Below are 288,358 nucleotides of genomic sequence, written 5' to 3'. Positions count from 1 at the left end.
CAACCAGGAATTCACAGATGTTGGAGGCCATGAAACGTTTATGGCACTGATTCTCAGTAGCTCCCTTATTACGGATTTGGTCTGTAGGGGAAAGTGACCTTTAGACTGTGGGGTAGAAATTAGCTTTGTTCATCCCACTGTCTTGGGGCAGGGGTTAGAGCACCTGGCACAGATAACACTGTATAGTCTAAAACCACTAAAAGAGAAGACTCTTGTTCTCCTTTGTGATCACATTAGATCTTTTAATATTAAGGCTGGAAGAGTTGAGACATTCTTGTTCAGTTGCCCCCATTTTACAAAAGGGAACACTGAGGCCTGAAAAGGAAGATAACTTCCCCAAAGCTGCAGAGCAAATCAGTGGCCAAACCAGGTTAGAATTCAGGTTTCTTCATTTTCAGGACCATGGCATCCCCAAAGATGAATATTTGTTTGTTTGTTTGTTTTGTTTTGTGGTACGCGGGCCTCTCACTGTTGTGGCCTCTCCCATTGAGGAGCACGGGCTCCGGATGCGCAGGCTCAGAGGCCATGGTTCACAGGCCCAGCCGCTCCGCGGCACGTGGGATCTTCCCGGACCAGGGCACGAACCCGTATCCCGTGCATCGGCAGGCGGACTCTCAACCACTGCGCCACCAGGGAAGCCCCAAAGATGAATATTTCGAATCCCTTTCTTCTAATACTGTCTTACAAACTTCTTATGTGGACACCAGGGCTCACCTACGAGGTAACAGAACTCTGCATGTTTCTAAAAGGAAAAGCCAGCAGGAGCTCCCAGGTTCTAGAGAGAATTTAGACCAACCTCTTTCTTCCCACATCATCTTAGGCAGGAATCGAAGGAGCAGTGGTATGACTCTGGGCCTCTTCTGAGCATCCCTCGCTGGAGATATTTAATGTTTCCTAGGAAGTGCTAATGACAAGGGTAGTTATCAGTGAGCTCACTTGGTAGAAGGTGACCCTGTCAGAAGGCAGTTGAAGCATCCCTCCTGTCCTGATAGCAGTGGTTCACCACACTGATGGGGGCTCAAGTTGGAAAGACAGAGCAGGAGCGTCGAGCAGCCCATTTATTTGTGCTAAAATCAGCAATGGAAACACTTAGCATAGATGGCAAGGATGCAGAACCTGTAGAAATCAATTGACTTAAAGAAGCATATTGGGGCTTCCCTGGTGGTGCAGTGGTTGAGAGTCCACCTGCCGATGCAGGGGACACGGGTTCGTGTCCCGGTCCGGGAAGATCCCACATGCCGTGGAGCGTCTGGGCCCGTGAGCCATGGCCGCTGAGCCTGCGTGTCTGGAGCCTGTGCTCCGCAACAGGAGAGGCCACAACAGTGAGAGGCCCGCGTACCACAAAAAAAAAAAAAAAAAAAAAGAAGCACATTGGGCAGTGCAAAAGCCAAGGCTAAAAGTCCATGATAAGTTCCCTGAAGCAAAAAGGGGATGTCCCACACCTGGTGGGACAGTGATGGTCTAGAACACACAGGCGATCATATGGTCTAGATCAGAACCATTCTTCCCAGACTGGTTACAGGTTCTCACCGGTCCCCTAGGGGAAGAAGCTTGTGCCATGGTTGGATATAGGTATGTACATACATTTTCTCTAGTTTTCAGTTCATACAGTGGGCTTCACCATTGTCTTTCTTCTTTTTTTTTGGCTGTGCTGCGAGGCATGTGGGATCTTAGTTCCCCAACCAGGGATTGAACCTGTGCCCCCTGCAGTGGGTTTCACCATTTTCAACATGTGCTTTTGCCTTTACATAAAGTCCAGAGATAAACGCCCATCCAGGTATTATTATTGATAAATACTTCATCAAGCAGGTTCCCAAGAGGGAACGAATGGAACACTCAAATTTGGATCATTTGAGGAGGATTTGATAAAGGGAGTGATTATATAGGGGTGGAGGTTAGGGGAGTGGTGCAGTGATCTGGGGCTTATACAGCTCAAAGGGACAAGGAAAGGGATCAGTCACAGGAATTGGAGGGAGAGGGTCTTGTACAGAAGATGCTTTGAGAGGAGCAATGACTTTTGGTCAAGAGACACAGTCAATTGCAGGCAAGTTCAAAGGGAGAAACCTGGAGTACAAATACACTGACCTCACTCTCTTCCTGGGGTCTCCCACTGGCCACACCCAGCAGGAAGGTAGAGGGCCAGGGGGCGTATTGATGCAGTGCATACAACTCAGCTTCCTGGCCACAGATGAGGGTGGGGAAGGGTGGAGGTCAGATCAGAAGGGCCAACAGGGGCTTCCCTGGTGGCACAGTGGGTAAGACTCCATGCTCCCAATGCAGGGGGCCTGGGTTCAATCCCCGGTCAGGGAACTAGATCCCACGTGCATGCCACAATTGAGTTCGCATGCCACAATTAAGGAGCCCACCTACCACAACTAAGGAGCCCATGTGCCACAACTGGGGAGACCGCCTGCCGCAACTAAGACCCAGTGCAACTAAAGCAATAAATTTAAAAAAAAATTAAAAAAAAAAAAGAAGAGCCAACAAGAGGCCTCTGGCATAATCACTTGGACTGGACAGTCTAGCTGACACTGGCTATTAGCTGTGACATCTGCCATGCCTATAAGTCTTTTAGGGAGATTTGTGCAAGAAGGATGAGGCCAGACATGTTTCCCTTATTTTCAGTGAGGACCTTGGACCCAAATCCCTCTGTGGACCCTGGGGCCCTGGCGAGCTACCCAGGCCCACACATGAGCCACAGAACTCTCCTGGCTCCTCTTCTCTAAGCCAGAAGTAAATAAAGGCTGAGTAGCCTCTTTGGCCTCTTTCCCCAAGGCCCACACCCTAATCTTGGCCCTTGATATCCAAGGGTGAGAAGAGGCAAGGCAGAACAAGGAGAAACATCTCATTAAGGGGAAGAGAGTGTTTCATCCTAAAGTTTGGAGCAGCTGGCCTAAGCCGCCCACTGCTGTTCTTTCCTGGGGTGGGACCCCTCCCAGGTGGGAGACAGCCCCAGGCCTGTCACACTCCAGGTGCACCAGAGTCAACTTCTCCAGCGTGGAAAGCCCAAAAGAAAGACCAGGTCATTACAGAAAGTTAAAAAAAAGAAAAAAGATTGAGCTAGTTTTATAAATTATAAAAGTAATACATGCTTGTGGTAAAATTTTTGAAATTAAAAATACAAATGGTCTAAAACAGAAAGAAAACTTTTGCCTCTCCATCCTCCCGTGCCCAAGGCCCACTCACCATCCTCATTTCTTAGAGTTTAAAACTGTCCTAGGTTCTTATGTGTCCTTCTGTAACTTTATATATGATTTAAAAAGTTTTAAACATTGGCAGGATCACGTTATACACGCTCTCCTGCATATTGTTTTGTTTCATTTTAGGCCAATATCTAGGCTGCTGTTAGGCTGCTAGAACTATAGTCACTTTCTTTCTTTCTAAATTAATTAATTAATTGATTGATTGATTTTGGCTGCGCTGGGTCTTCGTTGCAGCACGTGGGCTCTCTAGTTGCGGTGCACGGGCTCTCTAGTTGTGGCGCGCGGGCTTAGTTGCGGTATGTGGGATCTTAGTTCCCTGACCAGGGATCGAACCCAGGCCCCCTGCATTGGGAGCATGGAGTCTTAACCACTGTGCCACCAGAGAAGTCCCCCTAGAGTCACTTTCCGAAGATGGTCCAGTCTTGCTGATGTCAGGACTGCTGTGGTCCCCACTTCCTCATGTGGTCATCCACTAGCACCTTCTTCCTCTAGCTGACCTCCGTGGGTCTTTATTCTTTGGAACTGAAGAAAGCCCCATTGATAGAAATTCTTATGAATCTTCCATCATCAGGTACAATCCATTTGCTTACCTACTCAATCCACAAGCTTGAATGTTTGCTATGGTTCAACCACTCTTCTAGACAAGGGGACTATGGAGTTAAATAAAGCATAGTCCCTGCACTGGGCTTTGTCTGAGGAGGGAACCAGACAAGTACGGATGACTCTAATCCAGTGTGACAGATGACTTGATAGTTGCTCTGAGTGGTCTATCACTATCTTAGTGATAGTGAATAAGATAATATGAAAAACCAGATGTTGGGCACCTTATCTAGGTTGGGGAGGAAATCAAGGAAGGCTTACTGGTAGAGGTGATTCTCTGAGTTTTCTCTTAAAAAAGTAAATAAGAATCAGCTGCAACAGGGAAGCGGTGGAAGGGGCAGCCCTGATAAAGGGGTCAGCAGGAGCACAGGCCTGGAAGCAAGAAGCAAACCTATTGATGTTGGAACATAGTGTGTGAACTCGAAAATAGCAAAAATGAGTTAGAGAGGTAGGCAGGGGCCAGATCACAGTGGATGTTATAGGCCATGTAAAGAATTTGCATTCTAACTAGTAGGTAATGAGGGTGATATTTAAGGATTTTCTGCAAAATAAAAAAATAATAATAAAATAAACATAATGGTCAATATATTAGTCAAGGCAGACTTGGGTTATCCTATAGTAACAAATTAACCCTGACCAAGTCCCAGGGAGGTAACACGACAAAGGTTTACTTTCTGTTCTTGCCACTTGTCCAGAAAAGATCATCTGGGGGCTCTGTGCCATACAGTCACTCAGGGATCTAGGTAAAAAGAGGCACCGTTGTCTCGTAGCAACACCATTTGGAACACGGTGGTGACATTGACAGGGAAAGAACAACTAGGCTTTTCAGTGCCTGGAGCTGGAGCTGACTCGCATTCCTTTGACTCCCATTTTAAGAATTAAAACTAGTCACATAACGCTGCCCCCTCAACTGCTGAGAAATCACAGAGGAGCAAATGGAACAAGGAGGAGAACCACCAATTCTGCCACAAAGAGAATCTGGAATTCCTAAATCACGGAGATCAGAATACATGGAAGATGGGGCTTCCCTGGTGGCGCAGTGGTTGAGTCCGCCTGCCGATGCAGGGGACACGGGTTCGTGCCCCGGTCTGGGAGGATCCCACATGCCGCGGAGCGGCTGGGCCCGTGAGCCATGGCCACTGGGCCTGCGCATCTGGAGCCTGTGCTCCGCAACGGGAGAGGCCACAACAGTGAGAGGCCCATGTACCGCAAAAAAAAAAAAAAAAAAAAGAATATATGGAAGATGGATTTCAATGGTTTAAACCCAGTGGGGGAGGAATTTGTGGCAATAACCCAGGAAGAAGATGGCGATGTCCTGAATGAGGGAGGCGGTAGGAGGGATGGAGAAGAAGGGAAGGAATAAGGAAATATTTAGAAGGTACAATTGACAAAACGTGGCATGTGATTTAATGTGAAAAGGTAAAGGAATTGAGGGTGACCTGTGGGTTTCGGTCCTGGGTAACTGGGATGGGAGTGAGGCCATTCCACGATGCTAAGGAACACTGAGAGGGGGCCAGCTGGTGGGAAGATGAGTTCAGTTTTGGGTATGTGGAGTTTGTGGTACCACTGGGATGTCTGGTGGGAGGCGGGCTTTCTAGCAAAATGGGATATATAGTTCCAAAGCTCAGAAGAGAGGTCTAAAGAGGAGCTATCTAGATGTTGAAATCATGAGTATAAGAACTGGTATAGGGACTTCCCTGGTGGTCCAGTGGGTAAGACTCCATGCTCCCAATTCAGGGGGCCTGGGTTTGATCCCTGGTTGGGGAGCTAGATCCCGCCTGCATGCTGCAACTAAGCAGTCCACATGCTGTAACTAAAGACCTGGCATGTCGCAAGGAAGATCCCACGTGCCACAACTAAGACCCGCACAGCCAATAAAAGAAAAAAAGAACTGCAATACACGACAGTGGGTGAAAAATATGTACGCACTGAGGTTTTACTACGTTGCTGATCTGCATACTTTGTATGTATTATTTTATGCAAACTTAAACAATCCTAAAAGGTATGCATTATTATTATCCTCATTTTAGAGTTGAGGTAACTGAGTCAGAGAGGTTAAGTAGCCTTCTCAAAATCACCCAGCACAGCAGAGCTAGGATTCACACCCTGGCATGTCAAACCCCAGAACTCGGACCCTGGGCTTCCCAAAGGGAAGGAGATTGATCTCAGTTGTAGTTGACAAATAGAGGACAAAGAAAGGCTTTTCAGATTGGGGCGATTGCATCAATAAAGGCCAGGAGCTGGGAATGAGAGTGGGAGGGGTGGTGAGCTGGGGATGTCTGACTGGGGCTGCAGTTGAAGCTTCATCTTGATTTTAGGCACATAGCACTGCTTGGCCTGAAACTCTGAACAGGGCCTCCCCTCCTCCAGCCATGAGCTTTTCTCATCATATTTATAAGGCATGGTTCAACATCTCTATCTTGAGTGCATGTGCCAGGCAGTGTGTTAGGTGTTCGAAATGCAAAGGATGAGGTAAGATACCTAGTCAGGTGTCCTGCCTTGTGTTTGAATCTAGATTCCAAAGTTTGTGTTCCCTGCCTCTCATGTAATTGGTTGGAGCCTGCATCGGGGTGTGCTACGTGATACAGTCACCCTCAGTCCAGCGAGTGCTAAGAGCAGGCCAGCTACAAACTCAATGGCTGGCAGTAGACATTCTCTGCAGGATGTATCGGAGGGACTTTTAGGTTTGGAATTAGGAGATGTGGCTCCCATGAGACACTCTACTCATCAATAATCATGTGACCTTGAACAAGTGAGCTAATTTCTCTGCCTCTCTACCTTTGAATTGGGCATAATCGCACTTACCTAAAAAGTACCGTTGTTGGGCTTCCCTGGTGGCTCAGTGGTTGAGAGTCTGCCTGCGGATGCAGGGGACACGGGTTCGTGCCCCGGTCCGGGAAGATCCCACATGCCGCGGAGTGGCTGGGCCCGTGAGCCATGGCCGCTGAGCCTGCGCGTCCAGAGCCTGTGCTCCGCAGCGGGAGAGGCCACAACAGTGAGAGGCCCGCGTACCGCAAAAAAACAAAACAAAACAAACAAACAAACAAAAAGTACCATTGTGAGTATTGGATAGGATGGTGTGACAGCCAAAGCAGGGTGCAAAGAAGCCAGGGGAATCGATTAAAGTCATTGTTCTGTTCTTTTAATTCCATACACAGGCCGCATGTGGGCTACTTGAGACCTTTTACTTCTTTGGGTTCTCAAATCCACACTCTGCCCGCCCAGCTGATGGTCATGCATGTAGTGCATGCAGAGGTGTGAATTACAGTTTATAAACTCACTGTAGTACCACTGAAAAATTTAATTGGAGACTGTTAAAAGATGATGGAAGAAGACAATTTCGGTGATACAAACAAACTTTATGTAAATTTCGTGAAGCAGACAGTCACCATACGGAAAACTGCAAAATGGGGCGGAGGGTAGGAAGCTTTTACAGGATAAAGAATAAAGAACAAGGAAGAGAAAAACAGAAAATATCTAATTGGCTGGGGCCACATAGTCCACCTTGTTCGGGATGAGAAGGAAGAAGGAAATAAGCAAACAGTCCAGAGTTGGCTTGGCATTTGGGGACTGGCTCACTGGATATCCTGCGTTTCTGGTCAAGCGGAGCATTTACAGAGACACGAAAGTCACCTAACTTTCGGTTTGCTGAAATGGCACCCTAGGCAGGAGCGGCTCCAGCTTGGTGGTAGAAATTTATTTCAACAAGATGATGCTCAGAGCCTGCCACGATTTAGCCAGAATCACATGTCCAGGAAGTACACCAGGACTAAGCCCCCATCTGTCTGATGTCCAACCTTTTTTAAAACAACTGAGGGGGCCTCCCTGGTGGCGCAGTGGTTGAGAGTCCGCCTGCCGATGCAAGGGACGCGGGTTCGTGCCCCGGTCTGGGAAGATCCCACATGCTGCGGAGCGGCTGCGCCCGTGAGCCATGGCCGCTGAGCCTGTGCGTCTGGAGCCTGTGCTCCACAACGGGAAAGGCCACAGCAGTGAGAGGCCTGCGTACCGCAAAAAAACCCCCAAAAAACAACAACAAAAAAACCAACTGAGGTATAGTTGATGTACAATTGACATCTAGCCTTATCCTTTCTATGCCTCATCTACCTTGGCTTCCAAGTCCTCAGTTTCTTCTTCCTTTTCAGAGACAAATGTGTTCTGCTGGCTCTAAATTTCATCTCCCCTTGCTGACCCAGATGTGCTGAGTAAGTCTTCAGACTCCTTGGTCAGATATTCAAGACCTTTCAAACATCTACCCTCAATTGCCCTTTCTCCCACCATCACCTGCTATTTCCAGGTACACACCCTCTTCTTTCAGGCTCAATTCTCGGTATATCCAGGGACAGTGGCCAAGGCTGGCTTCGAAGGTGGCCCCTGGTGCTGGGATGGTATATTCCCTGCCAGTGCCCTTCAGGGAAGAGCTATGTGGATGGCCTACCCATGTCAACTGCCCACAACCTGGGATAGTGACCATTTTCATCTCAGAATAGAGAGGCATGTACTCCAGGCAGCTTTGCAGACCACCCATGGGCATATGAGAGTCTCTGAGCACCCTCTGGCAGCTCAGCCAGAGGACAGCGTTGGGGTAAGCTCTGGACTAAGATTCAGCAGTGTCCCTTGGATTTGTTAATAGTGCAGCAGAATAACAGAGCTGACAGGCCCCTCAGACTCTCCTGGTCCAACATACTTATTTTGTTTTTGGCAAAGAGGAAAACCGGAGAAGTAAGAGCCTGTTGTTTTTCAAAAGTTATTTTTGAAAGTCTGTTTATTTTTGCATTTATGAAATTGATCCTATTTGGAAATGACCTTCCTGACCCATACCTGCCTTGGTGTTTTGTGTCAGTTAATTCCTTGGGACATTGAAACTCTTTTCTAATCTCGGAGTCTGGAGACAGACAATTTGGTCTAGACACAGCTGCATTGTCTGTGTGGGAAGCTGAACTCAGTTCTCTCCACCCTGAGGCTTATGTTCTGGCTCAGCAGCTTTTACCATCGCCAGGGTCTTCAGCTGTCTTTGGTCAGGTGAACCCTTACATGTAAGCACCTCCTAACAAGCCACCTAAGGAAGATCCTTCATGAAAACAAGTTGGGCAAATGAAGTGTTTAACTAATAACTAAACAGAACCTATTTTTCTTGGACATTTCTCCATAAAGAATTTAAAAAGGATACCAATCTGACAAACGCTCATATAGCAATGCCTCTTTTGGGGTATGTGCATCTCTATTCTGAGATGAAAACGGTCACTGTCACAGGTTGTGGGCCGTTTATAGGGGCAGCCCATCCCCACAACCCTTTCTGAAGGGTACTGGCAGAGAATCCACGAGGACAGCCAGTGGAGAACAAGATAGCTTTTAGAAAAATAGCTTATTTTTAGAATAAATAGCTTAATTAAAGCTTGACTTTCAAATACATTTATTGACTTTCAGGAGGTGAGAAATTTAAGGTACCTCTTAAAGAGCCAAGAAACCCATCTTCCGGTCGTTGCCTATGAATCTAGTCCATGGAGCATGGATTACCAGATGCTCTATTTTCCATTTCAGCAGGTACTTGAATTTGATGCCTGGTTATGCTTTTTCTTTAAATACATGATTTTTACAATATTGGCCAAATTATTAAACAGGATTTAAAACATTACATCTGGTACTATCCCCATATTGTTTTCTGGTGGTAGACTGTCAAGGAGAAACCATGATACAATTTACAAAAATTTGCTTTGAAGACAAACTAGCCAATAAGAAGTATACATCTCTTGGAGTTTGATGGGAGATTCTATGGATGGGCTCCATCAGAGGCTCTGTGATTACAATGCAGGGTTTGTCCCTGCCCCCGAGCTCCTAACATATGTGGTGTTGGCCAGAAGGCCTGCAAAGGAGGCATCTGCCAGCTGAGTTTCTTTTCTGTGAAAATGAAAAGGGAAACAAGTGCTCTTGTCAAGCAGACACCCTTATTACTGATGCCAGTAAGTAGGGGTTAAAGGGGGGTTAGCTGTCTGGACAATAAACAATTTAAGATCATGTCAGAATGTAATAGTTTTGAGGAAAGGCCAAGCAAATAATAGGAATAATGGTGTTGCTTTAAGATTGTTTATAACATCTCTTAGTTTTTTTTTTTTAATTACAGGAAAGTAGAAAATAAAAAGTATGGCTTTAGACATAGCCCCCACACTCGAACAAACTCACAAAGAATAACAAATAAAAATCTCGGAGCACATGGAAGAGTGTGGAGTATGTGCAAAGGTCCAGGGGTGGAGGTAACATTGTGAGTTTGAGGGAGTGAGATTGAGTCTGGAGTCTTGCTCAAGATAAGCCTGGTGGGGCTGGTAGACCACACTATGGCAGCATCTTATAGACCATGGTAAGACGTTTGAGTTTTATCTTGGACCAATGGGAAGCCTTTGAAGAGGTACCAAGCAGGCTGCATGTGGGTGTAAAACAATCAGAATTTTCAAAAGTTGCATTTTGAAAAGATGTCTCTGGCTGCAGAATGGGGAATGGACTTGGGATTGGAGGGGTGGGCAGGAACAAGAGAGGATACATGAAGTACCATTTAGAGGGACTTCCCCGGCAGTCAAGTGGTTAGGACTCCGCACGTCCACTGCAGGGGACATGGGTTCAATCCTTGGTTAGGAAACTAAGATCCTGCATGCCATGCCCCCAAAAAGAACCATTTAGAGGCTCCTGAAAAATTCTAGCCAGAGGTCATGCTGGTCTGGCTCAGGAAGACATAGTGTGAATTATTTAATCTGTTCCTTGCAGCTGGATTCTTTGGTTGTTTCCATTTATTTTGTCTTGCTTTTGCCTTGTTCTCTGTTATAACCGACAGCACTGCAATGAGCATTCTTACACACATATCTTGGTAATCTTTGGTCTGTATAATAGTAGGGCAAATTCCTAGCTGCAGGACATGCATGTGTTTCACAAATAAGTGAAATGTGGTAGCTATTGCAAAAGCGCCATTCCAAAATGTTGCATCAATTTATGCACTTGTGATAGGAGTACCAATGTTCTCACACCCTCGCTAGCATTTGTATTTTCCCCAATCTGAAGGATGAAAAGTGGCATCTCTTTTAAAACATTTTCCTTTTTTAAAAAAAATTATAAATGAGGTTGAATACTTTTGTATGCTAATTTGGTCATTTGTATCTATTTTTCTGCGAAGTGTCTCTTCACACCCTTTGCCTTTTCAGTCAGATTGATGAGCTTTTGAAAAATTGATTTGCCGGGGCTTCCCTGGTGGCGCAGTGGTTGGGAGTCCGCCTGCCGATGCAGGGGACACAGGTTCGTGCCCCGGTCCGGGAAGATCCTACATGCTGTGGAGCAGCTGGGCCCGTGGGCCATGGCCACTGAGCCTGCGCGTCCGGAGCCTGTGCTCTGCAGCGGGAGAGGCCACAGCAGTGAGAGGCCCGTGTACTGCCAAAAAAAAAAAAAAAAAATTGATTTGCATTCATACTTCATAAATGAAAAAAAATTAGTCTCTATTTCATATGTGCTCCAAATATTTCACCCAGTTTGTTATATATTTTGTTTTATTGGTAATTTTTCTTTTTGTTATGTGAAAAGTCACACATTTTTACAAAATGATATGAACCACTTTATTTTTTTCTTTCTTTATGGCTCTGGACTTAGTGGGTGTTCATCACTTCGAGAATATAAGACAATTCCCAATACTTTATTTTAAATCTTATGGTTTATTTTTTGCTTAGAGCTTTGATCTGTCAATTTTTTATTTTGATATAAAGAGTAAAGTAGGGATTCAGCTTAATTCTCCCCAAAGACTTAGTTATCTCTACATCATTTTTTGAATAATTTCTAATTTCCCCATTAATTTGAAATACCAATTTTATTGTAAATTAAATTCTATGTGTAAAGTCTATTTAGGAGCCATTTGTTCTAGTCTTTAGTAAAAAACAAGTATATATATATATATTTATTATCATAGCTTGATAATATATCTTAGGGATAGTTCTTTCCCTTCCCTCTACCAGTCTGTTACTCTTCTTTTTCAGAAATTACCTGGGTTATTCTGCATGAATATTTTTCCAGATACATTTTACTTCTTAAGTTTCGAAATAATCTTTTTGATATTGCATTTGGAAACTCATGACCACAGATATAACTCTAAGAAAAGAATAGAAATTTTCAGTCAAAGAACAAGATGTGTCTTTCCATTTACTTGTATTTTATTTCATTATATAGGTTCTGCACAGTTCCTGCCTAGTTTATTACTAGGTATTTTATCTTTTTAGCTAGTATTGTACATGGGAGATTTTCTCCCATTATAGTTTATTATTAGTTACTATTTCCACAGAAAACTACTAATTTTTATGTATCAATTGTGTAACTAGTCATCAAATTCTATTTTTTTAAAAAATATTTATTTATTTATTTGGCTGCACTGGGTCTTAGTTGTGGCATGTGGGATCTTTTGTTGCGGCACGCGGGCTCTTCGTTGCAGCGTGGGCTTCTCTCTAGCTGTGGTGCACGGGCTCCAGAGTATGCAGGCTCAGTAGTTGCAGTGCGCAGGCTTAGTTGCCCTGCGGCATGTGGGATCTTAGTTCCTCAACCAGGGATCTAACCTGCATCCCCTGCATTGGAAGGCGGATTCTTAACCACTGGACCACCAGGGAAGTCCCATCAAATTCTATTTTTTAAAATTAATTTTCTTATTAAGATATGGTTCACATACTACAAAATTCACCCTTTTAAAGTGTATAATTAATTCAGTACACTTTAATATCCATAAAGTTGTGCAACTATCACCACGATCTAATTCCAGAACATTTTCATCACTCCGGAATGAAACTCAGTATGTATTAGCTGTCACTCCACACCCACCCTTCCATCCTCCCCAACCCCCAGCAACCACTAATCTACTTTCTGTCTCTATGTCTGTGCTGAACATAATAGAATCATACGACATGTGACCCTTTAAAAAAATTTTTTTTAACATCTTTATTGGAGTATAATTGCTTTACAATGGTGTGTTAGTTTCTGCTTTATAACAAAGTGAATCATCTATACATATACGTATATCCCCATATCCCCTTCCTCTTGCCTCTCCCTCCCACCCCCCCCATCCCACCCCTCTAGGTGGTCACAAAACACCGAGCTGATTTCCCTGTGCTATGCGGCTGCTTCCCACTAGCTATCTATTTTACATTTGGTAGTGTATATATGTCCATGCCACTCTCTCACTTCGTCCCAGCTTACCCTTCCCCCTCCCCATGTTCTCAAGTCCATTCTCTACGTCTGCATATTTATTCCTGTCCTACCCCTAGGTTCTTCAGAACCTTTTTTTTTTTAGATTCCATATGTATGTGTTAGCATACGGTATTTGTTTTTCTATTTCTGACTTACTCACTCTGTATGACAGACTCTAGGTCCATCCACCTCACTACAAATAGCTCAATTTCGTTTCTTTTTATGGCTGAATAATATTCCATTGTATATATGTGCCACATCTTCTTTATCCATTCATCTGTTGATGGACACTTAGGTTGCTTCCATGTCCTGGCTATTGTAAATACAGCTGCAATGAACATTGTGGTACATGACTCTTTTTGAATTATGGTTTTCTCGGGGTATATGCCCAGTAATGGGATTGCTGGGTCCTATGGTAGTTCTATTTTTAGTTTTGTAAGGACCCTCCATACTGTTCTCCATAGTGGCTGTATCAATTTACACTCCCACCAACAGTGCAAGAGGGTTCCCTTTTCTCCACACCCTCTCCAGCATTTATTGTTTGTAGATTTTTTGATGATGGCCATTCTGACTGGTGTGAGGCGATACCTCTCTGCAGTTTTGATTTGCATTTCTCTAATGATTAGTGACAACATGTGACCTTTTGTGTCTGGCTTCTTTCACTTAGCTTAATATTTTCGAGGTTCATCCGTGTTGTGGCATAAATCAGTATTTCATTCCTTTTTTATGACTGAATAAATAATCATAAATAGACTGAATAATAGTCTGAATAATAAACAGACTGAATAATCGTCTGTTGTGTGGATTGACCACTTTGTTTATCCATTCATCTGTTGAAGGAAATTTGGATTGTTCTCACTTTTTAGCTATTATGAATGATGCTGCTATGAAGATCTGTGTCCAGGTTTTTGTGTGGACATGTGTTTTCATTTCTCTTGAGTACATACCTAGAAGTGGAATTGCTGGGTCTTCTAGTAACTCTGAGTTTCACTTTTTGAGGAACTGCCAAACTGATTTCCAAAGTGGCTACACCATTTTACAGTCCCACCAGCAGTGTATGAAGGTTCCAATTTTCCACATTTTTGCCAACACTTTTTATTGCCTGTCTTTTTGACTAGAGTAGGTGTGAAATGACATCTCATTGTGGTTTTGATTCTCATTTCTGTAATGACTAATAATGTTGAATGTCTTTTCATGTACTTAAACTGCTATTTGTAGAAGTGTCTATTCAGATCCTTTGCCCAGTTTTTAATTGGGTTATTTGTCATTTTATTATTGAGTTTAAGAGTTCTTTATATATTCTAGATACAAGTTCCTTACTAGAATCCACCTTGGAACTTTCCTACTAAAACTGTGGGGAGAGACATTCTTTCTTTCTCTTGCTATTCACCAACTTAATTAATTAATTTATTTTGGCCACGCCATGCCTTTCAGAATCTTAGTTCCCTCACCAGGGATTGAACCCGGGCCCTTGGCAATGAAAGCGTGGAGTCCTAACCATGGGACCTCCAGGGAATTCCCTCTTACAGACTTTAAATATGAATTAAGTGAGAGCTTCTTGCAGTCATCTTTTCTAGCTACAAGGAGAAACCCTCACGTAGTTGGAGAGAATGAGGCCGACATGAAGAGAGTAGAGGTAAGTCATGGCAAACTAGTCAGTTCTGACCTGTTTAAGCTCTGGTTTCCAGCCAGGCCTAAAACAAAGATACGCCTGGACTTTTCACATATGTGAGTCAATTTAAAATAAAATTCGTTTTATGTTTTTTTCTTATGATACTGAGTTGGGTCTTATCTCTTGCAATCAAAAGTCCCAAGCAGTCTAGGAAATCTAAGCATTTCTGTTCTACTAAGGGTTATTTTTGTTTTAAAAAATCAAGAATGTATATTGGAGTGTGTCAAGTGCCTACTGGGGTAGTCTTATGCTTTCTCTCCTTTGATCTGTTAATACAATGTATTATATTAATAGATTTCCTAATACTGACTACATATTTATTCCAAGGATGGGTCCACTTGGTCATTTAAAATTATTCTTCTAATGTACTGCTGAAACATATTTGCTGATTTAAAAAAAATACTTGAAGTCAGTATCTGTAAGTACAGTTTGTCAATGGGGAGGGATTGGAAAACTGATGGATCATGATTCACATCCAGGTGGCTGATAAATTTTGTTTGTCCTATTAATATTTCAAAATTGGGGGGTTAGGGCCTCCCTGGTGGCGCAAGTGGTTGGGAGTCCGCCTGCCGATGCAGGGGATGCGGGTTCGTGCCCCGGTCTGGGAGGATCCCATATGCCGCGGAGCGGCTGGGCCCGTGAGCCATGGCCGCTGAGCCTGCGCGTCCGGAGCCTGCGCGTCCGGAGCCTGTGCTCCGCAACGGGGGAGGCCACAACAGTGAGAGGCCCGCATACCGCAAAAAAAAAAAAAAAAAAAAAATTGGGGGGTTAAGCATAAAAATCCAGCTCTTCTTGAAAAACCAGGTCGATTCTGTGAACCTGAGTCTCTGGAGAAGACTGTCTGGGGATTGGAGTGGTGGCCACCTTAGAAGTGGACATCCTCTCCAATCCCTGCAGGACCCAGCACTCACAAGTGTGCGCTCCGTAGTTTCAGTCAGTCAGTGTCACACATTTTCGTCACCTGTCTGGTCTGTGAAGTCATTTGAATTTGTGACTCCTCCGTTTTCTTTTTGTTCTGTCCTTTTCAGGTATTCATGGCTCTGGAACGGAATGATGTGTTCTCTGGAAGGGTGACAGAATTCACCGGTGCAAATATTGGGCGTTGGTGCTTATTATTAGCATCTCTTTTATTCTTTTCAGAACTTTTTCCCCTTCCCAAATTGTCTGGGCCTGTCGGCCTACCCATCATAGCTACAGTCAGAGAATAGCTCACTGTGTCCTCTGCCTTCCTGTGGCCTGAGGGCGCAACGTGGGGAGGGAGATGTCAGTTTGTGGGCAGCCTTGCCCCAAGGCCTAGACTTGACTTTGATCTGAAATGTTTACTGGACCTTTCCAGGGCTCACTCAGCAAGCAGGAGGGTGTGCATCTGTTTCCTGGCGGTGGGAGACCCATCTTTGACCTTCACGTCATTTTCCCAACTCAGCTCTGTGCCTGGAGACTGTTTTGGCAGCCTTAGACCTCTTTCCAGCTCCGCTGGCTGCCCAGGTGGTAAGTCAGGGCTCCTACTGGCAAGGGTTTTGCACATTTTCCCCAGGCTATGCAATCACCGGCTTAGGTGAACTTCACTCCAAGTTGGAGGATATTAGTGAGAATTCCCAAGCTTCTCTGCAACCCACCCAGCTTTCTCTCTTTCCCACCAGCTTGGAAGGCAGAGGAGAGAAGTTGGGATTTATGCCTAATTGCTCCAGCATCTTCCATTTTTTCCCTTTGTCATCATTTTTGGAAGTTTGCGGTTTCCAAAGTTAAGGAAACTGAGTTTGTGGAAGTTAGTGTAAAGGCAACAAATGATCATAAATGCTCTTTATGGCAGAGTTGCTCCCTGCATTGGTCTGGAATCAGTGAAGGAACGTTGATTTGTAATCTATAGCGATGACTTTTAGTCACCCTGTAACCACCTGAAACAATTTGTTTAGATAAAAATTCAGCGTCCAGACAAAGTGTTTTGTAAAAAAAAGGACTCAATTGTATAGATTCATGCCTGCTTGAGAAAGGACTCATGAGTCTCTGAGGATGGAACAGAGATGAAGGAATCTTGGATATTTAAGAGGTTGGACCCAGATCTTATGCTTCTGTGGCCACTATAGCCAGAAAGTACAGTTCAGGGACCAGTGACTGTATAAACATGGGCTGTGACTGCAGGGAATTGTAGTGGACATCTACTGCTTTTGTCTGCTCAGCCCTTTTCTTCATCATATGCTAACAGAACTTGACCTCCTGCCCAAAAAGTTGGACACAAGATCCAAGCCAGGGAAAACACAGTCCTCTTATGGGGTTTTTCAAATGGGATCTGGAAGAGAGAAGCCTGATTTTCTTAATGTCAGAGTGCTGTGGTCAATGTGAAAAGTGAATCAGAAGGGAATGAAACCAACATGAGAAGCCACGAGAGGAAAAACAGAGTTCAGGGTTCCACTGATTTCTGAAGCTGGCTCCACCCTGCCTTTCCCATGATTTGACTGTTGACTTGATAGATTCCAACTTTACTAAGCTCATTTGAATTGGGTTTGGAGAATCTGCAGAGTCCTGACTAATGGACTACTCCTTGGGGACAGATGTGAGGGGTTGCATGTAATCACAGAATTTTACATTGGCTCCACACCTCTGAGTCCTAAAGGATTTAAGTCATTGCTTTGCAATGGAAGATGTTAGAACAGATTCTCTGAGTTAGAATTTCGGTGTGACTCCTGTTGCTTTAGTGAGCATGATTTTTATTTTTGGTATCTGAATTTAAAAAATGGTAATTAAAGTGGATACTTGAGAGAACAAGGGAGCAGATGAAGGAAGAATTCATTCAGAGTTCCCTTGCAGAGGAGGATCCCAACATGTATGAAGGGTTGGCGGTGTCAGGATGCTGTGTCTAGCAAGAGCCATAAGGAACTAGTCTGCTTCTCCTCAAAGCCTTTGCAAACCATCCATGGGGACCCAAGCCAGTCCTGGTCCTCATGATTGGTTGAGGAATCCCTCAAGGTCACTCGGGCTTGATCACCTTGCCTTTTTTTCCTTGCCGTGTGTATCTTTACTTGCTATTCCCCTAGCTCTTAAGCCATGTGGACAGTAGAAGCTCATTTATTGAGCTTATCACCAACAGCATCGAGTCACATGACTGGGCAGGGAAGTGTGGATGTGGCACCACCTGACAAATACGGTTTTTTTTTTTTTTTTTTTGGGCGCACCACACAGCATGTGGGATCTTAGTCCCCTGACCAGGGATCGAACCCATGTCCCCTGTATTGGAAGCATGGAGTCTTAACCACTGCACCGCCAGGGAAGTCCCACAAATACCCTTTTACTAGAGGGGATCTGGGAAGAGATTTCTTCCACTGCCTGATTCTCCTGACCCAGGAGTGGCATATGACCCTTTAGCTATCGGTAGGGAAGTAGTCATTAACCGGTAGGATAGTCCAACCAATTTGGGGAAGGTAGAGTCATGCAGTCCCTCTTCTTTATTATTTGCATTTTTAAAAAGTTTTTATTTACTTATTTACTTATTTTATTTATTTGTTTTTGGCTGCGTTGGGTCTTTCTTGTTGTGCATGGGCTTTTCTCTAGTTGCGGCGAGCAGGGGCTACTCTTCGTTGCGGTGCGCGGGCTTCTCGTTGCGATGGCTTCTCTTGTTGCAGAGCATGGGCTCTAGGTGCGTGGGCTTCAGTAGCTGTGGCACTCGGGGCCTAGCTGTTCCGCGGCATGTGGGATCTTCCCAGACCAGGGCTCGAACCTGTGTCTCCTGCATTGGCGGGCAGATTCTTAACCACTGCGCCACCAGGGAAGTCCCTATTATTTATATTTATTGCTACCTTATCTCATTCTAAAACTACGCAATAAAAATAGTAACAGACACCATTTTTGAACATCCACTATATGCTAGGCCCTTTATATGTATATTACTACTCCTCATTATGGACTTGAAGAGTGGTTTTACAGTTGAAGAAACTGAGGCTTAAAAGTGTGAAAGCTTACCCAAAGTCTCATTGTAGGAAGTGGCAGAGCCGGGATATGAACTCAAGTGGACTGATTCCCAATCAGTGTTCTTTGTACTCATCCAGTGGTTCTCTCCTTTGGGGAGCTTTCAAATAACCCCAGTGCTGGGGCCCCACCCCAGACCAATACAACAGATTCTCTGGGAGGTGGGAGCAGGCACTGATAGGTTTTTCAAGCTCTCCAGATGATTCCAATGGGCTAGCTGGGTGGAGAGCCATTGGGTTATGCCATGCTATCCTCCCTCAATGCCATTTCCAGTTTCTCAGAGTCATCCTCATCTTTTCTCTTTTCCTTGTACCCCACATCCAACCCCTTAGCATGTCCTGTTGGCCTTACCTTCAAACATGTGCCTAGAATTGCATACTGCCCACAGTTTCCACTGCTACCCTCCCGTATGCATCTTCTGGCTGGACCATTCAATTGCCTCCTTTCTGATCTTCCTGCTTTTGTCTTTGCCTTCCTCCAGGCCATGGTCAACACAACAGCCAGAATGGTTCTTGTGATATATGTCAGGTCATGCCATTCCTTGCTCAAAACCCTCTGATGGCTTCCTTCTCTTCAGAGTAAAACCCAAAGTCTTTTCCAGAGTCTACAGCATCCTTTCTGATCTGGCTCTGCTACTCTCTGACCGCAAGTCCTACCAATTCTCCTCCTTACTTATTTCCCTGCAGCTAAATTGGATTCTTAGCTGGTGCTGAAATATGCCAACTGTTTTTTGTGATAGGGCCTTTGCACTTATTCTTTCCTCTGCTCAGATCAGTCTTCCTCCAGATAACCTTGATGCTCACTGATTCAGTACTCTTGTACCTTTGCTCAAATTTCCCTTATCCAAGAGGCCTTCCCAGACCACCCACCTAGGATAGTTGCCTCTTACCACCTCCTTCTCTCTGCATCCCCTCCCCCTTCCTCATGACACCTGACACTACCTAATGCATTTATTATTATTTTTTGCTCCGACTTTCCTCACTAGAATGTCAGTTCCATGAAAGCAAGGACTTGGTTTTGCTTATTGTCCCATCCCTAGCCCCTGAAAGCATGCCTGTTCAATGAATATTTGTAGAATGAATTAAAAAAAATAGAGTGCCACATTTTCTAATGCAAGAAATTAGAAGAGGAAATAAGACTAAGAAAAAGAAAATAAAGCTGTGGGTAAAGATAATGTCCAGAATATGTTCCTTATATCTTGTATATTTTGCTCAAAGGTTGAATGCAAGTTTGACTTTTGGTCTCATAATCAACCAATGCAAAAAGGAAAACAGCATTAAATATCCTTAAGGAACCCAGAAGCCTGCTACACAGGTGGAACCCAGATATTCCTAAGACTAAGATCTAAGACAAATGACCAATGTAATCCTCATCAAAGGATACAGTATGAGAAAGTGGACAATAGACCTACAATAAATACAAGGAACTTCACAAATTCTCTGAGCTAGAATTTCAGTGTGACTCCTGTTGCTTGTTTGAGGGAAATGCTCTACTTGTTGTTGACAGTACTGAAATATTTACATTAAATCTTTATCTAGCTTTTTCTAGCTGCTATTTTTTTCAAGATTCCCATTATATCCAGGCCTTTGTCCAATTAATCACCAAGCCCTTCTGAGCATCATGATGATGCCCTATCTTACTGCCAGAGGATTTTGGAACCTCCCCAGCGTGACCAACTGTCCTGGTTTTTCTGGAACAGAAGCGGTTACAGAGATGTGGGACTTTGGTGCTAAAACCAGAAAGCCCGGGCAAACTGGGACAAGTTGGTCAGCCTGCCTCTTTGTCTCCAGACTGTTGTCTGTGTTCTTCTCTTGTGAGGAATTCACAGAGTTAAAGAGTGGGTTACTTTGATCTCTGTGATGCAAGGTATGTGATGTAGGTAGGCAGAGTTGTTGTTTTCTTTTTCTGACCTAGAAATAAATAAAAAGAACAGAGTTTGAAATGTGGGATAACATTCCAGAACTCATGATCAAGAGTTCAAGGAAGTGGGTAAACCGAAGGGGTTATCAGGAAGGTTTGAGGTGCAAAAGCCTAGAGGTCTGCTCCAGTTAAGGAAGACGTACAGTGCGTGGTGACCGGACAGCAGGGGAGAAACAAGGATTTAGGAATCCAAGGAGGAGAGAACACAGGCCCCAGAAAAAGGGGCCACCAATCAGTTGTTGGTGGCCGGCTGGGGAGCTCTGGGGAAGGAAGCAAGCCTCCGTTTGAGGGCCTCCAGGCCATGGAGACATTGCCTTTCTTCCAGCTGTGAACACAGATCAGCTTAGAGAGGCCTGTCTTTTTTTCTTTTTTTTAATCGAAATGTAATTGACATATAACATGATGTACGTTTAAGGTATACAACATGTTGACTTGATTCGTTTATTTATTGCAACATGCTTAGCTTTAGCTATCCCCTCCATCACTTTATATCATTATCGTTTCTTTTTTTGTGGTGAGAATGATTAAGATCTCGTCTCTTAGCAACTTTGAAGTTTATAGTAGTCTGTTGACTATAATCTCTATGCTGTGCATTAGCTCTCTGGGACTTATCTATTAGCTGAAAGTTTGTGACCTTAAACACCATCTCCCCCTCCGCCCTCGAGGCCCCTCTCCCCACCTCCCAGCTCCTGGTAACCACTCTTCTAGTCTCTGCTTCTCTGAGTTTGGCTTTTTTAGATTCCACAAATAAATGAGATCATACAGTATTTGTCTTTGTCTTCCTGACTTATCTCACTCAGCATAATGCCCTCGAGGTCCATCCGTTTTGTTGCAAATGGCAAGATTTCCTTCTTTCTCAGGGCTGAATGATATTCCATAGTATATACATAGCACATTTTCTTTATTTACTCATCCACTGATGGACACTTAGGTTGCTTCCATGTCTTGGCAGGATGGGCAGAGAGGGAAAAACTGGGCTGTGAGTCATTCTCAAGAAGCCCCAGCCAACCCCACAGAGGCCTCTGAAGCTAGGAGGACCCTTCAGAGTTGTGAGTTGGGGTCAGTGACGTACCTCTGCATCTAACAGTCATCGGATATGAGGAGCCCGAGGAAGGGAGTATGGCCTTGGACAAGGCAGCTGTCATCGGCCTAGCCTCTTTCAGAAGAGGGCTGACCACTGGCAGCATGTCCAGCAGCTGGGGGACTCAGTCCATCTGTCTTTAAGGGGGATCTGGGCTGCCTGTCTCAGCGTCCACTGCTTATCTTGTTATTTTTACTTTTCTTGTTAGTTGTCTTTTTATTTTACTGCCTAGAGAAATAAGCACTTTCTGCAATTTTCAAGGGGAACTGTGCCACGGATGGCTCTCTCCTCCAGCCCCTACTCATCCAGGCTTGGGGTGTTTGTATGTCTGCTGCAGATTTAATCCTCTTCCATCCTGGGAGTGCTTTTTCACAGGTTCAACACAATTTGGCCCTATCTGAACTGTAGATTGCAAGAAAAAAAAAAAGACATTATTGGCCTGTAAATTAATTGACTCATTCATTTGTTCCTTCATAAATATTTATTGAGCACCTACAGTGTGCCCAGGCATGGTTCCAAGAGTTGCAAATACAGTACTTAAAACTTACATTCTAGAGGGAAAGGCAGACAGCAAATGAACACACAAATATATAATATAGTGATAGACAAGGATACATTAAGTGGGAAAAAAGTCAAATCAGGTTAAAGAGAGAATGGGGGAAGTAAGGTAGGGAATATTATTTTAAATAGGGACCTTTTCTGATAAAGTGACATTTAAGCAGAGACCAGAAGGAAATGAAGGTGTAATAAATATGAGTCTCTGGGATAAGAGTGTTCTAGGCAGAGGACACAGCATAGGCAAAGGTCCTGAAAGCTTGGCATGTTCAAGGAACAACAGAAACATCAGTATGGCTGGAGTGGAGGGAGGGAGGGATGGAGGGAGGCATAGCAGGAGATTAGGTCACAGAGGTAGCTAGGGTCAGATCAGGTGGGGCCCCACAGATTCTCATAAGAAGTTTTGTTTTTCACCCTGATCAGGATGTGAGCCATCGCTGAGTTTGAGGACGCAAGTGAGATGATCTGACATGGGTTTTAGAAGGAGTGGAACATAGAGGGACCAGACTGGAGGCAGGGATGGCAGTCCAGGAAGACAGGAGGCCCATCTGGGATGACGAATGCATCACATATAGAGCCCCAGGGCTGGATAGTCAGTATCGACTAGAGAGTCAGTATCGGTGGTAAAGGGGTCGGGACTGAGCCCTACAGCTCTCCAGCATGTAGAGGCTTGATTCACTGGATGGAATGCTGCTAAGAGCTCACCTTTCCCAAGGTACTACTGCTCATGTGGTATTTCCCAGATTAAAGCAATGTTATTTGTCATTTCATTGAAATTTGGGGGAGTAGGAAAATTAAACCCAAACTCAAATCTTGTTTTCTTTTTCTCATTAGTTGTCTATTTTATACATACTAGTATACATACGTCAATCCCACTCTCCATTTCATCCCACACCCCACTTCCTCTCTTAGTATCCATACGTTTGTTCTCTACGTCTGTGTCTCTCTTTCTGCTTTGCAAATAAGATCATCTATACCATTTTTCTAGATTCCACATATATGCGTTAATATACAATATTTGTTTTTCTCTTTCTGGCTTACTTCACTCTGTATGACAGTCTCTAGGTCCATCCACATCTCTGCAAATGACAAAATTTCGTTCCTTTTTATGGCTGAGCAGTATTCCATTGTGTATATGTACCACATCTTTATTCATTCCTTGGTCTTTCTTTTTATTGAAGTATAGTCAACTTATAATGTTAGTTTCTGTTGTACAGCAAAGTGATTCAGTTGTACATATATATATATATATGTATATATATATTCTTTTTCATATTCTTCTCCATTATTACAGGATATTGAATATATTTCCCTGTGCTATACAGTAGGACCTTGTTGTTCATCCATCCTATATGTAATAGTCTGCATCTGCTCATCCCAAACTCCCAGTCCATCCTTCCCCCACCTGCCTCCCCCTTGGCAACCACAATCAAATCTTGGTCTTGACTGGGATGGTTAAATAAGATTGAAATGAATTGAATTACTTTTTTTTTTTTTTTTTTTTTTTTTGCGGTACGTGGGCCTCTCACTGCTGTGGCCTCTCCCGTTGCAGAGCACAGGCTCCGGACACGCAGGCTCAGCGGCCATGGCTCATGGGCCCAGCTGCTCTGCGGCATGTGGGATCTTCCCGGACCGGGGCACGAACCCGTGTCCCCTGTACCGGCAGGCGGACTCTCAACCACTGCGCCACCAGGGAAGCCCTGAATTACTTATTTTGAAGAAGGAGGTCAATGTACTGGGCTTTTCTTCTTTTCTTCAGACCCTTCCAAGGATTCTACATGTCGGTTTCAAGGCTAGTCCCTCCCACAGCAATGCCTGCCTTTCCATTTGGAACGTTTACAGACTCTACCATTCCTTCATCCTTCTGGCTGCACTTGTTCATGGCGTGGCTGTTTTCCTTTGCTACGAACTACCTGTGTTCAGTAACTCTGTTGTCCTCATCTTCACATCCCTCATGGCTGGAGGCCAGTTTCCCGTCCTCCGTAGACTCTCATTTTCTGTGAAACGTAAAATTTTCTATTCCTGAACATAATTTCTTACTTTATTAAAATACTGTCTAATCCAGTTTTTGGCAGAGGACGCTCTGGGCTGTGTTTATTGGCAATATTATTATCTACTTAAGCAAAGGAGAAAGAAATCAGAGCTATTTAATGAGGTCCAAAGCCAAGGCAGTCCCTGGAGTTCCCTTTGGTCTCTGCCTTTTCAAATTACAATCGAAACTATTACTGTGTGTAAAGAGAAACAGAGCACAGGATCCCTTTGAAGAAGGGAATTGCTGTGTTTCTTTTGGGACGTTGATCAGCGTCTGTCATGTGGCAGTCAAGAGCTCCCCTGTGTCCTGTCAGGTGTTAAGTTCAGCCCCTGAAGTATTTGGAAGAGTTTGTCTCTGTTTGGAAGCCGTAACTAGCCTAACGCATCCTAAGTCTGGGGCCAAGAGTCACGTTTCTCCAGATCACCCCTCCTACAAGATTTCTTTGCAAAGAAGTGTTCCCATAAGGTTCAATTTATTCTGTTTGGTCAAACTGTGTAGTTCCCCGGCAGGTTAAGAAAGGGGGAGAACAGAGCTTCAGGACATGGGGAAATTATAACATTAGACTTTGGGAAAGTGACTGAAACCCTCCGTATACATATACATATACGTCACTTTATATTTTTGTAAAGCTCACCAGTGCTTTCCTGCCTTCACATTAGGAAATATATTGGTGTCCATTTAAGACAAAAACTGTCTGCCTTCTTGGAGACTGAGTGGCATGTTTCATAAAAAGTCATGATTGGGACTTCCCTGGCGGTCCAGTGGTAAAGAATCTGCCTCCCAACGCAGGGGACACGGGTTCAATCCCTGGTTGGGAAACTAAGATCCCACATGCCGCAGGGCAACTAAGCCCACGCGCCACAACTACTGAGCTGGCGCACCTCAAATAGAGAGAGAAAACCCGCACGCCACAACTAGAGAGAAGCCCATGCACTGCAAAGAAGGGCCCACATGCCTCAACGAAGATACTGTGTGCCACAACTAAGACCTGACACAGCCATTAAAAAAAAAAAAGAAGTGATGATTTCTTTTGAGGAAACACCTTGATGAGATGAGGTGGAGAAAGACAAAGCCCCCTCAGCACAGCTTGGGTGGCAGGAATGAATTGAAGGAAGCACCGAATTGCTCTGCCTGATCATGTGGGAGAAATTTGGGTTTCCTAAGTTTATCCCCAGAAAGAGAGAAGAGCAGGGGGGCTTATGTATACCTGCAGGATTCCTTTGTCTTGTTCTCTGTTTGAATGTACTTGGCACATAGTAGATGCTCAATAAAATGTTTGCTGACTCAACGGAAGGAAGAGGGGATGTGAAGAACTCTTGGGGAAGGCCCTGATTGACTTCTCATCATTGACAGGTGCTGGTATACAAATGTGAAAAGACGTCATCACCATCCTTCAGAGCCTACAGACCAAGGCCAAGAAGAGACACACGCCATATAAGCATGGCCGCTAAAACAGAGGTATGCACAAATTCATTTGGAGTTAGAAGACCCAGTTCTGAGAGGTAGGTCTGCTTCTTGCTAATCTGGAAACCCTGGAGAAGTCATGCACCTTCTTTGAGACTGGGGAAAGTCCTTGCCAGAAAGGCGAAAGTTTATGCTTGACAGCCAACAGGGTAGGACCTGGAATGCAGGTGTACCAAGGACTGGTTCACCACCCCTTTCACTGGACCACGTGGCCTCTCACTGCTTGGACGTTCAAGAGAGCTCCAAAAGGAGGAAAAGATCATTGCATGTCTGAACTTCCCACTATGTATGGAAGGCTTATGTATGATAAAAGTTAAAAACACCCATTTTCAGGCCTCCCTGGTGGCGCAAGTGGTTAAGAGTCCGCCTGCCGATGCAGGGGATGCGGGTTCGTGCCCCGGTCTGGGAGGATCCCATATGCCGCGGAGCGGCTGGGCCCGTGAGCCATGGCCGCTGGGCCTGCGCATCCGGAGCCTGTGCTCCGCAACGGGAGAGGCCACAGCAGTGAGAGGCCCACATACCGCAAAAAGAAAAAAAAAAAAAAAAAAAACACCCATTTTCTTAAGCACGATTTTTTATGACTATCACTCTGATGAATAAACCAGAGATTTGTTACAGAAACCCTTTTCCACTAACTGGGGAATTCATTAGACCAAAGATAATAGCGACAGCTTTATGCCAGCACATCTGTGGGATGTGGAAGAGAACAGAGAAACCTGTTAGAAGGATGATTCTTGTCCCACAGCAGATTTCCTAATCTGTTTTTCCTAATTCTTCAAGCTTATGAATAATTCACCGAATAGTCTGAACTTGCTGTAGAGACAATTTTTTAAAAACCTCCACTCTTTGCCTTCAATTGCTGTATGACAAATTTCTCATTCCTTTTCCTTAGTAGCATATCAGGCAGATCTGAAGCCTTGGTATAAAACTTCATGATCACATTAAATTGAATGCCCACTCCCCTCATTGCCCAGACTGGCTCCAGCCTGAGGGACCTGGAGTGGATGGGATTGGGCTTCACTTTTACACACCTGTGCTCCCTCTTCGGGGTCACTTTCTCCTCCAGTGCATTGAGGATTGATGCTACTAGGGCCCTCTCTCTGTTGATGGCTGTTTCTCCATCATGGCTGTCTGGGTAGCAGGTGCTCAGATGATGGCTCCTCTGTGGGGCCCATGTGTGAGTCTTGTGGAAGGTCCTTTTGGAAGGGGCCTCTGACCTTCACAATTCCCTGATATAGGAGATCCATTCTGGCCTGGCCTGACCTCTTTTTACTCCCCTAAGCTCTGACCTTGATGATCTATCCAGAGATTCCCACTGATGAGGTTCTTCTATCTGCTGGCCATCCCTTTTGAATGACATACAAGCAAGAGGTCAGTCTTGACTGCTTTTGTTGTGTCTGCCCCTCTATGGGAAATCCATGTATCCTTGACCCTCCAGATTGTGGGAATTCAAGCGGCCACTCCCCACCCGCTTTCCATCTGCCATTCCTCTCCAGTTCTCTTTCCTTCCCACTCCAATAGGCATGGAAGCATGTCACCACTACTCTGACTAAGCAACCATTCAATGGGAAGAAAATGTTAATATCCCCCTTTTCAAGCCCCCCAGGCACTATGTGTGGTGCCCTGGGACCACCCAACATTTGGCATTGGGAGTGGAAACCCCCCAGAACTTCCCACATAGTTCGGTGACTTCTGATTCCAACCAATTTTCCAGTTTCCTTCCCTGTCCCCTGGTCGTTGTCTGCTTGATAGATAGAGTGGGGGTAGGGTGGGTGATGGGACTCAGCTTCCTCTTAGTCATCTCTGCAGGGGGGATGAAAATTATTTGAATTGCAAACTATGTTTTTCCTCAGCAGAATTTCTCAGTTGCAATAAAAATAAAGTTCCACGGAACATCCTACTACAATTAAGGTAATTAAACATTCTCACGATATCAAACAAATGTATGAATTAATTCAGAGTAATGCACTGATGCAGCAAATGAAGCTTCAGCCTCAGGTGCTCTAGCCTCCCATGGACCCCTTCCAAGGCCCTAGGAGGAGCCCTGGAAATGTGTTCGCCTGGTCGTATGTGTTTACACAATTTAAGCAAATAGGACATTTTTAACCAAATCTGGGTGGAACGACTGTCTCTTTCCACTTTTTCTTCCTCTCTATCCCTTTCCCCTTGTGTCACTTGGTGTTGGAGTGACAGGTCTACTTGGGAGCTGTAATTGACTTAGAGATACATCTAGTTTGAGTTTGGTGGGATACATTTTTGTGATTCACAGCCCTTCTAAGTAGAGTTAAATCGGTTGCTCCCCACCCTCTGTAGAAGAATGGCTTTTAGGAACACTCATTGTCTGGTTCATCAGCACCATGTTGTCACCAAGTGTAGGGCCAGGGGTTGTACCCCATGTGAATATGCCCTACAGCCACCAGCATAGGACGTTATCTGGGTATCAGTAGAGAAACAAAGTTTGAAATACACTCAGACTCGGCCTAGATTGTTTTCCACATGCAACTATAAAATACAGTCAATTCCAAGGGATCTGCCCAAATCAGGAAAATAAATTCCGATTTAAACTTAAGATAAAAGCAGCATCGATTATCGAAGATGAATTTTTCTCATATACAAAAGAAACTGGACCAAGAGGTTTTCCCAAATTTTACAATTCTAAGACTCTATGTGATATTGCTTATATATATATATATATATATATATATATATATTTATTTATTTATTTATTTTTCGCTGCATTGGGTCTTCGTTGCTGCGCACGGGCTTTTCTCTAGTTGCAGCAAGCAGGGGCTACTCTTCTTTTTGGTTCGTGGGCTTATCATTGCGGTGGCTTCTCTTGTTGTGGAACATGGGCTCTAGGCACAAGGGCTTCAGTAGCTGTGGCACGCGGTCTCAGTAGTTGTGGCGCACGGGGCTTAGTTGCTCCGTGGCATGTGGGATCCTCTCAGACCAGGGCTTGAACCTGTGTGCCCTGCATTGGCAGGCGGACTCCTAAACACTGCGCCACCAGGGAAGTCCTGATATTGCTAATAATGGGTTGTGAAGCTGAAAAAAACTTTCATAACTCATTAACAGTAATAAACAATTTTGATCAGCCATGCCAGAGGAAAGACTGAATTTGTTTTCTATTCTTGCTACAGAAAAGGATACTGAAAATGGCCATCATATGAAGAAGATACCAAAGAGCATGCAGCCAAAGACGTAGGGATAAAAGTATTAAAGAGGGGTGTCAGGCAGTTAATGAGTGAAAACTGTGTTATTTTTTTCAGTGTTGTGAATTTGTTGCATTTTTGCCCTTTAAACAATGATGATTTGTTTTGATTCCCACTCTTCTCCCCATTTGAAAAGGTCACTTTCATACCTAGTTTTGTTTTGGTGATTTCATATTCTTTCTCTTAATGATGGTTCCTTAATTTTAGCTTCAGGTGTCACGAGTGTGGATCAGCCTTGGTTATCTACTATGTGTTTGGTGTTGCAAGACATTGCTGGAGGTGCCAGACTTGGTCCTTGCATACAAAGGTTTTAGTCTTGTTAAAATAGTCGTTTTCCATGTCTGAAGAGTCTTATAGTGAAATGGAGTCTCCACCTTGCTACAGGTAGGAGTATAGTTGGTTGGAACTCTTTCGGGTTTGACTCAAAACACTGCCTAATCTTTGACCTACACTCCTGGAAATTATCCTAAACAAATAACTTGTAAGGAGAAGAAGCTCCTCCTTCATCATTATTTTACTATGTAAAATCTGTGAGGCATCTTAAATATCCAACCTTAAGGGAATTATTTAGAAAATGATGGTGCCTGCGTCTTCATCTTCTCTTCCAAGTTGGGCAATCAACTTGGAAAAAATGCTTATACAGTTGTCCCATATATATCCTCAGGGGATTGGTTCCAGGATCCCTGTGGATACCAAAATCCACAGATAATCAAATCCCTTATATAAAATGTCATAGGGACTTCCCTGGTGGCGCAGTGGTTAAGAATCTGCCTGCCAATTCAGGGGACAGGGGTTTGATCCCTGTCCGGGGGAGATCCCACATGCCGTGGAGTAACTAAGCCCATTTGTCACAACTACTGAGCCTGTGCTCTAGAGCCCGCAAGCCACAACTCCTGAGCCCGCATGCCACAACTATTGAAACCCCTGTGCCTAGAGTCTGTGCTCCACAACAAGAGAAGCCACCATAATGAGAAGCCTGCACACCGCAAAGAACAGTAGCCCCTGCTCGCCACAACTGGAGAAAGCCCACGCGCAGCAACGAAGACCAAAAGCAGCGCCCCCCAAAAAAGTCATAGTAGTTGCATATCACCTAGGCACATCCTCCCATATACTTTAATACCTAATACAATATAAACGCTAGGTAAATGATTGTAAAGACAGTATAAACACTAGGTAAATTATTGTAAATACAATGTAAATGCTATGTAAATAGTTGCCAGCGCAGGGCAAAATCAAGTTTTGCTTTTTGGACCTTTCTGGAATTTTTTTCTTTTCAAATATTTTCCATCCTTGGTTGGTTGAATCTGCAGATGTGAAACCCGTGGATACGGAGGACTGACTGTATCCCATACTGAGTAAACGTATATTACGAAATGATTTGCACACCGTGACAACAATGTGTGAAAATGTCTGCATTCGGACCGTGATTGGAAGGGAACAGGAGAGTGGTTGTTCCAACAAAATGATAGGACTATGGGCGATTTTGTTTTCTCTTTGCTTTTTCTTCAGTGCAGCCATGCTGTTTTTTACATTTGTTTTCCAAGGGAAGAGACTCCAAATGCCCTGGGTGCCTGCTGTCTGGGCTCTTCCCATTTGACTCTTTTCTTTCCTCTGCACATTCTGATCTCCCCAACCATGCCCACAGGAGCACACTCGTGTGCACACACACACACATACACACACATTCTAATACACACTCACATGCACTTTCTAGCCACTTTAGTCTCCCCAGGCCCTGGCATCTACAGTGCTGGCTCCAGAAATTAAAACCCCTCACACCTACCCTCCCACCCTGCAAAAGGGCTGACTTTTCTGGCCTGAGCTGAACCGTGTCCTACTGGGCATGGCCCAGGTCTTCCCAGAACAATGAGAATGCAGGCTGCCCTTGCCAGGAGTTGCTCCTACTTCCATTATTGTTCTTCCAGAAACTTCTGCCTAACTCTGCCTCATTGCCCACATAGCACCTGTACATGCTAGAAACGCTTTTCCGTGTCTAAGTTTCTAGAAGGCTCCATTCATTTCTTCAGGTTACTAGAAATGTGACCAGCATATCTGGTATCATCCCAGCATATTCCTTAAAATGATGGCTTCATAGCTGGAGGGAAACCAACTAAAAACATACCTTGCTGCTTACTTGCTGGGTGACCCAGGCAAATCACTTTCCCTCAGTTTCTTCTTTTGAAACATGGAAAGAGCTGGGCCAGACAATTTGTAAGATTCCTTCTGGCTCTGCTTCCATCACTTACGACCCGTGAATACTTCTTATTAGTTCCGTTTGGGGATCGGCTGCCACGCTGTGCCATGTGATGAAGGATGACCCTCCGGAGAAGGTTTCGGATGCTATAGGGACAGCAGTTTGGGGCAGATCGGGGGAGTGTGTATTCCTGCCTGGTAAAGTGCGTGGCTCCAGGGCAGCCATTTTCTATACAAGGAGTTATTCTTCATTTTGTTTCTTGAGTGCAGAGCAGAGTAACAAAGCTAGAGTTCTGCTTGTGGATAAAAATCACATGCTTAATGGAAAAACTCAGTGCTCTTGTGACAAAGGGGCAGACTTCAGGATGGAGGCAGGGATGGTGAGACAAGGAAAGGAGAGACCCCTCTTTCTCTTACTGAGCAATGAAGAGAACCCAAAGCATGAAATCAGGAAGCCTATGGGAAAACTGTTAAAGATGTTGGGGAAGATGAGGGCTTAGTGAAACTTGCAGTTGATGAAAGGGTGCCTTTTGCTGATGCGATCATGGTTCTAGAAACAACATTAAGAAAATGGAAGATTTTCTTTAAGGAACTGACTCTTCCTTTATTTTGTGGTCAGTACAGTCCATTGAGCTTGGTACACAAAGTCAGCCTCCGACAGAGACAAAAGAAAAGGTGGTGAGAGGGGCCTCAGGGAGAACGCAATTGTGATTACCTGAAAGGTGGGCACCCAGGTGATGGGACAGTTGAGGGCGAGTCTGGGACAGCCTACAGTTAAGTGACATTGGACAACTTCAGTAGGTGGTATTTTCCCCCTCTGGAAAAACCCAAACGAACTTTTTGGCCAACCCAATATTTAAGGTGAGGGCAGGTCTTGATCATGGCTCTTAAGAGGATCTGTCTTGGCTCAGGTCCAGGAAGGCAGTACCCTGGTTTATGGGAAAGGAGGAGCCAGTGCTTTGGGAGAACTTATCTCTCCTTCTTCCCCAGATGGAGTCAATGTAGCTTATTGATTGATTAATTTATTTATTAGTCTTTTTTTTGTATGTATTTTTAAAAATATTTATTTATTTATTTGGTTGCACTGGGTCTTAGTTACGGCAGGTGGGCTCCTTAGTTGTGGCTCGCCAGCTCCTTAGTTGTAGCATGCAGCTTCCCCAGTTGTGGCATGTGAACTCTTGGTTGCGGCATACATGTGGGATCCAGTTCCCTGACCAGGGATCGAACCTGGGCCCCCTGCATTGGGAGTGCAGAGTCTTATCTACTGTGCCACCAGGGAAGTCCCTATTTATTAGTCTTTATTGAGCCAGGCCTTACGCTGAATGTTGGGGATATAGAAATGAAGTGTCCTTCAAGAAGCTCTTGAGAACACCGTGAGAGTTCTATGAGGTCATAGCATGAAGTACATGCAAGAAGTTAAGGCAAGACTCATTGTCCCTGAGGGGAGAGAGAGCACAGGTGAGCCCAGGTGAGCCCAGATGAGCCCAGGTGAGAGATGCCCCCAAGGAGGTACCACTTGCTAATGCACACATGCTTTCCACTGGGAACAACTGAGTTGCCCAGGACACACACATGACAAGACTCAAGAACAGGACCAGTCACTGGTAGAATTAAAATTCAAACCCAAGTTAGTATGTAGCAGTTATGACATACTACACGTTCAATGCTAAATTTTTCAGAATGGATGTAGAAAATCCCTGCCCAGTGAGCTCACAAAATTAAATTTAAGGAGCTTTCACATTGAGTTACTTGCACTATCGACCAAATGTTCAACAGCTTCACTGGGGAGAAAGCATGAAGAAATGGGCTTGTGTTCTAATGAGAAAAACATTCAGGTTAACTGTAGGATGAAGACTCATTATTAAGTAACTAGAAGGTTTGCAGACTTTGTTCCAGGAGATCTGGGAGGATGGAATAAAGAACTCTCAGGGGCACCAGCCTCGCTTGTGGCAGGAAACTAGATTAAATGGCTTCTAACTTGACAGTTTAACAGGGATCACTGTGGCCTTGAGTTCCTTTTCCACATTGTGGGCTCAGGAGATGGAGGCTCATGAATTAAGGGTCTTTTCCACTGAGCCCCAAAAGCTGAGGTCTGGACAAGAGTAATGCAGCGGAAACCACCTACTGAAGGGCCTGCAATAAGCTGAGGGTTGGTTAGAATCTTCTCTGTCTCCCAGACACCACGGTGCCATCTGTTTGAAGTTAAGAACCAGAAAACTAAGCTATGATGATAGAAATCAGAACGGAGGTGAGGACTCGGGGGACACATTGGAAGTGGGGAGGGGGCACGTGATGGAATTTTCTGGGACCGAGGACGTGTTCTTTATCTCCATGGGGATATACATGCTTTTGAAATTCATCAAATCATACTCACAAGAGGTGTGCATTTCACTGTAGGTAAACGTTACCTCATTAAAAAGATACAGAATTAGTAGGGAAAATTATTTAAAAATATGCCTGATGGCTCATACCTCAAAAGGGAAAGAATATATCCTCAGGCTATGACCCTAACCTTGAGAGGGTCACAAGACAGGTAACACACAAGACCAGATGCCAGTGACCCTGGGTCGATGCCCTGGCTCTGGGGGCCATTCATTGTGGATAGCTGTGCTTCTCTCTCTTTGCCTCTGCCCTTGTTTATAAACTAAGGGAATTTTACAAGGAGGTGGCTAAGCTCCGACCATCTGACACTTCCTGTCCCCACTTTCTGAGACACAGGCTAGGCTGGATGAGCCATGGGTGTAACCTGATTTGGTGATTCCTGTGATCTGAATCTCTTCCACATGTCTGGTCAGCCCAGTGCAGGGAGCCGGGAGAGCAATCTGATACCTCCAGGAAGTCCAGTGCTCCCTTGTTGCTAAAATTAGAACCAGGCTGCAGCTCAGATCAAGGCCATTCCTTTCCCAGTCCCTCGGAGAGCTAACACTTCTCCCTCCGCCCTGAGCCACACAAATGCGCTCATAATTAGAGCAACCGTCATGTGAGCGCCAGCTGACCCAGTGCCCGGGAGAAAGCAAGCAGCAAGGGAGCTCTAGCCTCGCAGAGACCCTCTTAGACAATTAGGAGAGGAGCAGGCGGAACGAGAAAAGAAAAAGAGGGAAAGAAAGAAGGAAAGAAGACAGAAACCATACTTACCCCTTGGCTGCTGCGCTGTGTGTACCTCCCGGCTTCCCCCAAGACAGCAGTGCATCCTTCTTTTTTTCTTTTTAAAGAAAAAAACTCAAAAAAATGAAATTATGATCTTTCCTGATCATGCATTTCAGTAGCTGGCCTCCATCTGTGTGCCAGCCAGGAGCGGGTGATCAGGCCGGGCTTGAATCCTAGCTTTGTTATAGATTAACCAGGATCTTGAGCAACTTACTTAATTGTTTGTACCTCTGTTTCTTTATCAGCAACACAGAGAAATCTAACTCAAAGGGTATTGGGAGAAGAGAACGAAGTGAAATATGTATATATATATGAGAGCACGTTGGAGGTACTTGGGTAGACTGACTGAACCCAAGTCTAGCTGGAAACATTTGTAGATGATTTTCTGGTCTGGCTGGTCTTGGATTCGGCCTCAGGGGATCTTACTTCATCGTAAGCTGCTCTAAGGGTAGCTTCTTTATTCCATATTTTCCCAATCATCCCCGAGGTTCGCATGCAGAGGGCAGCACCGAGGGTACCTCTGACCGGTACCTTTCTGGTTGACCACGAAATGATGACAAGCAGCTTCTTAAGAGCTGCTTAACTTACCTTGGCCCTGTGGTACCCAAGCTCTCAATGCCATTTCCTCTGCAGTGAGAGGGTCTAGATCTGGCCTGCAGAGTTGCTGTGGAGATCAGAGGCAGTCTCTATGGAAACAGCCTAATAGAGTGGTGGGCACACAGTGGATGTGTAAGAGGATAGTCATTTAACGGGATGAGTTATTAAGGGTTTTTTTTTTTTTTTTTTTTTTTTTAGAAAACACTTAATCAATGGATTAATTTGCTGCTCTGGACTTTTCAGCTGAATGAAAACATAATCTAATTTCTTTTGGGGAAACACACATTGCAGTTTTGTACTTGACTGCCAGGCCGTTCAGACCCATAACACCACTCTTACCGTTTCTGCTGTCAGCAGTGGTAATGACAATGGCAATGATGAGAATGAGAGGTCGGGGTCTGCACTAAGTTCTAGCTTCGGGCTCAGCCGGCATGCATCTTCAACCTTATCAACCAGACACTGTTGAATACAATGGAATCAGAACTGCCCTGGCGTGGCTGCTGAATGTCCACAGTGGGGCTACCTGGGATAAAGCTACAACACATACAGGGGAAGGGGAATACAATTACTTTTCCTTCTGGGCATCCTGGTGGTCCCCTCCTTGGACCTTTCCATGCTCTGTCTCTGAGCTCTCCTTTTCTTTTTCTTTTCTTTTTTTTTTTTTTGCAGTACGCGGGCCTCTCACTGTTGTGGCCTCTCCCGCTGCAGAGCACAGGCTCTGGACACGTAGGCTCAGCGGCCATGGCTCACGGGCCCAGGCGCTCTGCGGCATGTGGGATCTTCCCGAACCGGGGCACGAACCCGTGTCCCCTGCATCGGCAGGCGGACTCTCAACCACTGTGCCACCAGGGAAGCCCTGAGCTCTCCTTTTCCATGACAGCTACCAATAAGGACCACAGGAAGTCTATCTTTTCCAACCCCGTGATGTCTGTGGTGGTCTGAGGTGACCATGGGGTCTCGATTCTCAGGTTTCACTGGAGGCAAATATACTGAGAGACCAGCCCTTCTTCTCATCCAGAAGTGCCTTCAGGGAGAAGGGTCCAGGCCTCTGGAGTCACGTGAGTGAGAGGGACTAAGCCCACCTTTCGGGAGGTTCTCTAGCTGCAGTAAGCACAAAAAGGAAAGAAAAAAGATAGAGACAGTTCCTTCTAGACGTACAAATCTCAACCTGAAAACCCTAGTGGTATCTCAGCAGTGGACTCGTGGTGAGGCACCGTTGTTCCTCAGGTGCATATGAGGCCCCAGAAGGCAAATACTCCCCTCTTTATATGGAGACAAAGCAGCCAGCTTAGGACTGAAGATGGTAAGAATTTTCTCTGTGGTAGCCACAGATGGGAGCACTTAGATTTTAGTTTCTCTGGGCCTCAATTCCTCCCATACAAAGTACGTAAGGAGGTGAGTTGAAATGGTCAACTGCCACCTCTCTTTCCCGCCTGTGAAGCTCACAGATGGACACCCCAATGCTCCCAGCCTCGCCTAGGGCAGAAAGTAGGCATCCGTGTCTGCCATGTTGGTGGTCTCGCATTTAGTTGTTCCCTGGGGCTGGGTCCTGGTGTTACTGTCCTTTTCTTGCTCCAGGTCTCTTTTGTTGCCTGTCATGACATCTGTGTGGCTCCTAGATTTCTCTCGAGTCTCCTTTGAGGCTAACCAGGGCTGGGCATGCCCTCGCGATGAACAGTGGGTCCCTTGACTTCATCCATGGAGGGACGCATACTGTGTGCTTGAACACAGAGCCCTGCCCACTCAGTGCGTACCAGCCCCTCTGGAGTCTGCCCCCTGAGGAAGGGGTGGGTTTCCTGTCTGAACTCCTGGCTCACTCCCTGCTTCTACCAGCCTTGAGCTGTTGCAAGCGGGCCACCAAGTTCTTTAAGATGGGTCTTTGAGATCTGATATTAAACAGACTCATACCAACTGTTTTTTTTCTCTGGGTTCTCAAAACTTCTACAAATGTAGGGAAAGCCCTGGATATGGGCCACGCTAACTCATTTTTCTTGCAGAAATCCCTTCTCTCTTTGAACTGCATTCGAACACAGGAATTGTCCATCTGAGGACATTTGTGTCCTTTTGCAAAAAGCCAGTTGGATATGCTGCTCCTTGGGTTACCTCATGTCTGTTATATAAGGGCTCACTTGATAAATTTCTCCTTGAACATGGTGCCAGGAAAAATTTCTCTTTCCAATCTGATTCCAAAGCTTTTGTACAATGCAAAATACATGGGCCAGCGCGTTTCCCCTTTCATCCAGGAAACTCAGAGATAAATCCAGCAATCAACTGTAGTAAACAAGTCATCCCAGGTGCCTTGAAACACATTGTTCTCTTTTACTCTAGCTTTTGCTCTGAGTTGTGTTCTGTTTCTAAAGGTTCCTTAGATTCTTTGGGGGAAATAACGAGGTGTAAATGTCCCCTCAATAAGTCCATGCATACATACACATGTCCATGACACAGATGTACCCCACCCCCCATCCCTTTCTTACCATCTCCATGCCAGGCCCTGGGAGTGCAATGATGAAATGGTGCCTCCTGTGAATTGCTAACAGTTGGTCTATTGGGAAGATAAGCAGATGCACAGAGAACTTGAATGTAAGGCAGAATAGGGTCAACGCTGACATCAAGGGACGAAGAAGAGTCTGGAGGTGTTCTGAAGAAGACAGAGTGACTCCAGAAAAAGACACCAGAGTGGGAGAAGGCTTCTGGAAGGGAGGGCATTTCAACTAGATTGGGAATGATGGAAAGGATTTCAAAGGCCTAGATAGAGAAGGAAGAACATTTCTGACTGCGTGAACAGTTTCAGCAAAGACCGGTATAGGAAAAAATAAATTGCACCTCCCACATTTGGCAAAAACATCAGGAATCTAGTTCAGTTGGCAGGTAAGACCCATGAAGGAGGCAGTGGGAGGGAAGGATAATATTCTTTTACGGTGATATGTACTTTGCAATGGATAACCAAAATTTGGCTTCAATATATCCTTTTTTTTTTTTTTTAAGTTTCACCTCTGGAAATACAGGAGGAGGGGTTCGGAGGGCCAGGCTCGTGAAGCTTACCTTGGACATAAGAACCAAAGTTTTGTTGTTTTTTTTCCTTAAGGGGTGGGTGGGGGTGTTGATGAGGAGGAAAGGGAGGGGCCCGTGAGTGTAAATTACAGCAGCGGTTCCCTTAACAACGCCTGCAGATGGGTGAGTTTCCGCGCAGCCGGGTTCTCGGTTCCTTTTCTGTGGCTGAAGAGGAACCATGAGGGAGTGAGGGATAAGCGGTGATGTTTATCTTTCCAGCTCTGAAATTTCAAATGCTGGAATCCCCCAGGGTTGGGAAGAGTGGGTGTGGTCACTTCCCACCATTGCCGAAGGCGGGGAGATGCAGCCACTCCACTGGGGAAGAGGGGGTGTGATTTCCTCCCAAATAGGAAATTTATCTCCCGAACGGGAGGCTGCAGAGAGTCATCAAGGACTTATCTCCAGAAGCAGATGACCAGAGAGGAGCCCTGCCCAATCCTTTACCCCAAAGGGAATGAGTTAGCCGGAGGAGGGAGAGTGAGGGTCACCAGCTGAGGACCAGTGACATGGAGATCACCCCTTTCATTTGTGTGTTAAAGAAGAATTCTTCCTGCCAGACTCTTCCAGGACCCTCAGCAGGATCCCAGCAGCCCCTCTCGAGATACTCGATTACATTGGAAGTGGAGGACGAAGGTCACTTCTGTCATTGAGAGCAAAGGGAAATTTTAGTCCTTTCTTCCGACTGAGTCCAGAATTCTGGGACAATCATCTCAGGTCTTAGAAATCATGCTCTGGAGACTCCAAAAGCTCCACAAGTAGCCTGATCTGCATGGCTGCTGAGATGAAGCATCCTCTCCCTCTCAGCACCCTTAGAACATTACAATGGGGGAGCTTCCCTGGTGGTGCAGTGGTTAAGAATCTGCCTGCCAATGCAGGGGACACGGGTTCGAGCCCTGATCTGGGAAGATCCCACATGCTGCGGAGCTACTGAGCCTGCGCTCTAAAGCCTGCGAGCCACAACTACTGAGCCCATGTGCCACAACTACTGAAGCCCTTGCGCCTAGAGGCAGTGCTTCTCAACAAGAGAAGCCACCGCAATGAGAAGCCACCGCAATGAGAAGCCTGCGCACCACAACGAAGAGTAGGCCCTGCTCGCCGCAGCTAGAGAAAGCCCGCGCACAGCAACGAAGACCCAACGCAGCCAAAAATAAATAAATAAATAAGTAAATTAAAAAAACAAAACAAAACATTACAATGGGAAGGAAGTCCCATCCCTTTTGATAGAGGTGGAAACTGAAGGCCAGAGGGGCTAAATGTATGTTAAGTCAAACTTATTAATGATACTATTTCAAAAATCCTTACTTTTAAAAATCTATTTTATTAGACATAAAGGTATGTCTCCTGCCCTCCTCATGTCTGTCATATTTCTAATTTTTTTCCTTTTATTTATACAAGTAATACACTGCTCTGCATCCATGTTGTCATCTATGAAATGGGGGTGATCTTTACCTCATAGATCTGTTAGCTTCAACTAAATAAGACAACACACACAGGTAAAGCATGTAAAACAGTTCTCGAACATTCAATAAAAGTTATCACAGGGGAGAAAATTTCCATTTTTAATTTCTTTCACCTCTGCCTGCCTCCCAGGTTTTTGGTATAGTCTGGGATTTTTGACTATGAAAAAAAATTAAAGTTTAATGCTTATTATTATTAAGTATTTCTTCTTAAAGAATGATGTAACAGGACATTATTTTGTCACTCTATTCACTATAATTATTTCATCTTAGTTCTATGCTTAAATTATTTTATGCCTATATAATACATATTTTTTCAGTGTTTATATAATAAGTCCCTTTATAAAACAGCCTCCCTATTATTGAGTTCTTTAATTTGATTTATAGCCCAATTGCATAATATTTTTCAGGAAAGTTACCTAAGAGGCATATTCTGAACTGATACATACCTTGGAATGTCTTTCTGTTGCTTTAAATCATGAACAACAACTTGCTGGGTTTTGAAATCTTGCTTTCCAGACTTTTCTCTGCTCAGAGTTTTATTGATCCAGTGGACGAGGAGTTTCAGGCCAGCTCCCTTTTTATTCCTTTGCCTACAAAGTTTTATATGCCTAGATGATTATAGACATCTTCCTTTATCCTTGAATTAAAAAGAAAATGTCTCCACCTTTTCTTTCTTAGTTCTCCTTCTTACCAAAAAGAAGTTTAAGTTGACCAGGTATTTCTCCCCAGATATGCATTTGTGATCCCCCTGGGCCCCCAGTTGATTTGTCCTGAATGTGGATGGCTCTTTTTTTTTCCCATGGTGGAGGGCTGGCTGATCAAGTCTGTGTTACAAGTTCAAGGATTTGGCCACTACCTTGGATGGCTTGAGGATGGAGTTTAGGAAATCCTTGGATCTGTATGTTTTGTTTTTCGTAATGCTACTTTACTGGTGCAAAGTTTCCATATCAAATTTCTGATCCATTCACTGTTCCTTTTGTGAACCGGTCCAGCCAGGGCTGGTAGCCAAAATATTGACAGCCAATATTTAACAGCCTGCCCTGACCAATCAGAAAGAAGCAGCTAGTACAGTGGCAGAGGCCTAGGGACCGCCTCTTATGCTAAGTATTTATCCTTAATTGTTGAATAATGGTGGTGAGGGTGATGTTTGGGTGGCCTGGTGGGGGGTGGGGGGTGGGACGGTCTGGGGAAGCCACTGCAGCAGAGGGACACTAAGGCAGTTTGGGGTTAACGGCTATTTGCCAATCAGTATGGAAGTGAATCAATATGATAAAACTGGTATAGCGATGCCAGTCCATGCCCAACCCCTAGTGTCAGGGATGACTCCTTTGGTCTGTTCCCCCAGGTTCTCCATTAGTGCCTCTGCTTACTTGGGGTCCTTCTGGCAGGGATGCTTTGCAATGCTTCTTGAATACCAGTAGCATCCTCCAAAGCTCAGAGTAAGGACAGACAATGATTGGACATTCTCCAGGAATCTAAGCATGTGCCTGAACCGAGCCCATCACACTGCAGCCTGTATCCCTGCTCTCTTCCGTGATAAAAGGTGTAGCTCTGAGGGTAGTTTGGGGGATGGCAAGGACCATCTGGATATTGAACGGAGATTGGCATTTAACCGTTATTGAATCTCATCCTACCCTAAACTGAGCCAGAGAATGGCTCTGTCACACTGCAGCCAAACTGTCAGGAGAATGGTGCCAGGAAGTACAGATTTATTCGACAAAAATAAATCCTCACCCAGGGAGAGGGTCAGAAAAATAGTGGCCATAATCTTGGCACCTAAGCTTTGGGGTGAAAGTTGGGTCAGAGAAGGTGCTGGGACTTGGGCCATGGCCAAGTTCTCTAGGCCAGTTCCTGCACAAGACCTTTTGCAGGAAACATGGGGGGAGATGGTCTCTGCAGAGTATTACATAAACCCAATATGGGAGACTTCCCTGGTGGCGCAGTGGTTCAGAATCCTCCTGCCAATGCAGGGGACATGGATTCGAGCCCTGGTCTGGGAAGATCCCACATGCTGCGGAGCAGCTAAGCACGTGCGCCACAACTACTGAGCCTGTGCTCTACAGCCTGCGAGCCACAACTACTGCAGCCTGTGTGCCTAGAGCCTGTGCTCCGCATCAAAGAGAAGCCACCACAATGAGAAGCACACTGCACACTGCAACAAAGAGTAGCCCCCGCTCGCCTCAGCTAGAGAAAGCTCACGCACGGCAACGAAGACCCAATGCAGCCAAAAAATAAATAAAGTTATTTTAAAAAAATGTTTAAAAAAAAACCCATATGGAATTGGCCCCCAGAAATTCTGTAGGCATTTGGTTTGCTTCTGGAGAGGGCAGGCTGCTGTCTTTGGCAGGCGAACCCAAAGGGACACTGGTTTAGCATTCAGGTACTCCAAGACCCAGGGCTGATAGGCTAGGACATGTGATAGGGTAAGGGATGCAGGTGGTGTTGGATTCTTAAATTGGGTATTAATTTAGGAGGGAAGAATTGGGATCTATGGGATTGAGGAAATGCTGTAGGCATGGAACGTCCCAAGGGTTGAGAATAAAGGGGGATTCCTGAGAGTTTGCTAGACAGGCCCTCAGAGAGTGCCTGGGTTGAAGGACCAAAAATCTCAGTTTACCACAGGACTGTTAGCTGGAGGAAGGGAGGACAGGCGAAGCATGTCCTGATGACGCCGATGGTGACGTTACAACAGGCAACGTTTATTGAGCGCTTAGTGTGAGCCTGGTACTATTCAAATCCATTGACTCACTTGTTGGAATGAGTGGACAAAAAGGTAGTGTTACTATCCCCATGTTATAGATGAGAAAATAGAGGCATAGAGGGAGGCCAAAACCTGCTCAAAGTCACCAAACGAATTCGTGATGGAGTTGGTTGTCAAGCCCTTTTCTTCTGGTGAAAAATGGGCAAACAGACTCCTAATCCAGTAATAAAAATCAGGCATTTTTCTGCAAAGCAGAGAAAACAGTAGAATTTAATATGAAAAATGGGTATTGGCTCAACCAAATACTGCCAGGGGGCATCCAGAGACAGGAGCTTGTAGCCAACTCCCTCCCCCAGCTCTTTATTCTCTCACGAATGTAGTGCATCTGGGTGGCCAGAAAGCTGTGGCAGGGGCATGGGGCAGTGGACACGGCTTCATGGACGTTAATCCAGTTTTTTTTGCAACTGAACAGAGGCAGGCTGAAGTGCTGGTGGCTACTTTCAAGACGGGGGATTCGGAACCCCTTAGTGGAGCAGGTAAGATTGAAATGAAGTTTAAGGTCACCCACAGTGAGGTACACCCACATTTTGTTACCAGTGTGGAAGACATGGCATGGGTTGGCCACTTGAAACCCCTCAGAGCATCTCTCCCTTGGTGTGGACAAGTCATGCCTTTTAGGAAAGAGTTGCAGATCATGGGCTCTGGCTGGCTGGAGTCATAACCCATTAGGTCCAGCTCTATCCAGCTGCTCCAGATTCCTCTCACAGAGCAGCTGCCCGGGGAACCTCAACCCTTCCCACTGGGGTAGGCAAGGCCATGGGCAATGACCCAAGAACAGATGGCGATACTTGCCAGGCAGAGCCGGACTGTAGGTCATTTCCAACTCATTCTGTAGGAGGTCATTGGTCCATGTTCCCTGAGAAGAACTTACCGGGAAGGTGCATGTTGGTGAATCTAGAATTTCTGGACAAGTTGTGAGAGTGAGAGAAATAGTGGGCAGGTTGTGTACGGGCTTGGTAGGAGTAGCTGAGTACTCCTCTCTGGAAGTTCTGGACGTGCTGTTATTGCCAGCAGGCTGTGGAGTTGGGATCAGCCCTGCTGCCAATTCCAGCTTCCAGTGCCAGCTAGGGTGTGAGGTCAGATCAGAGCTGAGGACAATGGGAACTGGTTCCCTCTGTTCCCTCCTTGGGGGTGGGGTGAGGAAATGGGTTTAGAGAGCGCTATAGCCTGAGCCGTGGAAAGTCTCAAGGCATGGAAGGAGACATACAAAGGGAAGCTGGGAGCTACAAGGAAGGTGTTTTCTCCCATAGGGGGGCCTTAAGCTGTGCCAAAGGGATGCAACCCATGAGTTACAAGGCACACTTTTGACCATCTATGGAAGGTCCTAGAATGATTGCTTTTGGAGATCACACACTGAGGAGTCATATAAAGGAATTCTTTCCAAATGCCTTATATTGAAGTCTTACACTTTTCCAGTCTGGAAGTTTGGAAAAGTTAAATCCGCTCACCGTGCCCCCCAGTCGTGGGCTAGAGAGGAGCTGATGATTTTTAGTGTTAGGTTGAAGGGCGGAGTGTATTAGCTGTTGAATCCAAGGGGGCTTGGGCACGTAGACTGGCCAGAGGGCTACTCACCAGGAAGGACACAGTGGGATCAGGGCCTTCCACCAGCCCACATGGGGGTCAGGAAGAGTGGCATGACCCGCTTCTTCCCTTGACATCCAAACATCATCCAGGAGTCACTAAATTCACGAGAGGGTTAGAGTTGGTGCATTCTTTTTTCCCTAACACAGGGCAGAACTGAGAAGGCAAGCTCAGGGGACCCATAAGTGTTTTCAGACATCCCTCTAAGCTTCTGTACATGGGTATTAATTTGTATAAAATTGTGCATAAATAGTGTCATACTGTATATGACGTTACTAGTTTGCAATTTACATGGTGGATTAGTTTCCTACAACTGCTGTAACAGATCTTCATAAACTCTGTGGCTACAGGAGAAGTGTTTTGCCCCACAGTTCTGGAGAAGCCTGAAATCAAGGTGTTGGCAGGGTTGCTTCTTCCAGAAGGTCCAAGGGAGAATCTGCTCCGTGTCTTTCTTCTAGATTCTGGTGGATTCTGAAAATCCTTGGTTTCCCTTGTCGTGTAGATTCATCACTCAAATCTCTGTCTCCATCTTCACATGGTGTTTTCCCTGTGTGTCTGGATCCAAATTTCTGTCTTATAAAAATACCAGTCATTGGGCCCCATTTTGTAGTCTACTGGAACACAGTTCAAGTGTTTCTTGGATCTGTGTCTCCTGGCCTGCAGTCCTAACAAACCCCCCCAAAACTCATTTTTTGTCCTCAAAAAAAACCCCACAAACAAACAAAAGCAAACACTGGTCATTAGATTAGGACCCTCCCTAATCTAGTATGACCTCTTTTAAACTTGATTACATCTGCATAGACCCTATTTCTAAATAACATCATACTCATAGGTACCAGGTAAACATGAATTTTGGGGGGACAACATTCAACCTAGTACACATGGGCACCTCTTCATGTAAATAAATATAGATACTCATTATTATTATTATTATTATTAAAATATTTATTTATTTATTTATTTGGCTATGCCAGGTCTTAGTTGCGGCATGCGGGATCTTTTAGTTGTGGCATGGGGGATCTTTTAGTTGTGGCATGCAAACCCTTAGTTGCAGCATCTGGGATCTAGTTCCCTGACCAGGGACTGAACCCAGGCCCCCTGCATTGGGAGCGTGGAGTCTTAACCGCTGGACCACCAGGGAAGTCCCACTCATTATTATTTTTAAGGGCAGTATAATATTTCACTGGAGATATGTATCATCATTTACTTAAACCAATCTCCTAAGGATTGACATCTAGGTTATATTATTTTTCTTTTTGGCTATTTTCAGCATCTGATATACACTCTTATGCATAGATTTACACTTGTATAGTCATTTTTCTTAGAGAAATACTGTAAATAGGTTTGGTGATCCAAAGGGCATGCACTTTTCTTATCTTGCTATCGCTCCTTTTTGTTTACATATTTATCTTGACATCTCTTGACCGAGATTCTCACGGAGATAGCCCCAGCGATGGATGAGAGGGACCGTAGGCTGTGGGAACTTTGCTCTTACACATGGAGTGTGGGAGCCTCCAGAGCATTCCATGGCCTCACTGGAAGCTCATTTCAATGCCACAAAAGCTTCTGTATCTGACACATAGCAGGCATTTCATCAATGTTTATCAAATGAACATGGGTATTTATGGAAAACAGACATTTTCCAGGGAAAAACTAATAGACTTTTTTGAGTGCTGCATTGGTAGAGAGAGGACATTTCTGTATGTTCGACAGTGAGTTTTCTTTGGGAACCAAACACACGGGGAGGATGGGAGAGCAGATGCTTAGGGAGGTGGGGGCCAGGTCCTGTTCTGGCACTGTCGTCATGGTGGGGCCTGTAACCAGCATCTGTGGGGATGCTCTGTAAAGAGAACAGCTCCTGCTGTAAGATGTGTTCTGACTTCCATTCACAATGCAGGGGTCTGACCGGGACGGCAGTGGCCAGCCCCCATCTAGGGCTCAGCGTGGTTTTCAGGCTGGATTGGGTCACAATCTCTCCATCTGCTCGGCCTGTCCCAGGGTACCCAGGTTAGAGGAATGGAGACATGCATTGACCAAACAAACACCAGCCACCTTCTTCCCCCAGAGTCGGGTGGAAGGAGTGTGTCTTGGTTTGTGGGTATGGGGAGAGGGCCTACTATGAGCCTGGGAAGACATCATGGGTCTTCAGGAGGTGAGAAAGTAGTGAGCACAGGACAGGTACTCCGGAAGCTGGCTGGCAGAAGTGAAGGAAAACAATTCACCTGGGATGAACAGGAGAGGGCTTCTTGCCCACCCCTAAGATTCAGAGCATGCGCTGAGTAGGAGAGGAAAGAATCTTATCAATCAGGCCATGATGCTGGTGGGGAAACCGAGGCCTGCCTGATGCCCCAGGGATCTCATTTCAGGGTTCACGTGAGATCTGGGTGGACAGTCATTCAAAGACAGTAGCAGACAGGAGGTGGCCAAATCTGTGTGCAACCAGTCTCTGTGTTGGGTGGGTGTTGGGTGGGTGTAGCTGGGTATTTTCAGTAAATAACATTTATGACTGTATCTAAGGGTAAGCGTGCTTGTGCTGGACTGTACTGAAGATGGTCCCAAGGGAGCTGGGAAGGGGGAATCCATAACCAAACAATTCTTTGATCCACTTGTACTTCTGGACACCTATGTATCAGGCATTGTGCTAGGTGCTAAGGATACACCAATGAAACCAAAAGCCACCGTCCTTGTGGAGCTTACACACTGGTTCAAATTGCCCATTGCCAATAAAAACTTCTAATCATAGCAATTTGCAGAGAAAATACAAAGTGCGTTGAGAGCCAGGAGAGGGGTAACTGGCTTTGTCCAGTCTGGGGATGTTGTTGAGGGAGATGACCTTTGGGATGGACTTGATGAATGAGTAGAAATTACATAGGGAAGAAGTGTCTTGAGCAAGGAAATTCAAATAGAGGAAACATCAAGGGCAATAAAAACATCCTGTTGGGAAAGCTCAAATATTTTGATACTCTTAGAACATACTGTAAAACAGTATTATTTACAAGAGGGGAAGCTGAGACTATTATAAGTAGACAGTGATTTAATAGGCTTTTGACATTTGGGTGGTTCTTAGCCTCAATGTTTATCACTTCTAGGGAGATGCATTGTAATTTCTAGAAGCCCAACTTAACAACTCCCTTTGGGAACAAAGACCCACTCATAAACTGGGGTCTACAAGGGGTCTCCTGCCTTGAGTCCATAGTTGCCTCGTTACGGACAAAAAGCTGTAGCCAGGAGGTGCCACACGAGGGCGCAGTTGCCCAGTTACCGAATCCAACTCACCTCCAAAGAAAGGTCAGAAAAGACCTTGTCCTCACAATCTCTTCTGGCTGACAAACTACCAATGAGCACGAGAAGTGGACCACAGTGATTATATAAAAGCTGCCACACCTGCTGAGTGAGGTGCTTGGAGGAGTTCGAGCAGAGAGTTGGCTCCCATTCTTGGTCCTAACTTCTCGAACCACTGAGACCTTTTATCCACTAGTCCTGCTGCTGGGACACAGATCAGAGCTTTAGTTTAGGTGTGGATTACCCCTGGGCCAGAATGTCTTCAGAGGGTTTTCTTTTTTTATTATTGCAAAAAATTGCATGCTCATTATAGAAAAGAAAACCAAAACAAGCATTCTCATATGGAAAGCCTGATGCAGGGACTTCCCTGGTGATCCAGTGGCTAAGTCTCCACGCTCCCAATGCAGGGGGCCCGGGTTCGATCCCTGGTCAGGGAACTAAGATCCCACATGCCGTAACTAAGAGTTCAAATGCTGCAAATAGAAGATCCCGCCTGCTGCAACCAAGACCCGGAGCAGCCAAATAAATAAATAAATAATTTTAAAAAAGAAGCCTGATGCCCCCTCCATATCAGCTATGTATATATATGTGTATAGATTATATATGTATAGATTATGTAGATTATACATGTGTATGATTTTATATGATATATATTGTATTATATATAGCATGTATGCATATTTTACATATAGATGTACAAATAGATCATCATGCATGTTTATAAATTATTTTTCCTATGAATATAATAAAAATACACATTTTAAACGTAAAACGGACATCTTACACTGTAAACTCTTGTAATCTCATTTTAATTTACAATATTATGAACATCTCCCAAATCATTAAATATTGCTCTTATATCATGATTTTTAATAGTCGCATAGCCTTCCAAAACATACATGGCTCTGTAATTTACTGAAACAACCCATTATTATTGGATACTTGGGTTGTGTGTTCTTTGCAATTTTTTCCTGTTAATATACACATCTCCTTGGTATAATATCTTTAAAATGGAATTTAGAGATATCTAGTACATTTATTTCTAAGGCTTTTGATGATGTAATGCAAAATTGCCTTCCAGAATCATTGTTGCAGTTTTCTTTCTCAACAGCAGCAGATGAGAGGGCTTCCCAGAAATTCTCAGGGTATTTATCAGGTTTTGATAAACAGAATAACCCTACCCTAGTTGAAGCTACAGTTTAGTGCAGCTCACAGAAGTCCCTAGAAGAATATTTGAAGGAGAAATTCAACAACTCAAGGATTGTGGTGTGTGTAATTTCTCTCCCCATTTCTTAGAGGGTGTGCTAGTTGTATGATCCAGGGAGCACTGGATTTGGAGGCAGTGGGTCCAGGGCTCTACCCAGGCCATGCACTGGCACTGCCTCTGTGCTTCTGGGCAGTTAAGATCACCCTACTGGCCCACAGAGCTCACCCTAAGAGAAGGGAGAATGATACCTTTATAGGTAATTAACTCCCCATATGGAATTTTTCTACCACACAGAGCCATAATATTAAACATTACCACCTTTACTGTCTATTTGGGAATTACGTACTGAAGACATGCTTCATCTCTCAGCTTCTTACTTGGAACCTCAGCGTCTAACAGAAGAAATTAGTAGGAGTCCTGGAGTCACTAGCTGTGTGACCTTAGCCACTTCTCTTCCCCTGGCTGGCTCTTTGTTTCCCCACCTGTAAAATGAAATATCCCTTGAACTTTAAACTTGTGAATCTTGCAAACAGAAAACTCCTTGGTCAAGCCACTCCTGATGTCGGTCTTTCCAGTTCAATAAGCAGCAGTAGCTACTGACTGCTTGCTCTGTCCTGGACACTCTCATTTATGCCTCCCAATAACCATATGAAGTGGGTTTTATTATTTCCTCATTTTACAGATGGAGAAACTGAGTCACAGAGAGGTCGTGACTTTACCTGAAGGTCACACAGCCTGCCAGTGGTTAGTTCTGGGATTTGAACTAGGCATGTTTCACTCCAGAGCTTGTGTTTTAAACCACAGAGCTAGCCATAGAACATAGAATTATTTTCCGACTTCCTGTAGTGGTAATACTCAAATAAAATGTTGTGTGGAAAGCGGTGTAACACCTGGGGATGCTATGAAAATACAAGGCCCTATTTTTCTCTGTTTTCTCTCCTTTCTTTCTTCCTCCTCTCTTCCTGCAGGCTGTGGTAGCTTTTAGTTCTGGCTCGGATGCTAACTTGGGTATTCCCCAAAACCTCTCTGTGCTTCCGTTTCCTCATTTGTGAATCGAAGGGGCATTCTATCTTTTCCCGTCACGTTAAAGGAACCGGAAACGCTGACCGCTTGGGGAAATGTGTCTTTACATTGACACCCTCCAGAATTTCCTGGAACTGGTTCATTTCTCCACTGTGTCCTAGGGTACTGTTAAGTGTTTGCATGGTTGCCTTGCTTTCAGAACACATTTGTAATTACTGGCTTTCATATTGCAAAAGAATAGGAGAAATGGACCCAAATGGATTTATCCTTGTTACATTCTAAATCTTGCCTTCAATGGGTAAAATGCTTCTATGTATATCTTTCTGGAGCGATAAAGGCCAGAACTTTCTTTTGACCAGAAAGACAAGATTAATGGGTCAGTGGTAAAAAGATGAGTGGTCCCTCGGATGGGGACCTGTGAGGGCTGAAAAGTAGAAAAAGCCCTGGACTGAGAGGAAAGTGGCATCGATTCCAGCCGCTGCTTTTCTTCCTGAAGAACTCCTGGCACTGAGTCCCGCTCTGTAAGCCTCACTTTCATCACCTGTAAAGTCAGGCATGAGACAAAATAAATCAGCTCTTTTCAAACTAGGCTCTGTAGACTCTCGGTGTCCTCCAGGGGGACAGGGTGGACATTTGGGGCTCATCATTTGAGTCTCTCTGTTTTATGTAATTCATTTATGTAATTCAGTTCTGGTTGGAAAAGGGGGCTCTCCTACTTTAAAAAGGGGGAAAGAGTTTGAAATGAATTCCTGGTACTTTTAAAACAGAATGACACTCCTAGAACCTAAACATCCGCCTTGTGCTTTGAGATCTAGAAGAGACAGCTGGCAGCCTTGCTTCCATGCCTGTGGAAAGTGCAGAGTCCTGCCCAGGGAGCTTCTTTTCTCCTGGTCACCCCTTCCCCTGGGTGCTGGTGCTTCTCCAGACTTCCCCACCCCGATGGGGAAGAAACTGGTTTTCTTCTTGCTCTCCTAGGCAGCCCATTTGGCTTTTCCTATCTCCTGCCGCCAAATCCTGCCCTTGGCATTTCCAAGCCCACCAGGGAGAGGAGTAGAACAGAAGGGCTTCCTCTTCATAGGGTACACCCTCCTCAGAAGTCAGGATTGTAAACAGAAGGAAATTTCTTCTGCTTCCAGGACTTAAAGAGTACATGCAAGCCTGTCACCCAAGAGGTCAGCCTAGATGGAGGGGGACGGCCGGTTTTCTGCAAGATTGCCAAGGGCAATAAAGAGGGACTGAGAGACTTGAGGCCCACAGGTTTGCCCCTGGAGTGAAGGCTGGCTTCTTGTGCTTGCATCTGGACAGGGAGAATTACAAGTGCATTGTGGGTGGTCTTTTCCCCAGGGGTCTGGTGCAACCAGAAGGGAAAACAAGAGGGGGAGACACTTTTCTGGTCACACGTTACCCTGTGGTCTTTGGAGGGGATAGAATAAATGGTGCACTAACAAAATGGTGATGTATTATAGTTCCATCAGGACTTTCAGTAGCCTGACTACTTGTCCAAGGATGGTTATTTGCTGACATCTTTTCGGAGAAGTGTTTCCCGCACTGACCCTCTGGCACCAGGCCTCCCACGTGTACTTATTTGTTCAGAATTGCGTCCTCCTTTTGACTTTCCACGAAGGCAGGGCCCATGATTTCCTTATTTAATCCTGAGCACAGTGCTTGGGGCTCGGTGACTCTTGGCTGGGTGAACAATGGATTCTCCCACCACACAGTCGTTTTCCAAGAGCTTGCCATCCTGACTTGAGCAATTTTATCATTCCTTTCTACCTCTTGACTTAAGCACACCCATCACCTCTCCCCAGGTGGTCTCCTAACTGGGACCCCTGCCCCCTACTTGGCCCATCTGCCTGAAATTCACAGCCTATAGTCCCAGCAAACTTCCAAAGCTCGACCCTGCCCTTTGTCAATTTCCTCTTCGGAAACTTTCACGGCTCTCTTTGACTCAAAGAAGAGAATCCACAGCCCTCGCCTCTGTACCACAGGTCCCCCCCCACCATCTTCTCCCCACTTACGTTCATTACTGTGTGCCCCTTTCCGGACCCTAGAGATTCCAGCTTTTTTGCCCTGCTGCATCCTGTTTCCTCTGTCTGTCAAGTGCTTACCTTGGTTCTTTTATCTACATGTCCAAATCCTACCCATTCTACATAGTGTTATATCATTTGAGCCGCACAAAATCTCTTAAAAATTATTCTTGCAAGATGATTCTTTTTTTTAAATTAATTTATTTTATGTATTTATTTTTGGCTGCGTTGAGTCATTGTTGCTGCACGCAGGCCTTCTCTAGTTGTGGCGAGCGGGGGCTACTCTTCTTTTTGGTGCGTGGGCTTCTCACTGCAGTGGCTTCTCTTGTTGTGGAGCACAGACTCTAGGCATGCGGGCTTCAGTGGTTGTGGTGTGTGGGCTCAGTAGTTGTGGCTCGCAGGCTCTAGAGCGCAGGCTCAGTAGTTATGGCACACGGGCTTAGTTGCTCCGCGGCATGTGGGATCTTCCTGGACCAGGGCTCGAACCCATGTCCCCTGCATTGGCAGGAGGATTCTTAACCACTGTGCCACTAGGGAAGCCCCAAGATGATTCTTTTAAAAAAGTATTCCACAGTGAACTTAGCTTGGGCAATACCGTATGTATCATCTTTCTGTGGGTTTATAGAGAGCGCCGAGACATTCAAGGCTCTGAGAAGGACTACAATAAGGATGCCTATTTAACCCAGCCTTTCTCAAACTGATCTACAACAGAACTCTTTCCCTCTCCACAGCTGTTAACATACACAGAGTATTTTGGAAATGCTTCCTAGAGAGTTAGCTCTAAAATTATCCTTAACTCGTTTTTATTGATGAAGATGCTGAGGCTCGGAGACAAAAATGTTGCATAAGCTGAGTGAAAGGAACTTCAATCCCATTTTTTTCCTTTAGGACACAGTGATCACTTCCAATGTTTCTTGTCCAATGAGGACTTGAAAACTTATTTTCTGCAGCCTGGAAGTTACTTGCTTCTAAGATTATAACTCTCATTTCTCTTTCTCAATATCTGAACTTTATCCCCAAAGTTCTTAAAATGATCTTTTCTTTTCTAAAAATGATCCTGTCCAAGTATTTCTTTGGCTTTTGTTTTCCTGACAGATGTTTCACAAGTAAGTAACAAAAGGCTCCAATTAACTTTTTCCAAGAGCCTCATCAAATGATGAAAGAAAAGTAACAAATGAGTTTTCAAGTATATACCTGGTTTATGTCAAAATTATAATAATTCTAAAAGGGAGGGAATGGTGTCCTAATTTAAACAGATATTTATTGCTAGACCATGAACTGAGTAAATTACTCAGAGTCGAGCAATGTATGTGTGCATTTCTGTTTTAATATTAGCTTTGAGCAGTTTTGAAGAATATAAATTTAAAATACTCTATAATTGCAATAAAATAAAGATTTCATAATTTTTCAAAAATAAAAGTAAAAATTAGTAAAAAGCTCTTTCAAAAAACTCCTTGTATGTTTGTTTATAATTTTGTTATTATCACCTGGCTTTTAAATCCACCTGTGTTGTAAGTTGTGAGATGCTTCTTTATGTTACTTTATCATATTAAGATTTATTTAGGGGGTCAGGGGACCTTGTGCATGTTCAGGGCTATTCCCCTGAAGAGTGACATCAGAGGGCTGCACCCTGTTGGGGAATAGACCTTACCTAACAAGTCTAGCCAAAGTCACTAAACAGATACACAAGTGGATAAGCAAACAACAACAACAGGCACTGTGGGTGGGGAATCAGTACCCAGAGTTCCTACAATATGTTATCTAAAATGTTCAGGTTTCAACAAAAAATTGTGAGACCTGCAAATAAACAGGAGCATGTGATCCATCCACAGGGAAAATAACAGGCTTTGAGAGGGCCCAAATGTTGGACTTAGTAGACAAAGACTTCAAAGCAATTATTATAAACATGTTCAATGAACTAAGAGAAACCTGAGGTTAATGAATTTAAGGAAGGTATGATGACAATGCCTCCTCAGATATAGAATATCAATAGAGAAATGATAAAAAAAAAAGAAGTAAGTGGAGATTCTGGAGTTGAGAAGTATCATAACCAAAATGAAAAATTCACCAGATAGATGGAATAGTAGATTTGAGCTGGCAGAAGAAGAAATAAGCAAACTTGAAGATAAATTAATAGAAATTTTATGCAATTTGAAGAACAGAGAGAAAAAAGAAGGAAGAAAAGTGAATATGGCCTTACAGAAACAAGGACATTATTAAGTGCACCAACAATAAGGAGTTCTGGAAGAAGAGGAAAGAGAGAAAGGGAGCAGAATAATATTCAAAGAAAGAATGGCAAATCCCAAATTCTATTTAAATAAAAAAGTGATCTACCCATCCAAGAAGCTCAACAAATTCCAAATAGGATAAATGCAAAGAGAGTGCCTCTCAGACCATGGTCAAAATGGTGAAAGACAAAGACAAAGAGAACATCTGGAAAGCAGCAAGGGGCTGTACAACACACTTAGTAGACAAACAAGGGAACCCCAATAAGATTAATCATTGGCTTCTTATTAGAGACAGTGGAGGCCAGAAGGCAGAAGGAGGGCATATTTGAAGTGTTAAAAGAAAAAACTGTAACCAAGAGTCTTATACCCAGTAAAACTGTCTTACAAGGATGAAGGTGAAATAGGCAGACAGGTAAAAACTGAGAGAATGTGTTGTTAGCGGACCTGCTTTACAAGAAATACCAACAGAGACTCTTCAGGTGGAAAGCAAGTAATACCAGGCTGTAATTGGTATCCACATGAAAAAATAAAGATAATTATGTATGTAATTTACAAAAGAGCATAACTGCACATTTTTAGTCCTGACTGATTTAAGAAGCAATTGCATAAAGCAACATGTATGTCATTGTATTGTTGATCCTGTAACATACAGAAGTGTACAATACTTGACCATAACAGCACAAAGAAAGTAGGTGAGAGCAAAGCTGTCTTGGTGTAAGGACTTAAGCAAATAACTGAATCATTAGAACCTTAATAAATCATATGGAGATGAAAGTTGCCTTATCATACTCCCAATTTTACAGGGAATATGGAAACAAAGAGAAAAAACATGGACTTTGGAGTCAGAAAATCTGAGTTAAGTCCTTGCTTTGAGCAACTGTTAGCAGTTTGAACTTCGATAAGCCACTAGCATCTTTGAGTCTCAGTTACTTGATTTATCAAGTGCAGTTAGTGGTATAATATCTGACTTACCTTCTTTGTCCCATTTATCCTTTTGAAGGATCCTAGCATTTGGTGCTGTACTGAAAAAGCTCATGGATTCACAAATGTGTGAGAATATTCCTATTTGTGTCCCAAGCTGCAGGCTGCCAGCTCAAATCCAAGTTCATCTCCAAAGTCCCCCTTCCCTCAGCCACCACCCATAGATCTCCTTACTCTCATTCTCACCATCCCCCAAGGCAGAAATGAATCTTTCTTTAAGTGCCTATGGCCCTTCATTGGCACATCTTTAATTGCACTCATTCCATTCTTTCTGAAGTAATTTGTTTTCATGAACTCTCTTCTCTTTTAGGCTGAGGTTGCTGAAGGGAAGAAAGGTCCCTGTGTCTTTCATTTCTGTCCTCTCTTAGTAGACACTAAATAAAGGTGAATTACTGAATGCATTCAATCGGCATCAAGCCCTGGGGAGTCCTGCAGTACCTGTTTACCCTTCCTACTCATAAAATTATATTTTGTTTAAAAAATGTTGGCTCCAGCATATTCCGGTTTTATCAAAACTTCTTGCAAATCATAGGCTTGTCCTTGCACTTGGTATCTGGGGGAGGGAGGAGGAATGCTGTAACGTCTGTGAAAATAAGAACCGCCTCAGAAGCATATAAACAGAAATAGGCTAGCATGACATATTTCTTACTTTGGAGGCAGTGAACATTTTGAGTAATTTTTCTCTTCCACCTTCTTTCTATATTATTTTGGTTTCCAAATTTCTACATTGAGCTTGTATTATGATTAGGATGAAATGGCTGCTTGCTGATAATAAAAGTAGGCTGCAAGCAAGCTATGCTTCCATTTCAAAGCTCCTCTTTGCTGCCCCCCAAAGCAAGGGATACTCTACTTAAAAGCAATTTTCGTTTAGATTCCAAAAGAAGAAAAAAGTTTAAAATTTCTCTCTAGCGAGCATTTAGGACAGTGAGGTCTGTAGGCTCGAGTTTTTTCTCTTGCCTTCTTTGCAATTAAACTCGAGAAAAACCTAAGAAGGGAAGTGAGGCGCAGGGTTGGGGGGCGGAGGGGGGGCGGTGACAGCCCCTGGGATGGGGCCGCACCAGAGCCCAGCGCAACTCGTGTGTCATCACTTATTGGCTAGCAGGGTCCCGGACCTTGGCCAATCGCAGGGGGCCGGGTCGTCATGGCGACGGGGAGGCTAACACGGGCGCTGTGCCCCGGAAGCTTGTTCGTGGGAGAGCCGGGGACGATGGCCCAGAACCTGTACGGTCCAGGAGTCCGGATGGGCAACTGGAACGAGGACGTCTACCTGGAGGAGGTACGGAGGGAGTGGCCGGGCACGGCCCGCCCACTGCCCGGGGACTCCCCCGCCTGGCCTAAGTTCGGGCTCCTACTTAGAGCATCCCAAGCCTCCTTTCGCACCCAGCACACACCCAATGTCCCTAAAATCCCAACTCCCTCTGAACGCCCTAAGAATCTCACTGGCTGACCCGCAGGTCTCATGCCCTTCTACTCTTGTGGTACGCGGGCCTCTCACTGTTGTGGCCTCTCCCATCGCGGAGCACAGGCTCCGGACGCGCAGGCTCAGCGGCCATGGCTCACGGGCCCAGCCGCTCCGCGGCATGTGGGATCCTCCCGGACCGGGGCACGAACCCGTGTACCCCGCAACGGCAGGCGGACTCTCAACCACTGCGCCACCAGGGAAGCCCCCTTCTACTCTTTACGCGCGTCTCTTGGCCTCCCAAACTCTCAAGGCCCCTGCCTGTGTCTCTCCCTTAGTCTAGAGCCCCACTAAATTCCCTCTGTTCCGCAGAGACTTACAGTCTCCGAAGCTGCGGTCCAGGTGAGCAGGTAGACTGTAAGCAGAAATACTGCCCTTACCCTCCACCTTGTCCCACATCCCCTCCTGAGTGTCCCCGTAGCATCCCTTTCACTGACCTTATACTCATTGCCCTGAATTGTCCTATGGCGGTCTTAACAAGACCCTGGGCCATCCTTTTATGGAACTAGTTGGGTGGGGAGACACTTTCGGTGTCCATCATCATACAGCTAGCAGAGACCTCAGTAGGAGGGGATATATGACCTCCAAATGTTACTCATCGTTGTCACTGGTTGGAGTAATTATAGGTGATGTTTCTTTTTTGTGTCTTTCTCATTTTTCTAAATGTTCCACAATGAAATAAAAAATAAAGTAATGCTAAAAAAGTAATGCTAAAAAAAGTCCCCCATTCCCATTATGCTCACATTTCTTTTTACGTTCTCAAATTTTGCTTTTACAACTTGTTGTGCTTTGGACCTAAAAGCTCTCAGTATCTCTGTTATTCAGGACTATTGTTGACCCTTTGGGTTTCATTCATTTTTCTCTTTAACCAGGAGCTCATGAAAGGCTTCTTAGCAAAGAAGGACAAGGGACAACTTCTCATACAGAGAAACAGAAGACGGAAAGAGAATCTTTTGAGACCGGTAATTTTAAATTCAAGCATTGTTTTCAAAAGTCTATCAAATTAAATGTGAGAATAGGTTAAGCCAGCAAAAATTCCATAAGTGAGTTGTCCCATAAGTGAGTTGTCATTTGGAAAATACCAATTCTTCTCTTTAGATAACCACAATGTTGAAAATTCCCTAAGATTTTAGAAACATGAGAAATTTGCTATTAATTTTGTTCACCTGCATTTTCCAAATTAAGAAATGAATAGATTGATACATGCACGAGTAAAATGCCCTTTAGTTGGTGCTCAAGAAAATTTCTAGGAATGTTGAATAAATTAATAATGGAATCAACCCATGTAATTTTTCATCAGCTTTATTTTACTTCGTTTGGGATTATCAGGGGCATTGATTTGGCAAATTGGGAGCAGATTGGTGGCAGGAAAAGGAAGAAGAAAGATTTCAGGAAATTCAAGTCAATCCCTTCTTAAAATAGGGTACATCTTCACTGGCTGTGAAGGAATTGCATGGTTTATCTGAAAAACTCCTATTTAAATTGTAGATGCAGCTTTCCATATCTGAAGACGGATACATTCGCTATGGCGACAAAGTGATGCTTGTGAATCCTGACCACCCTGAGACAGAAGCTTATCTGTTTCTGGGCGGGGACCTGAGCTTGTGTATGACTCCAGATGAAATTAAAGCCCGTCTGAGTGACGAATTAGAGGTGCCCTGTGGCCTGAGCGCAGCTCAAACCAAGATCCCGGTTGGCAGAAACACTTTTACCATTTTGTGGTAAAGATACGTTAATTTTAGGCTCATTTTCGTCATAAATATCTGTTTTCACTTGCAGTCTAAGGATGCCCTGGGATTAGAGCAGTGCTGATTAGAGGCAAAGGTTATGTGAATATTCTCTGTGATTCTCATCTTGCTTTCTTATCTTGAGAATGATTGTCAAGGGGCCTTTACAATCCTGTTACTTAAACATCAGGATAATGGGTAATTTGATTTCAGTTCACATCAGGATAATGGATAATTTGGATTCAATTCAAAATGCTTAATTCAAAAGTATTGGATCCAGGGAATTAAATTCAGAATCTGCCCAGAAGCAAAGTGGGTTTTCCTAATAACATTTCATAAGGCTTTGAGCTCATTTGAGTGCTTTCATTGTTTTTAATGCTACTCTGTTATTTCTACATCAGAAATATATAGTTAAATGCAAGGTAGCAGTACATGGGGATTTGCTGTTTTAAAATTGTCCACTAAAAATGTACTTGAATTTTTGGAGATGAACATCTAAATCCTTAGAGAATAGATAATTACAATTAAAAGTCATTGCTGGGCCTCCCTGGTGGCGCAGTGGTTGAGAGTCCGCCTGCCGATGCAGGGGATACGGGTTCGTGCCCCGGTCTGGGAGGATCCCATGTGCCGCGGAGCGGCTGGGCCCGTGAGCCATGGCCGCTGGGCCTGCGCGTCCGGAGCCTGTGCTCCGCAACGGGAGAGGCCACAACAGTGAGAGGCCCACATAACGCAAAAAGGAAAAAAAAAAAAAAAAAAAAAAAAGTCATTGCTTTCAGTTTGTTACTAAACTATGATAGAAAGTTTATGTGACAGGGATATAACTAGTCCTTTAAGTCTTTAGAGTTTTTGAATACACATAATTTATGTTAAAACAGCTAAAAATTGATCACAATTTCTGTTTCCTGGAAGATTAAGAGGGAAGAGTGTATTAAGTGTCTACAGATTTGTTACCTTGCTTCTTTCTAAAGTTGTCAGTGTATGGGGATGTCATATATAGAATAGGGAATATAGTCAGTAATATCATAATCATTTTAAATGGCCACAGATGGTAAGTAGATTTATTGTGATCATCTCCTAACGTGTATAAATATCAAATCATGATGTATACACTTAAAACTAAATATAAGCTTATATATCAATGGTACTTCAATTAAAAAAAGATGTCAGTGGACTTGGACCAATTCATTAGTGTAGGACAGTATGACTTGCTCAGTCCACCCTAGGCTCACAAAGTGGGAACACGGTGTGTTCCGAGTGTGTTGGAAGACAGTGAGTAAGGTGCCAGCAAGACTTGAAGGCCAAAAGAAAAGACCTTTTGGTAAGTGACTTGTTTCAGTTATGGTACATGAATAGACATTACTAAGAAAATTATAAACAAAAGTGCATACACAAAAAATAGAGCTGTAGAATGATCCTAATACAGAGAATTTACATTATATTAATTCTCCACTGACAGTGCAGCTGGAGAGGTCACTGGTCAGGTCCTTAGATACGGGCAGAACTTTCGCCTCGGGATAGCAGGAGGATTTGCAGACAGAATGGTAAGTCGTAATACTGCACGTCTACTTTGGACCAGTCATTTTTGTTTCCATGTGGGCTATTGGCTACTTACTGAAGCGGACAGAGAACTCTATGGGCATGGGCTCCATCTCTGGCCTCATTATGGTGTCAGCCTGCAGCTTTTCCAAGGCAGTCTGGGGCCAAGTCTTTCCTTCTAACCTCACGAATTACAAAAATACATCCTTAAAAGCTAAAGGGTAAGGGGGAAAAAAACCCTCTTTGCAATGCAGCTGGTAAAAAGCAAAAATTTATACCACCTCCACTTGTAAGTTAAATGATCAGATTATGTAATAATAATCTGACAGCTGTTTAATGTCACCAATGCTAACACATTTGCATAAGTCCGGGAGCATAAGTCTTTGATCTTTACCTCTACCTTGGGAATTAGGCAGCGTAATAGAACCAGATAAATATGGATTTGAATTCCAGCTGAGATGCATACCTAAGGGTTGAGACTTTGGGTAAGTTATTTAACCTTTTTGAGTCTTTCTATAAAACGGAGATTATTTACTTACTACGTGTTTAAGAGCTTCACATATGTTAACTCATTTATTCCCCCCAACAAGTCTTTAAAGTAGGGACTATTTTACCCGTGTTTTACTGATGGGGAAACTGAGGCACAGCAAGTTAAGTGACTTCGCTCCAAGTCACTTGGCTACTAAGTGGCAGAGCTGGTATTATATATAACATTTTTCACTGAATCAAAGATTCCTTTATTGTATGATGTGGCATCATCATCACCAGCAGCATCATTATTATTTTCATACTACCAAGAAATCAATGCTGGCAATTAAATTCTGACACACCATAGATGGTAAGCTGCAGCCTGATTTTAAATGTGAAAATTAGAGGAAATACCCAGTTGCTGAAAGAGGAAGTAAATCATCACTCTCTCATCCAGAGAGTAGCCCTACTAACATTTTAGCTTATTTTATAAAGGGAAAATCTTAAAATATAGGGAAAATTACAAGTATTACAACATTTAGATTATTTTTTTCTTTTCTTTTTTTGTTTCTCTCTTTCTTTTTATTTACCTTCTTTTCCCACCTCTCCCTTCCATCTCTGCTCTCCTTCTCTTTCCCCTAAATCATCTCTTCTTTGCCTGTTTATTGACTTGGGCTTAAATATCTGCTCTTCCACAGATTATAAAAATTTGCCATGTTTGTTGCTAATATTTCCTCTCATTTGTTAACTTGGCTTTTAAATTGTAGTTGTTCTCATCTATTTTTAAGTGAAATCTATCAGTGCTTTTCTCTGTAATTCCTTCCATTGCTCAGAGCCTTTGAAGTCTGCTCCAAAGATATGATAAAAAGAATAACTTGTATTAATTTTTAAATGTCTAAACTTGAACTGTTGCTTAAGTTTATTCTTTCATCCACTTGGGATTTATTTTGATAAAGGCCTTGATGTGAACATCTAAATTTCCTCCAAATGACGAGTCAGTCATATCTGTGTTATTTCTTGAATAATTATTCCTTTCTTCACTGACACATGCTGCATGCATTAAATTATTATACATGGCTTTCTATTTGGATCCTTTGAACTGGAGTTGTTTATTTTCATTCCAGGTCACTTTGATGACTTGTAGGACTAGTTCTGTATCATTACACTTCTTTGTCTGGATTATGTTAGGAATTAATCTTTCAGTTAAATGTAGTAATAATTTTTTTAAGTCCCTCTGCCCCTGTGGGGGGAAAAATCACTTGGTATTTTGATTGGCATTGTAATTAAGTAAGTGCACATATTTAGTAGCTTTACAATATTTGTTCTTCTGAGATGTCTCTCTGTTTCTTCAATTATTCTTTTCTATCTCAGTAAAGTTTTGTGCTTTCCTTCACATGGATCTGACACTGAGCTCATCAAGGTTATTCCTTGGTATCTTCTATTTTGGAAGCTATTGAAGGTAGGTCCTTTTGACAGTTGCAGCAAAAATAGAAGATAGACATTGATTTTTATACTCACCTTGGATGATATCACTTACTCTTATGAATTCTAGTTGATTCTCTTAGGACTTCTAGGTAGACAGTCGTCTTATCTTCAAATGATGACAATTTTATCTCTTCTCAAATTCTTATACCTCTTATTTCTGTTTCTTGTCTTCGAATTAGCAAGCTCTTTCAGGGTATTTATGAAAAATCTGTTGATGGTGGCCTTGTAGAGGCCTGATTTTTGTTCCTGATTTTCTTATTGTTTTTCTTTTTTTTGTGGTACGCGGGCCTCTCACTGTTGTGGCCTTCCTATATGTATATATGTATATGTATAGCTGATTCACTTTGTGATAAAGCAGAAACTAACACACCATTGTAAAGCAATTATACTCCAATAAAGATGTTAAAAAAATAAAATAAATAAAAATTTAAAAAAGAGGAGGAGTGCATGAGATGGAGAGGGAGGCTGTGTTTGGTATTCCAAGGAAAGGAAAGCAGTTGCCGGTGATGTGAGGGCGGGTGGTCTCAGCCTCTGAGATGGCCTTTCTGAGGGAGAGGAAAGTTGAATGTTCTTGTACAATCCGTAAGAACAGGGTTTTTGAAAACTGCTTTTGAACACACTGGCCATCCAGCCAGTTGACGGCTCCCTACTTCCCCAGCCTCTCGGGTAGCTGTGAGGTAGTCCATCTGCTTGCTGTCGTTTTCAGTTATATTTATCAAGTGACCACAGGACCCTCATGAAGTTGTCTAAGAGGTCTTGGCTCCAGGAGGTGTACCTGACGGATGAGGACTCCTACCTGAACTGCTGGCAGGCGGCCTTCCCTGACCCCCAGCTACGCCTGGAATATGAAGGCTTCCCCGTCCTGGTGAGCGCAGCCTGGGGAAGACAGACGTGTGCGCGGATGCTGTGAAGTGGGTGCGATTTACTCCTGTGTGTGAAATGGAGGCTTATCAGGGCTTCGATGCCTTATATTGCCTCACACACTTTCACTCTCTCTCTCTTTTTCATTTCTTTCTTTTTTAAAAAAATATTTATTTATTTATTTATTTATATTAAAAAATTAAAAAAAATTTTTTTTTGGCTGCACCGTCCGTGCAGCATGCAGGATCTTAGCTCCCTGACCAGGGATCGAACCTGTGCCACCTGCAGTGGAAGAGCAGAGCCTTAACCACTGGACCACCAGGAAGTCCCTGTTTTTCATTTCTAACTCAAGTTTGGGAGGCACCATTTTGCCCTGTGGCAGCATCCTGCCTTGGTGTTTCTCGACACTGGCGGCGCACAGAATCACCTACAGAGCTTCATAAAGATACCGAGGCCCAGGCTCTGCCCCTGAGATCAGGCTGAGAACCACTGCCCCGAGATTGTAAGAATGATGACACTGCTTTCTTTCAGGCCTCTGTTAAGTCCTCATTTCTAAAGAGACTGGGTAATCTGGGGGAAGTGAAGGACAGGGGGCGGGCAGACGTACAGGTGAGCACATTGCTGGACATTTTCTCAGGAGCCTGGACCCTGCGGACAGGAGCACAGTTCTGGATAGAAAGGCAGGTCTGGTGGGCACAGAGCTGTTTTGAGGACCAGAGGCCGTGCTACTTGCTTGTGAGACATCCAGCAGACGGAGACTAAGGAGTTGTTGGAGGTTATTGGGAGAGTTACTGGATTTTACAGCCAGGAAGGACTTAAAAGAGTTGGCCATCCAGGAAGGGGCCCCCAGTTACCAGCCACTCTGAACCCACCTGACGCAGTAGGCTTCTCTCCCGAGCTCTGCAGGCAGACCCAGGTTTGCAAGGGTCTTTCTCCCAGCACGGAGAATATACAAGTGGTCCACAATGATGCATGCTTGACAGATTTCCTCTCTTCCACTGGTCTTTGCCAAGCTTTGCTGTCCTTGGAACTGCCTCTCATTCCCATGATTTAAAGTGGCAGTATCTCAGTTTCATTGTCTGTAAAATGGACATAGATGACGATGCCTAACTTATGAGGTTTTGTGAGGATTAAGCAGTTAGTACATTTACAGTGCTTATTAGAAAAGTGCCTGGCCCAGACAGCACTCCCAAGCATTCATTGTTTTTAATTTTTTTTTTTGCGGGACGCGGGCCTCTCACTGTTGTGGCCTCTCCTGTTGCGGAGCACAGGCTCTGGACGCGCAGGCTCAACGGCCATGGCTCACGGGCCCAGCCGCTCCGCGGCATGTGGGATCTTCCCGGACCGGGGCACAAGCCTGCGTCCCCTGCATCGGCAGGCGGACTCTCGTTGTTAATTTAACGGTGGTTGTTCTATTGTTGCTGTCATTAGGTTAGAGAGGTTGGGGAGTTCAGACACCAGGAGCTCATTTCTCTGTTGCTAACTCAGTCCACAGCCCGAGGCAGGTCTCTGAGCCACATTCAGACACATCTGCAGAATGGGACATTTCATACCTGTCCAGCTGCTGTCCACCTGTCAATACCCTCCAGTCAGAGACCATCAGGAGCACCTGGGGTTGAACGAGTCGGCTTTATTACTAGTTGCAGTGACAGAGAACGTGCACCATGGAAAACCGTGGGGCGTCTCAGTAAGAGGCTGGTATACATGGTCCGAAAGGATACATGCACCCCAGTGTTCATTGCAGCACTGTTTACAATAGCCAAGACATGAAAGCAACCTAAGTGCCCATGGACAGAGGAGCGGATAAAGAAGATGTGGTACATATAATACAGTGGAATAGTACTCAGCCATAGAAAAGAATGAATTAATGCCATTTGCAGCAACATGGATGGGCCTAGAGACTGTCATACTGAGTGAAGTAAGTCAGACAGAGGAAGAAATATGATATCGCTTATATGCGGTATCTGAAAAGAAATGATACAGATGAACTTATTTACAAAACAGAAACAGACTCACAGACTTAGAGAACGAACTTACGGTTACCAGGGGGAAGGGTGGGAGGAAGGGATTGTTAGGGAGTTTGGGATTGACATGCACACTCTGCTATCTTTTAAATGGATAACCAACAAGGACCTACTGTATAGCACAGGGAACTCTGCTCAATATTATGTAACAACCTAAATGGAAAAAGAGTTTGAAAAAGAAGAGATACATGTATATGTATAACTGAATACGTTTGTTGTACACCTGAAACTAACACAACATTGTTAATCAACTATACTCCCATGTAAAATAAAAAGTTTCAAAAATAAAATAATTAGAAAGAAAGGACAAGTTATAGAATTGGGGCTGTGGTTGGGAGATTTTAGTGAGGGTCTCAGGAAGTGGGGCTTTGCCCTGGATTGGAATCTGTCAGGAAGCAGGGGTGTCTCAGTACATCTTATCTATAGAGGGCGGGCCAGCGCACGGCCAAAGCTGTCATGGGTAAGGAAGCAGCAGTCACTCCTATTCTCTAGGAGAGGAGGACATTTGGTATTTTGTGGCTTGGACAATGCTCATGTTTTTGCTGTGTTCAGACAGGATCACAAAGTGGTCTTCTTTTTGTCTTGACCCATCGTGGTCACAGCGTGGCCTTGTCTGATGTGGGCACTGTGTGAAATTGATCATATTCCACAGGAGAACACTAAGGCAGAGCCCTGGGTGCCAGGCCAGTTCCCGGATGTCAGGGGCTGCTTTTCCCCATCTCACACTGCTTTTAGCTTACGTGAGTCAGGATTTTGAAATAATATGTCTTTTATTTTCTGATTATAAACAATAAATGTTCACTTATGGAAAGTCAGGAAAGTCCAAAAAATAATATGATGATTACCAGTAGTTCCATCTTCTAGAGGAAGCCATTGTTATCATTTTTTTCCATGCATATGTTTTTTTTTTTAATTTAGTTTTAATTTTTTTTAAAAATAGGACATCAGGAATATTCTTATTTTTTCCACTTAACACCACTGACCATATTTCAAGTTGTCAAAGATCTTCTCCAATATGATTTTAAATGATTGTATAATGTTGCATCATATGTGTATCTATAATAATGTATTTATTAATCTATTATGATTTGGCTTCTAGGTTATTCTCTCTCTCTCTCTCTCTCTCTCTCTCTCTCTCTCTCTCTCTCTATATATATATATATATATATATATATATATATATATATATATAAATGAATATATACTATATTTCCAAATTTTTGCTTTTAGGAAACTGGAGGCCTTAATTCATAATTAAAATAACATACTCTCTTTATCTTTAAAGGCAAATGCAAAAATTCTTATCAATCACTGCTACACGAATCGGGGACTGGTGGCCCACCGGCATCTTTTCTTAAGGTATTGTATAGCAGGGTACAAGAAAATGCCATGCCAGAGGGCAGGGGCTGTGAATATAGGCAAAGAAATTCAATTTAAAGAGGATGGCCACGCACAGAAAAAGTCCTTTGATGAAGAAATATCGCCACATAGAACTTTGATGGTGTGAAAACTCCTATTAGAGCCCCTTCTATTATACAGGTCCTTCCCCACAGAGGACTTTAGCTATAATGGGATCCTATATACCTGGTCCTTGCCCAAGTAGGATGAGTCTTGTTGGCAAACACATAGTGTTTTAGAAACCCCCCCCACAAGAGCTTTATGTAGCAGTCTGTTGAATTACGTGCTTTGAGATGAACTTAACAGCTTACTGAGGGTTGTAATTCCATTTCCAACCAGTGTTAATTCTTTCTTGCCCCAGTACCTATTTTGGAAAGGAAGCAGAGGTCGCTGCGCACACATATCTGGATTCACACAGAGTTGAAAAGCCAAAGAACCATTGGATGTTGGTGACTGGGAATCCCAGGAAGGACTCGGCCACCATGTTGGACCTGCCTAAACCGCTGGCGGCGGAGGACACCCGAGTCCTGGAGCAGGTGGCGGAGCCGGGGACCAGGAACGCACCTGGCGCGCATGCGTGCACTCGTCCGATGTAGCTTTACAGGAAATCTATCTCGGCCATGCCTCAAGCTATTCTTAAGGAAGGCACAGAACTCTCTGAACATTGTATTAAAACAAAGGCTGTATTCAGATTATTGAATTAATGGTGGAGGTCTAGGACACAGGAAAAAACAAACAAACAAAAAACCTTGCCTTGGGCCATAGCTCAGAAATGGTCTTTGAAAGTGACAGATGATATTCCTTTGTTGATGATCAAATTCTGAAGACTCAGCTTCCTTTATTTAGATCCTACAGCAGCAGCTTCTATAAGGACTGTATAAAACTCGTTACTTTTTTAAAATGTTGCTTTTTAAAGCTATGTCTGTGTAATGAAGCTATCGGAACTTTACTGAATTTCTGGCACCATTCTCTTTCCCCTGACTCTGTACAATGTACTAAGAAGTCAAAAATGGGTAGCTGTGGACTGTGGCCTTACTTTAGAGTTGAACATTTTCCCCCTTGTATTTTTGTGTCTCCTTCTAGCTTGCGGGGGTGGGCTCAAGACCTCTATTTGACCTCCATTATTTTGTAATGATTGTCATATTGCAGAATGTCCTTATTTCTACTTTATCTTTGAAACCAGTACATTAGTTGTGGCATTCACATCATCAGACAAAATACATATATATCCTTCCACGTGTTTGTCCGTCTACTCATTCTTTGTCGAGTACGGAGCACCTATGATGTGTAAGCTGTTGTAATGGGAGGAAGAGATGCCCAGCCCAGGAAGTAAAGGTGAGGGCTAAGGCTGGTTTGCTTTTAAATACCCTCGGTCCTCCGTATCTGCAGTTTCGCATCCGTGGCTTCAACCAACCGCTGAATGTGTAGTATTATGTTTATGATCTGCTGTTGGTTGAATCTGCGGCTACGGAACCTGCAGATTCGGAAGCCACATTAAGGAATCTGATCATCCTAGGATTTTGGTATCCTCGGGGGCCCAGGAAACAATCCCTGGGGATACCGAGTGACGACTGTATACCCAGAGGCGGAAAGTAAGTCACGGGTTATGTAAATGCGTTTCAAATTGATGCGGCTTCAAGCCAATGTGGCTTGAGCGTCTTCGAGGAGACAGGCATTTGCCCTTCATGTGCAGTAGGAGTTAGGGCGGTGGTTCCTGCCCGTGTCTGTGCACTGGTTTCAGCTGGAGAACTTTAGCAATTACTGATGCCTGGCCCTAGCCCAGAAATTCTGAGTAAATGGTCTGGGGTGCAGCCAGGGCAAGGAGCATTTTCAGTGGTCTTCGGCTGACTCTAATGCATTGCCAGAGTTGGGATTCACTGCATCAGGAGAGGAGAAGGAAGCGACGGTTCCTTGGGGGCGGTGAGGAAAGGCTTTTCTGAGCGGGCATTAAATCAGAATTTCTGGGGTGGGGCTTTAAAAAACTAAAGATGCTTGGGCCTACTTCTGGAGATTCTTATTTAATTGACTTGGATTGGAGCCCAGGTATCAGCATTTAAAAAACACTTGCTACTTTAAAAAAAAATGTGCCGCCTGGGTTGAGAACCGATGACTTAGCTGAGCAGAATTTGGTTTGCCTGTGTATCTCCAAAGGGTGTAACCAGAACTGGAAGTTTAAACAATCTGCAAGTGTCTAGACCAGTTCTGGTGCATTCTTGTCCTGCCATGAGGTGTCCACGGAAAGCTTTCAGACAACATGGGGACTCACATTGCTTCCTTAAGCCATCTTTCAATGGTTTCTTGATTGAATCGCCAAAGAGTTTTAGTCCCCCAGGAATACTGACCAAGTTTGCACGCATATAGTTAGGGACAACTATGGTGTGACTTCCACCTGGCTGATGGCAACTGTAAGGCCCAGTCATTTTAATTCAAAGATGTTAAAATATGAAAAAGAAATCCCTGTACATCTTAGAATAGGTGAAAGGCTATAACCAGAAAGTTAGTGCTGTTGAACTGAGCAAACACTCTCACCTGTATATTACCTTGTGTGATCACATCAGAGCTGCTGCCTTGGGTCTGCAGAGTGCATTCAAAATTATTAAGGGGTTTTTACACTCATTTCCTTATTCTCACTATTTTCTGGGCTTAGATTGGATATTGTTCATTGCCATAACCCCATTTCTTGAGGAATATCTGTTGACTGAATGAATGAATCCATATCCTTTACAGAGGTGACAATAGGGACAATAGGCTTGTAGAAGTTAAGTGATTTGCTCAAGGTCACATAGCTCATAAGTAGAATTGGGCAGGACCAAGTCATCTTCTAGACCTTCGTCTAAACCAAAGTTTTCTAACCGCACACTCTCAATTTTGGGGGGTCCAGATAATTATTTGTTGTGGGGGACTGTCCTGCACCTTATAAGATGGTTGGCAGCATCCCTAGCCTCTACCTACTAGATGACGGTAACACACCTCCACTTGAGACAACTGAAAATGTCTCTTGTCGTTGCTAAATATTCCCTGGGGGAAAAAATATGCCATTTGAGTACCACTGTCCCTTGGTCTTCTAGATCTTCTTTATTTGCCATTGACAGAGGATGCTGTAGAGGGATTTTCCTTTCTATTTTTTTTAATAGAGGTTAGAATATATGGTGTCTAGGTAGCTTCCAGGTTTACTAATAATCTGCTTCTGGCATCTGACTTGAGCTTTGGTGGAAACCTAGAATTTTGTGTAGGTTGGGCCTCCAGGATAAGGTTGCTATGTGGACCTATGCATAGTTCACCTTGGTACACACAGCCAAGAGTGGTATTCAAATTGTTAAACAACCTACACAGTTTTTCTTGAATATCACTGGGCACCAACCTAACAAAGCAAACTCCAGGCACAGTGCTGGGGTAGGGTCCTCAAGGCCCCCTGCTGGGCCAGACATTTACTCTCTAGTTTCTGAATTGCAGGGAAGTCCAAGGGTTTCCAGCCCCCCACGGAGGTGCCAGGGTTGCCCGGGGCATCTGAGGGACTTGGGTCAGTAGCTGTGTGAGAAGCACACAGTATCTTAGTAGTGGTCTTCAGTGTGGGATACACAAGCTGACCCATTGAGATGTGAAAGGAAAAGTTTAGAACTTCTATGTATATCATTATTTTACCCTGTAAAATACATTAATGTGTGCTTCCTACTGTTCAAAATGTTAGTTTTTTTTAATGCACATATAGTTTAGCAGGCATGAATAAAATTGGTAAATATAAGTGTGTGCGTGTGTGTGTGTGTGTGTATGTAGTTAATGCTCAAAGCTTACCAGGAAGGGTGTACAATAACACAGTGTGGAGACCATTCTGTGTGCTGTGTGTCGTCGTTTGTTATACAGAATGTGCCACTGAGTCAGTGTTGCTGCGTAGCTCTGTCCCCAGTCATGGACTATAGGTTCCCCCTGCCCAACCCAAGGTTCACTTTTGCTCAATTGCACAGATTTCTATCCACCCTCCACTGTGTGCTGGTTCTCTTACTAGGATGGTGGAGACAGCAACAAATAAGGCAAAGACCTTGCAACTGGGGGCAAAGGGAGAGGAAAGAAGAAACCACCAGTGATTATGCCCCGAGCCTTCTATGATCCCTGTGGGAGAACAAGGAGATGCTCGGGGACCAGGGAAAGCTGCCCTCGGATGACACTTGAGTGAGAAAGGACACCACAGAGAAGAGCATTCCTGGCCAGGGAGGCCCGAAGTGGGGTGGGGGGCGTTTGGAGCAGTGGTGAGAGGGGGGCACTTGGCAAGGGGCCAGTTCACAAGGGGCTGTGTGAAGAGCTGCTATTCAACAGGTCCACCCAGTAAGGCTGCACTGGCTGTTAAAATAGTGTATCCCTCTGTATTGGTTGGAAAATAGCTACTGACCCAAGTCCCTGAGATGCCCCTGGCAACCCTGCCACCTCCCTGGGGGGGACCCTCGGACTTCCCTGCAATTCAGCAACTACAGAGTTAATGTCTGGCCCAGCAGGGGGCCTCGAGGACCCTACCCCAGCACTGTGGCCGGAGTTTGTTTTGTTAGGTTGGTGCCCAGTGATATTCAGGAAAAACTGTGTAGGTTGTTCAATAATTTGAATACCGCTCTTGGCTGCGTGGATCAAGTTACTGAATTTGCATTTTATCTGGAAGGTGGTGGTCAGCCTTCAAAAGAGTGTGAGGACGAAAGGGGCATGATTTTGCTTTAGAAAGAGTATTATGGAAGCAGCAGGGAGGTAAAGGGGTCCCCGGAGACAGATGAGCCTCTGAACTAAGGCAGTGTCAGGGGCCGTGCACAGAAGGGGATGGGTTGGAGAGAGGTCAGAGAGAGAGAGAGAGAGAGAGAGAGAGAAAGAGAGACAGGACTCCAAACCTGCTATATGTAAGACCAAGAGAGGACGAGGAGGTGGCAAGCAGGTTTGGGGGGCGTGCCCATCCCTGAGACTCAGGACTCGGGAGGACCAGCAGTTGTGCAGGGAAGTTGAGTAGTTGCCTGGAGACAACGTGATGTAGCCTGTTTGTCTGTGGGTCCAGCTGCAACCTTGCTAGAGTGCCTTCCTCAGCATGGTGATGTCCTCTGCCAGGCTGGTTGGACCCACCAAAACCCCAGCTAAATCCTTGATAATTGGCAGCAAATAAAACTTTAGGATTGAGTAGTACCTATAACTCCCTGCCAGGGGAGCACGGAGGAGTCCGGCAAGCCTGGTGGCCAAGACTGGCCACTTCCCAGCTGCAGGGATGTTATCTCTCTGAGAATCAGTGCATCAGCTGTGAAATGGGGAGGGTACCGGCCCTTGAGGGCTGCTGGGAGAACCGGATATGTTCAGTTATGTGAAATCACGTGCTCTGCATGTGCAAGTGCTTCCCTGTTTCCCCTCGGCCTTCGTACGTGAGGTTAGTACATGGACATCCAAGTCAAGGAGTGAGTTTGTCTCCATCTCCACACTTTGTTCCAACCTGGGATCGGACCCCTTTTCTTTCCCACACACAGTACACCTTTGTGCATTCAATCGAATCCAACAGACCTCATGACATTTTTATATCAGGTACTGAGCTAGACCCTGGGAAGTATAAACGTGTTCTTACCTTCAGGGCCTCAACTGGGAGATGATGCTTAAGAGATGAAGAGAGGTTATTCCTGTTAAAGAAGAAAAAAGGCATAACCCAAAGCCATTGACTTGGGGGAAATGCAGGATGTATTAGAAAAGCAGATGGAAGTTCACTTTGATTGGAGCCTTGAGTAAGAGACAGGAGGTAAAGCCTTAAAAAGAAAGGCCAGGAGCTTCCCTGGTGGCGCAGTGGTTAAGAAACTGCCTGCTAATGCAGGGGACATGGGTTCAAGCCCTGGTCTGGGAAGATTCCACATGCCGTGGAGCAACTAAGCCCGTGTGCCACAACTACTGAGCCTGTGCTCTAAAGCCTGTGAGCCACAACTACTGAGCCTGTGTGCCACAACTACTGAAGCCCACACACTGCAATGAAGAGTAGCCCCCGTTTGCCTCAACTAGAGAAAAAGCAACACAGCAGCAAAGACCCAATGCAACCAAAAAAATTTTTTTTAATTAATTAATTAATTTTTTTAAAAAAGAAGGAAAGGCCAGAGTGTGGAAATTTGCATTTAATACAGTATGTAGCGGGGAGCCACTGCAGGTTTTGGAGCAGGGGAGAGATAGGACAAGAAAGGAAGGTTAATCTGGGAAGGACAGGTACAAGGTAAGTTAAAGGCAGAGGTCATTTCTGAATCCATAATCACAGATGAGGAGACCACTAAGGCTTGAACCTATGGAGGGCAGAGCCAATATTCTTATTGATGGGTTTTAGCAGATGAATTAATCTTTTTCTATTATCCCTTCACCAAAGGCAAAAATAGTAGAAACATTGCTTTTTCCATTAGTAAATTCGCTAAACATCTCTTGATATTATCTGGAACTTTAAAAAAGGAAAATAGCTGCTTTATTTTTAAGAATAACCACTTAGAACCATTTATAGATTTGATAATAATTCAGTAGAAGTTCAGTTATTATGGAAATTTAACATAAGGAGAGTCAGTTAAATTACTGGCTTTGATTCCTAAAGGGAGACCATGTTGTAAAGAAGACAATTGGTTAATGTATAAAGAACTCTTATAAGTGAAAGAGAAAACCACAATCATCCCATTAGAAATATAAGGCGCTGGGGCGGAGTCAAAATGGCAGTGTGGGAAGATGCCTAATTAGCGTCTCCCCAAAACTAGGGCACCTGCCGGCCACTGGTGGGGACCCTGACGCCCAAGGAGATGGGAGGAACCCCCTAGTGAACCGGTAGGATGTGGGGGGACTGAGCAGGGAGGAGAAGTGGAGGCCAGACAGGATCAGCACCCCTGTGGCTGGGGAGATCAGGAGAGGTAGGTGGGAGGGGCCCTTCAGGAGGAGCAAGAGAGGAGAGGAGGGTGTTTGCCCCGCCCACTCGAGCCTAGGAAGCCTGCTGGGCTCCCAGGTGAGGTCCCCCGCCCTCTGAGACCAGGGGTGGGGGGTACGCCTGGGCTCCTTCTGTTCTGTTGAGTCTAAGCCCCACCCCCCCATGGCCCCCAGGGCCTTTTCCAGCCCTGTGGGTCCTAAGCATAAGCCCCGCCCACTACCCAAACCTCACCCTTGCTTAGCCCCACCCTCCACAGCCAAGGCATTTCCCCCCACACTTTTTTTTCTTTTTCTGTCTTCCTTTTTTTTTTTGTCTCTTTTTTCTTTTCCCTCCTCTTTTTTACTATTGTACTGTTGTACCTTCCGGTTGTTGATTCATCTATATTTTTATTTTTATATTCTAACATATCTGTTAGTTTCCTAGTCTAATTTTATTTTTTACTTTATTGTTTTCTCTCTCTCTCTTTTTATTTTTTGCCACACCATGTGGCTTGTGGGATCTTGGTTCATGAACCGGGGGTCAGGCCGAAGCTCGTGCAGTGGGAGTTCCGAGACCAAACCACTGGACTAACAGAGAACCTCAGACACCAGGGAATATTCAGAAACCAGAAAAAGATATCACAAAAAAAGAAAATTATAGACCAATATTACTGATGAACATAGATGCAAAAATCCTGAACAAAATGCTAGCAAACAGAATCTAACAACACATTAAAAGGATCATACACCTTAATCAAGTGGGATTTATCCCAGGTATGCAAGGATTCTTCAATATACACAAATCAATCAATGTGTTAATCACATTAACAAATTAAGGAATAAAAACCATATGATCATCTCACTAGATGCAGAAAAAGCTTTTGACAAAATTCAACACCCATTTATGATAAAAACTCTCCTGAAAATGGGCATAGAGGCAACCTACTTCAACATAATAAAGGCCATATATGACAAACCCACAGCATCCAATAAGCATTTCAAAGCAAGTGCAAATGAAGATAATGAGATGCCATTTTTTCTTCCTCTGAAGAAAGGCAGTGACAAAACCATAGAGTGTCAGAGCCCACAGGGACCAAACCTGATTTGACTTCACCTGGTCATTTTACAGGTAAGGAAATAGGCTGGATCCCGGAAGGGACATACTTAAGCCCATAGGGAAGACGGGCAGGGTTAGCCGAACTCCACATCTGTGTGACAGTGACTGTTGAGAGGTCTGGGCTAGTTAATCTCACAATCAGTTAAGTCCTTTGGAGAATGGAACGAACTAGGGTAAGATTCATACAGGTGCTGAAGTCTGGATGGATCTAGAAGGTATTATGCTAAGTGAAATAAGTCAGACAAAGACAAATACCATATGATCTCACTTATATGTGGAGTGTAAAAAACAAAACAAACAAAGCAAAATGAAAACAGACTCACAGAGACAGAGAACAAATCAGTGGTTGCCAGAGGGGAGGGGGATGGGGAAGTGGGTGAAATAGGTGAAGGGGATTAAAAGGTACGAACCTTCAGTTATAAAATAAATAAGCCACGGTGATGTAATATACAACATAAGTCAAATGGTCAAGAATATTGTAATAACTTTGTATGGGGAAGGACGGTTACTAGACTCATCGTGATCATTCCATAATGTATGCAAATGTCAAATCATGATGTAGTACACCTGAAACTAACATAATATTGTACATCAACTATATTTCAATTGAAAGAAAAAAAGGAAAAAAGAAAGAAAGAAAAAGAAAGAAAGAAAGAAAGAAAGAAAGAAGGAAAGAAAGAAAGAAGGAAAGAAAGAAAAGAGACTGGTTTCTCTCCTGCGGATTTGGTCTTGCAGTTTTCCAAAGCGGCCACAAGATGTCAATATTAAAAATGCTAACAAGTCAGCGCTGCCATTGCTCAACTGCTGAGCTTATTTTCAAAATACTAGGGAGTTTCCAGTTTTCAAAATGTACATTTTAAGAGGGGAAAAACCATAAAGGCCTTGCAGTCAGGGTATCAGTTCATTGTTTTTCCTTGTAAAACAAATGGTGTATTAGGTGAATGTAAAGGCTGCTTACCAAATGTAAAGTAGATAGCTAGTGGGAAGCAGCCGCATAGCACAGGGAGATCAGCTCGGTACTTTGTGACCACCTAGAGGGGTGGGATAGGGAGGGTGGGAGGGAGGCTCAAGAGGGAGGGGATATGGGGATATACGTATATGTATAGATGATTCACTTTGTTATACAGCAGAAACCAACACACCATTGTAAAGCAATTATACTCCAATAAAGATGTTAAAAACAAACAAACAAAAAAACACGCAGCATTGCAAGGGGTTGAGCCGAGGGACATTCAGGTTAGGGCACAGCCCCTTTGGGACTCTTCATAGGCATTCCATCTGAAGTCTGGAGTTTTCCCCAGGAAACTGTGCTTGGCACCCAGACCCGGGACCCTGCACTCTGCAGCTGCCCTAAGTGAGAGTAGCATGATGTCCGGGGGGTGATTCCAAAGCCGTCTCTGTTCCTTTCCAACCTTGCCTAAGTCCTCCTCATGGCCAAGCCTCAGTATTCTCTGCTGGGTTACTGACTTCCTCTCAGACTTGTTTATAAGATTGAATGAAATGACATAATGTATTCTCGAGAGAGGCAAGAGGGGATAATGGTTATAAGCTCCCCTCTGGGGTCAGACAACTCAGTGAGGATACCGGGCACTTCCTAAGTGTATGACTTTGGAAATCACTGCACCTCTTTGAGCCTCCATTCTCCCATAGGTTAAAAGATGGCTAACATGTCTCGCATCTCATAGGCTTGCTGTGGGATTATGTACACTAAGCATTCAGCAGTCCATCCAGCACCATGTCAGTAACAATACTAATTATCATTATGACTTGGGTATCTCACACATATCTCTGCTGTCTGTGTGCTGCCTGGCATTGCTGCATCCTGATTTTTTTTTTTTTTTTTTTTTTGGCGGTACACGGGCCTCTCACTGCTGTGGCCTCTCCCGTTGCGGAGCACAGGCTCCGGACGTGCAGGCTCTGCGGCCATGGCTCACGGGCCCAGCCGCTCCGCGGTATGTGGGATCTTCCCGGACCGGAGCACAAACTCGTGTCCCCTGCATTGGCAGGCGGACTCTCAAACACTGCGCCACCAGGGAAGCCCCCCTGATTTTTTAATATCCATCACCTCCACGTGACTGTGAGCTCTTCAAATACAGAAGCTGCACGTATGCATACATGAGCTTCATCTCTGTACCCTCAGCGTTCATACTACTAAAATGCTCGCCCTCTCTTCCCCCTAATTTCCAGGTAAATCAGTGAAAGCTTGGAGAGGTAAACTGTGTTGCCCAGCATTGCGCACGAATTAGCACTCCCTCTGCACAGCACTTGTCGCTCTGAGTAGTCATTGTGTGTTTATTCCTCCATGTGCCATGCTTGACTGCAGGCTCCCTAAGGGCAGAAAGACCGATTTGGGGTTCCATCCCTAGTGTTAGAATATGATCGTCATGGTCATCATCATCGTAGCTAACATTTATGGAGCACTAGGGCGCCAGGCACTGTTCTATGTACCTTTTCATGTATTAATCAATTGAATCCTCACATATAACTTGTGAGATGGTGTCATCATTATCTGAATTTATAGGAGGGGAGACAGACAGAGAACGGTTAACTTACCCGATGCTGTACAGCTAAGTAGGGGAGCCAGGCAGTCTGGACCCAGAGCCAGAGCCCTGGATCAGTGAGTGGTGCTGCCCCTCAGCCAGAAAGCTTCTGATGCATTTCTGTTGGATTGAACTGAATCAGTAAGACTGGAAATTGAGCAATATTACAGTGCATTATGGGGAGCCACCCTACGTATGCCTTCGAGTTCTGCATTCAGAGCTGCTTTAAAGGTGTCCTCCAAGGGGGCCCGGGAGAGCCAAGTCGGCAGGACACGATGGAACAAGTGGGAGGGAGAGGGTAAGGAACCTGGCAGCTCCAGAGCCATTCAGTCCCGGCGGCAGCAGGGAGCAGTGGCGGGGGGTGCGGAAGAGACTGGGAGCTGCCACGAGTCCATGGCGGGACCGCAGGGGGCTCTTCTCAGCAGGAGGCAGTGCTCAGTTCCCTGGGCACCCAGGCTTCCTTGACACACCTGGAAGCTCAGTCACCCAGCTGCATCCTGCAGACCTGGAGGGGTGGTGTGTGGGCTTCATCTTGGGTACCAGCTCTGGATGAGTAGAGGCTGGAGCCCTGTGCTGAGCCAGACTGGGGACGTGTCCAGTCTCAGTGGAGAGAGCATTCCAGCTGTCCCCATGTGTCCAGGAGGGCGCCGTGGGCCATGCTGGGCAAACCGTCCCTCTGATAGACCCAACTTCCTGCCGCTTCTCCAGGCCTCCCAGGGCAGCCAGGCTGCCTGGTGTTGAGGCTGTGGGTTCTTCCTGGGGGCGGTGAGTGCATCAGGCTGACCCACCTAGGGCTCTACCCCAGAATGCTGACACTGTGGGCTCCATACTCTAACTCACTGCTGGCAGGTCACGCACGAACCCCTCCCTCCCTCCTCCCCCAGAGGGAGGGGAGATGGTGTCTCCGTGGTGTCCCCAGCTATGGGGCAAGAGCCATCTCCCCTCCTCTCTCCCTGCAACATCGTCTCTGTGCTGTGTTACTGTTGGCTGGTGTGAACAAGGTTGAACATCTGCCAAACATCTGCTCATGTCTCCTGTGTGTGCTCCCAAACAGACGGGCAGGAAGCAGCACCACCCCTGGACCAAAGTGCCAGGGGCTGTGAGCCACCGCACAGGCACACCGCCTGGCTTGTCTGGGGCCGGTGGGATCCCCTGGGATCTCTGGGGGCTTGCCAGGAGGTGGGAGAGCTCTCGTTCTATGTCCTTCCCCTCTTCCCCGGAAGGGACAGGACTATGGTCAGGGATATTCAACAGAAGAGAGGGATGGCTGGGGGTAGGGAGAGGGGGGCTATGTTAGAATTCCCCCCACCCTGGGGAGGCAAAGACAAGGGTGGATGTGGGAAGGAGAGTGGCTTTCTGGGTGCTCCAGGAAAGGGACCTTGAGAAAAGGTGTGAGCGCAAGCAGTTTATTTGGTGTGATCCTATTTGAGATGATGTGAAACAAGGAGGAGAAGAAAGTCAATAAAAGGCGCTTTATTAAGCAGTTATCGTTGGGGGCACCTGGGACTCCATCCCACTGAGGAACCTCAAAGGCAGCCTCATTCCCCCACCTGGGAGGTGGGCACGTGGGGAGATTTCTTCTTCACCTCCCCTCTGCTGTCTGGAGAGCGGCCCCGAGGGCATCAGCTTCCTGACTTTTCTGCCTGCCCCAGGGAGTGGGCTGGCAGCAAGTCTGCAGGTGCAGAGGCCTCAGTGCTTGCAGTGGGAAGCCACCGAGGGGGATGGGCAGGACACGGAGGGTCCCTCCCACCAAGGGAGAAGGAAGGTCAAGGATGAGGCTAGTTGGGCATTGACGGAGTGGTTGGTCCTCTTCCCTCTCTCCTTTTTTTGTTTCTCACTCTCTCTACCCCTTTCGCTGTGAGTTGCCCATCTCCTACCCTCTCTGCCTCTCTCCTGCTCTCTCCTGGGGTCCTCTCCCTTCTCCCTCTCTCTGTCATCTCTCTTACTCTCTCCTTTTCCATTTGTACCTGGCTCTCCTCTCTGCTTTACTTATGTAGCCCTAATCCTGAACAAGGAAGGGATGCAATCATAAAGGAACTTCATTCTATTTCCCAAGGAAGGGCCCTTCCTCCTGTTCTATGGGACTAGGCAGTTCCTCCCTGTCTCCTGGATGAATACTCAACTAGTCCCTTCAGCGGTAAAGTGTCCTTTAACTACTTTATGTTGCTAAACACTTAAACATGGACTGCAGTTAGCAATTAAAATGTCATTTTCCCATGTAATGATCAAATGCTGGACTTGATGGAAAATTGAGCCTTCCTTCCTCCTGCAGCTCGGGCCCCTGATGGCAGGAGGTTCCCTGGGTAGGTCTTCTCCCCCATCTTACCCACTGCACTTTCTGACCCTTTTGGGGTTGGAGCTTGGGGGAAGAAAAAGAGATCAGGACATCAGGAAAGTTCTTTGCTGACCGGCAGTGCTGGGAGACCCAGCTTCTGCATTCTCCCATCTTGGCTGATGGCCGTGGTGAGTGTCTGTCTTTTTTTTGGCCGCACTGCACACATGTGGGATCTTAGTTCCCCGACCAGGGATCGAACCCACGTCCTCTGCAGTGGAAGCGTGGAGTCTTAAGCACTGGATCACCAGGGAAGTCCCAGTGAGTGTCTATCTTGAGGGTGCTGCTGAGTCCTCTGGGCGTATCTCCCACTCCTGGGATCTTATTTAGAGTTTCCTGTGGAAGACAAATGCTCTTCTTCCTTGTTGCTTGCTCTCAGCCCCTGGGCATCCCCCATGTTTCTGGGTTCTTCCTCCTGAGGTCTGTTTACTCTTCCAGGACACCTTCTGGACAGAACCTAAAATGCCCACATTCAGTCTCTCTTATGTGATTTACAGGAACAGTCATGGATTCTTGGAGCCCCAGCACATCCTAGGTGTGCAGATCCATCCCAGGGCAACCACCTGTTTAGTCACCGGAATAGCGTCCCTTGATCTCCCGGGCAGAGGTGGTCCCTTTGCCCTCCCCTCTCCACAACAGACCAACTCCCTGGGAAGACTCACTCTCCCTGCCCGTGGCCCCTGCAGGGATCTGGTGAGGACGCACCGCCGGGCTGCTCACTTCGGTGCCCCTAACCGCCACTGCAGAGCCTGGCATTCAGCTAGTGTGGAGTCGGTGTTTGTTAAGCGGTTGAGCGAGTCCTTCGGCTTTGGGCCGGGCGGGGGCTCTGGGTGTGTTGGCTGGGCAGGCCCCTGGCACAAGCACCTTAGAGGAGTCTCTTACTGAGGTTGGTGTTCAAGGTCAGATCCAGCTCCCATCTGCTCTGTGACGTTAGATGCTGTCTTTAGCAGAGAGGGGGAGCGTTAAGGGCTGGACCAGGAAACCCGAGCCTGGAACAACGGGAATGCCCATGACAGCTTTGCCTCCTTTTGGTTTGCTTCGTACCAAACGAGCCATTGAGAGAGCTGGAAGAGCTGAAGGAGAGAATGAAGCCTCAGACAGCCTTTTGCTTCGGTGACTTGTACAGCACACTCAGGAACTGGGACGGCTGGCTTCTCTCGGTACTGCTGTTCATCTTTCACTTGGCACAGGGCTGGTATGACACCCTTGTGCAAGTTCTGCTTCTCAGAAAGCTGAGGTTTCCTCCTGTCATGGCCTCTTTGCCCCGTCACTGTCACCAAGTCTTCCTCAGTCCCCTGAGCCTTCTCGCATCTGTTCCTATAGTTTTCCAAGAAAGTTGATTTTCAAGGAAAAACCTTTGGCTAGAAGGTTGTTGGTTCAATAGAGTCCATCACTGTGACTTCTATTGCTTCCCCCTTTGCAGGAAGCAGGTTGATCCAAGAGAAGATTCTTAAAATGAAGTGTGGTAGGAACCTGACTGATACCAATATGTTTAAAAAACGTCGGGGCAATTTCCACAATGGGAGATTATATACTGGGTTGAACCTATTTTTTATAGGCAACCATGGCTCAAAATTGGTAATTTTATATAGCTCAATCTAATATTTTGGTGCAAAATATGAGTTGGGCATCACGGACTCTTGTCATACTTCAGTGACGAAGGTGTTGTTAAACTTGATTGAGCCATGTAACTTTTCTGGATCTCAGTTTCTTTGTCTCTTTGATGTTGATACTGAAATAAACTATTGATTGCAAAAAAAAAAGATAGGGACAAAACAGCTGTTTCAATCAAATGCTTCATTATGAGGTGTGTTCATTTTACTCATTCATTCATTCATCAAGCCCCTGGTTGTGGCCCAGGTGTTGGGGTTAGATATTCCATGGCTGGCACAGTCCTAAAAAAAGGTTTCAGATGGTCATCACCACGTGCCTGCACACCACGCCGAAAAGAGAGCTTTTGGTCCGCATCATCTCTTGTGGACTCCTTCATTCCATGCCCCTGCTCGCACCTTGCTTCACACCCTCAGGCCATTGCCTGCGTGGCTGGCTCTGTTGCTCTTCTTGTCTCTTCTCCATGCCTGCCTTAACTCTTGGTTCCTATCCACAAAGAACCTTCTCAACCTTCCTGTCTTCTTGCCCCTCCCTGGGGTCTCCCAGGACTCATCACTTCTGGTACTTGAGGCTGAAGAGTTCACAGTTTTGTGAAACAAACAAGTAAATGTGACAGGGTTGAGACATCTACTCACAGTGCAATTTGAATGTGCAAAACAAAGGACTCTTTCTTTTTTTAACAAATACAACTTTTCCTTGAAAAATATTTCATTACTTATAAAATGCAGCAGAGGTAGTAGTGGTATATGAGTAACAATATAACTTACAAAGTGCAAAAAATATTTTTGGTGCCGTACGTTTATATAATACAATAAATAATAATGCTTTTTCAATGTGGTATCTTGATTAAGCAGGATTTTGTGTCTTTCTTTTATGCAAATACATTTAAAAAGTCATTAAAATGTATACCTTTAGCGATTTTGTTTTATTTTATTTAACTTTGTATTTTATATTGGAGTATAGTTGATTAACAATGTTGTAATGAAACAAAGGACTCATACTCTGCAGCTACCATGATTTTCTTCACAAAGCCCTACCTTTGGGTAAGGGGATGATGGGAAGGGGGCTCATTAGATCTAGTGCAACCCTGGGATCTTCTTCCAGTGCAATAACTCAAACAGACCCTTTAGGTAAAATTTTTGATCTCTTAAGTTTGTCGTCATTGTCTTTCTCTACCCCTACATGGCATGTGGGGTATGCAGAGGGCTTACCAGGTGTGCCTGGCAGCAGGGGAGAAGGCAGGTCCTCCAGTCCACAGTCTGCCCTGTTGGATCTTTGCTGAGCTCTGCCCTGGGACACCTGGACTGGTAACTGCTGAGGGGTGACCAGCTCCCTTCCCTGGTATTTGTGGACCCTGATGATAGGAGTCTGTGGTTGGAATGATTAGTGATCGGGCCTCTCCTTTGGCCTGGTCAGGACTTCTTGGTCTTTCCTGGTTGGCCTAGCATCACGTCAGTTCTCAGTGCACTGTGGCTGTCTTTTTTTTTTTTTTTAACACTTTTTATTTTACACTGGAGTATAGCTGATTAACAATGTTGTGATAGTTTCAGGTGCACAGCAGAGCGACTCAGCCATACATATACATGTATCCATTCTCCCCCAGGCTCCCCTCCCATCCAGGCTGCCACTTAACATTGAGCAGAGTTCTCTGTGCTATACAGTAGGTCCCTGTTGGTCATCTATGTTAAATATAGCAGTGTGTACATGTCAACCCCAAACTCCCTAACTATCTCTTTTCCCACCCTTCCCCTCCAGTAACCATAAGTTCATTCTCTAAGCAGCACCTCAGCATCATCTGAGTTCTCAGTGTGCTGTGGCTGTCTTGATGTCTTCAGGGATGGGCTGCTTTGTCCCTGCAGCAGGGACCTGTCTGGTAAGCTCTCCAGCAAAACTCTCAGCTAACTTCTATTTTTTTTTTTTTTTTTTTTTTTGCAGTACACGGGCCTCTCACTGTTGTGGCCTCTCCCGTTGCGGAGCACAGGCTCCGGACGCGCAGGCTCAGCGGCCATGGCTCACGGGCCCAGCCGCTCCGCGGCATGTGGGATATTCCCGGACCGGGGCACAAACCCATGTCCCCTGCATCGGCAGGTGGACTCTCAACCACTGCGCCACCAGTGGGAAATCCTTTTCTTGCAACAAATCTAGCTTATAGAACCACTGTGTGACTGGAGATCCAAAAATCCCATGTGATGCGTCAGAAGCTGAATCAGTAGATTTGCCTTCCTGCTTTACTGGTCCCTATCTGTTTGCCTTTCCTTCCACCTCCAAGCACGGGTGTGTGTCTTAGGCTGTCTAGGAAAAGCCTGGAAACAAATATGAAAGAGAAAAGCACATTAGTACATTTAAAATATTACTACTATCTAAATGCTACCATTAAATACATAAGACTGTGGGAGAACAGAAGAGGGAAGGACTCTAGGATGCTTTATGGGATTAGAAAGACTTCTCAAAGGAAAGGCTAACTCAGGAGAAGGAAGGGCCTGTACACTAGTGCATCATCTTGAAAGAGATTCTTGAGAAACCTATACAGAGAATGCAGATTTCAAATGATCAAGTCAGGTGAACTGTTATGAACTGTTATCTCCCAAGCAAATGAATTGCCTGTTGATGTAAGTATTTGTAGTCTTCTTCTGATTAAAAAGTAATAAATACTCATTGTGGAAAACTGAGGAAAATAAAATAAGTATCCCTAATTTTTAGTGTGTTCCCTTAACATATATTTTGTTTGCCATAGATATGCTGCCAGACTCATCTCAGTCTTTATATGAGCAAGCAAGTGATGTGTTAGACCACTGAATTTGGGGGTTAACTTATGACCATAATATACCCTAGCTTATTCTGACTTACTTAGAAATTGATAGTAGAAGTAAGGTGTTGCAGTAACAAAAACCTACAATACCTGGCATCGATATATTGGTTAGGTAACCAGCAGTGAGGAAAGAGGAGTGGAGGAAACCACCAACCCTTCTCATGCAGTGGTGAAATATTTGACTAGTCTCCTGTTATTCCTTGGAAGGCACATTTGGTTCCTAATGAACTTGTAGCTCCAGGAAAAGTGATTGGAACCTAGAATGTTGTTAGTTGTGTTGGTTGTTACTGGCTCTGTTTAACAAGGTATTACAAGGCAGAGATGCACACAGAAAAGAATCGACTCGTTTCCAAGAGTAATAAGAGGGAATGGAGCAAGGCCAGAAATGAAGGTTGGAAAAATTAACTGCCTCTAGATGATACAGTCAGAAATGGGATTCAGAAAGACTTCTGAGTGGCCAAAGGCAAATTTAGGTTAAGGGTGTGGTACCCAATGTGGTGTCCAGTTGGTATCAGGGCAGAAATCAAATTAAAGGTGTGGGTCTGACACCTATTATTAAAATTTTGTTCTGGTTATTATGTCTCAGAGTACATAGAAGAAGGATGTAAACTTCACACTTGCTGCTATAGGTTGCCTTAAGGCAGCCACTGTTGTATTTAGGGAAGGAGGCTTGGGGATGTGAAATAAAGAAATAAAGCAGATCTAGGAACCAAGTCTTGAAAAAACAATGGGTGTGGTTCCCAGAAGATGAAGCTGGAAACTGACTACTGAGTTTGAGAGTCATACTGCCAAAAAGAGAACCCTGGCCTTAAAAATCCTGTGGTTGTTTGAGACCTTTAACCCTCTAGCCACCCTGAAGCTCCAGCCATCTACAGGCAGCAAGCAGGCTGAGAAAGCTATGCAGCCCCCAAGGAGGACATACTTTCCAAAGTCGACTTCAGATGTGGCCAAGGAGGCAATGGAAAATGAAGAACTTTCCAAAAGGGGTCCTTCAAGAGCAGTAAATAATTGCAGTGCCCTCCTGAGCGCAGAATACAGGGCAGGTCAGGGAACACCCCCCATCCTCAGGCTGGAAGTCTTCACAACGGCTGTCCAGTAGGATTTCAGAATGTCTGTGGACAAATGAGTACTGGGTTCCTCCCATTTTTCTCCTCTTTGAATGGGAATGCTATGGTAATTGACTACTAGGTGTGTAGAGGGCAGCTAAATTGACTTTTTAAATCAGCATTTGGCAAACGCCACGGGTCAGATCCAACCTGCTCCTTGATTTTGTAAATAAAATCCGATTGGAACACAGCCATGCCCATTCATTTACAGATTGTCAGTGACTGCTTTGGGGCTACAACGGCAGAGTTGAATACTTGCAACAGAGACCTTATGGCTCACAAGACTAACACATTTACTCTCTGGCCCTTAAGAAAAAGTTTGCTGACCCCTGTTCTAGAAGGAGGCTTCTCTGGACCGAGGGCAGCCACACCTGGCTCGATACAAGGACCACTGTGCATCTGCTGGAGATTCTGATCTTTTGAGCTGGGGGCTGTGACTCCATGGGACTGTGGGTCATCGTTCATGGATTGGGAGTGTTTTCTTGTGGGGGAAGGAAGGAGAAAAAGGATATTGGTGACCAGACTGTAGCTGAGACATTGAACGCTCACTGAACATCCCTGTGCTCTTTCTAGCTGCCCGCCAGTTGGGCATGGTCAGAGGGTAAGTTCTAGGCAATAGATCATGAATGAAAATGACATGTGTCACGTCTGGCCTGAGGCATTGAAAAGCCCATGTGAAACAGGAGGGAAGGGGGCAGGGCACAACCTTTAAAAGAGTGACAGAGCCATAGTACATGACAAAACTAGTGAGAACCAACTAGGTCCAAGAAGGTGGAAGATTTGACTTCCAGTGGACCTTGAGCCTCATTATACACTCATTGTAATATATTAGCATAAGCTAAGTGACACACCCACCAGTGCCATGACAGTTCTGAGGCCAACCATAAAAGGCCAAAAGTGGGTGGTGGCCCAATTCCTGGGAATCCCTGCCCCTTCGCCCAAATAATTGGAATAATCCTCCCACTCATTAGCCTACGAAATTACCCAGCCCATAAAAATTAACCACGCTGTATTTTGAAGTCTCTTGCCTTTTGCCTCTTGCCTTCCAAAATGGCCCACCCTCAGTCTGTGGAGTGCTTCTCTCTAAATAAATCTGATTCTCACCTATTACTTCAGTCTCCGAATTCCTTCGCGATGAGGAAAGAACCTTGAATTCACTGGGAACCCATGTATAAATCTCTATGCCCTCTTTATTTTTTATTTTTTTAACATCTTTATTGGAGTATAATTGCTTTACAATGCTGTGTTAGTTTCTGCTTTATAACAAAGTGAATCAGCTATACATATACATATATCCCCATATCTCCTCCTTCTTGCATCTCCCTCCCACCGTCCCTATCCCACCCCCTAGGTGGTCACAAAGCAGGGAGCTGATCTCCCTGTGCTATGCAGCAGCTTCCCACTATCTGTTTTACATTTGGTAGTGTATGTATGTCAATGCTACTCTCTCACTTCGTCCCAGTTTCCCCTTAGCTCCCACCCCCGTGTCTTCAAGTCCATTCTCTATGGTTGTGTCGTTATTCCTGTCCTGCTCCTAGATTCATCACAACCATTTTTTTTTAGATTCCATATATATGTGTCTGTCAGCTTACAGTATTTGTCTTTCTCTTTCTGACTTACTTCATTCTGTATATAACTCAGCAATCCCACTCCTGGGCATATACCTTGAAAAAACCATAATTCAAAAAGAGTCGTGTACCACAATGTTCATTGCAGCTCTATTTACAATAGCCAGGACATGGAAGCAACCTGAGTGTCCATCGTTGGATGAATGGATAAAGATGTGGCACATCTGTGCCCTCTGGTCCTCTGTTCTGGAACTCTGCACGCGTCATGTTGAGATGGTGGAGACGAAGGAGACAGCCAGGGTCCCCCCCGCCCCCCCCACCACGAGTCACCACTTGGAAAGTACTGCCTGGAGAGGGGCCTGAGTTGCATCAGATTTTGTGTTGATGAGAAATAAACTTCCGCTGGGGTTAAGATACTGAGAGTTGAGGACTGATTTTGCTATTGCAGCTGAAACTGCTATTCTTTAAAAAATTTCTTTTTATTGAGGTGCAGTTGATATACAACATTAGTTTCAGGTGCACAACATAAGGATTAAATATTTGCATATATTGTGAAATGATCACCACTATAAGTCTAGTTAACATCCAACATCAGACATAGTTACAGAATTGTTTTTCTTGTGTTGAGAACTTTTGAAATCTAGTCTTCGTAACTTTCAACTGTGCAATGCAGTGTCATTAACCTTAACCAGCACGCTGTACATTACATCCCCATGACTTATTTATAACTAGAATTTATACCTTTTGACTCGCTTCACTCATTTTGCTCCTCCTCCCCCCACCGCCCTGGCTGCCCACCTCTAGCAACCACTAATCTGTTCTCTGTAACTACGAGCTTGGGGGTTCTTTTGTGTTGTTGCTGTTTTTTCAGATTCCTCATATAAGTGAAATCATACACTATTTGTCTTTCTCTGTCTGACTTATTTCACTTAGCCTAATGCCCTCAAGTACCATCCATGTTGTCACAGATGGCAAGATTTCATTCTTTTTCATGGTTGAATAATATTCCATTTTGTGTGTATGTGTGTGTGTGTATATCTCAATGAAATGAAATACATATGTGTGTAATATAATATATATAAAAACATAGCATTTTCTTTTCTTTATCCATTCATCCATCGATGGGCACTTAGGTTGTTTCCATATCTTGGCTATTGTGAATAATGCTGCAGTGAACATAGGGGTGCATGTATGTTTTCAAATTAGTGTTTCTGTTTTCTTTGGGTAAATACCCAGGAGTGGAATTGTTGGATCATATCGTAGTTCTATTTTTGATTTTTTGAGGAATCTCCATAGTGTTTTCTACAGTGGCTATACCAATTTACATTCTCACACACAGTGCACAAGTATTCCCTTTTCTCCATATTCTCACCAACACTTGTCGCTTCTTGCCTTTTTGATACTAGCCATGCTAACCGGTGTGAGGTGATATCCTGTTGTGATTTTGATTTGCATTTCCCTGATGATTAGTGATGTTGAGCACCTTTTCATATGCTGAAACTGCTATTCTGTCTGATATAATATACATCACACCTATGTAATAGTGATAATTTAAATAAAATTGAGTTTATGCTTCTATTTAATTATCATTCAAGTATACAATTTTATATTTATATAATTAATAGCTTTCCATACTATGTAAAATAATCTTTGAAACATGACTTTTAATAACTTCCTAATATTTCATTGTATTATTTCATTGCTAATGCACAATGCTTAGGAAAGTATGGTGAGAAAGACAAGTTTCTGCCTTGCGTGTAAAGGGGTAACTTCGTGCAATCTTTCTGAAATGAAATTTAACAACATGTTTACCTCCTGTGATCCATTAATTCTGTATCTGGAAACTTATCATCAGGAAATAATAAGAGAGGTGGACGAAAACGGATAAACAAAGATTTTTGTTTTAGCTTTATAATATCAAAGTTGGAAATAATCTAAACATTCAACAGTAACCAAAGAGTTACATAAATGACAGTGCCTCTCCAGGCGTTGCCTGTTTGTGGATGTGGTTTGTTTAGCATCAGATGCTTTCAGCTTGAGACACAACATAGATCTGATCTAATAACTGGCAGGTTGGATGCCGCTGCCTTTCACACTGTACCTATTCATTCCCTGCTGACTGCCTTGGATCAGGGATGGGGCTGGCCAAGGCTTGTCTCCTTTTCATTTCTTTGGCAACTGATGACTTCTGGCTGCAAAGATTCTTCAGATGGTCTCTTGGACATCAAACAGCGACAGCCCAACATTTGGTTACATAAAGTGCAAATGAATCATGAACACGTGGATTATATTTCCGTTCAAGTACACAGGGATTTCAATTTATGGGAAACGGACTGTGGGCTGCACAGATTAGTACTAGGTTTGGGAAATTGGTCAAATCCCTGACCAGACCCTCAGTTTAGTTCCTCATGTCCATCTGTTCCCCCCACCCACTCCCCTCCTTAGCACCCTAGAAAGGACAGCTGTTCCGTTCCAGGGGATGCTAAAAGCTAGTCTTTCCTCCAAGAAGGATGAGAGGCCAACTTAATTTGCCAAAGGTTCCTGAAGTTTATTTCTTTTGTCCCAAAGCCAGCGAAGACTAAACAAAATACAAAATGGACCCTCCTTTCCCCTTGGCTTCTGTGTTGGAACTTTCTTAATTTTTATTTCTCTCTTTAGTTTCTTCTCGGCCTTGATGTTGCATGTCTCTTCCATTGCTGATCCCTTATATGTTGGAATTTCCCAAGGCTTCCTCCTGAGCCCATTGTTCTTATCGTATTTTCTAGGTTACTTTAAACCTGAATCCTTGGCTTTGAGTACTTTCTCTACACCTATGATGCTCGGATTTCTATCCCCAACCCAGGTCTCTCTCCTGACCCCTGATTCCTGCACCATAATGCTCAGAAGGCATCTCTACTCTCTGTAGCCAACAGATGTCCAAATTGCACTCATCCTTTTCCCCCTCATTCCAGCCATTCTCTCTGTATTCACTGTTTTAGTAACCGGAAGGGCTATTCAATCACCAATGCCGTGATATGATTAGTGCAGAAAATTTTGAATCCTCACTGTATGTCAGCCACTGAGTTAGATAAGGGGACGCAAAGACGATTAAGACCTAGTTCTTGCCCTCAACGTACTCATAACCTTGTGGGGTAGGTGGACATATAAGTGAATAATTATAGGACACTGGAAAGCATCGAAATATGCAGAGGCTCTTCCACAGCATGGGAAAGGGGCACCATCACATTGATGCCTGAGCTGAGAATCAAAGGGTGAGTTAGGTGAAGTCGGAGAAGGGGAGAAACAGCAGGGTGGGAGCAGACAACGAGTGCAGTTTCAGTACCGTTGGAGTTTGGAGTCTGATGCAGGTAAGGGCTTGGCTGAGGCTGCAGAGGTGCACAGGGGCCAGATAATGGAGGTCTTACATCTCTTGTTCATAGGTTTGGATTTTATCAGCTAGTTTATGTGGAATCTCAGAGGAGTGTTTTTTTTTTAAATATTTTTATTTTACATTGGAGTGTAGTTGATTAACAATGTTTCAGGTGTACAACAAAGTGATTCAGTTATACATATACATGTATCTATTCTTTTTCAAATTCTTTTCCCAATTAGGCTGTTAACAGAATATTGAGCAGAGTGCCCTGTGCTATACAAGAGGTCCTTGTTGGTTATTTACTTTCTATATAGCAGTGTGTACATGTCAATTCCAAACTCCCTATCTATCCCACCCCCGCACCCTTGCCCCCTGGTAACCATAAGTTCGTTCTCAGAGGAGCGTTAGGTAGAGAGTATAACAGTTTGACTTCTGAGGCTGTGGGAGAGTATGAATTTGAGGAGAGTAAGACAGAGGAGGGTGGAGAAGTTGAGATGCTAGAATTATCCTGGCTACATGTATGAGAGCCCAATCCAGGGAGCGTTTGAGAGATGTTTGGAGTGTACACTGACTGGACTTGAATTGAGAGTAGAGATAAGGAAAAGGAGTCAGGGATGGCTTGTAGATCTGGCTTGGGCGATGGGGAATCTGCTCATGGTGCCAGGAGAGAAAACACAGATGGTTTCACAAACATTCTCCACATGCTGGATCATAATTCCTGACCCTCTCCTGTTTCATGTCTCCATACCACGGTGCGTGCCGGTTCCACTGGTGCAGACGGGCTCAGCATCTTGACTCACCTGAACTCACCTGATGAGAGTCAGCTCATCGGTCCAGAGCCTCTCCAACCTGGCTCTGCGAGGTCTGTGCCCTATTCTGTGCCCCCACGTCTCCCAGGACTAGGCTTTATCTCCGAACCCACCCCATGGCCGTGTACCTGTCTCGGTCACCGCCATCACTCTCCATCAGAGAGCCCCTGAGGACGGCAGCTTGGCACCCATCCAGTGGCTGCTTGCCGGCTGCTGACTGCATCTTGGGGAGATATGAAAGCTGCTCTTTCTGGTTATCAGGTTAAAACTTCACGCATCAGCAAGACGAAAACGGCACGGAGGGCATCTGAGCTTTGATGTTATGACTGTTGCTCTGGTGTGGGCTCAGGGAGGTTTGCAGCATGGTGGTGACCATCTGATGGTGTGAGCTGGGGCTGTAGCGATTTCCTTGGGCCCTATCTACCTATTCGGTGAATAGGAAGTTTCACCTGTGCCAGTGGTTGGCTGACCCTTTGGAGCCAGAATCCGCTGACCATGGGGTGTGGGCTCAGGCCGTTCAGAGACCCACATGGGAGGAGAAGGGCTGGTGGAAACGAGGAGCAGCTGTATGAGCAGCACAACGGCAACAAGAGGCCACAGAGAGGGGAGCCCAGATAGGGACCCTTAGCTGTAAGTGGAATCCTCGCAGAGGTCGAGCACAGCAAATGATGAAGGTGTTGAGGACACAGGGCGGGGTAGTCAGGCTAGAGCAGTGGAAGGAAGCGGACAGGGGACAATTGGCCCTAGAGAAGCAGTGTGCTGTGTCCACCGCAGACAGCGCAGGCTTGGAGACAACCGCCAAGAGGCAGGGGGACCGATGGCCTCCCTGGTAGTTCTCCTGACTGTGTGGCCCGTGTAGGGGGAAGGTGGTGTGACGTGGCCTGAGAGGAGTTGGGAGGGCACCTTGAAGGGAGTGAGACTGCCTTTGAGGTGACGCTTAATGCCACCTCCTCCATGAAGTCTAGTCTAGTATGTTGTTATCACTGGGGCTCCTGTCCCCCCTTGAGCTCACTCCAGACTCTTAAGCCAGTCCAGTCTGCCCCCGCACTGTGTCCTCAGCTCCCGATGTCCTCCCACTCTGCCCTTTGGACACTGGCCTGGGGTCTGGTCTTGGAAACCTGGCTCTTGGGCTTCGCTTGAAAATAAGCTCTGGCCTTTGGTGCCAACTGTCTGTACTTCAGACTGCCTTGGAGGGGACACCTGGCCTTGGGTGGAGGTTGGGGCTCTTTTGGGTTGGCGTCCATCCAAGTACATCCAGTTGCCCCTGGAGAGGTGGGATTCAGACAGTGGTCCTTTGTCTCCCTGGCTTAGCACTCTGTCAGCCTCCATCTCAGCATCCCCACTGAGCCACGGCCTCCCCCACGTCTCCCCAGCTGGACCACTGAGTAATTTCTCCACTGCAAGACTAAACTCGCTCGGCCTTGCAAACGGTGGGCTTATTACCTATCCACCCCCTCAAGGGAGAGCAAAGACATGACACCCCTGGGCTTACCATGGGGCTTTCATGTTGGTTCTGGTTCCCAAGTCATTCCTATGTCCCCCTCCTCCCCACTCACTGGGTGCCCTATTGCTTCCTGCATCCCTGCCTGGGCTGGTACTGGAGTGACTGTCCTTGCTCCCTGTGCTACAGCAGACCGCCTGGCTGAAGCTCACTGGTCAGTCAGCCAGCCAGAGTGTGGCCACTAGTATCTGTGGATAACTTGTTAGTTTCTTCCCTACCTTCTTGTCTAGGTTGGAGGAGATAATCAAGCTTTGATGAAGCATTCTGCAATGTGATGCTGACCACGCCTGCCTTAAGGACCTAATGTACAGCACAGGGAGCTCTGCTCAATATTATGTAACAACCTCAATGGGAAAAGCATTTGAAAAAGAAGAGATACATGTATACGTATAACTGAATCCCTTTGTTGTACACCTGAAACTATCACAACATTGTTAATCAACTATACTCCAATATAAAATAAAAAGTTAAAAAAAGAAAAAGAGCTTTAACCAACAGAAAAGGGAAAAAAAGAGGTCACAAATGTAACGTGACTAGTACAGTGCCTGACACAGAGTGAAGACTCAGGAAGTGGCCACCGTCATCATCACCACCATCACCATCCTCACCATCATCATCTCTGTCATCATCACCATCCTCCTCCTCCTCCTCGTTGCTCATTACAATTACTTGCATATAATCTCTCCATTTCCCACTGTCCAGGCCCAGTCTAGGTGAGCATACCATCATATGGAACTCAATCAGGGCAGCTGGCAGCCAGTGTCTTGAAGTGAAGGGTCTGCTCCCAGAGCAGAGTAAGCATGCTTTATACCCAGAGAGAGAGAGAGAGAAGACAAGCTGTAGTGCAGGGAGTGAAGCCAGGGGCCCTGAAGCTTGGGGGTCACTGAGTTCAGTCCATCCATGGTCAGTCTTGAGTTGGGGAAGGACTACGAAGAAAGAGCAGGATGGGAACCACAGGGGGCAGAGCTGTGGGGAGGGAGACAGGAGCAGGAACAGGTGGAGGGTGGCCTCGTGAATGCTAGTGCCCGCTGAGAAGATGATGATGTCCTACCAAGAGGTGGTTTGGGTCAGACCTGTGAGGACGGATGAGGGTGTTGCTGAGAGCAGGCATATGAGTCACCTGTGCTGGTACCCCCGCAGCCTGGTGTCTGGATCAACACAGGTGCCTTGGAAATCCTGGCTGCCTTGAACTGACTACCTGATGTCAGGTATCATTGTGAGTTTCTTCCCTGTGGCCTGTGCTTGTTTCTCAGTTGCTCTTGGGGCTCATATAGAATCAACTTAATATTTGTGGAATTTTGTGTATCGGCTGTGGGTAAACATTGATACATATATATGTGTGCGTGTGTATATGTAATACACACACACACACACACACTGCAAAACCTTTGCAATAAGATAGGAAAAGTCTTCCAGAATAAAGCCTTTATACCTCTGGGTCTGCAGAAAATATTTTATGATAAATTAAAAATATAAGACGAGATAAGATATTTACAGATGTGCTTTCACAAGGACCAAGTGTGTGAAAGATTGCGAAAGCAAGTTCTATCCATCTCTGTGATTGCTGGGATGTCTCCTTGCTTGGGGAACTCCTATGGACAAAGGAGACCGACCAGGGCATCAGTGGGCTTCTCTAGATCATCTTAGTGTGCAGTAGACTGGTCACTAAGGGGTGGTTGAATGGGATTCTGGGGGCAGAGGAGTGGGGGGCATGGGTGGCCTGAGGACTCTCACATTTCTATGACCCTCTGTCCCTTAGCCAGTCCTTTCTGCTCTAGGTCTCATATCTCCACGTGTGTGATGAGGGGGTTTCTTTAGGACTGCTGTTTTCCAGATGTGCTCATCAGAGCTCTAGCGGGCTGCTGAAGAGCAGTAAAGTGGGAGGCTGGGGGCCAGGATCACCCTGTCTTCAACCAGAGCAACTGATGTTGCTCTGATCTGTTTTATCTACTGATGTTCCATGTAAGATGTTTGAACAAAGGGACCTGGTTCTCCTAAAATGCGGATTAGCTCATCCCCAAGCCCTACCACCTCCGACTTTCATGGTTCCATGACTATCCCAGCCAAGGCTTGGAGTGGGTACTAAAGATCACTGCCTTCCCATCTGGGGACATGAGGGGTTGGTCCTTTTCACTGATGCAGTTATCTATTTAGTTCTTGACTGAGAAACTGTAATAGGTGTATTTCTTTTTAAAAATATTTTATTGAAGTATAGATGATTTGCAATGTTGTGTTAATTTCTGCTGTACAGCAAAGTGATTCAGTTATACATATATATATGTGTGTGTGTGTATATATTCTTTTCCATTATGGTTTATCACAGGATATTGAATATAGTTCCCTGTGCTATACAGTAGGACCTTGTTTTTTATCCAACCTATATATACTAGTTTTCATCTGCTAATCTCAAACTCCCAATCCTTCCCTCTCCCACCCCTTCTCCCTCTTGGTAACCACAAGTCTGTTCTCTGTGTCTGTGAGTCTGTTTGTTTCTCGTAGATGTGTTCATTTTTGTTGTGTTTTAGATTCCACATATAAGTGATATCATATGGTATTTGTCTTTCTCTTTCTGACTTACTTCACTTAGTATGATAAACTCTAGGTCCATCCACGTTGCTGCAGATGGCATGATTTCATTCTTCTCTATGGCTGAGTAATATTCCACTGTATATGTATATACCACATCTTCTTTATCCATGTAGTAGGCACATTTCTGATCATTACATGAGAATACCGGGCACCTCACCTCCATTGTTTCTTAGTTCTGTGACCTCAGGCAAGCCTCTCAACTTCTCTGAGCATCCACTCCCACCTCTGTAAAAGGTGGGAGAGCAGTGAGGATTAAAGGATGCTATATGCAATAGGGTAGTTCTTTCTAATCTGAGAATGAGTGTGGACTGTCATTGTTAGGGGCTTAATAGTTAAGCAGGCTCTGTGGTTTCCAGCTCTGTCACAGGTGACCTGACGGAATTTCAGCACTCTTTTCCTGAAATTTTTGATCACCCAATCTCCCAGTTTAGTCTGTATGTTTGCTCTTCTTTGAATGTTGTAGGAGGTTCAGTTTGCCCTTAAAATGAATGTTTAAAAATTGTAAAGCATTGTAAATATCAGAAATTGTCACAATAAGCCATATCTGTAATTTTCTGAGTGCAAAAGTAAAATTTAAAGGCAGTAAACATTTTAAAGTGAATGGGTTGGTTGAACAAGAAAATTGATTTTTAGGTGCATTTACCATCCACAGGGATAAAGGCATTTGGGTTAATGATTACACATGGGATTGAAAAATAGTTTACTGGCTTTCACTGAGCCACCCCAAGCTCCCTTGGGGTCACTGTCATGCAGGCTGTCACATGTCCCTCCATGCAGTGTGGCAGCCCCATCTGTGGGCACGTGTGGAGACAGTGCTGACCTCGTCTGAGGATAGAACAGGCCACTTGCTGCTCTGGCCCTGGTGGAGAATGAAGAGGCAAAGCCTTAGAGGTTTGTGACCTTGGGGTGATGCCGGCAGACAATGGCTCAGCTTGTTCTTCAGTGTTAAATGTAACTTGACAATATCAGCAGGGAACCCAGATGCCCAGGCAAAGGGGAACGGGAGGGTGAGGGCTGTGGAAGTTGGTCCCTGGGCTGCTGCAGGCCACGAATCCATTATGTAATAGGGCTTGGGGGAGCTGGACTTGGTTTGGGCTGTTCCCCTTTGGGAAGGGGCCCATGCTGGAACCTGATGGCAGCAGTAGTGTGTGGCTTGGAAGAATGGAGCAGGGACAGGCCACAGGCCAGTCTTCAAGCTAGAGGCCCCTAAATTTGATGGAATATGCAGTCAAGGGTAGGTTCCAGGTCCAGCAGGGAGTGGACAGGCCAGTCAACAGAAGCAAGAGGAAGGCTTGACAGACCCGGCCAATACATGGGGTCTGGGAAGACTCAGGGCTCATCCAGGCATAGCAGATCCTGCATCCACAGCAGTGAGCATCCTCGTGAGCTCACCAGCCCAGCTCTCTGAGCCTCCAACAACCTGGCTGCCTGGTCAGAATTGGGTTAAGGACAGGGTAGGGCTCACTTTGTAACTGGAGGTGTCTTTGTCTATAACACTGAGGGGCTGGGGGACACAGGGACCAGCCAGGGAAGGCGACCATATCCTTTGAAGTAAGCGTGATCCAGAGGGCTTATTAAAAGTGTGTGTGTGTGGCGGAGGTGGAGGGCAAAGGGCAAAGGCCTAGGGTCCTAGTACGGGGTCACTGCAGGTAGAGGCAGAGGCAGAGACCAAGAGGAGGACAGAGAGCTGGAACGTGGGGGTGAGGTGCCATCTCTCCCCAGGTGATTTGACCAGTAGGAGATAGGACACCCCCATTCTTTGGTGCAGACCCTGGGCAACAAAAAGATACCCTCTCAGTCACCTTATGCAGGGGAAGGATACCAAGGACAAGGCTTTATTTATGGGAAGAGACCTCCACGAATTTGAGACCCCTCCATTATATTCCCTTATACTTTGTGGTTATATCTGAGATTGTGCCATTTGACCCCCTCTTCATTCACTTGAGTTGGGGGTATCTTCTGAGAGTAAGGAGCTGTAAATATATATATATGTGTGTGTGTGTGTGTGTGTATATATATATTATATATATATATATATAATATAAATATATGTGTTCCTTTTGGAAAAATAAATTAGAAAAGAAATGAAAAGCACTCATAATTGTTCTCACTAGCCAGAGATAACCTCTATTTACATCTTGGCATCTACTAATAGACAATTTTCAGACAAAAGTCATGTATAAACATGCAGTCTTCCTTATTTCTCTGCTGTTGAACTTAACTCTTAACCCCCCATGTCTGTGGATGATGGAAGATTGATTTTGCCAATCCAAAGTAAATTTAGTCATTCCTGGTTTACTCCTGATTTTACTCAGGTCTCCTCTGGGTACCTACTCAGCCAGTTGAGGGTCTCCCTGCCTGGTTTCTATGTGATATGGTGGCGTTGGGGAAGGTGCACACAGTCCTTGGTCCCCTCGCTGAGACATTCACGGTAGAGGGAACCGGCCAGCCTCTCCTTTGTCCTAGAGGTTCCATCCCCACCATGTTGGCTGCCGAGGTATCTGGTTCTCTCATCACAGAGGTCATCCTGCTTCCTCCACACCCAACTGTGCAGAGCTCCTGGGTCAGCTGGGGCATTCGGGCATTCTGGGTACCTCTTCAAGGCACAGGGAACTTTCAGCTACACTCTCTCCTACCTAGCCCTCCACCCTCTCATGGGAGGCTCCGGATTGTCCCAGGATTTGGTCTAACTCTCCCAGGTGGACATTTCCACTCTGAGTTGGCTCAGGACACTCGAAGGAGACCCTTTCCTCCCAGTATTTCAGGTAGAAAGTGGGACACAGGTCTCTGTGCTAGGTCTTGTCCCCAGTGTGTACTACCTGTGTGTCTCAGTGCCAACCAGGAAGGAGCAGAAGTGAGGGGCTCCTTCTCAGGCCCCAACCTGCAGTCTTTGAAACTCATCCTCTCTTCAGTTGGGCAGACTTTTATCTCCTTTTAAATAAGAAAATAGCTTCTCTTATATCTTCATATGTTTTTTCCAAATCTGTGAGTTTATGGTATAAATTTTGTGCTTTGTGTCCTCCAGGCTTTGCTCTTTGTAATCAAAGCCAAGCTTCTGGCATTGAAGAAACAAACAAAATAAAAACAAATCCAAATGTGTTAGTGTCTTATTGCTGCTGTAACCAATCAACACAAAATTAGGAGCTTAAAACAATACAAAGTATCTTATGTAGTTCTGGAGGTCAAAAGTCCAAAATGGGTCTCCCTGGGCTAAAATCAAAAGTGTTGGCAGAGTTAACATTCCTTTCTGGAGACTGGAGGGGAGAATCCGTTCCTTTGCCTTTTCTAGCTTCTGGAGGCTGCCTACATCCTTGGCTTGTAGCCCCCTTCTCCATCATCAAAGACAGCAGTGTAGCTTCTTTAAGACTCTCTCTAACTCTGACCTCCTCCTCTGCCTCCCTCTCCCACGTTTAAGGACTCTTGTGATTTTATTGGGCCCATCTGGACAATCCGGGATAATCCCTTTATTTTAAACTCATCTGATTAGTAACCTTAATTCCATCTACAACCTTAATTCCTGCTTGCATGTAACATAACAAGTTCACAGGTCCGTGAGAACAGCATGTGGACACCTTTGGAGGCACAATTATTCTGCTTACCAGTCAAATAATAACTCCTTTGTCAAAGGCTTAATTCATATGATCAAAAGCTATGACTTTCAAAAGTATAGCTTTTGTTATTGATTTAACAAAATCTACTTAGGAGTTCCAAAGCTAATGACTTGATTTAAAAAAACAATTTTTTTTCCACCTATTATCCTATAGGTGATACAGATTGGAAGCTATTACTGTTCATTGACCTGTGGGGATAACATAATGGATATCGGAATGCTCAATGGATGTTGGGAAGCTCATGAAGAAAAAAGAAATCCCTCAATTTTAGGTCTCCAAATTTAATCTTGTTTCATGTATATGGATCATACTACACAACCTGTGTTTGTAACCTGATTTAATTCACTTGAAAATGTAAAGCAGATATCTTTCTATGGTAATAAATCTTACTTTATTACATCATTTTAATTTCTGCAAAGTATTCCTCTATTTATCTAGCCGGCTTCCCATTGTTGCTGCTACTGTGTATCACTAGAATGCAAGGCCCATTTCTGGCCCTTATAGTCCTGCATGCATAGTATAGCTGCAGCATCCTGCAAGTTCATGACCTAGGCAGTTAGGTGGTTATTCAAAGCAAAGTAGAGCAGGCAGCAGAGAAGTGCCAGCTCTGGATCCCAGCCCTCATCCTGGGGTAAGGATGACTCTAGGGGAGCTGTTCTGACTCCAGGTGCTGATAGCAGAGGTTTTTCTGGCACCCTGCAGCACTGCCCTGAGAAATGATTATTTAAGGGATGTGAGGGGTGAGGAGGTGGGGGAGGGGTAGAGTGGTCACAGTGACCTGGAGGTGCTTTGATCAAGTGACGGTGATTCGAGACTATGAATGGTGAGAGTGACATTGGTCAGGGGGCCAGAGGCAGCCATGGCAGGGGCCCATCCCTGGAAGACGTGGGCCACTTGGCAGGGGACAGGTAACCCAGGAACTGGACCAGGCTCTGTCACGCTTGCTCCCCTGGTGACTTTTCCCCTCTCTATCAAACAGAGCAGCCTTTCCCTTCAGTCTGCTCTCACATTGCTGCATCCCGAAAACCGTCACATTCTTCTGCAGCTTTCAGCTGAGTCTTTGCCCACTTATTGTATATCCTTTTGGTCTTTTTGGTGGGGGAATCCAAGGATTTATTTAACCCAGCAATCAAACTGGTCATTTCAAATAATAGTACATCTTGTCCAAGTCTAAAAATAACTCCCCCTGGTATGGGAAGGCTAGCAAGGGGAAGTTGGGTAGAGCAGGCTGCAAACGTTTTATAGCCCAGTTACCCAGGGCTTGAGCCCGCTTTTCTTTCATCCCTCCTTGTCCTGTCACGGGCGGGAGTCAGAGCGCCTTCTGTTTGTCTTGTTTAGAGTCAGCCACCACCTTCCCCCAAGCCCAACTGCCCTTCTCAGGACACAGGCTGCATTCACCCTGCCTCGCACTGCCCCAGCCTTTTGCAGATTTTATGAAAGGCGTTTTCACTTGGATTAAACAGGCACTGTGTTTGTGTGCGGCGTGTGTAAAGGAGAAAATGAATCACTTCGACTTTGGGCAAAAGGACTGGAGGTGTCGTGTTTGTCCTTCGCAATTACATAAACACATCAGAACCCATTAAAAAGAATAAAAAGATGTAGGGTGGGGAGGGGGAAAGCCGCGTTGAGGGCTTGGGATATCTAACAAGTTTAGCACATTTCCCATACGTTCGATCTCAGAGAGCGTGTTCTGCCCGCTCACGACAGACTCCGAGGCCAAGGGAAAGTTTGAGGTTTTACATTTCTGTTTGTGGTACCGGAAAAGGCTTATGATCTGAGGGCTTGATTCAGTGAAATAACATCGCCTTCTACACATTTGCTTCGCAAGGAGGGCAGGAGTTGGAAGCGACCGTTTTGAGATGTTAAAGATTTGCTGGCAGAGGGAAAGGGATTTTTTTCCCTCCCTCCCTGCCGGGGAAAAACAGTTCTAACGAGGAGTTACTTTGTAATTTTAACTCCCATTCAAATACTCCCAGCCCTAGAAGCTGCCGTTGATCCCCCGCGACTTTTTTTTTTTTTTTTAAACATCATTGTTAGAGTATAATTGCTTTACAATGGTGTGTTAGTTTCTGGTTTATAACAAAGTGAATCAGTTATACTCAGAAGGGACCGGTCACGGCGCTCCCTCATCCCTGGAGCCCCCGTCATGAGTTTGCAGAAGAGACTCTTCCCTGGAAGGGAGAACGGTGAGTGAGGTTGCTTCTCAGGGGCTTCACGGGGAGGTGGGGATGAAGGGTTTGACTCTTCTTTTGGACACAGAGAGGTGGAAACCTAGGGAAGCATAATTTTGCTTATGCCGTGTGGTGTGGTGTGTGTGGTGTGTGTGTGTGTGTGTCTGTGTGTGTGCACGTGTGTGGTGCAGCGGGACACAGCCCCTCCCAGTCTGTCTGCGTTGTCCTCACAGAGGCTGGCTGAATGCTCACTAGGCTGCTTGGTGGAGGGGTGAGAGGTGGATGTATCACAGGACCCCCAAGGGGTATGAGAGTGAGCCCTGGCCAGGGCAGCTGCTTTCTTTCTACCTGCCCATTTTTCCTCTGAGTGGTCCTGGCAACGCTCAGGGGGTGGGGATATCAATATCTAAATGCCCAAAGCTGTCAGGGTCCCCATGGCTGGGCTCCGCTACTAGCAGGATGCAGAACAGAAGGGGGAGCTGCTCAGCACCTGGGGGAGACCGGGGAGCAGGTCTCTGGAGCAGGGGGCCCCCTGAGCCTCATGGATCTGAGCCCTGGGAGGGGCACCAGGTACCCTGGCCAGACTCCCTGCCTTGCTGCTGGTACAGCCCCGTGGATCAGATCATTTCTTATGACAACCTCCTTCTTTTGCTCCAGAAGCATAAACAAACAGGCATCAGGGAAAAGGATTTTAACCCCTCAGCCCAGCTTTTAAAGTCAACACTTGGCAAAACTTCAGGTCTGTTGTAACTTTGGCATAAGAGAATAAACACGTGGTTTTCTTTAAAACGGAGAGCAAGGCAAGTCAAAGGCACATTCTGACTTTTTCTGCTCCAGGAAGATATGACAAAGATGGCTAGAACCCTGGGATCCATTTGGTTAGGTTCTATTAAAGAATTCTCTGGGGCCTCCCTGGTGGCGCAAGTGGTTAAGAGTCCGCCTGCCGATGCAGGGGATACGGGTTCGTGCCCCGGTCTGGGAGGATCCCATATGCCGCGGAGCGGCTGGGCCCGTGAGCCATGGCCGCTGGGCCTGTGCGTCCGGAGCCTGTGCTCCGCAACGGGAGAGGCCACAACAGTGAGAGGCCCACATACCGCAAAAAGAAAAAAAAAAAAAAAAAAAAAAAAAGAATTCTCTGAATTCTGAAGAAAGACAGTGGAGCACAGGGGCCAAGAACCCGGGCTGTGGGCTCTGGCTACCGGGGACGAAATCTTGGCTCTGAGATGAACAGGCTAGTTGTTGTGGGGAAAGGTATTTAACCTCGCTATGGCTCAGTTTCCTCCTCTGCAAAACAGGGGTCATAAATTCCTACCACACAGGACTATAGAAGCAGTAAATGAGATGAAGCTGGTGAAATGGCCCGAGCAGCATCTGTGCGATACAGAGAACGTTTCAGCCCCCAAAGCAGTTGCTCCCCTGTTCGCCTGTCGTGACACAGGAACCCTCACAGAGCACCCAGCCCTTGGGGATGAAAGAAGGAGTTCTCGAGGGTCCCAAGTGGCCATGGTCTCCCTCTCTTGCAGAAGGTGGGCCAAGCTTCTGAGATAAAGTACAGGATGCACTGTACTTTATCTTACACTGGGGAATCTTTGAGGACTGGACTTGACCTGGTATTTAGTAGGTGCTTGATGTTTGCTGAAACCATTTTATTCATTTTTATTTCCATGGGGTCCTGCCACTTCCTGTCCCTGGCTGCATCACCATCTTTGGTTGGGTTTCCCTGGTGCGTGTAGGAAGTTCACTGGAGAGTGTCCCTGGGCACCTGGGAGGGGTGAGGGAAGCAGAACTGGACAGAGGGAGGAGCTGGGCTGCTGCAACACAAGCCTCAGCCAATCCAGCTGATCCCATGGGGCTTTGTACCCTTGCAATGACCCATCACTGCATGTGGGCTGCCCTGGGGAGAGGCCGCTGCCTTCAGCTGAGGGTAAGTCCTGGAGAGAGGTTCTGCTCTGAGCTGTCCCAGGCAACCTGTGTGCCAGCTGTGGGAATGAGTACTCAGTCCTGGGGCAACAATCCACAGCATCACTCCTCGACGGTGATCAAGTCCCTTCTTTCCTGAGTTCAGCAGCTGGAAGGTTGGGGGTTCAATGCACGGACACCTGTTCAGTTACATTCTTACACAGCACTGTGACCTTGGATAAGCCCCTTCCCGTATCCAGGGCTCACTGTCGCTGTCTGTAAGGTGGATGGAAGGTGTTTAGGAGAGATGGTCTCTAAGAACCCTTCCAGCGCTGCCTTTCCCCACGTGCAGATTCTGAGCATGTGACAAGGTGGTTGGTTGTACCCCCAGCAATAGTCGGGTCACGTGATCTCCTTCACAGGTGCCTCCGTTCCTTCCGGCAGAAAAATGGAATCAAGATATACCTGGGGGCCCTTGTGAGTCCCCATGGCCAGCTGTCAGCAAGGAGGGGCCGGGCCTGTGAGATGCAGAGGGAGGGTCTGTGTAGGGCTGGAAGGCAGGGGGTGGGGTTTGAGGAGAATTCTGCTGTGCTTTCTCCCACCTCACCCATGCTGTTCTCCCCAAAACAAAGTAAAACCACATTGGATGCTGCCATCCATCTTTAATGGTAAAGAGGTATATAATGTTGCCTGGGACAGGCATGGATGTAGCTGGCTTTATTTTATTGCCTTTCCCACCCCACCACCAATTTTCTATTTATTTTTCAATCTACAAAGAGTGAAGTCACTATCTCAAACACTTGGAATTCATTCTCAACAGATTATTTATTTAGAGCAGTCTGTGCTTCAGGCATCATGCTGGGCTCTGATGATATGATGGGAGACTTGAGATAAACAATCATACAAGCATCAATATAATGACAAGAGGGTTAGTTTTTTTTTTTTTTTGGAGTATAGTTGCTTTACAATGTTGTGTTAGTTTCTGCTGTACAGCAAAGTGAATCAGCCACACATATACATATATCCCTTCTTTTGTGGATTTCCTTCCCATTTAGGTCACCACAGAGCATTGAGTAGAGATCCCTGTGCTTTACAGTAGGTTCTTCTTTCTTTCTTTTTTTTTTTTTTTTTTTTGCGGTATGTGGGCCTCTCACTGTTGTGGCCTCTCCCGTTGCGGAGCACAGGCTCCGGATGCGCAGGCCCAGCGGCCATGGCTCACGGGCCCAGCCGCTCCGCGGCATATAGGATCCTCCCAGACCGGGGCACGAACCCGTATCCCCTGCATCGGCAGGCGGACTCTTAACCACTTGCGCCACCAGGGAGGCCCTTACAGTAGGTTCTTATCAGTTATCTATTTTATACATAGTAGTGTATATATGTCAGTCCCAATCTCCCAATCCATCCCACCCCAACTTTCCCCCCTTGCTCTCTACGTCTGTGTCTCTATTTCTGCTTTGCAAATAAGTTCATCTGTACCATTTTTCTAGATTCCACACACATATGTGTTAATTTACAATATTTGTTTTTCTCTTTCGGACCGACTTCACTCTGTACGACAGACCAAAGAGGGTTAGTTGCAATGAGAGGCTCTAACCAGGGAACCGGCCTAGTCTAGTGGTCAGGGCGGGCCTCCCTGAGGAGGTGCCCTTTGAGCTGTGTGCAGGTGTGTGGGAATGAGGTCAGGTGCAGAGGTAGGGAAGCAAGCTCTAGGTAAAGAGAACAGCGTGCCGAAGAATAAGGATGAGAAAAGAGAACTGTCTCAAATCTTACGAGCTTAACTTTGTCACTGTGAGCTTTGTAAGCATCCTTCCATCCAGTCTGTTTTCCTTGCAGAATCTTTTAAAAAATCATCCTGGTGACTTGTTAGCTCAGGGGAAAAGAGATTTTGCTGGTGAGGCCAGGTCTCAACAGCCCTCTCTCCGTGTGTCAGCCGTTTCTCTCTGTTCCCCACATCTGGTGGCCAACCCCCGAGGGTGCCTCCTGGAAATCTCTCTGCAAATACTAGCACCTCCCTCCACCTGGGCGCTTTCAGCACCAGGCGCTGATTTAGGACCCTGATGGGCACGGACTCACTGCATCTTCCTCCCACAACCCTATGAGGCCAATGCCTTGCCTTTATCGTACAGGTAAGCAAAAATGAGGCCTGGGGAGCTTATCCAAATGGTGAGTGGCAGGACTGAGATTTGAACCCAGGGCAGGTATGTTTCATTCTAAAGCTTGAGTTCTTAGCATGTGGCTGAAAAATAACAATAGTGATCCTGAGGTACATACAGACTGATTTCCGTGCTGACGTTTCCACTTGGGGTTAGGGTTCTCAGTTCCTGCGAAGTTTTCAGAACCATCACCATTATGGCCCCCACATTATCGACTCTTTAGCTTGCTTTCAGTTGTATTTTTTCCAAAATCTTATTATTAAAAACGTTCAAACATACAGGAAGGTGGAAAGAACTGTAGTCAGCAAGCACATACCCACTATCTAGCTTCTACAAGTAACACTTCTTTTGCCTTCTCATGTGACCATCCTCCCCTCTATCCATCCACACATGCATCCATCTTATTTTTTGAATATATTTCCAAATAAGTTTCAGGCACCACTGTACTTCATTTCTAAACAGTTCAGCATGTATGTAATGAAATCAAGTTCAGGATTTGACTACTATTCTTCTTTTAGGTAAAATTTACACACAGTGAAATGTACATATCTTATGTGTACCATTTGATTAATTTTTTTTTTTTTTTTTGCGGTATGCGGACCTCTCACTGCTGTGGCCTCTCCTGCTGTGGAGCGCAGGCTCCAGACGCGTAGGCTCAGCCGCCAAGGCTCACGGGCCTAGCTGCTCCGCGGCACGTGGGATCTTTCCGGACCGGGATACGAACCCGTGTCCCCTGCATCGGCAGGCGGACTCTCAACCCCTGCGCCACCAGGGGAGCCCCCATTTGATTAATTTTGACAAATAGATACACCTGTGTAAGACAAACTCTTAGCATGGTGGGAACATTATTCTTACCCCAGAAAGCTCTTCCATGCCCCTTCTCAGTTGCTTTCAGTTTTTCCTAATAATATATAACATGTCACTAGATTTAAGGGCCTGGTTTAATAAAGTACAGAACCTGCTTTGTCCTGCCTTGGCCGTGAGGGCAGAACCCTTGGTGGTAAAGGCTCCCAAGTCTGCTGGGGAGGCCTCACAATGGGTTCAAGTGCAGATTTTGGCTGGGGTTTTGGGAGAAGGGGACAGCACAAGCAGAAGGTTTTGGGGAGCTGAGGCGAAGCAGATATAGTTAGTGGTGCAGACTGGGCATGGGCTTAGGCTGGGGCTCTGGGGTCTGTCAGGGGGTTTAGGCACAGGCCAGGATGGAGGAGATGGGGCAGGACCTTGGGAGACTGGACCTTGGGGAGAACCATGCCAAGGCTCTGTATATACTCGTGTGTCCTAGGGCCTCACGGGGGGTCCCCACGGGGTCAGGGTGAGAGGGACCAAGCTGTTTTCACTGGGGCTGCCTTATATTTCCTGATGCAGTCCAGACGGGTCCAGGAATTGGAGCCAGTATGTGCATCTGTCACTGGGAAAATGGACACAGAAGAAACCAAAATGGGTACCATGCAGTGTAGTGCGGATACGTTTCGAGCGTCTGAACAGCTGTGATGGAATGAGATGGAAATGGAGAGGGTCCAGACGCAGGGACTTGTGGCTCCTGCACCCTGCATTCTGTCCTTCCCACTGTGGATGGCGTCTGGGGCATCGCGGGCGGAGTGCTCTTGCAGGAAGGCAGCGCTGAAACTTGTGGAAACACCACCACACATCAGGCAGTGACAGCATTCTTATTTAAGTCTTATAATCACGCGTGTTACAAAGGAGAAAACTGCAGCTCAGAAGGGGGCGTGGCTTATCCCAGGTCACACAGCCAGTCAGCAGCAGCCTCGTGGTAAGAGCTCAGGCCTCTGGACTCCTGGACCAGTGCTCTTCCCGCACATACCCTGCGGTGGTGCGCATATGCATACCTGGGCATACATACCTGGGCATGCATCCGTCTGTCTCTATGTCTATATTATATCTGTGGCTATGCATCTGACCACAAAGATCCCTCTCTCCCTCCTTCCTCCTGCCTTTTTGCCCTGTTTCTTTTCTCCTTCTCATCTCTTCCTCTAACAGGTATTTAACATCCACTTTGTGCCAGGGACTGTGTAGGGCGAGAGAGAGAGAGAGAGAGAGAGAGAGAGAGAGGAGACACAGTCCCTGGCATCAAGGATCTCACAGTTACCGGGTAAGACCCAGACGAGAGAGCTTTGCGTGTACAGAAGAGCAGCTCCTTTTTCCATTCATCTGTTGATGGACATTTAGGTTGCTTCCATGTCCTGGCTCTATGTGGTACATATATACAATGGAATATTACTCAGCCATAAAAAGGAACGAAATCGGGTCATTTGTAGAGATGTAAATGGACCTAGAGAGTGTCATACAGAGTGAAGTAAGTCCGAAAGAGAAAAAAAAAGATCGTATATTAACGCATATATGTGGAATCTAGAAAAATGGTAGAGATGATCTTATTCGCAAAGCAGAAATAGAGACGTAGAGAACAAACATATGGATACCAAGGAGGAACGTGGGGTGTGGGAGGAATTGGGAGACTGGGATCGACACATATACACTCTTGATACCATGTATAAAATAGATAACTAATGAGGACCTACTGCATAGCACAGGGAATTCTACTCAATGCACCGTGGTGACCTAAATGGGAAGGAAATCAAAAAGAGGGGATATATGTATACGTATGGCTGATTCACTTTGCTGTACAGCAGAAACTAACACGACATTGTAAAGCAACTATACTCCAATAAAAATTAATTAATTAAAAAAAAAGAAATTGCATTCTCCTCTCCACCACCCCCACACCCCCCAAAAAAGAAGGGAAGCTCCTAATTCCATCAGTGAGTTGGGAGGGAGGTATCAGGGAAGACTTCCTGGAGGAGGTGACTCTGAGCCAAACCTTGAAAAACACAGGAGAGCTGGCCGGGAAGCAGGGGCTCTGGGAGTTAGAGAGCGCAATGTGTGCCGAGGCGCGGAGGTGGGAGAAGGCACGAAGAGTCTGGAGGAACTTCAAGTCAAGGGAGACGAGTCTGCGACCTCGGGCAGGGACTGAAAATTTTTACTTATTGAGTCAGTCCTGTCATGACAATAACAAACGGAGAAAAGAAAACAGGGATTTCTTCAAATTTAAAAATGTTGCTTTCTGATGCAAGGCAGGAAGCGGCATTCCTCAGATAACTGTGTGGGCAGGACTGCAGGAGGGGGACTGGCAGCCTCCCCGGCTGGCCAGGCTTGCTCCACCTCGGCTCGCCCGCCCCTTGTCCAGTGTGAACACGCTCTGGAGGGGGCCGGGCCCCCCGGCTGGGGGAGCTCCGGCATCCTGTAAGAGCCAGAAAAGACGGGGCACTTGACTGTCTCCACACCCTTGGACCGAACACACGGTTCCTGCCAAAATCTTACCAAGCGGAAACATCCCCAGCGCCCTCTCCTCACCCTGGGTGTGTCATGCATTAATACCTGGCCTTTTCTTGTGGCCTGGTGAAGGGGAAGCATGCTGTGCAAACCATCCTGATCTTGACCTTGAAAAAGTCCCGCCCAGACACCAATCCTCCCCTCCTGGTTTGGTGTTTAACCCTTTCTCAACCTCCCAGCACTGCCGGGGATGGATAGGGATTTCCAGATTGCTCAACTTGGCATGGTTTATTTATTCAACGTTTATTCCAAGGGCCAGGATTGCCTGGACTTTGTTGTCAGATAACCTTGGGTTCAAAGGCTGGCTCCGTGCCTTGGGAAAGCCATTTTAGGGCCCGTGCTTCCTCTTTCTCCCTTCCTCGTCCGGAAAATAGGGATAAGGAATAGCACCAACCCTACAATTAGAGTTGGGAGATAGATGCCGCATTGTCAGTACTTAGTGCAGTGTCTGTCTTAGTCACAGCAAGTGCTGCACAAATGACACTTGTTCCTATTATTATTATTATTACTATTTTTGTCCGCACCACGCAGCATGAGGGATGTCAGTTCCCCGGCCAGAGATCGAACCTGTGCCCCCTGCAGTGGACGCTCCGAGTCTCACCAGTGGACCGCCAGGGAAGTCCCAGTTGTTACTATTATTCATCAGTCAAGGTTCCGTATCTCCAAGTGTTTTTCTTCATCCCACAGCTATGAATGAAACCGAGTGACTCTGCTTGTCCAATCCAAAGGGTCATTGGTGCTCTCAGAAATGAACTCTTTTCCCTTGCAGAGAACATTCTCACCCTGTCCCCATCAGTGACCTTGAGAGACTAGGAGAGAGCGTGTGAATATGTTTTTTAAGTTCTGTCTAAATCTGAGACTAATCACATAAATGAGATGAAGAAAATGTCTGCCAGAGCTCTCTGTAAACGCCACAATACAAACGAGTGTAGAAGCTCATTACATGGCATTAGTCATTTATTTATTCATTCGGTTTGGGGTTGATTCATTCAGTAAGTGTTTACTGAGCCCTTCTGGACCAGGCATGTCCTAGGACTGGAGACCCTGCAGTGAACAAAGCTGGTGAATTCCTGTTTGGGGTGCTTGACCGTAGATGGGGCACAGAGGTACAGACTAGAGACTGAATAGACTACAAGACACCTTCAGATGGTGACGAGTTCTATGAAGAAAAGGAGACGTGATGGGGAGTAGCTGGGGCCTAGTGTAGACAGGGTGGAGAGGAAAGGCCACATTTAAGATATCAAGGCAGGAAGGAGACAGCCATAGGAAGATCTGGAAGTGGGAAATTCCTGGAAGAGGAAATATCTTGGACAAAAGCCTTAGAGTGACATGGGCTTGGCTTGTTCAGGAAAGGGGAGACTAAGAGGGGCAAGACCATGTAAGTCTTTCCCAACGTGGTAAAGAATTTGGACTTTATTTTGAAAAAGCAATGCAAAGCCTTGGGGAGGAGTAATGGGTGGGCCCCAGGGCTTTTAAGGGCAGTGGCACATTGCTCTGCATGACACAATAATGGTAGATACGTGATGTTATGCGTTTGTCAAAGCCCATAGAATATGCAACCCAGAGAGCGAACCCTGAGGTAACCCGTGGAATTTAGTTAATTACAATGTCTCAGTATTGATTTATCAATTGTAAGAATGTGCCACATTAATGCAGGATGTTAATAATAGGAGAGACCATGAGTGGAGCATACGGGAACACTGTACCTTCTGTGCAATTTTTCTGTAAACTTAACACTGCTCTAAAAAAAAAAAATCCTTTTTTTTTTTTTTTTTTCCGGTACGCGGGCCTCTCACTGCTGTGGCCTCTCCCGTTGCGGAACACAGGCTCCGGACGCACAGGCTCAGCGGCCATGGCTCACGGGCCCAGCCATTCCGCGGCATGTGGGATCTTCCCGGACCGGGGCACGAACCCATGTCCCCTGCATCGGCAGGTGGACTCTCAACCGCTGCGCCACCAGGGAAGCCCCCCCTTTTTTTTAAATAATAAAAAAATTGTTTCAAAAAGCAGTGCAAAGTCCTAGCAGGGTTTTATGTAGATGAGTGCCATGATCCATTTTATATTTTCAAAAAACCTACCTGGTTATTGTGTGGAAATAGATTATGGAGGCCCAGTGAGAAAGGTGAGTGTGGTAATCAGGCAAGAGGGAATGGTGGTCACGTTAGGATGGTGGCAGTGAAGACGAAGAGAAGAGGATGGATTTGGGATATCTTCTGGTAGGGCCAATGGGAATTGCTGATAAATTGGATGTGACGTTAGAAGAGAGAAGGAGGAGAGAGAAGGGGCGAATCACGAGAGAATCAGAGAGAAGGAGGAATCCGGATCGGAGGGCTTATCCTGGCAGGCACTTTCCTGAGAGCTTTACAGTCATTACCACATTTAGTCTTACAGCAACCCTGTGAGGTAGGTCCTAGCACAATAACCGTCCAATGGATGGCTAAGCCAGTCCCCAGAGAGGTGTCCCTTATTGCCATAATCACGCACCTGGCCAGGGACAGACGCGAGACATGAATCCAGGAATTCTGGCTTCAGAGCCTGTGTTCCTAACTCCTTGATACGGTTTTGTTTTGTTTTGTTTGTTTGTTTGTTTTGCTTGGGCAAATGAGTGGGAGATGATGGTGACTACCAAAATATGGAGGTCTGGGAGGAATAGATTTTACTGGGGGAAATCAAGAGTACTGTTTGATGGCATAAATTCTGAAATACCTGTTAAACTGTCAGAGGACATGTTAAGCAGATGATAGGAAAAGAAGAGTTTAGAACCCAGAGGAAAGTCCAAGGCTGGGATGGGAATTTGGGAGTTGTTGGCACATGGGCTGCTCATACACGCCAATGGGACTGGCTGCAGTGGCTTGTTAGAATCGTGTAGTGTATTAGTGATGAAATATTACTTTGAAAGGATACAAGCCCAGAATGGACACGGTGAGGGACAGGAAGGCCAGAGGAAGAGCAACATGGTCTATAAGGAAGTCAGCTAGACTTGTCATATAAAGCAGAACCTTTGGTTTGAATCTGCATGTAATGTAGGGTGGCAGGAAGAAAGGAAGAGCTCTGGAGGAGCAGTCAGGAGACCAGCAGTTCCTGACTGCCTGACCTTGACCAAGGCCATGCAACTTCCCTGGGCCTCAGCGTCTGCGTCCATAAACGAGGGTGTATGAAGAAATGGCAGAGTCCTGCTCTCAACCTTGTGTGATGTAAGTTGAAAGTGCTAAATGGGTCTAGGATATATTATCATTATATTATGGTGTTCCATTTCTAGTTGGAACTGTTCAATCATATTCTGCATCATGACAGTACAGTTCTCATGACCTAAAGTTCACAGCATAAGGAATCCCTGAGGATTTTCAAAGAATGCTAGATGCTCCTGCTCAGAACTCTGAGCAGGCCGGTCAGTTTGTTGGATTATTGTGCCCATTTTATGGAGGAGGAAAATGAGGCTCAGAAAAGTAAAGGGACCTGCCTCAGTTGGCAGAGCTGGCCTGTGCAGAAGCTGGGGTCTCCACCCTGCTCTGACTCCAATCCCTGCCCTCTTTATCTTGCTACTATTTGATCAGAATAGATGACCCCGTTGTGGTGTTTTAAAAAGAAAGCACTTTGCCTTTTGCCTTCTGACTATTCTGACTTGCTACAGCAAACATGTATTACTTTTGTATTTGAAAAAAAAAAGGCGGGGGGAAGTATCAGAAGGAAATACAGACATACTTAAAAAAAAAGAAAACATCACCGTATAAATAGAACTCTTGGTATAATCCCAGAATATGCTGGCTCTCCAGGGGGACACGATGCAGGAAAGGTCTCCTGATCACATGCACTAATCCAATCCTGATGGGACATGCAGAAGTGTCTTGTCACTTTATGCCGTGATTTCCAACACGCTCTATGTATTCTAGTTTAGGTCATTGGTTACGAAACTTTAGCAAGCCTCAGAATCCCTTGTTAAAAAGATTTCTAGGCTCCATGAGCTGGAAGGACCAACACATTGAGTGGCCTTTCCCCTGGAATGTCCACTTCCTCCCAGACCTCGCAGGCAGCTTGGCCTGTGGCTACATCCAGGGGCTGTGAGGCTGCTCTCACACCAGCAGCTGTGCGCCCCAGAAAGGCAAGCAGCTGGTCCTAGTTGCTCCATCTCTAAAATGGGTACAAAAATAGCACCTACTTCATGGAGTTGGTGAGAGGATAAAACCAAATAAAGCGCTCATCAGAATGTCTAGTACACAAAAAGTTATCTGCATATGAGAGCCCTTCTTTATATAATTGAGAATGGAGACGCGTGTGCATGTGTGTGTGCACACATGTGTGCGAGTACGTGGGGGGGTCACATGGAGGTGAAATTTTTTTTTTTTTTTTTTTTTTTTTGCGGTACGCGGACCTCTCACTGCTGTGGCCTCTCCCATTGTGGAGCACAGGCTCTGGACGCTCAGGCCCAGCGGCCATGGCTCATGGGCCCAGCCACTCTGTGGCATGTGGGATCTTCCTGGACCGGGGCACGAACCTGTGTCCCCTGCATCGGCAGGTGGACTCTCAACCACTGAGCCACCAGGGAAGCCCTGGAGGTGAATTTTGAATGATTTTCATGCAAAGGCAAAACAGATAATGCTGCAAAGAGCACATGGTTATTTCTTTTTAATGTTTTTACTGTTTGATAATTTATGAAACATTTTAGATACTTTATTACATTTTTGCAATATTCTTGCTATGTTATTACATTTTTGCAATATCTGTGTTGACAACATTAATGAAGAAATCCATGGATAATCGAAATTATTTTGATGGAAACTTGAACCACTTCCCTAAAGAAGTAGATATAAGAATAATTATCAGAGAGTGATGTTTTAATTCATTTAAAGCACACATTGAGCTGTGACAGATGCATGAAGGTGCCAAGGTGAGGGAGACATTTGCCCAAACCCTCAATCTCCTTGGTGTCTTGTATTCCAAAAACAAAACAAAAGCATATGGTTACTTCTCACAGCAAGAATTTGCAGAGCTGTTCTCAGGGGCTCCCTCTCCTGTTGTCTCCTTCCCTCTAACAGCCTGCGGTGGGAGTTTTTTATTTTTTTGGCTGTGTTGGGTCTTCGTTGCTGCACGCGGGCTTTTTCTAGTTGTGGTGAGTGGGGCTACTCTTCTGTTGTGGTGCGTGGGCTTCTCATTGCGGTGTTTTCTCTTGTTGCAGAGCACGGGCTGTAGGTGCTCGGGCTTCAGGAGCTGCGGCATGCGGGCTCTAGAGCGCAGGCTCAGTAGTTGTGGCACACGGGCTTAGTTGCTCCGCGGCATGTGGGATCTTCCCGGACCAGGTATCAAACCTGTGTCCCCTGCATTGGCAGGCGGACTCCTAACCACTATGCCACCAGGGAAGTCTCACGGTGGGAGTTTTTAATTCCATTTGGCAGATGAATAAACCAAAGCTGAGACGTGACCAAGATCCCATAGGAAGACCTTGGCCAAGCGTGGCATGTAGCTTGGGCGGGCCCCATTTCTCACCCAGGTGGGGCTCTCCCAGTTGCATCTTCTCCCCTTTCTTCAGGCACTAAATGAGCTTGCCTATGGAGACTGTCAGGGCGCAGAGGGCAGACTCCTTTTTCTGGAACAGGTCCTGGAGGGCACTGATATGATACAGTCTCCACCATGAGGGAAACCACCCTGTGTCCGTAAAGGTCTGGGCAGGAATGAATTCACCTTCGGAGAGTGAGCAAGCATGTATCATCTGAAAATGGAGAGGCAGGGGACTTCCCTGGCAGTCCAGTGGTTAAGACTTTGCCTTCCAATGCAGGGGGTGTGGGTTCGATCCCTGGTCAGGGAGCTGGGATCCCACATGCCTCAGGGCCAAAAAAACAAAACATAAAACACAAGCAATATTGTAACAAAGTCAATAAAGACTTTTAAAAAATGGAGAGTAATATTCCATTGTATATGTGGCACATATATACACTGGAATATTACTCAGTCATAAAAAGAAACGAAATTGAGTTATTTGTAGTGAGGTGGATGGACCTAGAGTCTGTCATACAGAGTGAAGTAAGTCAGAAAGAGAAAAACAAATACCGTATGCTAACACATATATATGGAATCTAAAAAAAAAAAAAAACGGTCATGAAGAACCTAGGGGCAAGACGAGAATAAAGACGCAGACGTAGAGAATGGACTTGAGGACATGGGGAGGGCGAAGGGTAAGCTGGGACGAAGTGAGAGAGTGGCATGGACATATATACACTACCAGATGTAAAATAGATAGCTAGTGGGAAGCAGCCACATAGCACAGGGAGATCAGCTCGGTGCTTTGTGACCACCTAGAGGGGTGGGATAGGGAGGGTGGGAGGGAGATACAAGAGGGAAGAGTTATGGGAACATATGTATATGTATAACTGATTCACTTTGTTATAAAGCAGAAACTAACACACCATTGTAAAGCAATTATACTCCAATAAAGATGTTAAAAAAAAATGGAGAGGCAGGAAGTGGATTCAGGTACAGGTGACAAGGCGTAGAAGGGAGGCTGTGGGGTCTGGGAAGGGCAAGGCTGGCCTCCTCACACCTGCGCTACCAGATCGCCCCCCAGCCTTTCTGCCAATGAAACAGCCTGGGCAGTTGATCCCCGGGCCCCAGCCTTGACTGCACTGCGGGTGTGAGCAGAGCAGGCAACACTGACCGAGGCCCAGGCTTCCTGCACTTTAGAAGTTACTCCACTGCACCCCAGACTCAGCCCTGCCGTGTGGAACTGCCCCCTACACCCACTGACAAAGGCAGCTTTATCCCCAAAGTGCTTCCCTTGTGACCGTGGGCCTTGTTCCCACAGTAGTGGCTGGATCTCCAAAGCCTTGCATGGAATTCCCCGGGCTTCCTACGAGTCGCACCTACACCCTCATTAAAGCCCCCAGTCAGCCCTGAAACATCTGGTGGTGAGCAGAGGAAAGCATTTCATTTGTTAGAAGAGAGGGCCACACAGAAGTCCCAGCCCGGCACGTACAAACAGCTCACAGAGACCGTGCTTAGGAGAGATGTGTGGGATGGTCATTAAGGGGCAGATGGGTTAAATGTCACCCTTAGATCAGGCTCTCCAAGGGGACATGCGGGGGAAAAGCACTCTGGTCATGCAATGAGAATCCTGATAGGACACACAGAGCGCCTTGTCCCTTTGTGCCGTGGTTCTCAACATGCTCTACGTAAGTGAAGTCCTCGGTTCTCAAACTTGAGCAGGCACCAGATGATTCTGGAGGGCTTGCAAAAGCAGAGTGCCAGGCCGACCCCCAGAGTTTCTGATTCCGGAGGACTAGGTGAGCCTGAGAATTTGCATTTCTAGCAGAAGTTTCTATGGGCTCAAACTTGTTACATAACTTATTTTTTCCAGTGATTTCCTGGAGGCATCCCTTTTGATGCCCACAACTGGCTTGGGGACCAGACTAGCTCCTAAGAGCCAGTTTCTTATTTTAAGGACAGCCTGGCATAGAGAGGCAGCGTGATGCCATGAAAAGAGCCTGCCTGGGCTTTGGAGTCGGGTGGATCTTGATTAGACTCCTGACGTGATACCTTGCTAGCTAGGTGACCTCTGGGAAGGCGCTGGATTTTGCTGAACCAGTAGTGGGCTATGACCCAGGGTCACCAGGTCTGGCACATAGTAGGTGCTCAGTGAATCTCTGTGCAGTGACCTTTTCACCTGTAAAATGAGTATGGTAATATTTACAAGATGGACGGCGAGATAGTGTGAGCTGACGTCATGCCAGGCGCTTTGGAGGCACTGTGTTTGTTACCTTCCTGCCCTCCCAGCCACTTCCAGGTTATCCAAGGAAGGCAGGGGTCAACTGGGACCCCAACGAGGAGCCTCGCTGGGCTCTGGGGTTCTGGGCGGCACTGGCCTCCTGGGTGTTCTCTGCCAGCCCAGCAGATGGTGGACTTTGTTCTGAGCCGAGCTTCCCAGCGCTGGCAGCCCGGCCTTTTTGGACCAAGCGTCTTCACACAGAGAAGTCAGATGGCTCAGGTCGGGAGTCTCCAAGTGAGCCGGTGCCAGGTTGGACACATTTGCCCTGAGTCACCTGTCCAGAGCAGGTTGTGAGAACATTGTCCGACTCACAGCATCCCAGCCATCAGCGCCTGAGATCCGATTTGAGACCAGCCTCTGAGTGAGAAAGGAGCATCCATTTCTCATTCTTTGCCGGCTCTGACCCAGGCCCGGGCCCTGGCTTTCCTGGGATAAATGGTTCCGTGGTCCCGGCTGGGCAGTTGGAGAGCAAAGCCAAGGAGGGGGCAGCCCCAGGGGCTGTGAGCAGAGAGGTAGGTGGGCCCGGGTGAGAGAAGTTCCCTCAGGCAGCGGTTCTGACCAGGTGGCAGTTAATGGACGCAGGAGGCTGGCTTCTCTGACCTGCATGGGGACGGGGCCCGGTTGCTGGAACTTGGACTCCTGTTTGGAGGCTGTGCTGGGTTGGGCAGCAGGGGAAACGGTCACTGGGGTAGGAAATCGGGTGCCACCTTTGGTTGCAGAGGGAGGGGGGGAGGAAGCCGTTTGGGAGGTTGGCATGGGGAGAGGGCTGTCACTTGTCCTCGCTTTGTAGCCCTGGGAGCTTCTGGTTCTAGGATTTCCGCCTGAACAGCCAAGACCTCATCCTTGGGACTGGGGATATGGAAGGCGATGGAAGGAAGGATGGAGAGACCAGAGGAGGCCTCCCCGCTGCTCACCAGGCTTCCCCTCTCCCAGGCGGGCACGGCGCGTGGGCAGCCCTGCCACTGGCCTTGGGAAGACTGTCAGTCACTCCACTTGCTTTAGATGAGGGTCCACTTGCTTTAGACTAATTCCACGTGGTTTCAGTCCCACGGTTGGCACTCTTTTGGTTGGTAAACCTGCTTGCTTTCTGTTGTCAGAGGACTCAGCAGACTCCTTGCTCCATGAGGACACAGCACAGCATCCACTTCCTTCTCTTTTTTTTAATTTGAATTAATTAATTAGGCCACGCAGCTCACCATGCGGGATCTTCCCTGACCAGGGATGGAACCCGCTCCCCCTGCAGTGGAAGTGCAGAGTCTTAACCACTGGACCACCAAGGAAGTCCCATCCACTTCCTTCTCTTGCCAAGTGAAATCCTCCCGTTTCGCACAGAGCCCGTCCAAGGAGCCGAGCGCCAAGCCTTCCTTACCTCCCCAAGCAGCCCGAGATCCTGCCCTGTGGCTTCTTTCCCTTTCTCCAGGCTGCTGGGAAGGACAGGATGGCTCCATTCCTTTCCTCTCCTCCATTCTCTTTTTTTGACCTGCGGCTAAGTGGCGGTCAACATTTATGACCACAGTTGAGGGTACCTCCTGTATTCCACGCATGATGAGGGCATGAGCTATCAGGGTGCGACAGCCCCCTCCTTGAAGCCCCGGCTATTCATTTATTCACCTCCACTGATGTTTATTAATCACCCTGAATACCCAGTCATTTCCTGTGCACTCTTCCTGCCCCAGGCTCTGTGCTAAAATCTTTTCCTGCATCATCTCATTTAAGCCTTAACAGCAACCCTCAGTTAGGTAGTGTATCCCCGCAAACTGCGAGACGAGGTGACTCGCCCAGGGTCACTCAGCTAGAAAGTGGCACTGAACCCCAGCCTGTCTGACTCCAAAATCTACAATCTTAACTGCTCTGCTACATGCCTCAACAAATATTTCTAGTTCCTAAACACAAAGATGGTCATATATCCACAGGGTAAAAAAAAAAAAAAAAAAAAAAAATCTGAGTTGGATTATAATTACCTACAGCAGATGTTTTCTAGTTCTTTTTATCCATGGAAACCTTTTTAGAATTGAAATCTTTCATAAACATTCATGTGTAAACAGTTTGGAGCAGAATTATTCAGACCAAAGGCAGGCTAGGAGTTTGAGACTTGTCCTGTTGCCAAACTCCCCACTCCCCTTTCTGGGCCCCAGCCAGGGTACCCCCGGGGTTTGGAGGTGAAGTGGGGAGGGTGCACTTTGAAATGAAAGCCACTCACTAGCAGGATAGTGTCTTCATTCCTTAAGCACGACTGCTCAGCTACGTGAATTGGCCATTTGACCCTTTCCCCCCTGCTCACACCCAGACTCCAGTGTTGCCAAGAGATCTGCTCTGATCTGAATACAGGGGGGGTCTTTTAGAGCTTTGTGCTTTTGCTTGTTGTTTTGTCTGCTGGAAATGCTCACTCTTCTGTCTTTCCTTCCCATGTGGAAGACCCTCATTCAGCGTTCAAGCCTCAGCTCAGGGGCCGATTCCTTGGTGACACCATCCATAAAGTCACTTCAGATGGTGGCACTTGATTCAGACCATTATTATGAAACTTCCCACACTAGGAATATTATCCATGTACACATCTGTCTTCTCTCACTGGTCGTAAAGGACCATGTCTTCATCCTTTACATCATCATTGCCTGGCACACGATGAATCTCAGAATATAGTTGTTGCAAAAATGAATGAACACTATCAACATAACAACAAAGCTAACTCTGACAATAGCACCTTATATTTGCATTGTCCATTTGGGCTGGCAACCCATTTTAATATATAAGATGTTTTTGATACTAAGACACAAATCAGTGTGAATAGCAACATACTGTTATATGCAGGGAGAAAAATACCCCCCAAGGCAAAATAAACAAACTAAGAGCTCGGACTTTGGCTAGGAGGACTTTGGCTAGGAAGGCAGCCTGAAATTAGGAATTTACTTCAAGTTCTTCTCTTGGATCCCAATTTATATAAGGACAAATCTATGTTGGTCCTGTAAGCTAAGCAAGTTATGGCAGAAGGATTGAGGTAGTCTGCATGAAAGAATGCAGAGCAGGGTGCTGAGGAGGGCTTGTGGAGGAGCAGGGTGCCTGGGTGGAAAGGCAGAGCCCATTGAGAGCTGTTATGCTTGCACACTTGGAGATGCTGGAAGAGAGTGTGTGCCTTTCGCGGAAGCAGCTCATAAGTCTCGCAGTGCCTCTGTGCAGTGCCCCAGATGCTGAGGACCACCCAGAGTGGGGATCTCCACTGGTCTTGCTTCTGGATGAGACTTGGCATGCACATCTGGGCCAGAAATGTTTCTCAGGTAGACAGCTACAGCAGCTAGGACAGGGCTGCCCTACCTGGTCGACGGGAGGTTCCCCCTCCCACCTCCTGCAAACGTGTTCTCCAAATGATCCAGAAGCTCTCTTCACTCCTGGGATGGCTGGCACTAGGGCTTCCTCCCTGCTGCTCACAGCAGCTCTCATCTGGCAAGGGAAAGCTCCAGTCAACCTGAGCCCTTCCTCAGTCTTCCATCTGCATATGAAAGATTTGAGCAGAAAATTTCAGGGTCGATCCCACCTCTCAAATCTGGAGAAGCACAGGTCTCTGAGGAAGGACGATCAAATGCACCCAAATCAACGTACACGTGAAAAGATTCAGAGGCTCAGAAGGGACCTAAATGAGGAACCAAAGCACATACCCTCAAATTAAAGTACTGTAGGAAATCAGAGAAAACTTTAGAGTAGTGGTTTTCAAACATGACCCATTAGTGCACTGCAAATCAAATTAGTGGGTTGAGACCAGCTTTTTTTTTTTTAACAGAAAAAGAAGAATAGAGTTTATCAAAATGCATCAGGTTCTTAGCAAAATCATTTAAAAATAATTTTTATTGAAGACTAGTTGATTTATAATGTTGTGTTAATTTCTGCTATACAGCAGTGTGACTCAGTTATTATTCTTTTTCATATTCTTTTCCATTATGGTTTATCACAGGATATAGTTCCCTGTGCTATATAGTAGGACCTTGTTGTTTACCCATCCTATATATAATAGTTTGCATCTGCTAATCCCAAGCTCCCAATCCATCCCTCCCCCATCCCCTCCTCCTTGGCAACCACAAGTCTGTTCTCTATGTCTGTGAGTCTGTTTCTCTTTCGTAGATATGTTCGTTTGTGTTGTATTTTAGATTCCACATATAAGTGATATCATATTTGTCTTTTTCCTTCTGACCTACTTTGCTTAGTATGATAATCTTCAGTCCATCCATGTCACTGCAAAAGGCACTATTTCATTCTTTTTTATGGCTGAGTAATATACCATTGTATATATGTACACACCTTCTTATCCATTCATCTGTCGATGGACATTTAGGTTGTTTCCATGCCTTGGCTATAGTAAATAGTGCTGCTATGAATATTGGGGTGCATGTATCTTTTCAAATTATACTTTTGTCTGGGTATATGTCCAGGAGCGGGATTGCTGGGTCCCATGGCAACTTTATTTTTAGTTTTTTGAGGAACCTCCATACTGTTCTCCATAATGGCTACACCAATTTAAGAAAAATCATTTTTATATTATCTTTGTCATGTTTTCACCTTATTATACCATAGTAAGTGTGTTGTTTCATAAGCCTTTTTTTTTTACTATTTGTATTTATTTATATATTTAAAACTATTTATATACATAGACATCTTATGTGTTTATGTGGTACATACTATGATGTAAAATGTAAATTCTTACTGTAAGTCAATATTTACAAAGTTTCAAGAACAGTACTGTAGAAAGAACATAGGGTGGGATTTGGAACGGCAGAGATGTGTTAGGAGAGCATTTTCAGCCCCAAGTATTCTTGATCTTCTCTTTCAACAAGATGGTCTTGTCCCCGTCATCCAAGGCAGGGATTCCAGACCTAAGTCAGCTATGAGGTGATCTTTCCCTTTTCCTATCCTCACCTGTCCTTAAATTGATTAGAGGGGTTTAAGCAAGGGAAAGAATTGGAAAAAGTGGGAGGCACTCTGGGCTCACATGCCGTCCCTCTTCTCATCCTCCAAGGGTGTTCAGAGTCAATTCCAGCCACACTGCAGTGGTCCGAGCACCTGGGGCAGCTGCTGACAGAGGGAGGAGACCCATGGCCTTGACTAAGCAATGTCTGGGCACACACTTCCCCTGCACTGAGCTCTTTGTCAAAAGCAAACAGTAAAAGTGTGTGTGTGTGTGTGTGTGCATGCGTGCGTGTTGTGTGTTGAGAGAAATAGAAAATAATATTAAAAGAGATGATACATAATCTCTTACTAAAACCGAAACCCCAAACAATCGTACACACACACACACACGTGTGTGCACACACAATGGCAGCAGTTGGACCACAAAGTCCAACAGTTCTTTTAGGCCAAAGACTCTATGATGATTTGTAGCTGTTATTTTGTTTTTCTTTGAATCTCCTCTCAGTTCGACTTAGACATCATTGGATATCAGTTTAACACCCCTGCAGTTCCTTCCCCAGGAAGGGATCTTTGTTGTTTATCCAGGGGTATGTCTTGAGCATCTTTCTCAATCCAGGTCTCTTAGCAAGTAGGTCATATTTTCAGTTTGTTTTTTTTAAATTTGCTTTTTTTGTTTTGATCTTTTTTTCTTTTCTAGATTGTAATTCAGTGATGTATACAAATTTATTACCAATTTATGATATTGCCACTTTGCACACAGAAGGGCACCTGGGACAGCCTTAGGTCTGGATAAGGGTGTGGTTTTAATTCAAAGAAGTGTTATCTTAAAATGGGATCTGAAGAGTGATGAAAATTTAGTGTCACCTAGGGTTATAGAGAGCAGGTGAGGCATTGGGAAGCACCTGCGCCTTGGCCGGCAGGTTAGAGAAATCCAGGGCTGCTCAGGAGGCTAAAGGGCTTACTTGTGCAGTGGACAGAGTTCAGGAAAGGAGCAGAGTGAGATCTGAAGAGGGTGGTCGGGGCAGACCCTGCTGATGGAAGAGCAGATATTTGGGCCACAAAAGGAGGCTAACTCTAAGTTAAATCTCAATCAGTGACGGTTCTCAACAGGATTTTGAAGTAAATGATAAAAATAATTTTTAAAGAGATAATATATAATGTCCCCCAAACAACCATTTGCTCTGAACTGAGAGGTTGGAATCAGGAGGAAGTGAGAAGGATTCCCAGCACCTGTAGGGAGAGGCATCAGGTACAGTGTCTTTCTTGGAAAGGATGAAGAGGAAACATCTACACTCAAACATCACTTTCAACAATTCTTTATGGAGCCATCCATAATATAAAAATACAACGTGAAACCTCTAATTCATTAAGGACAAGAAGGAGTGAATGGCTTGCCTGGAAATCAAGAAAAGGAGGCAGTAAGAAGCTACATAAAGAGAACAAAACAAAGCACATCAGGAGGAAGACGTCTCAATTAAGATATGATATAAGGTTGTATATTAAATGTGTATAAGATATACAAACTATAGTATAAGATATAAGGTTATATATTAAAATATGAAGTCTTCCAGATTCAGCTTAAAAAAGGGAAATTAAAAAAACCCAAAGAAACAAACTCTCCCTCCCACTCCTATTATATCCCACTTGTAAGAGACATGTTTAAAACTAAATCACGTGAAGTTAAAAATAAAGTGATGGGCAAAAACCATGCAAATGCAGATTAAAAGAAAGTGGGGTAGCAATGTTAATTCTGTCAGACAAAATAAAAACCGAGGCAACTGTTAAATAGACCAAGAAGTACTTTTTACAAAATGATAAAAGCACACAGTGGAGATATGAAAATCAGAGAACTTTATGCACCTAAGAAAGGCATTGAAATATGTAAAATAAAAATTTTTTGAAATATATTACAACTATGGTACCAGATTTCAATGCACACAACTCTAAGCTTTTTCAGATTAATTAGACAAAAATATAAATAGTTGATGACTTATAATATTGAATATATACACATATTTTAATATCACATTTGAGTATATAAATATTTGAAACTCCAAACAGAGGAAAACCATTCTTTTCAAATGTGCACTGAACATTAAAAACATTTAGTTACATCACATACTGGCTTACAAAATAAACCTCAATAAATTCCAACAAATAAAAAATGTCCAGGGCACATCCTGTGGCCATGATGCAATGAAATTGGAATTTTCTAGTAAAAAAATTACAAGAACAAGAAGGCTAAATCTTGGAAATTTAACCAAAAGAAATTAACAATAGCAATAGCAGTCTTCTAAAAAACTGAGTTTAAATTGGAAATCAAAGCTGCAATTACAGGCCATTTCTAAAATAACAACAGGGCCTCCCTGGTGGCGCAGTGGTTTGAGAGTTCGCCTGCCGATGCAGGGGATACGGGTTCGTGCCCCGGTCTGGGAGGATCCCATATGCCGCGGAGCGGCTGGGCCCGTGAGCCATGGCCGCTGGGCCTGTGCGTCCAGAGCCTGTGCTCCGCAATGAGAGAGGCCACAACAGTGAGAGGCCCGCGTACCGCAAAAAGAAAAAAAAAATTAAAAAAAATAATAATAAAATAAAATAACAACAATTAGAGCATCATGTTTCAAAATTCATGGGTTGTGGCCAAAGGGATATTCAGAAGAAAGTTTCTAGCTTTTTATAATAATGGTGATTATGACAATGGTGGCTATAATAACTAGCCAACAAACTGTGCTAAGGGATTGACATCCAGTATTTCAATTCATTATCTATCACAAAGTTGCTGTGAGGCGGCTCCTACAATCATCCCCATTTTGCAGATAACAAAACTGGAGTCACAGAAAAGTTAAGTAGATTTTCCTGTTCGGACACTTATTGGACTGGGATTTAAACTAAGACCTAGTTGGGCTCCATGCCAGACCAGGTAATCACTGCATGATATGCTGTTAAAATAGAAAGAATGGATTTGGGGGAACTAAATATTAAACTCTAGAAGATGGAGAAAAGAATAAAACAAATATCAGAAAAAGAGGAAGGAAAAAGGAATAAAACTTAAGCTGAAATAAATACGTTGGAAAGCAAACTGAAAAGAGTAGATGTTTTTACTAATTCTAAGAATGAGTCCTTTGAGAGGGCCAATAGAATAGCTCTCTTCAATCAGGTAAATCAAAGCAGAGAGGAAGGAGGACCGGAGGACCAACTGAAATGTACAACACTGGCCACGAGAGACAAAGCATATGTATATAATAGTTTCAGAGAAAAAAATTTAAATTGTGAATATGTAATGGACAACTCTATACTAATAAATTTGAAAATCTTGATGAAAGGGTCATTTTATGAACAAGGTAAGTGATCAAAATTGACAAAGGAAAAGATTTTTGAAAAATTGAATAGACCAATAACTAAGGAAACAATGGAAAGTTTCAAAAGTGATGCCAGGACCAAAAGATTTTATGGAAAACTATTTCAAACTTTTACTGGATATATTTTAAACTAGTAAACCATTTCAGACCCGGGCCCTCGGCAGTGAAAACGCAGAGTCCTAACCACTGGACCTCCAGGGAATTCCCCCCAATTCCTTTTATAATAACCTAAGACAGCCCAAAGTGGGACGATAGGCCTTTTCTTTTCTTTTTTTTCTTTTTTTTTTTTTTTTTTTTTGCGGTACGTGGGCCTCTCACTGCTGTGGCCTCTCTCATTGCGGAGCACAGGCTCCGGACACGCAGGCTCAACGGCCATGGCTCACGGGCCCAGCCGCTCCGCAGCATGTGGGATCTTCCCAGACCGGGGCACGAACCCGTGTCCCCTGCATCGGCAGGCAGACTCTCAACAACTGCGCCACCAGGGAAGCCCTTATTCTTGATATTGGTCACATAATATTCCATTGTGTGAATGTTCTATAATATATTTAATAAAATCTCTCATTGATGTACATTTAGATTGTTCCTAGTATTTTACTTTTTTCTCTTTCTTTTGTAGTCCATCTATGTGTCAGGCACTCAGCTGAGTCCTTTTCAGAACTATCTGCTTTCGTTCCCACAGTGGTTAGCATTGTCATGGCCAATTTATGGGTGATCAGCAAGTCATAAGAGAGTTCAATACTTGGCTTGAAGTTGCACAGGTAAGGGGCAGACCTGGCATACAAACTAAGGCCACTTCCAGAGTCTAAGACCTTGGCCAGGACATTTGCGTACCTGCTTGTCACTCCTCCCAATTGCAAGCATCCTTGGGGTAGCTCTGGTCAGCTGACTGCTTATTTCGTGGTAACAACATTTTTTTAACCTTTTTTTGCAAACATTTTATTTATAGGTAGATAACATATGGTGTTTTTTTTAATTGAAGTGTAGTTGATTTCCAAAGCTGTGCCAATCTCTGCTGTACAGCAAAGTGACTCAATTATACACATACAGACATTCTTTTTTTAATATTCTTTTCCATTATGGTTTATCACAGGATGTTGAATATAGTTCCCTGTGCTATAAATTAGGACCTTGCTGTTTATTCATTCTAAATGTAATAGTTTACATCTACCAACCACAAACTCCCAGTCCATCCCTTTCCCTCCCCCACAACCTTGACAACCACAAGTCTGTTCTCTATGTCTGTGAGTCTGTTTCTGTTTTGTAGATAGGTTAATTTGTGCCATAGTTTAGATCCCACATATAAGTGATATCATATGATATTTGTCTTTCTCTTTCTGACTTACTTCACTTAGTATGATAATCTTTAGTTGCATCCATGTTGCTGCAAATGGCATTATTTCATTCTTTTTTATGGCTGAGTAGTATTCCATTGTATATATGTACCACATCTTCTTTATCCATTCATCTGTTGATGGACATTTAGGTTGTTTACATGTTTTTGCTATTGTGAACAGTGCTGCTATGAACATAGGAATGCATGTGTCTTTTTGAATTATAGTTTTGTCCTGGTGTATTCCCAGGAGTGGGATTGCTGGATCATATGGTAATTCTATTTTTAGTTTTCTGACGTACCTCCATAGTGTTTTCCATAGTGGCTGCACCAACTTACATTCCCACCAACAGTGTAGGAGGGTAACATTTTCTCCACACCCTCTCCAGCATTTGTTATTTGTAGACTTTTAAAAAAAATTAATTAATTAATTAATTTTTGCTGTGTTGGGTCTTCGTTTCTCTACAAGGGCTTTCTCTAGTTGTGGCAAGTGGGGGCCACTCTTCATCGCAGTGCGCGGGCCTCTCACTATCGCGTCCTCTCTTGTTGCAGAGCACAGGCTCCAGACGCTCAGGCTCAGTAGTTGTGGCTCACGGGCCTAGTTGCTCCGTGGCACGTGGGATCCTCCCAGACCAGGGCTCGAACCCGTGTCCCCTGCATTAGCAGGCAGATTCTCAACCACTGTGCCACCAGGGAAGCCCTATTTGTAGACTTTTTAATGATGGCCATTCTCACTAGTGTGAAGTGGTACCTCACTGTAGTTTTGATTTGCATTTCTCTAATAATTAGCGATGTTGAGCATCTTTTCATGTGCCTGTTGGCCATCTGTAAGCAACGACATTTATTGAGTGTCTCCTATATGTGAAGCCCTCTTCCGAGCACTGGGATTTAGTGAAGAATCCGTCTTAGCCAGTCCCTCCAGAACAGTGGTGGGTGGATGTGCCTTTCTTGAATTTGTCTAGGTTCTTTTTGAGGTTAATTATATTTTCGGCCTTTTCCATCTTGGAGGGAATGCATGCTGAGGGGGAATAGTCCTGTCCATCTTCATCCTTTGTCTCAGAGGCCTGGGTTTTTGGGGGGCATCCTGGTGCTCTGACATGTGCCTGCACGTTGATGGATTTGATCACTTTCCAGGATGCTGAAAGTGCAGAGGCCCCTGTGAGGGCCTCCTCTTAGGATTTTACACACGCCTTTAGGATTTTCCCAAGGAGCAGATTCCAGAATGTCTTTCCACTGGCTCTGACTTGTCATCTACTCTCAGGTGCAACCCACTATGACTCCTTATCCCTCTGATGTCAGTCGGTTACTTGGAATCCTTCCTTCTGTGGTACTAGAGGGGATGTTTTCCCCGGTGTTTAGTCATAGTTCTGCAGAGAAGCAGACCAATAGGAGGTAGATAGATACATGGTTGGATAGATAGATAACAGATAGATATAAGGAAGGAGATTTACTATGAGAGATTGGCTCATGTGCATACGTAGGCTGAGAAGTCCTAAGATCTGCTGTCTGCAAGCTGGGGGCCCAGGAAAGTGGGTAGTGTAGTCCAGTCCGAACCCAAAGGCCTGAGAACAAGGGGAGCCAGTGGTATAAGTCCTGGTTTGAGTCCAAAGGCCCAAGAACTTGGACCACCGATATCCAAGAGCAGGAGAAGATGGCTGTCCCCGTTCCAGCAGAGAGAGTGATTTTGCTCTTCCTGCACCTTCTTCTTCTAGTCAGACCCTCAAAAGATTGGATGATGCCCACCCCGTTGGATGTGGGCAGATCTTCTTTATTCAGTCTACTGGTTCAAATGCTAATCTCTCCTGGAAAACCCTGACAGACACAGCCAGAAATACTGAAAACCCTTAGCCCAGTGGAGTTGACATATGAAATTTACCATCACACCTGGGATCATTTCACCTTGTATTGGTGTGGGAAAGGCCAACTGAAGGCAAAGGAACTTTTGAGATGTTCATCCACCATCCCTTCCTTCCTTCCTTCCTTCTTTCCCTCCTTCCTTCACTGGACATGCAAATGCCCCTACTCTGTGCTAAGCCCTGTCAAAGGTCTGCAGACAAAAAATAGTGAGATATGGTCAGTGCAGAGGAAGAAAGACCAAGGGTATAAAACTAACTTCAACACCACCTTCTCACTTTACCAGCTGGGAAAGAGGCTATGAGGTGCTGTGCCATTTGTCTTGTCCTGTGACCAATGTATACAGACATACACACCACCAGTCCCAGCCGCATGTCCCATGAAATCCTATTAAAGATACTCTTTTAGAAAGAAAGGAGCCATAAATTTCCTCCCTTCATTTCTTATCTCTGAGTCACTCTTTAGCTGAAGACAAAAAATACCCCCTGGGCAAGAGTAACCAAACTTTAAAAATTGCCTTTGATATAGAACACTGTTGGAGAATTCAGAAATTTGAAACACATTTGATCAACTGGTTCCCCTTTCTCTATATGGTTATTTACCATCTCAGAGTTCTCCAGTCAAGTGAGTGAATTCTAACCAGATGGAAGTACCTTTCCTCCAGTGGGTTAGTTTTGTCCAAAAGCTAACAGGCACATAACAGTTTTTCTCAACAAGTGCTTTCCGAGGGAACAAATGAAAACGAAGGAAGGAAAGAAGAAAAGAAAGAAGGAGAGAAGGAAGGACTTTACTGATCCTTCTCCCTCGCCTCCAGTCTGGAAGTTTTTCAGGACCCTTGAAAGGAAGAACCATCCATTTCTTTGCAAAAAAGCTTTATGCTTTTGGCTCTGCATTTTCTGTACAGATGACTGCTAAGCCAAGGTGGGCCTAAACATACATTGTGAACTGTGATGGTGAATTGGTTCGTATCCCTTTTGACCACACAATCTCCTCATATGTGTGATAGGGAGACCCCTTCTGGCCCGAGCATTCTGTGGAAGCTCTAACTAAAGAGAATGCTCTCATGGTTTGTGGGGGAAAGGCCCCTCCCAAGGGAGCTGGGTCCTGGGTGAAGTGGATCCTTTGGATTTTTCTGCTGGGAAGGGGAAGCAGCTGGTCCTTTTAGCTTAGCCATGTTGGAAACCTCAGCTGTGTGTCCCTGGGAAGCCTCTGGAAGAGACCCACGAGACAGTCTCATGGAGGACCCACGGTGGGCAGAGCACATCTGACAAGAGTTTGGCAAATGCTCCTGAAGCCCAGGGTAAAATCAGAGAGAGCTTATTAGCTCTGACCTTTTGAAGATGGCTGGAATCAGGGAATGGCACGGGCTTGCCCGCCCTGCCCCCAGCTCTGCTGACATTTGGTTCCATTAGGGACCAAGAGCTGGTTCCAATGTCCTGAGAACAATTACCAAAGCTAAGCTGAACGCGGTGCTGTGTTTTCAATTATTGTCCCTCTCTCTCTCTCCCTCTCTCTCTCTCTCTCTCTCTCTCTCTCTCTCTCCTCTCTCCTCTCTCTTTCTCTCTCTCTATGCCAGGCCTAGAGGCAACACAGTCTCCCACAGAAGTCCAATCCTGGCTTCTCCTCTACAATCCTTTTGCAATCGTTCCCTTTCTTTTTTACATTTTCCATAATAACAAGGCTCATTTTGAAAACCCTCTTTGCTCTGGACCGAAGGGTTAACCCCTCATCCCCTGTGCATTGCCCATCCCGCGGCTTCTGCCATCCCACACGACAGCCAAGGCCGCAGACGTTGCGGTTCTCTCTGGAAAAGCTTATTTTAAAAAACTGACAGTCCTCATCAGACACTCCTGCAATGGTCCCCTGGGATTAGCCCAGTTTCCACCAAGGACTATTATCCCTCTGCTCTCCTAAATCCCACACGCAGCCAACTTTTCCACCACTGAGTGAAGCACACAGCCTTGTACCTGGTCCAGAAGGCCCCCATATGTTTGTGCCCTGGAAAATGCCCAGTGAGTGAGCTCGCCTTTGCTGGGACAGATATTGTGGGTTAGGAGAGGACATGGGGGAGAGACGAATTGGGTTTGCAGTCTAAGAATCCATGCAGACGGTAGCAATGCTTGGTGAAAAAAGAAGGCAACAGGCCTTTATACCAGAGCCAGGAACTGAAGGGGAAAAGAATTTGGGCCTTGACTGGGGGTGACTGGCACCTCTCCTAGGCTTGGGATGGGATAAAAGACAGTTTCAAAAAACCCCTTGGCCCTTGAATGTCACTGTTTTCTGTAACTTATGCCAGTGGCATCAGAGAGAAGAACAACTGTGCCAGCAGGATTTTTTTTTTAAACATCTTTATTGGAGTATAATTGCTTTACAATGGTGTGTTAGTTTCTGCTTTATAACAAAGTGAATCAGTTATACATATACATATGTTCCCATATCTCTTCCCTCTTGCATCTCCCTCCCTCCCACCCTCCCTATCCCACCCCTCTAGGTGATCACAAAGCACCGAGCTGATCTCCCTGTGCTATGTGGCTGCTTCCCACTAGCTATCTATTTTACGTTGGTAGTGTATATATGTCCATGCCGCTCTCTCACTTTGTCACAGCTTACCCTTCCCCCTCCCCATATCCTCAAGTCCATTGTCTAGTAGGTCTGTGTCTTTATTCCCGTCTTACCCCTAGGTTCTTCATGACATTTTTAATTTTTTCTTAGATTACATATATATGTGTTAGCATACAGTATTTGTTTTTCTCTTTCTGATTTACTTCACTCTGTATGACAGACTCTAGGTCCATCCACCTCACTACAAATAACTCAATTTCGTTTCTTTTTATGGCTGAGTAATATTCCATTGTATATACGTGCCACATCTTCTTTATTCATTCATCCAATGATGGACACTTAGGTTGCTTCCATCTCCTGGCTATTGTAAATAGAGCTGCAGTGAACATTTTGGTACATAACTCTTTGAATTATGGTTTTCTCATATTGGGTATATGCCCAATAGTGGGATTGCTGGGTTGTATGGTAGTTCAATTTGTAGTTTTTTAAGGAACTTCCATACTGTTTTCCATAGTGGCTGTATCAATTTGCATTCCCACCAGCAGTGCAAGAGTGTTCCCTTTTCTCCACACCCTCTCCAGTATTTATTGTTTCTAGATTTTTTGATGATGGCCATTCTGACCAGTGTGAGATGATATCTCATTGTAGTTTTGATTTGCATTGCTCTAATGATTAATGATGTTGAGCATTCTTTCATGTGTTTGTTGGCAATCTGTATATCTTCTTTGGAGAAATGTCTATTTAGGTCTTCTGGCCATTTTTGGATTGGGTTGTTTGTTTTTTTGTTATTGAGCTGCATGAACTGCTTGTAAATTTTGGAGATTAATTCTTTGTCAGTTGCTTCATTTGCAAATACTTTCTCCCATTCTGAGGGTTGTCTTTTGGTCTTGTTTATGGTTTCCTTTGCTGTGCAAAAGCTTTTAAGTTTCATTAGGTCCCATTTGTTTATTTTTGTTTTTATTTCCATTTCTCTAGGAATTGGGTCAAAAAGGATCTTGCTGTGATTTATGTCATAGAGTGTTCTGCCTATGTTTTCCTCTAAGAGTCTGATAGTTTCTGGCCTTACATTTGGATTTTTAATCCATTTTGAGTTTATTTTTGTGTATGGTGTTAGGGAGTGTTCTAATCTCATACTTTTACATGTACCTGTCCAGTTTTCCCAGCACCACTTATTGAAGAGGCTGTCTTTTCTCCATTGTATATTCTTGCCTCCTTTATCAAAGATACGGTGACCATATGTGCGTGGGTTTATCTCTGGGCTTTCTATCCTGTCCATTGATCTATATTTCTGTTTTTGTGCCAGTACCATACTGTCTTGATTACTGTAGCTTTGTAGTATAGTCTGAAGTCAGGGAGCCTGATTCCTCCAGCTCCATTTTTTGTTCTCAAGATTGCTTTGGCTATTCGGGGTCCTTTGTGTTTCCATACAAATTGTGAAATTTTTTGCTCTAGTTCTGTGAAAAATGCCAGTGGTAGTTTGATAGGGATTGCATTGAATCTGTAGATTGTTTTGGGTAGTGGAGTCATTTTCACAATGTTGAATCTTCCAATCCAAGAACATGGTATATCTCTCCATCTATTTGTATCATCTTTAATTTCTGTCATCAGTGTCTTATAATTTTCTGCATACAGGTCTTTTGTCTCCTTTGGTAGGTTTATTCCTAGATATTTTATTCTTTTTGTTGCAATGGTAAATGGGAATGTTTTCTTGATTTCATTTACAGATTTTTCATCATTAGTGTATAGGAATGCCAGAGATTTCTGTGCACTAATTTTGTATCCTGCCAGCAGGATTTTTTTAAGCAAAAAAGAAGTTTTATACGTTTGTCTAAGTGAATAGATAGTGTGGCTTCAGGCATGGCTGAATCTAGGTGTTCATGTGGCATTGTCTAGGCTCGCCCTTCTCACTCTTTCTCTCTGTCCTCCTTCCTTTCTCTCTTTTTCTTCCCCTGTGGGCTCTGTACCTTCTGTGTTGGCTTCACTCTCGGGCAGCCCTGTCCATGTGGTGTCATCAGCAGCTCTGGATTTATATCCCCTCTGTATAGCACCAGCAAAAGTCCAGAAAGATTTTAAATTTTGATTGTCTTTCAATATTTCAAATACCTAATGGACCAGTGCTGGCTGTGACCAACACACGCACACACACACACTTCCTTCTCCATGAGTCCCAGGTGAACTATGGGGAATCCTCATGAAGCTGAACAAAATGCAAAGAACTTTGGATATACTAATCCCTACAGTGGTGCTGGTGTTGAGAGCTACAAATTCTGGGATGTTGCAGTGGCCGAATGCAAAGGAACGCTGGTGCTGGGGAATGGTGGCAGGAAGGAGAACATTTATAATTTGGATTTGAAAGATGACATCCAGAAGTAAAGGCTAGTGATGAGAAGAAGGAAAAAGATTTTAAAAATAACTACTCTAAAAGCCTGAATTCTCTGTATTCTTCAGCCAATAGATCTGAGCATTGATATTTAGGTTAATGAATCCTCTAGAAATGAAGCAGGTTTCGAGCAAGCAGACCATGCCCTCTGGACTTGGGTTCATGACTTTGGTAAAATGCAGAACTGATTAAAAAAAAAAAAAAGAGTTTCAGTGGTTTTCGGGGAAGGAAGCGGACACTGTGGGCTGTGGCTCAAAGAGGAGGTGAAACTGAGAGCAGAAAGAACAGAGTGTAAAACGTTTGTTCAAGAAGATAGGAAGGACAGAAGAATGGTCCATTGTCAACATTGTGCCTGTTGCTAACAGCATTGGGCTGTACACTTAAAAATCTGTTAAGATGATAGATCTCATGTTAAGTGTTCTTACCATAATAAAGAAAAAGGAAAAAAAGATATGAAGAGGATAAAAGAGAAGCAGGTAACAAGAGGAAGATAGGGATTCAACACATAGTTTTTAAAAGACAGACAATTTGAGTATGTTTACACGCTGACGATAAAACACAGAACAGAGGGAGAGAATGAGGTGAAAGAAAGATGCTAATAAATGGCCGTGTGGAGCCGTGGTAAAGATGCAGGCTCCAGAGTCAGACTGCCTGTTTGAATTCCTGCTTTCACTGCGTTCTAGCTGTGTGATCTTGGGGAAGTGGCCTAACCTCACTGTGCCTCAGTTATCTTTTTTTGTAAAATGAGGGTATTGATGGAACCTACAGTAGATTTTGTGAAAACTAAATGGTAAAGCAATTAGAGTACATCATAAGCACTACATCAAAGTAGTGATGTACATCAAAGCAGTACATCATAAGCACTAAATAAGTGTTAGCAATTATCATTTTTATTGTTGTTAAGTCTAAAGAAGCTGAGTGGGATCCCGAGAACGGATGGGTGGGCTGACCTCAATAGGAGGGCAAACGTTTCACTACGAAGGGTATGGACAGGTATGTATGGATGGCAAATGGATTTGTATATTCGATGGTGGAAATTTGGGAGGGATTGCTATCTGAAAACTTCTGTGTTTCTATGAAGCAGAAGGTGACATTACCTGTTTATGATGAGGAGAGAGGTAAATCTAGTTTTGAAGACAGTGAAGTCTTGAAATAGTCATTATTGAGAATGGATGATCAACCTAACCATGGAAACACAGTACAGTTGTTGGCCAGAATGTTTCATGGCACCAATCTGCTCAGGAGTGGGAGTGTCCCCTGCAGGGCTCAGAAACCTGCAAGCAGCCATGGAACTTAGTGGAGGATTGGATTCATCTGTGCTTGGGGTTTTGCTATTACAGTAAGTCCCCTACAAACAAATGAGTTCCATTCCGAGAACGCGGTCGTAAGTCCAATTTGTTCTTTAAGTCCAACAAAGTTAGCCTAGGTACCCAAATAACACAATCGCCTATCTAGTACTGTAGTGTAATAGGTTTGTCATACTTTCCCCATAAAGAATACATAAAAAACAAACAAAAACAGAAAGAAAACAGTTTGAATCTTACAGTACAGTACCTTGAAAAGTACAGTAGTACCAGCTACATCACCACTGCTTTTACACTTGCTTCCGGACATCCTGGGCTTGAGATAAAAATACTGTACTATGGGGCTTCCCTGGTGGCGCAGTGGTTGAGAGTCCGCCTGCCGATGCAGGGGACACGGGTTCGTGCCCCAGTCCGGGAAGATCCCACACGCCGCGGAGCGGCTGGGCCCGTGAGCCATGGCCGCTGAGCCTGCGCGTCCGGAGCCTGTGCTCCGCAACAGGAGAGGCCACAACAGTGAGAGGCCCACATACTGCAAAAAAAAGAAAAGAAAAGAAAATACTGTACTATATACAGTACTGTACAGTAAAGTACACAAAAGCACAACCACTTGTAGAGGATGCACGCACGTGACAGTGTATGCCAGACACGTGAACTCACTTATGTGATTGGACAGGCGAACACATGTTCGCATCTTTGAAAGTTCACAACTTGAAGGTTTGTATGTAGGGGACTTAGTGTGTTCGAGATGGAAGGACACAGAGTGCAGGACTTTGGGATATTGGCCAGAGGGTGCTTGATGAAATGGACAAACATTGAGTTAATTTATACTAAAGCATCAAGAAGAGTGCCTGATGTATAGAGTAGGCTCTCAAATAGTTATCCATTCATTCATTTTAATTCATTGCTATTGGCTGCTATAGATGATTGGTGGATAAATTGATAAAATTCAAAGGCTAATACAGAAAACAATAAAATGGTGCAACTGGGTATTGAAAAGCACTGTCTTCTTTTAAAAAGCCGTTCTCTTTGGGGGGATTATATAATGTGAAAGGGCTCCTACTTGATGAAATGCTGGAAGGCCTCTGCTTTTTCTTATTCAATACTAGTTGTGCACAAACAGCAGTACCCGTGGGCCAAGAACATCCCACAATTTGTTATTCTGGCAACAGGCTTGTTTTGTGGCTTGGGCTTGAGTCAGAACTTCTTTGGATGCAGCATCAGGGCCCCTTTCACCACCTGCCTCACGGAGACTGAATTCGTGGCAGGCCCCGCAAGGTGAAGCGGAGCTGAGCTGGGCTGGGCTGAAAGTGATGCTGTTGACCTGATGGGTGAAGCCAGTCTTTGATCCATCAGCCTGTGAGAGTTTGATCCCATGGAAATAGGTGACAGAGCCAGAGACCCTCGGCCTGGCTGCGATACTGGCCAGGTGTGACCTTGGTCCCAGGGAAGGACACACAGGTTTGCCAGATACCTGTTGTGTGCTAAACCCTTTGGCACGAACTGTCCCTGATTCACCTTGTTTTACACTGAAAACAACACTGACAGGTCAGCGTTTGGTGAGACTCCCAACCTTCCTAGTTTTTAGGCTCTTCATCTGAGAATTGAGCGCATAGACATCAGTGGTCTTCAGCCTGGGCTCTGTGAATTCTCAGGTTTCTGTGGAGAAGATACAGATGTTACCAGGGGTAGCAAAAAGGGACTGGTGGGTGCAGCTTAGTCTTCCTCTTTGCCCTGACCTGCTCTAGAGTCTGGAGTTCCCTGTACACTTTTGACTGAAGAACGGCTTTTACATTGAAAAATCTCACAGAGCACAGGTCTCTGTGATCTCTAAAATTCTTCCTGGGATCTGATCACTGCCTCTCCTGCAAATGCTCTTTGCGGCTTTGCATTCGAGCCTCCTTCTCTGTGCCTTGGTGTCCCTGTGTGCAGAAGGAGGGTTTGGATAAGAGAAGCTCTGGCCTCCGTGATCCTGGGAGTGGAGGGCGTGGTAAACACTTGGGCTCACCGAACCCCATGTGGCCGGCACCCTGGAAGGGCCAGTGATACTGAAGGAGGATCTCTCCATCTGTCCTGTCTCACGGGCACCACACCCGGCCCTCACAGCTCAGTTCCAGGACTCAGGTCTCTCTCCACTTGTCCACATCAAGTCACATTGCCTCTTCCCATTTTCTCTTTCCTCCAGGGACCCATGAAGTGGTGGCTAAACCCAGTCTGGTCGCCACCCGTCCACCGAGGGCCAGAGATCAGGAAAGGAAGACGGGCAGCTTTACTTCCTCCCTCAGGATGGAGCCTCACAGCCATTCTGGAAAGAGCAGAAAATCCACAAAATTCTGGTCCATCTCCCGGTCCCTGATCCTGTGTAATGCCAAGACCAGTGACGATGGTTCAAGCCCCGATGAGAGATATCCTGATCCTTTTGAGATTTCCCTGGGCCAGGGCAAGGAGGGACTTTTCCTCTCATCCGTGCAGCTGGCAGACACGTCAGAGGCCGGGCCCGGCAGCGTTCCTGATCTCACGCTGTCCTCCGAGGCCGCTCAACTGCAGGCAGCTGGGAGTGATGGAGGCCAGAACTGTAGGAGGATGTTCTTCATGAAGGTACGCCCAGGATTTGTGGGGCTGGAGGAGCCCGCGGTTGCCTTCCGGTGCTGTGAATGAAAGGCTTCGTGTCTTTTTATTCCAAAGTCAGGGAGGCACAGAGTTCTCATTCGGAACAGGGGAAGAAGTTGAAGGCAGGGCCCACTGGAATGATGCCAAGGAGCACGGCAGTGAATCAGGCTCAGTTAACCTTCCTGCTTGAGACATTCTTTGAGATACTGTGTCAGCCCCAGGTCAGCTGAGCCTGGGTCCCTGCTGGAAAATGCCAGGTGCAATTACACTGGGAAGGGCTCCTCTCCAGACAGACAGTATCCAGCACACCACAGGCAGCTCAGATAGAATCCAGTCGAGAACCTGATAGAAGCTGACTTATAGGGCCCGGACTGAGAAGGAGCCAGAAGGTCAATCAGGGCAGGGAGTACAGCCTGAGTGAGTTTGCACTTGAATGCTGACCGAGAACGTTCCCCAGGTGCCCCTTGCCAGTTCCAGCACAGGTGTGAGTTAGGGCTGGCAGGCAGAGCCGTAAGGGAAAGGGGAGAGGGAAAACGAAGCAGGGTTTGGAGACTTGCCAAAATTCAGAAGGTTTTCTTTTCTGTTAGACTGTATCTCAATTTTTGTTATTATAGCAAGGTGGAAATTGCAGGGTACTGTGAGATACAGGCTGATTAAAGAATTTCACTCTTGAATTAGTCTCTATAGGTCCTATGCCCTCAGCCTTCCACCAAAGGCAGGATTTCTCAAGGGTCCAAACAGCCCTGAACCTTGGAGCCAGTGCAGCTCATTCAGGGATGGGCCAGCCCCGAGGGGCTTTTCCCACACCTTATTGCCAAGACCCGCTGGGCACAGTCACGTGACTGTCAACAGCAAATAGGGAAGGTGTTCCGGTACCTTTGGAGGAGATGAAGTGCTTTTGCATCCTTCCTTGAGAAAGAAAATCATTGCTTAACACGTGACTAGTAAACACCATCATGTAACGTTATATAACAGCTTAACAGGTCCAGCGCAATAATCTCCAGACACAAGCAGCTACCTCAAGGGACCCACCCAGCCTAGGTTGCTCCATCACCCACAAGGTGGCTTCTGTTGATGTGACCTGAGCTCACCCGATAGGGTAGAAGGAGGGAACAGCAGCTCAGTGGGTTTGGGGGAGCCTGGCCAGGCTCCTGGTTTGCCACCAATGATGTGATGAGTATACAATCCACCAACTGAGAGTCAAGTTTATTAATGACAATACCAATTTATCCAGGTTAGAGTTCACATAAAAGAAATTTTAAAATCATTTGGAGTTTCCAGCGGACTCCAGAACGAACTTTTCACTTGCTTCTATTTAACTGAATAAGCATTTCCTGAGCACCTGTTACATGCCAGGCACAGTAGGGATCCAGCCCCTGCCTTCATGGAACTTGTCTCAAGTGGAGGAAAAAAAGTACACCCCACCGGGGCTGTAGGAGGCTCCAAAGGAGGCGGCACATCTCTAGGGGTGGGTATCAGTACATTTAGTCAATGTTTACAGAGTACCAACCCGTGCCAGGCACTGTTCTAGGGAGTAAGCCAGACTCAGTCCCTGCCCTTGGGCAGCTTTTATGCTCGTGGGGGGATACAGATGTGAACAACTTAGCATATGTTATAATATTAAAGAGTGAAGGGCTCTGAAGAAATATTAAGCAGGATAAAAGGATAGAGAGTGATGAGGAGGGGTCGCTGCCCTTTTTGAAAAGGTGATCATGAAGGCTTCTCTGAAGAAGTGACATTTGAGCCATGACCTGAACGAATAAAGCAGAGAAGGGAGTCATATGAACATCAGGGGGAAGAGTGTTCCAGGCGGAGGGAACAGCATGTGCGAAGACAGGAAGAGAAGAGTGTGCTTGTGGAATGCTGGAGGAGAATAGGGTGCATGGGCGGTTCAGGGAAGGGGAGAGCGGGGGAGGATGGAGTCGGGGTGGTAGCCAGGCACCACACGTGGAGTTTTACTCTCAGAAGGATGGGGAAGCCTTGGACAACGGAACAGGGGAGTGACCCGATCCTTTTAAGGAGCCCTCTGGCTGCTGAGCAGAGAATGGAGCGTAGGGAGGCCGGTTAGCAGAGCTACGACAATAACCGAGGCCGGAAGTGACGTGGCTGGACTGAAAGGGTCGTGGGAAAGGCACTGAGGACGCTCAGGGTAGGCATTTATTTTCAAGGCAAAGCCAACGGGATTTGTCGATGGAAGGATGGAGGGGGGAGAGAGGCAGCAAGCTTAACTGCAAATTCTGACCTGACCTGTCCCGGGGAAAGGAGGTGGCCTGTTCTAATATGGGAAAGACTTAGGGCTGCAAAAATGATCAGGAAAAGGTGAGATGTTGCCAGAAGGACGCAGGATCTGACAAAGCAGGGGTGGGTGGAAGAGAATCCTAGGTGGGAGGAACTGTGTGAGCAAAGATGTGGAGGGCAGGAGGCACCGAGTGCTTATGCATGGGCCACCGTGCACAGGAGAGTGTGTCTGGAGCTGCGTTTTGGGCGCCTGTCCAGTGACAGGAGGCTGGAGACCCGGGGAAGCTAGATGAACAGGCATAGGACAGGAAACTGGCAAGGGGTCAAGGATAAGCTCCACCTTTTCGTCTCTCTGTGATTCACATGTGCACCGTAATTTGGTTTAAAAAATGTTTTCACAGCTCTATCTCATTGTCTCCTTCCTGGGAGGAAGGAAGTCACAGCAGCATTTGTATTTCTGGGGGCGAGGGTGGGCAGTATGGCACAGGGGCTGGCGGTGTGAGCTCGTTAGTCTGACTGCTTGGGCTTGAGTCAGGCTTTCTCAGTTGTGTGATCCTGGACAATTCACTTTAACTTTTTATTTTATATTGGAGTATAGTTGATTAACAGTGTTGTGATATTGATAGTTTCAGGTGTACAGCAAAGTGATTCAGTTATACGTATACATGTGTCTATTCTTTTTCAAATTCTTTTCCCATTTAAGTTGTTAAGTAATATTGAGCAGAGTTCCCTGTGCTATACAGTAGGTCCTTGTTGGTCACTTTACCTTTTTGTGTGCCCATTTTCTCATCTATGAAATGGAGAATGTTAATAATGATATATGAGTTTTCTTAGGATAAAGTTATAAGAATTTACATAAGAAAATCCACAGTGCAGTGCACATAGTAATTGCTTAATAAATACTATTATTATTATTTCTGTTTTAGGATGGGGATACTGACTGGCACTGAGTAATTAAGTAATTAATGAATTCAATAGCATATATTAAATGTGCCAGGCTGTGGGCAAGACTTGTAGCTTTGCAATGCTCATAGGCTAATGAGGAAGACAGGGATGAAACAGATGATTCCTGTTTCGGGGCGTGGCTACAGATCTGTAAGGGAAATCGTGGGGATGCTGAGGAGGTATGTGCAGTTCTATCTGGGGAAGGGCATCCTGGAGGGGGTGAAAGCAGGATCTCCAAGTAGACAAGTCCAGATCATAGCAGTGCGAACAGGCAGAGGGACAGGAAGAAGTCTCAGAGGCTGCAAAGTGGTTTGTTTGCTGAGGTTGGGGGAGGAGTGATGTGCCTTTGAGTCAAGTTCAAGGCAGGGATGAACTGGGAAGGCAGAGAGGGGTACTGGCCAGCTCAGAACCCAAGATTGTTTTTTTCTTTTTAAGGAGCACAGGTGATCTTTAACTATCCATTCATGAGTTCTAAACAAGTAAGTGTTTCAGTTGTCTGAGCAGGTCCTGTATCAAAAGTGCCAGGGCAGAAAGGTCAAAGGTGACAGCTTGTCCCAATATCCTTTTCTGGAGGAGCATCTGTGTATTCAGTAACACCCCCCTCCCTCTCCCTTCTCGCAGGGACACTCTAGCCCCCGCCCGGCTCCTGCCCTGCACCCAGGCATGACTCAGTTGGCCCAGATGGACGCCTCAGCTTCCAACAATGCCATGGTTACACTGATTTCAAAACAACATCTGGAAAGAGGCCCTGTGACATCAGCCTCTTCTCTAGAAACGCCTAATATGAAAATTAAAAAAGAGGAAGTTAGATAAACAGCCAACTGAAAAAAAAAAAAGCCTTATTGGATGTGTTGTGCTTGGCACAATTAGGACTAAGTAAATCATCACCCAGGGATGTGTCAAAGCTGGGCAGGGGTGTGCAGAATCTGGAGTAAGCATTTGGGTCTGTGCATTAAGGGACTGGCAGGGTCCTTTTTCAGGAGGAGCTTCCAGACCCTTGGGGAAGAATGTTCAAAGCCAGATTCCCCAACCAAATAAACAAAAACACAATGTATCAGATCTAGACTTTTCAAAGGAGGGAATGCACAGACTCCTTGGCTACTCCAGACCCACTGTCTTTTTCCAAATGGCAAGAGTATTTTTAAATGCCCTTTAAGTAGGACGTTGAGGCAAAGGGAAGGGAGTCCACTCAGGTGGGACTGAAGCTTACCTAAACCACCTTCTCTTTCCTCTCTCTTCTCCTTTCTCCTTCATCCCTTTCCTTCTGTTTCTCAAACATTGGCAAAGCACCTGCTACGAGCTCTCCTCTGGGGATGGAGAAACACATTTGATACTATTCCTTCCCTCAGATTGCTTGCAGGCGTGAACATAATTAATCCTGTTCCTTGTCCCCTCCACTAAGCTATGGCTCTGCGGGTTCAGTTTTCTTATGGAAAGGGTCCCAGGTAGAGGATGAGTAGTTGGGGAATTACATCCTCGAAGGAGCCTTCAAGGTTACCTTTCATTTTCCCAGAGCGTTCTACAGTCATAGGATTTATGTCCTTCATTATGGAACCTCCCTAGAGGCGAATGGGCCCAGGTCAATCACTGTGGCATCTAAGCAATCTCAAAACAAGAGAATGGCTTAGGTCAAGCTGACCTAAGGGACCTGCTTGTCCCTCCAGGAGGCTCAGCATGTGTGGACAAATGCTGTAGGTAGTGCTTCCTTGAAGGGAGCCAGAGCAGTGGGGTGTGCGGGTAGGATTGGGGCAAAAAATGCAGAGGGGGACAGTGGAGGGAGGGGAGAGAGAGGAGGTGGTGGGTATGGGAGAGAGATACCACTTCTGCATCCCACAAGTCAAGCTTGACTCCAGATTTACTAGGAGTCCTTTTAAAGAAATTTTTGTCTATTGCAAGGTCGTAAAGATATTCCCCCGTGATGCTTCTAGAGGCTTTGTTGTTTTACCTTTCACATTTAGATCTTTAATTCATATGAAGCCGATTTTTTTTTTTTTTTTTTTGGTACGCGGGCCTCTCACTGTTGTGGCCTCTCCCGTTGCGGAGCACAGGCTCCGGACGCGCAGGCTCAGCGGCCATGGCTCACAGTCCCAGCCGCTCCGTGGCATGTGGGATCTTCCCGGACCGGGGCACGAACCCGTGTCCCCAGCATCGGCAGGCGGACTCTCAACCACTGCACCACCAGGGAAGCCCTGAAGCCGATTTTTGTATACCTTGTGTACACATTAAAAATTTTTTTTCCTATATGGGTATCCAACTGATCCAGCACTATATTTTGAAAAGCCCGTCCTTGCCCCACTGTACAACAATGTCATCTTTTTTATAAGAACTATATCTATCTATCTATTTCTGGCCTCTCCATTCTAAGTATTTTTTCTTTTTCTTTTCACTGATATCACACAATTTTAATGATGATAGTTTTAGAACAAGTTTTTTGATATCTGGTAATACAAGTCCTCTAGGTTAGTTCTACAAACTGGAGTTGACAACTCTGGTGGGCTTTTTACTGGAATTGCAAACTAGAGTTGATAATTCTGGTGGGCTTTTTACCCTAATCCTCCTATAGATTTATTTGAAAAGAACTGACATCTTTACAATTTTGAATTTTCCAATCTGCTGACATGATGTATTTCTTCAAAGTTTGGCTGCAGTTTTTTTGGTTTTCAGCATACACAATTCTTTTTTTTTTTTTTTTTTTGCCATTTTTGAATAATCACAGCTCTATTTCTTCCTTCTAATTTTTATACATGTTCCCCCTTTATTTCACTGGGCTAGGGCCTACAGTAGAATGTAAAATAGAAGTGGTGATAGCAAGTCATCCTTATCTTATTCATGAGCTTAAGGTGGAAGTTTCATTATTTTGCAAATAAATATGTTTGCTGTAGGGCTTTTTTTTTGTTTTGTTTTTTGTAGATACTCTTTATTGGGTTGAGGAAGTTTCCTTCTATTTGCAGCTGGAAAAAAAGTTTTATTTTTCCCCTCATAAATTGTTGAGTTTTATCAAATGCCTTTTTTCCTGCATTAATTGAAATAATCATATGGCTTTTTCTATTTTATTCTTGTTAATGTGGTGAATTACATTGATTTACTTTTTTGAATGTTAAAACAATGTTGCATTCCTGGAATAAACTCAATTTAGTTCTGGTATATTATCCTTTTAATATAACTGTGGATTTGATATGTTAATGTTTTGTTTGTGATTTTTGCCATTTGTGTTGTGAGAGAGATTAACCTAAAATCTTCTTTTCTTGTAATGTCCTTGTCTGATTTTCATATTATGAGTATGCTGGCCTCATGAAATGAGTTAGGAAATATTTCGTCTTTTCCATCCTCTGGAATAGTTTGACTAATATTGGTGCTATACTTTTTTATTTTTAAATTTTATTTTACTTATTATTATTTATTTATTTATTTATTTTCAGCTGCTTTGGGTCTTAGTGGCGGCACACGGGGCCTTTCGTTGCGGCGCACAGGCTTCTCTCTAGTAGTGGCGTGTGGGTTTTCTCTTCTCTAGTTGTGGTGCGCGGCTCCAGAGCGTGTGGGCTCTCTAGTTGAGGCGCATAGGCTTAGTTGCCCTGTGGCATGTGGGATCAAAACCGTGTCCCCTGCATTGGCCTGGAGATTTCTTTGTGGAAAGGCTTTAAACTACCATTGAATCTATTTAATAGATAAAGGAATGTTCTGATTTTTAATTTCTTCCTGTATCAGTTTTGATAAGGTGCATTTTTGTTCTAGGATTTTTTAATCTGAATTTCTGAGTTTATTAGCATAAAGTTGTTCATAAACTATTAGTACATTTTAATTGAAATTTTTATTGAGATAATTGTGGATTTACATGATGTTGTAGAGAATAATACAGAGACATGCTGTGTAGCCTCTCCCAGTTTCCCCCATAGGTAATATTTGTAAACTGTAGTACAATATCAGTCAGCATTTTGACATTGATAAACCTACTCATCTCATTCAGATTTCCCCAGTTTTATTTATACTTGTGTGTGTGTGTGGACATGGATGTGTGTTTGTACTATAGTGATGTCCATTTTTCATTCCTGATATTAATGCTTTGTCTTCTCTCTCTCTTTTTAAAAATTCATCTATCATTCCAGTGATATATCTATTTTATGTCTTTTCAAAGTTTTTGATATTGTTGAATTTCTCTGTCCTATGTTTTCTATTTAATTAATCTCTACTCTCATCCTTATTATTCCTTTCTTTCACATTCTTTAGGTCTAATTTTTTGTTTTTATTTTTCTAGCTTTTTGGAGGAAGCTTGGATAATCTATTTTCAGCTTATTTCCTTATCCAATGCTATAAATTTCCCTCTAAGTTTAGTAGTTTCATCCAAAAAATAGTATCAAAATTTTGATATTCTATATTTTCATTATTTTAGATAAGTAGGTAAATAGATAAAGATGTGTATATTTTTCTCTTGTGATTTCTTGTGTAACTCATCATTTATTTAGAATTGTATTGTTTCATTTCCAAGTAGTTGAGGACTTTCTAATTTTTCTTTTTCTCTCTCTATTCCTAGATTGATTATTCTGTATTCAGAGAAAAGAACATATTGTGGATAACTTTACTCAGTGGAATCTGCTGAGACAGAATATATATATTGTTATTGTTGGATGCAGTGTTCCATATATGTCAATTAGGTCAAGTCCGATAATCACATTTTCCAGATCAGTTTTATCTTTACTGATTCCATTCCTTTATTAGCTACTGAGAGAAGTGTGTTAAAGTCTCCAGTTATGATTGTAGATTTACTTCTCCTTTTAGTTTTGTCAATTTTTGCTTTATATATATATATATATATATATATATTTTTTTTTTTTTTTTTTTTTTTTTTTTTTTTTTTTTTTTGCGGTACGTGGGCCTCTCACTGTTGTGGCCTCTCCCGTTGCGGAGCACAGGCTCTGGACGCGCAGGCTCAGCGGCCATGGCTCACGGGCCCAGCCACTCCGCAGCATGTGGGGTCTTCCCGGACCGGGGCACAAACCCGTGTCCCCTGCATCGGCAGGCAGACTCTAAACCACTGTGCCACCAGGGAAGCCCTGCTTTATATATTTTGAAGTTATATTTTTACTGTGCATACACATTTAGCATTTAAAAATATTTTCCTGGTGGATTAACACCTTTATAATTTTGGCATAGTCCTCTTTAGTCTATCAATTACTTTTGCAGAAAACTGATCTGATATTAGTATAGCTTAGCCTACTGTCTTTTGGTTAGTGTTTGCATTGCATATCTTTTTTCCTCTTTTTATCTACAACCTGTGTTCACCTATATAAAGAATATTTCATGTAAACAGCATGTAATTAGGTTATTTTTCTTCCATCTTACAATCTTTATCTTATAATAGTGAGTATTGATACCATTTACATTTAATGTCATTGCAGATGAGTTTGGGTCTATATTTACTCTCTTAATTTTTGGTTTCTAGCTGTCCTCAAAGTTTTACATTTTTTTTTATTCATCTCTTCTTGCCCTCTTTTAGATTAATACTTCTTTTTTACTACTCCATTTGCCCTTCTTTTAGCTTCTTAGTTATACATTTTTTACTATTTTTTAACCATTAAAATATACAACCTATGTTCTTAATGATTTAGAGTGTCCTATAAATTTGTACTCTTATCAGTTCTCAGACAACACTTAGACCTTAGACACACAGCTCCGTTCATATGTCCTACTTATTTTTGGATATTATCGTCATGCATCTCAAGTCTACAAATATTGAAAACTCAAGACTAGATAATGATTATTGTTCTGTAGAGTCAGTATTCATTTCCATTAATTCACATGTTTACCGTTTCCATCATTCTTTATTCATTCCTGCATTTCTGTGCCTCTCATTGCGATCACTTTCCTTCTGCCTGAAGCAGGCCTGCCTCTAACACGGGCAGGATCTGGGACAAGAGAACCAATGGAGATCTACATGCCAAATATCTCCATGTTTAAAAGTTATAAATCAAGGTAAAAATATGTTTAAAAATTTATGTTCTGTCCTCCTCCCTTGACAAACATACCTTCATAAGTACTTGGACAGCCAAGTTCAAGTAAGTTCTTGGATTTCTCAGCATTTTGCACTGGAATGTGGTGGCACAGGGAGAGACTGTTCTTGGCTCTTGGCCACCAGCCATGCTCCCCTTCTTCTACTACCCACAGCACAGTCCAGTACCACAAGAGGTCTTACCTGCAAGAACGTGGACACCTGCAATTCTCTAATCATCACCGGCCACCCACCACTCCAGCAAACAGCCACCCTGGCACCCCTCCAGCCTAGGGCTGTACACATGAGTGGTATGATTTGCTCTTGATCGGATAGACCCAAGGGAGAGAGACAGGTTGCGGGCGCAAGGTCCTTTGCTGCAATCTGATGCCTCCCACCTCATTTGTTTCTCAGTTTCCCTCTAGCTAAATATTAGCAGATCACCCAAAAGGCCTGAAGCCAGCATTTATCTACCCTGGATCTGGCATTCTTTTTATGGCACTGGATGAGATTGGGTACTGGCACATAGTAGTGGCTCTATAAATATTTGTGGGAAGAACGGTTGTTGCATAATTGAGTATAATGAGGCCACCCTTAAGGCCTAGAGTCTATTGACATAGCCTGAGCTGGCATTGGTTTTTTTGAGCTAACACATGGGTTTACGTTGGACATTGCTTTGAGCATTCCCATTGGAGTCACTGGACACTCGATCTGGGGGTCTGGAGTCACTGGGCACTCGATCTGGGAATAAGAGAGCAGCAGATGAGGCCAGACATGTGGGAGGGCCTCCCTCTGGGGCTGCCTTCCTAAAAGGATACAGAATGCTTTGATCCACATGGGAATGGCCTCTGTAGTGTGGAAAACCCTGCTTTTCTTTACAAATTCAAATTATCGGTTAGGCAAAGTCACCACTCATGCAGAGTGACTCAGGATATGATGAGGTCAGATCAACCGTCACAATCTCTGGCATGTGCTGTTGCGGGGAGAGAGGGTGGTCGAGGCCCTCTGTGAGCAGACAAGTTTCTTCGTCTTGCTGCCTGCGAGCAGCTCAGCCTGTGGCTTTGAGGCCCAGCCTTCCTTGGCAAGTGGCAAACCCAATCCTTTGGCCGCTTGCCTCTTCCTGCCACAGAAGAGCAGCTTGTGGAGGCTGAGAGCAGCCCCTGGGAGGGAAGCTTGGGACTCCAGGACTCCCACGGAGTAGCCACATCCCCTGTGTGTGGGGAGGGAGCCTAGAGTGGTCCACGTGCAGGAAACTGGAGGGCCGGCCCACAGGTACGATTAAGGAGCACTTGCTGTCTTCCAGACATCACTTCACGTGATTTCTAGTTGCTCTTTCCATAGTCAAAGGCATTTGGAGCTATTTGCTTGGAAGCTGGTCTTCTGAACCTCATTGGTTCTGACAGGACACCATTTGTTTAGGGAAAGGGGGTTTGGTGGAGAGAAGCAGGAGGAGAAGGGAAATTGGGAAGAAGTAGTAAACCGTCTACCTTTCCTACTCTTGTTTCTCAGTATGGCCCTTCATATGTACATTACAGGCCACCTAAGGCTTCTCCCTATTCTTTGCATCCATCCCACTAGTTACTATCTCCAGGCTTCTGCCCTTGATGCCCCCGCTGCTTGGAATACCTTCTGCTTGGAATACCTTCTTGACTCTTGTCTTCATGAATCCATGTCTTAGTCATCCTTTAAGGCTCAGCATGAATAGAATATCGGTCATGAAGCTTTTTCCGATCCTTCCTTTATTCTTTAGTTTCCACTATCCCTACTTGAAACAACCTTCTCCCTCTGGATTTCTAGGCCATGCTGTGCCTCCTTATTTAACTACAGTAACTTATGACAGAAACACAAATGTATGTGTTCCCATTGAAGAATGAATTCTGGGTAGTAGTCACAGGAGAATATCTGAAAAAATGTTAAAACCTGTGTGAGTTTCCATCACATGGATGTATCATAATTTATTATTTTGGGATCTTAAAAATATTTTGTCAAATACTGAGAATATAAAAATGAATTTATAAAATGTATATGCACTCTAAAAAATAAAGTTGCCCTAAATACCTCTCTATCAATCATCAAGTTGAAGGAACAAAACTTACCATGAACTTTGTGGTCCCTTGAGTGCCCCTACCTGTTGCCATACCATTCCCACACCTCAAAGAGGTATGCACTATCCTTAATTGAGGGGCTCTCATTCCCTGGCTTTTCTTTAGAGTGTACCACATCTGTTTATATTCCTGAATGATGGATTCTCTAGTTCTAGCTACCTTTTTTTTTTTTTTTTTTCCCTGCGGTACGCGGGCCTCTCACTGTTGTGGCCTCTCCTGTTGCGGAGCACAGGCTCCGGACGCGCAGGCCCAGCGGCCATGGCTCACAGGCCCAGCCGCTCCACAGCATGTGGGATCTTCCCGGACCATGGCACGAACCCTTGTCCCCTGCATAGACAGGTGGACTCTCAACCACTGTGCCACCAGGGAAGCCCTTAGCTACTTTTGATTAATCTTTTCATATCTTTTTAAAATCCTTTTACTTTTGACCTTCCTATGTCACTATTTTCAAGTAGACAGCATATAGTTGGGTCATTTTAGATTTTTATCTACCCTGTCAATCTCTCTATTTTGGATGTATTTAGATTGTTTACATTTAAAGAAAAATCAGTGTGTTTAAATCATTTACATTTCAAGTAATGATTCATATGTTAAGGCTTAAGTCTGCCACCTTATTATTTGTTTTCTGTTTGTTTCCTCTATTTCTTGTTCCTTCATTGCTTTTCTCTTGCCTTTCTGTGGATTACTGGAACATTTTTCAGAGTTCTGTTTGGATTTATTTACAATATTCTTGAGTATATCACTATGTATAATTTTCATAGTGGTTGCTATGTTATCATATTGTTATCATATTGCTATGTATTGCCATATTGGTACAAGCGTTTTGCTATTTTGAGTGAAAACTGACTTCATTTAGGCCCCTTTACTCTCTTCATGTCTTAAATATTTCCTCTATATCTATTGAGTACCATATCGGATGACGTGACAATTTTTCCTTCAACGACCAATATGATTAAAGAAACTCATGAAGGGAAAAATAATCTATTATGTTTGCTCCTGTTTTTACCAATTCTGCTGTTCTTTCCTTCCTGAAGTTTCCAGCTGTTTTATCATTTTCTTTTCACTTGGAGAGCTCCTTTGAGACATTCTTTAAGGGTAGATCTTCTAGCAACACATTCTTTTAGTTTTTCCTACATCTGAGAATATCTTTATTTCCTCTTCATTTCTGAAGGGTATTTTCAATGAATATGGGATTTATAGTTGGCATGAATTTTTCTTTGCTTGAAAAATATTGTCTTCCTTCCTCCTGCCTTCCATGTATTCAGATGTGAAATCTGTCTTTTGACTTGGTGGTTTTTTTGGGAGGTAATGTATCATTTCTCTCTGGTTGTTTTAAAGAAGTTTTTTCTCTGTCTATAGGTTTTCAGAAGTTTAATTATGAGGTATCTTGGTATTAATTTCTTTGGGTTTCTTGAATTCAGTTCTCTAATCTCCATTTGCTTCTTTTAAAAAAGCTTCTATTTCTTGGTTGATGTCTCTTAATTTTTCATTTGTATCAAGAGAATTTGTCAATGATTGTTGAAGCATTTCAATGATGACTGCTTTCTAATCCTTGTCTGATAATTCTGACATCTGATTCATTTTTGTAGTGGCATCAGTGGCTGTCTTTTCTTATTCAGATCATGTATTCCTGGTTCTTGATGTTAGAAGTGACTATTAATTGTATCTTGGACATTTGCATTATTATGTTGGGGTCACTTGATCTGGTTTAAATCTGCCATTTTAGCAGGCAGCCACCTGCTTACATTTAACATATGGTTCTGGACTACTTTTGCGGGCTCTTGTTGTAATGACATTTTAGTTTTAAGAGCCCTTGCTATGCTATTCTAGTCTGCTTCATTTTTCTGGCATGGCTAGAGCGCTTGCTTAATCCCTGCAGTTCTGCCTGCTGGGATGGAGAGAGCTTCTCTGGCCTGCTGGTATCACTGGTGACCATCTGCTGCTCAGGGTGAGGGTGGGCAGAAGCTTCTGGCCCTGGGTCTCCTTTGCCACTAGCTGGAGGGCAGGAATATTGATCCTGCCCACACAGGTGGATCGACCTCCTGCTTGTGCCCCAGTTATAGACTGGGGGCTGGGTCAGCCTGGGGCTTTGCTGCTGCCACTGCTGCAGGTAGATTGGACCACCTGCCAGTGCTCTAGTTGTGGAACAGGGGCTGCGACACCCGCCAGGGTTTGCTGCTGCCAAGACAGACATGTCACACCTCCTGTTGGTACCCTGGTTGTAGGGCAGGGGCTGGGCATCCCACTAGGTCTTTGTTGGTGTTTCCGATTTCCTGGTCTTTTGGCCAGAACAGAGAGAGCATTGTTGTTTGTTTGCTTGTTTCTTGTCATTGCCTATTGGCAGTTCTGGGTTGCAGGCCTCTCCAGTGTTTGATTTGGGTGTATAGTTCTTTATAAGAAACACAAAGAATTCACCAGGCTGTCATTCATCAAGTTCTGTGGTCACTCGCCAGTTAGCCTTCTCCTTGCTGGCATTCAGAATCTTTTTATTGTTATCTGTTGAATAATTTCCAGGGTATTTAGTTGTATTTAGCAGAGAGGAGGAAAGTGAGTCGACACCATCTTGTCCTAGAACCGGAAGTCTCAGTTCTACTTATTTTTGAAGATGCTATGATCGCAATTGCACAGACTTGCTTCTGTTACTCCGTGTTATGTTCCAGAAATTTATTCATGTTATTCCATTTTGCTGTGGTTCATTGATCTTCACTGCTTTATGGTATTCTATTTTGTGAACACACAATTGATTTATCCATCGTACTATGGACGGGCTTTGGGGATATTTCCCTTTACTCCTCTGCAGAGACTGTACTGCAATGGTCACTCTTGTACGTTTCTCCATGTGCATGTCTGCAAGTTTCACTAGGGCATAAAAATAGATGAGGAAGCAGTGAGTCTTCAGGTTTGAATATCTTCATTTGTACCAGATGCGCCAAATTATTTTCTAAAGTGATTGTGGCATCTTCCCTTCCATCAACAGGTGTAAGTTTCTTGATTGCTCTGCATCTTCATCAGTTTTCTTTTTAAAGATTTTTTTTTGATGTGGACCATTTTTAAAAGTCTTTATTGAATTTGTTTCAATATTGCTTCTGTTTTATGTTTTTTTGTTTTTTTGGCCGTGAGCCTTGTGGGATCTTAGCTCCCTGACCAGGGATCAAACCCGCACTCCCTGCATTGGGAGGCGCAATCTTAACCACTGGACCACCAGGGAAGTCCCCATCAATTCTTGATATCATCTGGCTTTTAAACTTTCCAGTCTGGGGCCTATTAAATTGTCTTTCATATTGATTGTAATTTGCATTTCCCTAATTACTAGTAAGGTTGCACATACGTCCACATGTTTATGGAACTTTTGAATTTCCTCTTATGTGATAGGTCCTTCTAAGCTTTTTTTTTTTTTGCGGTACACAGGCCTCTCCCTGTTGTGGCCTCTCCCGTTGCGGAGCACAGGCTCCGGATGCGCAGGCTCAGCGGCCACAGCTCACGGGCCCAGCTGCTCCGCGGCATGTGGGATCCTCCCAGACCGGGGCACGAACCCGTGTCCCCTGCATCGGCAGGCGGACTCTCAACCACTGCGCCACCAGGGAAGCCCTAGTCCTTCTAAGCTTTTTGTTTTTCTTTTGAGCTGTTGGTCTTTTTCTTTTCCTAATTTTTAGTGTGTCCTTTTACTCCTTTAGGTGATGAGCAGAAGTTTTTCATTTTAATGTGGGAGTTGTCAATCATGTCCTTTGTACTTTGTGCTTTTTGTATCTTATTGGAAAATTTCATCCTTTTCTAAAGTAAACACATTCTCCTATAATGTCTGTTCTCTTCTACTGTCTTCTGAGCATCTTATAATTTTGCCTTTTGTCGTTATGTTTTTAATCCACCTGGAATTGATATTTGTGAAGTGTAGGGGTACATTATCATTTTTTCCACATGGTTAATCTGTTTTCCCAGCAGGTCTATTGAAGTGCCCCTCTTTCCCCACAGATATAAGTATAGTATTAGTTCTCTCACAGATCAAGTTTCTTCATATGAACGTGAAGCTGTTTCTAGGCTCTCTGTCCTGTTCTAGAAATTTATTCATGTTATTCCATTTTGCTGTGGTTCATTGATCTTCACTGCTTTATGCTATTCTATTTCGTGAACACACAATTGATTTATCCATCCTACGATGGACGGGCTTTGGGGATATTTCCCTTTACCCCTCTTCAGAGACTGTACTGCAACAGTCACTCTTGTACGTTTCTCCATGTGCATGTCTGCAAGTTTCACTAGGGCATAAAAATAGATGAAGAAGCAGTGAATCTTAGGGTATGAATATCTTCATTTGTACCAGATGCGCCAAATTATTTTCTAAAGTGATTGTGACATCTTTGCTACTGTTATGTTGTCAGTTTGCTACTGTTATGCCAAAACTCTACTGTCTTGATCATTATGTTTTAAAATAAGTATTGTTCTCTTGTATTGAAATTTCTCTCTCTTCGTGCTTATTAAGGTCTGTGTCTTTCTTTGAGGCCCTTGGCTTCTTGATAAAAATTTAAGGGTCAGTTTGTGATGTTCTAAAAAACACTTGAAATTTTGGTTAGTACTGCATTAAATCTGTAAATGAATTTGGGGGAGAACTTACATTTATAGAATAGTAAGCCTCCCATTTTCATGAACATAATGTACCTCTCCATTATTCAGGCCTTAGTTAATGATTTTCAGTAAGTTTTGTAATTTTTTTCAGAAAGGTCTTACATATCTTTCATCGGGTTAGTTCCTAGGCATTCTTTATTTTCTGGTGCAATTGTAAATGTCATCTTTTTAATAATCCTGTTTTCTAACTGCTATTTCCTGGAATATAGAAATGCACTTAATATAGTTTTTGAAATTAAATTGTTTCCAGATTATTGTAGATTCATATGAAGATATGAGAAAATAATACAAAGAGGTCCATATAACTTAGTTTCCCCCAATGGTAACATCTTGTAAAATTATAGTATACTGTCACAGTCAGATTATTGGTATTGAAGTAGTCAGTATACAGAACAATTTCTGTTACTACAAGGATTCCTTATGTTGCTTTCTTAGAGCCACACTCAGTTGTCTCCCACCTGTACCTCCGCCTTCACCTATGGCAACTGTTTCTATACTTTTGTCATTTGAAGAGCTTTGTGTAAATGGTACCACACAGTATGTAACATTTGGGGACTGGCTTTTTTTCACCTGGTATAATTCTCTGGAGGTTCATCCAGGTTTTTGCATGTATCAGTAGTTAGTTCCTTTTTACTACTGAGTAGTAAGCATTGCATGGCAGGGGTGTGCAGTCATCCCTCGGTATCTGCAGGTTCTGCCTCCACGATCCCCAGCTGGTTGCACCAGCGAATGTGGAACCCACAGATAGGGAGGGCAGACTGGACATAAGGGACTTGAGCATCTGCAGATTTGGTATCCTTGGGAATCCTTGAACCAATCCTTCCCTAGAACAAATGTAACACAGTTTGTTTAACCATTCACTATCGAAGGACATCTTTGGTGTTTTCTCTTTGGGGCAATTATGAATAGCGATGATGTTAACATTCCTGTATAGGTTTGGTGTGAACACAAATTTTCTGTTTGCTGGGATAAATGCCCAGGAGTGCAATTTTTGGGTTGTGCCATAGTTTTGTGTTTTAGTTTTAAAGAAACTGCTGAACCAGTTTTCCAGAGTGGCTGTACCATTCTACATTCATGTAAACAAAGTATAAGTGATCCAGTTTCTCTGTATCCTCCTTAGTATTTGATGTCACTATTTTAAATTTTAGCCATTCTGATAGGTGTGTAGTGATATCTCATTGTGGTTTTAATTTGTGTTTCACTAAGAGCTGATAATGTTAAATGTATTTTCATGTGCTTGTTTACCATCTGTATATCCTCTTCAGTGAAATGCCTGATCCTATCTTTTCCTCATTTTCATTTTTTGAATTTTATTTTATTTTTTTATACAGCAGGTTCTTATTAGTTATCTATTTTACACATATTAGTGTATATATATGTCAATCCTAATCTCCCAATTCATCCCACCACCCCTGCCCCCCACTTTCCCACCTTGGTGTCCATACTTTTGTTCTCTACATCTGTCTCTATTCCTGCCTTGCAAACCGGTTCATCCGTACCATTTTTCTAGATTCCACATATATGCGTTAATATACAATATTGTTTTACTCCTTCTGACTTAACTTCACTCTGTATGACAGTCTCTAGGTCCATCCATGTCTTCACAAATGACCCAGTTTCGTTCCTTTTTATGGCTGAGTAATATTCCATTGTATACATGTACCACATCTTCTTTATCTTCATCTGTCGATGAGCATTTATGTTGCTTCCATGACCTGGCTATTGTAAATAGTGCTGCAATGAACATTGGGGTGCATGTGTCTTTTTGAATTATGGTTTTCTCTGGGTATGCCCAGTAGTGGGATTGCTGGGTCATATGGTAATTCTATTTTTAGTTTTTTAAGGAACCTCCATACTGTTCTCCATAGTGGCTGTATCAATTTACATTCCCACCAGCAGTGGAGGAGTGTTCCCTTTTCTCCACACTCTCTCCAGCATTTGTTTTTTGTAGATTTTCTGATGATGCCCATTCTAACTGGTGCAAGGTGATGCCTCATTGTACTTTTGATTTGCATTTCTCTAATAATTAGTGATGTTGAGCAGCTTTTCATGTGCCTCTTGGCCATCTGTATGTCCTAGTTGAGTGAAATGTCTATTTAGATCTTCCACCCGTTTTTTGATTGGGTTGTTTTTTTTTTAATATTGAGCTGCAGGAGATCCTTGCTGGGCAGAATAATCTTGACTGTAGGTTCTTCCCTTTCATCACTTTAAATATATTGTGCCACTTCCTTCTGGCCTGTAGAGTTTCTGCTGAGAAATCATCTGTTAACCTTATGGGAGTTCCCTTGTATGTTATTTGTTGTTTTTCCCTTGTTGCTTTTAATAATTTTCTTTGCCTTTAATTTTTGTCAATTTGATTACTATGTGTCTCGGTGTGTTTCTCCTTGGGTTTACCCTGCCTGGGACTCTCTGTGCTTCCTGGACTTGGATAGCTATTCCCTTTCCCATGTTAGGGAAGTTTTCGAGTATAATCTCTTCAAATATTTTCTTGGGTACTTTCTCTCTCTCTTCTCCTTCTGGGACCCCTATAATGAGAACGTTGGTGCATTTAATGTTGTCCCAGAGGTCTCTTAGGCTGTCTTTGTTTCTTTTCATTCTTTTTTCTTTTTTCTGTTCTGTGGCAGTGAATTCCACCATTCTGTCTTCCAGGTCACTTATCCATTCTTCTGCCTCAGTTATTCTGCTGTGATTCCTTCTAGTGTATTTTTCATTTCAGTTATTGTATTGTCCATCTCTGTTTGTTTGTTCTTTAATTCTTCTAGTTCTTTGTTAAACATTTCTTGCATCTTCTCAATCTTTGCCTCCATTCTTTTTCTGAGGTCTTGGATCATCTTCACTATCATTATTCTGAATTCTTTTTCTGGAAGGTTGCTTATCTCCACTTCATTTGGTCGTTTTTCTTGGCTTTTATCTTGTTCCTTCATCTGGTATATAGTCCTCAGCCTTTTCATTTTGTCTATCTTTCTGTGAATGTGGTTTTCCTTCCACAGGCTGCAGAATTGTAGTTCTTCTTGCTTCTGCTATCTGCCCTCTGGTGGATGAGGCTATCTAAGAGGCTTGTATAAGCTTCCTGATGGGAGGAACTGGTGGTGGGTAGAGCTGGGTGTTGCTCTGGTGGGCAGAGCTCAGTAAAGCTTTAATCTGTTTGTCTGCTGATGGGTGGGGCTGGGTTCCCTCCCTGTTGGTTGTTTGGCCCGAGGCAATCCAGCACTGGAGGCCACAGGCTCTTTGGTGGGGTTAGTAGCAGACTCCAGGAGGGCTGATGCCAAGGAGCACTTCCCAGATCCTCTGCCGCCAGTATCCCTGTCCCTGTGGTGAGCCACAGCCACCCTGTGCCTCCACAGGAGACCCTCCAACACCAGCAGGTAGGTCCGGTTTAGTCTCCTATGGGGTCACTGCTCCTTCCCCCTGGGTCCTGATGTGCACACTACTTTGTGTGTGCCCTCCAAGAGTGGAGTCTCTGTTTCCCCCAGTTCTGTCAAAGCCCTGCAATCAAATCCCAGTAGACTTCAAAGTCTGATTCTCCAGGAATTCCTCCTCCCCTTGCCGGACCCCCAGATTGGGAAGCCTGAGGTGGGACTCAGAACCTTCACTCCAGTGGGTGGACTTCTGTCATGTAAGTGTTCTCCAGTTTGTGAGTCACCCACCCAGCAGTTGTGGGATTTGATTTTATTGTGATTGCGCCCCTCCTACCATCTCATTGAGGCTTCTCCCTTGTCTTTGGATGTGGGGTATCTTTTTTGGTGAGTTCCAGTGTCTTCTGTCGATGATTGTCCAGCAGTTAGTTGTGATTCAGGTGCTTTTGCATGAGGGCTGTTATTGGCTGTTATTGGCAAAGAGAGCCCATGATTTTTTGAGGGGGCAGCTATTTTGCATGGAAACATCACTACAAAGGTAGTGACATCTAAATTGATTCTTGAAGAATGAAGGGGAGCCAGCATGGGTAACTATACAGATAGGACAGGACACATAGGGTCTACTGATAGGATGTGTAACTAACTGGGCTCAATGGAGGCTTGAGTCAGTTTGAGTAGTTTTTTTTTTTTCTTAGAGTATAGTTGCTTTACAATGTTGTGTTAGTTTCAGGTATACAGCAAAGTGAATCTGCTATACATATACATAAATCTGCTCTTTTTTTTTCTTTTAGATTCTTTTCCCTTGTAGGCCATTACAGAGTATTGAGTAGAGTTCCCTGTGCTCTACAGCAGGTTATTATTAGTTATCTATTTTATATATAGTAGTGTGTATATGTCAGTTCCAATCTCCCAATTTATCCTTTCCCCTTCCTTTATCCCCTGATAACCATAAGTTTGTTTTCTACATCTGTGACTCTACTTCTGTTTTGTAAATAAGTTCATTTGTACCCTTTTTTTTTAGATTCCACATATAAGCAATATCATATGATATTTGTCTTTCTGTGTCTGACTTACTTCACTCAGTATGACAATCTCTAGGTCCATCCATGTTGCTGCAAATGGCATTATTTTGCTCTTTTTTATGGCTGAGTAATATTCCATTGTATATATGTACCACATCTTCTTTATCCATTCCTCTGTTGATACATATTTAGGTTTCTTCCATGTCCTAGCTATTGTAAGTAGTGCTGCAATGAATATTGGGGTGCATGTATCTTCTTGAATTATGGTTTTCTCTGGGTATATGCCCAGGAGTGGGATTGCTGGTTCATATGGTAGTTCTATTTTTAGTTTTTTAAGGAACCTCCATAGTGTTCTCCATAGTGGCTGTACCAATTTACATTGCCACCAACAGTGTAGGAGGGTTCCCTTTTCTACACACCCCCTCTCCAGCACTTACTTTTTGTAGATTTTTTGATGATAGTCATTCTGACTGACATGAGGTGATACCTCATTGTGGTTTTGATTTGCATTTCTCTAATAATTAGTGATGTTGAGCATCCTTTCATGTGCGTTTTGGCCATCTGTATGTCTTCTTTGGAGAAATGTCTATTTAGATCTTCTTCCCATTTTTTGATTGAGTTATTTTATTTATTTATTTTTTTGGTAGTGTTAGAGAAGGAAGGACCTTCAATGACATACCAGGGAGTTTGGATTTGATCTTGAATACATCATAGATTTAATTAGGAAGTTTCATGCATACCATCTGCATTTTTGTAAAATCATGCTGTCAGCAGAGTGTAGAGGGGTTGAAGTGAGAAAAGACTGGGGGCAGGGAAATTGTGAATCAATGAATGAATGGATAAATATTCCATTTTAAGTGGTTTTATTGAGATATAACTCACACACCGTACAATTCACTTATTTAAAGTATACTATTGAGTGGTTTTTAGTGTATTTACAGAGTGGTGCAACCTTCACCACTATCTGATTTTAGAACGTTTTCATTACCCACAGAAGCAATCTAATACCCATTAGCAGTCATTCCTCATTAACCCCTCCCCACCACACTATTGCTCCATCCTTAATCATCTACTAATCTACTTTCTCTCTCTATAGGTTTGCCTATTCTGGACATTTACTATAAATGGAATCATACAGTGTATAGTCTTTTGTCACTGGCTTTTTTCACTTGAGTAATGTTTTCAGGGGTCATTATGTTATATCATATATAAGTACTTCATTCCTTTTTATTGCCAAATCATATTCCATTGTATAGATATACCATATTTTATTCACCTGTCCATCAGCAGATGGACACTTGGGTTGTTTCTGCTTTGGGGCTATAATGTATAATGCTGCTTTGAGCATTTGTGCACAAGTTTTTGTGTGGATGTATATTTTCTTCTCTTGAGTATATACCTAAGAAAGGGATTGCTGGATCATCTGGTAACTGTATATTTAACTTTTAGAAGAACTGCCAAGCTGTTTCCAAAGCATCTGCATCATTTTTTATTTCTACCAGCAATGTATGAGGGTTCTATTTTTTCTAAATCCTCCATATATTAGTGGATGTTAAGTGGGTGTGATGATAGCCATCCTAGTTGGTGTAAAGTGGTATCTCATTGTGGTTTTGATTTGCATGTCCTTGATGGCTAATGATGTTGAATCTGTTTTCATGTGCCTCTTGGCTTCTTGTGTATCTTCTTTGGGAAGATATCTAATCAGATCCTTTGTCCATTTTAAAAATTGGATTATTTGCCTTTCTATAATTGAATTGTAAAAGTTCTTTATATATTCTTTAAAAAAATATTTAATTTATTTATTTGGTTACATTTTATTTATTTATTTGGTTGCGCTGGCTCCTTACTTGTGGCATGTGAACTCTTAGTTGCGGCATGCATATGGGAACTAGTTCCCTGACCAGGGATCGAACCCATGTCCCCTGTATTGGGAGCATGGAGTCTTAACCACTGAACCACCAGGGAAGTCCCTCTTTATGTATTCTTGATACAAGTCCCTTATCAGATATATGAGTTGAAAATATTTTCTTCAATTCTGTGGGCTGTCTTTTCACCGTCTTGATGGTGTCCTTTAGAACACAAAAGGTTTTAATTTTGAAGAAGTCCATTTATCTGTATTTTCTTTTGTCACTCATGATTTGGTGTCATAGTTACCAAGTCTTTCTCTAACCCAAGTTCATGAATATTTAGTCCTATGTTTTTTTCTAAGAGCTTTATAGTTGTAGCTCTTACTTGTAGGTCTATGATTTATTTTGAATTAATTTTTGTGTATGGTGTGAGGAAGGGGTCCAACTTCATTCTTTTACATGTGGATATCCAGTTGTCCCAGACCATTTGTTAAAAATATTCTTTAAAATACTTTTCTTAGATCCCATAGGCCATTGTAATAGCCTAATCTAAAAGGTATACTATGAACTAGAACATAGCCAGCAAGAATGGATGTGTTGGGGAATTTTGAGAAGGTAAAATTACAAGGACTTTGTGGCTGTGGTCATGTAGGGACCACGGGAGGAGAAGCAGGATTTTGGAGGACTCCTAGGTTTCTGGTTTCCACCCTTCCTCTCCATATCAGGAGGTATGTGGCCTCAGCATCCCACATGACCATGTGACCATCCCAGAACCAATCTGCTGGGGCCAGTTATTTATCTTTATGACTTAAAGATCAAGTCTGCTGCTGCATGATCAACCCAACCACAGGAAACAAGCCTTGATCAGGAGGGCGGTTGGATTCCATTTTGTGGCTCCCTTAGACTGGAGCAGCTATAGCATCTCACTTCAAAGAGAAAATGGAAAGGCTTGTATGTAAGAGGAATGCAGTCACCAAGCTCCAGAAGCATCAAGCTGTGTCAGCAATGTTAAGGGTCTGTATACAAAATGAACCCTTCTAACAGAGTAATAGAGCCTTGTAACCTTTGGGGAACAGTTTAGACTCCAGAATAATGTTGTTTGTAGAAAAAAATGCCCCAGAATTCTGCATCTTCATTCCAGGTTTATTCCTTGGTTACATGCAGATCATGGGTTTTTTCCATTTCTTGGAGTTGGCTGTTAAGTCCTAGCAGTTATGTGACTGGTCCTTAGTTTGGGAGGGCTCTCTGGACAGTCTACCTCATTCCCCACTCAGGCACCAGTGGGACTGATACATGTAGAGACTCCCACCCAGGTAATGATGGGGTACACCACCCACAGAACTGCTGCTCTGGGTTGCAGTCTCTGAGGAGAACAAGGGGAAATGTGTCTGGAAATGAGTTTGCCAGCCTCTGACCTCAGTGACAAATCCTTGGCCTCAAGAGCAGCCCCACCTTGGGAGCAAGAATAGAAGAGTTCTGTTCTGTGGACTGGTGGGGGAGCTGTTCTGTGCAAATGTTCGTAGGGGCTCCTACAGAGACTCCTTTGTTGAGAAACCACTCCACCCAGGACATCCTTGCCAGACGGAGAGGGACCAGGGAACCAAAGGAGGATGTTTTGTCCTTGTGAATGATCTTCTGACATGTGATCATTTCAGAGAGGACAGTAACCCTTTTGCTCTTTAAACATAATCATCAGTTACATTCAAAAGTATGGAGCCGAACGTGGTTATAGAAGTTGTTTAGTCCACCCCTTCACCTTACAAAAGAGGATACCAAGACCAAACAATCAACTGACCAGTCCAGGGTCATAAGAGGCTTAATGCTGCTGGCCTCATGACCCTTTATCTGCTCTATCCCACTGTGCATATCTCGTGGAGAAACATTATGCTCAGGGTTTTATGATTAAAAAGAATGAATAGGGCTTCCCTGGTGGCACAGTGGTTGAGAGTCTGCCTGCCGATGCAGGGGACACGGGTTCGTGCCCCAGTCCAGGAAGATCTCACATGCCGCGGAGCGGCTGGGCCTGGAAGCCATGGCCACTGAGCCTGCGCGTCCGGAGCCTGTGCTCTGCAACGGGAGAGGCCGCAACAGTGGCCGCAACAGGCCCACATACTGCAAAAAGAAAAAAGAAAAAAAAAAAGAAAAAAAAGATACTTAGTATTCTATGTTTTGTGTTTACCTCATTTACTTATTTATCTTCATCTTACTAGATATTTGGGGGGAAATACATTTCAATTGTACTTTTCAAATAAGGCTTCACTTCAAACAAGTAGACATACTGGCGGTTTTATCAGCGAATCCAAAAGAGCTACCGAAATAACATGTTATTATTTACTTTCATAGTCTCACTGGAGAACATGAAGAGGTGGGAATAATGCCAGAGGGCCGTCTTGATATTAGAATTAGGACATGACCTCGAGAAACTATTGGAGCTAAGAAATATCTTTTGACTACCATATTGTATGAAACAGCTAATTCAAAGAACCAGTAATTTTGCTAAGTCCTAGAAATATGGAGTCTCAAGAATTCAACTGAACTAAACCACCTTCCATATAATCCCTGTTCTCTCCTTTAAAACATTTCCTGGGCTACCCTGGTTAGAGAAGATAATTTTGGTCAGGTTAATATAGCGCCATCTGCTGGTGAAAAGGAAAATGAATGTCTAGGAAGATGAGTTCTCTGATTTTAACGTTGATGTGTACAAGAAATAAAAGGGAATTGATATGTGGTTTCTTGCAGGATCCCCTTGTGTCAGAACTGGATACAGTTTTAAAAAGAAAAAAAGGCTGTGAGTGGACTTCTGGCTTCAGACGGTTACAGAGTACACTTTATTAACTCCCCCACCTCTTAGAAATTTCTATCAAAACAAACAAACAAACAAAAAAAAACTACCAATAGGGAGAAAAGCATGTCAGAACAGGAAGCCACGGAAAGGGGCCAACCACATTCTGGAACCCATGAGAACTTTCTGCATGACATAGTGCAGGTGAGACTGGATTGAGGGAAGGGCTTGTTAGCCTGCCGTTGACCACACGGGAGGGAAAGGCCTGGGGAATGAGTGGGACAGGGGCCAGCAGACCCCTCAACCCCAATACCTACCAGCTCACAATGCTGGGGGCTGGAGGGGAGGATGGGTTACTTGGTGCATAGTGAGAGGCAGCGGTAGATCCTCCCTCCTTCCACTCTGGGAAATGTACCAGGTGCTGGAAGTCGGCAGGCACTTGGCACACTTTGGGAGGGCACTGCCAAATTAACTGGCACTGCCAAGCCTGGCTTTGAACAAGAAAGACCTGTCAGAAAAGGGTGGCAGGTACCCCTAGCAAACCTCTATGCTAAAACACTAAATCCCAGGTAGCATTTGAGCCAACTAGCGTTTCTAGATAGGATAACCAATACCCCTAAATTCTATACTCAACAAATCATTCAAGTGTGATGACCATAGGAAGACATTCTCAGACATGAAAATATTCAGAGAGCTTTCCATCTGCACAGCTTTCCTGAGAACACACACACACATACACACACTCTCTCTTTCTCTCCTAAGGATTATGGTTGTGAGGAATAAAACCAACATAACTCAAGAATTAAGTCAAGATCATTGTGACTAATAAAGTTATGCAATAAAAAAAGATACAAAAAGTAGTTCTGGGAAGAGAAGTAAAATAATTAATACCATTATCCTCATTGTTAACCTCTAGCCTTCTGTCCATCTGTCCTCTGTTTCTAAAATACCAGGGTGAGGAGAGGGTGCGTGAAAGTTGTTTCAGATTCTCATCTTAGGGTCATATGTTTTCTATTTCATCACTGACCCTGATAGAGAGATGAGTTCAAGTATGTGGTTTAATACATACTACTTATAGACTCAGTACAATGAGTTCCCAAATTATTAGTATAAAAAAGAAGCAGAGGGCCTCCCTGGTGGCGCAGTGGTTGGGAGTCCGCCTGCCGATGCAGGGGATACGGGTTCGTGCCCCGGTCTGGGAGGATCCCATGTGCCGCGGAGCGGCTGGGCCCGTGAGCCATGGCCGCCGGGCCTGCGCGTCCGGAGCCTGTGCTCCGCAACGGGAGAGGCCGCAACAGTGAGAGGCCCGCATACCGCAAAAAGAAAAAAAAAAAAAAAAGAAGCAGTGAAAATTGGATCAATATGGCAAGGTAGAAAAAGAATAACAGAATGATAACCAAATTTAACTTAAGAATATTGATTTTTCAAGTCCTAAATGAAATCTTCACGGAGAGAAATCAGCAGTATAAGAAAATTGTAATCCACTCAAGAATGCATGGACGGTTCAATATTAAGAAATCTCTTTATATAATATTCTTTCAATGACTGTTTCTAAGTGCCTATTATGTGCCAGAACGATGGAACTTACTTGATCATCTTCTCTAACACATTCCTCCCAGCCTCCCATTCGCGTCAGTCTCTAGTTCTTTTCTTGGTAGCACTTATTATTCTCTGTCATTATCTTTCACCTTTATCTGTTTGCTTGTTTGCTGTCGGCCTTCCGTCATGAAAATGCCTTTTCTCAGTGCCCTTCTCTGTCTTGTTCACAGCTAAATCCCTAATGCCTAACAAAGAACCTGACATGTAATAGCTGACATAATCATTCAACATTTATTGCATTAGTTCAACATTTATGCAATCTCTATCCATTCTTTATTATAATTTGTATTCTTTGTCACATAAAGATATGATATTTTCATATTCTTTATTAACTGAGTTAATATATCTATGAGTTAATGGATGACAGTAATTCTAAGTCCCTGCTCTCATAGAGCCTGTAATTTAGTGGAGGAGACAGACAATCTGACAAGTACTTCCACGGTCAGTGTCGAAATCTCAGTTTTTCTGTTCTAACTAAGTTGCTGAATAAAAGATGGAAATTGTTTTGCAGGAAGCTTCTACACCTTCCTCTCGAGAAAAGTCTGGAAAACTGGATGCACAAAGTAGTAACTTCCTGTTTCCCAAAGCCTGTCACCAACGGACACGCAGCAACTCAACCAGTAAGTGTGTCATTGAACCATCTACAAGAGCAGGGCTTAGATGTTGCTGAATATCGAGAATATCAGTGATGTCGGAGATTTGGGGGAGTGTGGGTCTCTGCTTGTCCAGCTGGACTAGCCCAAGATAGTGGTCTGCTTACCCCTCTGAGAGCGCCCTTCATTGCGTGTGCATGTCCTGGCCAGCTAGAGCACCTCTGCCCTTGCTGACAGAGCTCTCTGTGGTTTAGTCAACTTCTCTTCTAGATGGACTTCAAGTGCCAAGTTGGGAAGACCTGACACAGAAGATAAAAGACGAGGGCTTTACACCTGCTCTGTCATCCAAGATGCTCCTTGGTCTTAGGAAGGCCACTGTCTCTCTCAGGGCCTCTGTCACCTCATCTGGTATAGGATGGGAGCTGGGGCTGGAAGATGTCGTGATTCTTGGTTGTTGCAAAGAGAATGGTGCTAATGCAAAGTCGGGAAAATGTGAAGAATGCAGAAAAGCATGAAGAAATTAAAACAGTGCCAAATCCTAATTAGAGACAATCTATGTTAACATTGTCAATTATTTCCCTCCTATGCCTATATATGCCTATAGAAAACACACACACACACACACACACACACATACACACACACACCCTTGACCTCACGTCATTGGGAATTCTTTTGTAAACACTATTTTTAGTGGATAAATAGTGTTTCATTATGTACATAATCTAGTTAGCCTGCTCCCTATTATTAGATAGGTAAGTTATTCTCAGCTTTTTGCTAACATAATTAACATTGCTGAGATTGTCCATGAAACTTTGTTTGAGTTTACAGTGATTTTCTTAGGTGAAATATACAAGGCAGTGGACTGATGTGTGGTTAGGAGCTCACATTTGGCAGTCAAGGCACTTGGATTTAGATCCTGCTTCCAGAAATAATTATCTCTGTGACCTTGGGCACATCCTTTAAACTCTCTAAGCCTCGTGTTATTCTGTTGTAGGATGGATCATCATTATATTAATCATTTCCTATTTTTGGACTGCTAGTTACCCTTTTTCATCACTTTTTTTCCTTTAGCATAATATCATAGAAATGGAGTTTCAAAAGGTAAATATACCTTAGATTTTTATCTGGGCTTCCAAATTTCCAGAGCTAATACTCTAATAATGTATACAAATACCAATTTCTTCAATCATAGCCCACACTGGATGATAATTTTAAAAATATTTGCCATGCAGGTTTTTCTCTATTTCCCTCTTTCCCTTTCCCATTGTCCGCTTTTTTGGTGTGGTGGGGTGGGGGGCTTGTTTTGCACCCAGGAGCAGCTTCACAATTTGTGGGGATCATTGTAAGATGAAAATGTGGGACTCCTGTTCAAATATTATGAAGAATTTCAAAATGGCGACAGCAGAGCATTAAACCAAGCTGAATACCTTCTAAGTCTGGGGCTCTGTGTGGATTCACAGGTCGCATGCCCGTGAAGCAGCCCTGCTTGCATCCCAGGCACTGACTCTTTCAGATGGCGTCATCCGGGTGCCCTGGCCCTCTGGTTTCTAGCTGAGTTCAGTCGATGAGAGGATCAATGGGAGACTGGAGGGTGGAAGGGAGAACCGCTGGGGTGTTTCTCTGCTCCCTCTGCTTTGGTGGCTCTGGCAGTGCCCTGGTCCCAGCACTCTCTGGCCTGGTGATGCTATTTCTTCTCTGTGCCCCTTCAGGTCTGGGATGGTAATAGCTTCCAGCTCTTGGTAATTCCTAGGTACCTCAATGGGCCTTGTTATTTTCTTAAGCCCCATCTACTCTTTGTAAATGGCCCCTTTATTCACTTTCTCAAAGTCCTACCTGAGTGTGCCTTTTGCTTCTGTCAAACCCTGACTGGTTCACGTGCATGTGAAATCAGTGGAAAGAACACCTCTCTACACAGGTGCAGTTCAACATTCCTTCATTTGTTTATTTCCCTTCTTTTGAGTGCGCCTATTTTTCTATTGGGAGGATCATTATTTTATCACTAATTTATGAAAAGTCTCTTGGTAAAATTAATATTGGGCTGCTGTATTTGCTGAACATACTTTCCTCAGTTGGTTATTTTTCTTTTAACTTAATTTTTAACATGAAGATGTTCTCATCTTTATCTAATCAAATTCATCAAATTTTCCTGTCTAATGTTAAAAGTTTCTTCCACATCCAGAGAACTATTAAATATTTGGCTGTGTTTTCTTCTAGTTTTTTCTCATGTATACTTATTTAATTATTACACTATGACACCTTTAAGTTGCTTCCAGTTTATCAACATTTACAAAATAATTATAGATACATGCTGTACACGTTTCTTTTATCATATTTGGTTACATATTTAGGAGAGAATCATTGAGGTTATATAATATGAAGACTATTAAGTATACAACCACATCGATTAAATTATTTCTACATAGTGTTGCTTTTTCTAGTTTTTTAAATGATTTGCCTTTTTTTTTTCAAATGTATTCTATCTGTAATTTATTTTTGGTGTTTGCTATGAAGCAAGAATCTAGATAGATTTTTTTTCTAGGTGGCTGATTCCAGCATTACTCATTGGTAGTTTCTGCCCATCCATTTATTTTACACTTTTTGTTTATTTTGTTTACCTCTTGCAAATGATATGCACTTAGATCTCGAAAGTAAATCCGGCAATCTTTTTAAAGAGAGAAGCTTAAGCCATTGACATTAGTATTATAATTAATATTTGCTTTTACTCATGTTCTTTTTATACTTTCTGTTTTTATGGTTACTTGTCATTTGTTTTCTGCCTCTTGCTCTGTGTGTGTGTGTGTTTAGTTTTTGTAGTGATTTGTAAGGTTTATTTAATTTTTATCACCACTTCCAGTTTCCTTTAAGTTTAATCAATTAGGTTTAATTAATTAATAATACTTGAGACTATATTTTCCAAATTGTCCCCCAATGGAAGATGGTGTTATTTACCTCTAGTCCCATTCCCATTTATTTTTCCATTTCATAATTCAATGTAAACTTAAATTAGAAACTCACGTTATTATTATATAATCTTCCAAATATATAGTTTCCCCGTCAAAAATTATTTTGGTTTTTGCATTAGATTTTATAACCACATTTTCAGTGAACTCACTCAGTGCTACATGTTAACTGATTTCAACTTCCTCCACTCAAGGTGATAATCTTGATGTATTTCCTTGCTGTTGGAGCACATCCAGTAATTTTTTGAAAGAGTAGGAGAGGGCTCAGACCAGTTAGTGCTTTCGAGAGACTGCTCGTCCTGACTCTGGGCCTATGTCCTTGCTGATTGGAACTCATAGTGGGAGCAGGAACCACAGAAAGCCCGAGTTTGTTTGTTTGTTTGTTTGTTTTTTGTGGTACACGGGCCTCTCACTGTTGTGGCCTCTCCCGTTGCGGAGCACAGGCTCTGGACGCGCAGGCTCAGTGGCCATGGCTCACGGGCCCAGCCGCTCTGCGGCATGTGGGATCTTCCCGGACCAGGGCACGAACCTGTGTCCCCTGCAACGGCAGGCAGACTCTAAACCACTGCGCCACCAGGGAAGCCCCCGAGTTTTTTTTTTTTTTTTTTGTCTGGATCAGTGAGGGTAGAAGCAGAGTTTGCCTGGCCTGTTCCCCCTGTGCTTGCCTGTGGCTCTAGGTGCTTCTGTCCTGTGGACCAATCCAAGTTGGCCACGTGTTTGCTTGTCCTTATTCCCTCTGAACCCAAATGGTACACCGCTGCCGTTCTTCAGATGGCAGTCACCTTGCACTGCTGTGGGCAGAGAGAATGGGAGACTTGTTTTGGTTTCCTCACGATGAAGTAAGGAGCTGAACTCCCTCAAGTTTCCTCAAAAGCTGGACGCATCGCCTGGGGAGCCTGATAAACACAGAGACCCCCCCGCGCCCAGATCCCATCTATGCAGACATGGATTCAGTAGGTCTGGGTGGGGCATTGAAATTTGCCCCACTTATGATACACACCCAGATAAACATGATGAACAGACAGATTTAGGACCATCTGTAGCCCCTCCTCCCAACCCCGCTCCAGGATTCTTCGTCCCCTCTTTCTGGGGCTTGGTTTTCTGAACCTCCTGGCTTCCTCTCTCTCCTGGCCCCTCTGGGGTCAGAGGGTCTCTGTGAGTCAGGGAGAACCACCTCCTTGTGTGGAGACGGCTGCTGGGAGCAGCTGTCCTGGCAGGGAAACATTGCCCCAGCCACTTGGAGTGCCAATGGACCGGGACATCTCCTTTCCCCCCCAGGCCTTTGTCCCTTCCTCCTCTTCCCTTAGGGATCTCACATCTCCAGGAATGCCCATTCTGTCCCATATTCTCAGCCCACCCTGGGCAGTGGCTTCCTTTCTTCAGCCTAAGTCTTTCCCATCCTGAGAATGAAAGCAAACCAAAGCCTCTGCTCCAGCCTCCCTTCTTCACTCTGAACCACCACCCATCTCGTGTCTTTCTCTTGGGGAATTTCCCACCAAAGCCTTGTCCACTCACTGTGGAGGGACGCTAGGAAAATCGGCCCCTCTCTGGGTGCTCCCTGCCCAGTACCGTGGCCACTGTTCACATCTCGAGCGCTTGGAGTGTGGCTCGTCCAAATGCTCAGAGTGTAAAAGATGCGCCCAACTCAAAGACTAAGCACACAACCAAAAAAAAAGGATGCAAAACACCACATTAATAACTTTATGTATTATATGTTAAAATGACAGGGTTTAGGTATATTGGACTAAATACAATACATGATTAATATTAACCTCACTTTTTCTTTTGACTTTTTTTTAATGTGGCTACTAGAAATTTTCAAATTACATATGTGACTTGTATTATATTTCAATTGAGAAACACTGATCTAGACAATGAGGGGCCATAGCAGAGAATCTCTTCAGATTTTTCCAGCTGAAAGAGGTAGAGTTCCAGGTTGGGTGAAAGGAAGTCTGGGGTTTTCCCCAAAAGAAAAAGAAGATGATGGTTTTGCATTTTCTTAGATCCCCAAAGAATCAAGAGTTGACTCTGTCTGCCTGTGTTAGGGGTGTGTATGTGCCTGTGTGTGACTGTGCATGTGCGTGTGTGTAAGAAGCAGTCAGGTGCTGTCGGGAGGTTGGATGTTGCCATGGCAGATCCCCCAGGCTCCTGCCTGGGCTCTCCTCTGGCTCTACCTGTCTGGGGGCATTCCTCCTCTCCCTCCTCTCCCTCCTGGGTCGAGATTGAAAACCCCCTGGCAGCAGGGACTGGAGTTGACAGAGCATTGTGATTTCCTGAGAGCCCAGCATCCTGCTTGACACGTAGGAGATGCCTTGCCAACTGTCTCGAGTTGAGCTGAGGTGAAATGGAAGTGACAGTCCCACCTGCACCCTGCGGTGCAGACAGCATGAACGGAGCTAATGCTGACTACGTCTTCACTGGCCCCCACTCTGCATCCTGCACCCAGCACTGGGTGCTCCATGGTTCAGGTTCACTCTGGCCGCTGGTTCATGAGGGCTGGCCGTTGGCCGGGGCTGATGTTGTTCTCCCTTGAGCTTTGCTTTCTGACAGCACAAATGATTTCTTCCTTTTTTTCCTCTCCTGGGTTAGGTGTTAATCCCTACTGCACAGGAGAGATTGATTTTCCAATGACCAAGAAATCGGCGGCTTCCACAGACAGGCAGCCTTATTCCCTCTGTAGCAACAGGAAGTCTCTCTCTCAACAACTGGACTGTGCAGCAGGAAAGGCTGTGGTAAGAACGAAGGCAGGGGACCCTGGAGAGCAGGGAGAGAGGGGAGGGGTCCAGACTCAGCGGTGGCTGAAGAGACCTTCCTAGTGGTTTGATGTCCACAGAATTACAGAGGGGAGGGGCTGGCTTCATGAGTGTGGGCGCCTTCAGGCAAAGAACCACATCAGGAATGGTCACCTATGAGTGCCCACGGGTGCCAGGCACTTGTGACTGTGGATGCTTTGATGCTATGAGGAGCTAATGTGCAGCGAACATTCCACCCATGCAGACCCTGAACTGGCACTTTATGTGGATCCGTTTATTTCATCTGCACAGCGATCCTAGGAGGAGGGCGAGGGAAGTGAGGACAAGTTAAGGAAGGCATGTGAATTCACAGTGCTAATAAGAGTCCGCCCTGGGACTCGAAGTCAGAGCTTCAGGATTCCAAACCTGTGCTTTTAGCCCCTGTGATATAGTGACTTGCTTTACACATTTTGCCTCTACAGTAAGTCCCCTACACATGAACGAGTTCTGTTCCGAGAGCGTGTTCGTAAATCCAATTTGTTCGTGAGCCCAACAGAGTTAGCCTAGGTCCCCAACTAACACAGTCGGCTCTATAGTACTGCACTGGAATAGGTTTATAATACTTATCACACAAACAATACATAAACAAAAAACAAACACAAAAAACAAAGGAAACATTTTTAATCTTACAGTACAGTACCTTGAGAAGTACAGTAGTACAGTACAAGAGCTGGCATACAGGGACTGGCATCGAGTGAACAGGCAAGAAGAGTTACTGACTGGAGGAGGGGGAGGAGGTGGGAGATGGTAGAGCTGAAGGATCGTCAGCAACAGGAGACGCAGGGTGAGCTGTGATGTCACTCACGCCTGACATGGAGGGCACACACATTTGCATCTTGGAAAGTTAGCAACTTGAAAGTTCGTATGTAGGGGACTTACTGTAATTCCTGAGCTTAGAAAGGAGGGTAACATTAGCCCCATTGTACAGTGAGGAAGCAGAGGTTTGGCAAGGGGAGTAGCGGTCTGAGTTCACACATCTTGAAAACCTAAGGGTCCAGAATTGAAACCAAGCCCTGTGTGGCTCACCAGTCCATGTCCTTCCCACTATGGGGCACGAGGTTGCAGTCTGGGAGCCAAGCAGGTGTGAAGCACAGGGTCCCCTCACTTGTCACCCCAGCCAGCCTGTTGTGTCCCTGAGCCCCGGCCGAGGCACAAGGCACCTGCAGTGCCTCCTGCTGCCACCTGTGAGCATACAGTGCCCTCCGTCTGCATCACCCTGTCCCCTTCCCTCACCTCTAGCCTGCAAACCCTACCCCATCCTTCAAAACCCTTCCTAGCACTACTTCTGCTGCGAGCTCTCCTGAGTCCTCCAAGTGCTTGACCCTTATATGTTTCCTGACGCCCATCGTAACGTGTCTGGGCTTCTCTTACAGACTCACCCAACATGCCTTGTTGGTGTCATTACTTATGGTAGGGTCTTAGCTCCCCTGTAGGGTCCATAGTCAAGCCATGTTTGATTCTCCCCACACGGTACACATCAGATGCTTGAAGATTTCATTTCTCTCTTCCATTCCCTTCCTTGAGCTGTTATGCTTTTCTCTCACCAGTGGGAATCATCGGTGTTCCAGTGTTAGAAAAAGACAGCTTCCGAAGTGACAGGTGACTTTACAGATAAGGAACCCGAGGCACAGAGGGGTTAAGTCAGTTCCCCAAGGTCACCAGCTGATAGTTGGAGAGCCAGGCAGCCGGGCTCCCAAGTCTGAGACCTAACCACCATGCTCCTTTGCCCCTCCCCGCGGCACTTCCTGTGGGGCGCAGGGCGTGTGTCTATTTGGCACCCCTGCTCCTATGCAAGTGGGTAATCCCCTGTCTGCCTCCCCCTGGAATTTACATTCTGAGTTTTCACTTCTTTGGGTTCCTGACCCTTTGCCCACCACCCTGTGCCTGGCACAAAATGGGGTCTCCGTAAATGTGGCTTGGATTCTGTTGAGGGTGTCCGTGGCTGTTGGGTTCCCAGTCTGGGCTGGGGACTCCGGTTATGGGACTCGTTGTCCTGGGGCAGCGTGGTCTGTGTCGTGAACCGGGACCCACTCCCATGACAAGCCTTAGTGAGCCTCTGGCTGCTGGTCCACAGGGAGATCAGGCTCCTGGGACCACCAAAACAGCCCCCCTCCACCAGACACCCACCCACACCCCATTCACCATGCTCTGGCCCCTCTCCCTCAGGAGAGAGGGGATCAGGGTCCTCTCCTCGGCTGGGCCTTCCCTGTCCCTATTCCCAGCAAGGCGTGTGCTGCCATCCTGTTGACTTATCCTCTCCCCACCCTGGTCCCTTGTTCCAGGGCCCGTCAAGGCCAATGCGGTCGCTCAGCACAGCTCAGCTCATGCAGCCCTTGGGGGGCCTCCAGGCATCCGTCATCTCCAACATCGTGCTGATGAAGGGCCAGGCCAAGGTGAGCAAGGACTGTGGCCAACAGAAGTTACTGGGTCGACACGGGTTCCTGAGGAGCTGGGAAGGGTGGAGAGAGGGACTGGTGATGCTGGTTCAGAACATGAGTGCTCGGATGCTCTCATGCTGGCACAGGGAGGGGCAGTCAGGGTTGCTCTGCACTGTGCACGTCACAGGAAGACAAATGTTCCCCAGTTTTTCCCTGGTGTAGTATTTTCCAGAAGTTAGTTTTACCTGATGATTGAATTCAAAACATCATCATAGTCAGTTCAGGCTGCTATAGTAAAAATACCATAGACTGGGTGGCTTAAACAGCAGGCATTTATTTCTCACGGTTCTGGAGGCTGGGGGTCCAAGTTGAAGGTGCCGGCAGATGCCACATATGTTGAGGACTCCTCTCCTGATTCACGGATGCCTTGTTCTCTCTGTGTCCACACATGGTGGAAGGGGCAAGGGAGTTCTCTGGGGTCTCTTTTATAAGAGCACTAATCCCATTCATGAAGGCTCCACATTTTTTTTTTTTTTTGGACCAAGGCAGTGTTTTTCTTTAGAATAAATGTATTTTGTAAACAAAGCAAGTACATATATAAACAAATTAGCCTTTCTTTTCTTTTGTTTTTGCCTTTATTTTATTTTACTTATTTTTTTATTGAAGTATAGTTGATGTTCAATATTATATAAGTGTCAGGTGTACAACATAGTGATTCACAATGTTGAAAGGCTATACTCCATTTATAGTTATTGTAAAATATTGGCTATATTCCGTGTGCTGTACAATATTTCCTTGTAGCTTATTTATTTTATACATAGTAGTTTGTACCTCTTCATCTTTTACCCCTACCTGCCCCTGCCCCCTTCAGGAATGCTCCCCCTTTATGGCCTAGTGACTTCCCAAAGGCTCCCCCTAACGTATTAATTTGGGATGGGGGCATAAACATTCAGTCCGTGTGTCTTCCCCAAATTCAGATATTCAGACTGATTTTTGCCCCACAATTGAGAAATATCAAAAGGGGGGCATAAAAGCAGTGTAATGGTGGGACATCCCAAATGCTCCTTGGCATTGCTTCCAGGACATGCCATCCCATACATGGAGTTGACACGGGCACTGAAGAACTTCTGAAATAGACATGGCAGCTGCTGCAAAGTTCTCAGGCCAGCCCAGGGAACCGAGATGCTTAAATGATGGAAGGGTAGGTTTCTACCCACCTCATATGATTTTGGTGTCTGGTGTGAGGGAAGATCTGTTCATCGATATGGTCTTCCTGGAGGAGGGCCCCATATGTCTGGAGTCCTCCCCTCCATCCCCATCCCTCCTGTCTCCTGGGGACTCAGCAGAGATAAATGAGGAGACACAAGTGGGAAGTACTGAGATGATTGTTCCTCTAATCACAAGGGGGTCACTCTCACCAGTGCTGATTTTCTCCAGACAGCCCCTCTTTCTGATTTGTAAATCACAATGCTTGTCCCCTCTTGAATTTAGGTAGAAGCATTTTTAATGTAGTTGACTTTTAGACGGTTTGCAATGCTCAAAAGGAGGCAGAATGGAAAAGAGTACCAACACTCACGCAAAGATGATCAACAATGGTGTCAGTCATCTCAGTGTGCATAGATTGTACAGTCAGTAAATAGATTTCGTGGGCAGATGTGTCACTGGGTGGATTGAACTGGCCTTGATGGAGAGCCATAAGGTGTTTTGTGTCGGAAGCCTGGAGTACAGAGCAGGGGCGATGGGTTAGAAATACGGTGGGTCTCCCACTGTCCTCCTGATACACCTCCACACCGAAGACCTCATCATTAACAGGGATAAGTAGGAGGAGGAAGAAGCAGAGCTAGAAGCTTCCACCAGTGCCTGAGGTAGTCAAAAACAATAAAACCAGAGACCAAAACCCAGGCATTGTGCTAAGGGCTTTGCAAGGATCATTCCTTTAATTCTCACAAAACCCTATTAGTATCTCCTGTTAATAGGTGAGGAGACTGAGGATCTGGGACTTACAGGACTAGCCCAAGGTCACTTGGTTAGTGAGCAGATGAACCAAGACAATGACCCAAGACTTTCTGACCCCTGGATCTTGTTCTTAACCACTACACCATCCGGCCTCACCAGGGTGGGTGAAAGTTTGGGTCTAGAGCAATTATTTCAGCCAGGAAGAAGTTGGGAGCCCATACAGGGAGCCCAGAAGCTGCCTTACCTCTCATTTTCCTATGCCCATGCTACTCCTGGACACAGCTGCTCTTTCCCATCCTGGAACAGCCACACCTTCACCAGAAGCTCACACCAGCACTTTGTCCACACAGTTTTCCTGTCTGGCCCCTGCTCGCCATGCTCCCTTAGGGTCTTGAAGGTGGCTGCCTGGCCTGCCACCTCTGTGATGCTGGGGCAATGCACACACTCGGCTCCGAGTAGCTGCTGGCCTCGGAGAAATTGCCCAGGAGCAGTGATGTTGTTACTTGGCAGCCATCACTTAGAGGGGTCTTCCTGGGAGCCAAGTTGCTTACTGCTTCCTGGCATGCTTGCAAGATGAATCCAAAGGCCCGGCCTCCAGCCAGCTTTCGTGCCTTCAGTCTATAACATATGTTTCCCGAGCACCTGCATCCAGAGGGCAGACACTGACAAATAAGATACGTTCACCACCTCCGGGGAGCTCACAGTCTCCAGAGGAATTCATTGCGACCCAAGCTAAGCCTTCTTGAGAAGAAGGGTGCTCTCAGTCATCAACCAAATAAAGCAGGCTGTGTGTGCACCTCCTTCGCTGCTCTCTGGGTCTGCCTAGGTGGTTGTCCTAACTCACTGCAGGTCTACAGGCAAAGCTGGACCCGCCCGCCTTTCTCTTCCTGCTGTCTGTTGACCTCACTCACATCTTTCTCTTGCTTCCCCGGCCTCTGGCCTCCTCTCTGCTGCCACCTGGCAGCTCCTGACCTCGTGGTACTGCAGGAGCAGGAGGGAGAGCACAAGATTGTAGTAAATTCCTTGAGAAGGGGCAGGGGTGGGATGCAGAACAGAAGGGGAGTGAACAGCTTTTGGTAGGAGAAGAGATGCTTCTTCCATTGTCAGCTGCTGCTTTTATGATTACTGGTGTTGGTGTGTTAGTTGTTAGTTGTTAGTTGCTGGATGTCTTAGCTAATACTCAAACACAACGCTATGAGTTTGGCGATGTCAACATCATTTTCCAAGGGGGTAAATTGAAGCTCAGAAACAGGAAGTGATCTGCCCAGAATTGCTAGTCAGAGGGGCAGAGCCAGGGTGCTTGCTAGTCTCCATTCAGACTCCCCCTGTGTGGGGAACATCAGACTCGTGAGAAAGCTCCAGACACGACACAGCCCAGCGTGGCCTTTTTTCCCATCCCTCTGTTAGGTCCCAAGACCTCGAATACCAAGGGCACCCCTCTCCTCCCTGAGTCGTTTGTTCAGCGCTGGGGCAGGGCCTCAGGACATGGCAGCCCGGTGAATGACATGGAACACTCCGAAATCTGACCTTCTCCTCTTCTTTCCCAGGGCCTGGGCTTCAGCATCGTTGGAGGAAAAGACAGCATTTATGGCCCCATTGGAATTTACGTTAAAACCATCTTTGCCGGGGGAGCAGCGGCAGCCGATGGAAGGCTACAAGAAGGTAGATTTCCCGGCCTTTACTAGGTGATGTTGGTGGAATCAAAAGCAGAATCACTAGGCTACTGGTAGAAGCTACCGGGAAAGTGAAATGTGTCTTGAGCCTTCAGAATCCAGCTTGTGTGAATTCGGGGGTCTGCAGGCCCCGATGGCTCCGTCAGGCCTGGCACGTTGGCTGGGTGTGTTTGCACACTCAGTCTCGGTCCTGTTACTGGCCTGGGTCAGAAGACCCCTTCCAGCCCTCTTGCGCCTTTGCTTGTCAAGGCCCCTCTGCGTTGCTGGCAGCCATTGACATCCCCTTTGTTTCATTTTCTCTGCCCTCCCCAGCCCACAGACACGGGGAACCAGGCCCAGGGCTTCCAGTGAGTCCTCTGTGAGCCTGCCCTGTTCTGGCCTCTAAGAATACAGAGGATTATCAGACAGGTTCCTTCTATTAAGGAGCTCAGGATCCGCCCAGCTGCCCCCCTTCCCGTTCAGCCCACCCTACTCCCATCCACTACCTCCCTCCAGCTTTTTCATCTCTTCCAGGGAGGGAAGCCCCTGGCCATCCTGAGAGGAAGGGGCCCAGGGTGCTGAGGTGTCCCCTGAGTGCCCCTCCCTGTCCCCTTGTCCTGGAGGGGAGGCTTTTCTCCCCACCCCCAATCCTACCCCACAGTCACGTGTAGGCTTGGCCCCGGGAGATCTCCAGGTTCTAACTGGGAGGCAAAATTCCGGGGCAGTTAGTCAGGGAGCAGAGGGAAGATGCTGCAGGTCTGACACTGGGCTACACATGGATCTTTAAAGAGAAGTGATTTCACAACCTTCTTACCTTCTCTGTCAGGCCAGTTTCTGTAAACTCTGCTGCGAGCCGAACCACCCTTAATAACCTAACTTGTTCAGGGCAGGGTTGACCAGCTACAGCCTGCAGGCCACATCTGACCCACTGCCTATTTTTATAAGGCTCCCGAACGAAGAAGAGTTTTCATGTCTCTTAAATGGCTGAAAAAAAGTCAAAAGAAGTTTGGATTCTTTTGTGAAAATTAAATTCAAATTTCAGCCTCCTTAGAAAAGTTTTATTGGTACACAGCCATGCTCGCTCATTGACCTCTCGTCTATGGCTGCTTTTGTGCAGTGTTGAGTAGTTTCGGCAGAGAGCATGTGGCCTGCAAAGCTTAAAATATTTACTATCTGGCTCTTTATAGAGAAAGTTTGCCAACTCTAACATTATGCGTACGGGTTTTATTGTATGGGCAGTGGGGAGCATTTGAAGCTTTTTATAATTTGGGAGGGACCAGCTAGGACCAGGGTTTTTAGTTGATTCAGGAAGCTGAGTGTAAGATGAAGTGGGCTGGCTAGACACCAGAAGCAGTAAAACCAGTTCAGAGGCTATTGTAAGAGCCAGGCTCCAGCTCTTAAGGGTCTGCCCTGAGGCTGTAACCCTGGGAGGAGAAAGATGCTGATGGGGGAAACAACGGCTTCTGTGGAGGTGGCAAATGAGGTCAGAGAACACGTAACGGCATCTGATCTTAGTAAACTAGAGAACGATGATGAATTAGATATAACAGGAGGTGGAGGAAGGGGAGCAAAAGAAGGCAAATGAGGGTATTTAGGTTTGAGCAGCAGAGCGGAGTGAAGTCTCCAGGTGAGCACTAGGTGGCGCTGTCCAGCAGGCGAATGAAAATTTGGGTTCCAGTTCAGGAAGGGAATAAGGGTTGAATGTAGATTTTTAGGGTCATTTGGAAAATAGCTGAAGTTATGGAGTGGATGCAGGAAGCAGGGAAGAGAGGAGAGAGAAGAGGGCCGAGGCAAGGCTTGAGGGGGATAGCTAAATCAAGAGGCACGCAGAGGAGTCATTGAGAGAAAGGAAGGAAAGTGGGATCAGAATCTTGAGATGGGCCGGTCTGCTTCATTATCTTCTGTACTTTTCTGTGTTTGACTAAAAGGTGGAGGAAGAATTGAAGTGGCCAGAAGAGAGAAGCCTGCCCAAGCCAAGCTTCATTCTTTTTCTTTCTGGGTATTTGTCTCACTTAGTTAATAGTGGTTGTAAGAATTCGGTGAAAAGGACACTCAGGTAGTCTGCAGTCCTTGATTCTAGCCTCAAATAATTGACCAAATTGCCTTTTGTAACTTCTTTCAAAAGTGAAGTTTTAGAATATACCCTTGAATTCCCGGGGGATGTCAGTTGCAACAAAAGTTTGGTGTCCAGATCAAGGCTAAGAATGTTTTATTTGTATTCCCTTTGCAAAAAAATGATTGTGTAAGATTTATAAGGCAAAACCGAGGCTATTCACCTTCCACCAGATATGGCCAAATAAGGCTAAGGACTCTCTGGAGGGCCCAGAGCATGTGGCCCCCTTGGGATGGACATTCTAATAATCTGAAGACAAGTTCAGCCTCTTGTGTCATAAAGAATGGATGCTTCTGAAGTGTGTTCTTTGTAGATCCTGCCTTCAGCACGTACTTAGTTATATTTTGATTATTTTTAATTTGTCCGTTGTCACACCTCAACTTGGAATCTTATAAGGACAAGGACCGAAACTTTTATTTTTCTTGTCTAGTTTTAGCAACTTAACAGATTAATTTGATCTGAATATGCTTCCCACCCCTTTATTGTCATAGACACAAGTTGGCTAAAACAGCACATCTGAACTCTAAAGAAAGAAATGGAAACACCCACCTTCTAAGAAACAAAGAAACCACTTTAAATCTAAGCATGACATTCGTGACATTCCCAGGAGTTGATGATGTGATAGCACAGGGAGCTGCTTATGGGGCCTAAGGTCCAGGGGCTGGGATTCAATGCCCACACAGGGGCAGGAGAGGTGGTCTTGGGCCCTGGGAACCTCTGAGAACCTGTAGAAAGCCTTCATACTAAAGAGCCGCCCTCATGAAAGGCCAGCAAGCCCAGGGAAGCAACAAGGAAACGTAATTTTGTCCTTGGCCCTTGGGTGGGGAAAAAACATCTCGCTAGAGAAAATGAAGAGCCAAACCCGTGTCAGGGTGAGTGTGCAACCTCAGCCGTCAGCCCTTGCAGCTCAGGACTCCCAAGCTGAGGAGCTAATGTTACTGCTGGTCCTGAACCAGTCCTGAGACCCCGGGGTGCCTGTTGAAAATAAAGGAAAAAAATAAAAGTAGCCACCTGAGGGGTGTGGGAATTCCACAGAAAAACAAGCTCCCCTTAAAAATGAGTTGAAAATAAAGATTACAATTGTTCAGCCAGAAAAAGGAATGAAAACCTGCCATTTGGGACAACATGGATGAACCTTGAAGGCATTATACTGAGTGAAATAAGTCAGAAGAGAAAGACAAACACCATACAATCACACTTATATATGGAATCTAAAAAAAACAAAACAAAAAACCTAACTCATAGCTATAGAGAACAGATTGGTGGTTGCCAGAAATGGGGGGTGGGGGTGGAGGGTGAATTGGGTGAAGGCGGTCAAAAGGTATAAATGTCCAGTTATAAAATAAATAAATCTTGGGTGACTCTAGTTAGTAATACTGTATTGTATGTTTGAAAGTTGCTAAGAGGGTAGAGCTTTTTTTTTTTTAATTTTGTTGAAGTGTAATTGATTTACAGTGTTGTGCTAATTTCTGCTGTACAGAAAAGTGACTCAGTTCTACACATATATATTCTTTTTCATATTCTTTTCCATTCTGATTTATCACAGGATATTGAATATAGTTCCCTGTGCTATACAGGAGGACCTTGCTGTTTATCCATCCTATATATACTAGATTGCATCGGCTAATCCAAAGTTCCCAATCCACTTGGGCAACCACAAGTCTGTTAAAAGAGTAGCTCTTGAAAGTTCTCATCACAAGGAAAAAAAACTTGTAACCAGGTGTGGTGGCTAATATTAACTAGATTTATTGTGGTGATCATTTCTCAACATATAAGGTCTTTAAAAAGATAAGAGAAGGAATAGAAAAACAATAAGAACAGAACACAATGAAAAAATAGATGGATGTGAAAAAAATAACTTTTAGAAATTAAAAAAAAGCAAAGTCATTGAAAAAAAAAAAACCAAACTCAACGGATGGGTTAAACAGTAGATAAATGCAACTGTAAGGAGAACTTGTGATCTGGAGATTATCCAGTAGGCCACACAGAACAATAGAGAAGAAAATGATGAGCACTAGAGAAACATGCAGAATAGGTTGAGACGGTCCAAAATAATCTAATGGGAATTCTAGAAAGAAAGAATAGAATAAAAGAGGGAAAGTGATAGGCGATGAGATTGTGGTTAAAAATTTTCCAGAATTATCCAGAAGTTTCCAGAATTATGCAAACTTCAGTATGAGGTAGCACCCTAATACATCCTAGTGAAACTTCAGACTATCAGAGACAAAAAATATATATATATTAAAAACAACCAGAGAAAAAAGATGGATGCTCTACAATGGGACCATAATTAAGTGAGAGCAGATTCACCCAATAACACGCAGGCCAGAAACCCGTGTAAAAAATAATGTTTGCATCTGAATTTCCCAGCACAGTGTTAAATACAGAGACAGTGCTCTTTGTTTATGTATTGAATAGATGGAATGAATGGGCGAAAGTGGTTTTCCATCCCCATAAAAATGGATCTCTGGATACAGAAAAAATTCTTCTCTTAGGTGTATAGGAGGAAAAAGCTCTGAGTCCTAACTCCTTTTACCATATGAACTTTGGACTTCTCTGAGCTCACTTTCCTCTTCTGTAACATGGGCCCTACATTGCATTCTGGAAACATCACATCCAACCCACATTTACTGGGCACTGTGGAGGCCTCACCCAGAACTGGCCCTGGGGATACAGCCTCTGACGTAACAAAGCCCCATCCCCAGGGAGAGACTTTCACAGTTCATCGATGACCACCGGGGTGACAAGGGCTGTGAGAGTGGTAGGTTCTGGGTGCCACGAGAGTGCAAAGTCAGCAGAGACCAAGAGATTAAGAAGTGGTAGGTGAAGAAGGTAGGAGATGTACATTTTAGTTAGGAAGATGGCACGGAAACAAGCATGGAACTGCACAGACCACTGTGGGAAAGGCAGGTGTGTGGCATCAGGAAATGGTCCAGGGGAGCGAATGGCATGAGGGGCTGAGAGGCAGGAGGGAAAGAGGTGAAACCCAGAGGTGGGCAGGGAGCCGATTGGGCCAGGCCTTGTGTGCCTGGCTAAGGACCCTGGATCTCACCCTGGAAAGTAAGTGGTGCCAGAGAAGGCCCAGCACTGCTGCCTTGCCCACCTCCCAGGGGGAGAGCCCTGAACGAAAAGATGTTCTCTGTGATGCTTTGTACATCTCACAGGAACCTGGACGGGGGGGTGGGGGCACTAGAGTTTAAGGGATAACGCCTCCTGATTGGGCAAAACTCTTCTCAGCTACAATTTCTCCCTCTCCCAACAGGTGATGAAATTCTGGAACTTAATGGGGAATCGATGGCTGGACTCACACATCAGGATGCTTTGCAGAAGTTCAAGGTGACCATTTATTATCAATATATGGCCAAACTCTGGGGCCTTCAGACAAAGGAAGCAAGCTCCCAGCATCACCCTCCTTCCTTCAAACCTACAAATTCCAAATGTGGGCTCCTTTACGTGGGGCACCTTGCTGACACTGATCTAGGCACATTGTTCAAAAAAGACCTTACTCTGAAAGTAATAGTGTAATCAGGACTGTTGTCGGGGGCTGTATCAACTATTTCAGGTTTATAGAATGGTTTTATTTTATTTTATTTTATTTTTTTATTGGAGTATAATTGCTTCACCATGTTGTGTTAGTTTCTGCTGTACAATGAAGTGAATCAGCTATATGTATACATCTATCCCCTCCCTCTTGGACCTCCCTCCCACCTACCCCCCCATCCCACCCATCTAGGTCATCACAAAGCACCGAGCTGAGCTTCCTGTGTTTTACAGCCAGTTCCCACTAGCTATCTATTTTATCCATGGTAGTGTATATAGGTCAATCCTAATCTTCCAGTTTGTCCCCCCTTCCCCTTCCCCACCTGTGTCCACATGTTTGTTCTCTACATCTCTATTCCTGCCCTGCAAGTAGGTTCATCCGTACCATTTTTATAGCTTCCACATATATGTGTTAATGTACGATATTTGTTTTTCTCTTTCTGGCTTACTTCACTCTGTATGACAGACTCTAGGTCCATCCACATCTCTACACATGTCCCAGTTTTGTTCCTTTTTATGGCTGAGTAATATTCCATTGTATATATGTACCACATCATTATCCATTCCTCTGTCGTTGGACATTTAGGTTGCTTCCATGTCCCGGCTATTCTAAATAGTGCTGCAATGAACACTGGGGTACACATGTCCTTTTGAATTATGGTTTTCTCAGGGTATAACGTTCTATGTATTTATATTACAATCTTTAAAGTTTTGAAGACAGTCACTGAAAGATATTTTTTGAGTCTCCATCTAGTTAGTTCAATTCAAGACTCTATCTCTTTGGCATATATATGTATATATTTCGTATGTATATACGAAATGTATATAATGTATATATACGTATGTATATAAGATGTCATATCCATATCCAGACATACAAATATATGTCATGTATATGTATACACACATTTCTGTATCTCACACACACACACACACCCCCGCATGTGGCCACATTTCTTTAAAAAGCTTTCTACTATTGTTCCCCACAAAGGCCCGGGCTCTTGCCCTTGCCCCGAGCTGCTGCTGGAAGCCGTGGCCCTCTCTCTTTCCTTCCAGCAAGCCAAAAAGGGCCTCCTCGCCCTCACGGTGAGGACCCGCCTGACGGCCCCCCACTCCCTAAGCAGCCGCCTATCCCCCACACTGTGCCGCTCCCTGAGCTCCAGCACCTGTGTCACCAAGGACTGCAACTCCTTCATCCTGGAAAGCCCTGAAGCGCCCGCCAGCAGTGCCAAGCCCAACTACAGGATCCTGGTGGAGGTGTCCCTGAGGAAAGGTAGGCTGGCCTCCTGGGGGCCCCGCTGTCTTCCTCCGCCCTCTGCCTGGGCCTCCCTCCACTGAGCTATCTCCCAGACTTTCTTTGGCTGGAAACAGGCCCGGGCGTTGTCCTTTAGCAGATTTTACGGCTGCTGTTTAGCCCCAAGGTCTAGGGCTCTGTTTGTTAACAGAAGCCCGGGACACACCATCCAAATTCAGTCAACATGTCCCAGTGCAGTGGATAAAATAAAACAAAAGGAAGCAAACACAAATCTCTCTCTCTCTCTCTCTCTCTCTCTCTCTCTCTCTCTCTCTCTCTCTCTCACACACACACACACACACACACACTAGACCAGGGGTTGTAGCTCTATAGCTAATCTGCTAAGAGACCTTGGGCAAATCACTTGCCCTCTCTGGGACACTTTTTTTCTCACTTGTGCCAGAAAATTGAGATCCTCTCAAGCGCAGACATTTGGGGATTGGCATCTAGTCCCTTCACACCCCCCAAGGGTGGATGCTAACTGCAGGGGGCTCAGCAGGACTCCCCTGCCAGATTGCAGCTAGGCTGAGACCTGGAGAATGAAGAGGAGGCGGCTCCCGCAAAGGGACCAGCTCAGCTTGTAGGGACAGAGGGAAAGCCAGTGTGGCTGCAGCGAGGTGGGCAGCCTGAGAAGTGGTGTTGGAGAACCTGGTGGAGGCAAAGAGACAGACCCTGTGGGACTTTGCCGCTAGATTCTCTTATAATTGCAATTGGGAGTCCTTGAGGGATTTCTAAGCACAGACATAATCAATCAGCTTATGCTTTAAAAGAAACATCTCCTAGGCGTCTGTAGAGAATGGCCTATAATGTGAAAAAATGGAGGCTTGGGAACCAGTTGCAGCCATTGGATCAGAGAGGATGAGAACGGTAGGTGAAGATGGGTGGGTGGCTTTGAGATCTGTTGTAGGAGAAGAATGAGGAATGAAGAGGGTAGACAGCAGGCAGCCTGAGGACTCAGACATCCCTGAGCCCCCAAGCCTGGCATGAATACTAGGCACAGGTCAGTACGTGCTGGCACATGCCAGCAGCTGTGTCCAGGACTCCCGGCCTGAGTTCACTGAGCAGGACATGGGGAAGACATGGCTCTCTTCCTTCCTCTGTTGGTCTCCGTGGTCCCTGGCCTTGGGGTGGTTTTTCCTCAGATCACTGGCATCAGAAATACCATAGGCAGGGTTTTTGTTGGATTGCCATATGTATATGACCCAGCTTCTTAATCTCTACCCCCAGAGATTTCGCTTCCACTGTATTAGAAGAGAGGCCCAGGGATCTATAACTTTTATATAAGTACCCCAGGCAATTCTGATGCCCGCAGGGCTTAAGAACTCTCACTCTGGTCAGGAAACCTGATCTCGGCAAAGAGCTCTGACCTTTGTTTGTGGACCATATCACAGCCAAAGTTCTTCCTCCATCAAACAGGGTTGCTAACAGTTGCCCATGGCTACCCTCATGGGACGTTGGGAGGACCAGCATCAGAGGTGAAAATACTCACAACTGTGCTTTGTAAATCACAGGTGCCAGGAGCAAACCATAAGAAGGTCTTTCTCGGGCTTCCCTGGTGGCGCAGTGGTTGGGAGTCTGCCTGCCAATGCAGGGAACGTGGGTTCGTGCCCCGGTCCGGGAAGATCCCACATGCCACGGAGTGGCTGGGCCCGTGAGCCATGGCCGCTGAGCCTGCGCGTCTGGAGCCTGTGCTCCACAACGGGAGAGGCCACAGCGGTCCACTCCATCTGGTCCTTCTTACCGGCTACCCCTCATTCTCCAGTCCTTTTGATGCTGGCCAGCCCCAGGCCCTCCTCTCCCACACACTCTGGGGGACCCATCCAGCCCCATGGTCCTAACACCACCACCTCCACGTTGATACTTTCAAACTTCAAACTTCTACCCTGCCTTCTCTGCTGGGTTCCAGATTCATCTACCCAACTATCTACTCCCCATGTCTACTTGGCTACTTCATAGGCATCTCAAGAGTGCCTGGGGCAAAACTGCACACCTGGTCACCATCCTCATGATTCTGGTCCTCCACAGGCATCCTGTTTTGGTAAACCAAATCATCACCCACCCAGTTACTCAAGCCAAAAAGTCTCAGAGTTCTTCAAGCTAAAAAAAATCTCTATGAGTTATCTTCATTTTAATTTATGAAATCCCCATATTGAATCCATCAGCAAGTCTGTCTTCAAGATGCGTTCTGTGTATATCCATCTCTCTCCAATTTCACTAGCGGTAAAGTCCAAGTCACCACTGCTGGGTGAAGAGTAGCCTCCTAACTGCTCTCCTTGTTCCCATTCTTGCTTGACCCTTCATAGCTCTTTCTTTTCCCAGCAGCCAGTCATATTTGGGGAAATAGAAATTAGATCATGTCACTTCCTGCTCATAAGTTTCCTATGGCATTCCTTCTCAATGGAGAATAGCGTCCTTTCACTGACACATCCTTGTTGACAAGGTTCCATTTAAGCTGGCCTCCCTGTCCTGAATCCTCTCATACCACTCTCTCTGTGATGGGCTACGTTCCGGCCACACTGGCCTCCTTTTTGGTCCTGCAGCATGGCCTGCTTCCTTTCACCTTGGGCCTTTGCATTAGCTGTTACCTTTTTTGGGAATGATCTGCCCCCATCACCACATCCCTGGCTCCTTCTTGTCATTCGTATTTTAGCCTAAATGTTGCCCTCTCTGAGCCCTAAAGTGGTCATCCTTTTGTGTTCTAGTGCATTCCCTATTAATTCTCTGCATAATACTTATCACTCCCTGACATCTTCCTCCCTCCTTCCTTCTTTCCCTCCCTCTCTCCCTCCCCCCTCCTTCCTTCCCTTTCCCCCTCCCTTTTCCTTTTTTTCCTTCCTCCCTTCCTCCCTCCCTCCCTCTCTCTCTCCCTTCCTTCCTTCTTTCCTTCCCAATTGACCTTAGCATTCTTATCTGCCTTGGTCACTAGTTGCTGACCCTAGAGCCGTGCCTACTCACAGCGATTCTCCATAAGCATGGGTGGAATGAATGCATTCATGAATAGGAGACACCAACGAACCCAGGACAGGTTTGGCACCTAATAGGCTAGTGCAACCCTGGGAAAGCTCAGTCACCAGTCCCCCTACCCCCATCCCGTTCTGCCTTCCAGAGGCTGGCGTTGGGCTGGGAATCGGCCTGTGCAGTGTCCCCTATTTCCAGTGCATCTCAGGCATTTTCATTCACACACTCTCTCCGGGATCCGTGGCGCATCTGGACGGACGACTCCGGTATGTCCTGATTTCTGTTTTTGAAAAGACCCCTGATTTACCAAGGAGGGAAGGAATTCCTTAGTGCATCAGGAGACTGACTGGGAGATGAGATATTTAGAATGATCCAGGGATAGCTCAGAGCCTTTGTCCTCAAAGTGTGGTCCCTGGACCAGGGGCATTGAAATCACTTGGGAGTTCCTTAGAAATGCAGAATCCCAGGGCCCTCCCCAACCCACTGAATCAGAACCTGCATTTTAACTAGATCCCCGGGAATTTGTATGCACGTTGCAGTGTAAGAGGCATTGTCTCAGAGAATATCAGTCCGAAACAGAAAACATGAAGTTAAACATACTTTAATTCAGATGTAAATAATACAGACTGTAGAGTGACATAAATAGGAGCTTCAAGGAGGTTTACCTGTGGAGTCAGTCTGTATGGAAAAAGAAGTTTACTAAGCAAATCAGTAGTATTAACTCCATTTCTTGGTAGCATAAGCAGAATATTTTCGGGCATTCCACATATATCTTTTTACAAATAACTTCTAAGAGAAGTAAAAATCTAAATTTTATTTTCAACAAGGGATCTGAGTTTGGTAATTACATTTTATTCCAGTTTAACTTGTTACAGTACTTTATACTCAGTCCAACACTCATGTGTGGTATAGCTTCTCTCCTATAGCGTAAGAAGATATATGCTATATATTTATATGTATCCCAGATCATATATCTTCATGTATATCTTCTTTACTGGGCTTAGGTTTTGCTGAATCAGGAGAGTTTGGCCATATGTTAAAATGTTTTCCTATCATTGTAGTATTGGGGTTGGCTAAAAAGTCCGTTGGGGTTTTTCCATAAGATGTTATGGAAAACCCCGAACGAACTTTTTGGCCAAGCCAATATATGCAAGCCCTGCTTAGGGTGGTATCTTGATGGAGCTTCTGAATTAGAGGTGGGCTTGCTGCTGTCATGGGCAGGAGGGTGACGGCTGATTTGCTGAGCTGCTGTGCTGTTACCTGGGACCGAGTGGCTCAGTCAGAGTGATGGCCTTAGTCCTAATATCTTTAGACAGAGTCTTCCCTCCTGGACCTGCAGCTGGGTAGGGACTGTTCTGGAAGCTTCCACTTTCCTTGGCATCAGGTGCTGTATGGCCTTCAGTTACCTCAGTGAAAATGTGTACTTTCTTAACAAGAAGGAGAAGGGGAACTAACTCAGTGACAGAAATGTAGAGGGAAGGGGCAGCCAACCACAGCAGGAGGAAGTGTGAAATCAGCCACAGAAGACCTGAGTTCCAATCCTGGCCCTGCTGATAACCAGCTAGGGCAGAGGAAGGCAAATGGGGGCCCACCATCTGTTGTTTTTGTTAAATAAAGTTTTATTGAAACAAAGCCATGCTCATTCATTTACATATTGTCTAAGGCTGCTATTTTTAGGCTATGACATCAGAGTTGCACCGTTGCCACAGAGATGGCATGGCCTGCAAAGCCTAAAATATTTACTATTTGGCACTTCCCAGAAAAAGATTTTTAATCCCTAAGTGACGTCTTATTGAGGAGATAATGTCACCCTCTCTGCCTCATTTTCCCCATGTATGAAGCAAGAGGATTGGATGGTACAAAATCCTCTGTGTATCGATGCAACCTTATTTTTTCTACCTCATTTTCCCCCCATTTCCCGCCTTACAAGAATGAACTCCATTGCCTTCCCTCTTTATTTCTTTTTGCAAGAACCTTGGCTGCTCCCCCATCCAGTTATTTCTTCTTTACCTTTTAGCACGTCCCATCTGCTCTTCCTGTTAACCATTCTGCATATGGGAACATTGAAGCCCCAAGAGAGGATGTGAGCAGTTAAATTGTGGTTAATTGGTTAATCCATTACATTGGTTAAACAACGCCCTCCATCTTGATCGAGCTTAAGTTAAATGGAAAGGGCAGAAAAAAGTTACAAACTTACACTTGGTATGCATTGTCTCCCACTTTGTGGTCATGCATGAAGGGGGTGTGCGATATGTCACTTTGGTCGGCCCTGTACTGAGTTTCAGTCGGGAGGCGAAGGAGGTCTCCTTATTGCTGTGAATTTGAGGTCTCATCACACAGCCCAGGCAGGACTGGGACCTCGGGGAAGCACATGTCCTGCTGATGAGTTTGCTGATGGCTTCCTGTTGTTGCCTCTGCAGGTGTGGCGATGAACTTGTGGAAATCAACGACTCCCCCGTGCACTGCATGACGCTCAATGAAGTCTACGCCATCCTGAGTCACTGTAACCCGGGTCCAGTCCCCATCATGGTTAGCCGACATCCGGACCCACAGGTGACAGCCTGCTGGGCATCCTCTTCTTCCCAGGCCCACTCTCTCGGGACTCAAATGAACCAAGTGTCTGTCGTAACAAGCGTCTGCAGAGAGGTCCTCTGACAAACTCCTAGACACAGAGGCGATTGGCATTAGCTCAGGGAAGCTCTTGCAGCTGGGTTACAGGCTATAGGGCAGGAAAATATAGACCCAGGGTTCCTGCTAGTAGATAGAAGAGATTCACTCGTGCATGCATCCAGTGGGTCCCCACTATGTGATTGTCTGGACCCGGGCACTGAGCACACAGGAAGAAGTGGGCTCGTAGCATGCATGCCTGCCCTCCAGAAGCTTACGTTCTCACTCGAGAGACTGACAGTGAAATCATTGCGATACAGAGTGGTAAGTACTATGAGAATACAGGGATATAGAAGGGAAGGTGAGAGAAAGCAAGAAATATCAGAAGTTAGTTTTCTCCAGGCAAAGAATTTGTGGAAGGTCATTCCAGGCAGTGGGAACACAAAGTTAAGCTGCAGAGTCGTGAAGGGACCTGTCGTGGAAGGAGAGGGGTAGGTTCTTGGGGCTGGGATGTAGGGACTGGAGGAGAGCATTGAGAACGGAGTTTGGCGAGGCACTGGGGTTACGTGGCAAAGGGATTTCCACAGGATGCTAAGGTGTTGTTTGCATTTTATTCCGTGAGTGGTAAGGAGCTAGGGGAGGTTTCTAGCTCTATATGTAACATGTTCAGGGTTTTTTTAACCCTTTGATTGCATGGCAGAGGACAGGATGGAGTAGGTGGAACTCGGAGTTTTTCAGAGGAAGGAAACGGATGGTGAGGACCTGAACTAAACAGCAGATGTGGGAAGAGAATAGAGAAGAATGGGCAACAAGAGGCAACCTGGGAAGAATCAACAAGATCTGTTGTCTGATTGCTCTGGGGCAAGAGATGGGGGAGCCTAGGAGAACTGGAGTATTTTTAGATGAGAAGACCGAGAGATGGCAACACCACCACCGGAGTAGAGAATCAGAGAAGGGAGGTGGGCTTGGAAGGGAAGAAAAAGATCTCAGTGTGGGATACAGAGAGATGGAGGTGCCTGGGGGAGGTTTAGTTAGAGATGCCCATGGGCCATTAGATTTAGGACTGACAGTGACTGGGAAGTGAGATCCAGGTGGGAGCAAGACTTGAGAAGTGCGGCCATGGGCGTGGGTGAGGTGACTTTGGGGACCCTGGTGATAGTCACCATCACTATTTATTTCATCCTTAGAGTGTACCAGCTGGGTTTGCCAAAGACTCGACATATACAATTGCATTTAGTTGCTATACATCCCTCTGAAGTCGGTAGGATTTTCCCCTCCAATTCCTAGATGAGGAAACTGAGGCTTAGAAAGGCAAAGGAACTTGCCCAGTGGTGGAGCTACGAAGTGGAGAAATGACGATTTAACTCCACAATAGCCTGTGTCCTTAACTAGTTGGCTCCCAAACTCCCAGCAGAGGTAGGACAGAGAACGGAATGATGGGCAAGATCCACACCTGCCTGTGTGGTGGGATTCAAACCCAGCCCTGCTCAGTTATTTTATTATTATTATTATTATTTTGCAGTACGCGGGCCTCTCACTGCTGTGGCCTCTCCCGTTGCGGAGCACAGGCTCCAGGCACGCAGGCTCAGCGGCCATGGCCCACGGGCCCAGCCGCTCCGCGGTACGTGGGATCTTCCCAGACCGGGGCACGAACCCGTGTCCCCCTGCATCGGCAGGCAGACTCTTAACCACTGCGCCACCAGGGAAGCCCCATTTCCTTCTTTTTTAAGGCTGAATAAGATTCCATTGTATGTATAGACCATATTTTGTATATCCATTCATTTGTTGATGGACACTTGGGTTGCTTCCACATTTTGGTTGTTGTGAATAATGCTGCTGTGAACATAGGTGTACAAATATCTGAGTCCCTGCTTTCCATTCTTTCTGGGTATATATCCAGATGTAGAATTGCTGGATCATATGGTAATTCTATGTTTAATTTTTTTGAGGAACTGCCATACTGTTTTCCATAGTGGCTGCACCATCTTACATTCTCACCATCAGTGTACAAGTGTTTCAATTTCTCCATATCCTAGTCAACACTTTTCATTTTCTATTTTTCTGATAGTAGCCATCCTCATGGGTGTGAAGTCACATCTCATGGTGGTTTTGATTTGCATTACCTTAATGAATAGTGATGTTGAGCATCTTTTCACATGCTTATTGGCCATTTGTATATCTTCTATTGGCTATTCAAATCCTTTGCCCATGTTTTACTTGGATTGTTTGATTGTTTTTGTTTTTGAGTTGCAGGAGTATGATTTGCAAATGTCTTCTCCCATTTCCTGAGTTGCCTTTTCACTCTATTGATTGTGCCCTTTGTTGACTGATACACAGAATATTTTCATTTTGACATTGTCCAATTTATCTATTTTTTTCTTTTGTTGCCTGTGCTTTTGGTGTCAAACAACGTATTTCTTAAAACCCTCTGTTCTTGGGCTTCCCTGGTGGCACAGTGGTTGAGAGTACCGCAAAAAAAAAAAAAAAAAAGAATGGAATAGCTCCCAGAGGTAAACTCTGAAATGGTAACTTGGCCTAGTTTTGCAGCAAGTAGTGGAGAGAAGGTTGGAGAGTTGAGAGGGGCTGTCTTGGGAACCCTATTACTGACAGATTTTGGACTTTACCTAGAAGATACTAGGGAACCATTGTTGCCCAGGGTGTTTTTGGAAATGGAATTTGTCAGCTCTTTGTAGAGTGGGTGTGAAGGAAAGAAACTAGAATCCAGGGCCTCAGCTTGGGACCTGGTACAGGACTCAGATCCTGATGCAAGAGTTTCCACTGTTTGCTTGAGGAGGTGATGGATATTTTCTAGGTCTCTGAACAGCAACTCAAAGAAGCTGTGGCCCAGGCTGTGGAGAATGTCAGGTTTGGAAAGGAGAGGCATCAGTGGAGTCTGGAAGGTAAGGAAACAGTGAACTTGCATCTGCAGTATCTTTGTCTTCTTAGAAAGCTTGAGTTTAGCCATTAACTCACCCTCTCCAATGGATCTCCATTTTACAGATGAGGAAATGGAGTGTGGGAGTCTGGGTTCCCCCGGAAGCCGACTCTGACATGGTGTTTGGCCTGCAGGATGTTTATGCAGAAGCATCCTGGGCTCCACACCTGTGGAAGGGAGGGGAGTCACAGGGCTGGGCAGAGGGACGAGCTGAGCTGAGATGACACCTGACAGCTTCCGCCAACCCCTGGAGCTCAAATGGCCCATCAGAGTTGTCCTGTTGGCAGAAATGGCTGGGCCTTTCTAGCCCCATCTCCATCAGGCTTTGGAGATGGGCTGCCCCTCGGGCGAGGTAACTCTCTGTAGCCAAGGTGGTCCCTGGAGGGGCTGACAGCTAGACAGCTACAGGCTATCTACTATCAGCACTCGGCACAGCTAGGACATCAAGCCCTTCCTTGAAGGGCCATCTAGGGGGTGCATCTCAGTCTCCATCACATGGAGACTCAGAGAGTTTGAATGATTTTCCCAACCTAAAGTCACTGGTGCTGGGCACCAGACCCAAGACTGCCGAGCTCCAAACCAAAGTGACATTGGAGGAGAATCAGACAGCCTGGGCAGTCAGTGTGCCACCCGCGGCTCACCTTGTGATCAAGGCCAGGGGTGGAGGTTCCCTTATGCTTCCAATGCAGGTGTCAAAAGGCTGGAGAGCAGCTGGCATGGGCGGCCGACCTTGGAGAAAGACCGGGAGAAGAACTCAGCTCCCCCGCATCGCAGGGCTCCGAAGGTCATGATCCGCTCCAGCAGTGACAGCAGCTACATGTCGGGGTCCCCCGGGGGCAGTCCCAGCAGTGGCGGAGAGCAGCCGCCCTCCGACTTGGAAGTCAGCACGCGCAGCCCCGGCCTGCCTCTGGGGCCGGAGCCAGGGGTGCCTCCTGGGGCATCATCCGGGCCGCCCCAGGAGAGCCCGGGCGGCCACCCGCCACTGAGACTGAAGAAATCCTTCGAGATTTTGGTGAGAAAGCCTACGTCCTCCAAGCCCAAGCCTCCACCCAGAAAATACTTTAAAAGTGACAGTGACCCTCAGAAGAGTCTAGAAGAGAGAGGGGACTCCCTGTGCCCTCCTGGACACACCTTGCCTACCTGTGGCCAGGTAAGAGTGGTGTCCGATGGGTTGAGCGTTCTCCCGCGCCAAGCAGGGTTGATCTTGAGCATTCGCAGAGCGTTAGCCGTGGGCAAAGGAGGATTCTCCTCCATCAGAGAGAAGAGGCTGGGCTCAAGCTTAGGGCCGACTGTGGAAAGAGAGGTTTGAAGCCTGGCAGATCTCAACTGAAGCCCCAGTCTTGTTGATTGGCTTCGGTGTTCCCATCCATTACACACTGGAATTCAGGGTTGTTTTCACAGCTCTCTAAGCCTCAGTTTCCTTATCTGTTAATTGGGGCCAAGTTTAGAGGCTCCCTCCACGGGCTAGCATGAGGATTAAATGGAACCGACCAAGTGGATGCCTGACAGACTCTCAGGCATAATGGTGTTCATTGCTATATTGGCTCTCCATGACACCCATGTCCTCCCATCCCACTCCCCTATGGGAAGGCAGGCTGACGGCCAGGCAGCTTCTACATCCTGGGCTGTTTTTATGCCCAGGCGCTGTGCTTTGTCTCAGTTAAGCCTGACAACCACCTGGGGATGAGGGTGCCCTTCATGCAAAGAGGAAACCGAGGGACTTGCTCAAGGTCACATTGCCAGTGGGTCACTTTATCACTAGGCTACGCTGTTTTTCACTTCTTCCCCAACAGCTGCCTTCTCTGGGCAGGTGGAACTGGGAATCCCCTCTAACAATCTGTAAAGGAGGGTTGGTAAATTTCAGCAGGAACAAGAAACCCCAGAGAGGAAGCTATTGAGTAGGAGGGGCGAGAGTGAAGAAGGGAGAGGAAGCCAGGTTACTGCAGAGGAAGCACAGTTTTGCAGAGCCGGCAGGATGTGGCTGGTTAGCAATTCATGATGAAGTTGCCGACTGACGTGGATCTGTTCCCGTGCTCCTCCTTTCTAAGCAAACATTTCATTTTCCTACGAGCCTGAGACCTATAAGTCCAGGAGGGCAAATTAGGAACAGAGAGGCTGAGAAGCCAGGCTTTTTACTTTGCCCCTGGAGACCCAGAAAAGGAGCGGATTTGCCAGAGCAGGTCTGCCCCAGCGATGCCCTTGGGCCACCTGGCCGGGTTGGACCAGATATGGGGCAGGGGAGTCTCCCCAAGTGAGGCTGCTGGAGGAGGAATCAGGGTTTCTGCTTCAAACTTCCTTCTTCTTCTGCAGAAGGAGATCTGCTGCAAGCAAAAGTCCCTTGTCTTTGCCACGCTGTGCTGCCTCTTCAGCATCCGTCGCGCCTGCCTGCACCCTCCCACCTTCTGCTGTGTCCCGCGTGGCCCACAGACCCTTCTACGGCCTTTTACAAAAGCACAACCAACACCACATCATTTTCCTGGGCGTTGGGGGTACAGAGAAAGGATTATAGCACAGCAAAAACAGGGGGCTGTTTGCTGCGCGTCATTCTTAAAAATCTCCACTGCCATGCCTGGGGATTTTTCACTGGGTGTTTCTCTCCTTGGCCCCAGTGTATAACATCTCTCCATCCTTCTCTCCCTCCCTCCACCTCCTCCTCCTCCCTTTTCTCTCTCTGTCTCTCTCTCTCTCTCTCTCTCTCTGTCCCCCCACCTCCCCCTCCCCCAGTCTTTTCTCTCCAGGGTCCCAAGACCCTTCTCAAGCTTTTATTACAACCCCCAAATCTTTTTCATCTACTGTAACTCAAGGGGACTTAACTTTCACTACCAAAATGACCTTCAGGGTATTCCCTTCAACAGAAGACCAATCCTCTCCCTTCTAGAAAATCAGCTTGAACTATCACTTATGGTTAAAAATCACTTTCTCCCCTAAGTCCACATCTCTGTCTTCTTTCCTTCTTTCGCTTCTCTCTCCCTCTTTCACCAAGCACTGTGCCAGGAAATACTATTTAGAGCAAAATTCAAGTAAAATCAAATTTATTTCAGGAGCTAATTAAAAAAAGCACAACTCCCATGAAGAGGGTGCAACATCAGGTGTGCTGATGAAAAGACAAAACACATCTGTGTCTGTTCCAAGATGCAAAGTTGCTTTGACGACGGTGGTTGGTACCCAGAGCATCGGCCTATGAAAGTGTCAACCAATCATGGATATAGACAAGTGTCACCTCATCTTTCAGAGTTCCAACTGGGCGAAATTAAATTTCAGCCACATATGATTTTTTCCTGCTGATGAGTGTCTTAGATACCGTCAGTCTAATATTTTAAGCTTCTAATGCCACGGCCAAGCCTTGCTTTTACGAAGGACTACTTCAAGGAACGCAAAGATTCCTTTGAGTTAGTTAGTCTCTCAGTGTTTCCAAAATGCCCCCCTAGACTCAGTTCTACACTAGGGACCTTGGGCTGGGACAATGCTTTGCGAACATATTTCTAACTTCTGTAGAATTTTCATTGCTGAAGAATGTTTCTTGACAGAAAGTAGGTATTAAATCTCAGGCCACAGGCATTTTCAATGTCTTTTTTAGTCCCAAATGGTGCATTTGTTCCTCCTTCCTTCCTTCTTTTTGGGAGGAAGCCTGCAGCCTTGTCAAATAGCCAGCCCGTCATTCCACCTGACCCTGGAATGAGCAGAACACAGATGCCATCCACGGCAGCATGGCAGAGTATTTTCCTTGCAGAAAAATTTAGGCAGCATCATTTTGATGATGTCTGCCTTTTTTTTTTCTGGATTGGTATTTTGCTTATTCCTTCTACTGTGTACGTCTATGTCTCTGGAATACTCTTCCTCAGCTTCTCTGCCTAGAAAATTCTTACCCTTTGCTCAAGAACCAGACAAAAAGCATTTCTCTTGGGAAGCCTTCAGCACCTCTCTGGGACAGAACTGGTGCTGGCTGCTTCTTCTGGGCCCTGACAGCATCTCTTTCATGCTGTATGAAAACCCAAACTCCAGTCAAGCATTGGATGGTTACTTGGTGCTTGGTCCATCTCATCCCTAGGCTGGTTTGTGAAGGAGCCTCAGTCCACATTCAGGCTTAGTGGGGAAAATGATTCTGCCCTAGAATGATATCACTCTGGGGGCTGCAAAGGGAAGTGATGGCACAGGTCCTGAGTATCTGTCATCCTTTGCAGCATGCTTTCTAAATAGCTGAATAATGAATCACAATGTAGAAAGCGATAGACACATTTTCCTCCAAGCATTCTAACCTTAACTTAGTGAAGATTAGAGGGCAGTTCTTTGCCTGGTTCTCTTCCCTCCTGGGACAGGGGGTAGTTTGGCAGAATGCAGTGGTAAATGAAGCAGTGACAGTCCCCCGTCCCCACTCCCAAGCCTCTTTTCCCTGTCACAGAGAGCCCAGGATCTTCACATATGTCAATAGGATGAGCCCTTGTTCTGGACACCAGCTCGTGGGAAGCAGAGGGATGCTCTGGGCCTCCAGGAGGTGCCGGCTCCCTGGGTCAGCCATGCAGGCACCACAGTGGAGGAAAGGCCCTTGACTGACAGGGCCGCTGAACTTCTCATTAAAGCATCTCAACGTCAGCTCTCCAGTCCCAATCAAAGTGCGCCTTGCCTTCTCACAGCTGGAGGCTACCGTTTTGACACGGTCTTGCTTCCTGTTTACACCACAGGAAGCCAGCGAAGTACTGCCACCGCTGCTTGTGCAGGAAGGCGCAGCAGGGAGAAGCCCTCACGCCACTGCCTGCAGCCCAGGACCTGCAGTCGGCCCGCAGACGACGTCCTCCTCAGAGGGCCAGCCGGGGAGGAGAGGAGGCAGCCCAGGTAGGTTTTCAGTTAGATCTGCCAGGAGGAAGGAACTTCCAGATCAAGGTCCGGTGCTAAGGGAAGAACGTGAGTTTGCCCAGAGCATTGGAGGATTCTACACAACTCGACAGCTGGACTTGGGCCGATGAACGGTCAGGAGTCCCCTGAGGCCGTGGGACTGCAGGACCGTGGGGTTGCTGTCCAGGGTGGGAACCTCCTGGCTGGATCTGTGATGCTGTGATGGGGGCGGGGGATGCAGGGGGAACTCGGGCCAATCCAGACAGTCAGCTGGAGAAAGGGGCCTTCGGGGAAAAGGTCCAGGGCACGCCCACCCAACCACAGTGAGCAGCTGCTCCCTCTAGGGTCACAGCGTTCTAGTAAGCTGCTTTCAGCATTTGCAAGTCTGGGAATGCGGGGTCAGAGAGGGAGGAATAAACAGCATGTTGCTGGTGGTCACCGCCTCCTGCGGGGGGAGGGGGGACGTGGATGGGAGGGGTGTGCCCACATGGTGCCCCTGGCAGGGCTGAGACCTGAGCTGAAGATGCAGAGCTTTGTTAAAAAGAGCATCGGACTTGGGGTCAGGGAGACCAGGGTAGGAAACCTGGCTCTGTCCTTCACGAAGGTGATTCTGGGCAACTTTCTTTATTTTTCTGAGCCTCAAGTCACTCATCAGCAAGCGGGAAATCACACAGCAGCCCAACATGTGATTCAATTCAGCAAGCGTGTACAGAGTGCTGGCTTCGTGAGGCCCTGTGCTAGCTTCGCGGGAGGGAGGGGGAGGAAGAGATAGAGATAGAGGTAGAGACAGAGACCGAGACGGGCGGGGGGGGGGAGAGAGAGAGAGAGAGAGAGAGAGAAGATATGAGAATGAATGAGAAAGAGAATGAGAGAAAGAAGAAAGACCAGTCCCTGCCATCAAGGAGCTCCCAGCAGTGGCAAGGTAATAACTATGTAGGTTACAAACCTACATAGTTATTACTCGACCTGTTTGAGAAACACTACGTGAAAAGCACGAGGGAGGCTCTCAGAGGTTAAGGGACATTATGAATGGAAATAGCTGGCACGTCTCACCCAGAGCAGCGGCCCTACCACTGGAGGCTCCTCCCCCCCGTCCCTCCCCTGAGTTACCCCAATTGAGGAACTTGCCAGGGAATGCCTTGGTGTTCTACTGGTAAGAGCTCCTTGTCCCAGTTTGCAGAGGGCTCTCCTGTAGAACGTCTGACTCCTGAGTCTTACGACAGGCCCTGCAGCAGAGCAATATGTAAATGCAGAACCAGGCTGAGGGGTAAAGCCCCCGGAGTCAGTACTAAGCACCCTGGCCTTTGGGATGATGCAGAAGGTCTCCTGGGCATCTTCAAGGCTTAGCGCTCTGCATGGTTTGCATACCTTGAGGGCTGGCGTTGAGACCAGGGGCAGGAGGAATCAGCCCTCCTTAAACTGGGCTGCATTCTGATGCCAAGCATACCCCAGAGCATGGAACCAGAGCAGCATACTCCTAACCAGGGAGAGATCAGACCTGGGGTGACCCAAGGGCCATGCATCTACTTGGCTTCTTGGCTGTGCAGGACTTGGGGGCCGGCCTCCCTCTGTTCCTGGGAAAGAGTCCGGGCAGACTCCCCTGTTCTGGCTTGTTCAAGACTGGCTTCCAAGAAAGACTTCCATAGGCGCCCCTCCCCACCAGTGGTGAGGGGCTGAACTTGACTAGGCGTGCCTGATAGAGCAGGTTGGAATGACCTGTGGGGCCGCCCCAACACCAATGCCCAGGCTGCATCCCAGGTGTATTAAATCAGAACCCAGGGCTGGACATCAGCATTCCTTAGGTTCTCCAGATTCCAATGTGCCAGCCAAGTTTGGGAATCGTTGTCACAGAGCTTCTTTCTACCTGGGATCCTCTCATCAGCTCTTTAGGTAGGGGGAATGCTCCTTTGCTGAGCAAGCTGGTTAATTCTTTGAGTAGGGGGAGTAGCAAACTCACATGACCTCAAGGACCAGATGGATGCTTTCATGTGTGAAATGCTGACCGGGTGAGGGCTGTAACTGAGTAGAGCTGGGGTGTGCACCGTCTGAAGGCGTGCACGCCCACTTTTTCTTTTTAATGACATGGTGGTCCAAACCAAATACGGCTGCCAATTTGTGACCCTTGGCTTAAAAGTTTAAAAGGTAAGAGGATTGCTTTGGCCTTTAAAGTTCTAATGAGTTATCTAAGAGGCTATTTAGTACAGTGGAAAGAATACGAAAGTGGGGAATCAGGAGACAGGGGTTCTCACTCTGGCTCTGCCAACAGATGACCCCTTCCCCTCATGAATGTTGGGTTCCTCAATCATACAATGTCAGAGATCAGACTAGGTATTCTGTGTGAACCCTTCTAGCTCTAAAATGCTGGGATGCTGTGGAGATAACTCACACCTCTGGTCCTCTGGTTCTGTGTCCCTGCCTGTTCACACTTAGCCAGGTAATAGCACCTGGGGTAGCAGCTCACCCAACAAGGGACCCACCACTTCTGCTTATCGTCTCCTCTAGCATCCTTGCTATTCATCTTTGAAACCAGAACTTAGGAAGAAAACTCACGATCAGGGGTAACACACAGCTTTGGCCTTCTTTCTGCTCCCCAGTGACGCCAACGTCTCCAGTAAAACACCCACTGCTTAAGAGGCAGGCTCGGATGGACTATACCCTTGATATCACCGCCGAAGACCCTTGGGTTAGAATTTCTGACTGCATCAAAAATCTCTTTAGCCCCGCCATGAGTGAGAATCATAGCCACACGCCACTGCAGCCCGTCGTCACGCTGGGTGAGGAAGATGGGATTCAGGGCCACCCAGGTGGGACTGTGCCCAAACTGGACACCACCAGTGGCGGTCCCACAGTTTACAAGTCGGCAGACGGCAGCACCGTGAAGAAAGGTCCTCCAGTGGCCCCCAAGCCCACCTGGTTTCGCCAAAGCTTGAAAGATTTGAGGAATCGTGCCCCAAGGCAGCCCCCCGAGGCAGCCTCCCCCAGCCAGCCAACACACACATCCAGGGAGCGCCCCGGGCCACCCCTACGGGCCTCCTCTTCCATCAAGCAAAGGATCAGCTCCTTTGAAACCTTTGGCTCTTCTCACCGGCCTGACAAAGGAACCCAGAGACTAAGCCTCCAGCCCTCCAGCTCCTCCGGGGAGGCAGCAAAACCTCCTGGGAAGCAAGAGGGAGGACGGGCTTCTCGGGCTCCTGGTGTCTCAGGGCGAGGGGCTCCCCCCGCCGTGGAACAGCAGCGGCCAGAGCCAGAGCAGCTGCCCCCAGCCTCCCTCGCAGCCCTGGAGGCCAGCGACCCCGGTGTGCCGGAGTCCCCTCCCCGCGGACAGCAGCCCGGTCAGAAAACCCTCTCCTCGGACCCCGACCTTCTCTCAAGGCTGCTGGCGACACAGATGGAGGGGTCTGGAGGTCCAGGGGTCAAGATACCAAGCCAGCGGGCACGGAGCTTCCCCCTGAGCAGGACTCAGTCCTGTGAGCTGAAGCCACTGGATGAAAAGACCAGTAAACTCTACTCCATCAGCAGCCAGGTGTCATCGGCTGTCATGAAGTCCCTGCTGTGCCTTCCGTCTTCCGTCTCCTGTGGCCAGACCTCCTGCAGCCCCAAGGAAGGGGCGTCGCCCCCCATGGCGTCCAGCGAAGATCCTGCTGCAAATAGCTCTGCTGAAGCTCCTGCCTCAGACATGGGCTTCTCGCTCAAGTGAGTGTCTCTGCCCAGTGTTGAACTTTCTTGGCTTTCTTCCTCTTATAATCCTCTGTGTCTTGTAAAAAGTCGCTCAGGTTTGCTAAAGGATTGTTCCACCTGTTCTTTTATGCACGTGTGCACGTGTGTGTGTGTGTCACACCTCTGCCTTCTGTATTAAGGAGTTTTCACAACACCCGGCCTTGGGAGGGGTGGGAGGTGGGGGACAGAACTGGCCCCCTGGTGAATAACACGTGCATATTTGCAACTAATGAACCTTGGACATATCCAGCCATTGCTCAGGAAGACCAGAACGAGGCTAGGAGATGATCCCTTGGGGGTTCTTGCTACTTCCCTCTCTCCAAAGAAATCCACCTGTACTCTGCACAGGGTTCAGCCCCCTGGCCTGGCAGTTCGGACACCTGAGTCCCAGTCCCATCTCCCACACTGACGCCCTGACCACGAGCTGGTTCCTTCCACACTCCCCCTCGGTTTCCTCTTCAGTTGAAGTTAGGAGCTGGGCAAGACCTGCTCCACAGAACCAGGGGTGCGGGGGGCTCTGAGCAGTGCCCCAGAGCTCCTGCTGCAGGGCTGGGGTTTAGTCTTCCCTCTTGAATCGGAACAACTGTGCATTGATCAGTATTATGTATTGTTCTTATATTGCTGAGAAATGTTTGAGACTCACTGACCCAGATGTTCCATCAGATTCCAGCTACTGTGAAGTTCTATCAGGTGCCAGCTACTGTGAGGGAACAGGAGAGATCCTCCAAAACAGCGGTCCCCAACCATTTTGGCACCAGGGACCGGTTCCGTGCAAGACAATTTTTCCACGGCCCTGGCGGGGAGGGGGAGGTTCAGGCTGTAATGTGAGCGTTGGGGAGCGATGGGGAGCGGCAGATGGGGCTTCGCTTGCTCGCCCGCCGCTCACGTCCTGCTGCGCGGCCCGGGGGGGGGGGTTAGGGACCCCTGCACCAAGACACACCCAGATCAGGGGCTGAAGAGCCAGACCAACTCAAGCATTAGAGTTGGTCAGTGGTAGAATCGTAGCCTTTAATATTGAGGCTTCCCAGGAGCTTGCTCTTTCTGGCTGAGAGTCTGTTCTTCTTCTGGAACTGCAAGGCTCACCATTAGAATTTACTGCTGTGAGACCCCCTCCACCTTTTAGCAGTAAAGATCTGTCAGTCAGAGGAAGGAATAATCCCTATGACCCAAAGCACAGTTTCATGCAAAATATGAAGTGTTATTGCAAAAAAATAGCTACACGTACCAAAATGAGTTCAAAAGAAAAAGGAAGGCCAGCTGCTAGCTAAGTGGGCACCATTTGTAGTGATTAGGTGCTAAGGTAGGATAGGCAGGGGCTGACAACATCTGTGAAGGAGGCCAAGGTGAGTGTGTGTGTGAAAGGACACACAGATGTCCTGTCCCAAGCCACCTAGACGGCTTGGTGGCCATCTAGGTGCAGATTTGTCCAAAGCATCAGTTATACTCTGTGGTGAGGTGTTAAGGTTCTGAACACAGACTTTGGAGTCAGACACACCATGACCTGTGATTTCGAATCCCAGATCTCGGCCTTTCATAACCACGTGACCATAGACAAGCTATTCCCCCTCCTTAAGCCCCAATTTCCTCATCTCTGTAGTGGAGGGATGCTGGTATCTATTTGTGCATTTGTTGCACCCAATAATAGAATGAACATTAGCACCGTCTTGGAATAGAGTAATTATGCTAAGGATGTTAGCTCTTATTAATGTCATGATTCATATTGTGTGTGGATCCTCCCTGTGAAAGCCTTTCGGAGCTGAGAGAATACACAGAGGGTCTCGGTGAGCCCATGGAAGCCGACGACTCTGACCACTCCGCTCCTCAGTCTGGTCAATCAGTTATCTCCCTGCTGAGCTCCGAGGAATTAAAGAAGCTCATAGAGGAGGTGAAGGTTCTGGATGAAGCAACATTAAAGGTAGGTTTCTTTTATAAGCACTTACAGAGACGAAGGCCTTGCTATGAGCAGTCTGGTCACCTCAGGTGGGCCGGGGTGGGGAAGCAGCGCACGCTACCCTGGGCTCCTTGAGGTCGAGAAGGGAGTTCCCAGGGGCTGACACCAGACTCAGATTGTATCCTGCCCGGGGCCGAGGGGCGGTGTATCACTGGACCACCGTAGGACCTTCCGGTGTAGGGAGCTTTGTAGCTCATGAAGTGCTTTCAATCATAGACTTATTGTATCTTTTTGACCCTTTAATAAATGAGGAAGGCGAGGTTCAAGGTCGCAGAGCCTCGGTTTTCTATCTCCACGTTCCATGCTCTTTCCACGTCCCACGGGCTGCCTGCCCAGTGTGCGTCTCCAGGAGATGCTGCGTGGGCGTGAGCCATCCATTGCAAGTTCTGATCTCTTGCCTGAAGACTTGCCCTGCACACCGAGAGGTGACTGATCCCAGGGCTCGTAAGTGTTCCCACACTTCACTCAAGTCATTCTGAAAGTCCCACTTCCCCTGTGCCTTCCAAGCACGACCCAAAGGTGCGTGGAGAGGAAGTGGTCAGGCAGAGCTGAGGCCCATTCAGCTCAGATGAGCACGGGCTCATGGGCCTTGCATCCGCCTGGGCTGCCCTAGTCCACGCAGGCTTTTTGTGCTGGAATCATCCAGACTGGGATGAGAGGATAAGGAGGCACCATAGCTGGTGTTCCCTAGATCCAGGGTATGGGTGAGTCTGACAAGATGCCCTGGGCCAGGATTCATCCTCTGGGGCTCTCACTCATCACCTGTGCACTGGGACCATCATCCCCAGGGCCTAATTCCAATGAAATAACAGAGGCAAAATTGTTGCGTAAAATACAAAGAGCGGTCCTGCCTGGGGTGTTCCTGGGACAGTATTTGCTTTCCAATTTGACAAAGGGCTCTTATAGGGCAAGCAACCTGACACTTGGGTCAAAGTTGGGAGATTTGGGCCAGTGCTGGTGTAGAGGCGGGACAGTGAGGTCCATTCATCCCTTCATCCTTCCTGGGTCTTGGGGACTCCAGATCAAATGATCACAGAGCCAGCTGCGCAGCAGATGCTCTGGTGGTGCCACAGCAAGCGAATTCTTTGACATAAGCTTATTCCCTCGCGCTAAGGCACAACTGGTGGCCCGAGAGCATGCAGGTATATTTTATGTGGTCTGCATGGTGCTTTTTAAAAAAGTATTATATTCTAAATATTATCAAACCTGAATCAAAACCTGGATTTCTGGCTGCTCTCTTTTTATAAAAGGAATGAATGATCTTGTAGCACCGGGTCTGCATTCCCATGTAGCCGTGGGTCCTCTTAAGCAGATGTGCTCTCAGTTCTCTGCAGTTCCTGTCACCCACATCTGCCCATTTTGCTCTTTTAAGGGATCTGCCTGGGTCCTGTATGCATTTGAGTTTGAGACCCCTCCACCGGAATGAGGGTCTCTGACTATAGATACTGCAGAGCGATTGTTCTGGCTCCAGCTGAGCCCAGGGGCAGGCCGGGAAGTACTGTGTGTGCCTGGCTGGGCTTGTGTGTGTGTGTGCATGCGTGCATGTGTGTTCTAGGGCAAGGAGTCAGCTGGGCTCCTAGATGCAGCTGCTGTGCCACATGGGGCAGCCAACTTCTGCAAAACAGTGCTGCCCACAGCTGTGCTGACCCAGAGTCCTACAGGCTGACCTCATCTTGTCCCACGCCAAAGTGCCAGAGCTGTGTTATCTCACACGCTGGGATTTCCAGCTAACTTAGTAGCGCCCAGCCCTATTCCCATACAAATGTGGATGTGGATTGCGTGAATAGTAGAGGAAAAGAGCTCTATTAGTTGCCTTATGCACATTTTTTTTTCTTCTGAGCTTCCCATGACTCCAGGAAATATAGTCTTCTCTTTACAAATGATGAAATGGGTCTGACGTACCTGGGAGCGTGGCCAAGCTGGGGTTTGAGAACGAATCAGCCTGATGTTGGAACACTTGTTAAACTGTTCATGCTGTTGCAATAAAATGTTTTTTAAATATATATACTTCCTTCTGCAGCAATTAGACAACATCCATGTTACCATCTTGCACAAGGAGGAAGGGACTGGCCTTGGGTTCACCTTGGCAGGAGGAGCAGATCTAGAAAACAAGGTGATCACGGTGAGTGGCCCAGCCATGGGGGCGCGTCAGAGCCAGAAGTGATGGTCCTGGGAGGGGGGAGCACTTACTAGGAGAGATCAGAGGAATGCATGACCCCAGGCCCCTGGGTGTGAGGTTAGGGCAGGAGCTTAAGATCCTTTTCAAGAACCTTTACAGCCAGGATTGAAGACCTGGCTGTGATATGTAGCATAGCACACCTAGATGGAAAGCGGCGTCACCTGGACAGAAAGAGCCCTTGGGAAGGCAGGTCCTGTACAGGAGGCTGTTTTCCTGGGTTTGCCCACTGGGAGATCGGGGATGTTAACACGCACGATTGCGAAGCAGATCTGATGGTTGGTTGAGGGCAATGGGGCCCAGCTGGAAAGATGAGGAACAGCACAGCGCAACCCAGGATGCACATGAGGCTTCAGATCCCACGGTCGAGCCCCCTGTTCTCTCAGGACCCACTAGAGCCCGGGGTAAGACTGGGGAGGGCCGTGGTCCTGGATCATCTGCATCTTTCCCTGTGGACCCTGTTTTCTTGGTCCACACAGTCTGATCGGCATTGGCTGCTGCCCTCTGCCCACTATTTAGGCTACCTGCACCTGACCCAGATGGTTTCTGGTCACCCATCTTCACGGACCCAGCTGTGACATGGCTGCTCCATCTCTCCAAAGCTGAGTGCACTGGTATCACCCCCATGGCTGTGTTGTCTCAGTATATCCTTCACGTGGACTCATCTGGACTCCCTTGCTCAGCTGAAAACAAACGCTCCAGCTCACAGGAGCAGCCAGCGTTAAACACACTACACCCCCTGGCAGTGGTAACTTGGCCCATTCCTATTGGTCACTTCCGAGTCAGTTGTGTGTGAGCACCAACTTCCTTCTTTGTAAGCAAGCTCTCTATCACACAAAAGCACGTAAAACCAATGAGGACTTTTTCTGACACTAAGCACGTAGCAGAGCATCATAAAGACGTTCCTGATGGTGCAGTTTGCTTTCTGTTTGAAGAGAAGAAAAGAGAGCTTGCCTGTGGGAAGAGTACTTTGGATCTATGGGTCTTTCCTTGCGTTGGGACCTCTCTGCATCCCATTTGCTCGCCATCCCTGAGACACTGCCTCAAAAACCAGGAGCGATACACACCAGCTGATCATAGGCACCAGACTTCCCCTTTCTCCTTCCGTGTTTGAGCACTTCCCTTCCTTTCCAGCTTCATTAAAAGAGAACTAACATTGAGCACCGTCCATGACCAAGAGCAAGCTGGGCTCTCACTGGCACGTTCAAGTCACCTTCCCCATACCTCAGGATGGGGGATTGGTGGCATGTATGCTTCATTTATAGAGGACAGACTGAGATGCAGAGCAGAGATTCTGCTTCCTACTTGGGTCTTATAACCAAGGGATTTTGACCACATCTGACCCCATAACAGACTTTTTCTAACACTGAAACAGTTTAGAGAAACAAAGAACCTTGTTCAGATGATAACAGCAAAACAACACGTAGCAGAGTTTAGTGATTGCCCATCCATGCTGTCATTCAATCCTCTTAATTAAGCAATTAGAATTTACATCATTAAAAAGGCTGAGGCAAAGACATGAGATTTTTTTAATCCCACATATTTTTCAGAAAGGGAATGGGGGTGGGCGATGGTCCCTTTTAACTGGAGTTAAAGGATCAGAATTTCTAGGGTAGGAGTTTTAAAAATGTCTAGACTGCCTAGGATAGGAATTCTGCATTCTGCAGAAGATGGGGCCTGAGAATTTCTCTATGGAAAAAAGGATGCTTTGCTGAAACTTTTCGGGGTCACTGTATTATACGGCCTGTTCTTAGAGAATTATCATGCCATATAGCACTGTAGAGTCTCTAGGATTTTTTTTAAGCTGTAGGCATTTTCAGAGCTTGTGTTTTATCCAACGTTCTTAATTTTCTTAGACTGCAGAAACTTTTCTTACACAATACCTATTAATATGGCACAGAATGAGTGCTTGAAGAAAACCAATCTGGGAAATGCTGATGTAGAGCACATAAGGCAAAAGATTTTAACTGAATGTTAATTAAGATTGTAGTGATATAGTCCTGGACATTGTGTTGGGAAGGATTCTGAGGGCCAGTCTGACCATTTTTGCTAATGATCTCTGGTCTGGGTGGAGGAGGGAATGCTGGCTAGCAGCCCTAATCTAGGACTCATTTCGTCTTATCTTTTTGGCCTAAGGATCTGCTGGGTTTGACTAATGACTAATCCGATATGGTGATTCCTGGCTCCTGACTTCCTTTGGTTTGCTCAGGTTCACAGGGTGTTCCCCAACGGGTTAGCCTCCCAGGAAGGGACTATTCAGAAGGGCAACGAGGTTCTCTCCATCAACGGCAAGTCTCTCAAAGGGGCCACACACAATGATGCTCTGGCCATCCTTCGCCAAGCTCGGGACCCCAGGCAAGCCGTGATTGTCACAAGGAAGCCAACTGTGGAGACCCCGCCCGACCTCAACTCTTCCACAGATTCTGCAGCCTCAGCCTCTGTGGCCGGTGACGTTTCCATAGATTCCTGTAAGTTCTCCCCACATGGTGGAAGCCCCGTGGGCCACATCACCTTTGGACAGGTGAGGCCCATGCCAGCAGGGCTGCGCAGTCATTTGTGGCCCCCAGAACACGTGGCCTGCCTTGTATGCCGCCCAGCACGCATGCCTGGGTTTATCCGTACACATGCACAAGTTTGCCGGGCGCATCAGCCAGGCTCACTTGAGAGCATCCCTAACAGTCCCCTGTGTTTTCTCAGCAGCAGCAGCAGAGGCCACAGTCTGCACAGTGACCCTGGAGAAGACCTCTGCAGGCCTGGGCTTCAGTCTGGAAGGAGGGAAGGGCTCTCTGCAAGGGGACAAGCCTCTGACTGTTAACAGGATCTTCAAAGGTGCGGTGTGTGTCTGCCTCTCAGCCTTCGCTCCAGTTGCAGATGTCCGGCCAGGCCCCCCAAAGGCTTCTGAGCACCTTCTAGGCCATGTCAGTTTCCCACAACCCCAGGCCCTTTTGGGAGGCAGGCAAGCCTTTTAAGGACTCCACTTTGCTTTTTCTCCCTGTTAAGGCTCAGACACCCCCTTAACCCCGCTGTTTTACTGGGTCCTTGTACGTGACCCAGCCCTGGGCTTGGTTCAGCTTGGCAGGGCCAGGGCTAGGGTGAGGCAAGTGAGGCACTGCCCTGGGTGCAAAATTGAAGGCGGCACCGAAATATTCAGTAATCAAGATACATATACTGTTTCAGTGCAATATTTTTAAAACTCGAAATTAATTCAAAAAGTCCACAATGAACAACATATCAAGTTGTAAAACAAAGGCAGAGTCTGACTTTCCAGGTGCACAACTCAGCCTTACTCACCTCACCCTAATCCTGGACCTGTCAGCTCCTACCTTTATTCAGAATTTTGAGATTTTGTTCATCATGGACTGGGGAGCACGCCAGCCTCTAGTGGGGGGTCACTTGGGTTTTCCTGTGAAAATCATGAATGGCCTGCAGCTGTCACAGGCAATCACCCTGATTCTTCACTGCCTCTCATGCTGGACCCCCCTGAGTCACAGAGCAGGGAGCTGTGGACAGGGGGTCACGTGGCCTGTGCTCTGGTCTAGCTCTCCTTCTAACTTGCTGAGTGACTGTTGCCTTCTGGGCCTGAGGCTCCTTACCTATAAGAAGAGGTGTGGGTGTGTGTCTGAGGGCTCTTAGTACTGGGACCAGAGGCCCTCCCAGTTCTGCTCCCCGTCCCCCAGGCGCCCCCACTACAGACTGGTTTTGTTAGCGGGAAATCTGTTACAGCTGCTGAAACCCAGGGGGTGGACCAAGGCTCACGTGGAGCTTCCCCAGAAATCCACGTTGACTCCAGTTCTGAGAAAGATATTTTTAACTTTGAAGGTCAACTTGGAATGAGCGTAGGGCTCAAAGTCGAGAGACCTGGATTCCAGTGTTAGTTCTGCCCCTAATGGCAGCATGACCCTGAGCAAGTCCCTTCACCATCTTGGCCCCATTTGCTTACATGGGGATGTAAGGGACCAAGGGAGGTGGATTCTACAGCTGCACCACTCAGCAGCTTTGGAGCTTGTGTGAGCTACTTGAGTCCGTGGTTTCCTCCCACGTGAAAAGGGAATACTAACAGAGCATACATACCTCATAGGACTATTGCCATAAATGCCAAGTGTTAACACAATGCCTGTTACATATAATTGCCCAATATATTTTAGCTAATTTTTTTTTTTTGAGAAATGTCTGCTTAGATACTTGGCCCATTTTATTTAGTTATTTATTTATTTCTTGGCCGCGCCACACAGCATGCAGGATGTTAGTTCCCCGACCAGGGATCAAACCCACGCCCCCCACCCCCGCAATGGAATCGCAGAGTCCTAACCACTGGACCACCAGGGAAGTCCCTAGCTATTTTTTTATTATGATCATCATGACTATTATCTTTTACTCTTATTAAATATTTGCAGATATCCTTGTGTCAAAGAGACGGGAAATTTTCTTTCAACATCAGCAGTAAAAGAGCACTCTTTCCCTACGTAACTCTGAAAGAGTGGGAGCCGTATGTGACTATGCCCTCTTTACGTGGGCCCAGGGGTCTTCTCCAGGCCATTCAGAGCCAAAAGCACTGTGAAGATTGCTTCGTGAACATCCCACCAGCTCCATTCCCTCACCACCCAATGCGCGGCCACCTCATTAGGAGCAGAGACACCACATGTGCAGGGGAGGCTTAGAGGAGGACCCGGTTCCCCGGGGAGGTCTCCCCAGCCAGGCTCTGGCTTGGAGCTGCTCAAAATCCCCCTTCTCTGGGGACAGCATGGTCCCCACCTTTCCCAAGGGCCACGGAGAGCTGGAGCCTGGTGTGCCAGCCTTGAAGTCACCGTTTTATGAGATGTCTCATTTCAGAACGACCACCGAGTTCTGGAGGGATGGGTGCCAGTTGCCTTCTGAGCTGTCCCGGCTCCTCAGAGACCAAGGGTAGGAAGTAACTGCTTGTTCCACTGTCACTTGTGGGACCCATTCTCTTCTCTCTCATCCCAGGGGCGGCCTCAGAACAAAGTGAGACGGTCCAGCCAGGAGATGAAATCCTACACTTGGCCAGCACTGCCATGCAGGGCCTCACACGGTTTGAAGCCTGGAACATCATCAAGGCGCTGCCTGATGGACCTGTCACTATCGTCCTCAGGAGGAAGAGCCTCCAGTCCAAGGGGACCACAGCTGCTGGAGACCCCTAGGCCCAGCGCCAGAGCTGACACCAGAACCAACTGCGTGCGGCTCTCCACAACCGCTAATTCTCAGGGTCACTGCTAACCCCACCCCGATGGGGGAAAGCACAGGCGTGCTTCCTGGTGGCTGCTTGCCCACGTCTGGACGGACCTTCTGGAACATCACCCAAAAAGCGGGTTGTCCCAGAAAGTTAGGGCAGAGTCACACTGGGGTGGCTGATACAAACTACAGACTATGTCTAGAGAGAGCTTACTGATTAATATTGTGGTGCTGTAAATAAAACGGATATATGACAATTGGATATGAAATCCATGTTTTGCTTTGCAGATTTTCTAAGGACTATCACTGTGTCTTGATCCACCCCAAACAGCACCCTTTGTTTTTCCCAGGACTCTGCAATGGTGGCAGATTTGGAGGGGACAGCACGTCCTGGTCCACGTGACATCAGCTGGCCCAACTCAAAGGCTGGAGGCTGGAACCACCTGAAGGGTCACTCACTCACTCACACATCGGGCCGCTGATGTTGGCTGCTGGCTGGGAACTCAGCTGGAGCTGATGTTGGCTGCTGGCCGGGCATTGGGTGGTGAGGGAATGGAGCTGGTGGGATGTTCACGAAACAATCTTCACAGTGCTTTTGGCTCTGAATGGCCTGGAGAAGACCCCTGGGTCCACGTAAAGAGGACATAATCACATACGGCTCCCAGTCTTTCAGAGTTATGTAGGGAAAGAGTGCTCTTTTACTGCTGATGTTGAAAGAAAATTTCCCATCTCTTTGACACAAGGATATCTGCAAATATTTAATAAGAGTAAAAGATAATAGTAATGATGATCACAATAAAAAAATAGCTAGGGACTCCCCCTGGCTATTTATGCACGGGAGGAGGCCTCTCCCTGTGGCCTGGGCGTCCTCACAACATGGTAGTTGGGTGTCCCCCGGAGAGTGTGAGAGCCATGTAGGAGCTGCATCCTTTTTAAGGCCTTGCCTCTGACATCAAATAGCATCACTTCTCCTATGCTCTATCAGTCAGAGCTGGCACAAACCTGCCCCGGTTTAAGGGGAAGGGAAAGATTGCTGGGGCTGTTTTTGGAAAATCCAATCTAGCACACAACACATTTGCAAAACTGGATTTGGTTGGGTTGGAGAAGTGCTCCTAGCCAAGGTGGTACCCGCTAGCAGAGCGAGTAAACAAACAATGGAAACTCCACGTGTGCTCAGCTGTGCCAACAGGATGGACTAGCGTGAGGCTGAGAGAGTACAACACAATGGCTGCCCTTTGACTCCCACGAGCCAAGCACCGTGCTGGGTTAAGTGGACACTGTCCTTAGTAATCACAGCAGTGTCTACAGAGCGTGGTATTGTCTCACTGTATAGATGAGGGTACTGAGACCCACAGGTAAGAGGCAACTTGTCCAGCTGGTGAATGGCATGGAGAGTGAGTCCTTTCTTCTGTGGTCTGGGAGAGACTAACAGGCCAAAGCTCAGGACAAGGAAATGCATTAGCAACACCCAGCACCCCCTGCCGAGGCCTGGACAGTGCGTCAGTCCTGCTCCTGGCCCTGCTCCCGTGAATAAGGGTGTGAGGGAGGACCTGGCAAGGACCACAGACATGACACAAAAAGTCCTTACTCCCAGGCCAGTATCAGAGGGGCCATCTTAATGTCATCCAATAGCTTCTCCAGGGTCCACAGGGGGCTAAGAATCTGCTTCCTGGCAGTGAACTCTTAGAAAACTCTCCCGGGGAATCAGAATCTTCATGCAAGCCCCTTTAGTGACTTCACCACAGTGGGTGCCAGCTCAGTGCCCTATTCTTCCTGAGAAATTACGTGCTCAGGGTCATGTGTCAAGCTCTAGAGGAGATGAGAGCTTGGAGATAACCATTTGTGTTGGCTCCTTAGATTTAAGAGAAATGCTGAATTTGAACATGGTCTGACAAGGAAAGGTATGACCCCAGTCAACACCCATCCTACCGGATCTTACTGTGTGCCTGTCCAGGGCTGGGCACCCAGGCCACGGGATTCAGCGGGCACACCCCTCACCCCCGCAATCTCACGTCCGTACACAGTGATGTTTCCTATAATCGGGTTATTCTTTTGAGTCTTATCAAGCAGCCAGGTGATGAAGGTGGACCAGCCTGGGGAAGGAGAAAGAATCTTTCCATCAGGACTCGGAGGTGGTGACATGGATGAGCACAGTGCCAGCCATGGGCCTGGGACACAGAGAATGCCTCCTTGGGAGCTCAGATGAATCAAGTGAGTGAGTGGGGCTGTATGAGGACTCACATGCAGCCAGGGTGCGCCCAGGCCCTCCCAGGAACCCCTTCTGTCTCTGAAGACCCCCTTCTGTCTCTGAAGACCCCCTTCTCCCCCAGCTCAAAAAGAACTACTGAGGACTCTGCCACTGCCAGCTTTCCAGTTTCAAATCAAGAATCAGCAAGAAAGGGACTTCCCTGGTGGTGCAGTGGTTTAAGAATCCTCCTGCCAATGTAGGGGACATGGGTTTGAGCCCTGGTCCGGGAAGATCCCACATGCCTCGGAGCAACTAAGCCCATGTGCCACAACTACTGAAGCCCGCACCCTGCAACTACTGAAGCCTGTGTGCCTAGAGCCCATGCTCCGCAACAAGAGAAGCCACCGCAACGAGAAGCCCACGCACCGCAATGCTCGCCGCAATTAGAGAAAGCCTGGGCGCAGTAATGAAGACCCGACACAGCCAAAAAATAAATAAATAAATTTATTTTAAAAAAAGAAAAAGAATCAGCAAAAAGGTCTTAAAACGAAAGCTCATCCATTTGAGCGTCATGATGCTGCAGTTTACAGATGAGGTTTAGTGCGCCTTGGCCACCTTCCTCAGAGCTGACAACAGGCAGAGAAAACAGTGCCTTTGCAAACAATGATTCCAGTCATCCCCAACACCGCAAACACACAAACAACAATCCCGGATCTACTTTAACTCTCCAGGGAAATGAGTCCATCCAAGAGTCTCTCCCAGGCAGCCCTCGTTCCTGGCTTTGTACAGCATCTCACTGATTCACCATCATCAGCTCATTTGCATGGACTGTTAAGCAGGCTACCCCAGGACTGGTATTCATGCCCCCAGATTTTCCTTAAAGAGAGGAAGCCAAAGCACAGGAGTGTTAAGTGAGTGTCCGAGGGCATCATTTCTAACTGGCAGGGATGAGACCACTTGCACGTTTTCTGACTGTTAGTCCAGTGCTCAATCCAGTTTAACCCACTGCCAGCAGATGCACGTAGCAGCAGTGCAGGTGCAGTCCATGCAGTGGGCCCAGTGAGACGTGTTCTTGGGAGGCTGACCTCCCCTCCTGGCCAGAGGGGGCAGCACAGGTGGCTCCATCTTCGTAAGACCACCACCTTCCTGGGTCTCCTGGGCTGGCGTGCCCAGAATTGGCTGGGTTTGGGAGATGAAACTGTGATGAGTTGATACAGAACAACGTCTGGCACAGGGTTAAGGACCCATTAAGTACTTGGCGAATGAATGAATGAAATCTAAGTACATACAAGAGTCCTGTGAAGATGTCTTAATGAGAAGAGGGAGTTAGCTGGATGATCTTCATGGCATGATTGTGGGATCTGCAGCCGCATTAGAGCCCAGAAAGAAGGCTTTCTAACCCCCGGACACTGAGCTTTCACGTTTTAAAACTTGCTCAGACCTCAGCACATTCAGAAGACAGGCACCCCAGGACTCAAAGGTGGGGAAGCAAGATACTCTGATACAAGGGGAATGTTTTCCATCTGGAGGCGCAAAGGCTGAGGACTCTGGAAGTTTTCTGCACAGGGTGCTAGTAACCTGAGAAACTGCAGTACGAGTGCACTCTGGTCAAACACACGTAGGGCCTCCCTCACCATCAAGTTGGTGGGCCCACGGAGGAGCCTGTGAGGGAATGTTGGAGAATTCCACACAGGACTGTGTGGCCCTGACTGGAGAGAAGGAAAGGGAGTCGTGTGGCTGCTGACGCCCCTTCCAACTGGCAAGGCCGTGCTCCCTGGTTCCGATGATGCACCGGGCTGGGCATAGCCTGTTCCGGGTCGTTTCATCTTGCAGCAGGGCCTGGGGGGGATTTTAGCCAGCACTGCTGGGGGTGGGGCATCTGCTCTTCTGTCCTTCCCGCTGACAGCAGTACGGGCTCACCAGGTCCTGGAGGCCAGAGGACTCCTGTTCCATCTTCTATAACAGACACAAGAACTGGCAAATGCCCAGGGGAGAGGAGGTTCTCCTCCAAGTTCCCCTTGTAGGTGCCCTGAGCCCAGAATCAATTCCAGAGCGCTGCCTGGGCAGATTCAAAGGGCCTGGTTTCCCTGGGGCGCCTGAAAGTTAACTCATGCCGGGGGAAAAAGAAAGAAAAATGATTTGAATAGAAGAGACAACAAAAGGAGTATTGAAAGTGTTTTTTCCTGAATGCTTATCTCATTTTTTAAGCATCATTTTGCCAAGCTGACGTCATTTAAGGGGGAAAGTCTGGCACGGTATCAGAAACACACATCCGGGGATCTGTGGCACAGGACTGAGAACTCGAATGCTACCAAGGGGCTGAGCCAGGCTTTCGGGATTGATGGTGATTCTTCTCAACAAACGGGGAGACATGGTCTCTGAGAGTGATCAGCAGAGAAAGGCTTTGGACCCACGAGCATTGCACGGTGCCCATGCAGAGTCCCTGTCCAGTGGTCGGGGGGCTTGGGGGGCACCCTGATGGAGGAGGGGTGCTTGGGAAACAGCAGCCCCGCCCAAGTGGAAGGAGGTGCAGGAGGGGCCGGAGCCACCTCTGGCTGATGTCCCTGGAGATGAACTGGTCACTGGTGGCTCCCAAAGGTAGAGCGGTTCCAAAGGAGCCCGTGTTCTCCCAGACTCTCCAGCTGCGTCCCAACAATGGCAGCTCCGCAGGAGTCATGGCAGTTCTCGGCCCGCCAGCCAGGACGTCAGCCATAGAATTTCTTCACTGCTTTCTGGAGGTTGGCGTAAAACCCGGCCATGCTGCGGGGAAAGAAGGAGTCCACCACGCCCTGCGGAAGGTAACCGCTGAGGTCGGTCTGGAAGAACGTGATCAGGCTGGTCTTGTCGGGCTCCCTGTGAAAGCAAGGCCAGGGCTGTTATGTGTCTGGAGCAGAGAAGCCCGCCCAGGGGAATGGTCCAGACCCAGGGGTTTCACTGGGTTCACTGCCCAGGGCGTCCCTCTGGACCTGCTTCTTTTCAGGATGGAAGCAGGTCCTCTCGTGGATGCTTCCATGGCCCCGCCAGGCCATTGAGTGAGGACGACCCCCCAGTTCCAGCCCAGGAAGGTCATTCGTTCCCTGTGCCCGATTCACTCGGCAAAGGCTTTCAGAGAACTCACTCCTGTACCGGGTCCTGGGAAGAACAGACACAATGCTGTCCTCTGTCCATGTAGGGCAGCGGTTCTCCAAATGGTCTGGCAGCTCCTGGGGGCTCCTGACACCCTTTCAAGGGGTCTGCAAGGTCAGAGCTATTTTCATCACAGCACGAAGATGTGCTTTGCCTTTTTCACTCCCATTCTCTCAGCGTATACTTCACTCTCACAAATTTTCTCTTGGCCAGGACCATGAAGGCATGGGCTTCGTGGAGACCACTGAGCATTTTATTTGAATGGAGCTGTCAACAGCTTCCGGAGGAGGTTTCCAGAGGCTACATGAGGTGTGATATCACAACAGACTGAATGCAGAAGCAGATATGAGCTTCTGTTAAACCTGACATTAAAGAGATTTCCCAAAATGTCAAACAGGGCCACTCTTCACTATTTTTCCTCTTTTGAAAAATATGGTCACTTCACAAAAATATTTATGTGAACATATAATACACGTATTACCATTATTTTAAAATAAATGTTTTTCAAATATCCCAGTTTTAAATTGAAATATAGTAAATACTGACGGATATAATCCACATGAACAAAAGCCCTTTGATGCCCAGAATAATATTTAAGAGCATAATGGAGTCTCAGACCAAAAATGTGAGAAGCGCTGACTTAGAGACATGACACATAACTTGCGCACATGTGAAGGGGCTTCGGCTGGGGGGTGGCAGAAGCCCTGAGGGAGGCCACAACATGGAACATGGCACAGACCTGTGCTGAAGTCGAGAGGCAGGGTCCGGTCACCAACCTAGCAACTCAGCGGACCTCCCTGGGCTGCAGACGTAGTGGCCTCATGCTCAGGGGCACAAGGGCAGTGAAGTCCACCAGCGAGAGTCAGATCCAGTGAGGGGCACGCACGGGAGAAATAATGACACTTCCCCACAATTCTTTCCCATGTGCCTAGAACTTTGGCGTGTTACGTCACCAATGTGTATGTATAGCGTTCTGTAACATCAAGGCCTACAGAGTGGCGAGGCATTTTTATTACTGCGAATCATCATTAATGCTGCCTTTGAGTAGAATGTCCTCAGTGAAGCCCCAGTTAGGTCTGGGCACATCATTCAATCTAAGAGGTTATCCTTACCCTGGCAGAGGTCCACAGAAGCAACCACAGGGATGGTTAAATCCTCTCACATAACCTGGCTTTGGGGGACATAACAGATGCTCCACGCTGGTGGCTGGAAGACAGAGAAAGACGGTCAGTGAGCTACAACTTCGGGCAGTTGGGCCACTGCCGCTGAAGGGCCTTACCGGGCACTCACGGTGGTACAGACCAGTCACCTGGAGCCCAGGCGTCAGAGGACGACCCTGCCACTTGGCCCTGAGCTCTTCCTACTGCCACCCCCCTGTCCCTCACACTCACACACACGTTCACACATACTCGTGCACGCACACACACGCACACACTCATGTCCACAGCTTCCCCAAGCCTGCTGGAATATTAGAGAAAAGAACATTTCAGACTATGAGGCTTGGGGGCAGGAGAACGAAGGGACCGCTCTCAAATCGCAGCCGAGAGAGGTGTGGATGGACACACAATCAACCCCCGTGTGGAAGATTCAGAAGAGTGGCAGGTGCTGTGGCTTTCAGCGGGAGGCACCATCAAAAGTGCAGAGGCAGGAACTCTGTTCCTCGTGGGAAGGAGGGGAGCGGACAGCCCCACAGCCCTCTCGGGAAGGTGCTCCGTGGGTGCAGGGAATCACTGCACCCTGGGGTTCCCTGGAGCCAAACCGTACCCTGCATATCTAGCGTACAAACTATGTGCCTCAGCAGGGATGAAAACGGGGTGCTGACGAAATCTGCGATTTATAACTAAAATTACTAGTGTGTGGACTCTCCTACCTCAGACCTCCCTGGCACAGAATCTCCCCAAACCTGACAAGGGGAGGCTGGCACAGAAAAAGGGACCCAGGCTGTGAGTGCTCCAGGGATTTCCAGCTGGTCGGCTTTCCTTGAAGAGCTGGGCGGGTGTGGAGGAGACAGAACCCAGCATCCCACGAAGGCTTTGCAGCAGCCCTGCCGTCACTCACCATTGGAACTGATGGTCCCATCCTCATACGTCTTGACCAGCACCAGGTCCACAAAGTCTCTGGGAGAGATGAGCTTCATGACGGCCGAAGGGGTGGTGGTTCTGCTGACGCACTGTGTCTGTCAGAGCAAAGGGGGATCCAGCTGCGTCTGATGGCCGCGCACGTGCTCCCCGCCCCAACTCGACTCGGACCCAACCACCCTGTCCCAATACCCCAGGGTCTGGAAAATGGGAATAGCACTGACAGCAGGGTGGCGCTGTGACCTGGAGGGTCTAGAATGAACTTTCCTGGACGTGCCAAGGGTCACGGCAACACACCCAGCTCGTAGAATCCAGGGTTGTGACACGGGCTGCCCATGGCTGATCAGGACGACTCTGAGCTTATGTCTCAAAAGATCATGAGAGTTGCCATTAATTGAGCAAGTAGTAAGAGCCTGGCTGGGCAAAGCTCTCAGTGGTCCTTTGCAACTGAGGAATAGGTTTCATGAACCCATTTGACAGGTGAGGAAACTGAGGCTTGGAGAGGTGAAGGAGTTCACCACAAAGCTCAGGGTGGAGATGAGGCTTGAATAGGGCCAGGAGTAGGGTGAGGCAAGAAAGGCCATTCCTTCCTAAGGCCGACCTGGTACTTGCCTAACCCTGAGAGCAGTGCCTCCTTAAATGTGTGTCCTGGGCAGCTTTCTGGTTTCTCCCAGCCCCAGCCCTGGGAGGGAGCACCCCTTGAACTGCACTCCATCTCAGAATATCCCACCAAGTCCATTCTCCCACTTTACAAGCCAAGGGCCCTTCAAACCCACCCCATGCTTTATCCCATGATTCCCCTCCTCCAGCAGGACCCCAGTCCTTTCAAGGTCACAAGGTACAGGTCAGGCCCGAGGATGGGACAGTCCTGGGGAGACCTCTGGGGAGCAGGCGAGAAGGTCTCTTGCCTCTTTGGCTATTAAGACTAGGGGCACCGTGTGTTGCTGAGAAAACTCTGACCCTGGGTATAAGTCTTCCAGGTGGGCGTGCAATCCCTGGGGGCACTTGAGAACTTTCCAGTGGGCTCTGGGAGCATTGGGAATCAGTTGCCAGATGGCTCATCCTCCATGTGTCCTTCCTAGAATGACCTGCCTGAGAACAGCCTGCACCTTCATGCAGGTTTCCCTTTCCCACTTGAAAAAGGTGCCACATACCCTACCCATCTGGAATCTTCCAATCATACACTGTCCTAGGGTGTAAAATCCCCCAGGGGGCCAAAGGGACACTGAGGGATGGTGATTTCAATATTTAACCAAGGCACTGCACACTGGAGTTAGAATTTCCATGTTTTCCCCTCTCTTAAAGCATATATTCTTTTTAAAGGCCAAAGCTTGTTGCTAGAAACAAGGTTATTTTGCCTTTTCTGAATTCTAGTAGTTTGTAGTAGGAATGGCAGAAGTGATGAGATTTAAAAAAAAAAAAAAAACTATACAGCTTCCACTCCTGATTATTGCTACAAAATCCATCAGTCCTGAAAGAGAGTGTCTGGAGAACAAGATGAAGAGGACATATTGGTAAGAAATGCTGAAAGCAGCAGCACGTGTTATAACTGCCACAAACTTGTGGCATGGCTCTGTATCTCATCCATCCATCCATCCATCTACTATCTATCAATCTTAGAATTAGGATATTTGAGATTTGTCAAAATCATGCTGTCATTCTGTTATTACATTTCCATTATGTTTCAAAGGGCATTAACCCATGTTTCCTCAACTTCAAGCATTTGTGTATAATTATTTGTATACTATCTTCACAATTTTTTCCTATCTCTGGTAGCACCTATCCTGTTATTCACTTAATATTTTTACCTAAATGTGCTCACTTTTTAAAACTTAAACTTATTTTAAAAAGGAAGCTATTTAACTACTGGAAATGAAAAAAAGGTACCACTTGGCATAAATAAAAGACAACTGTAAATATATATATATACACACACAAGGGATTTTTGGGTTCTAAATCTGAGCCTGAGGCCAGCTGTCTGTTTATTATAATGGAGATTCGCAAGTGTTAAACAGGTGTCAAAGGCACATTAGCACCTATCCCAGACTTTTCCCTTCAAGTTATCAGAGAGACTGAAGAAGATGTGAAATGGGGTGACCTCGCTATGTGTGATTCAATTTCAGCTTTGACTGTTAAAGACCTAATACACTGTATCACCTAGTGCCCCAACATTATGTGCCCCACCCTTCAGGAAACACTGACATAATTTGTGATAATGAACTGAAATGTGAATTCTTGGTCAAGGTTAAGAACACTTGGGTCCTACGGATTGACCAGTAAAGAACTATGGCTTGAGGTTTCACAGCACCATCTACAGAAACACCCAAGAGGGTACCATGTCCACAGATGTCAAAATCAAGGCACCATTCAAATCAAAAAAAGCTGGCAACATTTCCCCAGGGCAACTTTTTCATTTGTTTTGGCTATGTTTTGTTTTGTTTTTTTCTCCTTAACTTCTATAATCAAAAGGAGGTGGATACATAATACTACAGAGGATCCCAGGGCAGGACAAACTAGATCTTTGCTGTCCAATATGGTAGCCACTAGTTCCATGTGGCTATTTAAATGTACATCGAGTCATGAAAATTAAATAAAATTAACAATTTATTTCTTCAAACTAGACACCTTTCAAATGCTCTGTGGCCACACGGGGCTAGTGGCTACCGTATTGAACAGCGCCGTGGTAGAATATTTCCATCACAGCAGAAAGTTCTCCAGGGCAGCACCGGAGTAGATAGCACACATTTTACCAGTGGAGCAACTGTCATCCAGCATCTGCCGCCTGGCACTGCGTTACAGCTGGCAGAGAATCCTGACTCTTTGGCCAGGACTCAATTCATTACCATGGTCCCAGTAACGGGCAATATTTCAAACTAGAGCTGATGTGTCCAATCCTGGCACTGCTTCAGCATCCTCAGAGCTCATGTTCACTCTGCACTCCTGCTTTCACCATCCACTGCTATGTTCTCTGAGCTCTGTTTAGGGCAGCTCTACCTCTCTGGGTCTCATTGTTACCTACCTGTACCTGGGCCGAGGCTGGGTTTGAGTGTCAAACAGTGGGCAACCTGTGTGCTGGGCATCAGGGGCTCACGGTGTACTCCTCTCGCCTAAAGGTGTCACTGGCCCCCCGAAGAGGGAACAGAGTCAGGTTACTGTCTAGCGATAACAGTGCTTAGAAAGACTTACATCAGTGATGCTTTCGATAATTTCAAAACTGTTCACATTCTCATCCCACTTATCTCGTAGGGTCCCAGCAAGTGGCTTCACACAGTCCCACACCTGCTCTGGTGTCCCATTCACAATGCCTTCTCCTCGGTACCTGGAGCACAAAGAGGAATGTGACCCCAAGGCATCAAACTTGTTTATCCTGGGATTATATATAAGGACTAGAAGTCACATCTGTCACTGTTCTTTAAGACAGCCTTGCAGAGAAGGGGCTGACATTTACCAGCCCACCTCCCCTCAGGCCTGCAGAAATGGACGGACGTCAAGCTTTCATAAGAATATAGTTTGAGGAAATGATGTAGTTAAACACGGAAACTTTTCTGGAAGATAACTGGCAAGTTGATTCCAGGTGCTAGGGTTGACTGGAGTCTCTTAGGAAGCAAACCCACAGAAACAGCAGAAAAGGTGTGGCACCTTTGATAAGCTTTGAACAAGGGGTGCACTTACAGGTTCCCTGGAAACTCCACAGACGGCCTCCAGGAAACTGAAACTCCGTTCTGTCAAAAGGCACAGAAATGCAAAATTTTAGAGCTAGAAGGGCCCTTGGGAGATCACCAGGCCCAATCCCCTGTTTTATGGAAGAAAAGTCGAGAGTCCCAAGAGGTGCAAATCTCCAAGGTACCCAACTGACACGTAGCAGAGTGGGGACTGGTCCAGGACAAAGCTGCCCCCAGGAGGATGTGATGGACAAAGGGATCTTATATGGCTGACTTGAAGAGCGCTGGGGAGTTTTCAAACCACCTTAAAACCCACCATGCATCTTGTTTCCTCGGACAATTTAGGTCTGTTTGTTAAAAATCCTAAGTGTCCAGTGAGCAGCACCATCCCTCTGCCACCCTCCTGGGAAGGCAGAGAGGGGCTCCTGCTCTGAGGAAAGGAGTAAAGGCTTTGGAGCCTGGTGCTTCCGGTTCCATCCTAACCATTTACCAGCCAGGTGACCTTGGCCAAGTCTTTCAAAGAAAGGAACGGATACTTATCTCCCGGGGGCGGTCATTGTGTGCAAAACAGGCCCGATATTTTTTTAAGGAAACAACGCCCAGTGCAATCTCCTCCTCAGTCTAGTTCCGGAGGATGGAACGCAGAAAACCTCCAGGAGAGAGCAGCCTGGGGGCTTCTGGAACCCCGGCCCCAGGGAGCAAAGGCCCCTCGACCCCTTCCTGCCCAGCTCCTCACTCACGCCTTCCCGGCAAATCTTCCATCCTGACTCGTCTCGCCGGTACTGGAGCATCTTCTTCACCACCGCCTCGCTTATCTGCGCGGCCAACGCCGGATCCATTGCGCCGAGAGCTGCGCGAGGTTGCTGTGGAGCAGGTGCGGTGTACGGTGGCGGCCGGGCACTTAGGTATGGGAGGCCGGAAAGCCCGGGCCAGCAGAGGAGCCCAGAGTCCCGCCCCCAGCCCCGCCCCCGCTCTGGGATTGGCCTAGACCATCAGACAGACCCTGCCCCTCTCTGAGATTGGCAGGGCCGGAGATCACCGGCCGGTCACTGCAGGACGCCCTCTGCCCTGACGGGTCCAAGGCGCGCCCCGCAGGGTCCTGCAGGACCTGCTTTTCGCCTGTCCCAGCTCAGGGAGGGGCTCTGGGACTCCGGAACTTGAGACGGCCAGTGGTGGAGAGCCAAGTGGGCTGGGCCAGGTCGTGGGCAACGTCGTAGACTTGTGTAAGGAGTGTGGACTTCTGTCTTGAATGCACAGAGGCTTTCAGCCAGGCGGGACGATGGAGAAATTTCCATCCGAAATACCTTTCTAGGGCGGCCGTTGCAGGGGTGCAAGAGGGAATGAGCGTAGAGACTGGGAGGCCCGTTAGGAAGCTGCAGCGATAGTGGGAGAGATGGGGGTGGCCTGGAGCAGGGCTGGGTAGTGGGGGTGGAGAGAAGAGGACCCCTCGTAAAGTGCTTAGAAGGTAGAACGTAGAGATAGATCTCTGTGACAGATGGTGGAGGCCGGAGGAGCAGGAAGCATCGTGACTCCCACCTTCTGGCTTGAGCCACGGGTGGCTTAGCTGAGCCGGGGACAAGACAGGCTGGAGGGGGAACATGGTGCGTTCAGTTCTGGGCATGTTCAGTTGAAGGTGCCTGAAAGACCTCTATGTGATGTCCGGGAGACAGTGGGATACGCTGGCATCTGGGAGAGAGCTGGGCTCCAGATAAGAGGTCGCAGGGTTCTGTGCCTCTGTGTGGCATCTACCTTGGAGGGTGAGTGTGGGGGGGGTCACATCCCTCCAGCCTCCTATCCTATCCTCCTCTTCAGCGCTATAACCAACTAAATATTTGAAAAGGCCAACACTGAGATCAGTTTGTATTTTCTGTTGTGTGTGCTTATTATTTCATTTAAATGTTTGAAAAAAAATGGTGTAAAGAAAACGACTACTTGAAACCCCTTTTTGGAAGATGTGATGGGCCGCCAGGTGTTAAGAAGCCAGATGGGGAATTAGGGAGTCCAAGTTCTAGACCTGGTTTCACCCACACTTTGCTGTGTGCTTTTGAGCAAGTCACTTAGCCTGTTTGCTTGTAAGTGAAATGGGACCATAATGAATGTCTCCCCATGCCACTGTGATAGGCAAGTGAAGAAATGCATGTGAATGTACCTTGGAGCCATTAAAAAAAAAAAAAGGACCAATAAGTTAACCATGGTTAAAAAGTTAAGCACATCAAAATCTCATAAAAAGTCAGATCATAGTCTGAGGGAAAAATTAGAGCGTATTTTAACTAAAAGGAAGTTTTCTTAATGTACCAAGTGCTCTTACAAATCACTAAGTCATTTTCAAATAACCCAACAGACAAAAGGAACGCATCAGATATGAACAGACACTTTGCAGAAAAATAAATTAGCATGGCTAACAAGGATACGAGAAGATGCGGAACCACCCTCATAGTTAGGGAATTACAACTTAAAACAAGGGGACACTTTTTACACCTATCTGAGGGACAGATCTGAAGAGGTTTGTCCCTCAGAGGACAAACAAAGGACAAACAAGAGGCTGACAAATCCGACAGCAGTTAATTCCATGTTGATGAGTGTATGGAGAAACGGTTGTTTTTATACAACTTTATACAGTTGTTTTTGCACTCTGTGGGTGAGAGTGTAAATTTATGTAACCTTCTGGGAGCAAAATAACATGTATTAAAATTTTAATTTACTTTTTGTTTTGACCCAGCAACTCCTGCACACAGATGTATAAGATTGATCTTGCAACTGGAAACAACCTAGTGTTTGTCAATAGATTAAACAAAGTTACAGGATATCCATTTATTAGATTATTATGTAGCCATTAATATAGTGTGGTCCAGATGAAAAAAGGTGGGGCTGGCACAGACAGGAAATGCTCAATAGAGCCAGCCTAGGGAACTAGAAGTATGAGCGGATATGAGTGGACTGTTTTAATCAAGAGCAATTCACTCTCTATGAAGGAAACAAATGGTATTTTCAAACTTAACTTTAAAATAACTTAAAATTATTTAAATTCTTACCGCCACCAAATAAAATGTTTATATGTGTACTAACGGGGAAAATATCCACTATATATATTTAAAAAATGTAAATTGAAGGACAGCAGTACTGTAGATAAGAATAAGAGTCAGGGCTCAAGTCTGAGTGCCCTGGTTCAAATCCCAGTGTCACCATTTACTAGCTGTGACCTTGGTGAATCACTGACCATTCCAGACCTTTGCATCCTCATTTGGAAAATGAGAAAAATAGTAGTACTAACTCATAGGGTTGACATGTGGGTTAAAGGACTTAATAAATGAATAGCAATGAGAAGGGTGCTTGGCATACAGTAAGTAAATATTTATATATAATATCATAGTATGATAGATATCATATATCATGTATATATATCTTGAGTGAGAAAGAGAAATAACTAGAGATGTGCTTATATATGATTATATTTTTATGTTTACATATATGTTATGTATGTTTATATATGTACTATAGTTTGGAATATTCACTTCTAGAAAGGTATAGAATAAACTGTTAACAGGAGGGGGTAATGCCACAGGACACTTCTTTTTCATTTTATATCATCATATACTGCTTAATATATTAATTACTAACATGTAGGTTTGCTTAAATTTAAAAAGTGTTATTGGGACTTCCCTGGTGGCACGGTGGTTAAGAATCCACCTGCCAATGCAGGGGACACGGGTTCGAGCCCTGGTCCAGGAAGATCCCACATGCCACGCAGCAACTAAGCCCGTGTGCCGCAACTACTGAGCCTGCGCTCTAGAGCCCACGAGCCACAACTGCTGAGCCCATGTGCCACGACTACTGAAGCCCACGCGCCTAGGGCCAGTGCTCCGCAACAAGAGAAGCCACCACAATGAGAAGCCCGCGCACCTCAAGGAAGAGTGGCCCCCACTTGCTGCAACTAGAGATAGCCCACATGCAGCAACGAAGACCCAACGTGGCCAAAAATTAAAAATATAAATAGATTAATTAATTTTAAAAATAATTTAAAAAATAAAAAGCATCATTAAAAAATTCAATGTAGAATATTTCTAGAAAGCTGCAGCTCTGGACCCTCTCAGTCTGGAGCCTATTATAATTTTGTTTGGGGATAAAACACTATGAAAACAAAGCTGCGGGAAAGTAAGTCTTGCTGTAGAAAGCGACTTTTGTTAGACATCGAACGCTTAAGAGATTTTTATACTTACAAAATGGAGCATGGGTTTTAAATTTTTTCTAGCATTATAAGAGACTTTAATCTTTGCTGCCAGAAAATGCCAGTCCTGGGTATACATGAAATATTTGGAGAAGCAAACTGTTTAACCCTGAGGCCTGTACACACTGGCAGCAGGAGATGGGTGAAGTTGGGACAGCTGTAAGCAGGCCTCTGGTCTGTTTCGCCTCTGGCTAGAGCCGGGGAGCTGCCCACAGAGCTGCTCAGCCCAGCCTGCATTGGGCTCTTTATTTAGCAATCTCCTTGAGTCTGCACTTCAGAGCTGACAGGGTAGAAGGAATAACTGAAGTCTGTAGATTCCACTGATCAGATCCCACCCATGATGTCCTCGGGCCTCCAAGTCAGCCAGTTGCCCAAAGCAGACCTCACTGAAGTCCTAGATGAATTTTAAATAGGTGTACATGTGGCAGGGGGCCCAGAGACTTCTAACCCAAACCACCGCCAGACCATCAAGGGGATGGGCCCAAGTGTCAAAGTGCTCCAATCCTAAAAGCTCTTGAATGGAGTATTTGCTTTCTACCTAGTCACTGATGAAGAATTGTATGTGTGTTTACTTAGTTAGCTCAGGCAGCTGCTAGGTGAATCGAGTCTGTAAGCATACATATATTTATGTATTCACTGGCAAGCCACTGTCCGAAGCACTTTACCTGTATTGTGCCATTTAACCCTCACAGGTAGAGACATCTATTCCCACTTTATAGGTTAAGAAACTGAGGATCACATGGGGTGTCCAAGGCCACACAGCTAGTAAGTGGCAGAACTATGGCAAACACCACGCCCCGTTTCTGTTTCTGAAGGTCACATTTTATACTCATGCTTTACTGATTCCTACTTCCTATAAGGATATGCACTGGTTACCATGAAATGGGTAAAGATTAAAACACATACACAGTAACCTACAAACTCTAAAAAGGAGGAAAACACAAAAACACACACAGAGTGGCAGGAAAACAGGACTACTACCGCAGACTAGGGGAGTTAGTCTTCTAGAAGCGTGTAGAAAACTTTTTTCTGAGTTTCCTGGCATTCACGAATTCAGAAACAGGAGCGACAGAGGGAATCATCCTCAAGTTGCTAAGATATTTACTAGACTGCTTTTTTCTGAGAAGTTTTGGGTTTTTTTAAATTGTAGTATAGTTAATTTACAATGTTGTGTTAGTTTCAGGTATACAGCACAGTGATTCAGAATATTTTCCATTATAGGTTATTACAAGCTATTGAGTAGAGTTCCCTGTGCTATACAGTAGGTCCTTGTTGTTTATCTATTTTATGTATAGTAGTGTATCTGTTAATCCCAAATTCCTAATTTATCCCTCCCCCCTTACCCCCTGGTAACCATAAGCTTATTTTCTACATTTGTAACTCGATTTCTGTCTTGTAGATAAGTTCATTTGTAGACAGAGGCAGACAGAGAGGCAGACAGAGAAAGAAAAACATCATATGATATCGCTTGTATGTGGAATCTAAAAAAATCATACAAAGGAACTTATTTACAAAATAGAAATAGACTCACAGACGTAGAAAAGAAACTTATGGTTACTATAAAGGGAAGCGGGTAGAGGGATAAATTAGGAGTTTGGGATTAAAATATACAGAGTACTATGTATAAAATAGATAATCAAAAAGGACCTACTGTATAGCACAGGGAACTATATTCAATAGCTTGTAATAACCTATAATGGAAAAGAATCTAAAAAAGAATATACATGTATGTGTGTGTGTGTATAACTGAATCACATAGCTGTACACCTGAAACTAACACAACATTGTAAATCTACTATATTTCAATAAAAATTTAAAAATGAAAAAAATAAAAGTACCAGTATCCACTTCTAAGTCAACACGAGCACATGTGCCATAGAGCTGTATAAAAGATGTTTAGTGCAACATTACTTTTAGCTGCAAAGAAGTGGAAATGACTTCAACGTCCATCAGTAAGAAATGGATAAATATCGTGTAGTTTATTCAAATGGTGAAATACTACATAGCAGATATAACAAGTGAGCTTGATCTGCATATTTCTTCAACAGACCTCCGAAACATAAATATGTACAATATGTGCAGTATAATAGCATTTACTTAAGACATACTTACATATTGTTTATGGATGTGTATACATACATATTTACACACATGCACACACACATGTATAGCTATAAACAGTTGGCTGAATGGACACACGCCGTATCATGTCTCTCGTGCCTTGGCAGCCTGGGGGGAATGAAACTAAGTGTGGGGATTAGAGTAGCTTCTGATGACATCTGTCCTATTTTCTTTAATAATAATAACAAAATGACTAGATGGAAATAAAATTTCAATAGCTGTTGACAGTGGCAGTATGGGTGCTTTTCACTCTAGTCTCTGTGCTCTTCTGCATCTTTTAAATTTCTCTAAATTAAAGACATAGCCCATCACTTTGTTGTGCAGCAGAAACTAACACAACATTGTAAAGCAACTATACTCCAATAAAATTTTTTTTAAATTATAAATATATTTTCAACCCTACAGAAATGTTTCAAGAACAGTACAATCCCATACTGTTATGATCTGTATACTTTTCTGTAATACTTCAATAAAAGAAAATTCAGACAAAAAAAAAAAAGACGTAGCCAAATATTAAGTGCTGGAGTGCATGTGAGCTATGTTGCTCACTGAAAGGTGATGAACGTATCTGCAGCTCTGGAGAAGTATTGGCAAAACTCGTGTTTTCTTAGGAATGCTGCGGTGCCTGCTGGTCCCCTAATCCTAATGGAATCCTCTCTGCTCTCACACAGACACAAGTACTCCTGCGGGTGCCTGGAGGCAGGGCCAGCCTTTTCCAAAATATGTTTCAATGTCCCAGGGAGCTCTTGGCTACAGCCCCAGACTAAGCATGTAGAAGAGCGTACCCTCATCGTGGAACTCTGTGGGCACCTGTATCACAATAGGATGTTCCCATGGCATGTAGAGCATTTCATCTTGAACAAGCCACAACCTCCTGGATCTGTCATGGTCAGGAGGTCATGACATGAAGTAATTAAGCACTGTCAAGCAACTGGAAAATACTGCACACTTTTTTATGAATTTGGGGAGGAGTGTTCATCTGCGTCTACTTTTAAATGGCATTACTTATACTGGATTTTTCCTTGGGGTTAGAATTAGCAGTAGATCTTGGAAGATAATCCTGTTACCATGTCATTCATGATTCACTCATTAGTACGGTCCATTTATTTATTCATCCATCCATTCACATGCAACAAATGTTTATTAAGTACCTAGGATAGGCAGCATTCTGAGGTGGCCCCCAGGATTCCTGCTCTGGGTGTACATTTCCTATAAAATCTCCTGTTGAGTGTTTTTGAACTTGTGAATCTGATAAGATTTCACTCCCATGATTAGGTTCTGTTATATGGTAAAGGTGAAGTTATTTAGAAGATGTAATCAAGGTCTCTGACCAATTAACTCTGAATTAATCAAAAGGAGATTATTCTGGGTGGGCCTGACCTAGTCAGGTGAGTCCTTTAAAACAGAGTCCATATCTTGCCGGGAGAAAGAGATTCAAAGCTCAGGAACCCCTCTCTTGCTGGCCTTGAAAATGCAAGGAGCCACGTTATGGAGAGGGCCATGTGGGAGGGAAATGTGGGCAGCCTCTGGGAGCAGAGGGCCTCAGTCTTACAACCTCAAGGAAATGAATTCTGCCAATAGGCACATGAGCTTGGAAGGTGACACCCTAGCCTCAGATGAGATGTCAGCTCTGGCCGACACTTTGATTGAGACGCTGAGCAGAGTACCCAGCTAAGCCATGGAAACTGAGATGATAAATGAGTGTTGTTTTAAGCCACTAAGTTTGTTATGCAGCAAGTGAAAGCAAGTACAATATCTGTTATATGTCAGGTACCGGGGCTGCAGAAATGAATAAACACCATTCGTCTCCCAAAGGCACTCACCATCTGTTGGAAGAGACAGAAAACTTAAAAGACACAATTTAAAGCGAAAAGTTACCATGGAAATAGGAATAGGGGTGCACGTCTGGTTAATCACGAAGGCTGAACACTCATGGCTGCCAAACCCCCGCATATGCCAGTGAAAGAGGCATTGACCATAAAGGTGAAGAGAACATCAAGTGGGGAGGGACAGCTCTGTTCCTTCCCTGGGGCTCACTGACTGGGTGTCATCAACCTGGAATTTTCTGTGGCTGTGCATTCCTCCTCCACCCACCACATGGAGGAAGCCTGTCAGCAGTAGGAGAAAACAAAGTCAACAAACAGACATAGAGTTGAGAGGTGAAAGAGAGAATCCTGAAGATGTTTGACACCCGGGTCCAACTGAGCCTGAAGCCAGATTGATGCTCAACCCTCCCAGTTAAAGGAACCAGTAAACCCTGAGGATTTTGTTACCTCCAACCCAAGTATCCTGACTAATGAATACAGCTAGATAGTTGGGTAAACAGTATGGTAAGCGCTCAGTAAATTTTAGTTACTCTGGTTGTTACTAAACTGATTGTTGATACAACGTAATTAAGCACTGTGAAATCTTTAAGGGCAGCCACCTCATTTTGGGGTGCTTATCAGGGAGGACTGAGTTTTGTATGCTGAAAGAGAACATTACAATACGAACAGGCCCCTCCTAAGATTCAGGACAAGGGCAGAGACGTGGGGTGAGTCTTCTGTAATTGGATCAGCTGTCTGGCTTGCCTATGATTTGGGGTCACCCTGAATGGAGGTCAAGGACTGAGGTTTCTTGAAATGATGGCCTACAGTAGCTGGACCCAAAGAGACCCCCTGGAAACAGACCCCCACACTTGTGTATGGTGGCTATAGATTAGGGAGTCATAGCCCTGTGGGTCTCAGGGCCACAGCCAGCAGGCCATGTGCCTGGATATGTCCCACTGATCTCACCTACTGGGTGTGTTTGTCTCTCTTCCCAGCAGGGGAGGGACCATACACTTGTCACGCTACACGGCATTCCAATAGGCCTCTGATCTCTATGAATGGGACACCGGAAGAAGGTCCTAGACATTTGAACAAATCAGGTCATTCAGATCTGTGGTCAGCTCCTGCCTAGATATGGCCTTCCTCCTGCCAAACTGGCCCGCAGACCTCGGAAACTTGGGCTGGCTGCGGGTGACCTGGAGACACTGGTCGGTGCTGCTGTTCTGCTGGTCACTGCTGGATGCTGCCGACATGGAATCAGATTCTGTGACGGATGGCTCGAACTTGGCCTTAACTCTGGGCTTCAGAGGGTGCTGAGGGTGTTGGAAATTCCGGTAGCGTGGCTTTTTATGCACATACGTCAGCCGGTCAAGCTGACCCTCAACACCATCATTCCAAGATTTGTAATGTGTCCGTCTCTGGAGCTCAGGAGTCAGGGCCTGACTTTCTAAACTTTTGCCAACATAAAAATGAGGAACCCCGTGGAGGTCGGTCAGGGAGCGTGGGTAGAAAGTCTGTCTGCTCATTTTTCTCTGCATTTCCTCCTCTTCTTCACTGAGCTGTGGAGAGGCCCAGGGAATACATGGTTGCATGTTCCTGGGGTACATCTCCACAGCGTCCCCAAAGATGTCTACCTTGAAACGTCTTTCTGGCCAGAAGGTTGAATGGTTTTTTTGGTGAAGGTCACGTTCATTAACCATATAGTATCTGGGGGCACGGGACCTACGACCCCGTGGCACCAAGGCTGAGACCCTTGATCCATGGTCAATTTGCTGAAGGTCTTTTCGGAAAAGAGGCTCTGAGTGAACGTCTTCGATGTGCTTTGTAAACATTCCAGGTGTGCAGGATCTCTTCCTGTAAAGATCACTTGTGCTTGCACACAGGCCACGTGGATACCTGAAAGACAGAGGTGGTTAAACTCCTGCAGCCTTGGTGCTCACAGACCCCTATGCTGTCCCAGCACTGCGAGCCAGAACAGCAGTTCTCTGCATTTCCACCGAAACTTGTTCTGAAATGTTAATGGGTGTCCAGTGGGGAATTTCCCAGTGGTCCAGTGGTTAGGACTCTGTGCTTCCATTGCAGAGGGCACGGGTTTGATCCCTGCTTGGGGAACTAAGATCCCACATGCCGTGCAGCGAGGATCAAAAAAAAAAAAAAAATTCCTAATGGGTGTCCAGTGGATTGCATGCACAGGAGGCTTCGGGGAACTGGGCTAAATAGATTTCTTTACTGCTGGAATTCTCAGAACCCTTATCGTAATGATGTGCACCGTGAATCTCCATGGAGGGCAAAGAGTGTTGTGCTGGTGTATTTCATCACGGAGACCTCCTTTTGTCCAGGAGCACATAGTGGGCCTAAGAACTGTGGAGCACATGCTGGGAACACTGCCCCTCACTGTCTCTGCCATGCAGCTGTCCAGGTTCTTGGACACTTCCTCCCCATAGCCTATGTGGACAAAGAATGTCACCTGTCATTTCAGAAAACAAAGGATGTAAAGCCATCGGTCACTGCAGCTGCCCTGACGGTGTACCCTACGGGGAGTTTGGGATGGAGAAAAACAAGATACTGGCCCTAGATAGTTAAGATGTGTATCAAAGGAATAACTTCAATGAGCTCAGACTCTTGCATATTCCCCTAGAAGATAGAAAAGCACTAAAATCATTAACTTGAAATGTCTGTCTTTTTGTGATTAGCAGTAAGGCTTTGATGTCCAACCACGTGGGTTTTTTTCAGCAAAAACTGCTGTATCTCCTAGCTCTTTCTTTGGAACGGTCCTTCAGAGCCATCTGAGAGGCCGTGTCCCAGGCCATAGTCCTCAGTAAGTCCGCCAAATAAAACATAATTCTCAAATTTTAGGTTGTGCATTTTTTTTCAGTCGACTCCTATCCAGGACTATTGGAATCTCTCCTCTGTACCAAAGCCCAATAGATACATGAAGACAACTCCTAATATAGCAAGATTTTGAATTCTTTGTTCACTTAGTCATTGTTTTTACAAACAAAACAACCTCACCCCTTACCCCTGCCAAACAACTCTCCTATATATTATCTATATTGCTTTCACTGTGTTACATTCAGGTCAGATATAATTCTCCATGTAAGTTAGGGTCAGTGCATCCTTCTAGATGTCCTACCTCCCTGAAAAGAATGCAGGGTTCTACTGCTTTCTTATGTGTAGGTACAACTGAAATAATTGACCCATACAAATGCAGAAATGATCTTGCCCATAACTTGGCCAGCCTGGAACTAAAATATAAAAGATCTTGCCGATAATATAGCCAGTCTGGAGTGAAAAAATAAAAGATAAAAAAAAATTTAAACAACAGCGTCCTACTGTATAGTACAGGGAACTATTGATATATTCAGTATCTTGTAATAACCTATAATGGAAAAGAATATTCAAAAGAACATATATACATGTTTATATAACTGAATCACTGTGCTGTACACTTGAAACTAACACTGCTGTGTAAATCAACTATATTTCAATAAAAAAAAAGAGAGATAAAGTCCCAACTCCAAAGTGGCTCAAAGGTCTTAGTGGTCTGTATTACACTTCTTTCCAGCATCATCTCTGGCTTCCCTCCAGGCTCCCTTTGCTTCAGTCATTTCCCAAAGATGCCTCACTTCTTCATAACATCATACCTTTGTTCATGCTTATTCTCCACTATGGTACATTCTTTTTTTTTCTTTTTGGTTTTTATTTTTAAATTTTTTGTGTTTTCTTTGTAACATTCTTTCTATATCCCCCCCCCAAAAAATATTAAGTAGAGATTGGTTAAATAAGTCATAGCGTATCTAGACAGTGGAATAGTAATTGACCTTTTCCTCTCCATCTTTATTGAAGTATAACTGACAAATAAAAATTGCGTATGTTTAACGTGTACAGCTTGATTTAATATATGTATCCATTGTGAAATGATTACCACAGTCAAGCTAATTAACACACTCATTATCTCACAGAGTAACCACTTTTTGTTTTTGTTTATGACACATGTCATTGTCTCCTTATTTTTTGTTTTTATTTTTTTGCAGTACGCGGGCTGCTCACTGTTGTGGCCTCTCCCGTTGCGGAACACAGGCTTCGGACGCGCAGGCTCAGTGGCCATGGCTCACAGGCCCAGCCGCTCCGTGACATGTGGGAGCCTCCCGGACCGGGGCACGAACCCACGTCCGCTGCATCGGCAGGCGGACTCTCAACCACTGCACCACCAGGGAAGCCCTCATTGTCTCCTTTTAATACAGGGATTTAATTGACTAAGAACTGAAAACTTTTAAAAATAAAACTGGTATATGGCTTAGGCAATACTGTCTATAACCAACCAAGAACGCTCTGGAACATATTCCAGTTTCTTTCTTAATAAATAAAAAGAATCGTACACTGTGACCAAGTGTCGCTTATCCCAGAAATATAAGAATTGGGTTTTTTTAAGTCTTAATTTAAAAAAATGGCTTTTCATTAATACCAGTTTATCACTCAACACTATGGTACATTCTTGATTCTTCTCCATTTGGTGAGGTCTTACTTAGTTTTTAAGGTCCAAGTCCAATATAATTTCTCCTATGGAATATTTATCCATTCTCCATGTAGACTTTATCTCAATCCCCCTTGTCCTCTGAAAACATACTGTTTATCACAGAAGCATAGCATTGATCATATTATCTAATATTTAACTACATCCTTCTCTCACTATACTTTCAACTCTTGGAGGCAGAGATGTTTCTGATTAATCTGTATTATCCATCACAGAGAGTACGATAGAGTTGGTTCTCAATAAAAGTTTGTTGAATTAGACACTAGAGAATTCTTTACAATACAAACGTGTTTGGATTATGCTAATTTGGAATTTTTTGAGTTACAGTGTTATTGCCATTGACAAGCAAACAACTAATATTCTAATTAAAATTAATCCCTCTATTCATTAAACCAGGTCCCCAATGGAAAAAAATTTTTTAAGGCATTTTCTTTTCTTAGGCTATAGAAATAAATACCTTAGGTTGGCAGGAAGGTTTGCTTATAGGTTATATGGCAGAAGGCCAATGAGGAAGAATTTGTCCTGTTTGACAAACTTTGTCCCCTCATTTCTTCTCAATAGCAGCTGTCAACAGTCAGAAATGGCCTTGTGGCCTTCAGGCAGAAATGGAATTTAATGGCTCTTACTTCCTAAACCTGTTAGGGCCTTTGAAGCCCTAATGGTTTTTTTGTTTTGTTTTGTTTTTGATGCACAAAAACTGAACTATAACTTTATTTTATATTTGGAAATAAACACAACAAAAATAAGAACGAATTTTTGTCCTTCTAAAACGCTCCATCAGGTCTGGATGACTGGGACAGTCTCCTCTGCTCTGAAAGACCTGTGTTCTTCTCGATGGGAAAATAATGCTCTGATCTCCTGCTTCTCTTCATCACCTAATCCTTCCTTATCCGTTGCTGTCCCTAATATTGCAGCATCCCTAATGGCTTTTTATCCTGCTCTTTATGGCTCTGGGCCATCACTGGTAAGTATTACCCAGGAGGCAGATTTCCTGCCAAGCTGCAGTTAACTCACCTGGTAGAGTTGTGCCCGGACCTGGAGATGCCAGGAAGAGGCAAGCTGGGACTGCCAGGTCCTGGCTGGGGACTCGGGGGCGTGGGCCGTGTGATGGTCTCCACCCTGCTACTCTTGCTACTTGATGAGTCGAAACTGACCACATTGCCATTGTTTTGAGGTGTCACCGAGTGAGCCGAGGACAGCTGGCTGCCGAAATCGCTGTCCTTTGGAAACCTCTTGGTGCTTTCGTCTTGGGTTTGGATGCGGGCTGCAGGAAGAGAGAGGGTGAGGGGAAGACAAGCTGAGGGGGGACACACTCAGGTTGGTTTCGCTGCAAGTGTCCTGACTTCCAACAGGTGGGTCTACCAACAGTTGTGTGCACTTGCAGATACTCCTGACCCCATGGATGACAAACATTTCATAATTCAAATCATTTTTTCACTGAGAGTTGGAGCTGGAAGGGAGTGTAGGAGGAATCAAATGAACCCTGAGGCTTGAGACATGCACCATCTGATGCCCCCATTAGCAAAGTGGGTTATTCATCAGCTTTGGGGCTCTGGTTCTTTATCTATACAATTGATACGATGAAGCTTAGATGATAATTATGATTCTTTGGAAACAGTTCACAGAGCATTCTGGAAAAAAGTGTGGTCTTGGGCTTGAAAAACATTAGATGACAATATTGTTATCCTGAGAAAGTCCCTAGTTTCTGAAGGCAACCTGAACTAAACTTAATTATGCTTCATTGGCAAATAATACTTGATAATTACAGCGGAATTTTATAACATAAGCTGCAGTCTCTTTCCATAGCAGTTTTAAAAAATTTTTTTTATTTGATATTGGAATATAGTTGATTAACAGTGCTGTGTTACTTTCAGGTATACAGCACAGTGATTCAGTTACACATGTACATGTATCTATTCTTTTTCAAATTCTTTTCCCATTTAGGTCGTTACAGAACATTGAGCAGAGTTCCCTGTGCTATACAGTAGGGCTTTGTTGGTTATCTATTTTAAATATAGCAGTGTGTACATGTCAATTTCCATAGCAGTTTTTATCTGTAGGCTTGCTCTCTGAGGAAGTGGATGGAGCAAACACAACCCTTAGGCCTCATGACTCTTATTCAGGTATTTTCTTGGAAGGAAACACATCCCTCCCAATTAGCTCTGCATTGAAGCAGACAAAGGAGTTGGCCAAAAAGCCTTTCTGGGTCTCATTTTTGTTTATTTTCTGAGGAAGAATATGGACTACGTATGCCATTTTGCCGTTGCCCACTGATCTTATTAGTGGCTCCAAGTGGCAGGCATGTTTCCTTTGAGCTGCACCTGCTCACTTTCCCCTCCCTTCAGCCCACACCAGACTTGTGCTCCTTGTATTATCATTCTTTCTTTTTTTTTTTTTTGCGGTACGCAGGCCTCTCACTGTTGTGGCCTCTCCCGTTGCGGAGCACAGGTTCCGGACACGCAGGCTCAGCGGCCATGGCTCACGGGCCCAGCCGCTCCGCGGCATGTGGGAGCCTCCCGGACCGGGCCACGAACCCGTGTCCCCTGCATCGGCAGGCGGACTCTCAACCACTGCGCCACCAGGGAAGCCCGTATTATCATTCTTTCTACAGGGAGGCTCTTTCCTTTTCCCTCGATGAGCCCAGATGGGAACAAGTGTGTCCAGGTGCTGCTGGGGAAGATGGGAAGAAGTGTGCCCATTGGGTTTGGATTTCATACTAGGGAATCTGTTTTCATGGCTGGACCTGCCCACCTGGCATTGCTCTGCAGGCAGGGACAGAGAGGACATGACCTAAGGGGCAGAGAACTGGGGAGGGGGGCTTGCAAGGAAAAAACGGGCCACTGAGAGGAAGTACACAAAAGTGAATAAGGCCAAGATGTTCTTATGGGTTTTCTTCAGATTTTTGTGCTTCTTTTTCTCTCCTACTTCAATGTTTCCTTGTGATTTCAGATGTGTTTTGGGGTTTTTCACAGGTCTGGGGCTGATGTAAAAATTATAGATATAAACCAACATTTATAGCCCTAGATTTTTATTGTGTCTAGTTAATTGTGAAAACCACAGTTGAGTAGGAATGTTTATTCGTGATGAACCTTGAACTGCTGTTTTTTAAAATGCTCACCAACTGAGACATTGGGGATTTTTGTTTGTACTTACCTTCTACCATTTGGGCAACCTTCTTCTTATCTTCAGATCTTGCCTAAAATATAAATGATAACCATATGTTTGTTTCGGATTTAGCAGGAAGGAGTAACAAATACAGTTAAGTCCCCACATGTGAATGGATTCCATTCCGAGAGCGCGTTCATAAGTCCAATTTGTTCGTAAGTCCAACAAAGTTAGCCTAGGTCCCCAACTAACTCAATGGGCTATACAGTACTGTATTGGAATAGGTTTATAATACTATTATAAAATAATGCACAAAAACAAACAAACACACACAAATAATACATAAAAAACAAACAAAAAATAAAGAAAACATTTCTAATCTTATAGTACAGTACCTTGAAAAGTGCAGTAATACAGTACAACAGCTGGCATACAGGGGCACGTTCACATCTTTGAAAGTTCTCAACTTGAAGGTTCGTGTGTAGGGAACTTGCTGTACTATTCTTGGGGGTAGGGGTGGGGAATGATGTAGGTATCACTGCTAATCCTTTGGGCCATGGCTGAGCTACTGCCGTCACCTGGGGACACTGTGCTCTGGTCCTAAGCCTGTTACTTGAATGAATAACTGCTGACACCTGAGAGCTGAAGTTTTATCCCTGGCAAGTTTCATTTTTAGGGGCAGCTCTTTGACAGACCATGTTGAGACTCTGCTAAGCATGGTTTGGCTGAGACACAAAAGAGAAAATATGGATCAACCACATGGGAGATGTGTATTTCCACAAGAATGCCCTTTGCAACTCCAGATGCATTTCCTTCTTTTTTTTTTTTTTTGTGGTCATGCCATGTGGCACGTGGGATCTTAGTTCCCTGACCAGGGATCAAACCTGGGCCCCCTGCAGTGTGAGCATGGAGTCTTAACCACTGGACTGCCAGGGAAGTTCCTAGATGCATTTCTTATTTGACTATATATGAAATGAGTTGGTGTTTCTTTACATGAATTGATATTTGTGAGAGTTTTTTTTTTTTTTTTAAACGGAGAAATGTGGAAGTTTTTTGCGTGGGGTTCTGGGGCTGGGTGAAGCGGGTGAGGTATCCAGGGGTCAAATTTAAGGAGGTGCTCACTCTTGGGGCTGTGGGAGTGCAGGGTCGGTGTGACCCTGAGAGTCTGTGCCTCTAAGTGTGGCAGCCTGGTGCCTCGCTTGCCTCACCCCGGTCCTGGCCCTGGGGGAGCACCTAGGGTGTGCAGAGGAGGAGAAACTGTGGAAGGATTGGGGAGTGTTGGTTTCCCTCTGACTGTTCTGAGATCTATGGTTTGAGCCCCAGATGGGAGAGAAGGTATAGTAAGTCCCCCACATACGAACCTCAAGTTACGAACTTTCAAAGATGTGAAAGTGCGTTCCATCAGCATCAGGCGTGAGTGAAACTGCAGCTCGCCCTCCGTCTCCTGTTGCTGACGATCCTTCAGCTCTACCATCTCCCACCTCCTCTCCCTCCTCCAGTCACTAACTCTTCTTGCCTGTTCACTCGATGCCAGCCCCTGGATGCCAGCTCTTGTACTGTACTACTGTACTTTTCAAGGTACTGTACTGTAAGAGTCAAAATGTTTTCTTTAGTTTTTGTGTTTGTTTTTTACACATTATTTGTGTGAAAAGTATTATAAACCTGTTACAGTACAGTATTATGTAGCTGATTGTGTTAGTTGGGTACCTAGGCGAACTTTGTTGGACTTAGGAACAAACTGGACTTACGATTGCGCTCTCGGAGCGGAACTTGTTCGTATGTAGGGGACTTACTGTAATGACAACCAGAATTTAAAAGATATGAAAAAGGTGGGTCTTTGGGTCCAAACAGTGTCTTTGGGCTCAGATGTCCAACTCGACATGGGATTAGGGAGGGACCCTTTCTCCCTGCCCAGTCAGTGCATCCAGCAGAAGAGCCCAGTACATTGCAAGTCTGGTGTGGCCACAGGAGGGGGAGATGAAGTGCTGAGGGCATGAGCAAGGCCTCTAGGAGAGGAGGCTCATTCTGGCAATTGAGGGCCTGGGTATTCTTAGAAACAGCCCTGGGAGATCCTGGCCGGGGAGGGGTGGCCTTGCACTCTAGCACGTGGCCAAGAGTCCTAGTAATTTGAAAATGTGACCTCACTGGTATTCCCTGGCCAGGGAAATCAGTCAGATGGTTGATGCACATTCACGATAGCAAAGGTTACGTAATACTTGCGTTTTGTATCTGCATTCTGAGCTGGTGGTTGCTGAGCTTTAAGGATCTTGCGATGCTCTGAAGGTAATAGATGAGCATGCTAGGGCAGAACAGCACAGGGCGGTGAGTGTACTTCATCCCCCTTGTCGGGCTTTTGTGTTCCCGGCCAGATGTGGGCTACCCACTTACCACCCCACCACCCCCTGAGGACAAAAGGTATCAGTGAGTTTTCAAGCTGGCAAGTGCTGGAAAGGAGCTGCTTTCCTTTTCTCTCTCCTGATTTTCAAAGCAACCTCCACTGACCTGGAATTCTGCATGGATGACAGCAATAAGGAAGGAGTGAAGATGGGAGAGGCATGTTACAGTGTATCATGGTAGGAGTATTGGATCAACTACTTGATGTTATTTCCCCTTTAAGTTAAAACAGACGCAAGTTAGCTGCACTGTAAAATTCCATGTTGAGATTAAACTTCTGGAAAATAAGGTAATGATAATCACATTCAACCCCATGGTCATGGCCACAGCGATCGCCGAAATGCTGTTGACGAATCAGTCATGCTCTACCTCCCTGGCCCCTGTGTGATTCAGCATCCCTGCTCAGATCATCAGGCTCCGTAAGTGACTTTTCAATGAGCTCATTGAATTTATACAGTTATTGGAAAGCAGTGCTTTCTTCTTGGCCAAACACGCAGAAGTTCCCCCAAAGCAGGCAGGAAAGTACTCACAAAAGAAGCAGCACAGCTGGCAGGACAACCACAGGGCTACTGATGTACCCAACCACAGAGCCAAACCACGCGGGAAAATCCCTCTCAATTGTTTCTGACACGATGTCATAAATTTTCTCTTGTCCGCTGTGAGGAAGAAAACCATAATTCCAGATTATATTGCTTTTGGCAGAAGGATCCTGCAAGCCATTATAAAAAAGAAAAAAGGCTAGCTAGCTGGAGTCCAACCCTCAAAGTCAGTTTCAAAGCTAAAGTAAGTATCTGATGAATGTGAAAGATACATAACATTCCTGAAATGATTTCATCTGAAGTAGTCATTTAATTAACCTGTAGGTTTGAAGATGGGGTCAATAACTACATGGCGTGTGTGTGTGTGTGTGTGCGCACGCACGCGTGTGTGTGTATGTATAATGTATACAAAGATAGACTCTAAATGTTACGTATATGTTGTATCAAAACTGACTTAAAGCAAATGCTAGGTGAAGATAACTCAAGGGACTTCTGTCTTTTTTTTTTTTTTTTTTTTTTGCAATACGCCGGCCTCTCACTGTTGTGGCCTCTCCCTTTGCGGAGCACAGGCTCCGGACGCACAGGCTCAGCAGCCATGGCTCACGGGCCCAGCCGCTCCACGGCATGTGGGATCTTCCTGGACCAGGGCCTGAACCCGTGTCCCCTGCATCGGCAGGCGGACTCTCAACCACTGCGCCACCAGGGAAGCCCGGGACTTCTGTCTTGATGCAGCTAGATAATGTAGAATCAAAAGTGACATGGACTATCTTTTAATAAAAGCTTTCTGAGTTCTGGAAGGGAAAGATTGACCAGGTAGAATTTCCTTCTAGCCTTGGAGCAATGCCATTTCCCGTTTTGATTTGAAGTGGGCTGTATATTTTAAAGATGAGCACAGAGATGATCATACTTGAGGGCAGCCTGCTTAGCAAGGAAAGGGAAATGGTCTTGGATTCAAAAGACATGAGTTGGAAGTTTTTCTCTGCTGTTGACCTGTTCTGTGAGCCAGAAGGAGAATTCAGTTTAATGCAGGGGTCCTTCCTCTATAGCTGTCAGTAGCTCCAGGCAGAGTGGACTGAACTAAGAGAACTTACCTAAATGGCCCACAATTTAGAGATGGCTTGTACCGGACAATAGCAAAAATGGTTGGCAGCATGCATAGGAAGAGCATAAACAGGAGCATTGCCAGGTAGAAGTTGTTGGATCTGTAAAGAAACCAAAGGCCAGGCACTGAGTTCACTCTCTGGCCAGCTGCCGATGATGTATGTGCACCCCCTGCCCCCCCAAAACAAAACCGACACAGAAACTGTAGCCCTGACTCTTTGCAAACAGAAAAATCCTCCTCCCATCACTGCCTAGGAAAGGGTCTGTTATAGGATCAAAGGCAATTTAGCAAACTAGAAATGGATGCTCAACGGGAATTCGTGGATCACCCAGCCCAACCTGTTCATCTACTAAACGCTTGCTGAGCACCTGTCCACCTCAAACCAAGAGACGGGTGGCCCCATGGCCATCACACAATAAACTTAATTTCATGGAAAAATCTTAGCACCTACGCCCCACCCAGCTGAGTCTTTACCTAGTGGTTCCCTGTCCTGTTCCCAGCCTTGAACTTGTCCCCTATGTCTGAGGATGGTTTGACTCTTTTGTTACGGTTCTTGACTCTCTTACTTGGATGTCTCTCTCAACCTCTTATCGCTCTGCTTCTGGCTGCTCAGGGTGAATGGTCTGCCTGAGTAAGCCCTGGGCCCTAAGCTGGTCTGAAAGCTCGGCTGCCCAGGCTTCCCCTGAGGGCAGCACAGGTCTGTTTGGTGTGCAAGGCCCTGTGTATAGTCCTGAAAAGAGAATGAATGCTCTGTTAACCCTGAGACTCTCAGCCTGCATGCTCTCTCTCTCTAATGAAATAGACTGGACTAGAAGAGAACAGAAAATATCAGGGCACATACAATGTGGTTAAGTAGGTGAGTGTTAATCTGTGAAACCTTTCTCTATTTATATACACACATTCTCTTTATATATATGTATAGACACACACACACATATATATACACTCAATATATGTATGTATCCATTTATATGTATGTGTTATGTATATTTGTATGTATATATGTATGCATGTATTTTTATATATAGGCATACACAGATGTCAATGAATATACACATTCATATATAAATTATATATAAAACATATATATGAATATATGCATCTACACTGGTCACTAGGTGAATGATAAATACACTGTCATGCTGGTTATTGTCAAAAAGTTTGAAAGACACTGAAACACACCCACATCAATAACTATTATGTCAAAATAAAATAAATGAGTTCTAATCAAGGTGTTCAAAATGTGATATGAATTCACCAAAATGGCTAAAGTGAAAAATACAGAGAAGAGCAAGTGTTGACAAGGTTGTGGGACAACTGGAACTCTCACATGAAGCTGGTGCGAGTGGAAAGGGGGCCTCTGCTTTGGCAAAATAGTTGGCGCTCTCTCCTAGAGGAGAACACATGCGTGGCCTGTGAGCCAGCAAGAACAGTCCTAGGTATGTACCCAACAAAGGACATGCGTGAGAATGTTCAAGGCAGTGTTATTCATTATAGCTAACCACAGGAGGATGGATAAAGAAATTGGGGGGGTGTCCTCAATGAGGTGATTTTCACAAGCACAATATTGAGAAGAAGACAGGAATAAAAGAGGTCATACTGAGTGGGATTCTATTTACATCAAGTAAAAAACGGTGTGGCGGGGGGAACGAATTACGCTGTTAGAAGCTGGTAGTGACTGGAGTCGAGTACAAGGGGGCTTCTGGGCGCTGTTCTTGTTCTGTTTCTCCATCTGGGGGCTGGTTACAGAGTTGTGTTCAGTTTGTGAATATTCATCAAGCCGGATATTTGTGATGTGTGCCCTTTCTGGATAATTATTAAACTTCAGTAAAAAGTTGTAAAAGATGTGGCATGAGCTTAAGAAAAGTCATGATTCATTTGAAGGGTGGGGCATTGGCAATGGCTTCAAGGAGGAAAGGCAACTGGAGGGCAGACAAGATTTTGACAGGCAGGGAGTTGGGGAGACCCCCTTGCTGGAGGTCACTCTGGCTAAGGCGAGTGTGGGTGATGTGAGTTCTCTCTGTGAAGCGGACTTGACGCTCACTGACCTGGAGGCTCGGAAGACTTGCTGGTGGGGCACGTTGCAGGTCAGCACGGCCCAGCTGCGCAGGTACATGAGCCCAATGAGTTTGAGGACGTTGAAGGCAGGGAGACATGGCGAGAAGAAGGCTCCCATCCTGAAACCAAAATGGGAGGCCAGTTAGCGTCTGTTCTCCTCTGGTCTACCTTGGTTCTGAGAGCTTGAGATTTATACTCTGTGCTTAAAGAACTGAAGAAGCCCCTGGAGATCTGAGACCCCAACCTTCCACCTGCTGGAGATAAGACAAGTCACTTCTGCAGATTAGCAGGGAGCCTGTTTGAAAATATCCTCTTGGCACAAGGATGCTAAGTGTCTCCTGCCTCTTCACACTTAGCAAAGGAAAGGCCCTCTTCCGGTCAAGAGGCAAATAGTGGATAACTGTGGTTTCGGGCAAGCTCTAGATTTTGCCTGTCTATGGGGTTGGTGGGGCTACGTTAATAAATTATTGACTTTCAGATTTGATCAACATTATGTGAAGCAGAGCTACTTTTGTTGGACCTTGTGCTAAGCATCCTCACACATTTTGGCCCATTTAACCTTCTGCAACCATAAAAGGAGGGGTAAATATCCAAAGTTTTTAGACATGAAATGTGGGTCTGGGAAAATTAGGTGATTTGCCCAGAGACTAATAAAAGGGAGACTCTATATCATCCAAACTGAGAGACCTTTGAGAGTGACAGATCTGGGATAACATCCCAGGAAAACAGAGGTATACCTACCCTGCAAATAAGTGCCAAATATGGAATGAAACCCAGATCTTCTGACTTTAAGGCTAAATCTGCTTATACTGGATGTTCATGAAATACAATACTTGTGAAGTTTGGACTCAGCAGCAGGAAAATAGATACAAAGAGAGGTTTAATAAGTAAAACTTTTTAAAAAAAACTTTTGGTTTCTCACATCAGGCAAGACACTTAGCTTCTCTTTTCCTCAGTTTCCTCATATTTAAAATGGAGAAAATAATACTAATTACCTCATAGGGTTTCTATAAGGATTAAACCAGTTATTACAGGGAAAAACATGCCCGACATTCTGGCAAACGTTAAGTAAATGTTTTGTATTATTTTTAATACTGTATTTGTGAAAATATTTTTCAAAATAAGTGGACTCTAAGAATACAGAATTTGAGTAAAGGGATATTACTTTATATTCCATTCCTCCTGCATTTTACTGAATGATTATGAAGAGAGATTGTGTCTTCTGAAGGTATGGGACACCCAGTTTCTTCTTCTTTTTTGTCGTTTGCTTGTATTTTAACAAATAGCACTTTTTGTGGTCCAGTAGGGAAAGCCAGAGATGGAGGGTTGGTTAGGGAGCTCTCCGCCGTGTCCCCATGGACACACACGTCCATGTGGATCAGATGATCCCTTTCAGCCTTTAGTATCTTTAGGAACATGATTGCCTTGGCTGGGGGTTGCCCTGGGTGAGCAGATCTCCCCTAGGATGGGTCTATCTTTCTGGGGGATAGTCATGCACCTGGGCTCAATGTCCAAGTGAGAGCACGGAAGGAGAGTGGGTAGCTGAAGGCAGGCTCCCCAGCTGTGACACAGCCACTGATGGAAGTCCTCCTCAGGGGTCAGCAGCCTCTCCTCCTAGCCTCCCCGCAATCCTCCCCAGCAGCTTATTCTACTGGTTCTTGTGCAGTTTTGTTTGTTTTTCAGTGACCGATAGTGGCCTAAAAATGGACTATTTCCTTCCTCATTCCTTTCTGCAAAATGCTTAGAAAACCATTACTGAAATTACTATATATGTGAAATAGTTCAATTAGAAACTGTTTATGTCCTTTCTTGACTCTTACGACTGTGTTTATTACGGTCATGTCCCATCCAGACTCGGTAAATTAAAATCTTAGCCCAGATTAGATGTAAGCACAGCAGGAAGAAGCTTTGCTACGTACCAAATCATTCCTTGGTTGTAGACTAAATGTAACACGTTCTCTGCTATTTTGAATTCCCCGTATTCAGGCTACAAGAGAAAACGAACTTCTGCATTAAAAAACATTCCAAATTTCTTTGCATAAACCAGTTCACTATAGTCAAATACACAGAATTCTTTGCTCGCCTAGATACGTAGAGATCATTGTCTGTGAGGCCATCCCAGCAAATGCTAAATGTAAGAAAGAAATGGAAACTCAGCTTTGTACAGCCTTTCCTTCTTCCCTCACGTATTTTCTCTCAGCCATGTCAGTTTCCCAGCCTGGCCATCAGGAAAGGATGGATCTGGCCATATGAACTTCCCTAATGGACACGGCATCTTACTTACAAACTTGCTCTCCAGGTCCCAACACCAGTAGTCAGTTAAGTACCGAACGAAAAGTCCTCGGAAGAAGTCTATGAGCAGAATGCTGGCCACAGTGAAGAGCATGTCAATGATGGAGAGCTTCAGCATCTCCTGCAACACAAGGTGTCCTTGGATGCCACCATGCCCTGCCCTTCCCACTGTCCACCTCTTCCTTGGGGTCCTCCCTTCTCTCTTCATTCCCATGGCTTGAGCCACTGTGGCCCCTCCAATGGTGGCTTCATTTTTGGCACATAATGGCTGCTCAACAAATATTTGTTAATTTGAATTTTGATATCTGAGGCCAGCTTTACACAAAGCCAGGGGAAAAGTCTATGGTTCTGAGCCACAGACCACTTGAGGTGTCATCATGGGATATAGTGAAGGTGAAAGGCAGAGGGGTTCAGAGCACAGAGTTTGGAGCAGATGCCTGGGTTTAGGGCTTCATTGTGCTTTTTTTTTTTTTTTTTTTTGATGTGGATCATTTTTAAAGTCTTTATTGAATTTGTCACAATATTGCTTCTGTTTTATATTTTGGTTTTTTGGCACGAGGCATGTGGGATCTTAGCACCCCGAACAGGGCTCGAACCCTCATCCCCTGAATTGGAAGGCTAAGTCTTAACAACTGGACCACCAGGGAAGTCCCCTTCATTCTGCTTTTACTATCTGTGTTTTGGGACCAGTTACTTAAACTCTTGTGCTTCAGTTTCCTCATCTCTGCTTCTACGGATCATAATAAGATTCTAGAGTAAGCACTTAGAACAGGGCCAAGCACACTGTTGATACTGCCTGAGTCTTTACACTGAGTATGATAATTCATTTTGAGACCTGGAAAAACCTAATCCCCCACTGAACTTTATTTTCTTTTTCTATAAAATAGAGATAATGACACTTCAGAGAGTCGCTAGAATTAAGTGATGAAATGGACATGGAAGGGCTTTATAAGGGAACGAGGGAGCCACCTGTCCAACGTATGTCTCCCAGCATTGGCCTTGCAGACTCTGGGTGGAAGCAGTGGTCTTGTTGGCCTCTGAGAGAGGCGAGGTGTAAGTCAGAACATTGGCTTGTTCCAGGGCCCAAGTGCTGTTTCTCCTGAGCCCTATCCCAGGCCCAGGCATGGACCACTTCTCTTCTCCAGGGGCTGCCCTGGTGACAAAGAAGATGGTAGAATCTATCCAATGGCTTGTGCTATTTGGGGGAGCAGTTTCCTGTGGAGAGAGGGAAGGAAGAAGAAAAGGTTGTCCAGTTATGTGTAAATAAGAATCCATCATGAACACCAAGGATATCACTGCATGCTTGGGAATAATTTCTCTTTCTTTATCTCTGTTTCTCTCTGTCTCCGACTCTCTGTCTCTCTCTCTCTCACTATCTCTAGCTTGGTTGATAGCCACCTGACTAGAGTTGGTCCAGTAATGAACATAGAGTTGTAATGAATAGCATTGATTGGTCCCCAGTAAAGTGTCAGAGCCTGTCCTAGGTTACAGCATGTTATATTTCTCATTCTCACAAGAGTGTCAGGCAAGAATGATTATTCCATGTTACAGATGAAGGGACTGAAGCTCAGCTAGTAGAACTCAAACGCTCGAGGTCATGTTGCTAGTAAGTGGCAGGTAAGGACCCAGTCTACGCAACATCAAAGCCCTGATGCAGAACCATTTCTCCCTGTGGCCTCTCCTGTCTTATAAGCAGCAGGATTTGACGCTAGGAAGGTATGGCTTGGGTAAACAACCCTAAAGAAACCTCCTACTCCCTGCCTCCTCTTCCCCTACCATTTTGGGATAACCTCACAGGTGGGGCAGGTTTAAAATGACCTCCAAAACTACCCTAGGCTGGGATGGTGGGGCCTGCTCTGAACTGCTCTCCATAAGATATTTATTTTCTCCTGATTTTCTAAGTGAAAATTAGTCCCATGGTCTGCCATTCTCCTGGGATCATTTACAATAGCTGTTGATAAGCTTTCTTGATGGAATTCCAGGAAAGAGTGTCAAGAGACCCAGGTTCTCATTCCAGCCCTGTCACTGACTAGCCATAAATTCTGGCCTCAGTTTCTCTGTCTTGGAAATGAGACCAAATTTCCTATCCTTTGTTGAGAAGACCACAAATGAACTGATTTTTGAACATGATGAACAGAGTGCAAATACTAGCAGTGATATTGACAACACTGAGGATGACTCTGTATCTGTGTGTGTATGTGTATATATGTGTGTGTGTGTATGTGTATATATGTGTGTATGTATTAAATATGTATGTGTATAAGTGTGTGTATGTGTTTGTGCATGTGTATATATATGTGTATGTATATATGTGGGTATGTGCATGTTTGTGTATATATAGGTGTGTATGCCTATGTGTGTATGTGCGTGTGTTTGTGTATATGTGTATGCCTATATATGTATGTGCGTGTTTGTGTATATGTGTGTATGTGCATGTGTTTGTGTGTGTCTGTATGTGTATATATGTGTGTATGTGCCTATATATGTGTGTATGTGCATGTGTTTGTGTATATGTGTATGTGTGTATGTGTATGTGCATGTATATATGTGTGTATGTGTGTGTGTTTGTGTATGTTTGTGTGTATGTGTATATATGTGTGTATGTACCTATATATGTGTGTATGTGCATGTGTTTGTGTATATGTGTGTGTATGTGTATATATGTGTGTATGTGCATGTGTTTGTGTATATGTGTGTGTATGTGTATATATGTGTGTATGTGCATGTGTGTATGTGTGTGTGGTGTGTGTGTGGGCAGTGGTTGACTGGGCACATCCCCAGGATGGAGCACTCACCTCAGTGCTCATGCTGTTAACTTTGTCCAAGAGGGCGATGATCAGACTGTAGAGGTTTCCCAGGTACAGCACAAGGACCCTGAAAGCCACAAGCCCACTTTGAATGACCAGACCACCACTCCATGGTTCTAGACTGACCACAATTTGGGAGTGACCACCATGTTTTGGCTAAGACAGTTGTTGGTTGCCACACTTGGTTTCCTTCAGAATCAGACTGTGGGCATTAAAAAAAAAATACAGAATTCCAGAATCTACACTGTTTCAAGAGGTCTGGATGGGGTCTGGGAATCCTTTTATCTCCTTACCAGGTGATTCCACTATAGCTGATCTCTGGATCAGTATTTCAGAACCACTGGTATAGCAGACAGTGTGTGAGCTCAGGAAGCGGGGCTCTGAAGTGTAGTGTGACTTATACGTGTCCTTGTGTCATGCCTTCTGGTTTATAAAGTGATTTTCCAGGCATTATCTCATTTGAGTCTAACAACTCTGTGAGGTCCATATTATTATAACCCCCACTTAAGGGACAAGGGTATTGAACATGGGGAGGGCTTAAGTCACCTGCTCGGGTTCACACAGTTCAAAAGAGGCAGGGTGAGATTTCAGGATCTCAGTGGTCTGGTTCCGAAATACAGGCTGAACCTGTCAGACGGGCTGAATCAGTGAGGGGCTGTGGGCACATCTACACCTGCTCACAGGTGGGCAACCTTGAGCAGGTGGCACCTGCCTACAGCAGCCTCTATCAGCCAGTGATCCAAGACTTGATGCCCATTTCCCCGGAGTTGGAAGGTTTTGGGAAACATGTGGAGTTTCCCAGGCTGCAGCCTTGGGTCTTAACAGAAACATGTCTGGGAAAATGAGATGAGAAAGGAAAATGGCAGGTTTACAAATCTCTCACAGGACAGTGGTTGGCACTTGGAGAATCATGAAGCCAGTGCCAGCTGGTGAAAAAGAGAAAGCAGATTTAACATGAGGAAAAGACTCCAGATTGGAACTTGGAGTCGCCCATCCCCACGTGCCTTCATCTCCTCAGTGTAGAGTTTACCACCTGTGACCACCAGTGTGCAGGAGTGAGCAGGGAAACAGGGGCTAGGACACCTCCGGGGGCATCATTCTGACTCATCTTGGCTTTCCCTGTGCACTGTGGAGGGATTCCCTTCAGCTTCCCTTTCTAACTCTGTCTTCACCTAACACAGGGCAGGACCCTCAGAGTCAGCTTGGCACTTGTCTGAAGGAAGGACTGAGAGAATTTAACCTTCTGCCGTCTTCGTATCGCATGGCTCTTGTTCTCACTGTGCCCTGAGTAAAAGGTAACTTCCTCTGCTGGTGAGTTAGTGGAACTAAAGTAATATATCCTACTCTTATTTCTAGAATTAGCCTGAATTCATCAGGGGTAAGTCTCTTGAAGCCTCTGTTTCTCTAGTTTTTTTTTTTTTTTTTTTTTTTTTTTTTGCGGTACGCGGGCCTCTCACTGTTGTGGCCTCTCCCGTTGCGGAGCACAGGCTCCGGATGCGCAGGCTCAGCGGCCTATGGCTCCCGGGCCCAGCCGCTCCGCGGCATGTGGGATCTTCCCAGACCGGGGCACGAACCCATGTCCCCTGCATCGGCAGGCGGACTCTCAACCACTGCGCCACCAGGGAAGCCCTGTTTCTCTAGTTTTGAACGGGAATAATGAGGCCAATCTGTATAATAGGACTGCTGTTAGACCAAATGCAATCATAGAATTGATCCTCCCCAATGCCTGCCGTGAGGGAGTTGCTGAGGACGGCACTTCTCTCTCCTAGGTCAACAGGAGAGGTGCCGAGCAGAGCACAGAGACCAGGGTTCAAGCCTGGGGGGCTGGGAGTCTCTTCCAGAGCTACCCTGGGTGAGGGGCTTCCACACACCCCTTGATCTTTCGAGTGATGTTTTTCTATCTCTGAAATGACAGCTGGACTTCAAGATCGTGGCAAACTACAGCCTTTTAGCCAAACCCTACCCTCTTCTATTTTTGTAATAAAGTTGCAAGGAACTCGGCCACACCCTTTGGATGATGTATTGTCTGTGGCTGCTTTTGTTCCACAACCTCAGAGTTGAGCCACAGAGACCGTGTGACCGGCACAACCAAAAATATTTACTATTTGGTCCTTTATGGAAAACATTTGCTGACTCCTGAATGACAGCCATTCTTCCCAAAGTGATCTGTGGGAAATTTGTTCTGTGGAATGTGATCAAGCATTACAAGAGAAAGCACAATCCAAACACTGTAGACCCGGGAGAGGTGGGAGGTAAATCAGCAGGGCTCGGACAGTGCCACCCTCTGAGACAGTCACCCTAACAGAAACGGGGATTTTTCGGGAAGACAGTGATGATGCCAGCGCTAGAGAAGAAGTGTGGTTTCAGGGGGCTGGCCCCTCTGACCTCCCCCTCCCCCACCCCTACTCCCCGCCTGCTGTGCTCACGTCTGCATTAACCACCTGTATTCACACCCACTGACCATCCCAGCACAGCCCCGATGCTCGATGCTCCCTGATTTACTCACAAGAACCGCTGTGAGTCTATGCTTTGGGGAATTATTAGCAAAGCATGATGTTCATCTCATGTCTAGAAAGACAGCACAGGTCTCTCACCTCTCACGGTCAGTCCACTGAGGGACCCAACGTGAGCAATACAGGGCACATTTCCCAGCATCTTCTTGGTCCTCTTTCTCTTGTATCTGCTTTTTCTGCCTCTTCTCCCCGCTTCCCCTCCCCCTCCCCCTCCCTCTCTCCCACCTCCCCTTCCTCCGCTTGTTCTCATCACCACCTTTTCACCCGTTTCTTCTGTCCTGTCCTCCTGGTCCATCCTCTCCAGCCCCCTCCTCTCTCCCTTGCTTCCTCTTCCCCCTTCTTCCCACCATTCTCTGCTGTAGTATCCTGCTTTTCTTGAGATGCAGCCGTAGGGGAAGTCCTGTGCTAAGTTTTGGGGGGAACGAAGCAAGCCCTGGCTCCCGAGGGACTGAGTTCCCACAGTGGGTGGCCGGACGGGTAACCCACAACAAGCCATTTCCCAGCGGGGTGGTGGTACCTTGCCAGCTGGAAGCGCAGTGTGGTCCGTGGGTGGTACATCTCCAAGGCGGCGATGAGGTCAAAGGCTGATGGTGCCAGCATGGTGACGAGGGACACTACCACGCTCACCTACCAAGAGAGGGTGTGCCCCACTGAGCTCCTCGGGGCCCCGCATCCCAGCCTCCCTCACCTCGTAGCTGGTCTGTAGCCTAATGTTTGGTCAGGGAGGGGTGTATTCAGAGGGTCATGCAGTTCTTACATGGAAAACCTCCCCCAGATCTTGGCTAATTAGCTGTTTTCAAAAGGCCACTTTGCCATGGGTTTATTCCTTCTAGGAACACTCCTTAATCCGAAGACACTTGTACATGTCTTCTGGGATTTACTGGTGTTTCTGCCACCTTCTCCAATTACCATCTCATTCTATTTCTACTTCCCTTACCTTGGATGGAAGAAGGAAATAACTGTAACTGTTAAGAATAGAAAAGGGAAGTCTGAGAGGTAACTTAATATTCTTTCTGCACACGGAAGATTAATTATCTAGAGAATTATGCCTGGCTCTTGTTTCTCTGTACTTATGTACTTTCTCTGCAAATGAAAAAGGAGGCTTAGCTGGTACACAAGAGGTGTAAGCTAAAGGAAGAAATAATTTCTGAATTTACCTTTAAAATATCTATCTGCACACAAGCCCATATTTATCAATATATAACCCACTTAATTGACATAAAACACGAAGAGGTATGGGAAGAGATTACCTAATGCAGCCTCAGATTTTGAAAAATTATTGTACATTGAGGATAAATTGCTAAGTATCACCTTGCCTGCCTGCTTTGCTTTTTAAATCCCAAGGATGAAAATCATTTTCATACAAGTGGTCTGAGAGGTAGCATCTGTGCTATTTCTACCACTCAAATCTTTACAGGTAAATTGAGCCAAGTGTTCAGGACAAGAGTCTTGCAATAAATATTTAAAATTATAAAATTGCTTATAACCTTCTTCTTGGTAATTTTCTATTCATGGGAATAGTCCCATAAATGGAGGGGAAAGAGCATTTAAAAAAATAAGCCATTGGTGTGGGGCTGTTTGGGAAGCATTTGTGATTTAGAAATATGGAAAGTGGGCTTCCCTGGTGGTGCAGTGGTTGAGAGTCCGCCTGCCGATTCAGGGGACACGGGTTCATGCCCCGGTCCGGGAGGATCCTGCATGCTGCGGAGCGGCTGGGCCCGTGAGCCATGGCCTCTGGGCCTGCGCGTCCGGAGCCTGTGCTCCGCAACGGGAGAGGCCACAACAGTGAGAGGCCCGCGTACCACACAAAAAAAATTAAATTAAAAAAAGAAATATGGAAAGCACCTAAATGTTCAATAATCCCCACATGGTCAACTTTGACACATGCAATGAAAGGCAGTGCAGTTGCTAATGCAAGTCTAGGTGAAGTCAGTTTCTGGAAACGTGTATATAAAGAAACACGAAGCCAGAAAAGCAAAGCACAGTCAGCAGCAAAACTCAAAACTAAAGACTGTGCAAATGCCTGAAGGTGTTTTTGAATCAAAATCTTCCTTATTAAGACCAGTGAAATCATTTAGCCAAGTCTGGGTGTTGCCACTCTGGCTCCCAGCTCTTGCAGTCCGTGCTCTAGAAGAAGAGGACTACAATTTTTCCGTGGAGATGTTTCCAGGGAACCCACTTAAGAAACACCCAGGAAACAGAGGGGCAGCTACTGTTGTGTGGGTACCTCGTTCTTTTCCCAGAGCGTCAGCTCCTTCTTGGACTGTGCCAGCTTCTGGGACCGGTCCACCACGAAGTAGATAAGATAGATGCTCCCAGCCAGCGAAAGAAGCACCAAGATGTTGGCGATGACCCTCAGGCAGATGGTCACTGCCCTGCGGGGAGAGGCAGGTATGAGGACGATATAACGGGCTCTGCACAGGGCACCCTGATGCACAGAAAAGGCCAGGGAAGGATGGGAAGACATTTACTGCCAAGTGGATTCTCCGCCCTGAAGAATCAGTGTTCTTCCCTCACCCCCCAGAATCCCTCATTTCCTAAGAGATCAACAGTGAGTTATAAATCTAAGCCACCAGCATCAGTGGGGCTTTAAACACACACACACACACACACACACACACACACACACACACACACGTTCTGGAGTCTGAGTATTTGGGCTTCAGTGTTTGCTTTGCCACTTAAAATTGGAGTCCTGTGGCATATGCACATTTCAGTTATAGGAGCTCAGGTACGGGTGCTCAGGAGAGGGAAGGGGGAGGAAGCAAGGAGGGGAGGGAATGATCCTGCCTCTCATTTCACACCATGATTTCGATATTATACCACATTATTTACTTGGAATTTGTTATCTGTCTTTTCCCTTTAGAAAGCAAGTGCTCAGTTGTTAAAGTATTCTTCATGGCTGTATTCTCAGCTCTTAGAACAGGCCCAGTACATAGAAGCACTTCATAAATATTTGCTGGAGGAAGAAGTAAAGAAAGGAGCTGGGACACGGGCTCCTCTTTCCTCGCCAGGTCTCACTTCCCAAAGACCTCTTACAATCAACCGTGATGCTACTACAGTAAGTCCCCTACATAAGAACCTTCAAGTTGCGAACTTTCAAAGATGCGAACATGCATCTGGAACCTGTACCAGCAACGTCAGGCGTGAGTGACATTGCAGCTTGCCCTCCGTCTCCTGTTGCTGACAATCCTTCAGCTCTAGCATCTCCCACCTCCTCTCCCTCCTCCAGTCACTAACTCTTCTTGCCAGCCCCTGGATGCCAGCTGTTGTACTGTACTACTGTACTTTTCAAGGTACTGTACTATAAGAGTCAAAATGTTTTACTCATTGTGTTTGTTTTTATGTATTATCTGTGTGAAAAGTATGATAAACCTATTCCAGTACAGTACTATAGAGCCGATTGTGTTAGTTGGGGACCTAGGCTAACTTTGTTGGACTTACGAAAAAATTGGACTTACGAACGTGCTCTCGGGACTGAACTCGTTCATATGTAGGGGACTTACTGCATTTACAGTAAGTTTCCAGTTTTAACTGAAAAAAACCCACTCTTCCTGAAGGAAAACTCACTGACTCCAATTGGCTTATCTTTAAGGCATCTGCTTCCGACTTTGGGGTCAGTCTTAGTCCGTTTTCCCTGAAAGCAGAACCTCAGGCAAAGGTGTGTTTGTGAGGAGTTTTTCTGGGAAGTGATGCCAGGAAGCGTGCGTGAAGTTCTGGGGAGTGAGACCAGAGAGAAGGGCAGGCGGTACAAGGTGTGAGTGGAGCTGGCCACAGCTGGAGGCAACTACAGGACCTTCTGAGGGGCCTGTGAAATGGCATCTCAGAAATGCCCGGCCGGGGTGAAAATGTGAAGCATTTTCCATCAGCTCCTGTTCCCTGGTTGGTAAGGGCCACTCCAGAGCACTGACTCCCAGTGTTGCACCCAGTCTTTTGGTTGCATGAACACATGTGGACTGGGATCTTGTGGGTGCCCCACACTGCAGCCTCAGAGGAACCCTGGGCAGCGAGCAATGGGTACAGTGGAGGCTCTGAGGGGCATGTGTGCAGCCGGTAGCAGCCTGCACAGCCTGCTTGGCATCAAGGGCTGGAGAAAGAGGTGTGGCCAGGAGGATTTGGAGGGGCACGCGAGGGGTGTACCACCCGCTCCCCACCCTCTGGGTGACCTTGGGCAGGTGACAACATCTCCTTCTGCATGCATCTTAGCTTTTCCTCTGCGCAATGAGAAAACTCACTCCCAAATGGAATGGTAAGTGTCTCCTTGTCTTCTGGCAGAGGAGAGCTTTAGATAAGGTGTCATAGAGCACCAGAGATGGAAGACTTGAGAGTGAGGTCCATTAACACCACCTTAGCGCTTATTCACTTCCTCCTGTCCCCAGATCACGCTGTCATCATTTGTAGAGTCATACTACCCACGTGGTCCCTGAGGCAGGTCCTGCATTTCTGGTCCCCCCTCCCCATCTCCAGCACTGTTGGTCCTTGTGGCAATTACACCAGAAAATGCACGTGATGGGCTTGCGGGGGGAAGTAGGCAGTCACATGCTAGTTTTCCCCTGTCTCCACCCTCTTCCTTCCACCTCCTGTTATAATATCCTGGATATCCCAGAATACCTCTTACACATCTATTTTCCTCCAGTTTTGACAGAATCAGGAGGACTCAGGATTTGTGTGTGCAAGAGAGATGAGAATTCGGTTTCTTGTTGATTTGTTTGCTTGTAATAATGAATCACTGAATGAGACATTTTTTAACTGGAATGCATTTAGGACGGCAGGAGCTTCCAAATTTGAGGGAACATAAAAACCACCTGTGAGTTTTGCTTTGCGAGACCTGCTAAGAAGCTGGAGCCTTGTCTCTCACCCCCAGAGACGTTAATTCAGTCAATCAGGGTGGGTGCCAAAGGGGTCTGCGTCTGCAGTGCCCGCGGGTGATTCTGATGTGGGTGGGTGCTCTCTTTCCTCTGAGAAGCACGGATGGAGTCCCATCCTTTCATTTCATAAGTGAGGAAGTGGAGGCCCGGAAAAGTCAAGGGAGTTTCGGGGACATAGAAGTTAATGACAAAGAGAGGGCTAGAATCCATCTTCTGACACCCTATGGAGAGTCCTTCCCACCACAACAACCTGCTTCCTCTCAGGGGCTGGGTGTTTCCTCCACTCCCCAGGTCTCCAGCACTCCCCAGGACAGGCTTTCTGCACTGAAGGAACTAATCATGGGGCTTAAAAAACCAGTGAGGATGGACCTAGAGACTGTCATACAGAGTGAAGTTAAGTCAGAAAGAGAAAAACAAATACCGTATAATATCACTTATATGTAGAATCTACAAAAATGGTAGAGATGAACTTATTTGCAAAGCAGAAATAGAGTCACAGATGTAAAGAACAAACTTATGGTTACCAAGGGGGCAGGGAGGGTAGGATGAATTGGGAGATTGGGATTGACTTATATACACTACTGTATATATAATAGATAGCTAATGAGAACCTGCTATATAGCACATGGAACTCTACTCAGTGCTCTGTGGTGATCTAAATGGAAGGAGATCTAAGAAGGAGGGGATATATGTATACATATAACTGATTCACTTTACTGTACAGCAGAAACTAATGCAACATTGTAAAGCAGCTATACTCCAATAGAAATTAATTTAAAAAAAAGAACCAGTGAGGATATTGGATGAGCAGGCGTGTCTGGCCCAGGAGGACAGGGTCATTGCCTTTCTGTGTCGTCCATTCTGTGGCCGAAGGGCCTCACCGTCACCAGGGAAGCCCTCACAACCTTGAGAAGAACTCCAAACCCGAGAAGTCACTTTAGAAGTTTTGTCAACAAGCATTGGATACTATTTGTGTCCTAGGACTTCAGAGATTTGTTGCTAAATAAAATTAGTTTTTGCTTAGTTTAACAAACTAGAAATTGGTGCTAAAAATATCTTTTATTATCTAAGTAAAAGAATAGGAAGCTGGTCAGCCTCAGACCTCTCACCCTACTGCCAGATCCATGGAAGGAGGAACAACCCCGAAACACTGCTATTGAAAAATTATGGGGTTCCCACAGTCCACATTACCAGAAGGACAGATTTTAAGGAGACGAACTGCCTGAAGAGGTGTGAAAATGAGATATAGTCTGGTGATTTTCCTACTAAATTGAAACAGCTTATCAATGAATTCAGGATGGGGAGTCTTCATACATACAGGTTTTTGCTCTTCTTCTTCTCCTGTTCTTCCAATATAGCCTCCTTTAAAGAAAGACACATATGGTATCAAAAGCTTAGCATCATCGTTAATCATAAATATTCAGAAATGGTTTATGAAAGAAATGACTTATCCAGTATTTTCAATCATAACTTCAATGTCTAGACTTCGTCCAATAAGAGTCTATTGATATCAGTGCTTTATATGATAATAGATAAAAAAGGAAATTGGGGAATGGGAAGAAGAGGGGGAGGAGTAAATTATTTAGGTCACTGAAAGGATCTAAATAATTTTTTTCTCAAAAGGGGGCACCATTTAACTGTCTGTGCTGTTCAGTAGATCCAGGTCTCCGAATGCCTTTGACTGCATTATCTTCTAAGGTAACACTAAAAGCTTATATCCCTCACATATATGTATTTATTCATTTACAAGTTATGTACACGCAACACGGTAGTAATCCATTATGCAAATGAACAAAGATACACACACTGAAATTTCAGAAGGATGAAAGTAAAAAAAAAAAAAGAGAAGTTCCCATATTTTTCTCCAGTACACCATCAGATTGTTTGGTGCATGTTGGAGGCACATTATGTCGCGTCTCGGTGCAGACTGTGGCTGCCCTGGCCTGTGAGCACCGTGGGAAGGAGACCACGCTGACTCTCCCAGCAGAGGGCCAGCGGCTCACGCTGTGAAGGCTGTGATCTGCAGAGCCCTGATTCCTGGCAGCCTGAACAGGCTCGCTTACTCACCCTGATGCTGTTCACGATGGCAGCGGTTTTGCTCTCTGCCGCCTCTGGGTTTCCAATGAGGTAGTCCCAGGCACAGAACACCCGCCAGCAGAACGTGTAGTTTTCATTGGACGCGCTGGCGAGGCTCATGCGGGAATTCTTAGCCATCCTGCAAAAAAGGACCAGAGAAAACCATAATCTGAAAAGTTACATGCACCTCAATGTTCCTTGCAGCACTACAATAGCCAGGATATGGAAGCTACCTAAATGTCCATCAACAGATGAATGGATAAAGAAGATGTGGCACATATATACAATGGAATATTACTCAGCCATAAAAAAGAACGAAATAATGCCATTTGCAGCAACAGGGATGCAAATAGAGATTATCATACTAAGTGAAGTAAGTCCGACAGAGAAAGACAAATATCATGATATCACTTGTATGTGGAATCTAAAAAAAGGCTACAAATGAACTTATCTACAAAACTGAAATAGAGTTACAGATGTAGAAAATAGATTTATGGTTATGGGGGGGTAAGGGGGAGAGGAATAAATTGGGAGATTGGGATTGACATAGACACACTACTATGTATAAAATAGATAACTAATAAGGACCTACTGTATAGCACAGGGAACTCTACTCAGTACTCTATAATGACCTATATGGGAAAAGAATCTAAAAAAGAGTGGATATATGTATATGTATAACTGATTCACTTTGCTGTACACCTGAAACTAACACAACATTGTAAATCAATTATACCCCAGTAAAAATTTTTTTAAAAAAGGACCAGAAAGGGTCACCTAAGAACAGTGTCAGGAGCAGGCTCAGCCACTAGGGGGCTGCTGCGAGTCCACGCAGAGCAAGGAGCCCCATCTGGATTCAGCCCCTCTCACGGCTTGTGTCCTCAGCCAACCCCTTTGAACAGTGTGAAAACAGCAAATTCTTGGGTGAGTCCGGTGCACAAGCTCTCCCATCACTGGTGGTCAGGAGGTCCCTGAAGGTGTGTGCATCCACTGCATCTCTGTGCAGCTGTGATTGTGAAACCAAATTCTTTACTCTGAGCTGAATCCATCTCCTTGGAGCCCCTGCCTATTGAAGTAACTACCCCACCTCACCAAGCAGGAGCACTTCGGATCCCTCCCTAACACGACTTTCCCTCAGATGTATGGGAAGGCAGGGGTCACGATCCCGCCTTGGGTGTAAGTTCCCTGTCTTCTAGACCATCTCTCCTGTTAGAAGCTTTTACCACTCTGTCCATCCATACTTCCTGCTCCCGAGTTGACATCCATTTGTCTCTTAAATTGTAACATCTAGCAAACAGCCCGTGTCTTGAGGCCATCCAGAGGCTAAGCTGGAAAGCTTCTTGTGAACTGAAGGTCCTCGAGTCCCTGTGCATCTCCCTAGGTTTTTGTTTGATGATGATGATGATGGTGATGATGATTGTTTTATCTTTTTTAAATCCCAACCCCTTCTACCTGCACTTTGCAAAGATGCCACAAGGGGCAGTGTGATGAAGACGTACTGGTAGACACGCATCAGAGGGAAGGAGCAGGTGAGCCAAGAGGGTGGGGGCCCGCTTCTCCTTGGGCTCAGAGCCTCTCTGTCACTCTGCGTTTATCTAGCTCCTACACAGAAGCACAGAACGTAACAGCCGTAAGGGAACCTGGTGATACTCTGAGCCAACCTGCCCATTTTACAGATGAGGCCCCAGCCAGTCTGCTTTCTTTGCACTGCACCCTCCTTTCAATAACCAACTACATGTTTGAACTGCATCACAACACAGACGAGACTGGCCTGTGCGTAATTTGTAACTAGGTCACAGGCAAACATATAGTCAAAGGAGGATGCTTTGCTTTCTGCAACCTCTGGTCACCTAACCCATCTCGTTCACCTCTCTTTTAGTGCAGTTCCTATGAGACAGGCTGGGACCTGGGACCCTTTGCTGCAGTGCTGCAGTGCTTGCACATGGACACACCTCCCCATGAGCAACAAAATACAAAGAAACTGTATTGGGCTAAAAATAACTGCGTGCATGCACACTTGGGTCAAATGCTGGACCCAAAGGATACAAAGAGACCAAAAAGCCCAACTGCCACTTTTGAAGAGCCTGGAGCAAAAACAGAGTGTCCGGAGCAAAAGCAGGGGGCTGCGCATGCCCCCTGCACACACCACCACCTAAGGGGTGGCAAAACACCTAAGCCACCCTTCTGGCCTGACACCTGGACACACACCTACCCGCACCTCATATAAGAAATAAGCTTGCCCCCGCTCAGGGAACAAGCGAGCAAGGGAACCTGTTGTTTGCTTTTGCTCCCTGCTGCTGCAGCAGGGGCCCTAGTAAGGCCTTGCTTGAATTTCTTGTCTGGCCTCTAGTCAACTTCTATTGGCTGGGGAAGGCCAAGAACCTTGGTCGGTAACACCCACATTGTCTAAAATGATGTTACCTGGTAACTCTATTTGATTCTTGTCTCTCCAGACCCGACACAGAACATGGCACAAAGCTTTAAGTGTTCAATCAGTGTTGGTTAAAATGAGCATACATCTCTTTTATCTGTGGTCTCCTCATCTGTAAAATGTGTAGATTTATGCCTTGACTTTACAGGGTGAGTGACAAGATAAAATGAGATCATATGTATCATTTTGGCATGTATTTTGAGAAACTGAACAGACATACTTTTTTAAGAGAATGATGAAGCTGTAAGCAAACACTGCCATCCCCACCAGGAAATAGGCCAAGGGCAGTCGGTAGCCAGCCCTCCCGATCCTTCTCTCACTGCCATAGTAGCCATAGAAGAGGACTGAGTATTGGAGGTAACCCTGCAAAGAGAGCACTCGGTGTCATTTCTGACTCCCAGGTCCTAGAACATTCACCACCCCCCTCGAGACAAAAGTGTGGCCAAGCCTGAACCTCACCCCCAAGGACCAGACGGTGTCCAGATCTTGGGCAGATGCAATGTGCTCCTTGGGGATGGTCTTGCTGGCTGTGCTTCCAAAGGGTTGGCCTGCAATAAGCTGGTGAGAGAGGAAAGGATGTCACACGGTCCTCTGGGTGGGAACGGACCAGAAGAAAAGGGGCCATTGATCTCCATGCACCTCTGAAGATGCTGCACATATGAGATCCCTAGGGGGTGGATTCTGCTTGATACTCATTGATGAGAAATTAATCATGAGTGGCCAGATTTTCTTTTTGGCTGATCGGGGCCTGTCTGGGGGTACTCTCTCTAGGCTAGACATGGCTTCTATGGGTGGATGACTGAAGCCACTGGGTTTCTATAATGGCATGGGACATGGCCCCATTTACTTTACAAGGATAAATTTGAGTTGAGAAGTGGTTTTTATTTTAACACAATGTCTGCAAACTGTCCCATAAGCCAAATCTAGCCTGTCGCCACTTTTTGTGTGGCCTGAGAGGTAAGGTTGGTTTGTGCATTTTCAGATGGTTGGGAAAAAAAATCCAAAGAAGAGTAGTATTTTGTGACACATAAGAATGATAGGAAATTCAAATTTCTGTATCTATAAATAAAATTTTATTAGAATACAGCCACACTTATTAGTTACCTAATGTCTATGGCTGCTTTTGTACTACACAGTAGATTTGAGAAGTTGTGACAAACCATACGGCCCACAAAGCCTAAAATATTTACTCTCTGGCCTTTTGCAGAAAAAGTTTGCCAGGCCCTATTTTTTTTTTTTTTTTTTTTTTTTTTTTTTGCGGTACGTGGGCCTCTCACTGTTGTGGCCTCTCCCGCTGCGGAGCACAGGCTCCGGACGTGCAGGCTCAGCGGCCATGGCTCACGGGCCCAGCCACTCCACGGCATGTGGGATCTTCCCGGACTGGGGCAGGAACCTGTGTCCCTTGTATCGGCAGGCGGACTCTCAACCACTGCGCCACCAAGGGAGCCCTCCAGGCCCTATTTTAACACACAGATTAGCCTTCCCATGAGGGTAATGAGTGCGTTGTCTAATGCTATGGCTCTAAACGTCTCTACTTTTTAACAAATGGCACTTTTAAACTCACCTGACATAGTTCTTACCTCTGGAATGACAATAAAAGCACCTGTCATAATCGTGAGCACAATATTAATTCCAAATAACCATCTCAAGAATATGAAATAAGAGGCAACACCAGATCCAAAATGACCTAAAGAAAGACAAGATAATGAGGACGGTTTATAGAAAATCCTCCCAGTGTAAGAACTTCTCTGTAAAGCAACACTGTAATTTTTCTTATAGCAGCAGGACATAGACTAAGAATGCCATAATTGTACCTATCAGGGTGTTGTCCCACAATGATCATTTAGAAGGATTAAGATGTTCATTAATGTCTACCAGTCATATACACAGATCCCTAATCCCTAATGGATTACTTTCCCTAATGTTATATTGATTGAAAATGCTTTTATCAAATTTACATTTCACCTATGTTCAGAAGTATCAGCATCTTTTGAGAATTTACTATATTTCTTTGCTATTTTGCATAGTTCTGAAAATTCCAAGGATATTCTAAGGATTCTTCTGTCTTAATTTCAAAAGAAATAACAGTATGTTACATGTTAACATTAACATCTAACATAGTGTTAGATGGGTGAAGGGGTTATGAGAATTCTCTTTGTCACTTTTCCATACATCTAAACTTATTCTAAAATAAGAAGTGTAGTTAAAAACAAATTCCTATTGAAAAAACAAGGGGGCATAGAAGTAGTTGGATTGGGATATGGGTGACACTTGTGATGATTTTCTGGAGCGAGTGGACTTGTATCATACTTTGGAAGAATAACGTCTTGAAATTTTATTTCAAATCTAGCTTATGTTTCATAATAGGTAGGAAAACACAAAACATCACAAAGAAAACCAAAAAATTACCTATTGCAAGGTTACTAAATTAAAATCACTACCAGAATTACTTTCTAGTAAATTTTTAGGGGAACCCTCCATTTTCATTCTATATGTGTATTTTTTTAGTATAAAATTGGCATATCTCTATAATATGCATCTTGAGCTATCAATATATTATGAGTGTTTTCTCATACAAAATATATCCCTATAAAATGAATTTTATTGTTCCAGCAAACCAATTTTACATAATTGATTTAACTTATCCCCCACTACTTGACACTTAGGAAGTTTCTAACTTTTCACTAAGGTAAATAATCCTGCAAGAATCAATTTCTGTCTAAGGTCAGATTTCTTGGAAGCAGAGCCTGAGAAAAGGGTTCAGCTAACATGATACAATGAGGAAGTGCTCTCAGGATAAAAGGGGTGAGGGAGTCAAGGGAGGTCAAGGGAAAGAGCTAAGCAAAGATGTCATCTCAGCTGGAGCCCAGCTTAGCCTCATCCCATGGGGAGCTCTGGAGAGCAAGTTGCATCATAGAGTTGGTTCCACTTTGAACAAAAAGCTGGACTTGAATACCCCTTTGTCATTGCCTCTAGGCTACCCAGTGGGTCTGGGGGAGCAGGTGACGAGTGCCCAACATCTGGAACAATGTTGGCCAAGGTTCATCCTCTAGAGAAGACAACTATGAGTCGTAGAAGCCAACACTCAGAGCAGCTGAGAAAAGGTGGACCAGCCAAGTAAAGGGATCTGGGCTGGGCACCAAGTGTGTCCACACAGCCTAGTGCATTGATTTTGTCGTGGCTGTTGTTTTCTCTGGTTGTGAAGGAGTGGAAGAGTTCTATCAAAGAGTATAAACATTTTGATGACATTTGGTCCAAATTATAACTTTCCCCTAGAAATATCATCCCAATTGACATTTCCACCAGCTGGTATTTAATTGCACTTCAATGTTGAAAATTTCCCCTCCACCTCAATTTTTCCATCTTTTAGATCTGTTTATTTTTTATATATGTAAAATTTCTTTTATGTATAGTTGAATACAACAGTACTTTCCTTGATGATTCCTTCTTTACTTTTATAATTTGACAGGCTTCCATTCGGAGATCACATTACTTATATTTCTTTTAATTCTCTAATGGCTTCCTATTTTCTATTTAAATATTTAATGGAACTTTAAAATGAAAGCTCTAATGTTATTCTTTAAAACAGTTGAATTGTCCCAGCATCATTTATGGTGCTATGTTACACTGTTTCAATTCTTGTAGCTTTTATAATATATTTTAACATTTTGGTTTTACAAGTTCATTTGAGTTTTTCCTTTTAAAAAAGTTTTCAGTTAGTTTTTTTTTTCATATGAGTTCATTGTTTTGAATATAAAAAACATTGCATGGAGAATTTTATTGGAATTGCATTCAACCATAAACTGATATTGAGAAAATCAACACCTTCCAAATATTAAATCATTCTATGTCTCTTCACAAGACTTTTAAAAAATCCCGTGGTCCAATTTTAGTTTCATTATTTCAGACTTCTGGTTATATTTATTCCTGGTCTTGTGTGTTGCATTTGTGTGTTTGTACTGTGTGTGTGTTTTTAAATGGGACTGTGACTGATTTATTTTTTAGGATATTTTTCTAAATGATTACAATCACTTCTCTCCAAATGCAAATTTCTGCATTTTTGTTTTGCAATTGCCCATGTTATCCTTTTATTCACCTACACAGTTTTCCCCTCTATCCTTTTGAGTTTGTATTGTGTCTAAGGCATGAGCTGACAGAGAACTGAAGAGCCACAGTGGAACGTGGGACCGTTTTTATCCCGGGAGGTGGTGGGGACAGGCACTGTGTCTTCCATCTCCACGGACCCATGTCCAGCCTAGGTCGGCACTACGTGTGCAAGGGCCCCTGGCTGCTCAGTGTAAGGTCTGGGACGTACCAGACCTGTCTCGGGCCTCACTGCTGTCTGGCTACTGGCACCGCATCCCCGCCCCATTCCTCCAAGTGCCAACACTTACTCTCGATTTTCTTTATCCTCATTTCCCAGGGGATGAAGATGACCACAAAGTTACAGGCCAGACGAGCAAACTTCCGCCACAGCTAGACAGGAGGGAGCAGGATTAGAGGACTTGACATTCGTGAAGACGGCAATGCCTTTGTGGAACCAGGGTCCTAAATGGAGGCGAGGCCCGCAGACACACCAGTTGATACCTTTCATTATGATTTCACAGGCCTTTAGGGAGCCCTAGGACCAAAGCAGTGCTTGTCTTCTCTGGGCTCCTGCCCAGGTGAAGTCTCCTGTTTAGGGCTCTGAGCTGCGGTGTCTGTACTGAGGTGCATATTTTCTAGGGTTTCAGCCTGCCTTATTCACACCATTCCTGCTGTGAGGACTAAGAACAGGTAAAACTACTTGAGGAATGATGTCCAAATACACCCCCTTGGTCCCCTTCAGGAGTGGGGCTCAGGAATCCACATGACTCACAAACTCGCCAGTGATTATAGTTCCCGTCCCTATTTTAAGGACCAAGAGCCTAGAACATATCCTGAAAATGAGCCCCATTGTGTGCCTCCCATCCTGCAGCTGGAGCTCATCTCCCATCCTCTCTCCTAGCCAAAGTTGCCAAAATAAGGTCTGGAAATTTGTCTTGGATGTTTAAGACACAATCGCCAAAAGTTCAAAAATCTTTTTTTTTTTTTTTCTCAAAGGAGAATAAAGCAAAATGTGAAAATGTGCCCTGACACTGAGCTTTCTCTCCCACAACATTAGCAAGTGGTTCATTTTAATACACAGACAATGTGGGTTTGTGTTGGAAGCAAATGATATCATTGCAGAAAGAAGGGTTACAAATGTAATTACAACCTTCTGAACTATAAGACAGCACGTGGTCCTGATGCAGACATGCATGATTATGTTATCCTGAATATGTCTGCTAAGGCCAAAACGGCTGCTTGTAAATGAAAATCTATTTGAATGTTATCAGAAGTTGGAATTGTTCACTTTCTGCTTATGATTTAAGACCCAACTCAAATACAGCTACTCCCATGGAGACCTCACACAGATTCTCTGTAGCCAGAAATACATTCTTCCATCTGTAAACTTCCCCAGCTATCATCTGGTCTCTGATAATGCTTATCACATCCTAGCTTATATTGCCTTTATATTGTTCACCTGGCTTTTTCTCCTCCAGCATTGAGAGGAAGACCATGGCTTTCTGATTTTTCATCCTCTACAGCATACAGAGGCAGAATGCCCAGTATCCTTTGGCGAGGGTTTGGTGTTGAAAGCATTTGAGTTTCTGGTCCATTGTAAAGTCGTTAAGAGGAAGAAGCACTGGGTGGAAGGCCAGAGACCTGAGTTCTAGCTCGACCTCTATCTTACTGTGTGCCCTGGCAAAGTTATTTTCTTTCTTTGAGATTCAATCTCCTCATCTGTACAAGAAGAAGTAGGATTCAATCAGTGGGTTTCAGGGTGCTCTTTGAATTTAAATTTCGATTGAATTTCAGTGGAAACTTCAATACACAGAACCCACTAAAGCAGAGTAACTTCTGTAGGTAAGAGATGCAAAGCCTCCTTCCCCAGCCTCTGGTGCTCATTTGAGAAGCCAGGGACCCCAAACTCAGTTTAAAGGGCACTGGACTGAATGACGCCCACCCCAACACTCATTCTGATGAGGAGAATCTACACTAGCAAGGAGCTTCCTAGAGGCAAATATCATTGAAAAACACGATTTATTGATGACCAAGATTCGGTAAGGCATGGGGAAAAACACCACACTTATCTGACGATTTGCACTATATCTCTATGGCAAAAGCCTTGAAACTTTGGAATGAATCACGATTTTAAGAGCAAAGTGCTCAGCCATAAAAAGGAACAAAATTGGGTCATTTGCAGAGACGTGGATGGACCTAGAGAGTGTCATGCAGAGTGAAGTAAGTCAGAAAGAGAAAAACAAATACTGTATATTAACGCATATATGTGGAATCTAGAAAAGTGTTATAGATCATCTTTTTTGCAAAGCAGAAATAGAGACACAGACAGAGAGAAAAAACGTGTATGGATACCAAGAGGGAAGGGGAGGGTGGGACGAATTGGGAGATTGGGATTGACACATATACACTATTGATACTATGCATAAAATAGATAACTAATGAGAACCTACTGTATAACACAGGGAACTCTATTCAGTGCTCTGTGGTGACCTAAATGGGAAGGAAATCTAAAAAAGAGGGGATATGTGTATAACTGATTCACGTTGCTTACAGTAGAAACTAACACAACATTGTAAAGCAACTATACTCCAATAGAAACTAATTTAAAAAAAGAAAAAAAAATAAGAGCAAAGTGAACACAAAATAAGGCAAAACCAAAAACCAAACTCAGAAGAAAACAGGTCCTAATGGTTATGGCCTGTGTTATTGAGTTTTAGTAAGGGCTTCTAAGAGCACCTGAAGCAGATGTGTTCTAACAACATGTGCAACCGTTTATGAAAAGTGTGTTCATCCAGAATGTGTACTGAGCACCTACACTATGTTTCCAGTACCGTGGATGCAAATCGTGAACAAGACGTGTGAGATGTCAGCTGATGTGGAGTTTGCATTCATGTCGAGGGGAGGCACCCACAAAGAGTTCAATGCCACATGGGACACAGGCCATTAGGACTGGGGGGATGGCTCTTTGAAACAAAGGGTCAAGGAAGGTCTATCTGGGGAGGTCAAACTTGGGCTGAGACTTGAATGAAAATGAGTCAATATTTCAAAAAATAATAAATTGGTAGAGGAGCTGTCTAGGAGGGGAGAATGGCCAGTAGGAGCCTGTGGATTAGCATGAGCTGGGCATTTTACAGAAGAGAATAAAGGAGAGACGAGTGAGATGAGGTCCAGTAGTTAGGTCATGGCCAGATCAGGTGGGTTAGAGGAAGGAGTTTGGATTTGATTCTAAATGTAATGAAACTCTGTCTATCTATCTTATCTGTCTATCTATCTATCTACCATTCATTATTATTATTATTTTTAAAAATAAGTTTATTTATTTTATATATTTATTTTTGGCTGCGTTGGGTCTTTGTTGCTGCACGCGGACTTTCTCTAGTTGCCGCAAGCAGGGGCTACTCTTTGTTGCTGTGCGCGGGCTTCTCATTGCGGTGGCTTCTCTTGTTGCGGAGCACGGGCTCTAGGCGTGCGGGCTTCAGTAGTTGTGTCTTACGGGCTCTATAGCGCAGACTCAGTAGTTGTGGCACACGGGCTTAGCTGCTCCGTGGCATGTGGGATCTTTCCAGACCAGGGATTGAACCCGTGTCCCCTGCATTGGCAGGTGGATTCTTAACCACTGCACCACCAGGGAAGTCCCTATCATTCATTATTTTAATTAAAGGATGGCATGAGTAGTTTACTGTATCAAAGGTTTCCCTGGCTCCTATGTGGAAGAGAATGGAAGATGGAGGGAGGGACACGAGTGGAAACACGTAGATCTGTTATGAGGCCAGTCAGTCTATACACCATCGTGGGCAGGTACCTTTAGCCTCTGCACAGAGGAGGCGTTCTTGCCAAATCATGCCATGACGGCTCTCAGGAAGGATGACGTCCCTTGATGGTATCATGTGAGATACCAAGGACATAGACTATTAGAACTAGAAGACATTTTAAGAATCAAGCATGAAAACCTCATCAGGTTCCAAGTCATTACCCAGAGCAGGGAGACAATGGCAGAAGGACCTAGATGTCCTGACCCTTGGTGTCTGGTGTTCCATGTGCCCAGGGTAGCATTTCTGCCTATGTGACTCCTTGGGTCCTGGTGGTCTCACATGCTCAGACCTTGCTTTCTTATGAAACACAGAAATCAACTGGTGCTAAAGGCAGATTGTCTGTAACAAGGTGTTTTCCTGCTGGAATCAAGGAGAGACCCATGTGCACAGAGGATGCAGGTGGGAAACAGTGGGAGGGGCTCCAGAGGATGACTTGTGTTCTGAAACAGTGATTCCTAAGAGAGGATAGAGTGGCAGCCCTGGCGAGTGGTGATCAGGATCTCAGTCGTGGGAATATGGGAGAAAGTGTACAGTAGTTATATTATACAAAATTTACTATTTGAAGAACGAAGTTATCATCTTTCTAAGAGAAACCAAAGACTGTAAATAGAGACAAAACTCACTGGGCTGCAGGCAATAGCTAGATAGCTTCTGTTTTCTCTACTTTGGAGGGGCTGCTGATCCTCAGGGGTCCATATTAAAATTTCCAGTGTAGGGCTTCCCTGGTGGTGCAGTGGTTGAGAGTCTGCCTGCCGATGCAGGGGACACGGGTTTGTGCCCCGGTCCGGGAGGATCCCACATGCCGCGGAGCGGCTGGGCCCGTGAGCCATGGCCGCTGAGCCTGCACGTCCGGAGCCTGTGCTCCGCAATGGGAGAGGCCACAGCAGTGAGAGGCCCGCGTACCGCAAAAAAAAAAAAAAAAAAAAAAAAAAAATCTAAATATAAAAAGGTAGAGGAATGATGTTCAGAGTGAGAAGGGGGAAAACCAAAGGGTCAGGAAGACATGGTGGGAGGATGGTTTTCTTTGACATTTTGCTGTGTCTCCAGAGGGCAGAAGACACTGTATCTCAGCCATCTCTTTACCCTGAGTGCCCAGCACAAAGCTTGGCACATGGATTAAGCCGAACTGCATTGAACTGCTTTCTGCAGGACCATTGGTAAAATGGAAACGACTGGGGCAGCTGTGTCTGTTAAGTGCAGGCTGAAAACTTTGGGACAATCTGTAGGTAAGACTGAACATTTGGATCACTTTTCTCATTTTAAAAACTCTGACTCTTAAGAATTCAGTCCATTATTAACTTACACCTTTAATCCACTTTGAGCTCACTGTTACTAAATGCCCCAGGACTTTTTCATTGTTATATATGTTACAGGTTGTCTGAACCCAAGTGAGAGACCTTACATTATTTCCGATATTTTTCCATAGCATTTCATACAGTTTATTTAGAGAAAATGAGAGAGCTTGGTAGCACATATGCTTATCAAAAGATAATTTTGTTTTATATATTTATTCCATAAGCTCCATCATAGTGTGACAGGAATAAAGAGTTATGGATAATTTTGATCATAGGAGTGGATTAGCGTCTTCAGGCAGATTCTGTGAAAAGTAAGAAGAAAGAAAGCCAAGGCAGAATCTTGGGGATTCTTTGATATTTTAGAACTATTCAGTTATGCAAAATTTATGACCAGCTTTAATTTAAACTTTACTAAGAATATTTTTTGTTTCAGAGAATCTAAAAAGAGTGTGTCTGTCAGTTTTTGTCTGTTAAAATAATAAACTTGAAAAAACTACAATATTCAGCATTAGTGGAAATACTATGAAGACAGCAAATTCGTTCATTGTGGATGGCAAAGCTTTTGGAAAATAATTGATTAGTATTTATCAAGAGCCAAAAAAACATGGATCATACTCTTTTCTACAGAGGACGTAGTTTTGACATTTATCCTAGAAAAAGAATTTTAAAAGATAGGAAAAGTCATCTGTGCAAAGACAGTCTTTGCAGGACTGTTAATACTAACGAAAAATTAGAAGCTATTTAAGGATCACCAGCAGGCACGTAACTAATTAAATTAATAGACATTTTTCTGATGGAATATTACAGAAATAGAAACAATAGGTATAAAAACTACATAGCAACATGGAGAAAAATCCTTGTTATGGTGTTAAAAAAAAAGCAAGACAAAAATATTTGTATACTCTACTTACTCTGATGTGAAAATAATATATACAATGGCTGAAATGTGAAATTTTAAAAAAGATTCTATCTTGGGAAGTAGGGGATTATAGTAGGAGAAATGATTTTTTCTTTGTCTTGGAAACATTTATGAAAACTATTGGAATGTCTATAAACAGATAATTTCAATATATACTAAAGTTTAACGGCAAGTAACTGAATGGGAAAAATAACAAACAAAAATCTTAGCATTGTATTATAAAATGAACATTGGAATATGCCTGTAACTTTCTCATTATGAAAAATACAGTAAGTCCCCTACATACGAACGAGTTCCATCCCGAGAGCACGTTTGTAAGTCCAATTTGTTCGTAAGTCCAACAAAGTTAGCCTAGGTACCCAACTAAAACAATCGGCTATATAGTACTGTATCGTAATAGGTTGATAATACTTTTCACACAAATAATACATAAAAAACAAACACAAAAAATAAAGAAAATGTTTAATCTTATAGTACAGTACCTTGAAAAGTACAGTAGTACAGTACAACAGCTGGCATACAGGGACTGACATCTAGTGAACAGGCAAGAAATAAAGATACTGTACTACTTTACTCTATACAGCATTGTATAATAAAGTACACAAAAGCACAACCACTTGTAGAGGATGCACACACATGACGGTATATGCCAGATACATAAACTAACTTATGTGGTTGGACATGTGAACGCCCATTCGCATCTTTGAAAGTTCTCAAATTGAAGGTTCGTATGTCGGGGACTTACTGTACAGTGAATGAAACCTACACACATGGGTGGGCTTAACTCAGGAAAGAGGCTAGATGATTCTCCCAAGGGCAGATATAACCTTTTTCTGATGAGTTGGACTTACCCAGGGTCACACCATTTGGTAAGTGACAGCATCGGGAACTAAAATCCAAGTTTGGGGACATGCAGACCTTCAAGCTCACCATACTGTTCTACAGCTATTAATGATGGATGTTCACAACCTATGCAGTACAGCAACTGCAAGGACAAGTACAACTTCCTGGGCCAGGAGACCGCAGGAAGGGTGGGCATGTCCATGTGTGGGCTCTTTACCTCTGCACCTGCCGCTTGGTAGCCTCGGGTCCTGGTCAGCCTCCCCTCAAACTTCAGCACAATGTCCTTCGCTCGCCTGAGAGAAGAAAAACTTGGTGGTGAGCACAATTTTATCACCTTGATAATCTTGGCAAAACACGTGGAAGTGCAGCAGGAATAGATAGTCAAACAGTGGTAACCAGAAAACACCCTTAAAATATTTTCTATAACATTTAAATGCATGAGTTCATAGGAAATGACGAGTGAATACTGAAATCAGTTGCAACTGAATTTCTTAAAGCCTTGCCCTGATTCTGGCTGTTGGCTGGGTATTATGGGCTTTGAAATCCTGGGATCAGGTACCAGCATCTCAGCTCCTCCACTTAATCTCAGCAGCCTTCCTCCTGCAATTAATTCTTTGGAAGTGAAAGTCAGACCTAGCTCAGAGAATCTGCTTTGAGAAAGGGTGGTGTCTGGTTAATGTGAGCAAGAAAGTTGTGTCTATGTAGCCATGAACAACCTGATTTAGCCCAGACTAACTACGGGCACACTAGCTGACCACTTTGGTGAGTTGACCTGATGGGTCACCTAAATGGCTAATCCTTGAAAATAGACTGAATTCATTAGGATAGATGGTTAAATTCACACTTAAAGAACCACAGGATTAGAAAAAAAAAAGTTAATTCCATGGAATGGCCTGAAGTCAAAAACTCTTAGGGAAGAATGTCACCTTCAAGGTGACCTCATCTGTGACTACACTGATGAGATCTTCATTAATCCATGGTTGACCACTTAATTATGCTCAGTGTTGAAGAACTGCTGAATCATTCAGTTTGTTAGTTGGACCAGTGTACTGGGTAGGGAGTTCATGCATGTATATACCAAGTAACACCCACAGGTTCCTAGTCTTTCGTTGATGGACACAAGGAACTAGCTGACTTCCTTTTCCACAAACAGTGTGATCGCTTCAGAACATGTCTAACCAGAGTGCTGAGCTTTGAACCTCCCTGCCCTCACTGCAAATACTCCACCTTCATAGCCCTGCCAACGTGCTGGCTTCATTCTGGTCAGAACCAGAAATGCAGGCAAGGGTGAGGGTTGATGTTCTACCTTATATAGCATCTAAAAGATAGGGGCCTATATAAGTGAAATAATAATTCATTTAATTTCATTCATTATAATTTTTTTCCCTGCGAACATTTTCTGCACACTTGTTTGGGTCAAGTATAGTGGAATACAGAGGTGCATAAAATAGAGTTGTTGCCCTGGAGAAGCCCACTAGCTAATAGGGATGATAGAGACCTGAAACAACAATAGGAGTGGGTGGGTGTGTAAGTGTTGGGATGGGGAGCTGAGTAGGGGGCTGAGGCGGCAGTGAGACAGGCTGGGACCTGGGACCTGGGACCCTGTGCTGCAGTGCTTGCACCTGGACAAACATCTCCTTGAGCAACAAAATACAAAGAAACTATAAGGGACTAAAAACAACTGCGTGCAAGTGCAGTTGGGGCAAATTATGGACAGCAAGATACAAAAAAACCAAAAAGCCCAACCGCCACTTCTGAATGGTCAGGAGCAAAAGCAGGGTACTGCGCATGCGCCCTGCACATGACACCACCAAGGGGATGGGCAGACCACCTAAGCCAACCCTCCGGCCCAATCCCTGCACACACCCCTACCCTCACCCATATAAGAAGCATGCTCGCCTCCCCCTCCGCAAGTGAGTGAGCCAGGAAACTTGTTGTTTGTTCTCACTCCCCCCTGCTGCAGTCGGGTCTCCAATGAAGCCTTGCCTGAATTCCTTGTCTGACCTCTGATTAATTTCTATTGATTAAGGAGGCCAGGAACCCTGGGCATAACAGCAGTGGGGACAGTACCTAACCCAGGCCCCATCATAGACCAATGCTGACTCCATGGCACTGACCACTTGCCTCCCTACCGGGGAAATAAATATATGCTCTGTCCCCCCGTAGACAGAGCTCGCTGCTTTATCTGTGTCAGCAATGCTCCCTTGAGCTCCAAGCAGTCAGGGTCCAGTGCTCTCTGCGCCTTCCACAGACCTGATGAGTCTCGCAGGCCCAATTAGTGAGGCACTGCTCCAATAGCTTCTCAAGGTGATGGGGAGGAAAAGTGCGACGTAGGGATGACAAATGCAGGTCTCAGAGGGTGAGCTGTTCTCTGAGAGCTGGACCACTGGCCTGTGCCTCGCTGGTGTTGGTGTCTTGGAGCCCTGGCTGAGGTCCCTGGCTTACGCTTGTGGAGGAAGGCCTGGTTTGTTCTTTTGATTTTGACAGAAAAGTTATCAGTTGCTTTGCTCTGCCTGCAGGTTAAAAAGACTCACTCTCTTACAGTTCAGATAGTCATTAATCATCAGCACTTCTGTATGATTTTTAAAATTCTGATAGAATACATGACTTTTTTATTGCAGTAGAGTTGATTTACAATGTTGTGTTAATTTCTGCTATACAGCAAAGTGATTCAGTTGTACATATATGTACATTCTTTTTTATATTCTTTTCCAGTATGGTTTATCACAGGATATTGAATATAGTTCCTTGTGCTATATAGTTACATGGCTTTTTTTTTTTTTAGAATAAATTGGTAGAGTTCCTCTGTTTCAATAGAATAGAATATTGGAGTTGAGGTCAGGAAGCCCAGCTTTAAAGCTCAATTCCAGCACTCAGAAGCTTTGCGTCCTGGGGGAAGCCACTTAATATCTCTGAGTATCAGTCTTCTCATTTGAAAAATGTCATCCTTACTCAAAGAAATGGAAGTGACGAGAACTGATATCAGACATGGAGAATTAACTGGAAACTTCTGGGAGTGGAAACTATGGATGACCTTAGCTATCTGCTGCGGCCACCTGTGGGGCAGGCTGGATTTTTGGCCAGACTGGAGGAACAATGCCTGGAGTGGAAATCTAATGAAGGCATGATTTGATGGGAAAGAAATGCAAACCTAATGGTGGACTGGAGAGACAGGGCAATGGTATCTGGAAAGGGGCACTAAACGGTAAGATACGACAGTGGTTCTAAATCCTGTCCACACAGTAGGTGCCCGACGATTACGTGTAATGTCTGTTTCTCTAGGAAGGTCCACTTCATGGGTCAGAGTAGGTCAGTGGCACTGGTCATTAAGAACCATTCTACTCACTTCCCTTGCTGTGATCCCAGGGATCCACATCATCAATTACTACCCACTCATAGGGAGTGACTACTATAGCCCAGATACAAGGCTTAATATCATATGGTTTACCTCATTTAATCCTTGAACTGCTATCAAAGGATTTCAATCTCTAGTTTGCAAAAGAATCAACCTGAATGCATGCTAAAAATGCTGGAGCCCTCTGCCGTAGTTTCTGATTAAGTCCGAGGGCAACCAGGAATTTTTGTCTTTAGCAGCACCCTGATGGCTTAACAGCCTAACAGTGCCGCAGGAGGTAGGTGGTCTCCTTCACCTTCACTTCAACTTTACAGAGAAACGAATTGGTCTTTAGAGAAATGATGAAAAGAACCTAATATCACATGGCAAGGCAATGTCTTCCAACCTTCAGCTCTTCATTATTATCTAAACAGACTCTCCAATATGACTCTAAGTGTCCCAGTAATCTAGTTTCCCACAGAGATCCACCCCCCCCACCCGCCAAGAGGGAGGTAATAGCCAAGCAGGTAAAACTAATATTTATTTTCATTCTAGATTGCATACCTAGTGAGTTTAGTTATTTTGTTCATCTCGAAGCATAGTGCTAAAATCTAGTATTTGAAAAGGAGGTAGAAACCCAAAAACTCTCTACCAAGACACACACCCAACTCAGACACACATACACAGACACACACACTGAGGCCCTGTCTGGACCAGGTGGATCCCTCACGTGTCTGTGACTTCTCTCTAAGTCAGATCAAGAGCATCCGACCCACCACACCAATGTGGATTTTTATGCTCGTTTCCCAGGGTGGGTGGTTTAGTGGGAAGCGTACTTGCAATAACCCATAACCCTTACCTCAGTGCCCTCAGCTTCTGTCCCATGGTCCAGGGTCGGCAGCGAATGTTTGCCATGAGATCTTTCTGAAACTGTATATTCTGGAAGATTTGTTCTGGATCATGGCTGTCCCCTGTTTCATCAGCAGTAAAGCTGTCATCCAAGTTGCTGAAATGATCGGGGCATTAAGGAGGAAATCTGATTAGAATTGCTTCCATCCCAGATCTTGCCCTGGGTAAGTTTAGCATCTTGCTGCCTTGGGGTCATCTGTATGAAGTTAGTGTGTGTAGAAGGAAAGGGGAGGGATCCAGGGAGTCAGAGAGAGAATTCGGCAGTTGTTAGCAGCCACTGGAACACATTCACTGGGCTCTGTTACTTTGATGGGCCAGTGAAAGAGAAAGGCTTCAAAGGATAAAAGATACTATCAGAAGACAGCGTAAAAGGAACCAGGAGAGTGCTCATGTAGGATTGCCGAATAGCAGCATCTTTGGTGGCAAAACCATTTCTTTTTCAGGCTCATTGAAATAATCAGCTAATTCCAAAGAAAGGACGCCTCCTGTCCCTTAACTCTGGATGTAAAATAAATAAAAACTCAAACTCTCTCATCCAGAGATCCCCCGCTCTCTGTACTCCTGCTTTGATTCACTTGGAATCAGAGATAACAGAGGCAAACAGGCAGCAGTTTCTATGAACAAGAAATTACCTAAGCAAATTTACATGCACAAATGTTTCAGGGAAATAGTTACTCTCTAGGAGAACAACTTTTCAACACATAGCAACACTTATTCCCAGTGAAAATGAATACACTAATCCTAATGCAACTTTTCAGGAAGAGTTAAGGGTATTTTGCTGTGGCTATTTCATCAATGATGCACTTAAAAGTAAGGGAAAATAATTCCTTTGCTTTTCTCTAATTCAGCTTGTTTTTACTTACTCAAAGGAGAATGGTCTACAGTTTCTCCAAATTAATGGAGATTTTAATATACCTTTATAAATATTGAACAAATTTGAAGAATACTCCCCCACTTCTAACCAGCCTGTAGCCTTTTCCAACAGAAACCTCATTTATTACGACAGACGTATTGTCTGCTCTCTCTTGACAATGCTGAGTAAACAGAGAGAAAACAGATAAAGCGCATCTGTGGGTTTGGCCAGCAATAAAGCCAGGTTGGGGTACAGGCTTTTGGATTCTGATCAGAAGCAGGTAGAGCCATCAGTGTCTGTGTACATCGCTGAGGTTGCCACCCTTTTTGTCTAGTGACCTGGAAAAAGGAGTTTCGGAGTTCATTCTGAAGGAGAACCGAGCAGGATAGGGACTTGGTCCTCTGGTCAGATGCAAGCAGGGGTGACCCAGGCTTTCCCTCCTCACAAACCTGCCCCAGTGGATGGATGGGACTGGCTCACCTGAGCAGCAGGGACTCCTGGTAGAAGTAGTGCTGGCTGGCATTTCTCCGGATGCTCCTATAACGCTGGGATGCCTTTGATGGTTTCATGGGAGCAGACTGGCTGCCCGTGATTAGTACTGGTGGGCAGGGTGCTGGGAAGCCGGCAGGCAGGAGCCTGCTCCAACGGAGGTTTTTGAACTGGATCTGCGAGGCGCTCTGCCCTCCAGTTCTCAGGAGCTGGACTGCACATCTGTAGCCGATGCTCGGAGCTGGGGAGAAGCCAGGAAGCCAATCATGCATATGTATGTTAAGGTGGCTGTGGCAGCAGAGATTGGCTGGAGTCAAGACAGACAAAGGCAAGAGGCTTGGCCAGGTGATCTAAGAGCACTTGGTGCTGCCCAAATAATCACATTGGTGACCCTTGTGCCCAGAAAGGGCTCTGTGGTTTGCAAAGCACTTTGCATCTATTACCATGACTGGTGTTCACAAAATACTTAGGGAGAATGCAAGGCATAGGTTTTTGTTTTTTGTTTTTAACAAACAAGAAAGAAGCTTAGAAAGGGTAAGAACCTTGTGCGTGTTCATGTAACCGGGAAGAATAAATCTAACTCAATATTAGATCTGTTTCTTTGACTTTAACCTTTGTATTCTATTGCTTTGAGTTAAGAATGTTGCCTATAGCCTGAAATATACAGGAGAGCCCATTCTCAAGGCTCTGACCTTTAAGGGTGTAACACTTCTCCATTCATATAGAGATAAAAAGTTGCAGAACAGAGAATAACAGTTGTCTTGTTGGAGATTTACAGGAACATCGTGACCTGACCTAGGTGGACAGCTGCAGGAACAAAGGATTCCTACACCAAGAAGTTTGCAATAACCAACCCCGCCCCCCCTCACCTTGCCTATAAAAATGCTTTGCTGAAACCCTTTGGGGAGTTCTGGGTTTTGGTGGGGCACAAGCCATCTGTCTCCTTGCATGGCCCTGCAATAAACCTTTATCTGCTCCAGACTCTGACATTTCGGTATTGTTTGGTCTCACTGTGCATCAGGCACACAAACTTGCATTCAGTAACATCCACACAGCAGAGCCCCAGGAGAGGCACCGTCATAACACTTTATTTGTTTTTATTTATCTATTCTCAGCTTCTTTTTTTCTATTTTGAAAAGAGTCAAACCTACATAAATGATAGAACAATACCACAAATATTGTATACTCCTAACATAGATCCACCAATTGCTAACGTTTTGCCACATTTGCTTTATTTCTATCTATACACTTTTCCCCCTACACCTTTTAAAAGTAACTATCAAGAAAAAAGCTTAGGGAGGGTAAGAATCCTGTCCATGTTCATGTAATAGGGAAGAATAAATCTGACTCCATATTAGATGTGTTTCTTTTACTTTAACCTTTGAATTCATCCCCAAGTCCAGGACTTTCCCATAGCTTCACCATATAAACCTCCATTTTTTAATTAACACAAGAAACAATTTGCTTGCAGCAAGGTTGATTGTACGTTAACTGAATGGGCTGGTGCAGGACTGAAATAGAAACAGCCTTTGCTATTGAAGACGCCTGGTAGTCAGTACACTAGAGATGCCACAAGGGGGTGAGTCAGTGAATGGGGCAGGCACCAGACAACAGGACAGAAAGGAAATCTATTAGCAACTCTAGGTGTGGGGCTTAGGAGGGGGCCTTCATTCATGCACTCATTCATTCCTCTATTAATTCATTAGCAAATCATTCTTACTGTCTGCCATGCACTAGACTGACAAAGGAAGCCAGAGCCCTAGCCTGGGGCATTGAGGTTCAGAGACTACCAGACAGGTATTTAGACTTAGGGCTCTGGGCATGAGAACAAAGCAGAGGCCGGGGCACCAGAGCTGGCCTTTGCTCAGAGATGGAATGGGGCCTGTGAAGTAAGGTCACCTGTCTGCCAATTTGCCTGAGGCTATTTGACCTGATAGTCTGTCTTAATACTAGATAAAATTTGTGTTTATCAAATGAACAAAATAGCATAGTAACAGAATTATTTCTAGCCTCCTGAGGTTAGTTTTTTTTTTTTTTTTTTTGTAGCATTCTTTTAGAGATCTTTACGTACATGAACTATATCTGAGCATTTCAAAGATTCCTTTCATCCTACTTTTTCTAAAGACCGCTTTTCCTTATTTTGAAATATTTATTCAAAAGTTGAAATATTTTATGCAATCAAGTATTTTGAGCATTTTTGCCTCTTCTTTGCTTATACATATTATACACGTGTATATGTATATATACACGTGTATACATATATATATGCTTGTGTTTTTCAAGGGGTAGGAAAGATAATAGCAATTTTTGAAGTATACTACAGGTATTTATTAAAACAAATTATGATATGATGTGTTTTTATTAACATCGGTAAAATGAGTTTTAATGTGCTCAAATTTGTCTGTGTTTTTTGGGTTTTTTTTTTATGGCTTCCTTGGTCTGATTTTTTAAAATTCTTTTTGAAGTCCACCTGGCATTCATTGTGGTGATGAGTGCAAGGTGAGGGGGTCATTGCTACTCCTTGTTCCCAGCACGAGGGACTCAGATTCATTTCCCCAATTCCCCTCTGGGGCCCCCTGCTCCTCTGGGCTCCCAAGGGCCAGGCAGAAAGAGGAAGTGCAGGCAGGGGATGTCGCTTTCTGAATGCAAGGGATAAATTACTGAGCGTGCATCTGACTTCCTCTGACAATTTGATTAGAGTTTTTAGATGTGCTGTGTGGTTTTAACTTAAGCCAGCATGTATATATAGATAAATGACTAAAAATCCCTTAAATGCGAACAATTTAAACACTTTAAAAAATCAGAAAGGATCCAGTGTCAAAATGGGCTAAACTATTATTTCCTAGATGAACTGCTTACAGGTTCTGGGTAGTGGGAGAAGGAAGAAGACAATAAAGGTTGAAAAGGAGAAAAGTAGCAAGGGAAGCTCTATTTGTATAACACACAAATCCCTTTCAGTAGGAAAAAAAAAAGAATACAATTTTGTTAGAAATCCCAGGAGGTTTTAACAGAAATCATCAGATGGCTTAGCTTACAGGAACAATAACATTCATTCCCTTCCTCATCAATTAAAGACATTTTCCCCTGCTGCTAAGTGAATAGAATTCTGAGACATGAATATCCCCGAGAGGGTACTGAGTCTCATCAGCAACGCCAAGCTCCCTTTTCTAAGTTATCAAGTGTTTAGCTCTGGATTTTACAAGAGAGACTTTTCCATTTCTGGGATATATTTACTTGCCTGTTATATTGTTTGAGAGACTCTAAAAGCTTTTGTTTGAAGTTTAGAAATGCACTTTGGGTCCAGAAAATGTTATTGAGGGAAGACATTCAAGAATTGTTTCCAATTTTCTAAATGACAACGGAATTCGTTGAGACATGAGAGCAAATTGTTATTGTTGAGTTCCTCCTGAAATCACCAGCTGCAAATAAGTTTGAAACTGAGCAGACACTCTGAGATTTCCATGAGGAAAATCATGATACTCTGTTACTCATTTTGAGAGCTGTGAGAAGTTGACCACAGGGCTGGAGGGGTCCTTTGCTACGCTTGCTCTCTGCAATGAGTGAAGACAGATTGTCACCACCCCAACAGAATCCTGTGGAAGGAAGAAGTGATCCTCATCAGATGGGTGGCAACTGGGATACGAATTATAGAGCTTTCCTGTCCTGCTCTGCATTTATGCTTCCTCAAAAAAAGAAATTCTTTTTCCTAGCTGATTACATCTAAACACATAAACTGTCCTAGGAAACAGGGAAAAATCAAGCATTCTCAAAAACTGGGGTAAAGGAAAGCAGTTGAATTCCTTGTCAAGCAACCATTTACTAGCTGGCTGAGGTTTTTCTTTAACGATTTTTAGATTGTATTGTCCGTAGTTAGGGGGGACTTTTAGACAGTTCAGCAGTGTTGTCTCTTGGGAGTGGTGGCCTCATCTCAGCATTTCCTTCACATCCTTCACAGAAACGTTATGTCTCCAAAAGCTGATGGAAGCCAAAAACATCTACGGATCGGCTGAGTGAACACAACAAAGCAGATTCTGCACAAGACATCTTTATAATATGTTGACCTACCACCTAACTATGAAGTTTACCATGTTCTTGCTTTAGTCTAAGTGTGATATTTTAAAATCCTCTATTTTAAAAAAATTATATTCGTTTTTCCTTCAATTTTTACTAACATCTCTTTTCATCTTGTTTTTTTTTTTTTTTTTTTTTTTTTTTTTTTGCGGTATGCGGGCCTCTCACTGTTGTGGCCTCCCCCGTTGCGGAGAACAGGCTCCGGACGCGCAGGCTCCGGACGCGCAGGCTCAGCGGCCATGGCTCACGGGCCCAGCCGCTCCGCGGCATATGGGATCCTCCCAGACCGGGGCACGAACCCGTATCCCCTGCATCGGCAGGCGGACTCTCAACCACTTGCGCCACCAGGGAGGCCCTTCATCTTGTTTTTTTGACATATTTTCACTTCTTGCTTTATTGTGACCTTTCAAAATCCCTTTTCTTAAAGTGCAAAGCAATTTTTCCCTTAAAATTTACTTTACTTTCCTCAAGCAAGACTTTTAAACAATTAAATGCCCTTCTCTCTTTATTTCCTTTAGAACCATATCTTCTTTTAGGTTAAAGCATATTTTCGTAGGTCCGTTCATATTTGTTGATTTTCAGATGAGGTCTATTCTGACCCATTTATGCTCAAAAATAGTTCATGTACAAACTCAATTCTCATCTTAAATATTGTACCCATGAATGCCATGAGGATCTTCCTTATAAGTCTTCTGGGATTTTTATACTATTTGTTTAGAGATTTAATAGCCTGAAGCAGGGGCAGCTAGGACTGGAGAAAAAGCAGGCAAAAGTAAAATTTCTTACTGTGTTTCTCTTTCTTTTGCCAACCTCTGGCATCCCCGTTTGTTTCCAAAGTCACTTTCATTCCAGCAGCTTCCAGTGTGGCTGTGGCTGACTGGCTGCCTTCCTGTTGCTACCTTCTGCTGGGTCTAGGATGGGGGTGGGGAGTCCCGCTGGACCACAAAGGAGTAAGTTGAGGGCTTCTCTGTGGAGGTTGAAACTTGTAGCATCAGTGAGAAGCCCATCAGCAGCACCCTTTGGTATTTGGTAGTGAAACATTGTCTTGAATCTCCTGGGCAGACATAGAGGAGGGTTATGGATCTGTAGTGACAAAAGAGATTCTAAACATAGGGTCTTCCTGTCTCTTGAGGGAGGCTCTGTACGGTGGTAACATGGCTAAGCTGGAAAGGTGTTTCCCAGTGGCCCCTTTTCTGGGTGGTTCTGGGCTGTGGTTGGCTACAAGAGATACGTGAATGATCTGGAGGATAGAAGAGAAGGAGCTGCTATTTTCTGCGCTCTCAAGGTTGGCGACGAGCAGCAGGTGATGCGTGGCTCACACACGTTGCCTCTGAGTCGCTAGCCCGCCCCATTGGCGTGGGGTTGTAGCCCAACACTCAACTCCTTCTCCTATCGGGTCTCTTTTTTTAGCCCCTCTGAGCGCTGGACCAGGTGTATGTGCACCTCTGTGTGATAGGCACCAACCACCCCTGTATGTCATCTGCATCTTTGAGGTTGGAGATGATGGGGGACACAGGTGGGTTCTAGTTTGCCCAGGTGGGTTCTGGTCATTCGGCGGGGGTGGGGAAGGGAGGAATCTCTCTTGTCCTCACTCTCCTCCATTTCACACCCAGCTCTCCTTCCTCACTCCCAGGCCAGGCGACCTAGAGCAACTTCAGCCCAAGAGCAGAGGCAAAAGCAACACCTTTGCATCGACTTCACCAGCTCCCATGACTGAAGACCTTCTAACCCCTATTACAAATCCCAGATATTGACTCTGCTTCTCTGGTTGAACCCTGACGGAAAAAGCTTTCATGGCTGCTCTTGCCTCTGGAGTTTTTTTCTTAAATTAGAGATGGTTGTATTGCTCTGCCAGAATTATTCAACTTTCTCCCCAAACCCTGCCTCCCCCACTCCTTTCTCAGAAAGGGCAAAGAGCCAAGTGGGAATTGTGATTAGATTCTTTTTATTTATTTATTTATGGCTGCGTTGGGTCTTCGTTGCTGCACGCTAGGGCTTTTCTCTAGTTGCAGCGAGCGGGGGCTAGTCTTTGTTGTGGTGCGTGGGCTTCTCATTATGGTGGCTTCTCTTGTTGCAGAGCACGGACTCTAGGCATGCGGGCTTCAGTAGTTGTGGTTCACGGGCTCTAGAGCGCAAGCTCAGTAGTTGTGGTGCACAGGCTTAGTTGCTCCGCAGCATGTGGAATCTTCCCGGACCAGGGCTCGAACCCGTGTCCCCTGCATTAGCAGGTGAATTCTTAACCACTGCGCCACCAGGGAAGCCCATGTGATTAGATTCTTGATGACCTACTTTGGGTTAGTAGTTTGATCTGTTTATGATGTATCTTTAAAAAGCTCATTGAAATATGTATTATATGAATGATATCCTTGCTTTTACCATGTTTAAAGTTCTCCCTTATTTTTATAATCCTTGACCTTAACCTTTCATTCAAGGCGATTGAGGGGCTCAGATTACCCTTATCCTATTTCTTGGGATTCTGCTCATCCTGTTTTCATTTTGCCATGTCAATTTCCACTCACAGTTTCTTAACTCTTCCGGTTTCCTTTATAACTCACTATCTTTTCTTGTTACCTCAATTTGCCTCTCGTTTCAGAAAGAATCATTTGATTTTATTTCATTGGGAGAAGTAAATATGGTCTAAGATTTACGTTTTGTTTTCTGCAGGAAATCTTTTTTCTGAAATATGCTTTTTCTCTACTCTTGCATGCTTCACGTCCATTTCCTTTTTTATGTTGCAGAATTTTTAGTTAATTCTTTTTCTATTCATGCTCCTTGAATAAGCAGTGTTTTGAACGTTTGGTATTTGCTCCCCCATAATGGTTTTCCTTGCTGCTTCAGGGATGCTGTTGGATTCCTTCTCTCAGCTTGTCACTGGGGGAGACTGCTGGGTGATGACTTTGTGGGGAGCATCCTAAAAAGAAGAATTGGGTGTTCGTTCGGGTAACTCCTCCCTTCTTGCACCAGAAGGCAGTTCTCTCCTTGTGTTCTTTTGTTCATCGTGGCCTATTCCTCAGATCCTTATGTGGCTCAGTCTGCCCCCCTTCCTGCTCTGTCAGGAACTTTTTCACAGCAGGAAGATCTCACCACATTGGGGAGAGTCAGCATCTGTGGAAAATACCCATGCTGGAGACTTCCTGTTTGGAATGGCCACTCTTGTTTTGATCACCTCCGTCCCTACAATCTAATTCTGAATATTCATAATATTTGTCATTGTAAAACCTTTTTTTTTTTTTTTGGCAGTACGCGGGCCTCTCACTGTTGTGGCCTCTCCTGTTGCGGAGCACAGGTTCCGGACGCGCAGGCTCAGTGGCCATGGCTCACGGGCCTAGCCGCTCCGCGTCATGTGGGATCTTCCCGAACCGGGGCACGAACCCGTGTCCCCTGCATTGGCAGGCGGACTCTCAACCACTGTGCCACCAGGGAAGCACTGTAAAACCATTTTAAGTGTGCAATTCAGTGGTATTTACATTCACACTGTTGCGCAACCATCACCACCATGCATCTCTCTTCATGGTGCAAAACGGAAGCTCCGTACCCATTAAACAATAACTCCCTATCCCCCTCTTCCTCTTGATACTGACCAGGGTTCTTGGCCTTCCCCAATCAATAGAAATTGACTAGAGGCCAGACCAGGAACTCAGGCAAGGCTTTTTTGGTGCCCCTGCTACAGCAGGGGGGAGCAAGAAAAACAACTGGTTCCCTTGCTTGCTCACTCCCCGAGGGGGGCAAACTTGTTCCTTATCTGGGGTGAGGGTAGGCGTGTGTCGAGGGGTTGAGCCGGAGAGGTGGCTTAGGTGATGGTGTGTGCAGGGAGCATGCGAAGTACCCTGCTTTTGCTCCCGACCCCCTGCTTTGCTTGAGGCTCTTCAGAAGTGGCAGTTGAGTTTTTTGGTCTTTTGTATCTTTTTGTCCAGAATTTGCCCCAACTGCACATGCACATGGTTATTTTTAGTCCCATATAGTTTCTTTGTATTTTGTTGCTGGAGGAGAAGTTTGCCCAGGTGCTAGCACTGCAGCAAAGGGTCCCAGGTCCTCAGCCTCTGGCAACCATCGTTTTGCCTTCTGTCTCAATGAATGTGAGCACTCCAGGGACCTCAGAGAATTGGAAACATACAGTATTAGTCTTTGTGTGACTGGCTCATTTCACTTAGCAAAAGGACCCCAAGGTTTATGCATGTTGTAGCCTGTGTCAGAATTTCCTTCCTTTTTAAGGCTGACTCAGACTCCATTGTATGTATTTACTGCATATTGTTTATCATTCTGAATGTTTTGAAGCTACAGCAGGGAAAGGGGCAGAATAAAAAATGCTCCCATCTCTTGCACTATCCGTCTTCATATCTAGCCCCTGCCTTTCATAATAGTGGTGTTTATGGGGCTCTAGCAACTTCCTGTGAATGCACCTCAACTTGTAACAGGAAAGAGCCAAATCAGACTGCATGTTGGATCTGTTTCTTTCACTTTAACCTTTGCTTCCCGTTGCTTTTGTTCACTAAAAGGATACTGTCTATGCATAATGGCCTGCCTTGGGGAACCCTGCCCCTCTGCCTGAATTTTAAACCACAGCGCCTTTGTTCAGGGAAACAATGGGACCCTGTTCTACCTGTGGATGGCTGCAAGAAAGAAGAAATTAACACATCTCCTCCCCGAGGCTGGCCATTCCAGGGGATATTTGCAAAACTTATGGCCTTTTTATTTTACTTCCTCATCTCCTCCCCCTCTCTGTGCTGTAAGAGAAACTGACATCCAGACCCCAATAAAGTCATATTCCTTTGCCTCAACCAACAGCTGTCTCTGAATTTGGCCTGTTGTGTGGCGAGCAGAGTGAGCTTGGACTCAGTAACAAACTTTCCCATGGACAGGAGTTCTAAAGTAGTCATCAGAGCTTTCCTTAATCTTCTTCCATTTTACCTTATCTTCTAGAAACTTCTTGAAGCACTTAATATGTGGAAGCATCTCTTTCCCAGTTCCTAGTGCTACTGCAGATTTCCCCCTAATTTAAAAAAAAAAAAAAAGAAACCTAATATTCTCTGCTTCTACTGGGTGGAATTCCTGCTACCTTTTCTCCTTCAAATCTTTTGTCAAAGGTCAGACGCTTAGGAGAGAGTTCGCAATATTAACAGTCACTGACTATCCTGGAGGCTTTCTTTTCTTTCCTGCAGAGTGGCAATCACTTTGCAAAGTTGTTGTATGAATTAGTACTAGTATACATGTTGAGCTTAGGAAACCTAACAACTGGCAGCTCCGTTTTACTGTTGTGTCTCTAAGGGTAGTATTATTTAAACCTCACCATGAAAGCACGGCTAGAATGGTTTGAGTTTAGCAATTATATACGAACTATTGTTATGACCACTATCATCACCATTACTAACATTATTTTCAACTTCAGCCTGAAAGCTTGATTAGAATGGTTTTGAAATTATTTATTTCTCGAGACCTGACCTGATTCATGTAGAGAATTTGCAAAGAAAGTATATTGCAAATCTGCTTACTAACTACATGACAGACACACACTGTGTGCTCTTTAAACTTTTTTAAAATTTTTAAAATTTTGGCTGCGTTGGGTCTTTGTTGTTGCGCGCGGGCTTTCTCCAGTTGCAGTGAGCAGGGGCTACTCTTCATTGTGGTGCACGGGCTTCTCATTGCGGTGGCTTCTCTTGTTGCAGAGCACGGGCTCTAGGTGCACAGGCTTCAGTAGTTGCGGCACGTGAGGTCGGTAGTTGTGGTTCATGGGCTCTAGAGCCCTGGTTCAGTAGTTGTGGCACCCGGGCTTAGTTGCTCCGCGGCATGTGGGATCTTCCCGGAATTGGCAGGTGGATTCTTAACCACTGTGCCACCAAGGAAGCCCACACTGTGTGCTCCTTTATCTGGCTACAAAGACAAATACAATTTTGAAAATACCTTTCCCTTTCTAAAAAGCGTACGAATCTAATAAGCCCAAACAGTAGCCAATTACCAGTGTAGAATTTAACTCTGGTTGTTTGCATTTACTGCAGTCAGCTATGGAAGAGGGAAGCAGCCTTCCAACGTGGAGAAACACAGGGATTCAGTCCCAGAACTTCCAGGGAAGCAGGCTGATTGCTGAGAGAGACCTCACTGTGTCCTTGAACACGTGGTCCCAGCCAATCACAGGAAGGATGAAATCTGTTAAGTGATATCTTTCGTGAGATTTTAAAAAGGAAGATGAACTAGGTCTAATTATGATTGGGTCTTATTAAATTTCTACCCTGCAAATTTGGAAACTCTGATAACGCAGACTTGGCATATGTTAAAGAGAATAAAGATGTATGTACGATTCAATGCTGTCATGTGGAAATTTTATATTAACAGCACACCGCTAGATAATGCAGGCCAATCATTTATGGGAGTTTATTGTATCTCAATTTTGTGTACTTATTTTCGACCCCTAGGTGCCATCTGCTTGAATGTTATTGAGGTTCACTTCCAGTGTAATGCTTGAGCTGCAGGAATAATACCCAAGTGCCAGGAAAGCATCTGAGTGGTTGCAAGATGGAGAGAAAAGATTCATGAAGGCACAGGCAAGGAAGCATCAGGGGTGGGTTGCAGGAGAGGTGTCAGTCCATGCTGTACACATCAATCCTAGGAAGAGGACCAGAATCCCAGAGCAGAGAGCTGAGCTAGTGTAAGTGAGAGCAGCACCGTGGTGAGAATGATATGGGAGCCACTCTCAAAAGAATGGCTCTAGGGTGTGTCTGCATGGCCACCGTTCAAAACAGAGAGCCCGTGTTGAGCTCGCTGGGTCCCTGGAAGCATCGCCTGCCTGTGACCTCACTGGGCAGTGGCTTAGCGCAGCTGAGAAAGAGAGCCGTCTGTTCCTCCTTGTTGGTTTAACCGTATGATACACAATCCTGTAAACAAATTAATCTCCCCCGGGACTTTTGAAAGCATCCTAACTGTATTATCATTTTTTTCTGCATAAAGGAAGCTTAGCAAGAAAACAATTACAGAATGGACTTCAAATGATCTCCAAATAGCCATCAAGTAGAGATGGCAGTCAACAGACATGCTGGGGGGAGTGGGGTGAGGGTCGGGAATAAAGTGTCGCTTGCTAAGTCCAGACTTGTTTATTCTGAAAGCTGGGTTGACCCTTTCCTGTTCTTTCTCCCTTCGGGCAGAAATTCTTTGGCACGCTCATTGAAGAAAATTCTGTTCCTCTCCTACTGTCCATAGCCTTTCTGCTCTGTCCCCAAGTAGAATTCTCAAACTTGGCCTGTTCTGGGATGAGCTGACATGGCCGAGGCCAGGAGGACAAGCAGATGTGCCAGGATGTAAGATGTAAACAAGCACGTTTATTCCTGTGTTTGCTCACCAGGCATTTACCAACTGTCTGGTTTGTGCCTGGTTCTGCGCACTTCCTTAGGAATGAAATGGAAAATAATACATGATCCTCTCCTTAAAGCAACTTGATGCTTTGTGGCATGACAGACAAACAAAGCAGGAATCACCAGGCAGTGAGGGAACTGCTGTGTTATGCGTAGGAGGAAAAACTCTCCTCTACCCAATTTGAGTCTCTGGCTGGGCTTCAGAATTACATGGATATGAAACAGATTAACAGGAGTAAAGCATTCCAATTTTACTGAATCTTCACATGTACACTGAAGCCTTCTCAAGAGAATGAAGATCCAGAGACGTGACCAGAGAAGGAAGCTTTTGTATTTTGTAGACAAGGAAACAGTAAATTTGTGAACAATTGACAAGACAAAGGGATTTGGACCAAAGGTAGTAAATGGGGAATAAGTAACAAGGTTTGTTAATAGAGCCTTCTCAGCCCTAAAGTCCCTGTCTCTGCTGAAAAGGATGCCTTCTATCATCCTGGTACAGGGAGGGTACCTTTCACATGGGAGACTTGTCTCCTGTTTTTAGAGGGACAAAGGAGGGCCAGAGTGTCTTTCTTGTACTGGCTGTTTCTTAAGTGCCTTTAATCCAAAATAATCAATATGCCAAAGTGACATATTTTGGGGTGACATGTTCTAGTCAAAAGAAATGATGACTAAATGTAATGTGGGATCCTGGGTGGGATTCCTGAACAGAAAAAGGTCACTAGGTAATAGCTAAGAAAATCTGAATAAAGTATGGTCTTTAATGAATGATAATGTATCTGCACTGGTTCATTAATTGTGACAAATGTAGCATACGAATGTAAGATATTAATATTGGGGGAAACTGGGTGTGGGGTATTATCTTTACAATTTTTCTTTAAATATAAAAGTATTATAAAGTTAAAGTTTATTTTAAAAAACGTGGTACTGTCAAGTACTGGGGGGGAAAAAAGCTCTAAGCTGCCTTTCCAAATGTCATTTCCTCCTTTTATTTTTATGCTATTTCTTTTGTGCAAACCACATGTTTACTGTAATGAGTAATGACATGGAATAATAAATGATGACAAAAGCTAGCTTTCACTGAGTACCTCCTGTGTGCTATTTACATCTATTAAATATAATAGTATACCTTTAATATAACCCTGATAATAAGGACAGTTATGATGCAAAAAGGAAGGGACAACCAGGTCTCACCCATATCTGATTTTTCTGTTCTTCGTGGACACATGGGGGAGACTATATTTCCCAGCACCTTTGTGATTAGTCCAGGTCCTGTGCCTGGTTCTAATGACATGTGAACCAAAGTAAAATGTAAAATACATATAGACCATTTTACCAAATTAAAATGGTCTATATATATAGACCATTTAAGAGCTGTTATAACCCATCTACATGTCTTATCTCCTTTGGCAGTGACCATGGAGGTTATGGGCTGAGATGGCAGAGCCACAGATGGAAGTAAGCTGGATCTCTGCGTCACTACACGGAGAAGAGATTCCCTGGAACATCACCGGAACCACATAAGTCTCGGATATGAGCCAGATACTAATTTTTATTGTGTTGAACACAGCTTCTTTAATAATGATGCTCACAGACCCGAGACTTAATGTATAATATCTACTATGTAATCACAATGTAATTATGTAGTAGTCTTTATTGATATGATTGATGATCTATTTTGTAATAAAAATCTCCTGAAGAATATTGGCTGAAGGAATGACAATCCCTGAGAGAACTACAGCCTTGTTTCAGACCTTTTCGTAAGTCTTCGAAGCAGACCTTTCTGGTTTTTCTAATTCCAGTGGCCAGCCTAAAACTTTCAGTGTCATTCTCACATATTCTGACCTCTGTTCTTTCCTGTTGCTCGATGATCTTCCTATAAATTGTATAGGAAATGAAGCAAATGCAATTACAGTGTCCGCCAGCCCTGATGCAGATAAATAGGTGGAAGTCTAGCCAAGTGTCTTCCCAAGGCAGCCCTCGGTGTCTGTTACTCAGAACAGAACAGAAGTAGGCTATCTATCACAGTCCTGCCTTGTTCCAAAGATATCATTAGCTCCTGGAGAACAGGGATCATGAGAAAGCCATTTCAAATGAAAACACAAGTCAACACAAACAAAGCTGCTTTGGGAATAGAGCTCTAAATTTGCATTAGAATTCTGACTTCCCAGTGAATAATCTATTGACTCTTTAGGCCACAGCCAACCTTTCATTATAACTTTCCTCATCTCTGTGTCACAGGAGACCTCATCTCCAGGCTGGGGCTGGGTCCCTTCATATGGTAGAGGCACGACCAGGCATATTGGGAGGGCTGGTTGCATGGACCAGTCCGAGATTTATCTACATGAGAAACTGAATGATTAGATGGTTTGGAACAGACTGCCCGTCTTTCAGAATGACATCTCCAAGCTACTCTTTAAGTTTACAGGTTGTAGAAATGAACTCTTTTCAAGGGAGGAGTTGAAATAAAGAGTAAGTGAACTAACTCCTTTGTTCTTCTGTTTTTTTGTCTAATAATATGAGAATAAAAGCAAGGCCTTCCTTTGACCTAGCCCATGACAAAATGCAAGTGGAGAAAGGATTCTCCCCAATGTCTTCACTTTTAAGGCAATAGGAATGAAAAACAAAGAACTTTCCCATCTAGGCTGGGTAGATACAAAGGAGAGTTTTAATGTGTGTTTGGACAGCAGGTCAGTACTTGAAGACTGACTGAAGGTACTCCAGGAAAACCTGGGAGCCACTATAGAGATGTCAGTGCCAGAAGGCCACACAGGAACATTGGAAGATGACAGCTTTTGAAAGAGTCCAAGGATTCCAATCCTTTAAGCCAGAAGGCAGGATTCTCCCCATCCTTCTTTCACACTCTGAGACTTTGTTATGCGTTAGCCCCCTATTTCCTAACCCCACCTCCTGGGCCCTTTGATCCTCACACACTCTGACTTTACTAACCATCACTGTCCATGTAACTATGATCTGGCATCGAAAATGGACACCTCCTACAACCAATTCTTGTCATGATCCTTATTATTTTAGCTGGTGTGTAATAAACAGTATGGCCGACCCTTGCCCCTATAGCTCTAAACGTGTGGAATTTCTTGCATAATAGGAATGTCTTTGTTATTAAGATAGGTAGACTCTAAACCTTTGGAATTTCTTGCGTGATAGAAGTATCTTTGGGGACTTCCCTGGTGGCACAGTGGTTAAGACTCTGTGCTCCCAATGCAGGGGGTCTGGGTTCGATCTCTGGTCAGGGAACTAGATCCCACATGCATGCGGCAACTGAGAGTTCACATGCCACAACTAAGGAGCCCTCAAGCCACAACTAAGGAGCACGCCTGCCGCAACTAAGACCTGGCACAACCAAATAAATAAATGAGTGACTGACTGAAAGAATGAATGAATAAATAAATAAATAAGTATCTATGTTATTTATGGGGCCACATTTGATAGTTTATGCTAAGCAGATGACTCAGGAAGGGGGCTGGTCCTGTAAGAAAGACCAGCTGTGTGATTAAGTGGGGTGAAG

The 288,358-nt window shown here is 45.3% G+C and overlaps 4 protein-coding genes across 4 annotated transcripts; 2 read left to right on the top strand and 2 right to left on the bottom strand.

The window, feature by feature from the left end:
- The first annotated feature begins 55,642 nt into the window (after window positions 1–55,642).
- CFAP161 (cilia and flagella associated protein 161) lies at window positions 55,643–65,989 on the top strand. The gene is made up of 7 exons (XM_060095362.1): window positions 55,643–55,711; window positions 56,767–56,856; window positions 57,383–57,615; window positions 59,078–59,162; window positions 61,817–61,975; window positions 65,281–65,354; window positions 65,755–65,989. The coding sequence occupies exons 1-7, from the start codon at window positions 55,643–55,645 to the stop codon at window positions 65,987–65,989; spliced, it is 945 nt and encodes a 314-aa protein (XP_059951345.1).
- Window positions 65,990–99,379: 33,390 nt separating this feature from the next.
- Window positions 99,380–207,176, top strand: IL16 (interleukin 16). Its single transcript, XM_060095361.1, has 19 exons — window positions 99,380–99,391; window positions 134,391–134,803; window positions 161,824–161,932; window positions 167,458–167,600; window positions 169,943–170,053; window positions 173,542–173,656; window positions 179,022–179,095; window positions 180,356–180,572; window positions 183,700–183,817; window positions 185,972–186,104; window positions 188,971–189,058; window positions 189,783–190,243; window positions 193,773–193,923; window positions 196,518–197,616; window positions 199,387–199,555; window positions 201,612–201,713; window positions 203,977–204,235; window positions 204,465–204,596; window positions 206,733–207,176. Exons 2-19 carry the CDS (start codon window positions 134,492–134,494, stop codon window positions 206,924–206,926), a joined length of 3,987 nt encoding a protein of 1,328 aa, XP_059951344.1. The 5' UTR covers window positions 99,380–99,391; window positions 134,391–134,491; the 3' UTR covers window positions 206,927–207,176.
- A 4,674-nt stretch (window positions 207,177–211,850) lies between these two features.
- On the bottom strand, window positions 211,851–218,871 carry STARD5 (StAR related lipid transfer domain containing 5). The gene is made up of 6 exons (XM_060095360.1): window positions 218,752–218,871; window positions 218,022–218,071; window positions 217,536–217,668; window positions 214,330–214,447; window positions 213,384–213,477; window positions 211,851–211,998 (listed from the first exon to the last, which is right to left on the bottom strand). Exons 1-6 carry the CDS (start codon window positions 218,848–218,850, stop codon window positions 211,851–211,853), a joined length of 642 nt encoding a protein of 213 aa, XP_059951343.1. The 5' UTR covers window positions 218,851–218,871.
- An 8,373-nt stretch (window positions 218,872–227,244) lies between these two features.
- Window positions 227,245–273,504, bottom strand: TMC3 (transmembrane channel like 3). The gene is made up of 22 exons (XM_060095359.1): window positions 273,416–273,504; window positions 272,033–272,179; window positions 268,057–268,132; window positions 261,279–261,360; window positions 258,465–258,571; window positions 257,344–257,442; window positions 257,105–257,247; window positions 254,445–254,592; window positions 253,696–253,739; window positions 249,737–249,884; window positions 248,027–248,136; window positions 244,985–245,063; window positions 243,159–243,404; window positions 242,182–242,310; window positions 241,817–241,884; window positions 239,888–240,016; window positions 237,829–237,939; window positions 236,729–236,854; window positions 236,025–236,103; window positions 233,853–233,895; window positions 231,714–231,963; window positions 227,245–228,061 (listed from the first exon to the last, which is right to left on the bottom strand). Exons 1-22 carry the CDS (start codon window positions 273,502–273,504, stop codon window positions 227,245–227,247), a joined length of 3,270 nt encoding a protein of 1,089 aa, XP_059951342.1.
- Between the last annotated feature and the right edge of the window lie 14,854 nt (window positions 273,505–288,358).

The sequence above is a fragment of the Mesoplodon densirostris genome, chromosome 4, assembly GCF_025265405.1.
Source record: "Mesoplodon densirostris isolate mMesDen1 chromosome 4, mMesDen1 primary haplotype, whole genome shotgun sequence".
NCBI classification, from domain to species: domain Eukaryota; kingdom Metazoa; phylum Chordata; class Mammalia; order Artiodactyla; family Ziphiidae; genus Mesoplodon; species Mesoplodon densirostris.
This window is presented reverse-complemented; position numbering and strand designations above follow the sequence as displayed.

Coding starts and splice junctions, on each gene's coding strand:
- CFAP161 (XM_060095362.1), top strand. CDS start 55,643: ATGGCCCAGAACCTGTACGGTCCAGGAGTCCGGATGGGCAACTGGAAC. Junction 57,616..59,077: donor AACACTTTTACCATTTTGTG/GTAAAGATACGT, acceptor CTCCACTGACAG/TGCAGCTGGAGAGGTCACTG. Junction 65,355..65,754: donor CACCGGCATCTTTTCTTAAG/GTATTGTATAGC, acceptor TTCTTGCCCCAG/TACCTATTTTGGAAAGGAAG.
- IL16 (XM_060095361.1), top strand. CDS start 134,492: ATGGAGCCTCACAGCCATTCTGGAAAGAGCAGAAAATCCACAAAATTC. Junction 190,244..193,772: donor CCTTGCCTACCTGTGGCCAG/GTAAGAGTGGTG, acceptor TTTACACCACAG/GAAGCCAGCGAAGTACTGCC. Junction 193,924..196,517: donor GAGGAGAGGAGGCAGCCCAG/GTAGGTTTTCAG, acceptor TCTGCTCCCCAG/TGACGCCAACGTCTCCAGTA.
- STARD5 (XM_060095360.1), bottom strand. CDS start 218,850: ATGGATCCGGCGTTGGCCGCGCAGATAAGCGAGGCGGTGGTGAAGAAG. Junction 214,448..217,535: donor TTATCGAAAGCATCACTGAT/GTAAGTCTTTCT, acceptor TTGCTCTGACAG/ACACAGTGCGTCAGCAGAAC. Junction 211,999..213,383: donor TTCTGTGGACCTCTGCCAGG/GTAAGGATAACC, acceptor TTGCTTTCACAG/GGAGCCCGACAAGACCAGCC.
- TMC3 (XM_060095359.1), bottom strand. CDS start 273,504: ATGAAACCATCAAAGGCATCCCAGCGTTATAGGAGCATCCGGAGAAAT. Junction 261,361..268,056: donor ACCAAGCGGCAGGTGCAGAG/GTAAAGAGCCCA, acceptor CCTCCTGTCTAG/CTGTGGCGGAAGTTTGCTCG. Junction 254,593..257,104: donor TTCATCATTCTCTTAAAAAA/GTATGTCTGTTC, acceptor CCTTTTTTGCAG/GATGGCTAAGAATTCCCGCA.